The sequence below is a fragment of the Vipera ursinii genome, assembly GCF_947247035.1.
Source record: "Vipera ursinii genome assembly, chromosome: Z".
Lineage (NCBI taxonomy): Eukaryota > Metazoa > Chordata > Lepidosauria > Squamata > Viperidae > Vipera > Vipera ursinii.
In genome coordinates this window covers 34,704,394-34,948,186 of record NC_139517.1, presented here as the reverse complement: position 1 = coordinate 34,948,186, position 243,793 = coordinate 34,704,394, and the positions used below count along the sequence as shown (strand labels likewise).

The 243,793-nt window shown below is 40.2% G+C and overlaps 2 protein-coding genes across 5 annotated transcripts; one reads left to right on the top strand and one right to left on the bottom strand.

Annotated features, from left to right (window-relative positions):
• Window positions 1-3,378: 3,378 nt before the first annotated feature.
• MLLT6 (MLLT6, PHD finger containing) lies at window positions 3,379-143,340 on the bottom strand. Of its 4 annotated transcripts, XR_014494094.1 has the most exons (21): window positions 143,115-143,340; window positions 119,165-119,244; window positions 99,114-99,168; window positions 97,474-97,583; window positions 96,351-96,454; window positions 94,852-94,945; window positions 90,583-90,687; window positions 76,977-77,075; window positions 39,476-39,653; window positions 37,467-38,066; window positions 25,280-25,464; window positions 23,926-24,043; window positions 22,390-22,456; window positions 18,242-18,381; window positions 16,107-16,295; window positions 15,579-15,667; window positions 12,462-12,823; window positions 9,644-9,752; window positions 7,634-7,978; window positions 6,178-7,134; window positions 3,379-5,189 (listed from the first exon to the last, which is right to left on the bottom strand). XR_014494094.1 is itself a non-coding variant. In XM_083376275.1 (20 exons), exons 1-19 carry the CDS (start codon window positions 143,221-143,223, stop codon window positions 7,619-7,621), a joined length of 3,153 nt encoding a protein of 1,050 aa, XP_083232401.1. In that variant the 5' UTR covers window positions 143,224-143,340; the 3' UTR covers window positions 3,379-7,134; window positions 7,603-7,618. The 4 variants fall into 4 exon arrangements, 3 of the variants coding, with proteins under 3 accessions (XP_083232401.1, XP_083232400.1, XP_083232402.1); XM_083376275.1 differs by having other exon boundaries at window positions 3,379-7,134; window positions 7,603-7,978; XM_083376274.1 differs by having other exon boundaries at window positions 3,379-7,134.
• Window positions 143,341-201,777: 58,437 nt separating this feature from the next.
• EPOP (elongin BC and polycomb repressive complex 2 associated protein) lies at window positions 201,778-203,616 on the top strand (the record flags this gene model as incomplete). The annotated part of the gene is made up of 1 exon (XM_083378971.1): window positions 201,778-203,616. The coding sequence occupies one exon, from the start codon at window positions 201,778-201,780 to the stop codon at window positions 203,614-203,616; it is 1,839 nt and encodes a 612-aa protein (XP_083235097.1).
• Between the last annotated feature and the right edge of the window lie 40,177 nt (window positions 203,617-243,793).

Below are 243,793 nucleotides of genomic sequence, written 5' to 3'. Positions count from 1 at the left end.
AAGGGTCAAGTGGTCAAACCCCATGCCCTTGCATTATAACAAGTATTCTTTGAGAAATAGTCATCCAGTAGGGCTTGCACATTGAAAATAATTTAGAAGTGCTTTTGATCTTGGATAAGCACAGCATTTCTCTGCTGCTCATTAAAACAGATTAGACTGGAACTCTATCACTGGGGATGGGAAATGAGGCTTAACCCTCTATTTTTATTTTTTAACCTATGGTTATAATTCTATACAAATTGAAATTAACTCCCATTAAGTTCAGTAGAATTTGTTACTGTTGAAATTCACACACGATTGCCCTCCATATTATTTCCCAATTACTACCTGTTCTTTTAGGAAAAATCTATATGTATCACATATGCTATTTTTATAACAAGACAAAGATCAGAAACAGTAGAAATAAAAAAGAGTAAATTATAATACTTCAATTGTACAGTTTAAGTTCTGTTTTAGAGAAGATCTCTAGTTTAATATGCACTGTCTTTTACTGGTTGGGATAAATAGAAGTTTGTAAATCGAGAAGTTGAGTAAGATAATTTTTCTCATGGCATTAGAATTCAATATACTAGCTGCATTCACTCATATAATAAACTACGTTTATTATACCTGTTCACAGAAACCAAGTATGGATAGCTTAATTTGACAGATGCTCAGAATATGGTATATTGCAAACAAATCAACAGCAGAGACTGGTTTAAATCTGAATTTCCAGTTCATGCTAACCTAACCATGCTTGGTCTGCCTTCCAGCTGGCAATCACAAACTGGTTGCATGCAGTTCATTCCGATCACGGTTTGTTTTGTATGTTTACTTTGCACACTTTTTTTAATAACTCCAATAACAAGACTCTGAGAAGCTCACATAAATTAGAATTTCCAAGCTTGCATGGTCACTAATTATTAGTCACAAGATTAAAAATCAACAAAAAAAGTTCTTACCACAACACATTAATCAGCCTATGTGGTTAAATAAAGCCAGACAATAACCACTAGCAAAAAACTAGCATTTTCTGTAACTTTGTTGCCATCTAGTGGTCATCTATTTGCAGAGTGGAAGAATAGCCCTGTTGAGTTAGAAATTCTATTGAACACCAGGGGATAGAAGGTTTCAAACACAAGGGGGAAGGGCGAGGGAGAGAGGGAGAGAAGGATAAAGGGGGGGGGGGGAAAGAAAGGTTAAGCAGGTTCTTCAATAAAATTTGGGTGGGGATTCCAATCTGCCCATAGATGTCTCTATCATCATACTAACTGCCTGTCCCATCTGACGCAGTAAAATAAAGCATCAGCCATTATCACGTTGAATGATTCTAGAACTTAAATGCACTTTGTATTTTTTCAAAAGAATATCCAATGCTGTTTTAAAAAGCATTCTGCAAGTAGACAACAGCTGGAAAAAAAACCTGTAGTGTTCCCATAAATCTGATTGCTTTATAACTGATTTTGTACTCTGTAGCATTTTGTCAGTGGCATACCTTCCCTTCACCCATTCTCCAGAGACATCCATAATGTTTTCAAAACCAAATTTGCAGATCCCCAGGGCTGCTATCCTGAATATCAATTGCTAAGAGATGAACAAGAGTAAACAGATCACACAAGGGCTGTAAAAATCAAGATGACCATTAGCTGGCAGCAAAGAGATAAATGTTTGAAGCCACTTACTGGCCATCCAATATGGCAGGTCTAAAGGGGAAACGTCTGATTCCTATTTCCAGCATTGGCTTGTTAGGCATCTTGGCTGGAATTAACATTCCAGAAAGAAGCAGAAACAATTGCTGGTAAGATAGGAAAAATGGATTGGGATGGTTTTGATACTTTAAAATGTTTCAAGTTTTGATACTTTAGAATGCTTTTGAAACACCAAAGTACAATGAATGTGCTTTCTTTTCTTAATTTCTTTGCTTGTTACTGTAAATTTATAGCCTGCTTTATCTACAGGAGTAGAGAGTGCCAACATGGAATTCTTTCCTCCAATTTTTTTTTGCAATACTTTTCTGGCGTAGATTAAATTGAGAGATAGTGATTGGCCCCAACTAACTCAATGGGATTTCTTCACAAATTTAGCCAATACTGTATAACATGTTAGCTGTTTAACCTCCATACCTTCCTAGGCTGGTTTCTTTAAGAGAAGTGATTAGCAAAGCTAGAATTCTAGGATCAAGCACACTTTCAGGTTAATATATGAAGTGACAAGTATGATACAAAAACTCTTAGAGGGAGGAAGGAAAGAAAACTAGAAGGTCCCTCCAATTCATATAGTTAAGAAGACAATGGGCTGTAAAAAGAATCCAGTATGTTTTGCTCTCTTAATAAACTTTATCCAATCAAAAATATACTCCTTTGAGCACAATTCCTTAATGGCAGAAGTAATTTGCCATTGTCATCTTCTGACCATATTTCTATGACTTATTCTAAATTTGCTGAGCCCACTGATTTCTATAACTGAAAACTGAGTGACTGGTGTTGTATTTGATTCTGTTTCAGGCAAGCGCTGTTTCACATCCAACAATCCTTTTTTAAAGACTTTCAGGTTTATCTGAACTAATGCTTGCTTGGGACTTTTTCAGAATTGCACTTGATTTTTATGTGTTACATACAGTGTTCCTGGAGAGACAAGGATGTGGTATACCAGACAGTTCCACAAGCCAGCCTAGCCTCCAGATGGCTTTTTCCTTGATGCACAGTATAACTTTTTCTCAAATGTAAATATAATGTCTATACAACCAAAATGCCTAATGCAGCTCTATAAGGTTTCTATTGCTGAAGAAAATTGCTGGATCGAGTTCTCTATTTGATATCCATGGGAAGAGAAATGGAGCCATGTAAAAGCACTTATTCCTTACATTATCCAAGAGAGGTCTTTTCAACCTTTCAGATAACCTTTAAGCACCAGCTGCTTATTTTTTTCTTCCATATAATATGATAGAAACCTGTCTGGTCATGAAATAGTAGGGCTGTCAGATTCAGGCTTCAAAAATCCAGAAACCACTAAAAATGTACACTTTCCTCCCATCTAATAAAAAAAAGGTAAAGGTTCCCCCGCACATGTGTGCTAGTCGTTTCCAACTCTAGGGGCTGGTGCTCATCTCCGTTTCAAAGCCGAAGAGCCAGCGCTTGTCCAAGGACGTCTCCGTGGTCATGTGGCCGGCATGACTGGACGCCAAAGGCGCACGGAACGCTGTTACCTTCCCACCGGAGTGGTCCCTATTTTTCTACTTGCATTTTTACGTGCTTTCGAACTGCTAGGTTGGCAGAAGCTGGGACAAGTAACAGGCGCTCACTCTGTTACGCAGCACTCGGGATTCGACCCGCCAAACTGCCGACCTTCCGATCGACAAGCTCAGCGTCCTAACCCACTGAGCCACCGCGTCCCTTCATCCCATCTAATAGTGATCTGGAATTTTGCATCTTAAATTTGGAAACCCCCCTCCCAATGGAATATTCTTAGGATGCTTTCAGAAAGCATCCTAGTTGATCTTTTGGGTGAAGACATGTCTTAAATATACCCTCATTGTGCTTCTCAGCTGAATGTGTAGCCTTGAGTGCAAGAAGCAATAGTATTATTGAGTCATGAATGTAATTCTACCTTATGGATTCTGCCACTTAGACTTCACTGGGGACTCACTATTGCTACTGCGTGGATATCAACCCTACAAGGTAAACCAGAATAAGAATCCAATGCCATATAGGACTGAATTACTTTCATGGTGACAGCTATAACTACAGAAACCCGCAAGTCTGTATATGCTTCTCCCCTCCCTTTATCTTTGTGCTAGGGAAGGACTGAGACATTAACTCAAACTAACTTGTTGGAAAGGATTCAAAATACGCCAGGCTGATTATTGCCTTGGCTGTCATTCTTTTTCCTGCCCTTCTCTATGTCGTCTACATTAGTCTTCAGAAATCAGGTGGGACAAACTAAACTACATGAGTAAATGTCTCTATCCAGATGAATTGCCTACCAGGAACATTTGATACATAAGATCACAAATTGAATTCTGTCTTAGTATCACCTGCTCCCCAAATGCAGAATTATCTATTCCTTGTTGATTTTCAGTTCAGTTCATACAACTATTGTAGATTAATGGTTCAGGTGTTGGACTGGACTAGGAAGACTCAGACCAATAGCAATAGCAGACCATGATCACTATTGCTCATTCCAATCTATCTCACACTTTTGTTATGTGAAGAAAGAAAGAGGTGATCTTCATGTATTTTACCTTGACCTTCCAGAGGAAATATGGTATATAAATGTAAAGATGACTATATGTCTAATATTAAAGTTTTTTCAACTTTTGTATGGGAGCTTAACTGGGGCTTGATATCTCCCACTTTCTGAGCACTTAAAGTCACAAAACATGGCCAATGCAGTGTTGTGATTTTGTGTAATGAGAGTTTTGTAGAACTGTCTCATTCTTCAAAATAAGGTGGGCAGCCTAATGTTCTTCAGGTGATCCTGAACCACAGATCCCAGCATTGTCCATAACTGATTATATTGAGTAGGGTTCCCGAGACTTAAAATTCACCAATATTTGGAGGAATACATTTTATCCATCTTGTGGCTCAAAGGACAAGACAAACAGAAAAAGGCTTAAAGGAGAAAAATATTCCTGCAAAAGCTTTATGGACTAGCAAGAAATCAGTAATATCAGATTTTAGAATGCATTTCTTAAATGAGCAAATGTGCAATGTCACATGAACAGCCCCTTCCCATCTTTTAATTCTCTTCTCCAAATGCCTTTTCCCAATCCACTAATATTACAACGAAAATATGGGATAGAGCCTTTTCTTTTGCAATGTCTAGTTTTGCTCTCATTGCAGAGAAAAGTATTTTTCCTAAATGTTTTAAATAGAATGGTCATTCTTCTCAGCCGATGTTTTACATCTTTTATATATTTAAATAACTCTTTTCCATAATATTTTAATAATCAATTTGCTCTACTACTCCTTGTTATGTAGTTGTGCATATCAAGCATTTATTGATGGCATTTTTTTTTAAAAAAAATCACGTTTGCAATTCTAGCAGAGAAGCTGTAGTTGGAAAAACCTTTTCCCCCAGCGCCAAGATAAGAAGACAAAAGTCATAGGCCTAGACAGATTATGAATTTTGCTGGTGCTGTAGAACCACAATTCTCTACAATGCAGTTGCAGGTTGCAATAAGAATTCTGGAGATATAACCCATTATTTGCCTGAAAAAGGGAACAAAGATTGGATTTAGCTCCACTTCAAATTACTTCCATCACAACTCGTAGCCATTCTGTTTTAGGGCAGCTAAATAAGGACAAAATAAATACTGTAAACATGCTAATGAGGGACAAAATCAAATCAGAATGCGCTGGCCTGGATGCATTTTAAAGATGAGTTGGCTATCTAAAGAGTAAGCGCATTGAGTCGGCTTAGTTTTTGGATTAAAAACTATGTTTACGCTCAGCTGAAATGAGAGTAAAATGTTCAATCAGCTCCTTAACCTGTGTCAAAATTGCCATGACTGGGAAAAGAAAACTTCCCAGTTGTCATTTGGAATATTCACTGTTTTTGACAGTTTCTAGGAGCTATTAAACAACTTCATAAAAATAAGCAAACAAATCTTAAACTGTGTGTAAGTATGCATGGAACTAAAGTTAACGTATCTGTCTGAATAAAACAAAACAAATCAAACAAAAATTCATGAAAAGTTGCTTCAGTATCTTATTTTTTAAGAGTCCAATTTATCTATGTGGTAGATACTGTTGCCTTGTTCAAACAATAGGGAAAAAACCCCAAACATTATTTTATACAACAGTGGTTATTATGGGACTGTAAGTACTTGCTCACCACCAGTGGTTGAAAATAGTGCAAATTGGAGCAGGTGCAAAGAATGAGCCTAAAATGACTGTATATTCATGGAAGCAGGAAAACTTTGAAAGGCCCTAGGTGGTTTCATCACCCAGAATCTTGCTCTTTAAGAGATTTGGATTTATCTAATAAAGACAAAATAGAGCTGGTTTCCTCAGAATATCTGATCTTGATCTCCATTTCATTTTTTTTTCTCCCTGGAAAGAGAAGGAAATTCATACCGTTGCTAAACCATCTGATTACAAAATGGAGATGGAAATGGATCTTCCAGTAATGGAAAGATCTGTGTTCTCCTTAAATGGGATATGACTGAGATCTATTTCACAGGAAAGATGTTCTTACCAGCTGGAGACGGTTGGAATAGCTCCTGCCCTTAGACAAAACCTTTGTTCTGCCTCTTTGGTGTTGGCTTTTGAGTGGTTGATCTGACAGAGAACAAAAGACTCTTCGTGAGTGGCTGGAAATAACTCTGCATCGACTCTAGATTATTTGTAACCATACACTGCCTGCAAAGACTTCTGAAGGACAGAAGTCTTGGTCAAAGATGAAAAAGTGAGGCCATTCCCTTCAAGTAGTTTTTTTTTTAAGACATGTGGCTGGCAGAGATTTGGGGAAACCAAGTTAACTGTTCTCAATTATGCTGGACTAGCTTTTCATTCCAGCTAAACTATATCTCAGTAGGAGTCAGTTAAGATGTAGAAATCTGAAATGCCTACAGGAGTGAAATCCTTTGTGTAGGATTCACATACATGGACCTCCAAATACCACTTTTCCAAACCTTCCTTCTTTCTTATTGGAAATCTCAAAAACATCTGATCCTGATTTGCTGTAGCTGGATCTTCTTACAGGTGATTTGGAAATATTATGCTTTGCAAAAATAACATTAATCAGCAGGTGACTGTGGTTGTGTCCAGCTCATATGTCCCATCTTTGAGGGGATATTCTTGGATGTCAAACACTGTTTCATCCTTTCCATCTGGAGTGCAACATTTTATGACTTAAGTGCAGCAGAATAGACCAAGCCAGCAAGGCAAAGGGGTGTTCACCCACCAGTCTCTTTTAGAAGGGCACTAAATGACAGGCTCAGAACCAAGGAACGTAGACTTCTGGCATGCCTCCGCTTGGTGTCACTGTGACTGTGGCAAGGAAGACTTTCTCGGAAGCCTTTCATATTGGTTGCTCTACGTTTTGGGATCCAAGGCTCAGGGAGACTGTTTTCTTATGGCAGAGAAAGCAGCCCAGTATCATCAAAACTTAGCCTTTGTCTTGCACTGAGGCACTTCCCTTTTCATTTATGCTCTGGAGGGAAAAAAATGGCAAAAACAGCACTGTCTAAATTGGTGATATGCCAAACAATATATCTTTTTTTAAAAAAAAAAGGGAGGAAGAAAAACAGATATGAAACACTCCTCTGCAATTCTAATCTCAGGTGCTTTCTAAATATAATTTTTCTTCTTTCATTTCCAGACTCCTCCATTTAGCCTTGTCCAGCCTCTTTCCCATTGCAGCTATCTGCTCATACTGTATTTTCAAAACTTTTTTTCTGTTTCCCATATTTACTTCGGTATCTAGAATTCTGCCCAAATCATACATCCAAATCTGTTCCATAGCCACGTTAGATTCCCCACCAGACCTCCCTGAAAATAACCTCTACCCGGTAGTAGAGCTAGATGAGGTCCTAATTCCAGAAAATGTCTTTTTTCAGAAGTTAAAATATTTATGAATACCCTATTTCACCAAAGTAGTTCAGCTGTTGGCAGGCAATACCTTGCTTCTGGCCTTCTTATAAGATGCTCACCATTCCTTTCTGGCTGCTGCTGTCACCCTGCAGATTGAGGAAAGGATTTGTTTGGGCTGTAAGGACAGGTGGAATAACAGCTGCTGCTGCTGACATCAGGCTGTTCCCAGGGGTGCTGAGCGGTGGGGAAGCCATCAATGAGCTGGCAGGATTAAGCTGTTGAGGGGAGATGGAGGCCAGGAGAGTACTGTTGGCAGCTGATGGTGCATTATTGCTGGAGTGGAGAAGGGATGTGGTGGTCACTGGGCCAAGGCCAGTCATTGAGGAACCGGACATCTGGAGCCGCTGCAATTCTCGTTTCTGCTGAATTTGCTGAATCATCTGGAATATCAGTGTCTGCTGCTCCTAAGGACCAAATGAACATGGTCAGCGGCAGAAAGATTGTAGCAACTCTCCCTCATATCCTATACCAGAAGAGTTAGAAAAAAAAACCCATGCAAAATACTGCTGTTCTTCTGATATGTGCCTTATAGAATTTATTTAAGGAGAATTGGAAAAAAAATCTAAAGAAAAATTGACCCAATGTTTTTGAAAAGTGTTTCTATGAAAACAACTGCTTTTGTCTGTTTTGCCTGCTTGTGCACTGTATATATTTTTCTCTTTTTAATCATACCAATACTGAAGGAGCTTTTGACACTAAACAGAAGAGGTGAGTCTGAAATGAGACATTATTTGTAAGCAATAGCAATAGTACTTAGACTTATATACCGCATCACAGTGCTTTACAGCCCTCTCTAAGTGGTTTTCAGTCAACATATTGTTCCCCCCTCCCAACAATCTGGATCCTCATTTTAACCAATCTCAGAAGGATGGAAGGCTGAGTCAACCTTGTACCGGTAAGAATCGAACTCCTGGACTGAGCAGTGGGTTAACCTGCAATACTACATTCTAACCACTGTGCCACCACAGCTCTGATAAACTAATTAAATAGTTTATCAATAAAAAACATATTCAAGTCTTAAAAAAAGAAAAAAGTCTTGATAATGAGGTAGGGAATTGCTTGATTAAATTAAAAGGCTGACAGAGTTGTGCTGCAAACCTCTGAATTAGCACTACAGCAATCCTTAGCTCACTGCTGCCCTCTACTGTTTGTCTAGGTTTCAGGTGCTCAAATCCACTCCTGTAGCCTTAATGTTTATCAGAAAATCATGGTTTCTTTTTATATATACCCACAGTCAGTGGTGGGATTCAAATATGTGAACAACCGGTTCTCTGTGTGGATGCCACCCGGATCTGAGGCTGGAGAATGCTTCTGCGGCCCTCTGGAGGCCGATTTCCAGGCGGCAGTGGCCTGGAAAAGGCCTCCGAAGCCCAGATTGGGCATCCAGAGGGCCGCGGAAGCATCCGGGCGGTAGCAGCCTGGAAAAGGCCTCCGGTGCCTGGATCAGGCATCGGGAGGGCCATGGAACAGAGGCCTAAAGTACCATTAGATCACGCGAGATCAGTAGAGTGAGATCTCGCGTGATCTTGCATTACTTTACGTCTCCATTCTTTGCGAATGCACTGAAGGCCTGGAGCAGCCAAGAAAGCGAAGGATCTCAATCTTCACAGGGTGATTATTGAAGGCCTAGCACCTACGCAGACCAGGTGTGGAGAGGAAGGGAACAACCAGTGCTCATAAGGGTGAACAACTGCTGTGGTGCCGCAATATTCGTAACTTGCTCATAAGCGCTAGGGGGTGCTTATCACATAAATTCCAACACTTGCTAAGGGAACGCTTGCAACTCAGGTATTACTTTTATCTGCTCCCCATCATTATCTGGCAACTACAAGGAGATGGGAAGTGTTTGCTGTGGCTTTCAAAGGAAATTCTTTTTCACTGAACAAGGAAATTGGGTTTTGTCTGAAGTCCAGAGACCAAGGGAAGTAAGAACAACAGTCTGATTCTAATTTGTTCTGTGATGTTGACAAAACATTGTCTTCTTTTCAAAACCCTATACCTCAAGTTGATGCCTTGCTGTTTTAGCTAGTAGTTGTTCCTCAGCAGTTGACTGATGAAATGTTACTTACTGAGTTGAGTGGCTGCGATGTTAAGAGCTGCTGCAGTTGCTGCAGTTGAAGCTCAGGCTGGCTGAGCAGCTGGCGCTGCTGCTCTGAAAAGTGAGTCACACTAGGCATACTGGAAGGAAGACGACAAAAAAAAAATAGGTCAGTCTGTGCAGCACTGCTGCAGAAGACAAATTGAGTTCCACAACTTCAGAATTAAGATGTTGCAGGGGAGGGGGAGGAAGGGGTTGGAAAGCTTGCTTATTTCTCTTGTGCTACCCAATCTGGTTTATTTAAGCATACCTCCTCCTTCTCCTATTGTCATTATCATTATTATCACCATTATCACTATTATCATTATCATCATCATTATTATTGATCATTGCACAGTCAGCCAGATGTTCAGACTGGATTTGCCATTTTTGTCTATCTGTTGAGTCCTTACCAAGGACCTGGGATAGGCAGATGTGGATGTTTGATGGTATTATAGATATCGTGGCAGGATGGGAGCAGTTCCTAGTAAGGCTGCCTTTTGCAATTAACTATGGCAAATTTGTCAATGCCAATGGTGTTCAAGTGGTGCTCCAGTTGTTTTGGGATTCCAACCAAGGCGCCTATTACTATTGGTACTACCCTTGCTTGCCTTTGCCACAGTCTTTCGATTTCTATTTGTAGGTCTTTGTACTTTATCTTTTCCAGTTCTTTCTCGTCTATTCTGCTGTCTCCAGGCACTGCCACATCCACTATCCACTATCTATTATTATTATTATTATTATTATTATTATTATTATTATTATTATTATTATTATTATTATTATTATTATTATAATGACCTCTGCCATACTGGAAGCCAGAATAATAGGGTTCAGGCTATATTTTAAAAATAATTTAAAATACTTTTGCTTATACATGTACACCCTTCCCCAAACACTTATAAAGGTGTAGCAGATTGGCTAATGCTGGTCCCCCTTGTCCTGTTAGATCGACCAGCTGCTTTTGAGCTCATTAACCATGCTACCCTAATAGAATATGATTTTGCAATAGTTCTACTAGGTAGGTGGGTAATTCTGGCCAATGAATGGGCAGGGGAATCAATATTCAAGCCTGTATCCTCTTTTATATAGTATGTCATAGGATTTGACCCTTATCCCTTCACTAATTAACACATTCATGAAGCTGCAGGGAGAAGTCACCTATGAGCTAGGGTGAGGTATTATCCATATGCTACTGTCACCAGTTCTACTTCCCATTCAGAACCAAGTACAAGCTGCTGAGGAACTGTTTACTCAGTGTCTGGATGGGCTTTAAGAGCCTGGATGGAACAAAACAAATGGTGGATAAATCGCAACAAGCAGTTGTTTGTCCAGTAGCTGAGTGGTGACTGAATGCTCCCTCTAGCATTAGAGAGGGTCACACTATTCCTAAAGAAGCAGGCCTGCAATTTGGAAATGCTGATTCTTAGCTGTACCCAGATGAACAGATGGAATTGGAATCAGCCCAATTGGCTGATTCCCCCCTTGTGTTTTGAACAAGAAACTCTGGTGTCATGCTCCTGCTCTCATTATCTCCATATTGGTTTACTGGGTCTCTTTTAAGGCCTATCTGGTCTTGAAGCTGATAAAAATGTAGCAGGCCACATGCTGAGGGGTGTGAGCTAATTGCAGTGTCAAGCCTATTTTACGGGTGCTGTCCAGGTATTAATGCCTAAGACTGATAAAGCCGAAAAGGGTAAAGCTTCAAGATATCTAGGTGACCATACCTTCCAATTTGAATCTGGCCAGCCTGACTATTCAGTTTGGGAAGCAAAGGGGTCCCAGAGGTCTGGAAGCAATGCCTCTTTCTTCTGCTCTTTTCACCTCCTAAAATATACTCATGATATGAATGCAGCCGTGCGAGTGGTATTGGGGGTCTCCCGATACTCCCATGTAACACCTCTACTCCGCGAGCTGCATTGGCTTCCGGTTGCCCTCCGGGTGAGATTCAAGGTGCTGGTGATGACCTATAAAGCCCTAAATGGCATGGGTTCGGTTTACTTATGGGAGCACCTGCTGCCGGCATCAACTTCCCTTCGTCCAGTGCGCTCCCACAGAGAGGGCCTCCTCAGGGTGCCGTCGGTCAGAGAGTGTCGACTGGTGACCCCCAGGGGGAGGGCGTTCTCTGTGGGCGTGCCAGACCTTTGGAACTGTTTACCGGTTGAGCTCTGGATGGTTCCTGACCTTCTCTCCTTCCGCCGTGACCTAAAAACTTATTTATTTGAATTAGCTGGCCTGGTCTGATGGGTTTGGGAATTTTAATATTAATTTTAATTAATTTTACTGTAATTGGGCTTAATATTTAATTCTATCTTAATTTTTGTACACTGTATTTTTATTGTATCTATTGCCCTGTACACCGCCCTGAGTCCTTTGGGAGAAGGGCGGTATAGAAATTAAATAATAATAATAATAATAATAATAATAATAATAATAATAATAATAATAATAATAATAATAATAATATTGGCTCCTTTCTTTAAATTGCTGTCTGGAAAGGACTAAAACACAGTTTTTCCAACAGGTGTTTGAATATGAAACTCACACTTTTCTTATTCTGCCAGCATGGGTTATTTTAAACTTACTGCCTTTCTGATTATCATTACAGCATGTGTGGTTCTTATTGTACCTGTTTTTTTGTTTATAAACCAGCTAGAAATATGTCATTATACAGTGAAAAAATACCAGGAGTAAATGAAAATAAAGTGGAATAGGTCCTCGAATTTAAGGCAAAAAATATTCCTTAAAATTTGCCTCCTAGAAGCTTGGCTTCTTCCTTATGGTCCTCCCTCTTTCTTACAGAGCCCTACCTGCTTTGGCTCATGGACAGCTGCAGACTGGGTGGACCACTGGTTTGTGCCAGTACTGGATTCTGGGTCTGGGTGGCCAAAGTGCCATTTAAACTTCCTAGGATGCCATTGATGGGGATCTGTTGTCCTACTGCCAGACTGCCAAGGAGACCATCCACAAGGCTGTGAGTAGCTGTGGCACTTCCCCCATGAACAGTCCCCATGGCTCTGCTCAGGCCATTCACTGGTGGTGGCGGCTGCTGTTGGACCACAGTAGTTAGAGGAAGTGAGGCAGGGCTTTGCTGCAGCAAGGGGAGAGGTGGAGGTGTGCTGTGGAAGGACAGAGAAGAGCTGCTTCTGCTTGGGCATCCTGAATGAAGATCCTGGAGAAAGAAGAAAGAAAGAGAGAGAGAGAGAGAGAGAGAGAGAGAGAGAGAGAGAGAGAGAGAGAGAGAGAGAGAGAGAGAGAGAGAGAGAAAGATCAATATGAAGTAACAGGAATCATTTCCAGCAATTATATATATATATATAAGATACAAAGATAAAAGATACACAAAGAAGGAACCCCACTCAGACCCATAGTCAGCTCCATAGGCTCACCTCTACAAAATCTAGCCAAATTTCTTGCCAAACAACTACAGCCTTATGCAAATTCCATCACCTCACACATACAAAACTCATTCCAATTCATAGAGATCATAAGAAAACTAAACTTACAGCCCTGTGACCTACTTGTGAGCTTCGATGTTGTATCCCTCTTCACCCAAGTGCCAATCAAAGAAGCCTTGACAGCTATCGTAAATAAATACAACCCCCCAAAACACATCCTAGATCTGACCAACCACTGCCTATCTAACACATACTTCATCTACAATGGACAAAGATACAAACAAATGGAAGGAGCACCCATGGGATCACCCCTCTCACCTGTCATCGCAAACCTCTACATGGAACACTTTGAAACCCTCGCTCTAGAAAAATCCAACCACAAACCCAAACTCTGGCTCAGATACGTAGATGACACCTTCGTAATCTGGCCATACGGCAAAGAAAAACTGGATGACTTCCTCATACACCTCAATAGCCTACACCCCAAAATACAATTCACCATGGAAACAGAAGCTAACAATCAACTTCCCTTCCTTGATGTCTTAGTCTACAAGAAATCCAACGGCTCCCTAGGACACACTATCTACCATAAAAAAACACACACAAACCGCTATCTGAACGCACTCTCACACCACCACCCAGCACAGATCAACTCCGTAGCTAAGACACTCATCTCCAGAACAAAACACCTAGCTGACGAACAACACCTAAAAACCAAACTACACACTCTCACTAATGTACTAACAGCCAATGGATTCCAAAGAAACACGATCACCAACTTAATCCGAAGAGAGACACCCACAAAAACCCAAGACAGAGAACAAGAAAATGGCAAAGCCCTCCTCCCATACTTAAAAGGGACCACGGACAGAATCAGCAAGGTCCTCCAAAAACACAACATCAAAACAGCATTCTACACAGACAGAAAAATATCCACCATCCTAAGAAACCCCAAGGACATAATTGGCTTAGAAAACCAAGGAGTATACGAAATCCCATGCACCACCTGCCCCACCACATACATCGGACAGACCAACAGAAGAATAAGTGCACGCATTGAAGAGCACAAAAACTCACTCAGAAAGGGAGAACAAACTTCATCCCTGGTCCAACACTTTGAAGCCACGGGACATGAAATTGATTTTAAAAAAACCAAAACTATCGCCAAAATTGAACATTTTAACAACAGAATAATCAGAGAAGCCATTGAGATAGAAAAACGCCCCCACAGCATGAATAAACGAGATGATACCTCTCGTCTACCAGCCATTTGGAAACCCGCCTTGATTGACAGACGAGGCCCAACCACCAAGAATGATACCAGACCCAAACTCATGATAACATCACATGACATCACCACCACACAACCATTCAAAAAGCAAATCCGAACCCACCACGATAAAGACACACAACCACAAAACAGAAACCTAACTACAGCTGCAACATCAGCCACTTTAAACCCCTCCAAACCACACAATAAGCAAACTGACACCCACTATAAAAACATGGCACCACCACAAACACGAAGCCGAACAAAAGCAGCACAACTCACCAGCTCAGGTCTGGAGCTGGCAGCTGAGACCAGCCCATCCACTCAGAACACCCCCCCACCCAATCAGAACACACCCACCATTCAAAACACACTCCCACCCAATCAGAACACACTTGGTCCCCTACCCAATCAGAGCACACCTCCACAGAACACACCCCCTCTGGCAGTTTAAAAAAGAGGAACAAACAGCCACATGCTTCTCCCAGAAGAAGGAAGCTAAAGCCTGATGATGACGGATGGGATTCCGTCGAAACGTTGCGCCTACACCTTTAGTTCTACGCAGGGAAAAACCCGAAAAACCAAGGATCCACATACAGGCACCCACGAAAACCTCAGAAAACATATATATATATATAAACAGGTATTCTAAGCTGTCTACTAAAAAGCTGAGATTCTGTATTTTTACAGGATGGAATGTCTAGGAATGGGAAATGCATAGTTTCACAGACTTTATTTTGAATTTTTTTACTATCACAATTAGTTTTATTTTTAGCCAAGTTTGTCCCAGTTCCAATTTGAGCAAATTTCATCAATAAATTACTAAAATCAAATTATACTGCAGCACAGGAATTAAGAGTTTTGTTTAAAAAAACAAAGAAGATAAAAACCCTAGGCGTTTGAACAGTGTACCCAGTACTTCAGGACTCAGCAATTTAGGCTCAGAACACAGGTGCAAAACTAAAGAGAAATATGACAGGTGGGACCAAGCTTCTGTCATCAGAATTGGCCCAATATATTTTAGTGTTTGAGCTGGGCAAAGCCAATGGAACATTACCTGGGAGAATAATGCACTGATATTTCAAATGGACAATTTATGTGTAAATACAGTACCAATGTATCTCAGTAATAGGTTGCATACTCTTCTCAGTCACTGTGCTTTGTTCTCCCAGAACAGTCTCACTCAGTGGCATTCAGAATGCGTGAACCATGATAGTCTGCTAAGTGATAACGAAGACTTGAAAAGGGATGCTTCTTACCTCAGAGGAAGTGGACAGTGTATTCTCGATACCAAAACTATTCTTGCATGGAGAGCTCTTGCTGATACTCAGTGAGTCACTGTTGCATGCTAGAGGGGAAGAGAAAGAATCAAAAGGACATTTTGTTGTTTCCCTGAGCATCTTTTCAGTAATGAGTTAGCACTGTACTAATACAAAAGGTTTTTCTCTTGGTCACACTATATTATTTCCCGGGGAGTTCCCGGGGTTCTGTCTGGACCATGTTTTAGTTTTCAGTTTTAAAATGTATTTGCTAATGATCTATTGAAGTTTCCTATATTGCAAAGTAGTTCAGAACAGAGGATAAAATTCACAAAACATTGTAGTCATAACAACAACTCTAAAAACAAACCATTAGAAACAGTACATAGCAAAAGTACATTTAAAAAAGGAACCAGCATCAACCATCCCTAGTGCTAATGACTCAGAAGGTTTTGTCTGATGTTGGTCAGATGTTGTCAGTGACGCCTCTTTCAAGAATCAAAAGCCACTGCAGTTAGGATTGCTTACTGTTAGGAGCTAGGATGTATTGGGTCTGGCTCGAGGGGCCATTGCTGGTGGTCACCACTTGGAAGGGAACAGAGAGCTGAACATTTAGAAGCTGCAGGCGCTCCTTTTTAGCTGCCAAAGTCATTATCTGCTCCTGAAGGCGCTGATTTTCTTTCTGTAGTGAATGAAGTGCCTTGAGCATCTCTACAACTAAAGGAAGTAAAAGGGGGAGAAGGAGAGAAAGTTGAGAATGGAAAATGGAAGAGCAACAATGTTAATATAATTAAAACATATGAAATGGGGGAGAAAGGATTTACAAGATTATTTAGTCATTAGGGAGTCATCGTAACGGCCATTAGCTTCGAAATGACCAGCATAACCTGCCAATCAAATTCCCAGTCCTTTTTAATGCATTGTATGCATGTAAAAAGGAACATGGCTTTAATTACCCTAATGTGCTAAACATGTTTTTTGGCTTCTTTTTAATAAGCAAAATTTATATATAATATTATGCTAATTATACCTGCTGTATAATTATCTCAAAGTTTTTCCATTGCTAAAATTTAGAAAAAAAATCCAGTAAAGTATAAAAGGTTCTAGTAATGTTAAATCTAAGCAAATGTAACAAATGTAATGTTAAGTCTAAATGAAATTATATTGTAATAGGAGGCTTACATATTTTACAGTCTAATTAATCTGACTGCATGTACGTGTCTGTACAGTGTTTATACACAGGAGTAAAATAAAATGAAAAGTCTAAAAAACTACAATCATACTAATTGAAGAGGGTCCAAAGAGCTGCACCTTAAGTGTATCTCAGTTTCCACAGGTTATTCCAGCTTTCAATAGCCTACAATGATTAAGAATTTAGGGAGTAGCTTAATGCAGTTAGAAACTTCTAAGCTAATAAAGACAGTATAAACTCCATCTAATATTCCATCTATGAGTTTGGTCAACATGTTACCGACTCAGTAGAGCCATACATATTGAACAGATAGCAGTCTCTACCCCTTTGATGGAAAGAAAGAAAAGAAAATCAGAGAGACAGGACGACTAGAGAGAGAGAGAACACATGGGTGAAGCCTGGAGTTATACTTCTAGACCTCTTCCATATATTGATTGAACACGACCAGAAGGTGTATCTACCATGATCTAGAAAAAAGTATGATAATCAACTGTTGGATTTTTTTTATTCTGATATCAAAAATGGTCCATTAGAAAAAAAATATAGCACAGGGTTCCCCCAACCTTTAGAATTACTGTTTCAAAAAAGAATTCAGAGAAAAGCAGCTACAGTTTATTCCAAGGGAGTGGGAAGATTTGAACTCATCTTCCCAGTCTCTCACTCTGATCTACTAGCTGCCAAACACAAATCTCCCATTGGAGTTAAATTATAAATCCCAGATCTCCACCTAGTATCCATAATGGTCAAACATGATGGGAATTGTAGCAAAACTAAGCACCTTCTTCCTTCCCATGACTGCTAGAAAACATCTCAAATGTCAGAAAGGACTTAACCCATTAATATTCACATTAATATTTGGAAGAATGATCTTAAACTGTTTTCTTTAAGGACGATCTCCTGGACTGCATCAAGTTACCATTTTCCTCTGTCTTGTGATGGAACAGTCATGGGGAAGGTTGCCCCACTGCCAAGATTAATGGAGGGTACTATAGAGGCTTACTTGACAAAGGCTTTGCCTCTCTTTGGTTGCCTCAGTCTTCACCACAAGGGCACAGTTGTGCTGTGCAAGCTAAAAGCAGCCTTCCACTACCCATTCTTAAAAACCCAGAGCATCCCTGTAATAAGTAGGATCAAAAATTTTAGTTTATTGTTTTCATGGGTTGGTGGGACTGTGGCCTTAAGCTCTGCAGCATTACAGGCATTGCCTAATTCACTCCCTAGCCCCTGTCAGACTCCCCAACATTAGGCCTATTTTTCTGTCTTGGTGGAGTTTGGGGAAAAAGTCCCTGCAAAACCTCTGAAAGTTTCTTCTAAAGGGCAGAAAAATCATGTCTCTGCTCCATCCAATAACAATCTTAGGTTGATCCACCACATCTTTTCCAGTCCTCAAAGACAATTTTAAAAAATGTGGCCAAAGACCAACAAAATCGTACATCCTTGCCTTAACCCATTGACCCCTTTCATAACTCACTATTGACACCAGCTTCTCCATTGCCCTGTTTCTCCAGGAGCTGCTCAATGTTTGGTGTGGCCTGGGGGACATTTTCCAGCTGTCCACTGCTAGTTGATACAGTCTGGTCAAAGAGAGTGGGGAGGCTGCTGATGGGAGACCTGTTACGGTGCAGGACAAAGCATCATTAATAATCAATATTCTTCCTCGTTTCATAGTAGCTGCTATATGTTTGGAAGGCCACAAAAGTTGGGGGGGGGGTCAAGGCAGAGACACAGAAAAGCTAAATTCTGAGAATAAAGTATACAATGCTGATTCTGCATGGGGTTTGCAGGTATTTTATTACTATCAGCCATAGAAAAAAGCTACCTGTCTCTTCCTTTCAAGAATGTCCTTAATTATTATCTGAGGCTGCTTTATTTCAATTATCTCAGCCTACAAGCCTATAAATTTGGCCTCTTCTTTTAACTGATATCTATGATTCTCCAGATGCTGCAGTCTTCTCCAATAGCAAATTTCCTGGTTACAGAAGTAAAAAAAATATAGATAATTCCAGCTACCAAGATAAATTTACACTCACTTCTTCCACAAGAAAGTATGTGTGTGTTTGCATGTGTGATACAGGAAAGACAGAAACAATCACACCCAAGAATTCAAGAATTCAAGGACAATAAAACTACAACATCTTTTAGGAAAAGTACATATAGCCATTCTAGATTTAACTAAAGCTTTCAGAGTCACAACATGTAACTTAGTACTAAAGACAAACTTTTATATGCAAAGAATTTAAACCCATAACTGAACTGAAGATCCCAATGGAAACTCACCTCTGATTACCTCCAAATGTTCTTCAAATGTTCTTTAATTTAAGGTAAGAGCGGGGCACTTATCAAACACTTGCTATTTCAAATGATTTAGAATCAGAAATATTTACTGTTCTACTGCAGATAATACAAAGTTCCCCTAAATATTCAGATGTATCTTCTCCCCATCCTTGCAGTTGAGGTGTTATTGGGTACACAGAAAGCAATGTGAACATAGCTTGGTAAACAAGCCACAAAAGTGTTGAGCATACTAGTATCTCACATCCTTATGATAAATCCAGCGCTTAATGATATGGTTATGATCTGACTGTACCAATTTTCTCCTTTGCCTCTGATAATGGTGTTCTGATTTTACTTACGCAATTAAGTTAAAACCTGGGGTTTGGTAATTTCCCCACTATTGTATGTGAATGTTATGAGTTGGTGGAAAGTCATAAGCCAATCAGTATTGCTGAGATAAGAGATTTTAATTAACTGACTACTCTATTAAAGAAAAGACTTCGTTGAACTTTATTTCCACTTGGAAACTACTGTTGGAATTCCTGCTAGAAGCTGAAAGAAATGAAAATTTAATTTTGGGATCCGATGATTAGAACTGTTTATGACTAGAAATGTTATGTATTATTATTGATTTTAGAGTAAGAGGTTAATGTATTTTATATATATATTCAAGGTGCTAGTAATGGTGTTTAAAGCCCTACATGGCAGGGGTCCAGAGTACCTTAGGGAACACCTGCTGCCGGCGTCTACTTCCCTCCGCCCTGTGCGTTCCCACAGAGAGGGCCTCCTCAGGGTGCCACCGGTCAGAGAATGTCGACTGGTGGCCCCCAGGGGGAGATCCTTCTCTGTGGGCGCCCCGGAGCTATGGAACCAGTTATCGGTTGAGCTCCAGACGGCGCCCGATCTTCGCTCCTTTCGCCGCGATCTGAAAACATACTTGTTCGAGCAAGCCGGCCTGGCCTGAGGGGGGATTGGTGGGGTTTTTTTTTTTACTATTTTTATTGGGGGTTTTTTAGTATGTATTAACTGTATTTTTAATTGGGCATGTATTTAATTACCTTTTATCTTTTGTAAATCTCTGTGTTTTATTCTTGCCCTGTACACCGCCCTGAGTCCTTCGGGAGAAGGGCAGTATAGAAATATTAATAAATTAAATTAAATTAAAATATATATATCTACTAAAGAAAGTTGGAAATTATTCTCCTCCACCCCTTTTCTTTCCTGTTTTGCTTTCCCTCTTTGAAGTTCTGATTTTGACAGAACTTGTTAAAGACTGTATGATAAAGTGGGCTCAGAATTTTCAAGAAGTCATTACAATGGATACTTGGGAAAAGATTTGGGTGAGAAATGTAAAATTTACGCAGGCTCAAAACTTAAGAGAGAACTTTTATAAAATGTTTTATAGGTGGCACTTAGATCCTAAAAAATTAGCAAGTATGTATCCGAACTGCCAGCCCAAATGTTGGAGGTGTGGCGGTGAAGATGCAACGTATTTTCATATATAGTGGACCTGTAAAAAGGTTAAAGCTTTTTGGATTAAAATTTGGTGGAACATGCAAAAGATATTCAAGAAAAGGATAAAGTTTTGTCCGCAACTGTTTTTACTGGGCATTATTACAGATACTACTGTTGTGGACACTAAGTTGATGTTGAACTTAATTACGGCAGCGAGACTTTTAGTAGCGCAATATTGGAACAAGGAAGAACGGCCGACTATAGAAGAATGGATTTTAAACGTTTCCAATCTGGCGGAAATGGCAAAGATCTCAGCGTACTTGAAAGACCAGTCGCAACAGAGATATATTGTGGAGTGGAGAAGATGGATTGATTATATCCAGAATAAATATGGGACTAAAAATTTTCATCTAGCATTTGAATAAGTATTGATGTGATATTTAAATTGCTTGTAGTTATTTTATAAGAGTTAAAGTGCGATAGATTTAATATCTTATTGTTGTTTGCATAAGGTAGACTATGATTGCTTGTATTTTTATACCCTGTATTGAGCTCTGGGAAGTCGGGGAGGGGGGAGGGGGAAGGGATGGAGGTGTTGGGGAGGGTTGGGGAGAGGGGAGGGGGTTGGGAGGGGTTTTGTCTTTTTAAAAAAAAATGTATTGTAAAACTTTTCGATAAAAAAAGAAGTTCTGATTTTGCTTTTTCCTTAATCTTTTTCCTAATCGCTCTTTTTTTTGTCTTTTTGCCTTTTATTTTTTGCTGAAATCTAGTAAAAAGGAGTTTTTTTAAAAAAAACTTCCTGCAAAGCAGATAGGTGAGATGAGGTGAGGTGGAGTATTGTGTGGTAAAGCCAGAGACTTAAGTCACCCTGCTTATCTCTGGTCTAAGCAGGCTTGTTTTCAGAGCAGTTTCTTTCTGGAGCAATAAACCAGCAGTCAAAACAAGTGAACTATTTGGTGATATAGGAGGACTGTCTGGTAAAATTCCTTGCTTTACTATACTGCTCCCCCCAGCTGTCAATTAATAGTTGGGCTGCAAAAAGCTCCCAATGTGGAAGGGGGAAAAATAGTATAGTCTAAGAATTATAGGAAAAATGACATTTCTTTATTGTCATAATTTCTGATTAAGTCATTGTCAAAATAGTTGGTGAAACATATCAGCTTTTTTTTTTACTCACCTTGCCATTGTTATAGGTTGCTGCTGGTTTAAGAGGAAAAGCACTACCTTATAATAGCTAAAAACATTTTTAGCCTCTTTCGGGCTGAGGGCAAGAGAAAGGCAATGTCATGGGGAAGTGGAAGAATAAAGAGATTGTTATTTGTAATATGCTTAGATACAAGGGGGAAAACCAGAATCTAACTAATGGATGTTCTTCCTACTGGCTGGTGAACATGATTGCATGGGGTGGTGACAAAAGTCAGAGGAGAAAAATGAATCACCTTGCTTCACTTACCAAGCAAGTAGTACATGCATAAATTGAGACAACACCATTCAGGAATGGACTTGGAACAAATACAGTGCAGGCAGGATAGGAATTGATAAAAATGGCAACAGCAAATGGTTTGCTTTATGCTTCCTCATTGCTTTTTACTGACTCTGGGTTGGGTGGAGAGCATTTAACTTAGAAAGGTTCTAAGCTAACAAGAGTCAGGGAAATTTCTATGGCAAGAAACAAGAACATTCAAGTGGCTGGTAGTCCAACACATATGGACAGATGGCTAAATTAGGGTTTGAAGAAATGTGGAAAACCAGTTTCTATTTTTAAAGTAAACTGATATTGCTTTCTCTACTCTCTAGTCTATTAGGTGAAACAGCCCTCTTTCTGATCTTGTCCTATCCTTGACATTCCATGATTGCCTTCCACATATGCTTTTGGAAAAATAAACTTACATGGAAGAAAGACTTTCTTGGGGTGATGACCCTCGGCAGGCAAAATTACAGTCTTCCAAATCTGGTTCTGGAAGTGGAAAGAGAAGAAGTGATTTTTTTTGTTTGTTTCAACTTAGACAATTGTACCCCCCTCCCCTTTTCCAGTTCTTACAAAAGATTTATACTTTTGTAAGTATACTTTTGTAAGTACCCTCTAGATGTATTGGACTTCAACTTCCATAATTTCCAGCCAGCATGGTCAAGGTATGCCCGATCATTTATCTGCCTTTTTTCTGATCCCTTCAGTACATCTTGCCAGAGGAAAAACACAAGACTGATGACATCTTATGTCATATGTGCTTAGACAGGATAGCTGAACAAGCAGTGAGATAGAGGAATAATATAGCCATTTAGCTCTGGCTACTGTTGGTAAATGTCAAGGAACAGTCCTTAGGAGCTACCTGATTGTGTTTACCTCTGCATCCCACAAAATTGTATAACCTGAATATGTCAAATTATGGCTCCAGAAAGTGTCTCTCCACAAATTGTATTTCTCCAAATCTCCCTCTTTCCAAGCTTTATTTACATAGGAATATATAATATATAATATATAAGGGACACGGTGGCTCAGTGGGTTAGGACGCTGAGCTTGTCGATCAGAAGGTCGTCAGTTTGGCAGGTCGAATCCCGAGTGCCGCGTAACAAAGTGAGCGCCTGTTACTCGTCCCAGCTTCTGCCAACCTAGCAGTTCGAAAGCACATAAAAATGCAAGTAGAAAAATAGGGACCGCTACGGTGGGAAGGTAACAGCGTTCTGTGCGCCTTTGGCATCTAGTCATGCCGGCCACATGACCATGGAGACGTCCTCAGACAAGCGCTGTCTCTTCGGCTTTGAAACAGAGTTGAGCACCGGCCCCTAGAGTTGGAAAGGACTAGCACGCATGTGCGGGGGAACCTTTACCTTTATATAATATTTATGTAATTAGTATTTTACACTATTACTATGTTTATACTGCTTTAAAATGGAAAACCTCTTCTTCCTATAAAGCTCAGTTTTATTGTGTACCTCTAGGCTTACCTCTACCTGTTTCGAGGGATGCTGTTGGTTTCATATGCCAGCAGAGGGCAAGCATGTGCAACCACGGTCAACCTGCAACATGTCTCATTTTCCTGGCACTTGAGCATGGCCTGCTGGATTGACTTTCTTAGGAGCCTCAGGTCATGTTTCTGATGCTTGGCTACCATAGTAGTTTTGAGCTGTATATGTATATATATATGGGGGACATCAGATTGTTTGCCGTGTGCTGCACTGAGTTGCCAGAGAACTTGTCCTTTGTAAAGTATGTTTTCCAATAGAGAATAAATTTGTCTTGCCCCCCCCTCCCCCCACAATTGCCTTTGCTTTGACACATGGAAAGCTAACCAGCTCTAAAGATCTCAGGATCTTCTCAGAAGCAGGAAAGAGAAGTAAATATGTAAATAGAGCTGATTTTTGGAAGGCCATTTTCTAAAGAAATCCATGCTTGTATATAACTTTTTTTAAAAAAAAAATCTGTACCTGTTCTGTTGTTTTCAGATTGGCTGAGCAGAGGGTTTAATGACAGTCCAGAGGTGAGGGGACTTCCAAAAATGTGTGAGGAAGGGAGGCTAAACGTGGATCCTGCCAATGAGAAGACCTGTGAAAATGGAAAAAGACGAAGAGGAGAAGAAAAATGTGATCATTGTGTTTTAAGAACAGTGTCTTCTCTCCTGCTTTTCCAAAAGTCCTCCATAATGCTGAAAGGATTATCTCTTAGTAGAGAAGTAGCCAGTTGATACATTGTCTGGAAAGGATCCAAAACATTAGTCTCATTTTACTTAAGGGAGACAAGCTCACTTTGTTTTAAAATGAATGTTTATTTAAAGATTTTGGGGGGTTTTCAGCCAAAAATATGGGACGAAACTTGGCTCTGCCCATCTTCCTTTGTCTGGAGTAAATGTGTACAAATAAATGCATGCTAGTAAATGCAAAGCCAAAAGCAATAGCTCTAGCACACCCTGGATCGTCTGGACTATATCACTGAAGGAGGAGGATGATAGTCATTTCAAAGAATAATCACATGCATATATTGCTTTATGTTTCATTAGAAGGCGATACAATATTAGGAACCTATGCTTTCAGTCAAAGGTGGGAGCCTAATAGAGGAGTGCATTTGCAGGAATTGAAACCTGCCACTGGCCAAAGAGTTGATTCAATAGAATAACAACTGAAACAATCTACCTGAATAGCCTCTTTTTTGAAACTTGTTAAGATAATATCTTTATTTAGTGGTATAATTTAAAAACTGTCACTGAATTTTGTGGGATAGGTGCTATTAGACACTGGAAGACATGCTCGGTACATAATTAATTATTTAATTACTAGATTTATATCCTATATTTGTTTTTTTTACAAGTGTACATAAGGGTTCCACCTCAATCCTATGAGCTGGGTTAGCCCTGAAGTTTCCAGGTTGTGTGCCTCTGGGACGATTAGGTCTTCTAGTTTCTAACCCTAGCACCACAACTATTACCCCTAACTAACTAAGCATATGTGTACGGATACTCTTCAATAATAATATTCCATTACCCCCACCGGACCCACGTAAGTGAAAGAGATGCAGCCCTCAAACGTGAAAAGCTTGATCATTCCTACTTTAAGAGAAGCATTCATGATCTATTTTTTATTAATAAAACACAGTTCATCAGTTATGCATGGTTATTTTCTGTTTCATATTTTTTTAAATAAACATACACAAATACATAATCACTGAAAGAGTAGGGTGGTCTTATGAGTAATTCTCAAATGATGAATAATTTGAGAAGAGATGAAGCCTCTCTTCAGTCCTAAGAGATGTCATAAATGGTTAGTGACTGATGTTTAAAGACCTTACCTGGGTAGTAGAGACGGAGGAAGAGGAGGAGGATGGGATGGTGCCAGCAAAAGGTGAGCGGGTGAGCTGGGGGAGTGATGAGGTGCCTTGGTGAGCCAGAAGATTAGAGGAGAGGGGAGTGCTGCACACGGTCCTCAGCATCCCGCCCCCATGAGAAATGGGATCCTTGTTACTGGTATAGATCCCTGTATAAAAAATATTAATGTCGGGCTTGAGACAAAACCATCAAGAAACACCAAGAAACAACAACAAAAAACCCAAAAAAACACACCCCACCCCCAACCCCCCTGTATCTGTTAAGAATTGGCCTGGAGATATTGTTTCACATTCCTTCCTCTTTCTGTCTGGAGGACTACATCTTTGCTTTACTCCGTCACCTTTGTGAAACAATTCCATCAGGACCTGCCAATGTTATTCCCAGGTTCTAGAATATGATCAGCTGAGATTAGACTCTTTCAAGGCGTAATTATTTCCATATTTCCATATTTATTTGTTCATTTGTTTATAAAATATATTGCCACCCATCTTACCATGGGTTAATTCTGGGTGGATTATAATATTAAAAAAACTGTACAAAACCTAGATCTTGGAATCCTAGTGGACAATCACTTCAATATGAGGTAGCAGTGTGCTGCAGCTGCCCAAAAAGCCAACACAGTGCTAGGCTGCATTAACAGAGGGATAGAATCAAGATCACCTGAAGTGTTAATACCACTTTACAATGCCTTGGTAAGGCTGCACTTGAAATACTGCATCCAGTTTTGGTCACCACGATGTAAAAAAGATGTTGAGACTCTAGATAGAGTACAGAGAAGAGCAACAAAGATGATTAGGGGACTGGAGGCTAAAACATATAAGGAACAGTTGCTGGAATTGGGTATGTCTAGTCTAATGAAGAGAAGGACTAGGGGTGACATGATAGCAGTGTTCCAATATCTCAGGGGTTGCCACAAAGAAGAGGGAGTCAAGCTATTTGTCTGAAATGGTATAGGGTTTCCTGCCTGAGCAGAGAGTTGGACAAGGTGACCTCCAAGGTACCCAACTGGTTGGGGACCCCAAATAATAATAATAATAATAATAATAATAATAATAATAATAATAATAATAATAATAATAACAACAACTTTTATTCATTAAACATGAAACTGAGTCAACTGAACACTTAAATTGACTGGCACTAATGGTTGACACGGGTTGCTGCCAGCATCCTAGGTATCAACCAGGTATCTCCTTAAAATATAAGATGTTTCGAGTACCGGTAGTGCAGTTTTTTGTAGCTTTGCTGCAGGTATTGCAGGAAGCTGCAATTTCTTGATGTATTTTGCAAAGTTTTTAAACATTGTTTCCAGTGCCCTGATGACAATGGGTATCATTGTTACACATTTCATCCATAATCGCGCAGTTTCGATGGCCATGTCGCGGTATTTCGTAATTTTTTCCAGTTCTTTTTCTTTGACTCTGGCATCTCCTGGTACAGCGATATCAATCAACTGTACGCTTCGGTTCTCTACGACTGTGGTATCTGGTGTGTTGTGTTTCAAATGGCGATCTGTCTGTATTCAGAAGTCCCGCAAGATCTTCACACTCTCATTCTCGACAACCTTTTCTATCCTATGTTCCCACGACTTTTCGGACACAGGCAAGTCCTATTTTTTACATAATGCCCAGTGGATTAGCTTAGCAACTCGGTCATATCTAGCTTTGTAATCAGTTTGTGCAATTTTGCTGTACTCACATATTAAATGTGAAACAGTTTCAACTTTGTGGTTGCAAAGAAAGCAATTTGGATTGTCGGTGGATTTTTGTATCTTCGCTTTCATGGCATTAGTTTGTAGTGCTTGTTCTTGAGCAGCCAGTATTAAGCCTTCCATTTCTTTCTTGATGGTTCCCATCTTAAGCCATGCCCATGTCAAGTTGTTATCACATCTTCCTTTAATGTTGTTGTTGTTATATTACTATTATTACTATTATTATTATAAAATACTATAAAGATCCAATTACTATGCTCTAACTAAAAAGATGGGGAGAGAGGAGAGAATAGGGTGAGAAGGAGGGGAAGTGGGATCTGTTATTAATCTATCAGCCATCCCCAATGTTCCATAATTAGTTTATTGTGTGTTTTGGACCTGAGAACAAAATTGTATTGCCCTATATAGCATTACTCTATATAAATTTCTCTAAAATATGCTACTGTTTTTCTTAGCTGTCAAGAACTTTGTGATTTGGGTTTTGTTGTACAAACCCTTTTCTTCACTGTCTTTTCCCATTTTTTTAGGTATTATGTCTTTTAGCAAATAAGCTTGAGGGTCGTGATTGACTCTCTACAATGATAAAGTGTTTTGGGAGCTATTTGGATAAAAAGTAGATATATATTACCAGGATTTAGGATCATACTGTTTTTCAGATATTGCTGAACAATACTAGCAACTTTAAAAGTGATTATGCTCATGGTATTGATCAGGAGCAATGGGATGGGAAAGTCATATGATCTCCACTTATTCTTTAAGTTAACAAACTGACATTTAGGATAGTACTCATGACATCATTACCACAAATTATAACTCTCAACCATATCAAAGACCAAATAAGTTTTATAGTCTTGAGGGTGATTAGAAGCACTCTTGCTTTTACCATTCTTCATGAGCTAAGCTGTCTCTTTGATTAAGATCAAAACAAAATTATTCTGCAAGTATGAATCTATATGGGCTGTCTTTTTTCTTTTTTTAGCAAGTATATATGGAGCTCACTTTCACATTATTCATAAGCTTTTTTAAAAAAAATCACTAGAGGTAATATAATTCTTACATTATTTGAGTTGTAAACTTCACAAATGTTCTGGAAATTTCATGTTCATGTTTGAAATTGCATTTTCTGTATCTGATTGCATTTTAATTAAAAATGACTTATCATTTCAATAATACTGGTTACTTAGCAGCATGAATAGAAGGGCTATCCGGATAGATATGTCTAACTTTGAGATATGATACCTTAGGTCTGTTGTTTCCTTTTGAATTCTGAGAAACAAGAACATTTTTTTTCAGCTATGGTTAAAATCCAAGAAGACTTGTCTAAAACAATTTGATATCAGTGATGGACTAATGAAAAAAAAAAGAAACTTTGGTAGTGTTCTGAGAAAGAGGTTCTCCTGGTCAGACAAATAACAAATCAAGGAAATGCTAGACTTTCCATGCTTTTCTTCCCCCATGGAATGCAATTTATAGAGTTTTTCTTCTATCTCCTTAAGATTCTGTGCGGTTTCTGCAGATCTTGAGAAGCTGAACTATTAGTTCTCGGCAGAAGCACTTATGGGGGCAGAAGAAATAATGGAATGGTGTGTTGCGATGGTGTGATTCAAATCACATGCTTTATATACAAAAGGTTGAGTTTTGTATCTTAAGATATGCACAATCAGGTTTTTTTTGTTTATCCTAGGTACATATGGATATTGGCTTAATTCATGCTCTTGGAAATCTGATCAACACCATTTTGCAGCCTCTTCTATGGATTTGAGGGAGAGCAATTGCTCATTGGCAGGGATTCCTTCTTTATGGTTCCTGAAATTTCTCCCCTCCATCTGTAGCTAAAATGCTCTGAGGGCCTTGCAATATTTGCCCCCGCCCCTGCTCCTTAGTTGCTCCAAATCCTCCTCATAAAAATAAATGAGGTAAAAAAATTATCAGGAGATTACTGTACTGGCCATTTTTTCTGTGGATGGCTTTAGATGGCTCAGTAAGAGGAAGAAACCCAGGAAAAAGAATATTAGCAAAATATTCTCTCTCTCTCCTTTTTTAAAAAAAATAATCAGATATAAAGTTTAAAAAATGTTATCCCTTTGCTAAAGAGTATATATGAAAAATATCTACAACTACTACTTTATTGGCTAAAAACCCTTGAATATAGCTTATCTTAAAAATGGGCATAATAGTACCTTATAGAAAGAATAAGGACCAGCTCTTTTTAGTTTATAAAAGTTGAGGATCCAATATTGTTGTTCATTCATGAGTACCAATTGTCCCTTTACTCCATCTTACAGAATTTCTATCTACAGAGCTAAAGGCTGGGGTATGCATTGAACTAGATTCAAATCATATACGGGAAACTCCAAGTTTGATTTCATACCTTCCAAAATAAGATTTCCTTTTTTCTAGCACAGGGGTCAGCAGCCTGAAACAGTGAAAGAGCCACTCAGAACCGGTTCCCTCACAAAAGGAAAAACTGGGAGCCGCAAAAAAAATTGTGCGCATGCACGTATATGCGCGCATGTGCAGAACAGCGTTTGACTGAAGAGTGGAGACAAGGTGAGATACCCTATTTGAATTGATTGGTTGAACTTTTTTAGTCCCCCTTTTTTTTTCTTTGGACTGCACATGGCAGAGGACTGGGAGCCGCAGGAGATGGCTGAAAGAGCCGCATGCAGCTCCGGAGCCGCGGGTTGCAGACCTCTGCCCTAGCAGAAGACTGAGGATGCAATAATAACATTTCATAGATTTAATTGTACTGTGTTTTCCACTTTACTCTTTGGGAGTGATCTCCACTGAAGACAGTAACATCTGAATAAAGAATTGGAAATGTGCAGATTTTGTTTTTGCAGACAACAAACTGGAATACATGTTCTTTAGAAGTTAGCTAAAGCTAAAACCTACTTTGACTATTAATTGGGACAGCAAACATTTATTCCACACACCTATCAATTATTCATACAGTTGGTCTAAAATAGAGCCTAAGCAGATGAGCTGTGAATAGAAAGTGCTCAACCATTTCTCCACTAGTGACTTGTAGCATCTTCTACAGTCATGTAAACATCATGGTGCCAAAGTAATAGTAGTGATACCATTCTTTAAATAATTTTAGTGATGACTGGGTAATGCTATCAAAACAATGCAAATCGTTAGTGGAGGTACAGCTGACATCTTACCTTCTCAAGTTCAGCCTCCCAGCTGCAATACAAAGGAAGTGATCCTGATTTAATTCACAAAGTTATAATACTATAATTGAAAAATAATGCTTGTTAAATTTGGATGATAGAATGATAGAATATTAAATGATAGAATATTAAAAATATATTATTCATAATATGCTGATTATTATTTGGTATTAAATTCCTCCAGTTTAAATGTAGTATCAAGTATAGGGATTGAACAAAAGGTTATTCTTGTTATTAATATAATGACTGCCATTTTGCTTCTGTACACTATACTTGCATTAGGAACGCCATTTGTGAAGGCAGGAAGATCGTGTACACAGACCCAGAGACGGGGGAAAGAGCAGGAAAATAACGAAAGATTATTGGTTAACATTCTGTGTGCCAACAAGTGTCACCTTGTGATTGGTTATCTGTATATAAATAGAAGTGCCTAACTGACCACTGTGTGGCACTTCTGAAAGCAGCTGCCAGTGTTCCACCCAGCAACTTCAATTGGTCAAATAAAGTTCTGTATGACTTGGAAGCCTCTGCTTAAGTCTCCTGATTTGCCCGTTTGGAATCTCAAGTTCTTTGGGTAGCTACTGACCCTTACACAAGAGGCAGCAATTAATGGAATAAAGTAAGAATCGCCAAGTTTGGAAACATTCTCAAAAAAAAGATTTGTCAATTGGTGACAATTTTTCCTATTTTTAAAATATCTTGTCCAGATCCATTGGAATGAGACTTGGCAGTGGTTATCTGTGATGACAAAAGGGGGAATTTGAAACTGTAAGGCATCTATGTGCAAAACACTTAAAAACTCCAAGGCCTAACTAAATTATGTGTCTGATAGATAGCAAATTACCTGAAGAAAAATGTAGATTTGGCCACCACTTCCTTAATTTTTAATTTGCAACCTACTCAAGCTACATTTCCCAAGACTGCTAATCAGTAGTTTTCAGAGAAAACCTGTTAATATACTGTAGCAAAACCAAAACCAAACTTATAGTCTGATGATATTTATAAAACATATTACAACACACTCTGTAATAAAGACATCTGAGAGTTCCTTCTTAGGTCTACCTTTCTGACCTGCAAAACTCCATGTGACCAGTATACAGAAGCAAAGAGTTTTCTGCATTTCTTTACTAGTATCTGGCCATTGTCCAGATTCTTTGAAAGTCAAATGCACTGAAAATTCTAATTCTTTATTACCAACAGTTGCAATCCTCTTAATTTGCACAACCCAATTATGGTAGCTGTACTTTACACTCAGAATTGTTGACGAAACGCACATGGAGACAACAGCAAGAGGAAGCAGCCACCACTCTTTTCTTTATATTTTGTTTCTAGAAACCCTACGTACAAAACTCTTGAACACAGATGCTGAACCTCTGTGCAAGGGTGGCAGAGACAAATAATTGTTCTCTTGGGCCCAGGAGCCAGGATAAAATGAGAATTTTCACCCATGAGGGTATAGAGTACCCACAAGAGTTTTCCGATCTGCAGTAATTAAAAGGAAAATGTCAACTTGCCAATGGTTTTGAATAAAACTACATCAATCAGAAATCCCAAAATAGATAAGACTTGGAGATCTGATTGTGATGCAAAACACTGCTGTGAAAATCCTTTTGTCATTTTGTGTACAATCTTTGTTGTTTCTGACTAAAAGAAGTATGCCTCTAAAAAGGCTGAATTAGTGTAACTAGAATGTGCTTGATTGGTCCAAGGACACCCAATTGAATTTGTGTCTAAGGCAGGACTAGAAATTATAATCTCAGAATTTCTAACTTGATGCCCTAACCAACACATCAAGCCAGCTCTCTTTACCTGTTATACAGAAGCATGACTTTACATATTGGGCCACCCAGCAATTTTATGAAGGAAAAAACCCAATGTTCTAGCTGAAAGGGAACCCAATTTCCTACATTATTACTACATTACTTACACAACAGAAAAGAAATTACTACATTATCTTGCACATTATGCCTATAGATTCAATCAACCGTCCCAGGTATTATAACACACTTGTTCAGATATCTTAACTGAGATTGAGACACATTTCTTCTTAAGCACCTTCCACATCTCCTTCTCTCCACAGATCTGAAATAACTCTCCACTAATATTCTGTCCCTGCAGATGGCTGCTGCCTACACAACAAACTATAAAAAGGTAAAGTTAAAGGTTCCCCTGCACATGCGTGCTAGTCGTTTCCGACTCTAGGGGCCGGTGCTCATCTCCGTTTCAAAGCCGAAGAGCCAGTGCTTGTCCGAGGACGTCTCTGTGGTCATGTGGCCAGCATGACTAGACACCAGAAGCGCACGGAACGCTGTTACCTTCCCACCATAGTGGTCCCTATTTTTCTACTTGCATTTTTACATGCTTTCAAACTGCTAGGTTGGCAGAAGCTGGGATGAGTAACAGGCGCTCACTCTGCTACGCGGCACTCGGGATTCGGCCCGCCAAACTGCTGATCTTCTGATCGACAAGCTCAGCGTCCTAACTATACAGAGCATTAAAAAAAAAGTAGAAAGAGGACGACATGAATTTGGCAAGCATAAAAGCCCCTATCTTCACTTCCATTTAAATGGATAGTATTTGTCTGATCAGAGTGCAAGTTTGGATGCTACTTCAGAGGCAATGTCTGCGTGCAACAAATAGGTTTAAAAACAAGCCTTGGCCTACAGATTCCTTCATCTGAGAGCTAGTCTTCCTTGAAGGTTCTGCACTCATAGACTCCAGCGTAATGTATGTCAAAAATCAGGACTGTGGTTGTCAGGCGGACCCACCAGACATAAAAAGCCTCTCTTTCTTTGAACACAATAGAGGGAGGGAAAAGAAGGGTGGGTGGGTGGAAATCTATTGCCAGAGGCTGAGATTATAGAAGGTTTGTGGTTTGTAACAGCTCCACCCTGGAAAATAATTACATCCTGAATTCTCTCCCCTTCTCTTCCTTGGCTCCTCCCCTGCCCTGAAGTAGTTAAAGTAAAAGGCTGCAGTCACTAGGAAACCAGAGAGATGCTAACGTCCAACTCTTCCCGCCTCCCTTTTTTCTTCTTCTTTCTACTTACTGTGTGACCTGAATAGAAGTGTTTGAGAGCAAGCCAGATAGCGACAAAGCAGCTGCCAAATAAGCGAGCCATAACGTGCTCAGCCTTGGGGTTCTTTACTGTTAACCCTTTCTTGCAAAGTTTACAAGTAATCATCCCAAGAACAGGTGGGTTCATTACCTTAATGTTTTTTTTATGTTGCTTTCTTTAGCTTCTCAAGGGTCAAGGAAAGACGCAATTTCAACTTACATAGGGATGTTGGAGAAGCTGCAGGCATTGCTTGAAAAAGATTATCAGCAGTCATATCACCTGGGCTGCAATCTTTATATAGGTCTAATTGGCAGCCAGACCACTGAGACAAAAGAAGAAATTGAATGCATTGGATTCTACTGTCTGCCTTCTGCATTCGTTCTAATGAGCTGTGCATGCTCAGATTCTACAAAAGCAACAGAAAATGGGCAATAGAGCACAAATGAGGCTCTAGTGAATCTCAGCTATTTTTAAAAAAATAAATAAAATTAATATCAACCAATCAATAAAAAGCTTTAAAAGAATAACATCACATACAAATAGATGTTATCCTACAGTGATGCTTAAAAGTTTGTGAACCCTTTTGAAGTAGGATTATCATTTGAATGGGAAATTAGTCAGGTGTTTCAATTAATGGGGTAATAATCAAATGTGAATATGGGAGGTCTTATTTAAAAACAAAATTCTGGGTAATGTATTCAGTACTGAAATTTGACCCTCACAACACAGGTGTGTGGAAGTGTGTTTTCCAAGAGTTTGAACCCCACTAGTCCACTGACAGGCAGATTGTGCACAATGGAGGCCATTCAGTACCACTGTTACCTTCAACCAACGAAGTTCACATCAAGAGGAAGGTGTATAAGGTCTCCAACCTTCGCTTTTTGGCGAAGGTTGTTGAGAGTGTGGTGGCGCATCAGCTTCCTCTGTTCCTGGAGGAAACTGATTATCTGGACCCGTATCAATCGGGTTTCAGGCCCAGGTACAGCACGGAGACGGCATTGGTCGCACTGGTGAATGATCTCTGGCGGGCTCGGGACAGGGGATGTTCCTCTGTCCTAGTCCTTTTAGATCTCTCAGCAGCTTTCGATACCATCGACCATGGTATCCTACTGCGGCGTCTCAGTGGGTTGGGAGTGGGAGGCACCGTTTTACGGTGGTTCTCCTCCTACCTCCTGGGCCGCTCGCAGTCGGTGTTGACGGGAGGGCATTGGTCCGCCCCGAGGTCTCTCGTTTGTGGAGTCCCTAATGGGTCCTCTCTCCCCTCCTGTTCAACATCTACATGAAACCGCTGGGCGAGCTCATTCGTGGTTTCGGGGTGGGGTATCATCAGTACGCTGATGATACCCAACTTTTTCTTTCCACCCCGAACCAACCCAGTGATGCACTCGACGTGATGTCCCGTTGCTTGGAAGCGGTCCGGGTTTGGATGGGGAGAAACAGGCTTCGACTCAATCCTGCCAAGACTGAGTGGCTGTGCATATCGGCATCTCGGATAAACCAGGTTGTTCCACCACTAATGATGGGGGGTGAGGTGTTACCCCCCGTCAATAGGGCTCGCAACTTGGGCGTCCTCTTGGATTCACGGCTCAATTTTGAAGATCATATAGAAGCCGTGACCAGGGGTACTTTTGCCCAGCTTCGTCTGGTGCGCCAGTTGCGGCCCTATCTGGACCAAGATGCCCTACGCACAGTCACCCATGCGCTTGTGACCTCCCGGCTAGACTACTGCAACGCTCTCTACATGGGGCTGCCCTTGAGGACCACTCGGAGGCTTCAGCTGGTGCAGAATGCAGCTGCGCGAGTTGTTATGGGAGTTTCCCGATACTCCCGTGTAACACCTCTTCTCCGTGAGCTGCATTGGCTTCCGGTTGCCGTCCGGGTGAGATTCAAGGTGCTGGTAATGACCTATAAAGCTCTAAATGGCTGGGGTCTGGATTATCTAAGGGAACACCTGCTGCCGGCATCAACTTCCCATCGTCCTGTGCGCTCCCACAGGGAGGGCCTTCTTAGGGTACCGCCGGTTAAGGAATGCCGGCGGGTTATCCCCAGGGGAAGGGCGTTCTCTGTGAGCGCGCCGGCCCTTTGGAACCAGCTTCCCACGGAGCTTAGGACCGCCCCCGACCTTTGCTCATTTCGTAGGGACTTGAAAACTTGGTTTTTTGAGTTGTCTGGCCCAGACTGAGTGGTTTTAATTTTTAATTAATGGAGTTTTAGTTAAGTTCAGGGATTAATTTAATCTTAGTTTTAATCGTTTTTAATTGTATATGATGTATTTTAACTTTTAATTTTCCCTGTAAACCGCCCTGAGTCCTACGGGAATAGGGCGGTATATAAATTTAAATATAAATAAACAAATAAATAATACTTTGGGAAGCTTCAAACAGATTAACATAAAGTCCTCTTTTCCATTGGCAAAATGTTAAGTGTTCATGAGATCAGTATAACAAAGGTGTGCATAGCAGGGTTGCAAGAAGAAAACCACTATTCTTTAAAAAGAACCTTGCTACCCATCTACAATTAGTGAAACCACGTGAGTAAATCAGAGGACTATTGGAAGAAAGTTCTGTGCCCCACTGACATCAAAGAACTTTTAGGTTTGAATCAAAAGTGTTGTGTTTGGAAAAAGAACATTATCCAACCAGTGAAACATGGTGGCGGACCAGTAGTTTGATATTAGCTTCCTTTCATAAAAAAACAGGCTAAGATAATGCTTTGTTTGCTTTTTGTGTGGATGGCTCTAAATATAATGCGGTATAGGGAAGACAAGCAGAACATTGCAGATATGGCAATGTACAGCATACCGTACACTTGGTTAACTTCTGTTACCATCTCCTCCTGAACTTCTCTGTCAAGTAAGAAAATGAATGAATGAATGAACCTTTATTGTCAAAGTGCAACCATGTATACATTGAGATTGGCTGAGCCTCCCTTCATGCCCCCACCCCCAACTCACAGTGACAACAAACCCTCCATCTTATTACACCATGTGAGCTAATTGCACAACACACCGGCCTCACAGGTCAATCATGCATAAAGTTTATAAAATTATTTCCCGTTCAAAAGCCTAACAGCCCATGGATAAAAGCTGTTCTTCAGCCTGTCGGTATGGCTGGCTATACTCCTATATCTCCTACCCGATGGTAGGAGAGTAAAGAGATACCGTCCAGGGTGTGAGTCATCCCTGAGAATTTTCCTCACTCTTCCAAGGCAGCAAGCCCTGGCGATGTCATGCAGTGGTGTCAGGGGACAGCCCACAATGTCTAGTGCTGTGCTCACCACCCTGTATGAAGCCGAGGAATCTACAAACTATGTGAAAATCTAAGGCATCTATAAACTTCATTCAGAGAAGATTCCTCCCCTTCAACCTACTTTATAAAGGTAATTGTATTTGGGGGACATTAACATCCAGGCTATAACTCACATTCATCTTAGAATTGATTGCCTAGCAAACAACTCATTTCACATTAAGAAATGCAGATAGCCATGATTAATAAGCCTAGAAACAAACAGTCCAGGATAAATGAGTTAATAGATACGAACAATAACCAGAATAATAACCAATACAACCAAGGAACTTTGAAGATAGGGATGAAGGAAAAGCATCACTTCACAATTTATAAGACACAGATAATTCTTGTTCTGTGCATGTGTGTATAAACTTGCTTTTTTCTATTATTTTCAGCCTTCAATGGCAATAGAGATATATGATTGCAACATCACTAGAATGGGCAGTGATAACTTTCTCCCAGTTTTAGAGCTGTGATGGAGTTACAAGAACAGAAAGTGATACTGAAAGCACAGCAGTGTTGGCTTAGGAAATTACAAACCAATTAAAAAACTAAGATGATTTTTTGCTGGTAGAAACAGAGCACCCCTGAGATTAAATCACTATTTGCTAGATTCATAAAGTAATCTAAGCTACAAATCGAGGTTTAAAAAGCTGGGTTCACATGGCACACTTGAGTCAAGGCCAAACCACCACGTTATGGATTAGCATAATATATTTTCTCAGTCATCTTGCTATGGTATGTACTTTTAATAAGAGATTCTCAATCAGGGTCAATCTGGAAGGAAAAAAATTCCTAGTAAATATATCATTGTATCATCTCTTACCTCATTTGCCCAGAATCACAAATCCTATACTTGAATCAACTAAAACATGTAGCATCCCAGCCAGAGGCCACAGGAGGGGCATGTTACCTACCCGATCCCAGAAGTGGTGATTCCATGCTGAGGCTTGGAAGGGTGGATCCATGACTGAATGAACGTGAAGAGCCACTGATGCTGGAGCTGGCCAGGGATCCCCCAGAGAAAGGCAAAGAAGAGGCAGCTGGAGTCCCAACCAGTTGGGTACCTGGCACTTCTTTGTTCTTGCTACCCTTGGGCCTTCCTGGTCCATGCTTGCTTTTCTTATTGGCCTTGTGCTTTTTTTCTTTCAGGACTTCTAATTCTTCCCCACTAAGAGACGGCATGCGCTTGTGGCTGCTGCCACTGCTGACTCCACCACTCCCACTTGGGGTGCCAACAACTGGGTTGGAGGTCTTGTAGTCCACAGGGGAAGCATCCCGTCCCCTCTGCTGACTGACAGCCGAGGTAGAGAAACGCATGATGGAGCCAAAACCTGAAAAGATCACCTTCTGCTCAAAGACATCACTTTTCTGCCCTTCCGACAGTGGAGAGCAGTGGGAGGAAGACGAGGATGAAGAGAGGGGTTTGTGGTATTTCTCTTCCTCAGGCTGCTGCTGCTCAAGCTTTGGAAAGGTTACAAAGTCCTGGGAGAAGGGCAAGGAGCTGCATGACGTACCTGAAAGAGGATCAAGCAGAATCCTGAAATATATAGCAAGCCGACTGGAGATGTTCTAACTGAGGCTCTCACATATATCTCATTTTGTACTTTATAAAGTAAAAGATGGCAAACTGCTCCCTGCCTGCTGATCACAATTAAATCGAATCAAAACTACAATTAAAAGATTGGAACTACCAAAAATCCTCATCCCTTTTTAAAGTAAAAATTAGCTTTTGTGAAGTAATTGCATACATTTGCATTCATGGGCCTTATCTTCATTATGCATAATAAATAAACTCTATCTTGAAGTGATCTAAACATATATTTGGGGCATATTTTACTATTTTGTGGCACCTACAGGTAGTCCTCATTTAGCAGCCATTTGATGTTACAAAAATAATGAAAAAGTAATATCTGGATCTTTGTATTTATATGACCTTTGTGGATCTATAAAGAAAGGAAAGCTAAATTAAGATCATAAGCACAGTCACAGTTTCACTTAGTGATTGCTTCATTTAACAACTGAGTTGCCAATCCCTAAACAAGGACTACTTGTAGTAGATGTAGGAAATGTTTGGAATTAGTGAGAAATGTTAAATGTGGGCCTTACTGAACCATTTTTAAGGTATCAAACTGAGTGTATGTACTATGTCAGTTAAATATTACCTTATTCTTGCTTTATCATGAGGAGGAGCAATTGGACTTTAAGTGCCCATTACATTTTTTGTTGCATGATATGATATATTGTGATATGTACTGTGTAAAGTCTTAGCTATAGGTACTTAATAGGTACTAATAAGTACTATAGATACTATTACTGCTACTACTTATATAACACTAACATTGCTAACATTGGATGTTCTTGCTTGACAACTTATTTTGTAGATATGGAGAGAGCAATAATCACTTGCCTAAAACCACTAATTAGAATAATGGATCTTGATCCACACTTATCAATGGTCAAAGAAAGGAGAGTGACAATCAGGGACTAACTGTGTAAAGAAATGCAAAAAAATCAAATATAGCTGAATTACATAATTGATATATGTTGTGTTTCAGTTTCTTGTATCATCCATCCAGATTCTGTTAGCCATTAGGGATAGAAAAGAATTATGCAAGATATGGAAATCTGTTGATCAGCTCTACTTCATCCATTTGAACATATGAAAATTTACTGGGACTGCCAACAATCCCTGAAGCCTAACTTTGTATCTAAGAGTTAGAACATATGGGGAAAAAATGTTTGGACTTACTTCTGGTCAATGCACAGCAGGAGGAAAATTAATAACTCCCTAAGAAGAGCCAAGGATCATGTAAAACAGTGAAGACTTATCTACCATTCAAAAGACTTGTCCACCTACCATTCAGTAAAGCTTGGCTAATTCAGCACCCCCTCCCCTTCCCATCTTTTATGTTTCTTTCTTCACCTGCTGTTGGAAATGTTACACCGCATGAGGATGAGCCAAAACCTATTGAGCTTTTTCCACTTCCAGACTTCTTGGTTTTGTGGCTTGTGCCGTGGCTTGAAGATCTTTTGCCTTTCACCTCTGATCTGATGACCTCTGAGGATTCTTTACTGCTCTCATGGTGGCTGGTGGAACTCTGCTGAAATTAACAAATAGGGAAATTAAGAGGTTGTGTCTTGAAGATTTCTTTCACATCTGTACTGCATAGCATATTTTATATTTTAGAAATATTTGCTCAGAATGTCCAAAAAGCAGCAATGATCTGCATCACCAAAATGACAGCCTCAGAAATTGTTTCTCATTCTGGATCCTGGCTGAATAATTTGTGTTTTCTTCCATGGATGAATATTTTTAAAACTCAAATGAGGACTTGCCAGAAAAAGGCATGTTAGCCTTTGCTTAAAATAGTCCATCACTGTCTGAAGCCTTTCACCCAACTGTCATGTAGCTCTTACTTTTAGCAAAATATTCCTAGTGCCTATTCCAGATCCATTTTGAATGTTGCCAAGAAATACCTTGATGAGATGTGTGTGTTATATAAATGGTTTTTAAAAATAAATCTTATCATTTGAACCCATGAATTTCATTCCCATAAAAATAAAATTTGTTCCATGGAAACATTTGGGAATTTTCAGAGTTATAATATCGAAAAATCTGGAGGATGCCATTGTGAAGTTCAGAGATGATGAATTTAAACAGGATTAATAATACATAGCCTTATAATAACCGTTTATAAGAGAACAAAGCACTCATACAACAATCTCTTTTTCTTTCTCTCAAATTTATATAGCTGCTGATCTCACAATAACTGACTCTGGGCGAATATAACCATAACAACTGCAGATAAAATAACATTAATATTAACCCTAAGATTACCCAGAAGCAGCATAGGTCAAGCATACTTTCAGGATTTGCCATCAAAGACATAAATACACCCAACACGTTGGAAAACTGAAAAGAGGAAGAATAAGTTTTCCAATCTGCTTTCAACATGTTAAACATTAATGATGTCTCATGCTTTTTTTTTCTGTTTTCCTCCCTCCCTGAAACTGGTCTCTGAAAGATAATGGGGATCTCCCCTGTACCTCATACAGTATCTTCAAGCAAAACTTCTAAATTATTTTATTCCTATAAAGTTAATGCAATTAATGTTTTATTTTTAATATTTTGTGTCCATATTCCCATGTCCTTGTGAGACATTTTATTTCTTTTAAGCAAAAATTCAAACAGTCAAGCTTTCCTCTCCCTATTTTATTTTTGATCTGCTGCTCACTCATCCATGTAGTGTAAAATGTAAAATTAATGTAAAATTATATGATAAAAAATTGCCAGGAAAAATCATGAGCTGGATTTTACTGTTCCAGAGGTTATAACCAATACAAACCATGTAAATATTGTTTTTACTATTCTTTCAGAATTATTTCAGTAGTTCCTATTCAAGTTTCCTAACTGAATAAGGGTTATACTTAATAACCTTTTTCCAGATCATTTTAGCCCCACACATTTTGTGATGTACAACTGGGAGAAACTTAGTTATCAGGTGATTTAAAGATGTCTTGTAGCCCTCCAAGCAAACAAAAATGTTTGGAAAAACCCAAAGAAGCTTTAAAAGAAGTAGAAACTGAAGCAATGAATGATAGTAAGATAGAAGATGGAAGACCAGTGGTGAAGCCAAAAATACACCTTAGGTGCTCTGCAATAGATATTGCAATTATACATTAGAATGAGAGATAATCCTTTACTTGGGTGATATCATTTTGAGGAGACAATCTCCTTCTGCTCTCTACACAGTACACAAATTGTGTACAACCATATTATTAGTTGAATAAAAACCTACTGCATTTACTCTGTTATGTCAATCAACCAGTTCTGTGCAACATGCATTCCAGATGAGTATATGAAAATCAGGATATGAAAATCCTGAGGTTCTATAATTTCTCCAGGAATATAACTCTGGATGAATACAGATAGTCCTTGACTTACAACCATTTGTTTAATGACTGTTCACGGTTACAGTGACCCTGAAAAAAGTAACCTATGACTAGTTCTTATGTCACTTATGACAATTGTTGCATCTCCCAAAGTCACCTGATTAAATTTCAGGTGCTTGGTGACTTGGCATGTATTTACAGCAGCATCCTGGGGTCTTGGGATTGTCATGTGCAACCTTCCTAGGGAGCTTCTGTCAATCAAAGTCAATGGGGAAACCCAGATTGCTTAACAAGCACAATTCATTTAGTACTGATTTGTTTAACAACCATGGCAAAAATGATTGTAAAATGACTCACTTAACAAGTGTTTTGCTTAGTAAATCGAGAACCACCTGTAATCAACTGAGTTGATTTATAAATTCAGTTGGATTTGTAACAATCTTTTTTCCAGTTTTCTCATCTCCTAAACAATGCAGAGGCCAATAGGATGGAAAGAAATGCAAGGATGGGACAAGGATGATAATTTCTTAAAGAAGTGCAAAATGGAAAAAAAAACACCATCCATACATCAAAATGATTCAAAATACTGACCTCATTAACTACTCCCTTTCAGACAGAAACACTAAGGAGGATTTCCTCCTTATCAGTACCTCTGTGTTAATGTACATTAGAAACTATTCACAATACATGCAAAGTTATAGGAATGCAGAGAGGCACATGTAGGGGGTGGAAATAACTCAGAAACCACATCAAAGACCTTTTAAAGTCCATAATGCCAAAAAATGATTGAAATAACAGTAATGTATTAATGCTGGGCCAAAATGTGATTCCAAAATCAACCTTTAATGGAAAATTCATTAAATTTTCAAACAGCCAACAGTTAAAGAGAAAGACCCAGATGTTTTCAGAGATTACTGGTGAGAAGCTCAGACTTTTCAATTAAGGTTCAAATATAGCAATCAATTTAGGAAGCAAACTGTTTACCATTCTTCTCAGGGGTGTCACTTTTACATGGCTTGACTGACAATTGCAATTGCCTGTAAATTTAACCATTTAAATTAAATGAGAAGCCTTAGTTTTCCAACCTGCTTTGCTGTTACAAGGTCTTTTCCTGCCATGAATCTCACTGCCGAACTCACAATCTCATTGGCTCAAAGTGGGTGCTCTAAATGGGGTGTTTGTGTGTGTGGAGAGTCTGTGGCCCTTCAGATGCTATTAAATTACCATTCCCAGCAGTGCAGCAAGCACAATCAATAGTGAGGATGGTAATAAATTCTGGAGGACTAGACATTTCCCCTTCTCTTCTATTTAAATCTTTTTCAGTTCAATTAATTATTTTGTGCTTATGGCAAACACTTTTCATTTAGGCATGATTAAGCTTCTTTCTTCATCCTTTCTGATGGCTTCTTCCTTTTGCTGTCAGATCCCCTCCTACCCCAATAACTGTAGCATTTGCCAACAATATTATACTACTGTCACTGCCTCTAGCTTAAACTATTGTGACATAGATTTAATTCCACCAGCCTGTTCCACCTGCCAGTTCCAGACAGTTTCCCAACCATTTGGGTTTGGGCCAATCTAGATATATGATAGCAACTAGAATAACTTCAGTGGGGCAAAAGACAGAGAGTACTAGTACAGCTGTGGTGACGCAATGGTTAGAATGCATTATTGCAGGCTAATTCTGCTGACTGCCAGCTGCCAGGAGTTTGGCAGTTCGAATCTCACCAGGCTCAAAGTTGACTTAACCTTCCATCCTTCCAAGATCAATAAAATGAGGACCCAGATTGTTGGGGAAAATATGCTGACTCTGACAACTGCTTAGAGAGGGCTGCAAAGCACTATGAAGCAGTATAGGTCTAAGTGTTATTTCTATTGCTTTGTTTTTTTGCTTCAACCCTTTGGAAACGTAACTGCTCTCCCTCTGGCCTTTTGGAACTCTTCATCATCAACTCTCTGAGTTGCAAGATCTGCAAAATTCACAGAATAAATAAATATACCCTTAAGAGTATGAATAGAGATGTAAAAACATCAAACACACAGTCAATAAATATTAACCAGCATAAGCTATCACTTGAGGGAAAATTATACCCTGAATCAGTCTCTTCTCAATAGTCCTGCATATCCTGTCCTGTGAGCCAAGAGGATCTACTTTTATGAAATGAGTTGCTATAAGGAGTGACTCAAACTGGAGAAAGTAAGAGTAGGGAGGGGAGAGTGCACAAAAGCCACTGAAGGCAGAACTGTGCACCATGGGTAAAGATTAGGTCTGCTGAGAGAAGGAGGAGGAAGAGGGAACAATGAACAATCTAAATCAGATAAGACATCTCATTCAAACAGAGATGCAATGGAACAACTTATGTAGGCAAGAATTAGCAAAGAAGAATGAAAAGCCTAGAGACAGAGCTTCAGAAGATTTGTCCATATTTCTGGAATAAAACTTCTTCATCCTCTACCCCGTCCCCCAGGCAATGTGGGATTCTATATAGGGAGAATGTAACAAAGACACATTTGAACGGGAAATTCTACACCAAAACCTAGATGATAACAAAGTACAGGATCTAGTTAAAAAAAAAATCTGTTGTGTGTCTAGGTTCTCCTGTTTCAAGACATGTATGTACTGTACAGTAAGCATACCGGAGATGACCGAATATATCTCTGAGTAAGCCTAGCCACAATGACTCCTGTGCATCCATAATTTCAAAACATGATGTAGGTACGATACTGGAAACTGTAGCCAGTGCAAAGTTTTGCAGTTCACTTCCTAAAATAATTTATTGCACCTATTCACTACCAAGCTAAATACAATTTTATCTTAGGGATGATCAGATCTCTGGTAGCTGCCAGAACTGAAAGTAATTTTTTTTGTCCCGAAGTTCTGTTTAACCACTTTTATTTAAGGTGAAAATGGTCACAGTACAAAAATTCTAGCAAGTAAACTATTTCCAGTTTAAAACTTACATATAACTATGTGTACATCAGGGCAGACACTTTCTGAGTCTTTCTTTACAATGCATTGGAGAAGAGACATATATAGTATCTGTTCTCTGATAAAACTTTAATATTTATTGAATTGTTTACACAGTAAATAAGCCTTAAAGGCTTAAGAATTGATTCCTATATCAAGTCCTACAAACTTTGTATCCAAGTGGTTTTTTCTCCCCTTGCAGTATTAACCAGCCTGTCTATTAAAAAACAAACTTCTTGAGAGTGCCACATTTGCTGGAGATTCATTATAAGCCCATTTTTGATACAGTGCCTAGTTATAAAATTATCTCATTTTTATTTATATTTGGTGTCACATCTTACAAGTTTTTATCGCCATGAGTATTTTCCCAGGCTTTCAGTTAAAATTGTAGTGCTATGTTTAGTATCATGCTATTGGAACTTTGGTTACTCTGTATTACATTATGAGTTTTTAACTTACTTTAAGATATTCATTTCAAATATTTATATATCTCTCTCTACCAAGTCCTCGGTGGCTTAGAACATAAATAAATCATGGAAAAAAATAATAAAGCAGAAGCAAAACACAGTAACAATAAAAATGTTTAAATATAACATTTTAAGCTTTAACTTGATAAAAAGAGGAACAAGACTAAACACTGAATATCCTCTTAAAAACTAAAGTCTTTACCAGTTTCAATAACAAAAGAGTTGTCTGTGTGCTTGACAAAATGGCTTATTATACTGTACACTGGGTTTTTTTTTCCTATCCCAGGTTTGAGGTTGTGTTATAAATGATAGTGAGTTATATATTTTATAAATAAAATGAATGAGGTAATTTTTAAGATAGGACCGACTTTTGCTAAGAGAAACAAATATGAAATGGAATCTCCATGTTTAAGGCATGCTAGAAGATTAGGCAGAAGTATATTTCATTTGCATTTTAATGTGAACTTAATTAAGTTATATTTTTCAGGACAAATTTGATGACATATTTAAAGCAAAGTGTTAAAATGTGCATGTTTGGAGGAAAAGTGTGCAAATGTGTAAACTGATGAAAATAAAATGGAAAAAAACCCTAAATAATATATCTTGCAAAATATATATGTGAGGTAAAGCTCCATTTAAACTAGGTCAAATGCATACAAATAATTCGAACATGTAACTGTTTTTTTTTAAAATGACAGATTGATGTGGAAATGGATTGTGGCACATTTAAAATGGAAAACTGAATCAACCAAAATTTCATTTTATAACTATACAAATTAAAGAGTCAAGTGATAGAGCTGGCAGTTGATTTAGAAGAAGGCATGAATCCAAAAGGGTGACAGAGCAATTGGGAGAAGATTTCTAATAATCCGAGATGTAGGAAATTGCTTTAACTAGGTATGTTGTAATTCTACTCCTCCCCCTCCACAAAGCTTTTATTATTTTGGAGTTCCACTGTGCGGACAAAGATGGTGACGTGGCAATGGTGCCAAATAGATAACATTTTTAAAAAATCTTTTCGCACTTGCTTGGTTAAAGTTTATTTATTAAATTTTTATGCCACCCACCTTTCCTACAAGGGGACTCTGCTTTAAACCAGTATTGATTTCAGAGATCAATAGTTCTGTCCACAAATCAGTGGCTTCTATGATTCAGACTGACGTCTCAGCAAAGTAGGGACCAATCAGAAAATCAAGAATCTCTCTCGACCAATCAGAAAGAATATATTTCAATCAGAAAAAATCAGAAATTCAACCAGAAATAATATGTCTCAACCAAACAGCTTGCAAAGGATAATTAAGAGCCTTTGGGGCATTGCAGAGGTTAGAGTGAAAATTTCAGGAGTGGTAGGAGCAGGGCTTTTTATCTCATAGAACGCTCAGAATGGCGTTCCGGCACCTTTTTTTTTTGCAAAAAAAGCTCCCTCTCTTGGCTTTCGAAAGCCTATTGCAGGGATAGGCAATCTTGGCTCTTTTTTATGACTCGTGGACTTCAACTCCCAGAAATCCTGTGCCAGCCACGCTGAGGGGAAAGAGAGGTTTCCAAGCTGAGCCATGCTGGCTCAGGAATTCTGGGAGTTGAAGTCCTTGAGTCATAAAAGAGCCAAGGTTGCCTACCCTGCACTAGAGGAGGACATTTAAATTATTTACAAGGAACTAAACTTTTAGAATCTAAAACAGCTAATTTAAAAAAGCCAACAGGAAAGAACCTCACATTTTTCATCTGCTTCTGTCTTTTGGAAGGTAAAATTAGATAACAAAATAATCTATTTCCTATGTTAACATCTCTGCAATGAAATCAATAAAGGTAACAGGAAAGAAATGAGAAACATTTTTCTCAATGTAATATGTCTAATTTAGCTGATGCTAGAAAAAAATAGTATCTTTTGTAAATACTCTTGAAAACTATTTTGAATCTATAACCATCTATTACAACTAATCCACTTTAAATTAAACTTCTTAAGAATGAAATATTCTTAATTTGGACTTTACTTTTACTGTTTGGACTGTTGTGTGTTTTGAAAAATAGATTATTTAGAATTAGTTATGTTGCACTTCAGTCTTTAAATAATCAACCTAGTATATACATAACAATATATTATGTTTTCCATGGTGAGCTTAACATCAATAACAACATTTATTAAAAAGGCTAAAATAATTTCTGGTGGTATTATCTGTACATTAAAATTTTGTTTAGTCACAATCTTCCACTTTTCACATTCTAGCCAAGCAGTGGTCATGTATCCTAGCAAAAGATGCTACATATGTGCATAAGCGTAGTTTACGTTTACGTTTACGTTTTATTTAATTTATATACCGCCCTTCTCCCTGGGGACTCAAGGCGGTTCACAGGGCATATAAATAAAAATACAGTACTATACAAAAGTTAAAACAAAGATTAAATCAGTGCCCAATTAAAAACAATAATGCAATCTAAAATGACAATTTAAAACCCAGCTCCCCCATCAGGCCAGACCGGCCAATTCAAACAAATGGGTCTTCAGACCACGACGGAAAGTTCGGAGGTCCGATGCCGTCCAGAGCTCCACCGGCAGTTGGTTCCACAAAGCCGGGGCACCCACAGAGAAGGCTCTCCCCCTGGGGGCCGCCAGTCGGCATTCCCTGACCGGAGGCACCCTGAGGAGGCCCTCTCTGTGGGAACGCACAGGGCGGAGGGGAGTTGAAGCCGGCAGCAGGTGGTCCCCAAGGTACCCCGGACCCCTGCCATGTAGGGACTTGAAGATCATAACCAAGACCTTGAACCTCACCCGGAAGACAACTGGTAGCCAATGCAGCTCGCGGAGCAAAGGTGTAACATGGGAGTACCGGGAAACTCCCAAGACAACTCTCGCGGCCGCATTCTGTACCAGTTGGAGCCTCCGAGTGGTCTTCAAGGGAAGCCCCATGTAGAGAGCATTACAGTAGTCAAGGCGAGAGGTCACGAGCGCATGAGTGACCGTGCACAGGGCATCCCGGTCCAGATAGGGCCACAACTGGCGCACCAGGCGAACCTGGGCAAAAGCCCCCCTAGTCACGGCCACTACATGATCTTCTAGGGTAAGCCGTGAATCTAGGAGGACTCCCAAGTTGCGAGCCCTATCCACGGGGGGTAAGAGCTCACCCCCCATAGAAAGAGATGGAACATTTTGAATGTCCCGGGATGCCGGAATGCACAGCCACTCAGTCTTGTCAGGGTTGAGCTGAAGTCTGTTCCTCCCCATCCAGACCCGAACCGCCTCCAGGCAACGGGACATCACAGCGAGGGCATCACTGGGGTGGTTTGGGGTTGAAAAGAAAAGTTGGGTATCATCGGCATATTGATGATACCCAACTCCAAAGCCACGAATGATCTCACCCAGCGGTTTCATGTAGATGTTGAACAGGAGAGGCGAGAGAACCGACCCCTGAGGAACTCCACAAATGAGAGACCTAGGGGCCGATCTCTGCCCCCCTGCCAACACCGACTGCGAACGTCCCAGGAGATAGGAGGAGAACCACCGAAGAACTGTGCCTCCCACTCCCAATCCCCTGAGACGCCGCAGCAAGATACCATGGTCGATGGTATCGAAAGCCGCAGAGAGGTCTAATAGGACTAGGACAGAGGAATATCCCCTGTCCCGAGCCCTCCAGAGATCATTCACCAGAGCGACCAATGCCGTCTCCGTGCTGTACCTGGGCCTGAAACCCGATTGGTAGGGGTCCAGATAATCCGCTTCATCCAGGACCAGAGGGAGCTGATGCGCCACCACACTCTCAACAACCTTCGCAAGAAAGCGAAGGTTGGAGACTGGACGAAAGTTGTTCAATACAGCTGGGTCCAAGGCAGGCTTCTTGAGGAGAGGTCTCACCACCGCCTCCTTCAAGACGGTGGGGAAATAACCCTCACTCAAAGAAGCAGATATAACCGCCTGGAGCCAGCCTCGTGTCCTCTCCCTAGCTGCATAAACCAGCCAGGAAGGGCACGGATCCAACAAACATGTGGAGGAGCTCAGCCTCCCCATAATCCTGTCCACTTCATCAGGGGTCACAGAATCAAACTCTTCCCAGATAACATTGACAAGACCGCCCGTGTCCTGATCGCCTGACTCTGCCCAGCTGGAGTCCAAACCGGTCCGAATCCAAGCGATTTTATCTGACAGATGCTGACTAAATTCCTCGGCACGACCCTGCAAGGGATCCTCCCTCACCTCCTGATTAAGAAGTGAGCGAGTCACCCTAAACAGGGCGGCCGGGCGATTATCTGCGGACGCAATGAGGGTAGAGAAGTAATTACACCTCGCCACCCTCATCGCTGCGAGATAAGACCTAATATAGGTTCTTAACCGCAACCGGTCGGGTTCGGATCGGCTCGACCTCCAACAGCTCTCTAGGCCCCGTTTCCGACGCTTCATCTCCCGGAGCTCCGCGGAGAACCATGGAGCTCGCTGGGATCTGCGCCGGGTCAGGGGCCGCAAGGGTACAACCCGGTCAAGTGCCTCAGTGGCTGCCCTTTCCCAGGTTTCCACTAAGGCATCCGCCGAGCTGTGAGCAATGGAGGCAGGTGGGGACCCCAGCGCCGCTTGGAATCTATCAGGATCCATTAAGCGTCTGGGGCGGTACCATCTAATTGGTTCCGTATCCCCACGGCGGGGGATGGCAAAACGGAAGACCATCCGCAGGAGGTGATGATCGGTCCATGACAGGGGCATAATAAATGGAGAGCCCCCACCAAGATCATCCAACCACCGTCTAGATAAAAAAATCAGGTCAAGAGTGTGGCCTCCCTCATGAGTTGGTTCAGAAATTACTTGCGTCAGGTCCATGGCCGTCATGGAAGCCATGAACTCCCGAGCTAGCTCAGATGAGCCTCCCAGGGATGGTAGATTGAAGTCTCCCAAAACTATAAGTTTGGGAAACTCAACCACCAACCCTGAGAGGATATCGAGCAGCTCGGGCAGGGCTGCCGCTGTACGACTAGGCGAAATGTACGTCAGCAGCAAACCCAACTGCGCCCCAGAACCAAATCTCACAAAGAGAGACTCACACCCGACTATCTGAGAAACGGTGGTCTCCCGCGTACATAAGGTCTCCCTAATAATAACCGCCACTCCCCCACCCCTACCTTGAGCTCTTGGCCGGTGCAGCACCCGGAAGCCTGGTGGGCAGAGGTCAACCAAAGGGACCCCACCCTCTGGGCCCAACCAGGTCTCCGTGATGCAGGCCAGGTCCGCATGCTCACCCTCAACTAAATCCCTAACGAGGGGAGCTTTGTTAACCACGGACCTGGCATTCAGATACACCAGCCGGAGCTCAGGAGGCTGCACATCCTCGCTCCCGGAACCTCGGGAAAGAAGCAGAGGGTCGGAGCGCCCCACCGCTTGCAAGTAGCGGAGATGGCCCTCCCGGTAACGATACGGCCCCCTGTCTATCCGCCTGCTGCCATTCCCCGTCGTGGGAATTGGTAATCCCACGACCCGCTCGTGAGCTCCGGAGACAGCGACACCCCGTTCTCCCGCCGCGCGGTCAGACCCAAGTCCGGCCTGAACCATGGTTGATTGGCCACCCCCCAAGGCCAGACAACCCTTATCACCCACCCCACTCCCTAACCCTATAAAAAATCTAGATAAAAAAATGATCAGAGGCCTTCTATTAGCTTTATATTGACGGCCCCTGCCCCTGCCCAGCCATCTCTCAGGGTCCCAAAACTCGGGCCCGTCATCGAGGTTGAAAGTGTTTAAAGAGGCGGGTCGCACCCAGGAGAGGGGGGCTCCCCTAAGGGCATACAAATCCGTGCTAGTATATTTCCGCATAAGTCTAGCAAGTCCAGGAAAGGCGTCCCATTAGTGGGAGGATCGAAGCATAAAGACAGATATCTTGGTCCCCACCCAACTTCACTGCCACTCAGTTGGGTGCCCCCAGAGACAGGCCACCCCCCGCCCTCTCACGACGGGTTGCAACTCTGTTCCTGGAGGTGGGCCAGATATCCACTGGGTAGGCAACCCCATAGAGCTCCCACCTCCATGGGGTCGCAGATGGAAAAAAGTCAGGCCACTCTCCCACCGTGGCCGATACCCAGTTGTGTCCCAAAATCCAAGGGGAGAGGGGGAAGGTAGGCAGACAAGATGATAATGTATGTCCATATGTCCGAGGCAAAAAGGGCAAGCAGGCCAGGATAGTAAAGAAGGTCCAAATCGCGAACATCGCTGCAAAAGCAGTCCAAAGGCGGTGCGGGAACCACGTCATCCTAGTACCATTATGATGATCCGCGGTCATCTTCTCCGCCACTGAATGGACTGAAGACGCCGTCGCCGCCAAGATGACTAACAGTCGCCCTTTCCACCGTCGAAACGGCCCGAGGGCGACATTGCCGCTAAAGAGCAGCCCAAGGCGAGGTAGGGCAACGTGGAAATCCCACCGCCAGCGAGAGGGCCAAAAGCCGAAAAAGCGCGAAGCCAGCCGCCGGCAAACAGGCACACAGTCCAAGAAACGCCGGTGCAGCCGTAAGCAGTCCAAAAGCTGGCCCCAGAAATGTCTCATCAGCTGTTGGGCCGCTAAAGACGGCCAGAACATACCATCTTCGCCGTCGCCGCCGAACACGTATTGCCGCCGCTGCCGCCGAGCGCGGGCCGCCGTCGGCGCCAGGCGCGGCCCAGACACCACCACAACCAGCGCCGGGGACGCCGACCACGCCATTGCCGCCATCACCATCATTGCCGCCATTACCGCCTTCGTCATCACCCGAAATCGCCGCCGCCCGAGCAGATTCACCGGCGTCCACCCCGACAACCGGGGCCAGTCCGGGAGCGCCTAGGCGGCCCAAAACGGCCCGTGGTGCAGGAAAAAACGCCGGCGTCAGCCCCGAGCAGCCGCAGACAAACCAGGGAGAAACAGCTGACAAGAAAGAAGACAGCCGGCGTCGGCCCAAGCAGCCGCAAATGGTCCGGAAAGGCAGCCGCAGGAAAAGACCGCTGGGAGACAGCAAGAAGCAGGCGACAAACAGCAGGGCCAGCGGGCGGCCCCAAGCAGCCGTAAATAGTCCGAAAAGGCGGCAGCAGAGAGAACAGCTGGCGGACAGCAGGAAGCAGCCAAAAAACAGCAGGGCCAGCAGACGGGCAGCTCAGCAGATGGAGTAAGTCATTGCCAGCTTCGTCGACCTCCTAGTTGTCTCGCTGCCTAATTCCCCAACCCTCAATCCCCATACTCAAAAAGCCCAAAGGCTCATGAGGGGCTCCCAAGGGACGCCTAACAGCTGGTGCTCGCGGAGCTCAGCCGAGCACGTCCGCCATCTTGGGTGGGGTAGAGCTGTTTTCGAGCAAAGATCCGAGAGAGAGAGAGAGAGAGAGAGAGAGAGAGAGAGAGAAGAAAGGCCGTTCACCGGCGGAGTAAAGGCCAGTAGTCAGTAGTCAGTAGCATATGCCTTTTTAAAAATATCAAACATGCAAAGAAACAAAAATAAGTCCAAAATATCTGTATTACATCCAGAAATGCCAACTTTGCAACCAATATTTCTCATCCATAACTATGGCACCCTAAGGATACCTGCATACATGCAAATGCTTCTCTGGGATCAGTAACGCAGCAGGGATTGCTTTTTCCTTCCAGTAACAGATTGCTGGGAAATACCAAACATGGCCTTGAGAATTCCAATGTTTGTTACAAATTTTTCTGGATGTGGTTGGAAAGAGGCCTAGAAATGCAGGACAAATACATCACACTTGCTGAACGTGCACACACAACTAATTACAATCTTCACTTATATGTGATATATCTAAAATGAGATGGGCTGTCTCAACTGTAACTTGCAAACCATTCTGTTTTGCGGCAAAACAATCCAGGACAACCTTATCAGAAGAGCTTAGAGAAGACTCATTAACACAATTTTTGGGAAGGAAAGAAACAGAAGGACAGTTTAACATCTTCCAGTTGATGTTATGTTATTTAACATCTTCTCGGAGTTGAAGTCCATGAGTCATAAAAGAGCCAATGTTGGCTACGCCTGGCCTATTGGCTTTCGAAAGCCAATAGGAATTGCTGCTGAGCATGCCAAAAGACCTGGCCGGCAAATGTTGCACAGGCAAGTTGTCTGCAGCAAAGGCAGGAACTTTGCACCCCTTCCTGCTGCCCAACTACACCATTTCAACTAGGTAAGTAAGATATTATTTGCAAATAGGATGGCAATAAACAATTTAGGCTGCATTTACATCAGGGCTTTTCAACCTTTTCATAAATTATACCACTTTTAGAACATGACAATATTCAAGCACCACCAGTGCTTAACAAGGTGTCAAAAACCTGATGACTAAAAAAAAACATGGGGGGGTATTTTGGGTTTCATTGGTTAGATTTATTTATTGTGATAAAAATGGCTAGTTTATAATATTATAGAAAAGCAAAAAGTTGAGGTTCAATGTTAATGCTTCCTTCTTCTCCTGTAACAGAGGAAGTCAGAAGTCAGTGCCTTTTTCCCCCTTCTCCCCCTCACTTTTCCTTTTCTCTCACCCTTCACTTGCAAAAGCCCCCCCTCACTCACACTTTGCTCACAAAAGCCTCCAGTCTCTCTCACTCACTCCTCCATCTCTTTCAAAGGCACCTTGTTCAGTCTCTCCCCCACTCACTCTGTCTCTTTCAAAGGCCTCTCGCTCGCTCGCTCACTTACTGCCCTGTCGCTTCCAAACACCATTTGTTCGTTCAACTCACTCACTTACTGCCATCGTTTCCAAATGCCATTTGCTCGTTCACACACTCACTGCCCCAACGCTTCCAAACGCCATTTGCTCATTCACTCACTCAATTACTGCCCCATCACTTCCAAATGCTTCCAAACGCCACTTGCTTGCTCACTCACTTACTGCATTTGGAAGCAACAGGGCAGTAAGTGAACAAGTGCCAGTGCCGGAGGCCATCAGCTGTTTGGCGCCAGAGACTACTGCCACGAGGAACACAGCTCTGGGTCAGGGTTCAGAGCAGCTCCAGTGTAGGCTCAGCACGGGCTGCGGTGTGGCAACTGCGGGGAGGGGAATCCCCATGGTGGCTGTGGGGAGGGGAACCCCAGTGGCATGTGGCTCCGAGCCGCAGGGGCAGGGGTGCAAAGGACGGGCGGTGACGCCATAGCAAGTCACCGGCATCGCTCCCAGTGACAGCACCTCTGAGTTCCGGCACCTTTTTTTTTTTTTTTTAGAAAAAAAGCATTGGGTAGGAGGAAGAGAAGTTGAAGGAAAACAATAACAAAAACACAGCATTAGATGCCAATGACTAATGTTTGCAGTTTTTTAGTGATACAGATATTAAGATCCCAGGAATGGTGATTGGGAAAGTATCAACATAAGGCTTTGTGAGAAGATTTTTCCTCTCCTTTCTTATGCAGCTGATCAACCTGTTCCACCTCTCTCAGTGGTGAATCATAGCTTCTGTTAGACTAGGGCAGGGCTTTTCAACCAGTGGTATGGGTACCACCTGTGGTACAGTGGCACTTGGCAGGTGGTACGCGACCATCCTAGAAAAGTGGTAGCAGGGGAGGGGAATGAGCTGAACCGGTGGCAGCACCACACAAGCCTGAGTGAGAGATGGCTGGAGCTGCAGGGCTGTCAGGGCTCAGCAGAAGCACCAGGATCAGTGCCAGGCTCCAGCTGGAGCTCGGCACTGATCCTGGCGCTTTTGCTGAGCCCAGAAGAAGCACCAATCAGCTGGAATGTTGCAGCATCTCCAGGGTCTTGTGATTTACATTCAGATGCTTGGCAACTGATTCATATTTATGATGGTCACAGTGTCCCAGGGTCATGTGAACTGACCAAAACCTGCTGCAACCATCTAGCAGATGGGGGAAATAAAAAGCAAAACCCCCCACCCAAACCCCACTGCCAATCCTCAACAGAAATGCTCACAACAATGAAAACCTTGGGCAGGAGGAAGAGCGCCGCCAGGCGGGCAGGCAGGTGTCCTGCTCGGCTGTGGCTTGGGGGGCACTTTTTTCAGTGCCATTGTAACTTCAAACAGTCATTAAGTGAACTGTTGTAAGTTGAGGACTACCTGTACTTCATCACTTTTTTCCTTTTTTTTTCATCATCAAGTTTTTGACACCTTGCTAGGCGACTGGTGGTACTTAGATGTTGCCATATCCTAGAAGTGGTACAGTGGGTGAAAAGGTTGAAAAGCCCTGGACTACGGCTTACACCTTTCTTTGCAGAATTCCTATAGAGAAACCATGGTTATTTGAAAAGGAGAGCTAAAAAAAGGGGCTGCAGGACCTGAGCCTATCTGCTTTCACAATTAAGGAACAGGAAAAAAGAAAAAAGAAATATCATCATGGAAGTATTTGTTAAAAAATAAACAAACAAACTCTAGAGAAACTTTGTCACAGCAGGAACAGATGGAGTCCAGAATAGAAAAAGAGCCAGAACAGACCATCCCTGATTTTAGGTGGTTTATTTCTGAAATCTTAGATCCAATCTTTGAAAAAGTCAAAAGTCTTTGTAGAATCCTAAAAAAAGTCTTTGTATTAATCCAGGGGGACTAATCATGTCATTACAGAGAAGGCATGGACCACAGAAGATATCATGTATTCATATTTTTGTCTGCTTAATCCTTCTCTTGGCGGTCTTTAAGATGTTCCCTCCCTCAAGAAAGATTTTTTGTTTTATTTTGGGGTTGGTTTTTTTGTATTTCTTTTTTTTCCTTTTTTTTTTGTTTCTCTAATCCCAAATTGCTGATATTGCTTTCAAGTGTGTTGAAAGCTACATTTTAGTTACATTTCTACAATTAACCAAATTTTGCAATGAAGTGATTTTTATTTTTATTTTTTTGGTCAAATTTTCAACTACACTAAGCCAGCCAGCCAAACAGCCAGCCAGCCATGACCTAATCCAGGATGTGCATCCAGGTCTCCTTTCCTCCGTGTAGTTTTGTTTCTTCATGCAGCAAGCATTCTGTGCCACTGATCATGTTCATGTCTCATTAGGTTACCCTTGGAAACTTTTCCTCTTTTGGGTTTCCCTTCCCCCCTCCCCAAAGTATGTTTAATTCTTACCAATCCTTTAAGTTCCCTCTTGTATACAGCTACATAAAGGCTCCATTAGCATTAGCGGAATTTCTTTTTATGATCCCTAAAAGGAAGCTGACAATAATGTCCTGCCAGAACTGAAAACCCCACATGCAAACTTGGCAAGGAAGGGCTCATTGTCATTTAACCTTTTTCTCCTATGATTTGAAATTCCTATCTCCTATTAAGAGTTATGATGTAATTGACTTATTTCTTGTTGATTAAGAAGGTCTTCTATCCAGAATCTTCATCTGAGCATACAAAGGATGTTAGATAAACCCTTCTCTGTTCTTTCCCTATGGAAACTGGAGTTGTAGCACCTATTTCCCACTAATCACTCCTACTAATGGATTGATCTCACTCCAACAAGAGTGAAAATGTAATTTGGGGCTTTAGTGTGGTCATCCCCTCTTCGTGTTTCAAGTTTGTAATGAAGAAACAGGTACATGACAATAATTATATAAAAATAATTTGGTTATGAAGAATCCAAAAGCTGAAAATGTAATTTGGGGCTTTAGTGTGGTCATCCCCTCTTCGTGTTTCAAGTTTGTAATGAAGAAACAGGTACATGACAATAATTATATAAAAATAATTTGGTTATGAAGAATCCAAAAGCTGAAATAAAATCCAGTATCAAACCAGCATCAGCCTCAGCAATTCACATTCTATGATATGCTGATTCAGATTATTGAAACCCTTATAGATTAAATTACGTTTTTTAATCCATTAGTTTTTAAACTCAGCAGTGAATTCTACAACTTCACAGTACAGCATGTGAAAGATATTACTGCTAGACTCTAGCCTATATAGCCTGTCAGGTGATGATATTTTGAGAAACATCATGAAGGTGGACTAGGAAAAAAACCTCTGCATTTTCTCCATATTCTTCATAATTTTCTAAATCTTCTTGCCTAATCTGTCAGATATCAGAATAAACAAACTCCAAATACTTTATCTTCTCTCACAGGTGATGCAGAAAGCCTTTGATCATTTACTGTAGAATATTAGGGCTGGAAAGGATCTTAACCAATACAGTATATGCTCCTTCCTTCCTTCCTTCCTTCCTTCCTTCCTTCCTTCCTTCCTTCCTTCCTTCCTTCCTTCCTTCCTTCCTTCCTTCCCCATTTTCAGAACTTTTTCATTATAGAGAAACCATGGATCACAGAAAATATTATGTATTTATATTTTTGTCTACCTAATCTTTCTCGGTGTGTGTGTGTCTTGTGTTAGTGCTGGTCGTATCACTTACTGGTAAATATAGTATATTTACTATAGTTTACCCAGTCAAATCAACCCAAAAGATATTTAACTCTATTGGACCCCAAGAGCTACATACTTGCCGCCATCTTTTCTTCAACACTGAATTCAGCAACACAAAGGCTGAATGCATAGATACCAATCCAGGTTCATTTAGGATTTCCTCTGATTCTCAGAAATTGACAAACAAAACTACAAACAGAATCTCTTTAGGCATAAACATTCCTTGTACTATAGAATCATCACTGATTTTTAAGTATATTGGCATGTCTTAAAACTTCTGTGCATATATTAGCCTTCAAGATGTTGCTTTTTGCCATGACAGGATGCTTGAGGAGAACATTATGACAACACATTATTATTATGCTTACCGAGACAAAATACAGAATTATTGCCAAGCACAACAATAAACTTGCAGAATGCTGTTCACTTGATTTTCAACTAGCACAAAGCACAGAGAATGAACACTTTTCAGCTTTCATGGAATACAATTTACTCACTAGCCTTGATGAAAAGACTTAAGGTAGAAAATTGAAATTTGCATTGACCATGACTTAACATTAAGCAGCATCCACCAGTAAGTTTAAGTGACAGTAAATAAACTTCTTGCACAACTCCTACTTATGTCAATAAACCTTACACAGAACTGATGGAAGATTGTCAATACATAGCTATATTAGCAACCTGCTAATACAGTTGCCCCATCTCTTAGAAGAACCTTCCCCTCCTTTATAGCAATTGACATCTGATGGGCTATAATGTTTTTAATAGAAAGCAGGGGGTGAAATGGAGCAGCCAAGTTTAAATTTTCATTAAGTTCTTGAGAGTAACGTACTTAGAGTGTGATGAGAAAGCTCCCTGATCCAAATGACTCCATAGGTTATAAAAGAAGTAGCCTAACTGAATAAATATTAGTCAGGGGAATATTAAAAAGGGGAAGGAATGAGGAGTGAAATGGATAAGGAAAAACTCCAGATAACTGTAACATAAAATTGTTACATTTTTCTTTTATAAAGAAAAAAAGACTTAACAAACCAACAAACATCATTATTGTGTAATAATCCTTTAACAATTTTGATGCATGCAGACCACTTCAAATCTGAGTTTTGTTTCCAGGTATCTTTCTAGTTCCTTTTCCAGTTTACTGGAGAACTGATAAATCATCTTGATTCACTTTAGAAGCTGAAGATGGCACAAGTGGTAACTGTTTTTGATTTCTTCTGTATAGCATTTCTTTATCATACATCACCTCAAAAGAATATGGAGGAACTCACTATGTTACTATTGCTTTGCTACCTTAATATAATATCATCTTATTGCTTTATATACAGTGGTAATAAAACCCTCATCTCCCAATCATAAGATATTCTTTTTTGCAATACATTTAAAACTTTAAATTATCTAATCGTTTGTCCCACATTACTGTTGGTATTTATATTTTCTGTTTAAGCACATAGCAGAGGAAAAACTCTCTAAAAGGCTGACCTATAACTTAATCGAACTAAACAATATTGTGTTTAATAGTTTTCACTCTATTCTCCAGAAATCAATTAGGCCGGAGATATACTTGACATGTAGTGAAAAGTCTGTACTCAGAAAATAAACTTTGAATTCTTCACAATTAAACTGAAATCCATTTTCTGTGACAGTATCTATGGAATAGAGTATTTGGTAAAAAGTGCCTTCTTTATTTATCTTAAGCAAATTTTATAGAAATGGAAAATGGAAAAAATTAAAACCCACAATCAATTTAGCAAAAATAAAAAGGGGAGAGGGATATATGTTTATGTATACACACACATGTATATAAACATGCTTGTGCGCGCGCACAAACACACACACACATACATACCGAGAGAGACAAAGTTTCTAAATATACATTTGAAAAGATGCTTCTTTAATATCACAAAATGTCATGAAAAGAACACATTGAGTCATTTTTTTTATTAGTAGAATTCATTTGACAGATAATCCATTGAGAAGAATTATTTTTAGCATTCCTCCATGCAGAATTTTTTCAACTGTGCAATGTTTGAGGGATTTCCTGCAAGCTCAGCCTTGCAAAATCTAAATCACCCCACAGTACCCCAACCAAGCTTTAACTTAGCTATTCCAGACCCCTCCATTTCTTTCTTTTTCTTTCTTTCTATCTTTTTTTCCAAACCAAAGCTTGGTGGATTTACTGGAAAGCTTAGGGTCATTATGTTGCAAAGTCCACTTCTGGTTTAATCTTCTGACAGATGGTCTCACATTATCCTCAAGCCCCCTCCAGTATAATGAAGAATTTAGAGAAGATTCTATCATTGTGCTGCCTAATGTAGCAAAACAGTTCCAAAACATAACATTTCCACCATTTTCCAACACAGAATGGATATTAATTGGCTATTTGATTTTATACACTTCTGTTTGTCATGGCTGTGAGGCCCAAGAGGCTACTGTGGTTGCATTTGGTTGTGGTCACCCTTTAGCACCACCCAGAGAGCTCAAGTAGCTTAAGAAATGCTAGAGACATGGGCGTCTATTGCCCGTGATATGCGTTCTCTGGTTCCCTAGAAGGTCTGCATGAAACAATGCCAGAAGCAATCACCCGAATAACTGCTGTGTATTGTATTAAGCAAAAGCTTAACAGATGACAGCTAGAAGGGGCTGTACATAACTGCTGCAAGGCGTGGCTCAGCTTTCGGCGGGAAAGCCTGGTTAAATTGATTGGCTGTCAGCTCAGCAGCCAGAGTATATAAAGGGCACAGGCAGCCCATTCTGTAGCTGGTTCTTCTCTACAAATAAAGAGCTGAATTCACTGCCTGGCGTCGTCTTGTGTGTGTTAACCCACTACACTTCACTGGCAACGAGGATGGGCACAACAGCAAAAGGACCCAGAAGAAACCAACAACACCAACGACACAACACAAATGCACCTGCTGCGGATGCGGCACAACCCACCCCAAGTGTGCAGGCTGCGGGGGAAATCACACCAGAGCGTCCTGCAAATTCCGTACGGCCAAATGTTGGGCCTGCAGAAAAACAGGCCACATCTCAGCAGTCTGCCAAAATCGCCCCAGAGACGGCCTGCACAAGATCCAGTCTGAGGACGAAGATCTAACAGGTACCTGGGGGCCCCAGCAGTCGTCCATTGGCAATTTCAAAATATATAACACCGGGGTTCACCGGCCACTCACCCCAAAAATCAAATTGGATATCCGTTTGCAGGGGATTCCCTGCAAGATGGAACTGGACTCCAGTTCAGCGATCTCAGTAATTTCAAATGAGACTTTTGAACACGTGTGCAACCGGAGTCAGCGGTGGGTCAAGTTGAGGCCTTCCGATATCAAATTAGCTGATTTCCAAAACACTCCAATTAAAATTAAGGGGTAAGCCACATTGTCCATGGGGTTCAAGGGGTTCCAGGGGCGTTTGGATGTCCTCGTAGTTGAAGGCCGAAGGACTAATTTAGTGGGGTTAGATTGGTTCAAGGCCTTGGGTATCGTGATTGGAGGGATCCACAACACCCAGGCCAAGAGCATCGAAACTGTCTGCAAAAAGTTTGCAGACGTGTTCAATGATCAACTGGGCAAATACACTGGGCCCCCCATTTCGTTTAAGTTAAACCCTAAGGTACCGCCCATTAGAGTTAAGGCCCAAAGAATTCCCTTCGCTCTCAAGCATAAAATTGAGAGCGAACTGGACAAACTAGTGGAACAAGGGGTGTTAGAGGCCGTAGAAGGGGGTGAGTGGGAAATCCCAATATCACCCCCCTCAAATCAAACGGGGAGGTTAGGATTTGCGCAGATTACAAGTGCACGATCAATCGAGCACTCAGTCTGCATGCTTACCTGATCCCAACGGTCAGCCATGTCCTCGCTTTCCTACAAGGCGGTGCCATTTTCGCTAAATTAGATCTTGTGCAGGAATACCAGCAGCTCCCGGTTACCAGGGAGACGGCCGACGCACAAACTATTGTAACTCACTGTGGAGCGTATAAAGTTAACCATTTACAGTTCGGAGTGACTGTGGCTCCAGGAATTTTTCAGGAGGTGATGGAGAGGACTCTGAAAGGGATTCCAGGAGTATGTCCATACTTTGACGATGTACTCATTGCGGGGAACACAGAAAAAGTATTGGCTGACCGATTGGAGTCAGTGTTAGGAACATTTCGTGCTGCAGGGTTTAAGTTAAAGAAAGACAAATGCAGTATTGGCGTAAAGGCCACTGAATTCCTGGGTTTCAGAATTGATGCCAGGGGCATCCATCCTGCAGAGTCCAAGGTAAGGGCCATCAAGATGGCCCCCACCCCCAAGAATAAGACAGAACTGCAAGCATTCCTGGGGCTACTAAATTTCTATCATTCATTCCTCCCAAATAAAGCAGCTATTGCTGAGCCCCTTCACAGGTTGCTGGATAAGCAGGCAGTGTGGAACTGGACTCCTATACATGAAAATAGTTTCAGGAGTTTAAAGAAACTGTTGTCCATCGATTCAACTGTGACTCACTTTATAGAATCTAAGCCCATTTGCATAGCATGTGATGCTTCCCCATATGGAATGGGCACATTTCTGAGATTTGGAAGGGGATGGGGTCCAAAGACCCATTGCCTACTACTCCAGGACACTGTCAGGGGCTGAAAGGAATTATGCTCAAATTGATAAAGAGGCCTTGGCAATAGTGGCTGGGGTTAAAAAATTTCATGATTACCTCTATGGCCGAGAATTCACAATATTCACAGATCACAAGCCACTACTGGAGTTGTTCACATCAGATAGCCAAACTCCCCAGATCTTATCCCCACGAATGCTCAGGTGGTCCATTTTCCTATCGGCCTATAACTGTAAACTGGTGTACAGGCCAGGGAAGGAGATGGGTCACGCTGATGGACTAAGTAGGTTGCCACTAACGCAAGCGGATCTGGATCCGGCACCGGCAGCTCAACTACTGACCATTCAGGACCTGCCAGAATGCCCACTCAAGGCAAAGGATATCGCTGCTGAGACAGTGGCAGACAAGATCCTGAGCAGAGTTTTAACATGGGTAGCAACTGGGTGGCAGGAGAAAAGCCCGGGGCCAGAATTCCAGGCGTATTTTATTCACAGGCATGAGATGTCCATGCACAAGCATTGCCTATTGTGGGGCAGCCGAGTGGTAATTCCAGAAAAGCTAAGGAACAGAGTCATCCAATCTCTACATGAGGGGCATCCAGGAATAGTAAGGATGAAGGCATTAGCCAAAAGCTACCTGTGGTGGCCAGCCCTAGATAAGGCCATAGAGGAGCAAGTAAAAGGGTGCTATGTGTGTCAAAGGTCCAGACCTGAGATGCTACATGCGCCCGTTCACAAGTGAGAGGCCACCCCCCCCATGGTCCCGCATCCACATTGACTACGCAGGGCCATTCCAGAGACAGTTGTTTTTAGTGGTCGTAGATAGCCATTCCAAGTGGTTGGAGGTAGTTCCAGTAACTAGCATGACCACAGCAAGGACAATCCAAGCGCTCAGGGGACTTTTTGCCACACATGGCCTCCTGGATGTGTTAGTATCGGATAATGGCTCTCAATTCACCTCCGCTGAATTCCAGGCTTTCACAAGGAGCTACGCAATTAGACACGTCTCATCAGCACCCTTCCACCCGGCCACCAATGGATTGGCAGAACGCATGGTGCGCACAACCAAAGACACATTAAAATGAATTATCAGTGGCGAATGGCACCAAAGGTTAGCCCAATTCCTACTTAACCAACACACCACACCATGCATGGCTACCGGAAAGAGCCCAGCGGAACTTCATTGGGGCAGAAGGCTTATCCCCAAGCTAGACAGACCGCACCCCGACAAGTGGCTGCGGAGTCGGATCGATCCAACCCCCCTAGGGAACTACACACAGGCGACTTGGTATGGGCAAGAAACTATGGGCCTGGACATGTATGGATCCTGAGGGTGGTGGTTGACAGAACGGGGCCGTTGTCTTACATTATAGGGGTGGAGGGGGATCAACAAATAAGAAGACACATTGATCAGATCAGGTCACGAGTTTCTGAAAGACTGCCAGCCAGGAACCAACATGAGGGACACTTGTCAGTACCACCCACGATTCCGTATGATCACCAGCCGAACGCAAGGTGGGAACTGGATCTGTGGCCACAAAGAACTGTTCAACCTGGGCAACAACAGGCACAGGGAGCTCACAATGAGCTGGGAACTGGGGGTGGTACACTGGGTGAGGACAGAGCAGAGGCACCCTCTGACTCATCAGCTCAGGACAGGGGCGAGCCTCTGAGAAGATCTGCTAGGAATCACAGGCCACCGGCTTACCTCAAAGACTATGTGCAACCATAAGAACCAACATATTGTCTGGAAAAATGTATATATAGTTGTATTATATTGTTGTATTGTTCATTCTTAAGAGGGAAGGGGTGCTGTGTATTGGAGTGTGTATTGTATTAAGCAATAGCTTAACAGATGACAGCTAGAAGGGGCTGTACATAACTGCCGCAAGGCGTGGCTCAGCTTTCGGCGGGAAAGCCTGGTTAAATTGATTGGCTGTCAGCTCAGCAGCCAGAGTATATAAAAGGGCACAGGCAACCCATTCTGTAGCTGGTTCTTCTCTACAAATAAAGAGCTGAATTCACTGCCTGGCGTCGTCTTGTGTGTGTTAACCCACCACACTTCAATAACTGAATTGGACATCTAGTTACAAGGCCACTGCTGTACCCCCGTAGAAGTTGTGTATATAATTATGTGGATTGTGTGCATATGTTTACTTCTCTTCTATCATGTTATCATATGCTAAATAAATAATGATTGGTTGGATCCATCTGAATTTCTTTTATGAAAACACAATAGCCCAAATAGTCCAACATAGGAAGACCTAAGATATATATATCTAAAGTAGCATGGAGCAGGGCTTTTCAACCAGTGGTACGGGTACCACCTGTGGTACATTGGCCCCTAGCAGGTGGTATGCGACCATCCTAGAAAAGTGGTAGTGGGGGAGGGGAATGAGCTGAACTGGTGTTAGCACCACAGAAGTCTGAGCAAGAGATGGCTGGAGCTGCAGAGCTGTCAGGGCTCAGCGGAAGAGCCAGGATCAGCGCCAGCCTCCAGCTGGAGCTCAGCACTGATCCTGGTGCTTCTGCTGAGCCCAGAAGAAGCACCAATCAGCTGGAGTGTTGCAGCATCTCCAGGGTCTTGTGATTTACATTCAGATGCTTGGCAACTGATTCATATTTATGACAGTCACAGTGTCCCAGGGTCATATGAACTGACTAAAACCTTCTGCAACCACCAAGCAAATGGGGGGGAGTAAAAACCAAACACCCCCTACCGTACCCTCGCTGCCAATCCTCAACAGAAATGCTCACAACAATGAAAACTTCGGACAGGAGGACGAGCGCCACCGGGCGGGTAGGCGGGTGTCCTGCTCGGCTGTGGCTTGGGGGGCACTTTTTTCAGTGCCATTGTAACTTCGAACAGTCACTAAGCGAACTGTTGTAAGTGGAGGACTACCTGTACTTCATCACTTTTTTCCTTTTTTTTTAGTCATCAAGTTTTTGACACCTTGCTAGGCGAGTAGTGGTACTCGGATGTTGCCATATCCTAAAAGTGGTACAATGGGTAAAAAAGTTGAAAAGCCCTGGCATGGAGGCTGTAAGTCTCAAAGTATAATGGACAGCTGGGCTGTGAGAATAATTTTGAGGAGCAGGAGAAGAGCTATAACTAAGGCAACAGTTAAAGATGGAATGGAATTTGAGAAAGTGTCTCATACCTGACCTCCCCTAGCTCCCTTTATGATAAAGGCAGACGGAATAAATCAGGAAATAATCTGAACAGAGATTATTCTGTTCAATCTGTTCAAATTTCCCAAAAGTAGTTAAAGATGTGTGACACCATTTCATCCAAACTATATTTGAAGTCCTCTGAGAAGCATTTTGATAAAAATACATGCCTTCTCTAACTGTTCCAAAAGCTCAAAACTGAAGAAGCCAGTGATTCCTATAATAGGTTAACAGTATGGAGGAGAGGCATACTTCTTAACATAGTGGATTATATTATAGATGTAGGGAACCATACTTCTTAACAAAAAAGACAGTTAAATCCTTCTTATAAATATGTATCCTTTTTATTTTAAAAAATGGCCAACTCTAGATTTCATTTCTGGGCAGAGGTATAGGAATTTGGACTTCAGGAATAAAATTGATTGTATAGTCATAAAACCAAGGGATGACAAAGTTCTTTGCATCCCAAAGGTGCATAGAATCTGCATGAGAATCTCCATAGAAATCTTTGCAATATAAGCATCCTGTCTGAATATTTAGTGGGTAAAGTAGGATATTTATTTGCTGAACAGTAATGAGTAGTGTGGGATCTGAGGCCCTGTAGTTGTGAGTCTTAAATCATAGGAAATCAAAGGAAATATTATCTCAGTCCCAATCTATATGAAAGTTGAGCATCTACAACAAGTGTAAGATAATTAGAAAATGCAGTGGGAAAGCCAAGAAAATTCCAAATGTCCTGATTACTGATGATAAATTGTTGTAGTTCCATCTTTTCAGCCCTTAGCATAAATATTGGCCATCAATAATTTCACCCCAAAAGCAGGGTTGACTGACTGAATGGGTGGAACATTTGTGTGTCATAAATGATCTAATGAAATTGCTTACAATTCCAGAATCCATTACGACCTGCAGTTGTAATTCAGGACCAATCTGGGTATGTAGGATAAGAGTAATGACAAAATGATTTCTAGTGTCACATGTCTAGGTTCATTTTTGGTTGTGTCTGTCTCTGAGTCTGAAAGGCTGGAATTGCATTAATTCAGGTCAGATTGGAGTATTTAAGATACCTGCTTACAAAATGCCTACTTCCCTTAAAAATACAGTATAACACTCTTTTATGCATTGAAAAGGAAGGGTTTAGCAAAACACTCATATACAAAGTAGTCAGGTTCTCCACAGTATAGGCATCTGCATCTGCATGAGAAGATAGTGGATTCTCAGATGTACAAAAGAAGGAGGGAAGGGGAAGAGAATGGAAAGAAAGAAAATAATGGTGCATTTTACTCAGACTGTGTCACAAGTCTTAAAATTGTTCATTGATGGCCAAGCAAATGTGAATGAATACTACAATAATCTTTGGAATGTCTTCACAAATACATTTATTCTGAATTTCATTTGAAAATCACTCTTGAACTGATGAGTTAAGTCTCTTCCATTCCAGACCACACTAACAGTTGAAGCTCAGCAGTGTAGTCTCACACCAAATGCTAACTTTATTCAAAGACAAGAGATTTCATGATTGACTACTAGACCTTTGAAATTAGCTTTCAGGAATGTGACCAAATAAGAGCAATTGTCTATATCTAGGCTGTTCTGAATCAGAAGAGGGAGGAATTGCTCATTCTACCTCAGTCATTACACTAATGATACAGTTGCAAGAAAAAGTATGTGAACCCTTTGGGATTACGTGGAGTTTTGCATGAATTGGCCATAAAATGCGCTCTAAACGTCATGTAAGTCACAACAATAGAAAAACACAGTCTGCTTAAAATAATACTACACAAAGATTAGCTGTTGTCATGTTTTAATTGAACATAACATGTAAACATTCACAGTGCAGGGTGGAAAAGGTATGTGAACCCCTAGCCTAATGACTTCTCCCAGAGCTAATTGGAGCCAGGAGTGAGCCAACCTTGACTCCAATCAGTGTGATGATATTGGATGTGTTGCTGACAGCTGTCCTGCCCTTTAAAAACACACATCTGTTTTGGGTTTACTGGTCTCAAGAAGCACTGTCTGACGTGAACCATGCCTCGCAGAAAAGAGCTCTCAGAAGACCTACGATCAAGAATTGTTGACTTGCATGAAGCTGGAAAGGGTTACAAAAGTATCTCCAAAAGCCTTGATGTTCATGTGTCCACGGTAAGACAGACTGTGTACAAATGGAGAAAGTTTAGCACTGTTGCTACTCTCCCTAGGCGTGGTCGTCCTGTAAAAATGACTGCAAGAGCACAGCGCATAATGCTTAATGAGGTAAAGAAGAATCCTAGAGTGTCAGCTAAAGACCTACAGAAATCTCTGGCACATGCTAAAATTTTTGTTGACACATCTACAATAAGGAAAACATTAAACAAGAATGGACTACATGGGAAGACACCATGGAGGAAGCCATTGCTGTCCAAAAAAAATATTGCAGCACGTTTGAAGTTTGCAAAAGAGCACCTTGATGTTCCACAGCACTACTGGCAAAATATACTGTGGACAGACACTATGTGTGGAAAAAAAAAGGCACAGCACACCAACATCAAAACCTCATCCCCACTGTAAAACATGGCGGAGGGAGCATCATGGTTTGGGGCTGCTTTGCTGCCTCAGGGCCTGGACGGATTGTTGTCATTGATGGGAAAATGAATTCCAGAATTTATCAGGACATTTTGCAGGAAAACGTACAACCATCTGTCCGCCAACTGAAGCTCCGCAGAGGATGGGTGATTCAACAAGACAATGACCCAAAGCATACAAGTAATTCAACAAAACAATGGCTTCAACAGAACAGAATATGCCTTCTGGAGTGGCCCAGTCAGAGTCCTGACCTCAACCGGATTGAAATGCTGTGGCATGACCTTAAGACAGCGATTCACACCAGACATCCCAAGAATATTGCTACACTGAAACAGTTTTGTGAAGAGGAGTGGTCCAAAATTACTCCAGATCATTGTGCAGGTCTGATCTGCAACTACAGGAAACGTTTGGTTGAGGTTATTGCTGCCAAAGGAGGGTCAACCAGTTATTAAGTCCAAAGGTTCACATACTTTTTCCACCCTGCACTGTGAATGTTTCCATCTTATGTTCAATTAAAACATGACAACAGCTAATGTTTGTGTAGTATTATTTTAAGCAGACTGTGTTTTTTTATTGTTGTGACTTACATGACGTTTAGAGCGTGTTTTATGGCCAATTCATGCAAAACTCCACGTAATCCCAAAGGGTTCACATACTTTTTCTTGCAACTGTACATATGCCCTACATGAGTTCAGTTAGTAAGTAAGTAATTTGATTTCAGCGAGCTCATACTGAGTGAGGATAATTTTTAATAGTCCAATGATATTTGCCTAGCAGTTAGTACTTGATGATCAAAGATTGCCATTAGCAATGACTTCAGGATTTTGGACTGGGATGAGTAAAATCAGCCTGGTTTTATGATTTTCTGTCAGTCATTAAACAAATTACATAGTTGTTCAATGAATCAGATTCCCTCATTAGTTTTGTTTATAGGTCATGTAAATACATGCTAGTTGCCAAATTCTTGGATTTTGGTCACATTTATGAACACTGAGATGGTTGTAAGTGCAAGGACCAGTTGTAAGTAACTTTTTCATAGTTCATAACCACTAAACAAATGATTGTAAATCAGGGACTACCCATATATAGCAATAGCACTTACTTATATATGGCTTCACAGTGCTTTACAGGCCTCTCTAAATGGTTTTCAAATGTCAGGATATTGCCCCCAACAATCAGGGTCCTCATTTTACTGACCTCAGAAGGATGGAAGGCTGAGTCAACCTCAGAATCAAACTCCTGGAGTGAGCAGTGAATTAGCCTGCAGTACTGCATTCCAACCACTGCACCACCATGGCTCTATATAGAACCAATCAATCCATTTTTCAGCTAGTCTCAGTCACAAAAATATATATCTTACTATCACCTTTACCTAATTTCTGTAACTCACTACCAACATATAGAATCATGTTCAGTACAATTGGAAATAAAGAACAATCTGTTATGAATCTGAGTATATGTGGGGATATGAATATTTCTTTGAAATCATATTTGCCTTCCAGAATCTTAAGATTAAAGATATATTGTTTTACATGCTTAGGAAAAAACTTGAATGCATTTAATTGGAAAATGTGATTGATCCCAGAAAAAATTGCACTAATACAATGTAATCCTGACTTGTTTCAAGCCCCTTGCCTCTGTTGTTGCAGTAGGCCTCTCTGTGGCCTCACCTTTGTTCTGACCTAGAGATATCCTGCTGTTTGCAGTTTTAACTCTGGGCCCCTTAACAGGTTGTCTTATGGTAAGGCATAATTTTCTTAATGGCTGATTTTAACCCCTGATGAGATTCCTAAAGCTAGAGTCATGGTGGAACATAAGGAATCTCACTCTAGTCCATAATATTAAATAATGGATACTATAGTACAGGATAACAGAATTATGGAGAATGGAGGAAGAGAAAGAGTTTATTTTACTTTCTGAGCAACACCATTTCCAGAAAGGCTGAATGGTACACAATTGACCTATGAGACTAATAATAAATGTTAGGTTTTTTGCAATTATTATGTAAGTACCCAAAATATAACTGATCATAGCACAGAAATACTCTCGCTTTGTTTCTGTTTTGCAGTGACTAATAATTTCTGTCCTTTAATGTATTCCGTTATTTTCTGCTTCTGCTGAATGTAGTCACATTCATTTTAGTTCATTAACTTTTGATATATTCTAGTACATTTCATTTTGGGGGGTGGGGGGTTGCTTCTTGAATTTGTAAGATTTGGTCATCTTCTCTTTCTGAATATTATTATTGTCAGATCTGTGAACCACTCTGATTCTTAAGTCCCATATTTTCTCTGTTGTTTCTCTTTCTTCTTTGCTGCCAGCCTGAAAACAGGCTGGATTTCTTAGGAGAGGCTGATCTGAGCAGGTAATGCTAAGCCTGAATATATCTTTGTATTTTAGTATTGCCCTGTTCACCGCCCTGAGTCCTTCGGGAGAAGGGCAGTATACAAATAAAATTGTTGTTGTTGTTGTTGTTGTTGTTGTTGTTATTATTATTATTATTATTATTATTATTATTATTATTTTCGCTAAGTTGTAGTTCATTTAAATATCTTATTTCATTGCTTTTTCTGCAAAGTATACATTTTGTAAAACATATTTTCACCTATTCTAGGAAATGAAAGTGAACAGAGAACCTACTTTCAAATTATCTTCAACTCTAGAAGGAAAGGACCTACTTTTTTCAGTGTCCAAAAATAATAGGTTCAGGTCTTAGACAAATTCACATCCTACAAAGTGGTAGTGCATATATGAAAGAGAAAAATATCGGTACTGTCAGAGTCTGTTTTGATTGTAGAAGGATATAAGTGAAATAAACAAATATATATTTATATTTTTTCTCTTTCTTATTACCTTCCTTCCCAGTCACTTGCAAAAGATTAGAGTAAGGGATGGATGAAGTAGCTCCCTCTGGCAGAAGTAGGGACACAAATCTCACAAGTATATGAGCAATCACAAATGTATTTCAGGTCTACCCTTTATATTTAAACAGCAACTAATTATCGTAGTTCTTATTACTACTTTGCTTAGAGATTGGCTAACTCATCATAATCATAATAGTAAAGTTGGAAGGGACCTTGGAGGTCATCTAGTCCAACTCCCAGGCAGGAAACCCTATACCATTTCAGACAAATGGCTGTCCAATCTCTTCTTAAAAACTTCAAGTGTTGGAGCATTCACAGCTTCTGGAGGCAGGTTCGTCCACTGGTTAATTGTTCTAACTGTCAGGAAGTTTCTTAGTTCTAGGTCAACCATCCAGATGCTGGGAAACTTGCATGAAAGGATGGGTGTTCTCATCAGTTCATTTTCTGGGCCTCCACTTATTTATAAAAGATCATGAACCATCATCAAAGAACAAACACTGACTGACTTATAGTTTTGATGGTTAGACAAGATATATTATAGAAAGAAGAGTTATGTTGTAACCACAGAGTAAGAGATAAATTTATAATTGTACTTATAACTGCCATAAAGAATATCAGAAACTTCTCCAGTATGAGCAAAGTTGATATTTTGCCTTTGTATCACAAACTTGGCAATTGAAGGTTGGAGATTTGAAGTAGGAATGTCAGGATCAGTAATGCTATTGGAAAACAGCTGTCTTAAGCTCTTGAACTCAGGAAGCCTAATTGGAAAAGTGTAAGATTAGGAGCTGAGGGCAGCTTTTTGTGTTCATTTGCCAGCACTTTGACTTACCAATGTTTTCCTTGCTGCTTATTAGTGCTGGTGATCAGAGGAAAGATTAAAGCATCTTGGTAAAATGCAGCTGTGGTTCACAATGAGTAGCAATTTAAATTGTGTTGTGAACCAGATGAGAAATCTTTGGAGGTCAAATAGAACCCCAGAACCTCAGATGCCCAGGTCTAAAGCTCTCATAGGCAACCATATATCCTACAAATATTTTTAAAATTTATAATTCTAAAAAATCCTGCCTGCTGGCTAAGCAAGCTGTTAATAATGTTCGGTGGGTACTAGGCAGTTGCCCTGTATTCTAATATCCACTGTATGATATCTAATAAATTGTGAAGTCCTTGGTGCTCTGCAAGCAAACAATTTTGTTAGTTGTTTGCAGACGCATAATGCCTGCAAGAAAGCAACCAAGTATAGGGAGCACTAAGGATTCCACAATTCATCCCTGAGCTTTTAATATTCTTTTCTATTAGATCTAATCAATTGCCTGCAATATTCTTTGTGCCAGCAATCATCATAAATAAAATCTGTGAAAAATTTATTTCTAGATTATTTATAATTTATATTACTTTAAACTAGAAAATGTTACTAAGGCTAATCCATAAAAATATAGTAGTGTTACTATAGATGTCGATCTATTGCCCATTGACATAGCTAGCCACTTAATCTTTATAAAAATAGTTTTAATTCATGCCCATCAAATGCTTTTTCAAGCTGGAGAAGAAAAATAAAATAAATGACTAGGCCTCTTTTGGACAAACACTCTGGCAACAGAATTAAATTAAACCAACTGGCAAAAATCAGATTGGGTTAATCCAATTAATTTAAACTGGTTTAACTAAGGCAGATGGCAGTTTCCAGAAATTATTCCAACAAGAGTAGCAGTAGGATTCCTGAGGTAAAATAGTTTATGTATATAATAAGGGAGAGTGAGTAGGCTCCGCTGGCAACATTCCAGGTTGTGTGTGTGTGTGAATTCCAAATGTTATACAAACAGAGATGAGGCTTCAAGAACCAGAAAACAAATTCTGCAGAAATTGTTAGCATATAGCTTCCAGCAGAAACTTTGCTGCTGATAAGTGGGCCCATAAACCTAGTGATAACCACAAGTCCTTTATTACAAAGGCACTCCTTCATTTTACAACACTGTCTTTTAGATTTGTTTTTCCAAAAATCACCTTTGTTCACCTTTGAGAGCTGTATGCAACAAAATTTCATTTTGATGTATGCCGTTTGGTGTACATTCAAAGTGACAATAAAGTTATTATTGTTTGTTGTCATTGTTATTTAACTTTAGCCATACAAATGGTACCATTTAATGCACACTTTCACATTCCTGAGAAAAATATGAAAACTGATTACCTTTTTAAAATAAATCTACATATATTGTTTAATTTTAGATATTTATATTAGAATAAATGTTTTTGTAGTTTTTCTTGGTTTTACGGTACTCTTGTATTTTCCTTTGTAAAGCAAAATTATAAATATAAACAATTAAAACATTTAGGCTTATGAACTTCTTTCAATTTTCTTTCAGGTTTGGTCTTTATTTTTCATGAAAATATGGTAAGTGTACATAAAGCTCACTGTAATGTATCTAGTAAATTAATAGGCTAAGGCAGGGGTTGAAGTCCACGAGTCATAAAAGAGCCAAGGTTGCCTACCCCTAGGCTAAGGGAACAAGATGGCCATTGATTAAGTCCAACCTATATGCTCATTTGGCTATTAATTGTTGTTTTTATGACAACATAGAAGGTTATGCTAACTATCCAAACAACTGCTAGCTCACTGACTGGAAGAAAGTTCACAGAAAGGCAGCAGAGAAGTAGAAAGGAAAGGAAGGACAAGAAATTATGGGCTGCATGAAATAACCTCAGTGGTAGGATGGGCCAAAAGGAAAAAATGCCACTGAGCTAGTCCTAGACTAAAAGTACCATCTAAATCAGGCATACACTCAAAAACTGGGGAATTCCTTCTGCAAGTTAATCAGTCCCTATCTTCTAGAGCAGGGGTGTCAAACTCAATTTCATTGAGGGCCGCATCAGCATTGTGGTTGCCCTCAGGGGGCCGGGTGGGTATGGCCAGGGTGGGCGTGGCCTACTGCATGGGCGTGGCTAGAGTGCGAATGGCCTACTGGGTGGGCGTGGCCAGCTCTACATCGTTCTCATCAAGGGTGCCTATGGGGGCCTGGGCAGGAGTGGGACAGATCTGAGGGTCTCTGGCAGAAGGAGGGTCTCTGGGCCAGGGCCAAGGCTGTGGGGGCCGTTCCCTCACTGTTTCCAGGATGGCTTCGCGGGCCACATGAAACCACTTCGCGGGCCAGATCTGGCCCCCGGGCCTTGTGTTTGACATGTCTGTTCTAGAGAATGGGCTAGCCAGATCCATCTTTCCATGGCTTGGGAAGTAACACATTTCCGAAACTGTGTTGGAAGCCAGCAGAAAATCTGGAAGAAAAATCTAATGTGAATGAGTGAATCTAATGTCCTCCAAATGTGTAAAACAAGAATTCTGTCTACCACATCTAGAGAGAGCCAGAAAAATGCCCTTGGAGAAGCAATGTAGAGACATATACACAAATATGCTTTAAGCTTGGGAAAAAAGCAAACAAGCAAACCATATTCAGAAGAAACTCAGACTGGTTCTGCCATAATTCATGGGATATAAGAGGGAGGGCAGGGAAAACAATGGCAGGCTTTCAAGATTCTGTTGGTATAGCCTACAAATATAGTTCAAATCAAACCTGAAGAGTCAGTTTCCTAGTCTGTCCTGCCTCAAAGGATTGACAACATGCTAATAGCCAGGGATAAGAACTGTAGTCCAATGCATTTGGAGGTCACCACAATGGGGAAGTGCTGGCTTAATAGCTTTTCTCAACAATGGGCTGTTTCAGCTGAGGGACAGCAGCAACATCTGGAAGTTTAGACCAAGCAACAGATATGGGACGGGGATTATTAATTCAGCTAAATCTTTCCTTGTACATTTTCCAGACTCCATGTCCCATTCCATGTTTTATGGGTATGCATAAGCAGCCATTTTATAAATTCATCTCTCCAATTCCAAGTATGTCTATCAGCAAATTAGTAAAAGAGAGAAAGCCTCTATTAGCAGATCTATTTGGAACTAAAACCAAAGAAAAACTACAAATCTGTAGGAGGGTTTGTTTTGTGTAGTCATCTAGTAAGATGATATTCAAATGAAAAGAGAACAGTTTGCCAGTTTCATAGATTATGTTCTCTCATTTCTGAATGATTTTATTGTCTTATTTGGCAAATATCCTAAATTTTCATTTGAAAGCCTCAATGCTCCTTTTTAAAGATCCATTATAAACTTGTGTTGCAAGGAATTTAAAAATAACCCTTTGCTGTAGGGCAAAAATATCTTGCTTTTTATCTGACTGAAACATCAAGTTAATACCTCAGGGCAACAGTGAATGTATTCAGGTTTCTTGTAGCAGGATTTGGGGATAAAATATCAGAAGCCCTGGATGTAGGAAGGACTGCTCACTACATTCTGAAGTAAGCAATGTAATATATAGTATCATCTAAAATGGCCTAAAGTATATCAGTATAGGATCTGGAATTTGGTACCAGTGTATTAGATTTGCCATCAATTTTTAAAGGCTAGGGCCTATTTGCTCTAAAGCAGTGGTTCTCAAGCTTTCTTCACCATGGACCCCCCTTTAAATACCTTTTGTGGCTACAGACTATGACCACAGACCCACAAGATTTAACTCAAGATTTAAATCATAAAATTTCTTCAAGCCTTCGTGGACCCCCTTTGATGATATCATGGACCCCCAGTGGTCTGCAGACCAAGGTTGAGAACCACTGCTCTGAAGCACCTTCTGTTCTCAAACTGTATGCATTTTGCATATTATAAGCCTTTTTTTTTACAAGTCAGCAGACATAGTCATCCCTTCTAACCCAAATCAGGAGTGGCCAATTAACTCTTTGAAAACAAACCATCTCCTATAATTTAAAAACAACAGGAGAAACCTTGTTGTGAAGTAGGCATGAATGGAAACAACCAGCTGCTTAGAACTACTGAAAGTGTTCAACCTATGATATTCTAGCCCATCTGAGAACCATCTAAACATTTCCAAGCAAGTGTCTATTGAAGAGGACAAACAAGGAATTCTTTACAGGTAGTCCTCAACTTACAACCGTTTGTTTAGTGACCATTCAAAGTTACAACAACATTGAAAAGGGAATATGGGATAATTTTTCACGCTTACAACCAATTGCAGCACCCTTTAATCATGTGATCAAAATTCAGACGCTTGGCATGTGTTTATGGCAGCTGCAATGTCTCCGGATCATGTGAGCCTCTTTTGCAACCCTCTGACATGCAAAGTCAATGGGGAAACCAGATTCAGTTAACAATCATTCATTAAACAACTGTGCAAAAGAAAGTTTATAAAATGAGACAAAAGTCACTTACTCACTTGCTTAATCATGGAAATTTTGGGCTCCATTCTGGTTGTAAGTCGAGCACCACCTCTACTTGACTTATATCAGATGATGGATACAAGTACATAATTAGGGCATTTGGGTGATGTTTTTATGTACATCTTGTCATCTCAAAGCCTATCATGGCAGTCTGCTATGGATGCTGCTGTTTTCAAGTCAAAATGAGTTTGAAAGCTTAAAACTCAAGAAACAGGTAGGCAGTTTGAGAGGGTCTATTGCTTGTAGTACACACAACTCCTGTAAATAAGATTGTGCGGGATTTGTATAACTTCCAAACCCTGCCAAAGTCATTTGGCCTGAGGTGACAATAGGACAAAGGAGACTCAACTGATAATGGAAAGCAATACTTCTCAGAGCCACCTTCTACTGTATTTCTTTTCAAACCTATTACCTATTTCTAGCCTAAATACCCCAGAAAGCATTAGTTCCACATTATGCTTCAGGGCAAAAATGTCTGTGTCCAAGCATGTAGCTATTTCAAATCAGATTAAATACCAGAGTGGCAGGACAAAGGAGCAGACTGAAAGATGAGTTTTTACACAGAAAATTTCTTTCCAATCCTTTCTTGAAAAAAAGGATGTAGAAATGAGATTACTCCTAAAGGTTTTATATGTTCTTATTTTGCCTGATAATGGTCACGGCTGATATAGAGAGGTAATCTTAGGTCTGATCCTGGCAAACAGTGGCTGCACTTCCCTCCTCGTTTACAAGTGGACTGCAAAAAAGACGAAGAGAAAGCAAAACTCTGCCATTAAGTTATTACTGCTATAAGAGGCTTGAACTGGCACATGTGCTTCGAGAACGAGTTAGGACATGCTTCTAAAATCACTGGAGGGCTCAGCTTAGTGATTGTATCATAGCAGCCAACAGCTGCAAAATGGAATTCTTGTGACTTGGAGTTTGCCAGGCAGTGAGGAAGTGGAGGGTAGGGAAAATGTAAGCAATTAAAACCGGAAACAAATTGATGTGGAGTAAGATTTTCTTTTCTTATTTTTCCCTCTCCTCTCTCTTATCTTTCTTTTCTTCTGTTCTTAAAAGAGCGCTCAAGAAGGCTATGTATAAAATTCTTATTCTGCACTTAAATTTAAAGAAGAGTGAATTCTCCAATGTGGAAAATCATTGTTTTTTTAAAAAATCAACACGTGTTTGCTTGCTGCACAATATTTTTAACAGCTATAGGGAACCCAACAGTATAAAGACTTGTGTGATTAGTGCACATCCAACATCAACTACTGTATGAATATACTTGGGCAAAGTCTGGAGTGGACACAGACTGGCTGCCACTATATATATAAAAAACCTCTCAGATCTCTGTTATAAATATCTTACACGTATTTCTCATTACCTTCTCAGTGACTATGGGTGTGGAAGACAGTGTGAGATTTGTGGGTGATTCTGAATGCTTCTTGTGCTTCTGTTTAGGCCTTTCTTTGTCTTTTCGACTCTGTGAAAGAAGATCAAAAACACAGCTAAAGTTTTGCCTTTTCCAGCAACAGGTGAGAAAGTACAAGTAAGGGAAAGCTAATACAGGCGGAAGAATATGTTATCTCAGAAATAGTTTTTGTCCTTTACCATCCATTTCAGCCTTGTCTTCGCTCTAGAGCATCTGCAAATATATATATATATATATATATATATATATATATATATATATATATATATATATATATATATATATATATATATATATATATATATTCAGCAAGTCTGCCTTATGGTCAGAAAACTCAAAGCCACAGTAGGCTAAAAAAATAAAAATAAAGATGAGGAAGAGATTACTTCTCACAACCCTTTGCCACCTGAGGAGCTACAAATGTGACTTTTTTATATATAGCCTTAATTATATTATGCCAAAAAAAATTCCTTTGGGCAATGCAATTTGCAAAAATCAGACAATGCTCTTAAACCTGCTGAGGTTGCAGCAAATTGATTGGTTAAACTACTTGGTGAAGATGCTTGTCCACGACAGTCTGTGTGAAAGAGCTGATTCTTCTTGTAAGACTTTAGGATACTTCCAAATAAGGTTTGGACAAATTACATTTGTGAGGCAGCCAATTTGCCTTTGGGGGATCAGCATTTTTTTTCCCCATGTGGAAGACTTTCAGTTTTCCCTTTAACTGTGCCCTGGTTAAAAGAAGGACGTGGTGCTGTGAATTTCAATTTCTATAATACGTCAATTCCTTGAGTCATTGCTAATTTTTATTTTTGGGAAAAGCTCAGTAATAGAGCTTAGGCCACACATGAAGAAAGAACAGGCAGATTATGTTGATGCCCTGTGCCTAAAAATTGTTCCGTCATGAAACTACATTATTGCACTAGTACACGGGTCAGCAACCCGTGGCTCTGGAGCCACATACGGCTCTTTCAGGCTTCTCCTGTGGCTCCCAGTCATCCTCCGCCATTTGCAGAGAGAGAGAGAGACAGAGACAGAGAGAGTCACTTGCGCTTCCCTTCCCTTCTCTCTCTCTCTCTCTGTAAAAAAGACAGTGGCCTCATGCTGTTCTCTGACAAGCTAACAAGCTTATTGGGTGGGGATCCTGCCTTTGCTGCGTCTCTACAGGAAGCAGCAGAAAACAGAAAGCAGCAGCTCTCTCTCTCTCTCTCTCTCACACACACACACACAATGAGTGGAGGAAGAGCACTGGCAAACCAAGGACAGGAGAGGCAGCCCAATAAGAATGTGTGTCAGCTTGTTGCAGAACAGCTTGCCAGGTAAGCAGAAGATCGGAGAGAGGGAGAGAGTGGGAGGTGGAGAGAGAACTCATGCACAGCAGCCTCTATTTCTTTTTAATTAAACTTTTCAATCAATTTCTTCCCCCCCCCCTCGCACATGCACGGGTTTTGGAGATCCCTGTTTGGTTCAGATAGACAATGACTCAGAGTGGTTCACAACAAAAAGAGTTTATTCAATACACATAAGTCAACTGACAACTGTCAAATGTTTCAGGCTTTTATACTAGAACTGTTTAAACTGTATCCAATCATCGGTCACTGTTTTCCCGCTTCTTTACACATTAACCAATAGTTGCACCAGAATCTCCCGCTTCAAAGAACCTTCTTTGCAACCTGCTATTTGCATGTTTGCAACTATCTACTGACATAACACCCCTTACCCCCCAGTTGTTGTTATTTATTGACATAGTCTCTTAAGTATTTGGGTGGCCTGTGGACCCTTGAAGGATATCTACAACTTTGAATACCTACGTCATTGCTATCAGATTGTCTGCTTGGCTGGCTTACACTGGTGGATCTGGACTCTAGAATTGTTGGCTCAGATGCTTCTCTGCTAACAGGTTGTGACTGTTGTTGTGATTGATGTTGAAGTTCAGCTAATGCGGGCCTGCTTAAAGGGGGCAGTTCCCAGTCGATTTGACTGTGTTGTTGGTTAGCTGTGGATGCACTGGTTTGAATTTCTGCTTCCCCACTACCTGGTAGGTTGTTATAATTAAACCGTGATGCGATGTTCCCCCCGTGTATACTTTGATCCCCCTCAACTGGCATGCTGCCAATAGTTCTCTTCCTTAGCTGATCTATATGTCTTTTGCTTACCCTATTCCCTTCCCCCTCAATAGTGTAAGACAAGGGCCCCATTATATCAGTGACCACCCCTGGGACCCATTTGTCCCCTTGTGCATAATTCCTGGCCCAGACTAGATCTCCAATTTTGAATGATCTGCTGGGAATGTCCGGTTCAGCACTTGATGGTAGTCTGTCAGGATGTAACCTGTCCAGTTTGGTGGTTAGCCTTTTTCCCCACCTCATTTCCGCCGGGCTTTTTCCGGTAGCCGTGCAAGGGGTCGTATGTTGGGTCAGCAAGAATTCTGCCAGTCTTTGGTGCCAATCGCCACGGATGATTCTCTTTAATGCTTCTTTGGTGGTCCTCACGTTTCATTCAGCCAAGCCATTGGTGGACGGGTGGAAGGGTGCTGATGTTGCGTGCCTAATCGAGTTGGCCCTGAGGAAATCCTGGAATTCAACAGAGGTGAATTGGGGCCCATTATCTGACACAATTACATCAGGTAACCCATGAGTGGCAAAGAGGCCCCTTAAGACTTGTATTGTTTTACTCAAAGTCATTGAACTGACAGGAATTACCTCTAGCCATCTAGAGAAACTGTCCACCACTACTAGAAAGGTAAACCCTTGGAAAGGTCCCGCAAAATCAATATGAATCCTAGACCAAGGATTCCTGGCCAATTCCCACTTATGAGTATGCGTGTGTTGTAGCTCAGGTCTAGAACGCTGACACAAATAACATCCAGAAACACATTCTTCTATGTCTTTGTCAAGTCCAGGCCACCATAAGTGACTTCTAGCCAATGCCTTCATACGTACTATTCCAGGGTGGCCCTCATGTAACTCTAATAATATTGTGGATCTATGGATTTCAGGAATGACAACACGGTTGCCCCAGAGAATACATCCCAAATGGGATGATAGTTCATCCTTCATTCTAAAATATGGAACGTACTTGGCATCCGGGTTAGTACTTGGCCACCCACTAAGGACCCAGGCCATGATTCTTTTTAGGATATTGTCTTTATTGGTGGCCTCAGCTATCTCTTTAGCAGTTAAGGGGCATTCAGGAATGTCTTGTAAAGACATGATTTGTCCCACAGGAGCAGGGTCTTCCTCAATGTTGTTTAATGGCAGTCTGCTAAGGGCATCTGCATGCCCCATTTCCTTGCCGGGTCTGTGTTGAAGGGAAAATGAATATGCTGAGAGGAAAATTGACCACCTCAGCATTCTGGGCGACATTATTTGGGGTGTCTGTTTATCAGTGGTAAACAGTCCCAATAATGGTTTATGGTCAGTGAGTATGGTAAAGTTCCTACCATAAAGGTAATCATGGAACTTTTTTACTCCTGCCACGATTGCTAATGTTTCCCTATCAATCTGTGCATAATTCCGCTCTGCTTTAGTAAGCGTCCTGGAATAATATGCGATTGGCTTTTGAACACCATGACTGTCCAAGTGGCTGATAACAGCCCCCACACCATAAGGTGAAGCATCGCATGCTAAATAAATTGGTTTATTTTCAATAAAATGGGTTACTGTTGATTGGCTAGAAAGAATATTTTTTAATGTTTGGAAACTAACTCTATGTTTGTCAAGCCACTGCCACGGGGTTTTTTTATCTAAAAGTCTATGTAGAGGTTCTGCTATAGCAGCTTTGTGTGGCACAAATGTGTGGTAAAAATTAACTAATCCAAGGAAGGCTTGTAATTCAGCCTTGTTTTTTGTTTCTGGTGCCAATTTAATTGCCTTGATTTTATCAGGGGTAGGATGAATTCCATTCTTGTCTATCCTAAATCCTAAAAATTCAGTAGATTTAACCCCAATACAGCATTTCTCCTTTTTTAATTTTAGTCCAGCCCTCCTAAACCTTTCCAATACCTGTTCCAGACGCTCAGCTAATATTTCTTCATTTCTTCCAGCTATAAGAACATCATCAAAATAAGGGCATACACCAGGTATGCCCTTTAAGGTCCTCTCCATCACTTCTTGGAAGATGCCTGGAGCTGCTGCAATACCAAATTGCAGTCTGTGGACTCGGAACGCCCCCTTGTGGGTAACTATCGTCTGAGCTTCAGCAGCCTCTTCAGAAACAGTTAATTGCAAGTACGCCTGCGCCAAGTCTAACTTGGCAAATATGGCGCCGTCCTGTATCGTGGCGAGGACCTGCTTCACCGTCGGGACCGGGTAAGCGTGTTTTTTCATTCCAAGGTTCAGGGTGGCTTTGTAGTCAGCGCAGATCCTCACATCCCCGTTAGGTTTAAGGGGTGTGACGATCGGCGTTTCCCACAAACCACCCTTGACTGGTTCTAGGACGCCTTGGCCTACAAGGTTATCGAGCTCGGCCTCGATTTTTTGCTTCAGGGCGAAAGGCACCCTTCGGGCCTTAAGCCTGATTGGTTTAACCGACGGGTCTAAATTAAATTTAATTGGGGGCCCTTTGTATTTACCTAAAGACCCATCGAATACGTCTGCGAATTCATTGCAGACTGATTCGAGGGTCTTTTTTTTAATAACTGTGTTTATTCCCCCTATCCAAATTCCCAGGGCAGGGAACCAGTTAAGGCCTATTAAACTAGTCCTATGGCCTTCAGTAACTATTAAATCTAATGCTCCCTTAAACCCCTTATAGTTAACACTAAGGGTAATTTTCCCTTTAATTTTTATTGGGGTTTTTTGGAAGTCGGTCAATTGGATTTTTGTTGAACTAAGTGGAATCTTTCTGCCGCTTTTTTGTTCAATTTTTTTAAGGGTTTCACTAGATATTATGGACACTGAGGCCCCAGAATCTATTTCCATTTTGCAAGGAATCCCTTGCAATTGGACTATAATTTTTAATTTTCCACCCGGGAAATTATTAATTTGTTCCTTCCTAGCATGATTGACTCGCGCCACCTCCCCGCGGTTCGGAAATTTAACCCTAGGTCTAGGGGTCTCTTTGCCACTATAGTAAGGGGTTACCTTACCTTCGGGCCAAACGTCGACTTCATGTAAGCGATTGTCACGTGCACGACCCCTGCATATGGCTTGAATGTGGCCGGTCTTCCCACACAATCTGCATCTGGCGGTACGGAATCTGCAAGTTGCATGGGGATGATTGCCCCCGCAGCTGCCACATCGGTTGTCGTTGTCGCGCGGTCTCGTTGCAGTGTCTCTCAGTTGTTGTTGGGTTGCGGTTGCTTGTCGTTGTGGTGTTGTGGCTTGGAATCGGCGGTTCGGTTCAGGGCCATCGCTTCGGGATGGTTTTGCCGCCATTTTTCCAAACCGTCTAGTGACTTCGGCGATGTCAGCTTCCCATTGCTGGTCCACCTCCCCACAGTCCACAAGGCCTTCTTGATTAATTTCGGCAGACGCAGCCATGCTATTGCGGGGGGGGTCGCGATACCCGGTGGATTCGTAAGTCAAGAGTTCGTCCAGTACTTCTTGCAAATCACCGGTGGGCTTGGCGATAATTCTATTTTGTAGTTGCTCATCTCGCAAGCCTAGTACCACTCGGTCCCTGATTCTTATTTCTAAGTTGTCGTATTTGCACCGTACTGCGGCTTCTCTGACTGCAGCGACGAATCTTTGGATCGATTCGCCCGGTCTCTGATTCCTTTTTTCGAAAATGCGACGCCAAAAGAGTTCTGATCTCCTGGGCGTGAAATGCACTTTTAATTTGGCTAACAGATCGGCATATGGAACGCTTGAGACCGGCTGTGGTTGACAAAATCCTACAGCAATCCGATACACCGGTGTGCCGCATATGGTCAGTAAAGCTGCCGCCTTTTTTCGGTCATCTGTTATCCCGTTAACAAGCAGGAACCCTTCGACTTGTCCAACATATTCTTCCCAGTCCTCTGGGAAGTTTGGGTCGAATTCTTTCAAGGACCCGATTTGCGCCATTCGGAGGATTGTTGATTCCGCCGCGGCCGCTTGTGGTTGACTGTGACTTCTTTTCAAATTTGCCGCTTCCGCGCAGCTGTTCTGCCGAACCTTCTCTGGTCCTCCGTCTATCCCACCTTCGTCGCCAGTTGTTTGGTTCAGATAGACAATGACTCAGAGTGGTTCACAACGAAAAGAGTTTATTCAATACACATAAGTCAACTGACAACTGTCAAATGTTTCAGGCTTTTATACTAGAACTGTTTAAACTGTATCCAATCATCGGTCACTGTTTTCCCGCTTCTTTACACATTAACCAATAGTTGCACCAGAATCTCCCGCTTCAAAGAACCTTCTTTGCAACCTGCTATTTGCATGTTTGCAACTATCTACTGACATAACAATCCCAGTGTTTTCTTTTCTCTGGGAATCGGGTCCATGTGGTTCTTTGAGTGTTTAAGGTTGCCGACCTCTGTACTAGTAGATGGCTTAAAAGTGATCTGGTTGGACGAAATACAGCCTTCCTGGTTCTCTTGGATTTCTCAGGAGCATTCAACGTGACCATCAGTCTTGTTATTCTTCTGGGCTGCCTGCGGGGTATAGGAAGTTCAGCCCTTGTTTTCTGCTCTTTTCCTGAGTGCAGGATGGAGGAAGATGAGAGCTTGGCTGGTCTAAAGCTTCTCCAATGGAAGGTGCTACTGAGTTCTTTTCTATCTTCTCTTATATTTAGCATTTAAATGAAGCTGTTGAAGCAGTCATTTGTTAGTTTGAGATAATGTTTATCTCCACATTGGGATAGAACAATGCTGTGGGGGAAGTCCTGATCCAATACCTAAGGGCTGTAAACACTTGGATGGGGGAAAAATGCTCATGCTCAATCCCAGCAAGGCTGAGTTACTCTTTATCCAGAAATTAGTTGGCTCTTTCTCTGCTCCACTTAGGGTCTCTTGATGGAATCACACTGCCATTGAAGGAGTAAAGTCCATGCTTTGGAAGTTGCATTAGGCTTACGTGGTGTTACAGTGGTTAGAATGCAGCACTGCAGGCTACTTCTGCTGACTGCCGGCTGCCAGCAGTTCAGCAGTTCAAATCTCACCAGTTCAAGTATGATGTAGCCTTCCACCCTTCCGAGGTGGGTAAAATGAGGATCCAGACTGTTGGGGGCAATATACTGACTCTGTAAACTGCTTAGAGGGGACTGTAAAGCCCTATAAAGCAGTATATAAGTCTAAGTGCTATTGCCAGTGCTTTTTTTGTAAAAGAAAAAGGTGCCAGAACTCACACATGTCATACAACCCGCCTTGCCTACCCTACAAGGTTCTATCCCCAAAAGGTGCCGGAACTCCGTTCTGAGCGTTCTATGAGAAAAAAGCCCTGGCTATTGCTATTGCTACTTCTGGACAGTTTGATGAATATTTTGTGCCAGTTGTACTCTTTCCTGGAGGCTTTGATGTTAGTGACCTTTGATGTTAGTTTGCTCCACCTGGATCTACCTTTGAAAACTTACCTCTGAGGTAGTGACATTTGCATTAGAGATGAGATCTGATATTTTGAGAATAAGTTGTGGTTCTTCCCCCCTGCCCTGAAAAAAGGTCACCTGTTGAGTGTGTTCCTCTAACCTCCCATGATGGGTCCTGTTATCCCAGCTTATTTTGGCTTCTATTTTCACTTTAGGCACATGGACAGATTTCAAAACAAAGCATAGATTATAGCCCTTACTGTTTTTATTTTAAAGAACACCTATGTGCATATGTGATTAGTAGAGAAATGTAGGAAATAAATGTATGTTGGAGAGTGGCATTTCCTTTGCAGAATGAAAAAAAAATTAAAAGGAACAGCCAGGGCAAGCAGGGCAAAAGCCTGGCAGGTGCCAAGGGGGTGCTGTGGTTCCACAGGTTTTTGAATTCAAGAAAAATTTAAAAGGGAAAAAGCACACAGTTATTTTATAAACAGTATAGTCACATATCTCGTTCTCAGTATTTCCAGGTAGCCATACACAGTTCAAATCTATGCACTGAATTGTTACAACATGCAGTAGACATTGGTCCCAGTAAATATTCATAAACCTGCAACATCAAATTAGATTTGTTTATATCAACAAAAGACTCTAAGTTTATGTTCTTCATTTATAATTAATATTAACATAAAATATCTTGGTTTCACTGTCTTTCTGCTACTTTTGTATTTTAAGCTTAGATTTAAAAGGCACACATCAATATTGGTCCTAATGTCCTTTTAAACAGATGCAGTTTTAATCTCCTAGTGTAATATAGATCAATTATAAAAAGATATACCCCCCAAAAATATAACATATGAACTAGTTTTCTATGGACGTGGTCTATCAGAGGCTAGGAAATGGTGGGAGAGTAATATTAAAGATATCACTGCAGTGTATCATTATTGTATACATGGCCCACATCTATAAACTTGTTGCCAATATTAAATTCTCCTTAAATGCCAAATAGAGCATGAAAGGTGAAGTCATGTAAACTAGGAATCACAAACAAACATGCCTAAAGAATGGATTTCTTCTCCGAAGGTACAAAGGCACTTATGGACTTGTCCCTTTGGATGTTAGTGGCAGTATATTACAATCAAATTGAAAAAAAATCATTCAGCCATTCTGATATACCCAGCAGTATTCCCTACCTCACATTTTCCCTTTTGGCTCTCAAGTACCTGTTTTCCCTTCCTTGAGAACTCTCACTTCCCTTCAGTATACATTGCAGACACCCAGGTACCCATACAAATGTGTTTCTGTATCTGCCTGCTTTTTGCTAAACTTCTCTCCCTCCTCCTCCCCCCAACACATACTGTCATTAGTTAGAAAACCTGAGAGGAGGAAGGGGTGCTGCCATGCTTCGTGTGACTAAATAAAAGGCCACCCCTACCTTCCCGACGCTTCACACTCCTTTGCAGCAGAAATTGCCCTGGGAATGCCTGGATTTGCAAATCGCATTGGGGCTGCCAAGTTCATCTCACTGCCCAAAGTTCACCAACAAGAAGTCTCTCTCTCTCTCTCTAAACATTCAGTGCTGGGAGTTTCAAGCAGCTGGGGGTTGGGTGGCATTGGATCAAGCACAGAAAAAGGCCGATAGTTAAATGAGAAGGAAAAAAAGTAAAGACGGGGAGGAGGAAGGGGAGCTCTCATCTGAGCACAGGAAGGCGGTGCCCACGTTGCACATACTAACTTGTAGATCTCCAACGTCAGGGTGAGTGAAATAGGAGCTCTTCACATGCCAGTGAGGGCTTACCCCCACCTTCCATCCCCAACTCTTCTTGTAAGTCTGGGCACTGAAGGAAAAGCAGACAGCGCTGGGCAATCAGATATGTTGGTGTGCCCTGCCTGATGGGCTGCCCTTCCTTTTCTGCAAACAAGGACAAGGCTTTATCTGAATGCAGGCTCCCTCACCCTCAGCTTTGGTGAAACATGATAGCCTAGGGGTGGGTGAAGGTTGCGCAAGGAGGGGGGCAAACTGAGCCCCTCTGGATCACATGCAGGGCAGAGTTTTAACTAAGATTCAATGCTGGAATATTGTTTTAGAGCACAATGACTTTAATTAAGGTTCAATGCTAAATATTATTTCAGAACACAGTGATAATGTCAAAGACAGCAGAAGCTCTTAGTGTGTGCAAAAATATCCCTTTTTAAAATCTAATATAATAATAATAATAATAATAATAATAATAATAATAATAATAATAATAATAACAACAACAACAACAAAAACAAGAACATTAAGAAGAAGAAGTTGGAAGGGACCTTGGAGGTCATCTAGTCCAACCCCCTGCTCAGGCTGGAAACCCTATACCATTTCGGACAAATGGCTGTCCAGTCTCTTCTTAAAAACTTCAAGTGTTGGAGCATTCACAGCTTCTGGAGGCAGGTTTGTCCACTGGTTAATTGTTCTAACTGTCAGGAAGGTTTCTCCTTAGTTCTAGGTTGCTTCTCTCCTTGACTAGTTTCCATCAGTTGCTTCTTGTCCTGCTTTCAGGTGCTTTGGAGAATAGCTTGACTCCCTCTTCTTTGTGGCAGCCCCTGAGATATTGGAACACTGCTATCATGTCACCCCTCACCCTTCTCTTTGTTAACTAGACATACCCAATTCCAGCAACTGTTCCCTATATGTTTTAGCCTCCAGTCCCCCAATCATCTTTGTTGCTCTTCTCTGTACTCTTTCTAGAGTCTCAACATCTTTTTTATATCGTGGTGACAAAAACTGGATGCAGTATTCCAGGTGTGGCCTTACCAAAGCATTGTAAATGTGATCTTGATAATATCCCTCTGTTAATGCAGCCTAGCACTGTGTTGGCTTTTTTGGCAGCTGCAGCATACTGCTGGCTCATATTGAAGTGATTGTCCCCTAGGACTCCAATATCCCTCTCACAGTTACTACTATTGAGCAAGGTACCACCTATACTATACCTGTGCATTTGATTTTTCCTGCCTAAATGTAGAACCTTACTTTTTTCACCATTGAATTTCATTTTGTTAGATAGCGCCCAGTGTTCGAGTCTGTCCAGATCCTCCTGTATCTTAAGCCTGTCTTCTGGAGTATTGGCTATTCCTGCCAGCTTGGTGTCGTCTGCACCAAGTTCCCCATAGATGAGTTCCCCATAGATGAGTTCCCCATCTATCCCTTCATACAAACCGTTGATGAAGATGTTGAGGAGCACTGGACCCAGAACAGAGCCCTGGGGCACCCCACTACACACTTCCTTCCATGTAGATGCAGTTCCATTGAGGACCACACGCTGAGTACGGCCTGTCAACCAGCTACGAATCCATCTGGTGGTGATGCTATCTAACCCACATTTTTCTATCTTATCAAGTAGGAGGTTGTGATCTACTTTATCAAATGCCTTACTGAAGTCCAAGTAAATTATATCTACAGCATTCCTCTGGTCCACTAATTTTGTCACTTGGTCAAAGAATGTCTGGCATGATCTGTTTTTGACAATAGCTTCTACATAAAGTTTTACAACCAAGTGTGTTCTGCAAATCCAATAAATTCAGGTAGTCCTCGAATTACAACCATAATTAAGCCCCAAATTTATGTTGCTAAGTGAAACATTTGTTAAGTGAGTTTTGCCCCATTTTACGGCTTTCCTTGCCATAGCTGTTAAATGAATCATTGCACTTGTTAAGTTAGTCACATGGCTGTGAAGTGAATCTGGCTTCCCCATTGACTTTGCTTGTCAGGTCGCAAAAGCTGATCAAGTGACAGGACACTGGGACCATCATAAATATGAGCCAGTGCCAAGCATCTGAATTTTGATCACATGATGATCATGATGCTACAATGGTCGTAAGTCTGCAAAATGGTCCTAAGTCACTTTTTTCAATGTCGTTATAACTTTGAACAGTCACTAAATAAACTTCTGTAAGTTGAGGACTACCTGTAGTAGTTTTTAGTAAATCAAGTTTAAACAAAACATTGTTTATGTGGTGAATCTGGTCAAAGACAATAGTATATGCAAAGGTATGTAGCAGAAATATATAAGATAAGTCTTGGTATCATCCCATTTGATTGGATTGTTGATGTGGGAATATATTTAGGACATTGGACACAGATTTTTCTGTTGAAATGGAAGATGAAATATTAGCGATTCCTTCTACAATCCAATTGTCCACCCTACCCATTTTGTCCTTCTTGTGCATCATCAAATCATAGTCCCTATTTTTGCAATAAGGGGATGACAGAACAAGGGATAGTTCGGGAAGAACAAAAAACAAATATCTTTTATCTCTCAGTAACATATTAAAATAAATGAAGACACTGCTTTTATTCTCCTTGTCTTTCCTTCTACGTTAGTGTAAATATAGCTTTTCCATAGCTTATCAGGTGTTGTCTATTTTTTCCCCCAAGTTGCCTGCCATCCAGCTCATCTTCTGTTTTGTTTTTGCCTGGTGTCATATAAAATACTTTGTTCCATTGCTACATTTACCAAGCCAAGTTTCCTCTTGTCTCTCTTTTTCTTTTCCAGTTTCCATTGCTTTCCCTGGCAGCAGGTGATTTTAGGAGAGCACCATAGCCTGCACTGCAAATAAATTGGACAGGCTATCTACAGACAAATAGCACAGTTTCTAATGAAGAGATTTCCCCCTCCCAAATTTTGCAGAAGCAGCACTCAAATGTAGTCTGTTTTTAGACATATGAGTTTGACTTCTAAAATAGATTAAGCATGTTGACAAGATTGAATACGAACCCCACAATCTCTGTTGCAAAGGCATGCAAACTAGTCCTACTATTGTTCCAGATAAATACTAATTTTACAAAATGGAACTGAAATCATGTCAGTAAACCATATCCACTTACTTGGAAACTTTAATTCCAATTTTTTGAGGGAGGGAGGGAGAGAGGGTGCAGTGGTGAGAACAAATGCTATTATGAAGGCACTTTGCCTATGGTTGTCTTTAATATTTCTTTTTGAATTTCAACTCCAAGGATTAAAAACAGCTTGAATTCAATAGAGCTTATATTGCAGTAGATGTGTTCAGTTAAATTCTTTTTTAGAGCTTATTTCATTAAAAAAGAATAGATAATTCTATTCATTCATCCATCCAAAATGTCTGTGCTCCCATGTTGTTCCATTTACTTCAAGTTATTTTAAAAAGCAGTTTCCATTGTCTATTGCAGCAAAATACTTTCAGCTGTAATCTGACAGTTGCAGTACTCTAACTACCTTTAGCTGGCGCCTTCCAGATGTGGGCTGCATCTCTTAACATTCCTAACAATGTGACAAATGGCCATGCTGACTGAGAATTCCCAGGTTTCAATTACATTATTTCTGGAAGATAACTGGTGGGAAAAAGCTGTGCCAATGTATAATCAGTGATACTGATAACAGTGCCATCTCTAATAGGAACATCTTCCCTCCTAGCACCCACCTTTTTTTGAAAACAATAAAACTGACAACTTCTACACATATTTACAATATAATAATACAATAATTTATAAAAAGTGATTAAAGTGACAAAACCTCAAGTGGTTCAGAGGTACTGAGACACAAAATGAAAACAGTCATGAAATTAACAAGGCTGATTCCATTCCCCTTGTACTTATAAGAGTGGATTTAAGCCTGGATTGAAACCTTGAAGGTGATACTTATATGGAGACAGAGAGGGATTTCTGTGGTTTGTAGTTAACTGAATCTTCTGCATATCCACAACTTCCTTCTTGATCACAATAGAGCAAGTCATCAAATCTTGCTAAGTCTTTAAAGCTTCTGCCTTTAGCTAGTTACTGAATGTACTGTATAACTGAATTTGTGAAAAGTAATACAAAATAACCCAAATGTTATCTTCACTGATACATAGAACTATCCAATTACTTCAGCAAATATTTTCCAGATGTTGAATTATGCAATCAATACTAATTCTGACAGATAAAGGAGAACAGCAAGAATACAGTATACCATAATTGGGTAAAGTTTACCTATTTGATTTAATCTGCTTTGGTATTAGAAAGGCAAAATCCTAAAATATATATTCCATGAAACAATATGTGCACTTACTCTCAACCTTTGATGTGCGCTCTTTGTATTTTACTTGTCTCCTTCTTTCTTACCTTCTTTGGTTTCTCATGATGAGACACATGCTTTTCTTGCGTAGGTGATGCTGACTGACTCCTCCTTCCTCCAATAAAAGAACCACCTCCAAAATGGCGTGAGGTCTTCTGGAGGCAAGTGGGAAATTAGAGAAAGGATTTTGGATCAGATGGAAGTAAAAGAGAAAAATGAAAGCAAACAAGAAGAACTAATAGACTTCTACTACCAATAGCAGTTTGGTTTTATAATTTACAAAACCCTCTTCCTCCTAGATGTTTCTACTATCATTTTATGTCAAGCAAGCTTCAAGCTGGAGATTCTTCATGCTGCCAGAATTCATTTTGGGGAACATAGTTTAATCTTTAAAGAAAAAGATTCAAACTGGCCCATGGTTATCTGGTCTAAAAACTGGTCAGCCCTACAGCTTAATAGAAATGACTCATAGCAATCTTTTTTTATCAGGCTCAAGACAAACAACAGATCTCTGAAGCAGTTGTTTAACAGTAATCTGCTACTGCTTAAAAGACCAATTGTGTTGTTTTCAGAGGGAGTAACTTTTTTCTCTATACCCTCTTGTCCAATATTAATCATATTTTATCAGCAATCGAACTACTGCTACTACTGTTGTCTTTTCATCCTGTAGGAGAAAAACATAGCTCAAAAAAAGTTGTTAAACACTGTTTATTTCTTTAGGAATACTATTTCCTAATCCTAAACTTCAATTGTTTGTTGAAAGAACATTCTAATTAGAAACTTAGCTCACTGCTCAACATTGGTATATGTAATTATACTGTACTATCCTATACTTAATACTACGCTGACAGTATTGTGCTAGTGTACTATTGACAGTAATGGGGAACAGCATTCTTGAATTTCAGGTATAAAACTGTATAAAACACTTTAGAGATGCCGTTAATAAACATGGGATCTTCTCCTTTATTACTGGGCTATCTAGCTTTCATAATAAAAAATGATAAATTAAATTTAGAAAATTATCTATCAGGAGAATGCAACAGACACCATCAGAGATAGATTCTGAGAAGGAAAATGAAAGAGAAGTTTGTCCTCAAGGACATGATCTACTAGTTTTAACCTTCCCAAGCAGGGTGTTTTTCAGATTTGATGGATTATAACTCTCTCAGTCTTAACCTGTATTGACTGGAAATGATGGGGTCATAGTCTAACCAACACATATGGAAAATGTTGGTTGGAGATGGCTGAACTAGCCATTCATCTGCTCCAAACTTAATGCAAAGTAGGGTCTACATAAGAATACAGGAGTAAGTGCTTACATCTATCTTCTATTTATGGTAAAATTCCCCATAAATAGGGCCCTAATCAGAGGGCTGGAGGTGTGTGTGTGTGGGGGGGACAGTGCCATATGCATTTCCTGTCTTCCTGTCTGGAAGATGCCCTAATAGGAATTTATACCAATGACGCTTTTGCACAGGCCTCTGAAGATAGTAATTTAATATGATGATATGGAGGCTTTTCTTTTAAGTCCTGGTAACAACAAAGACAACCTACTCACAATCAGCACTATTTTTCCCTTTGAAGTTAAGTTCTTTAGGTTCTGTCATCATGGCTTGGAAACTTAATCCAAGGTTGAGATGAGGCCCCAGTTATGCCCTGGAGTGCTATGCCTCCCTCCCTCCCTCCCTCCCTCCCTCCCTCCCTCCCTCTCTCTCTCATTCCCTCTCTCCTTCAGGTTGTCCTGAAAACAAGATTAAAAAATCTGTAAAAGCAAATTGTTAATATTAATAATGAAAAATATACCCAAACGCAAACAAAAAAAATTCAAGGTAATATCTGAAACATTACTTCAGAGGATATCCACAAAAGTGTACTTGATCATGAGTAATGAAGGGAAGAGTATTTCATTTCAAAGAAGATATTCGGGCTATTCAGCATTTTTATCTGGAAATAAAGCTTGATTTCCATATATTGACTAAATCTGCACCAGTATTTGTTCTCTCCCTGAGACCCCTATAAGTGAACCAACTGAGGAAGCGAAGCCATTCCAGCATTTGTCTGAACAGATTCTGCGGCAGAGCATCAAATCTACATCTGTCTTTAAATGTTTCATTTATCTGCCTTAAGGTAGTCAGCACCTGTCTATACAGAATGCAAGGCAGAATTAAAAGTTGAGACATTTCTTTGGGATAGGAAGCCAACCAAGCATTCAATTTATTTGTACTTGAACTAGAAGCCACATTAATACTACAGCAGAGGAATCTTCTGTGGTCAATTATGGAATATTCTTCGGGCAATGAGATCTTGCCACACTTTATCTTTGAAACATTTAATTTTATAGACATAGGGATTTGATAATTTTCTAGATATAGATATGGCATTTGCATCATGTAGAGAACTCAGCATTGATTTCAAAAAAATATTTTGGCTCTCGACTAAATAAACTGGAGACATTCCTTTCAACTTTTGGTATGATAAGGCAACTGTGTTTTTTTAAGTATAAAGTCCAAGTAATGGACAGATTAAATTCCCTTACAAATGTTCAGGGAGGACTGCATGTTCTCCTTTCTTTCTAGTCACTTCTGGAAGTTTTATGAGGAATCAAAAAGTACTATCATATCCCTGGCAAGAACAGATTTGGAATATGCTTTATAGACCACTTAGCTTACAATTCTGATTATGTAAACATAATATGACATCAGATTTTATTTCTAGAGGAAAGCTAATTTCAGGGTAAGGGAAACAAAATGGCGGAAAGGAAATTGAGATTAAGAGCAAGCAGACTTCTACATAGTGACTTTTATCCCAACTTTCTTCATATACAAGAATGAACCAAAAATGATGGAACATATATTACGGAAAGGAAGGTTCTGCTTCCTTGTTTTTTCATGACTTTTTAGTAGTGTTTTAATCTTTTTTTTAAAAAAAAACTTGGAAATCTTGGTATGAAAGGATTCAACTAAAGCTTCAGTTGACAGAAATTGCTGTTACTCAGCAGGATTTAATTTCTTATTAATGTGCTGTTTTACCTTAACGTGCTATTCTAATGCAATTTACCTGATGGAATCCCTATTTTATTCATGAACATGGCAGATACAAGTAAACTAATATGGCTGTATCATTAGGTTTTATTTTGGTCCCTATTTTCTGGGAAATCTTCAGTTAAGCTATGCTATTGAAAATGTTAAAAATAACAGGAAAAGAAGAAACAACAAAATAAAATGCCTAGAAAAGCAGATTGAGGCTAGGGAAAAATGGATTAATGTTACTCCAAAATGGCTGTTAAATGTTAAAATGGTTTTAACATTTAGAAGAACAATGTTAGTGCTTGTAAATATGTAGAAGAGGGAAGTTCTACAAAAAATTTGCAAAAAAATAATAAGATATAGCATTCTGTTCCTGTTTATAAATAAGGTTATATGATTATCTAGGTTTAAGATGACATTCTCATTTAATCTCATAGGTGAGGCTCAATGGAAGAAGCAGACCTTAATGCTGCAGAACGATGAAAATTCCTTCATGTAGGTGAAGTTTGTTTTTTTTTTAAAAATTCATCTGATACTTCCAGTACTACAGTACTACTATTTTCAAAACTGAAAAAAATGTATCAGCAAAAGGAATGTGTAATTGTAGTCACTGGAAGTAAAACCTCTCTTAAACCACTATCATCTTATTGAAACCAATTGTTTGCCTTCAGTAGCCAATGTTTTTTTAGGATTTTATCTCAATTAAGATGTTCTGATAAAGATGTATAACCCAAGGTCCAATTCCATACACCATTTCCAACAGTCTTAGATTTATCTTTCAGAACCTATGCAAAAGTTGCCATAGAACTGTTACTTTTAATGTAACAGAACATGAATAAGATTCAGTATATGTGCTATAATCATATCAGTTGTATTTCATGTACTTATAAATTTAATTAAAAGATTAAATAATGTTCGTTCTCTCTGCACACTTCTTTAACATGCACTTCTTGTTAATAGGGCAGGCTTCAAGATGCCTCTCAAAAATCAAGGGGAGACTTTGACTTGGAAGAAATTGTGCATACCTGTTTCAGTATTTATAATTTCTCTGACATACCCAAGACAATGTCTCCTTCTACGTATTTAGCCACATTGTTTTCCTTTCTTGAAACTGACTTTTGAACTTTCTTGATTTAAGCTTCTGATCTTAGAGACCAATAATTTGGAAAGGACCCTAACCCAGGAATAATGCACGTGTAAAAAATCTCCCAGCTTATATCCATAGCTTCTGTTAGATCTTGGTAACTATCTACATTTTATTTACGATTATAACAAGAAGTAATGACTCACCATTTTATTGAAATGGTACTTGCAGTAGCCACAGTATTTCACATTATCAACTTCCAAGACTTCTTCTTCACACAAAAGTCCAGCCATTTGAGCACTGAAATATGGAAGTGAACTGATGTAAACTGAGGCCTGGGCATCTCAGTCAAACAGGTTTTGATTTCCCTAACTCACTGATTCAATTTTCCTTTACATAACTTTAAAGAAGTTATGTAAATAAAATAAATAATTTACTCCACACACCTTCTCATAACTACCCTAATAACAGAACCATCAGGCCTGAAATGTTTACAAGGCAAGCTGTTAAAAAAATACATAGATCTCCTTGTTCCTCATGTCCTGATTTGTAAATAAATATCTGAGACTTGTGGTACTATTCATTATGTAACAACTGATAACATCAGAGAGAAGACAGAAACTATTCAAACTGCCATCTTATAGTATATGCTGGTGGAGTATATTCTAATGTTTTAAGAGAAATAAATTAATTAGCAATAAGGAGATTTATTTGGTTTGTTAACAGTTAACTATCCTTTTCTATGCTATTGTTGATGCAAAAAAAGGATATGGCAAACAAAAAAAGATTCCATTTTTTAATTGCCCAAATTGAGCTCTGTTCTTAAAGTGGAGCTAATCCACTTTTTCAACAACAAAAAAGTTAAAAAAAAACTCTAGAAGGGTTATATACATTTCTGTTGGACCCTGTCCTTTATCAAAAGATTACTAATTTATGCCTTTTTTGTCCTGAAGTCTATTTCTTTATTGAATAAGAAATCTGTCAGTGAAGTTGGGCTAGGAATTGGGCCTCTCTGGGTCATATAAAAAAGCAAGGACAGGATAAGATTTATGGAAGGGAAATGGAAGGCAAGGGTAGAATGCATATTTCCCTTTGTCTTCCATTGTTTTCTCCCTCTTGGTCACTTTCCCAAATCATGTTTAGGCCAACTAGATGAGAAATGTAGTGCAACAGTGAAACAGTCAAGCAGCATTAAATATTCTCCTGCTTTATTCTCTCCCTTAGGAATGTCATTCCTGCCCTTTTCCCCATCATAATTCTTTTAAAAAAATACTATTTAAAATTTTTGCTTCATATTTGGTGCAAAGGCAATGGATGTGTTATTTAAAATGAAAGACTGAAAATTAAATATTCAAAATGGTGGCCATCCCAATTTCAGATTTAAAATAAATATGGAAATTTGTGATTTTCATTGGGTGAATAACAGGATGTTGGGAGGGCAGATTGATGGAAAATGGGCACAATCTTTTCCTCCATTAGAAGTATTCTTTTAAAGATAACTGAAGAGGAGAAATAAGCTAGAATGAAAACATCCATAAAATGTTCAGGTTTCAGGAAGAAGCTACAATCAATCAGAGGAATTCTTCATCCTTACTAGTTAAAAATATTTTATTGATTCATAAAAGTGATGGAAGAAACTAAAAGGTTGGGGAACAGAAACTGGGGTGGAACAAAGTGATTTTGAAATATATACTTATGGACTCACCAGGTAACATGGAAGGCTTGCCGACAACCATGACGATTGCAAGTCATGCAGGCTCCAGAAGCTGCTTTGCTCTCCCTGCCCTGTTCTTCACAGATGTAACAAGTCTGCAACAAGAACAACAGGACTTCATCTGCTTTTCTAATATGCCTCTCAGTGGAGATCCCAAAATGCAATTTTATGAATGACATTGCTTGGCAATATATAATAACTTAGGACAGGGTAGCTTGGTGTCCTTCAAATATAGGGGCTACAGAATTCATAGTCAATCAGGATGATCTCTGAAAAGAGTCTGAGAACAATAGCTCATAATATTATCAGATAGTAAGATATTTATTATGCTGGAACAGTCTACAGAGGCTTTGGTTCTGCATCTCTGGAGATTTTTAAGAGGTAGGATAGCTACTACTCAGGGATGATTTAATTGGTTTTCTTCTGGCGGTGGGGTGGGGGTGGGAATCTTGTGGTTCCTTCCAATTCCATAATTCTGTAAGCAAGATGCAGCTATGTGTGTGTGTGCTTGTGTGTGAAAGAGAGAGAGAGAATAACATTATTCTAAGCACATGGGAATGGAATCTTGATATCTCCATGTGTGCAAGGGGAAGACTTAAAACTTCCACTTCTACTTTTCAAATTTGTTCTTCCTTGTATTTTCTTCATGAAAATATAAAAGAGAAAGAAACACATTTTTTTTTAAAAAAAACTTGCAATGCAGTGGGAAGGGCATAACATTTTGTTAAGTTACTTGGTCTTGTCTGGGTTTGGAAGCTAAGCGGAGTTGAGCCTATGAAGTGCTAGAATGGTAAACTATTAGAAACTATTAGATTTGTAATGGAGACTGAGAAGTTGGAAAAAACAGCCCAGAAGGAAGCATTGAGAAACCAAGTTTGTTCTATGACCCAGAAAATTCATAGATGTTTCTATATGGTCACAATTGACACCATAAGGGGAAATCTCTGTTCATTTTTATTGACACAGGATTGGGCACCCACACTTTAAAAAAGGTAGCAATGTAAATAAACTATAGGGAAACTGTATGCTCCAGTATTTAATTTAATACATGAGCTGGCTCCAAGAGTTCAAAGTAGAGGTGGGTTAGGTAAGTTGTGATAGATCTCTCCTTTACCTTGTTGAAGCGGTCATGGGGCACATACTGGAGGACAATAGGCTCCATAGTGAGAACATTCGCAAACTGCACTTCAGGGATATACAGAGCACAGACAACATGGGCCCAGCCTGGATGCCAGAAGGACAAAAATGATATGGAGAAAATAAGGAACATCAGAAAAAGGCATCAATCAAACCATAATTGGTTTAGGTTTTCTGTGTGGGATCAAGCTTTTATGCCCTGATTTTCACTCAGGCAATAAAATTACATTTTCCAGACCACAAGTGGGGCCTTTAATGAACCAGTTTCTCCAAATTGAGCCAATTATCTCTATAGAGGGAACACAAGATTGGGTTAAAGACTTTTAAGTGTTCTCCCACGTGCTAATTATTGGTGCACAGGCTATTTGTTTTCTATATGGAGAAAAAGATGTAGCCCAAATCTAGTTCAAAATATATAATCCTAACAAGAGAGATGATCGGGGCTTTGAATTTGACCATTAACAGTCCACACCTGGAGACTCAACAAACATACAGCTTACCGGATTGTAGTATTTTCTCTACCTTTGTGAGAAATACTGTATTTCTATTCAAATATGCATTCACAGCTATAGATTAACATTGTAATTCTATGATGCTGTAGATGCCTGAACTAGCAATTGACTTGATGATATAAAAACCCGAATAGAAGATTGACATCCTCTTTTTCTTTTGATAATATAAAAGATTTATTGTCACAGTGAAAATGACATCTTTGTTGATTCCTCTCTGAGATTCCAAAGCAGTCATAATTTCTTTTTCATGCTTCCAACTTTCATTTGTTCACAGTTCTAAGGGAACCTTGATTAATCTAAAAACTTCCTGGAAAAAGCGGCGTTGGGTGAACCAAAAATATACTCATTATTATTTGTAATGGTGCTCAAGTGAGACATAACTTCTTATGTTCTGGGATGGAGTAAGCAACTGTCGGTATTGTCATTTCATAATAATGGAGTTGGCAAGCATTTGGAATAACTGCTGCAACAAGCATAAAACTTTTGTTACAGGCATTGTATTGACTGTGAATAGGTTTCCAGGTACAAATCCAAATTGCTGGTTTTGACCAAAAATAATTTGATTTTCAGGTACCTACAGGATAATCAACTTCAAGACTACATCTGTCTTATATGGGCCCTCTGTGGATATCTGAGGGGATTTCCCCTTGGGAAATTTTGGAGAGAGTGAGAAATGTTTTTCAGGAATCGCATTCACCCTTTGGAAAACTTTTGCCTTAAGAGAGCTGGACAGAACTTTTGCCTATGAGCTTCAGAAATCTAAAATAAGTGGAACTATTCTGAAGGGCACTGGATGATTGAAATCCAATCATGGTATGCCTCTTAATAATGACCTTAATACTTCTGCTGGATTTGAATTCTTTTCCTTATTTTTTTGGCCTATTTTTACTTATAGTAACCAAATTTATATGACCATCCATCTCACAGACAAGTGACCCTTATTACTCTGCTACTGTTTTGATTTTGATTTTAACTTCACATGCCACAGTCGTCTTGATTTGTGGCAGAAGGAAAAGTTGTAAAAAGTAGCTCAAAAGCAAATATTCCTTGTTTAGACTGAGAAATGGTGTCTGGACTGCCCTGCTATCTTCAAAAGTAAGCTCACCTCCACTATCAGTCCGTTTCAGCGCTCCATCTTTATGAGGACACAGCTCACACCTCTGTACATTCAAAAAAATAAAAATAAAAAAGACCCAAGATTAGCAGTGATACAGAACTTTCAGGGTTCCAGAAAGTTACAATTCTCATTATTCTTGATCAGATAGAAAGAAGAACATCCAAAGTTCTTCTTCAGTGCAGCTCTTAGTTCTTCTATAAACATGAGAAAATTGGATGAAAGTATATTTTAAATCACACATTTTAGAGAAAATTTGCTGGAAATTAAATTCAAAAGATTATAAAAATTAGATACCTACTTAGAAATCAAACAGATTTTAAAATAAAGAATATGAATAAGATATTGCTTGAAAAAAATATTATTTTCAGCACTGTGACAGGTAGATCTTCAACCAGAAAGGTTATGGATAATTTTTTGCTTTTAGACATACTCTACTTTTCAACTTTTTTACCCATTGTACCACTTTTAGGATATGGCAACATCCGAGTACCACAGTCGCCTAGCAAGGTGTCAAAAACTTGATGACCAAAAAAAAAAAAGGAAAAAAGTGATGAAGTACAAGTAGTCCTCGACTTACAACAGTTCTCTTAGTGACTGTTCAAAGTTACAATGGCACTGAAAAAAGTGCCCCCCAAGCCACAGCCGAGCAGGACACCCGCCTACCCGCCCGGTGGCACTCTTCCTCCTGTCCGAAGTTTTCATTGTTGTGAGCTTTTTTGTTGAGGATTGGCAGCGGGGGTGGGGTAGGGGGTGTTTGGTTTTTACTCCCCCCCTTTGCTGGGTGGTTGCAGCAGGTTTTGGTCAGTACATATGACCCTGGGACACCGTGACCGTCATAAATATGAATCAGTTGCCAAGACCCTGTTGATGCTGCAACATTCCAGCTGATTGGTGCTTCTTCTGGGCTCAACAGAAGCGCCAGGATCAGTGCTGAGCTCCAGCTGGAGGCTGGCGCTGATCCTGGCTCTTCCGCTGAGCCCTGACAGCCCTGCAGCTCCAGCCATCTCTCGCTCAGGCTTCTGTGGTGCTAACACCAGTTCAGCTCATTCCCCTCCCCCACTACCACTTTTCGAGGATGGTCGCATACCACCTGCTAGATGCCAATGTACCACAGGTGGTACCCGTACCACTGGTTGAAAAGCCCTGCTCTACTCCTTACTTGCATCACAATGTGCCCCTAAAACTATCTAAACCTGAACACGTTCTTATTTTGTTAATTCTGCAATATTTTAATTTGACTCAGTTTAACACAAGGGATCAGTATTAATTGAGCAAGGATCAATGTAAGGCAAATAAATTTACTCTTTGAACTGTCGTTCCAGAATTTGTTTCCTTATCCTTTGCCTTGATCTTAGCCACAATGGGATGGTTCTCAGATTGTACATATATGGATCATTTGATCCCTGCCTCAAAAGGGAAAAAAAACTATAGGAAAAGTGACAGGTTTAGATAGGGCCTAACCAGCCTGTATACACATTGAAAGAAAGGCCAAGAAACGAATGGGAGGTAGATTTTTGGGGGCAACTTTCATTGAATGATTATTGAGGAATTGGATTTAACAAATTAGGCCTGTTTCTCACAAGGATGTGCATGTCTCTTGAGATACAGCTGGAAAAAAAGAGGAACAAGAGTCAGGGGTCAGTGTATGGTAGGTGGATTCACATCAAGAAATTTGCAATTGAAAAGACCTTTCCAACCTCTCTGCTTCAGATTATTAGGAAAAAACCGTAAACATGAAGGGTGAAACACTCTGCCAGCCAGCCAGCCAGCTCACCCATCCACTCCTTGCTTAAACAAGACTATAAAACCCATCCATAAATCTCCTCACATTTCCCAGGAGTTGCCTTGTAGTCAATCCAGTTCCCAAGGACAGGAGTCAATTAATTTATAAAGCAAACTGAGCTTAGTCTAATGGAGCCAAACATTCCCAAAGGGGCTTTGGGAAGACAATGAAGAATAAAAGTTCCTACAATTTTTAAAAACAGCAGCACCTTGTTAGTACCACTTGATACTTGGAATATTAAATCCAGTTTTGGTCGCCACAATATTAAAAAAACGTTGAAGCTCTAGAACAGGGGTGTCAAACTCAATTTCATTGAGGGCCACATCAGCATTGTGGTTGCTCTCAGGGGGCTGGGTGGGTATGGCTGGGTGGGCGTGGCCTACTGGGTGGGCATGGCCAGAGTGCGTATGGCTTACTGGGTGGGTGTGGCCAGCTCTACATCGTTCACATCAAGGGTGCCTATGGGGGCCTGGGCAGGAGTGGGACAGATCTGAGGATCTCTCACTGAAGGAGGGTCTCTGGGCCAGGGCCAAGGCAGTGGGGGGCCGTTCCCTCACTGTTTCCAGGATGGCTTCGTGGGCTGTATGAAACCACTTCGTGGGCTGGATCTGGCCCCCGGGCCTTGTGTTTGACATGTCTGCTCCAGAAGCTCTTTGTTGCAAAGAAGAGCAACAAAGATGATTAGGGGACTGGAGGCTAAAACATACAAAGAGTGGTTTCAGGAATTGGATATGTCTAGTCTAGTAAAAAGAAGAACTAGGAGTGACATGATAGCAGTGTTCCAAAATTTGAGGGGCTGCCACAAAGAAGAGGTCAACTTATTCTCTGAAGCACCTGAAGGCAGAACAAGATGCGATGGATGAAAATTAATCAAAGAAAGAACCAACCTAGGAGAAATTTCCTGACATTTAGAACAATTAATCAGTGGAATGACTTGCCTCAAGAAGTTGTGAGTGCTCCAACACTGCAGTTTTTTTTTACGAAGAGACCAGACAACCATTTATCTTATGGGTTTCCTGCTTGAGCATGGGGTTGGACTAGAAGACTTCCAAGGTCCCTTCCAATTCTGTTAATCTGTAATCTTGGATTTATCACATCTGGAAACTATCTATTTCTGACATTTATGATACAGCTGTAGATATTCAGAAGTAAGTAACATCTCCCTAAGCATTCATGCCCATATTGTTACTTCATACATCATGTTACTCAGCTTTAGCCGGCAAAACCGATGCTGTGGAGTGATTCTTCCAGCAAAACTACACTTGAGCTTAATTCAAGATTCTCTGTGGCTAAGAAACAGTTGGTATTGCCTAAGCATGTAGGACACAAATTGACTGTGCTGATTTGGAAAAGGAGGGTGGGTGATGCTTCAGTAGGATTTAACAAAAATGGATCAAAGTTATTCTATAGCCTGCACTGTCTGGGCTGATGTACTCTGCCCTCTTTTCCTGCTCCTTCTCTGGATAAAAAAAGCCAAAACATTTCTGAAAATAGAGTTAAAGAACCATTTCATAGGGTATTTCTAAGTGAAGTTTGTTTTGTGCAGAAAGCAAAAAATGAATTAAGGAAGCAGAAAATGAATCAAGACAAATCCGTATATTGTTTTTTATACAATAGTGGGAACACACACAAACACACCATAGTGATTTATAATACAGATAATCTTTAGTGAGTTCCTCATTTAGCAACAGTTTGCAATTACGATGGTGATGAACAAGTAACATTGCAACCAATCCTCACAGGTCTGTAAAGCAGAGAAGAGGTCAGATAAAATCATGAGCATAATCATACTGTAGTTTCACTTATTGACTCTGAGTTGCTGATCCAATTGTGGTCAGTAAACAACGACTATCTGTGCTTGTTTTATATAGAATCTAATAACCAGAAGTAACTGCTATAACCCTATGGTGTAATGCAGAATTTTTCAACACAAGAATGAACCTGGATGAAATTTCATGAGAGATTAAGGGGAAATAAATAAATAATACCTCTCAAACACAGCTAATTTTCTCTCAGTAAAGTTATATTCTTAATCAGGGGTTCCAGAATTTATTTATAATTAGTAGGTTTCGTTGCTGAAGAAGTTGAAAACCTCTGCCCTAATGCACTAAATTTATTTTGAAATTGTGTTTCTGTTATATAACAAACAGTAAAATACCTTGTTTTATTTGGTTAGCTGACTATTTTTATAAACTAAAATTTCTAAGTTGTTCACCATGGCTTTGTTTTACATGGCTTTGTTTCGTAATGCTTTTGATAAAGGATTTTATCTAAAGTAATCTGGCTCACAACATATATACACATTTTCACTAGCACTTGGAGTATTTTCTTTTTCTTGAAGCTTGCATTGTGCAAACATTCAGCTTATTTCATGGAATTTTATTTGTGTGCATATCCAGGGGAGGGGACAAAATCCAAACAATGCTAGTTTCCATTTGTAACCTTGTAGATGTTCACTTTTTTTCTTTTTTCCTTCTTTGTACCACATAAGCTCTATTAATTGAGGAAAGATGAAATAACTGCAGAAAACATGTTATTTCCCTTAACTATGAGTACTTTTTGAAAGAGCTTAACACTTGAGCTCTGTAAAAGATAAAAAAGCTGCATTTAAAATCATTTATAAATGGTACACATTTATACCAATTTATATCAATAATTATATCAATTATTATAAACAAACAAATAAACAAAGCCAGCAAAGTCCATATTTTGGATATAAAGAACCATTGGTTTGAAGGAGGGGTAAAAGAGGCCATTTATGTTAACACTGAGCAGCTCTCTTTCAATAGATTCCACCCCCATTTGCACTCTGATACGCGTGACCCTGAGCACACAGATAAAACCCAAGTATCCTAAAAAGTTCTTAGGGAGAGTGCTAACTACCAGATGACTACAAAGAAATATCCTTCCAATCCCAACCCCTCATCATGTCAGAACTAATCCTTCCATTGCCTCCACCATCCTGCCGGAATTGATGAAGCTTCTTGGATGAAAAACAAAATGTCTTCTTCTTCTTCCTCCTCAAAGAAAAAAAAACAGTACAGTTGCTGTATTATATCTGTAAACAGCTTTAATATATATAAGTTAAACAAGTTAAACGGTTATACGATGAGAGAAAACAAATCTGACAGGAGAACACGCGGGAACTTTGACAGCTGTCAAAGTTCCCCGCACGGCGCAGGCGCAACCACTGACAGCTCGCGGCTGTCAAAACACCGAGCCATACGGAAGCCAGAACTGTCAAGAACAGACGACGCAGATTGGTCCGGATAGACGCGGCGCCAAAATGAACATTCCTGATTGGCCCTCACTGACAGCTGCCGGCTATAAAAGCCGGGCAAGTTATTCTGTTTTTGCCTTGCTCTAAATAAACCTTTAGTTAAATAGCCTGTCGTCCCGAGTGGTCCTTCGGCTACTTCACTGGCGACGAGGATGGGATCGCTCCTGAGCTGAAGTCACGGCCGAGGAAGAGAGTTCCCGGCCAGAGCTGTCACTGGAAGTTTTAACTTCCAACGGAGCGAGACCTAGGACCGGACGACATGGCAAACTTCGGGCGTGTGAGGGAATTCGATACCCGCCATCCCGAGAGATGGCAATCACACCTGGGGCAAGTCGAGGGATTTCTCCTCGTCAGCAAAATCACCGACGACAGAGCAAAGGCTGCTGCTCTCCTATACATCAGCGGACCCCCAGTATACGACGCTGCCGTCGGGCTGTTTAGCCCGGTACCCATCACCGAGGTCTCCTACGCAGACCTGGTAGACCAGCTTAGTAAACATTATATGCCGGCCCGCTCAGAACTGTACTGGCGGGTACAATTCGCCCAGAAGAGACAGCGATCAGACGAACCGGCAAATGATTTCATCGCTGGGGTCAGACACGCCGCAAGGAACTGCTGCTTCCCTGACCTAGAAGACCGCATCAGGGACCAGGTGGTGATCGGGTTGAGGGACGAGCGTCTACAGAAGAAGCTGACATCCAAACCAGACATGAGCCTGGCAGAAGTGACCCAAGAAATCATGGCCTACGAGTATAACCACAAGAAGAAATCGACTACCACGACCCCAGAGAGCCCAGCGACCGTATACCAAGAGAGCGCAACGCTCAGCGACAGCGACGAGTCGGTGGACTTCACGGACGGGGAAGCCCTACAGCGCAGAATGGAACGCAGACAACAGAGTAGAAGCAACACATCGGATCGCCGAAGAACCAGGAACCCCCCCCGCCACCGCCGCGTTACGAGCAACGGGCCGCCTGCGCCAGCTGCGGGGGCAATCATGCCCGAGGAGGCTGCCGCTTCAGAAACGCTAAGTGCCACAATTGCGGGAAGACCGGCCACATCAAACCGGTGTGCCGCAGCCGGGGCCGCGACAACATCAATGATCTGGAGGCCAATTCCCCAGGTAGGCCAGCTACCCGGGTCAACAGAAAAAAAAAACGCCAGGGGCCCTAGTAGAAACAATTGACAGGGTACACAGCCTGAGCTCAAAGGTGAGGATCAGGGTAAAAATTCAGGGAGTGCCCTGCCTCATGGAGGTGGATTCCGGGTCAGCAGTCTCCTTAATTTCATTTGAGACATATCAGGAGATCTGCCAACAAAGCAAGGGAAAAATTCCCCTGAGGCAAACCCAGGTCCACCTAGCAGATTTCCAAAAAACCCCTATTCCTCTGGAAGGGAGGGCTAGGGTAGCCGTGGAGTACAAAAAATTCAAGGGCCCTTTAGAAGTTCTAGTGACGCCAGGGAACCGCACCAACCTGATAGGGCTGAACTGGTTCGGCCCTCTAGGGATCGCCATAACGGGAGTAAATACAGTCCAATCAGCTAGCCTCGAAGCCGTTTGCAACAAGTATGCAGACGTCTTCGATGGCACGCTAGGAAAATACACCGGTCCCCCCATCTCTTTACAATTAAACCCAGCAATTCAACCCATAAAGATAAGAGCTAGGAGAGTACCCTTTGCCCTTAAAGAAAAAATTGAAAATGAACTAGAACGCCTCATAGGTCTCGGGGTGCTCGAACCTACGGAGGGGGGAAGCTGGGAGACCGCAATAGTCACTCCGGTTAAACCTAACGGGGAATTAAGATTATGCGCGGACTATAAGGCGACCCTCAACCTAGCTCTCAGCCCCCATGCTTACCCGGTGCCAGCGGTAAGGGACGTATTTGCTTCCATCCGCTCCGGCGCCATTTTTGCCAAACTCGACCTCACGCAGGCGTATTTGCAACTGCCTGTCACAAATGACACCGCGGAAGCCCAAACAATTGTCACCCACCGCGGTGCCTTTAAAGTAAAAAGGCTCCAATTCGGCATATCGGCAGCCCCGGGTATCTTCCAGGGTATCATGGAGAAAACCCTGAAGGGAATACCCGGGGTCTGCCCCTATTTCGACGATGTTCTCATCGCCGGAGAAAATGAAGCAAATTTAGCTGACAGACTGTCAGCTGTGCTGAGCCGGCTCAGAGAAGCCGGTCTCAAACTTAAACGGGAAAAGTGCTCCATTGGAGTCACATCTACAGAATTCATTGGGTACAAGATAGACGGTCAGGGCATCCACCCCACCACAGAAAAACTAAGGGCTATTCAAACAGCACCAAGCCCAAGGAATAAACAAGAACTCCAAGCCTTTTTAGGATTATTAAACTTTTATCACGCCTTCCTTCCCCACAAAGCCACTATCGCAGAGCCTCTGCATAGGCTCCTGGACAAAGGAACTGCCTGGTCCTGGACCAAAATACATGAAAATAGCTTTCAATCATTAAAAAAGATTATATGTAACAGTTCAACAATCACCCTTTTCAGAGAAGACACACCAATATGCATCGCTTGCGATGCATCTCCCTACGGGATTGGGGCAGTGTTAAGTCATTTATACAAGGACGGCACCCAAAGACCCATAGCCTTTTATTCACGCACTCTGTCAAAAGCAGAAAGAAATTACGCACAAATAGACAGAGAAGCCCTAGCAATAGTCGCAGGGGTTAAAAAATTTCATGACTACCTCTATGGGAGACCCTTTACCATATTCACAGATCACAAACCCCTACTGGGAATATTCACGTGGAATAAAACAACACCTCAGATTCTCTCACCGAGAATTCTACGGTGGTCCACATTCTTATCTGCCTATTCTTATCAGTTAATACATAAACCAGGGAAGGAATTAGGACACGCAGACTGCCTCAGCAGACTGCCAATTCAAAGCAAGGACCCAGACCCGGCCCCAGCTGGGCTGATTCTAGCAATCTCTCAAATTCCAGACTGTCCCCTCTCTGCAAAGATTATAGCTAACAACTCAGCTAAGGACAAAATACTCAGCAGAATTCTCAGGTGGGCCACAACAGGGTGGCCAGCTCAAAACCCACACTCCCAATTCCAGCCATACTTTAACAGGAAAAATGAAATATCTTCACATAGAGGATGCCTGCTATGGGGAAATCGAGTCATAATACCTAATAAAAACATAAATCAAACATTAGACATCTTACACAAAGGACATCCAGGCATTGTCAAGATGAAAGCTATGGCCAGAAGTTATGTCTGGTGGCCTGGCATAGATAAAGAGATAGAAAAATATGTGGGAGGGTGCTACACCTGTCAAGCAACACGAAACGAGCCACCCCAAGCACCAATTCACAAATGGGAAACTACAAAAAACCCATGGTCACGCATACATTTAGATTTCGCAGGACCTATCCAGGGACAGAGTTTCCTAATTGTAGTGGACAGCTACTCTAAATGGTTAGAAGTCACTCCCCTTAGGAAAACAATGTCAGGAGCCACTATACAAGCCCTAAGGAAAATATTCACCACACACGGCCTCCCAGACACCATAGTTTCAGACAATGGACCTCAATTCACCTCTCGTGAATTTCAGATGTTCGCTATGAAGAATTGTATTAGGCTGGTCACGTCTGCACCGTTCCACCCATCGACGAACGGGATGGCAGAAATTATGGTGCGTTCCACAAAAGAAGCTTTGAAAAAATTCGTCAAGGGGAACTGGCAGCGGCGACTCAGCCAGTTCCTAATGTCACAACACGCAACTCCATGCACAACAACGGGCAAATCACCGGCGGAACTAAGATGGGGGAGGAGGCTGATAACGCGGCTCGACAGACTACATCCTGACACATACCCGGAAGAAAACGAGCACCCCCACCCAAACCGCACACTCAAACCAGGGCAAATGATATGGGCACGGTCATACACGGATAAAAACAAATGGGTCCAAGGGACAGTGCTAAAACAAACAGGACCCATTTCCTATCTCATATCCACACAAACTCACGGCAATCTACGCCGCCATATAGACCAACTCAGACCCAGACAACCACCACACACCCCAGAACCCCAACCAGAGGAACACGACCTACAACCCCCCCCCAGAAATACTACCGATACCAAACCAAGAGGAAGAGGCGCTAAGAAACGTACTACCGGCAGAACCAGTCATCGCCCCACTTATACGATGAGAGAAAACAAATCTGACAGGAGAACACGCGGGAACTTTGACAGCTGTCAAAGTTCCCCGCACGGCGCAGGCGCAACCACTGACAGCTCGCGGCTGTCAAAACACCGAGCCATACGGAAGCCAGAACTGTCAAGAACAGACGACGCGGATTGGTCCGGATAGACGCGGCGCCAAAATGAACATTCCTGATTGGCCCTCACTGACAGCTGCCGGCTATAAAAGCCGGGCAAGTTATTCTGTTTTTGCCTTGCTCTAAATAAACCTTTAGTTAAATAGCCTGTCGTCCTGAGTGGTCCTTCGGCTACTTCAGTTGCCTTTTGAAAAAGCACCTTTGGGACAACTATGGCCTGGATGACTGAGAATCTCCACAGACTAAATTAACTAATAAATGTCCCAATGGGCATTTATAAGTAACAAATTCCTTAAAATTTAAGTCCATGTGAATAATTCAGAAATAGTAAGAGGCATAGTTTCCAATATGAAACCAACTTGGAACAATGTGACCAACTCAACTGTCTTGCAATAAACATGGATAATATCTCATTTAGATGAATCAACTACTGATTTATCATTTATCCAGACATGCCTTAGAGTGTCTTCAGATCAGCATTCAATTTTGACAACTTCTGCCTTCTAGATGGCTTTTACTATATAAATGCTGACTATATCTGTACACCTTCGCTTCCAGTACATGGAAAATTTGCAAACATGATTTTTTTTCTTTAACTTTCATTGAGGAACATAAAAATGTGTATGATACTAAAGGGAATGAAAGTATTTCAACATAATTAAAAATTCTACACTCAGATCAGGACATAATCTGATTGATTTCTATAGTGGCATCTCGGGAAATTCAGGTTATTCCATCTTTAACCATGGGGGGTGAGGTATTACCCCCCGTAGATAGGGCTCGCAACTTGGGTGTCCTCCTGGATTCACAGCTCTCCTTGAAAGATCATATTGGAGCTGTGACCAGGGGGGCCTTTGCCCAGGTTCGCCTGGTGCACCAGTTGCAACCCTATCTGGACCGGGATGCTTTGCGTACAGTCACTCATGCGCTCGTGACCTCTCGTTTAGACTACTGCAATGCTCTGTACATGGGCTGCCCTTGAGGACCACTCGGAGGCTTCAGCTGGTGCAGAATGCGGCCGCGTGAGTTGTGTTGGGGGTCTCCCGATACTCCCATGTAACACCTCTACTCCACGAGCTGCATTGGCTTCCAGTTGCCCTCCAGGTGAGGTTCAAGGTGCTGGTGATGACCTATAAAGCCCTAAATGGCATGGGTCCAGATTAATTACGGGAGCACCTGCTGCCAGCGTCAACTTCCGTTTGTCCAGTGCACTCCCACAGAGAGGGCCTCCTCAGGGTGCCATCGGTCAGAGAGTGTCAGCTGGCGGCCCCCAGGGGGAGGGCGTTCTCTGTGGGCACGCCAGACCTTTGGAATCATTTACCGGTTGAGCTCCGGATGGCTTCTGACCTTCGCTCTTTCCGCCGTGACCTGAAAACACCTATTTGAACAAGCCGGCCTGGCCTGATGGGTTTGGGGTATTTTAATTGTAATTTTAATTAACTTTTTATTGTAATTGGGCTATTCTATTTAATTCTCATTTTAACTTTTATATATTGTATTTTTATTGCATCTTATTGCCCTGTACACCGCCCTGAGTCCTTCGGGAGAAGGGCGGTATATAAATCAAATTAATAAATAATAAATAAATAAAAAGGCTGATGCCATAATTAAAAGCATCAATTTCTGCACAAGAAAGTGTATAGGATTTTTGCCTTTCAAGTTTTGTTGTAGCTTACATGAAGTAGACTGAATGCTTATTGCTTGAGCCAATACTGTGAATTATTTTGCCATAGGTGACTATGTATTCTTCATACTTAAATAGTTTGGTTCCCTAAGAAATATGACAGATGTTTTTATGTCTGGCTACCTTTTACTATGCTTTATTGTTGGCTTACTTTAGTTCTGCATAGAAACCCTTATTGCCACAATTCAGTAAGTGTATTTAATAGAGGCTGTTGAACTAGTTATTGGTCTTTGCTTTCTTTACTGGAGCAGCAAAACTGGTTTTATAGCTGGCACTTAAAATATTACCAGTAGTGGTGTCTACCTTGTTGCTATCTAGTTTCTACTGTTATTTGAGCTCTTGGAAATATCTCATTGCACCTAGGAGACTGCATTTTGAGCATTCAAGTAGAAAATTTAGTATAAACATTATCTTTTTTCCCCTTAGAATTATTTCTCCATGACTGTAAATATATATTGCCTTTTGCAGTTTCTATTTTTGCCTTTGAGTAGATAGTTGCATTTTTAAGTGGCAAATTTTAAAGTTTGTTTTAATTCTAATTAATCTTAATATTTATTTTCTGTTCATTTTTAGGAGGAATTTCCTTTGTCTTCAATCAAAAAGGGGAAATGATATATCTTCATGCAAGGGTACTGATATACATGTTATTCTTAACCAAAATATATCAGATTGATGAGAAATTGACTCATTTTTCCTTTTTAACTGGTAATAAATACAGGTTATTTCTTGATTGTAAAGGAGGAAGATAACAACTTATACCAAACATACAAACATGGAGATAACCTCCTTTCTTGTATCTGAAGCCTCTCCATTGCCCAAAGTGGGTCTACTCTAAGGAAGCTTCTCATTTTTATAAAAAACGTCCATTCTGAACATGCTCATCGGTTAGGGAAATACTAGCTGCAATAAGCAAGAATCCAGACAGCAGGATTTTCCCCTCATCTCTTTCTCCTGGAGTAGCCGGGGACAAATTCATCTTATGAATCCACATTGCAAGACTTCCTCCATTGGGAAAATATTGTAGATATAATACAATTTCATTTCAACTCTTACAAATGTAAGCAACAATTACACTCATCTAGCTAACAATAAAGAAATGTTCCTAAGGTTCAGAGTTAGATCCATTTTGCGTGCTGGTCTAGAGCACTGCATTTGTTTTTACTTATGACATATTTACTTCTATTATCTATCTTATCTAGGATTACCAAATACTTCATTCCTTTCTGCTGCTTCTTGCAGTTATTAATTTTACCAGGCAGAAATCTAGTAAATCAAAATAGTAACACACAACAAGCCAGAGCATCTAAGCTCCTCTTCCATTTAGCTCACACACAAAAAAAGCAGATGAGCATCAGTTCTTTCTTCACCTTCTCCTTGCTGCACGGCTACCTATATATTTCTTTATATCCTGAAGTTCTTTGCTTAACTACTACCGTCCTCTTCTTCTTTTTCTTTACAAAACCCACTTCCTCAGTTAGATAGCAGGACCTCATCAATTTGGGATAATCATGAAAAATCATGAAAATTTGGATTGGTTAGTACTTGATGGGAGACCATCAGGTTTGCTAGACTGTTGAATAGAATGGGAAACTCAGAAATTATTCTGTAGGAAGGCAAGGTCCCATAACCTCTGTACTATTACCCCCTATAATAAATTATGGATATCAAGTTTGATTCAAAGGAAATTTTAGTTAACAAATGAAGCCCTCCCACAAAACAATCTTTGTCATGTCCCAGCTAGACTACTTCACAATGAACCTTCTTTCCTTCCTTCTGTTCTCTGGGTCATCCTGGTTTAGGCAGAACTATCGGACCCAGTGCTTCTCAACTGTGGCAACTTTAAAATGTCTGATCTATGCCCAATTTAAAAGTATAGAACCAGGAAGATTGAGAGGAGCAGCTTTGAAGTTGCTGCTGCAACTGGGCCAGAAGCAGACACATGCAAGTCCTGTGATCAACATTCTGCCCAAAATTAAATTTTCTCTGTATTTCAATTGTAGTAATTCTGTATAAATTTGTCTTTAACATACAAATCAGGATATGCCAATGTTATAGAAACTTGAACCCTTTTTGTTCTCTTTTCTGAAGTTCCACATCTTTTTTTCCAAATGTGTAATAAGTATAATATATGCAACTGCCCTATCTTTTTTGCTTCTATATAGGGCTAGGTCTAAAGGCTGTCAAAACTCACATTTTTCATAACTTCAGGAACAGGAAACGTCTCTCTCCTTTCATAGTCTTGCATTCTCTCTCTGCACTGAGTGGCCAAGAAGATCATGGTTTGGTGTTGTAGTCAATGAAGGGATTGCATCTAATGTAACTACACCTTCCCCATTTTGAGGCCAGCACAACTTTTGACCATTCTTGTCAATCACACCATGACAATTGCATTATCTACACAAAATCCATTCATGTTTTAAATCTGGGGAGGAGAGGAATACCATCAGAAGACTTCTGGCTAGATATGAGATTTGCCCCCAACTCCAAGCATAGTTGGAGTAGCCAACAAAAGACTAAAAGGAACCAGCTGAGGTTGTTATTTCAGCAGAAACAAGTTGTAGAAGAATAATTTCTTAGTTTAGCCAGTAGATGGCAATGGATTTATTTGTGTCTTGAGTAGTGTATAGTCAGGTTTCTTGGCCTTTTGCCCCTTGTTTAACAGAGTATAACAATTCTTGTTTACTTTACCTTAGTGACTGGGTTTTTTAAACCATCTGTAGGAAATGTTGCTAATGTACTGATATAATACAAGTAAATGACTTTTTATGACTTTAAAAATCAAAGTCATCTGAAAAAAAATCAACATTTCTTTCCTCTACTCTTGCCTGTCATAGCTGCAAGACCAGGGCGGCCTGAAAAACTGAAAAGATTCTTTGGCATACGAAAATTTAAATTATTTCCTAAGAAAAAGAAACTGGTTTCCCTTTTAAACAAACCAAATTAGGTATGCACATTTCCATTAGATGGTGAATATGACAGAAATGTGGATGTAACTAAAATAAAGGGGCTTTTCAGGGGTATAGAACATGGATAGGAGGCAGACATGTCAAACACAAGGCCCGGGGGCCAGATCCGGCCCGCAAAGTGGTTTCATGTGGCCCGCGAAGCCATCCTGGAAACAGTGAGGGAACGGCCCCCACTGCCTTGGCCCTGGCCCAGAGACCCTCCTTCTGCCAGAGACCCTCAGATCTGTCCCACTCCTGCCCAGGCCCCCATAGGCACCCTTGATGCAAACGATGTAGAGCTGGCCACGCCCACCCAGTAGGCCATATGCACTCTAGCCACGCCCACCCAGTAGGCCACGCCCACCCTGGTCATACCCACCTGGCCCCCTGAGGGCAACCGCAATGCTCATGCAGCCCTCAATGAAATTGAGTTTGACACCCCTGATAGGAGGTATGCCCTCTAAGTAGTCCATTTAGAATTTGACTTACATAAGTGCAGGTGAACTATATAAAAATACAAACATCAGCTATAAAAATGTTGCAGAGGCTCTATGTTCAGGAGCTACCTGTTCTGAACCAGCCCTCTTCTCGCAACCCCTATTCAAAAAGAAGAGACTGGAGAGCGTCCAAGGCTAAAAGGCTTCTGCCAAGATTTAATTACGCAGTTAACAAAAACACTAGAGCTTGTCTTCTCAAGCGGAAAAGTTGCTTTCAGCAACCAGCCCCTCCCCAAACACTCCTTTTATAGAGAGCTCAGGGCGTGGTCTCCCTGTGCCTCCTCCCGAGGAGTCCCATAGCCTTTCTTTGTTTGTTCCTGCTCGACTGCCTCCTGCGTCGGGCGTCCTTGAACAGGGCCAGCTGTGGGTCATCATCCTCCGCACTCTCGGGCTCACACAGCTGAGAAGAGGTTCCCGGCTGAGGACTCTGCAAAGCCTCCAAATCATCATCAGCCGGTTCGTTTCCCTCCTCCCCCACATCTGAGTCATCCGATACATCGGAGCCGGCTGTCGGACCCACAGGCTGGCCCTGAGTCACAACACTATCCCGCACCGCAGGGCCCTTCCCCCGGGTCTGCCGATCCGGATGCGGTCGGGATGGGAACTGTTCGTGAAAAGCAGTCACCAACGCAGGGGCATGAAAGGCGGTCGCGTCTTCCCATGTGAAGTCCTCCGGCCCGTACCCTTTCCACTCGATCAGGTACTGGAAGCGACCTTTCAGCCAGCGGGAATCCCTGATGCTGGCGACCTCGTACTCGGGGGTGCTGTCGCCATCACGAGGTCCTGATGGGGGAGGTTCCGCTTGGCGAAGTGGACAAGCCGGTTGTTCGGGGACCAACAAGGACCGATGGAAGACGGGGTGCACGCGCAGGGAACGTGGCAGAGTTAAACGATAGGCGACCGGGTTGATGACGGCCTCGACTGGGAACGGTCCAAGGTAACGGTGGTCCAACTTCCTCGCCGGCCGAGTGGATGGTAGGTTCCTGGTGGACAGCCAGACCCGATCCCCCACCGATAATGGAGGCGTATCCCTTCTCGACCGATCGGCGAACCTCTTGTAGTCGGCCTTGGCCTTCTCCAGCTGCCGTCGCACCAACCGATGGATCGCCTGTAACTCCGCCATGAATTCGTTCGCTGCTGGCTCCGGTGAGTCCACGGGAGAAAGGGGGAAAAACCGGGGGTGATAACCCACGTTGGCCAAGAACGGTGTCATCTGCGTGGAGGTGTGCTGCGAGTTGTTAAAGGCAAACTCGGCTATGGCCAAATAGTCCACCCAATTGTCCTGCTGCAGGTTAACGTAGCAGCGCAGATACTGCTCTAAGATGCCGATGACCTTCTCGGTACCCCCGTCGGTCTGAGGATGATGCGCGGACGAGAGGCAAACCTTAATGTCCAACGCCCGCATCAACTCCTGCCAGAAGCGGGCTGTAAACTGGGCCCCCCTATCGGAGACGACTCTATCGGGAAGGCCGTGCAGCCGGAACACCTGTTGGATGAACATGCGACTAGTGGCGCGAGCTGACGGTAAGCCGCGACAGGGGATGAAGTGCGCCATCTTGGTCAACATGTCCACCACCACAAACACTGTCGTGAAGCCGGAGGATGGGGGTAGATCCGTCAGAAAGTCCATGGACACAGCCCCCCAGGGTCTCTTGGGCGTTGGCAAAGGCTGCAGTAAACCAGGCGGGGCCCCTGTCGCTGACTTGGCCTGCCTGCATGGGACGCAGGAGGTGACATAAGACTGGACATCGTGTCGGACTCGGGGCCACCAGAATGTACGGGAGACCAGGTTCAGAGTCTTGAACAGGCCAAAATGCCCCGCAGCCGGGTTATCATGACATTGGCTGAGGACGAGTCCCCTGAGTGGCCCTCCTGGAACATAGAGCCGGTCACGATAATACAGGAGTCCATCCGTGACCGACCAAGGCGAATCTGGCCCCACCTCTTCCTTCCGCTGAGCCACCCACGCCTCCTGCTGCTGCGCCTCCCGGATCCGAGCCCGTATATCCACCGGCTCCCGCACCGCAGCAAAAGACTCGACGGGGATCACTGTCCTGGGCGGAAGCTTGTCTTCCACTCGGGTGTACTCGGGCTTCCTGGACAGAGCATCCGCTCTCTGGTTGTGCCCGCTTGGTATGTACCGCACCCGGAAGTCAAACCTCGCAAAGAAGAGGGACCACCGGATCTGGCGTTGGTTCAAATTCCGAGCGGTCTGCAGGCTTTCCAGATTCTTGTGGTCCGTCCGGACCTCGATTTGATGCCGCGCCCCCTCCAGATGATGCCTCCAAGCCTCGAACGCCGCCTTGATGGCCAGCAGCTCCTTCTCCCAGATGGTATAGTTGCGCTCCGAGGGATTCAATTTCCGAGAGTGATACGTGCAAGGGAAAAGGGTACCGTTGGGCGTCGCTGCCTGGAGTAACACGGCCCCAATGGCAATGTCGGAGGCGTCCGCCTCCACGACAAACGGCCGTTGCGGGTCAGGATGCTTCAAGATGGGCTCCTTCATGAAGGCGTCCTTCAAAGCTTGGAACGCCTGTTGTTCGGGGGCGTTCCACTGGAACCGAGTCTTCTTCTGCAGGAGCCGGGTGAGGGGGGCTGTCAAGGCAGCAAAGCCAGGGATGAATGTCCGATAGTAGTTGGCAAATCCAAGAAGTCGCTGAACATCCTTCACGCGACGCGGGGGTTGCCAACTCTGCAACGACTCAACTTTACTCGGTTCCATGGCGATGCCCTCAGGAGAAATGCGGTGACCCAAGAAATCAATGGTCACCTGGTAGAACTGGCACTTCTCCAACTTGGCAAACAGCCGATGTTTCCGGAGGCGCTGCAGGACCTGACGGAGATGCTGATGATGTGCTTCACGCGACGGGGAGTAAATCAGGATGTCGTCCAGGTAAATCACAACAAACTGGTCCAACAGATCCCGAAAGATGTCATTCATAAAATGCTGAAACACAGCGGGGGCGTTGGTCAGGCCAAACGGCATCACCGTGTACTCGAAATGTCCATAGCGAGTACCAAACGCTGTCTTCCACTCATCACCCGGCCGAACCCTGACGAGGTTGTAAGCTCCACGCAGGTCCAGTTTCGTGAAGATCTTAGCCTCCCGGAGTCGGTCCAAGAGCTCGGGGATGAGGGGCAGCGGGTAGCGGTTACGCACCGTGATAGCGTTGAGTTTCCGGTAGTCACAGCAAAGCCGTAACTCGCCCGACTTCTTTTTGACGAAGAGCACGGGCGCAGACACTGGCGAGGACGAGGGCCGGATGAATCCACGAGCCAAGTTCTTTGTCAGGAAGTCCCGCAATGCAGCCAACTCGGGCTCCGACATGGAGTACAAACGCCCCACTGGGAGAGGCGCATCAGGGACTAGGTCAATGGAGCAGTCGTAGGGCCTGTGCGGGGGTAATTGGTCCGCCTCTGACTCGCTGAACACGTCAGCAAAGTCGGACAGTTTGGGAGGCAAGGAAACCCCTGAGGAACCCTCCACCTGGCCGGCACAGATATGGCGGGTGTGGTCCACGCACTGCAAACTTGGGAAGGTGACCAAGTTCTGAGACCAATAGATCTGTGGATCATGCGCCCGGAGCCACGCCAGTCCCAAGACCACGGGGAAGTGCAGATCCGAAGTGACGTAAAACTGAATGGCCTCCACATGGGTACTGATGGCCATACACACGGGTTGCGTGGCAGCTGTGATAGGCCCGGACAGGAGCACTCGACCATCGATGGTCTCCACAAGCATGGGCGGATCCACTGGACACTGGGGAACAGCCCATTTGGCCACAAAGGCCGAATCCATAAAGTTAGTGGTAGCCCCAGAGTCAATTAAGGCATGGACCGGAATCCCCTCTGGCTTGCCAGGAAGGATCAGTCGTGCCTCCAAAATCAAATGCCGTGGAGGTTCACAGGCACCGTCGGAACGGCGTCGCTCGCCGTGGTCGTTGTGGGTCGCCCGATCTTTCACACCGTCTAGATTGGGCTCGGGCCGTTTCCTGATAGCAAAGCAGGGGACTTTCTCGGGGCAGGCTTGGTCACTGACGCCCGCTGACGCTTCTTCGGGCAAGAAGCAGCCAAATGTCCAGGGTCCCCACAGTAAAAACACAACCCCTCCGATCGTCGTCTGTCCATTTCCGTCACCGATAGACGGGACCTGGCGGCACCCAGCTCCATTGGCTCCTCCCTCTGGACTGGGGGCTCACGCACAACAGGGGCGGCAGGGGTCTGTGGGGTGGCACGGCGACTCTTACGCTGCTGCAGCCGGGCATCGATCCGCAGACAAAGATGGATCAGCCCATTCAGGTCTGAGGGAATGTCCACGCGGGCCAGCTCATCCAACATCTCCTCTGACAAGCCATCCTGAAAGGCATCCACGAGCGCAGCCTCATTCCAGGCGGAATCCTGGCTAAGCAGCCGGAAATCGCTGATATAGGCCTGTAGAGGGCGCTGACCCTGCCTCAAAGCTTTCAGGCGTCGGGTGGCAGTCTGCGCCTTAATCGGGTCCTCGTACATGAGGCGCATATGGTCACAAAACCCCCCAAAGTTATCCAACAAAGGGCTAGGCTGTGCCAACAGAGGCGTGCCCCAACGAGCTGCATCCCCCGACAGAAGGCTTAACACGAATCCCACCTTATCTCGGTCAGTGGGGAAATCAGCTGCTCTCACGCTGATATAAAGCTGGCATTGTCCCAGGAAGGCAGGAAACAGTTCTGGTTTACCAGCAAATTTATCCGGCATAGCTATCTGACATTTCCTCCTGGGTGGGGGGGCAGCATGTACCTGAGCCTGCAGTTGTGCCACCTGAGTGGCCAGCAAGGTGAGTTGCTGGTTGAGCTGGGCATTCTCGGCAAGAAGCTGCTCCATCGTAGTAATAAGGGGTGGGTGGCTGAAAGCAAACTGTTCTGAACCAGCCCTCTTCTCGCAACCCCTATTCAAAAAGAAGAGACTGGAGAGCGTCCAAGGCTAAAAGGCTTCTGCCAAGATTTAATTACGCAGTTAACAAAAACACTAGAGCTTGTCTTCTCAAGCGGAAAAGTTGCTTTCAGCAACCAGCCCCTCCCCAAACACTCCTTTTATAGAGAGCTCAGGGCGTGGTCTCCCTGTGCCTCCTCCCGAGGAGTCCCATAGCCTTTCTTTGTTTGTTCCTGCTCGACTGCCTCCTGCGTCGGGCGTCCTTGAACAGGGCCAGCTGTGGGTCATCATCCTCCACACTCTCGGGCTCACACAGCTGAGAAGAGGTTCCCGGCTGAGGACTCTGCAAAGCCTCCAAATCATCATCAGCCGGTTCGTTTCCCTCCTCCCCCACATCTGAGTCATCCGATACATCGGAGCCGGCTGTCGGACCCACAGGCTGGCCCTGAGTCACAACACTACCAACGCTTCAGATGCAGGGTGAAGCAATTGTTGTAGGCTTCCGTTTTCATGTTCCATTTCTGCACCTTTCACATTTAAGTGGTTAACCATATAATAACTAGCATAGGCTAAGCAAGTTTTATTCTGTTCTTCTGACATGTTTTCAATGTATACTCACCACCCTGGCGGCTCTTTCTTGCGATTCACATTTTCGACAGAACCACGGTCCGGTGGGAACCTGAACAATTCCATAGCATGCTAAGAGAAGAAACAAGAAAATTCAAGAATAAAATTTGGGTTGCTATATATTTTTCTTGGTATGCTTGGTAGTTTCCTATTTCAGCCATAAATCTAAGATGGAATACAATCCTGTATTATTCAGGCTCTTAGCAATTTGACTTAGACTCTTAAAACAGGGTTCTTCAGTCTGAACGATTTGTGATCCACCAAGCTAAATAGAGGCAACTGGCCATGTACAGTATTCTACTCAGTAAGTTTCCTATTTTTGCGATCTCCTTAATATCACAAAACAAAAGGTCATCAAGGAGCTGATAGGCTACAATTCATGCTGGTGGCTGCATTTAGCTTGCAGCATCATTAATGATATTAATCTGTTATATTGCAACCTCCTTTGAAAAAAAAATATCATCATTCCTTTTTTCTGAGTAGTTTTATATTTAAAGTGTTGCTATAGTATCACGAATCGGAACTTGTTACAACATCCTTACTGTTGTGTCATTAAAAACAAATTTTATTCATCAGCAAGTTACTACCAAGTTTACCCAAATCTGTAAGTTGTTACTAAAATTTAGCAAAACAGCTTAATTATTAAAGATTAGTCTACCAGAAATTTTGGACATCAAATCCTATAAGCTCATGGGTTCTGAAAACTGTAATCCAAAATATTTACCAGATGCCGGATTTGTTGAGTGAAAAGTATTAAGTCTAGCAATGGGCCTACTGGTCTGCAGGAAATCAGTGAAGACCTGGTTTTCACACAGGTGTGGGTAGCCTGAAAGTTAATGGGTCAGGCATGATGTATTTGACCTATGGATATGACATTTATTGGGGGTTCAGTATTGTCTTTTTTACTTTGAGTGGTTTTTAATTATTAGGTTTTTATTCTTGTCTGCTGCCTAGAGTTCCTTTTGGTACATGGGCAGTCATATAAATTTGTTTAATAAAAATTAATATTATAATCATAACTACATACAACTTCTAGTTATATAGGCAAAATAATAGTTGCTGTAAATGAAAACAGAGGAAAGCGTCTTGTCAGTGAACTTCCCAAAAACATTCAGTTTGGGGTCAAATACACAAGCAATTTTCTATGTTGGAATAGAAAAGAGAGTAGATAGAAGTCTAATAATCCATATAAATGCAAATGTAACAAATGTGGTAATCTTTTTCCTTCTATAGTCATCAAAAATTTAACATTAGTGCATAGGTTATATGTCTCAAGGAAATTATGCAAGGGATTCCCAGAGAAGGCCGGACAAACAACTGTAGGAAACAGAAAATGAATAAAAGCATTAAAGCCTTGGCAAACAGAAGAGTCCGGCGTTCCTCTTTAGCAAGGAGAGGGGAAAAAGATCCCGATCTCATTGAACATGTTATTAATATTCCTTCCTGTTGAAAGAAACAGATGAAAGTGAGGAAAATCATGAACAGAGGAGAGGAAACAGAACAAAAGGCGCTATACTAAAAAAAAATGTATTGACTGATTGATGAAAATATGGTGCTGTTTTTCCCACGCAAAAAAAAAGAAACCGAAGCAACTTACAAAATATAAAAGCCATAAAAATAATAATCATTTAAATGTCCCAGGGAAGATAAAGATCCAAACTACTTTATCAGTTAATAAAGAGAATGAATCAAGAGAAGTAAAAATGTTTGTTTAAAGAGATATGATTTCACTTATTGACAGAGAATAAAAGTGATCTTTTTCAGGAGTAGCTCCTAAACTGCCAGCTTTCCCAGAAAGCTCTCTGCCAAAAATTGTGGTAAGCTATGAACATAGAGTTAATTTTCCACTGATTTTCTAGAATACAGAGATCTAACCAAATCAAGGTTAAGACACTGAACAGGCTTAATAAACTTAAATCCCCTTTAGAAATCCTTTCAAAGTGCTGAAATCCCCACCGCATTCAATTCAGTGAGATCACTGTATCAGTACAATGTTATGGTCTATGATCACACAAGTAGGAGTTGTTGCAACTAATTGAAAGGTTTCATCTCTAAATACAAATTATTTGAGCAGATGTTCAATCTACAGGATTCTACCACTCAGAAAAGTTTTAGTATTTCTACAATCACCTTCTGAAGGAAAAAAAATAGTATATTTCTACAATCAACTTCTGAGAAAAAAGGTACATATTGTACATCAGAGAAATCTGTTGCTAAAAATGTTATATGCATTAATTATGTTGGAGCCAGATGCAGCTACCATTAAAGGCCCATTCAAATCAGTGCAAGTCAATCTACTTGAATCTTACTATTTTTAACATTATTTTGCTTTGGATCTAATGGTAAGGAAAAACATGCAATCAATAAAATATTAAATATCAACACTGCAATTTTCAAATTAGAGAAGGGGAATCAAAATAATTTTAATGCTTCCATATCTTCCTGCATATTGCTATTTAAAACTGTGCTTGTCCAAATAATTGAACACTCTGTGGGATGTACAACTCTATAATAGGAAATTTATGTATCTATTATACTTAATATTCTATATATCAGTAGCAGGTAGCTTATTTTAAGAACATCTGATGTAGTTATTTTTTGTTCTAAATACTCATAATAATCTTCCATCAAAAATTACTTTGGGATCTGTGCCTTTGACAACTGACATACCTTGTGCTACATATATTTATTTTATTGTATATAGGAATAGCCTTGATGTACTTGATGGCCTGAATTAAATGAACAAATCTTGATACAAATAAAAATAAAAGACCTTTCTTATTTTCTTATTTTTCCCCCGCCTCTCTGAAACAAAAATAGTACCTGGATTAAGCTAGAATATGTACATTTGCTTGGTTTGCTCTATTGTACATCAGCAACATGATGTACGTGCAAACATAGTTAATGCAATTTCAGGTTGCCTTAATGGAATATGAGTTCTCAGAACAGCATAATGACAGCTTCCCATTACTCTGCATTAGTCATATACTTTATCTACTAGGTCCAATTTGAGCCCTTAGGAACTATAAAGGTTATAGGTGAATTGGGTTAGGGTTAGGTGAACCCAGTTCACTTATGTCCTTTATAATTTAAAGGAAGGTTAATCACAATAGTGGATAGTATGCTAAGGAACAAATTTTAAGGTAACTGGTCTTGTTTAATTTGAAGAAGAGATCCAGAAAACTATAGATAGGAATATCATAGCATTCTTCAATTGTCTGATGGGCAGCAAAACTTGTTCTCTACTACCTCTGAAGAGATAAATTCAATGGACTTAACATTGCAAGGAATATGGATTTTAGTTGATGGTAGAACAGTTTGATAAAGTGAGCTTAGAATGTTAGATGTCTTTGAAAAATCATATCCTGAGAATATTCCAGTCTGAATTCCCTGCACTGGAATTGGAGTCACAACAAAATCTTTTATTTTTGTTGTGTTACACAACAAAATCTCTGATTTTAAGTTAATGCAGAGTTTACAACATAGTTTTCTCAGAATGTAGAATACTGATATCTTTCTAAGCATCATTTCAAAACAGAGCCACCCAAGGGAAAAAGCAATGGAATATACTCTGTCTTCCCAGCTATCCATTGAGACTTCTGATGTGCACTGAAATAATTCCCTTGCAACTACACGTTTTGGTTGCTATGAAGGCAATTGGGATCTAATTATTCACATACAGTGCAAGTAGCCTGCATTGGAGTTATAGAAGAGCTTTTCAAATGTAGGGTGAACTTCCTTTAGATATATATATACAATATTGGACCTCAATTTTCTTGATGTGATTTAAATAACTTTTGTTTCCTTTCTTTTGTCAAAAATGTTCCAAAGCATTCTTCTGAAATACTGACTGAATTAGAAATACATGAATCCCCCACTCCTACTCCCATTCCATGTTTGCAAACCAGAAGGTTAATATTTGGTCAGGCAATATTTGAAGCTTCACTGAGTACTTTTCAACAGTTTATATGTGTGAGAAATACTATGCTGCTTCTTATTGAAAGTCTGCAGTGGATCTATTTCTGTCATATTTAAGAGATGCCACACTAGTCCAGAGGCCAGTTGAAAATGCTAGCAATTCTAAAAGATAGCAAAGTTGGTCAATTGCCAGGGTTCTAAATCCAGCCCACTCTTTTAACAGTGCAATCATCTCCACTTTGTACTGAAAAAATATTGAAGAGAGTAATAATAATAATATTAAAGTTGGAAGGGACCTTGGAGGTCATCTAGTCCCACCCCTGCTCAGGCCGGAAACCCTATACCATTTCATGGCTGTCCAATCTCTTCTTTAAAACTTCCAGTGTTGGAGTGTTCACAACTTCTGCAGGCAGGTTGTTCCACTGATTAAAAGAATTATTGGAATATCTCATCATTCTCAAGTTAAGGGAGGACATTAGGATCTATGATTACAACCACAAAGTCATGGTCCTAAAGCTATAATTAATACAGAAGCATTCACAAAAGATGTGCTTTGCGGGAGCTTACTAGATCGAACGGATCTGAAACACTGCAATAAATGGCTATACATGGCAAAAATTTAAGGTAATGAAATTGGTATCAGTGAACTTTTTAGATCCATTTTCCAAGTGCACAACTTGGCTGTTCCTATTATACTCTAGCCACAACAATTCAACTAACTCAGATTCATAGTTTTGCTCGTTAACATCGAATGCTCTTACTACAATACCCTACAGTCTCACCTTCGTTAGTACAGATGCTTTATTAGGGCATCCAAAGGCAGCTGCTTTATTAATTTTATTCTAGTTTTATTTTTGTTTTGCATTACGTTTTAATTGTTTGCTGCTCAAGGTTGCTTATGCAAGATGGACAGTCCTAAAGATGGAGTGATATAAATAAATATATAATCCAAGAAGGTGGCTGTAATCATGCAAAACCTTGTCCCTTTTTATATGCACAAGGGTAGATTTTGATCATGAAGTCACAGGTGCAATCTTCATTTTTTTTTATGCACATTTCTCTTCCCTCCATTACCATGTAGAAGACCCTAGATCAGACATGTCAAACACAAGGCCCGGGGGCCAGATCTGGCCTGCGAAGTGGTTTCATGTGGCTCGCGAAGCCATCCTGGAAACAGTGAGGGAACGGCCCCCACTGCCTTGGCCCTGGCCCAGAGAACCTCCTCCTGCCAGAGACCCTCAGATCTGTCCCACTTCTGCCCGGGCCCCCATAGGCATCCTTGATGCGAACGATGTAGAGCTGGCCACGCCCACCCAGTAGGCCATACGCACTCTGGCCACGCCCACCCAGTAGGCCACGCCCACCCTGTTCATACCCACCTGGCCCCCTGAGGGCAACCGCAATGCTCATGCAGCCCTCAATGAAATTGAGTTTGACACCCCTGCCCTAGATGAAGTCAACTGCTAAGATGACACAGAAAACTCTTCTTGTGAATTTTGAGAACCTCTTTTCAGCTACATTCTCATATAGGGATCTTATTTCCTATATGAGTATTTTCTATATGGTCTGGATTTCACCTTTGTTTTTCTTTTTTCCTTCTATTTAGTGTCTGTATTTCATATTACAAAAATGTATTTCAATCCCTTCAGGAACTGTATTAATGAGAAACAGAATAAAACCACATTTAATAAAGAAATGTTTAAATAAAGAAAAGTTACACATGCTCTGACTGTAAGGCAACTTCTATCAAAGTTCAAGAGGACCGAGAAATAAATGTATATAGGAAGTCCTCAACTTACAACCATTGTTTAGTGACTGTTACAATGGCTGTGAAAAAAGTGTCCTCACACTTAAAACCAATGGTCGCATGAACAAAATTTTGGTGCTTGGCAAAAGGCATATATTTACAAAAGTTGCAGGATCCTGGGAGTCATGCAATCACCATTTGTAATCTTCCTAGCCAACTACCAGCAAGCAAAATCAATGGGGGAAACTGATTTTGCTTAATGATGGCTGATTCAGTTATCAACTTTGTGGATAAAAAATCCCCAAAGTAGTATAACAGTTTGAATATGCACACACAGGTCCTTGCGTATAGTAGAAGTATTTAGAATGTGGGCAGTATATGTGTATTTGTGTGTGTGAATACAGAGATGAAACGTCAAAATTTAGAGCCATTTTGCTCAGGTAATTACAGGTAAAGATGAACCTCCCATCATGGCTGTGAAGAGATCTTTCTTTTTCAGTAGCACGAAAAACAGCTGGTAGATGTATGAGTCATTTTGGTCAATCCATTTTAACTTGCTGTGTTTAAGTGACAAATAATATTTTCTGAAATCATACTCTCTCATACTCTCTGAAATCATATTGAGAAAAATATTCCAAGTCTATAGTTGTAACTTTTCTATTTTCATATCAATGATTATTGTTCAAGGTCTCTATCCATCATTATTACACATTGCACCATGTTGCATTGTGTTGTAGCCTAGCTTGTCCTTGCAGATTTGCCTTGTGTTAGTTTAAGAAAAGGGATAGCCTTTCAAAAAAATATAAATACTGGAAAAATACAAGGATCATATAATCTATTACCAAATAGCTACAATATGCAGAATGGCATCGGCAAGTCTACATTAAGTGTGGTTTAATGTAAGAGTTCCACAACTGGGCTGCAAAAATCTGGATAACCATTAATTGGTAGCAAAGATCTAGAACTGTCCATAGATAGTTATCTGTATTTATGGAAAAATTTGTATAACTGTTAAGTCCGGATTGACGAGCAGAGACAGCGAGGTTTAGCAAGGAACATTTATTGAACCCACATATGTCAACTGACTAACTAACGGTTAAACACTACCTTATATACTAACTGTTATTCAAACGTAACCAATCCCCGGCTTTGAATCAGGCGCCGAGAGTAACAGCCTATGGCTGCTCTGAGTTTTCCCTCTGAAGGAGAACCCTCCGTAACTAAGGACACAACACCCCTTCCCCCCTGGATGAAATTTACCATTGGATATAGTCCTTCAAGTACCCAGGAGGCTTATGCTTCCTGACTGGGTATCTGCTGACCATACTAGCTGCTGAATGGGTTTCAGTTCCACCATTGCCAATTGCCTCTGACCCAGGTGTGTGTATTGGTGTTTCAGATGGTGAATCCCTATCGGGCTGTTGTTGTTGATGCTGTTGTTGGGGTTCACTGGACTGACTGGACGACTCTGTTGGGCTGTCAGGGAACGCAATTTCTGTTTCAGCATTGCGAATCTGGGGGGTTGCTTCTATTGACCTGAATTACAAGCTACTGCTAAGCTTGTAAGCCGCCCTGAGTCTTCGGAGAAGGGCGGGATATAAATGGAATTAAAATAAAATAAATAAAATAAATTTCCCTCCCATTACCCCCTGGTGCTGTGTTTACCCTGGCTGGGGAAGGAACAGTGTCTGCTGTGGTGTTCTCACCTACTTTGTTGGCTAGTACACATTCGGGGGCCCTTTTCCTTAACTGATCAATGTGTCTCCTAAGCAGTTGCCTCCCTTCCCCCTCAATTAAATACGACAGTGGTCCAGTTTTGTCAATTACTACCCCAGGAACCCATTTGTCCCCTTGTCCATAATTCCTAGCCCACACCATATCCCCAATGTTCAGAGACCAGGTTGAAGCGTCCAGCTCTTGTTCAGCAGGTAGCCTGTCAGGGTGCAACCTGTCCAGTTTTGTTGTTAAACGTCTGCCCCACCTCATTTCGGCTGGGCTCTTTCCTGTGGCCGTGCAGGGTGTGGTATGTTGGGCCAACAGGAACTGAGCCAGTCTCTGATGCCAGTTGCCGTGGATGAGTCTTCGAAGGGCGTCCTTGGCTGTCCTGATGTTTCGTTCTGCCAATCCGTTGGGGGAGGGGTGGAAGGGTCCCGATGTCGCGTGCCTAATCCAGTTGGCCTTGAGGAAGTCCTGAAATTCATTAGATGTGAATTGGGGCCCATTGTCAGAAACAATCACGTCAGGTAACCCATGAGTGGCAAAGAGTCCCCTTAAGACCTGTATGGTTTTGGCTGATGTCATGGACTTAACAGGCACGACCTCCAACCAGCGGGAGTAGCTGTCCACTACTACAAGGAATGTGAGGCCCTGGAATGGGCCAGCGAAGTCAATATGGATCCTAGACCACGGGTTTCTTGCCTCTTCCCATTTATGTACTGTTGTATGTGCTAGCTCTGGTCTGGATCTCTGGCACTGATAGCACCCCGCAACTTTGACCTCAATGGCGTTGTCCAACCCTGGCCACCATAAATGGCTTCTAGCAAGAGCTTTCATACACACAATACCTGGGTGCCCTTCATGAAGTTCCCCAATCACTGTGTTCCTATGATACTCTGGAATCACAACCCTGTTTCCCCATAAGATACACCCTAAGTGAGATGACAATTCATCCTTCCTTCTAAAGTACGGTGTGAACTTGGGGTCAGGATTTTTGTTGGGCCATCCCCCTTGTACCCATGCTGCTATCCTGCTGAGTATGGGGTCTCTTCTGGTAGCTGCTGCAATGTCTCTAGCCGTCAGGGGGCACTCAGGAAGTTCTTGTAGGGACATGATCTGTCCCACAGGTGCAGGGTCTGTGTCACTATCCTCTAATGGTAGCCTGCTGAGGGCATCAGCGTGCTCCATCTCTTTGCCTGGCCTGTGTTTAATTGAGAATGTATAAGCCGATAGGAAGATTGACCATCTGAGCATTCTTGGAGTCATAATTTGTGGTGTTTGTCTATCGGTAGTGAATAATCCTAGCAGGGGTTTATGGTCAGTGTAAATGGTGAAGTCCCTACCGTACAGGTAATCGTGGAACTTTTTTACGCCTGCCACGATGGCCAATGCTTCCCGGTCAATCTGTGCATAATTCCGTTCTGCCTTTGTTAAGGTTCGGGAATAGTAAGCTATAGGCCTCTGTTGACCCAGATCATCCATGTGACTGATGACAGCTCCCACGCCATAAGGGGAAGCATCACAGGCTAAGAATATGGGTTTATTTTCTATAAAGTGAGTGACAGTGGAGTTACTGGACAATATGTCTTTTAGTGTTTGAAAACTGGTCCTGTGTTTTTTCTGCCACTGCCACGGGGTCTTCCTATCTAAGAGTCTGTGTAGGGGCTCAGCTATAGCTGCTTTGTGAGGCAGGAATGTGTGATAAAAATTAATCAAGCCAAGGAAGGCTTGTAATTCCGCCTTGTTCTTTGGTTCTGGAGCTAATTTAATTGCTCTAATTTTTCCTTCTGTTGGGTGGATGCCCTGGGCATCAATCCTGAACCCTAAGAATTCTGTTGATTTTACCCCTATGCAACACTTATCTTTTTTTAATTTCAACCCTGCCTCTCTAAATTTCCCCAGTACCTGTTCTAGCCTCTCAGCTAGGATGTCCTCAGTTTTTCCAGCGATGAGGACATCGTCAAAGTAAGGGCATACACCTGGAATGCCCTTCAAGGTCCTCTCCATCACCTCCTGGAAGATGCCTGGAGCTGCAGCTATCCCGAACTGAAGTCTGTGCACGCGGAACGCCCCCTTGTGGGTAACTATCGTTTGAGCCTCGGCGGCTTCCTTAGACACAGTAAGTTGCAAGTACGCCTGCGCCAAGTCAAGCTTGGCGAAAATGGCGCCGTCCTGGATCGTCGCGAGGACCTGTTTCACCGTCGGGACCGGGTAAGCGTGTTTTTTCATTGCGAGGTTTAGGGTGGCTTTATAGTCGGCACAGATCCTCACATCCCCGTTCGGTTTCAGGGGTGTGACGATCGGTGTCTCCCAAAGGCCCCCTTCAACTGGTTCTAAAACACCCTGGCCTACTAGCTTATCTAGTTCGGCCTCGATTTTCTGTTTAAGGGCGAAAGGCACCCTCCGGGCCTTAAGCCTAATGGGCCTGACTGCTGGGTCTAAATTAAAGTTAATGGGGGGTCCTTTGTACCTCCCTAATGACCCCTCAAATACATCGCAGACGGATTTGAGGGTCTTCCTTTGTATAGAGTTAATTCCCCCAACCCAGATGCCCAAGGCCGAGAACCAATTAAGGCCTATAAGACTAGTTCTCTGGCCTTCAGTGACTAGAACAGTTAATACTCCTCTAAACCCCTTGTATTTAACCATAATGCTAGCCTCTCCCACTAATTCAATAGGTGTTTTTTGGAAGTCAGCTAGTTGTAGTTCGGTGGGTTTAAGGGGAATTCTATGGCCACTTCTCCTTTCTATGTAACTCAGGGTGTCCCTTGAAATTATTGATACAGAGGCCCCTGAGTCCACTTCCATCTTGCAAGGAATGCCTTGCATTTGGACTTCTATCCTCAATTTAGGCCTCAATATGTGGTTGATTCTTGGGGTGTAATTAAATTTAGGGTTTCCCACGTGGTTGACCCTCGCCCCAGCCCCCGGGTTGGAAGTGCGCGCCTCTAGTCTAGGGACTTCTCTACCACTCCGATCGGGGGTTACCTCACCTGTGGGCCAAACATCAAGCTCGTGGAGATGGTTGTCGTGCGGTCAGCTTCGGCAGATGGCCTGGATGTGGCCCGTTTTTCTGCAGCCTCGACATTTTGCATTTCTGAATCTGCACGTCGAGCGTTGGTGATTTCCCCCGCAGCTTCCACACTTCGTTTCTGGGTCGCGAGGTCTGTTTGGAATGTCCCTCTGGGATCGTTGGTACGCGGGCGGATGCTGTCTTCTGCTTTGGTCGGGTCCGTCGGCGCGTGATGGTCTCGGCGCCATCTTTCCGAACCTTCGGGTGATCTCCGCAATATCAGCTTCCCACTGGTAATCCACCTCCCCACCGTCCACATGGCTCTCAAGGTTTACTTCGGCTGAGGCAGCCATGCTGTTGTAGGGGGGGGGGGTCGCGTCTACCGGTAGATTCGTATGTCAGAAGCTCATCTAGAACTTCTTGGAGGTTGCCAGTAGGTTTTGAGATGATACGGTTTTGCAATTGTTCGTCACGAAGTCCCAAAACCACTCTGTCTCTAATACGAATCTCCAGATTGTCGTATTTGCAATGCAGGGCTGCTTCTCTGACCGCCGCCACAAACTATTGAATAGATTCACCCGGCCGTTGGTTCCGCTTCTCGAATATCCACCGCCAAAACAGCTCCGACCTTTTTGGGGTGAAATGGACCTTCAGCTTGGCCAACAGGTCAGCGTACGATACGCTGGAGACTGGCAGGGGTTGGCACAGGCCTACGGCTACCCGGTAAACCGGTGTGCCGCTGATTGTTAGGAGAGCCGCTGCCTTTTTCCTGTCCTCCGTGATCCCGTTGACCAGCATGAACCCCTCAACTTGACCGACATACTCCTCCCAGTCTTTGGGGTAATTAGGGTCGAACTCCTTCAGAGACACCACTTGCGCCATCCTTTAGGTCTCATCGCTTGCTGCTCGGTTGACTGTGGTTCAAATTTCCCGCTTTTCGCCCGGTCGGGTTTTTTATTTATTTATTTATTTATTTACCCCCGGCTCCTTTGCTGATCTGCCGTCAGATCCCACCTTTGTCGCCACTGTTAAGTCCGGATTGACGAGCAGAGACAGCGAGGTTTAGCAAGGAACATTTATTGAACCCACATATGTCAACTGACTAACTAACGGTTAAACACTACCTTATATACTAACTCTTATTCAAACGTAACCAATCCCCGGCTTTGAATCAGGCGCCAAGAGTAACAGCCAATGGCTGCTCTGAGTTTTCCCTCTGAAGGAGAACCCTCCGTAACTAAGGACACAACAATAACCATTACATGATAGCAATTCTTGGAGTGGTCCATATGTATTTATGCATATCAGTAGATCCCAATCCACTAGTGATTTGCAAGGATATCAATAGTACTTTTTAAAGAAAAAAAACTAGATAACTGAAACAATGTAAGAGTATGGAAAAATCAAGAGTATATTATTCTGAGCTCAGTTCTTATGCTGAATACTATTTCATGGGCTGAACATATGCATTGAGTAGTGTTTTTTAATGCTCATTTGTATGTGCTTCAATATTTTAGGTAAAGGTAAAGGTTCCCCCGCACATGCATGCTAGTCGTTTCCGACTCTAGGGGCTCATCTCCGTTTCAAAGCCGAAAAGCCAGCGCTTGTCCGAGGATGTCTCCGTGGTCATGTGGCCGGCATGACTAGACGCCAAAGGCTCACGGAACGCTGTTACCTTCCCACCGTAGTGGTCCCTATTTTTCTACTTGCATTTTTACGTGCTTTCGAACTGCTAGGTTGGCAGAAGCTGGGACGAGTAACAGGCGCTCACTCTGTTACGCGGCACTCAGGATTCGACCCACCAAACTGCCGACCTTCTGATCGACAAGCTCAGTGTCCTAACCCACTGAGCCACCGCGTCCCTGCTTCAATATTTTGCATCCAAATAAAAAACAGAAAAGGAGAAACATGGAAGTTTCTCCTCTAACTTTATGTACAAATGCTGACATACCTATGTATTAAGGTCGTTGTCTGCAAATTAGTATTCTCCCCAGATATATAGATCTAAATTTTCTATTTAACCCAGGCTGGGTATCTAGAGAAGCTGAATATAAGTATAATTGCAGAGACAAAAATGGGCACTAGATTGAAAAGACTAATCAACACAAAATACAAATATTTATTTGTATTTTGATATATTGATTGATATATTTAATTAATAAAAACATGCTGATAGGACAGGATGAAAAATACTGAGATCCTGATCATTATAATGTGACTCTTCCTGTGATGCCTTATTTCTGAACTGAGATTCTCATCTTCTCAACCTTGTTTCAAAGGCAAGTTCAGAGTTTACAGATTCACTCTTATTAATCAATTCTATGTCTGAATTTTGAGATCTATTTGATAGTGAAAACAAGTGGCTCATGGGAATACTCATGGTTGCCCGATTCATTACTACAGTACTGTACTAGAAGACGAGTCTCATATACTAATCAGGAGATTGAAGTTCTCATGCTTATTTCCATGTTTGATAAATCCTGGCTATTTAATTGCCCAGGTCTGGGTCCCCAATTTTGCTGAACTTTATTTTAAAATGTGCCAGTTAAACTGACATCCAGTAAGATCTGTTGCTAATATTCTCTTCTTCAATTGATGTTCCCTTCTTACTTCCTTTCTCCACCCCTCCCTTTGTTACTATTTGCACTTACTATTGCTTTACCATAAAAGGAAAAACTAGTAAAAAAACCTATAAATATGCCCAGAAGGATATGAACATATAAATAATTCCAGCATCCTACATGAAAAACATAAAGATTCCAAAGGGGGGAAAAGAGCTTTAATTTACTAGGAACAAATACCAAAAAGATGTGATCCTAAAAAGTTAATCTGCAACCACATGCATCAGTTTTCTAGAAAGAAGCCCTTCCATATATTTGGACTATAACTTCCAGAAACTTGAGCATCAGCTAGTTGTAACATATCTGAGGCCATCATTTATCTGTGAATATGTTCATTGAAAAGGGTGAAACTTAACTTCTGAATGAGCATTTATAGGCCTGGCTCATTTGTATGTTTTTATCTCAACCTTTCTTCTTTTTGAAGAAAGTTGATAGGGATATTCACATTTCTTCCTTCTTTCTACTTTCAATTCACACTATCACATGAAGTAAGTTAGGCTAAGAAGAAGAATTTCACTCAGTGAAATTTCATGGAGAAATCTTTTTCCTAGACTGTAATGTATTGGGCTTTGTCTTGCTAAGGGAATATCATGTGGGTTAATTGCTGGAAGGTTGCTCAAGCAGGCAAGCTGGCTAACGGCTCCCAGCTCCTCAGACAACCCGTCTCCAGCACCGCCATTGGCTGCTTCTAGGGCGGCAATAGGTTGCTTTAAACCTATTGGCCGCCGCCTAGAGGCCAGGGTATAAATTGCTGCATTCGCAGCACTATTTCTCAGCTCAGTGTCTGCAACCAAATAAACAATGATCTTTGCTGAACTCACTTGCCTCGTCTCGTCATTGAAGCAACGAACCCAGTATCTAACATAGACCATAATTCTTTACACGAGAGCATAGAATAAATAGGAGTCAATGTGGGAGATGAGCAGATATTGGCAGGGTGTTTGCTTCCTTGGGAACGGTTGCGTGGGGTCAGTTCTTTCCCAGTTATTTAATATCTACATGAAGCCGCTAGGGGAGGTCAGCTGGTGCTTTGGGCATAACATTCACCTTTATATTTGCAGCCTCATGCTACCTTGAAGATGCTGTCAAAGGTTTGTCCTGGTACCTGGAGACTGTAAAGGCCTATATGGGAAAGAATAGGCTAAAATGTAAATCTAGCAAGACTGTACTTCTAGATTCTCCCTATTGTCTCAATGGTAATTCTACACAGAGCTGCACTACCCTGACTTGAGGCTCCTGCTAGATCAGCAAATGGAAGGCATGGCCAGGAGGCCTTTGCCCAGTACCAGAGATACCCTAGTTATGATCTTACCTGGGATATGAGAACCTTGCTTCAGTGGCTCATGCCCCCATCACCACCCCCACCATTCTTTACTCTACTGTAACATCCTAAGGGGCTTTTTCAAGAGGCAACTGGACTTTCTTGTTTTTTCTTTGAAGATGTTTTACTTCTCATTCAAGAAACTTCTTCAGCTCTGACTGGATGGTGGGGAATGGAAGTCACAGCCTCTTGAAAAAGTCCCTTTGGGACAACCATGATCTGGATGACTGAGAATCTCCATAGATACTACTGCAACGTACACTCAATAGGGTTCCATTAAAGATGATGGAAAATTGGTGGAAAAGGCAGTGGATCAGATCCTTACCAGGAATAGTTGGTAGGATCATATTGCATCTATGTTGCAGGCCTTGCATTGGCTCCATTTTAAATCCTGAATGTAGTTTAAATGCTACTTTTAACATATAAAGCCCTTCAAGGTTCAGCCTCAGATTACTTATAGGACCACAATGTCTCAACAGAAATTGCCTGACTGATTTGATTATGCTGGGAGAAGCTCCTGATTATTCTCCATTTTGGGAAGGTCAGGGGGGTTGAAACCCCAAAGTATTTTTAAGGCTGTAGAAGGGTAGAAAAGTAATATATAAATTAACTAATTAGAAGCCTCATTGCCTAATTTGGCAGATCAGTTAAATCAAACTTTAGGATCATGTATTTACTTATATGTGACTTTGAATCTAGTATATTTCTTGAGAAGGAAATTAAAAAGAAATTATTAAGAACAGTTTTTATTATAATGAATTATAGCTTCTGTAGAAGTCTTAGTTGTTTTTTCTTTGCACACTGAAATGGAAATATATCGAGCTTTCATTAATCAGGCACTGGTTAAAAGATAGATAATTAATAAATACAATTTGTGTCCTGTTACATGTACCTGTGGTTGTTTGGTGAAGGAATGGAACAAGGATGAAAGTCTATCTAGCTATTCAGTGGAAATGCCTCATCAATTTTCCTTCTTTTAAATCCTGTTTGGCCTCGCAGTCATTTTTAAAACTCCACTAGACAATGTATACCTGGTCAAGATGATTTTCTTCAGTCTTAGCTAACTTTCTGGACTAGTTGATGTATGTGTAGTTTTGAGAGCAAGCTATTATCAACTTCCCTTCGTCCAGTGCGCTCCCACAGAGAGGGCCTCCTTAGGGTGCCGTCGGTCAAAGAGTGTCGACTGGCGGCCCCCAGGGGGAGGGCGTTCTCTGTGGGTGCACCAGACCTGTGGAACCATTTACCGGTGGAGCTCCGGATGGCTCCCGACCTTCCCTCCTTCCGACGTGACCTAAAAACATATTTATTTGAACAAGCCGGCCTGGTCTGATGGGTTTAGGGGTATTTTAATGTTATTGTATTAATGTATTGAATTGGGCTGTAATATTTAATATTTTTTAATTTTTGTATGTTGTATTTTATTGCATTGCCCTGTACACCGCCCTGAGTCCTTCGGGAGAAGGGCGGTATAGAAATTAAATTATTATTATTATTATTATTATTATTATTAGTGTTGTGATAAAATGGTTTTTATAGGAAGGGGATTTGCTTGTTTATAAAACGGCAGCTGCGAGAGTATAGCAAGATACAAGTCACTAATTTACCAGAAGATAAACTGATGGTGCTGTTCCTCAGTACCCTTTTAATCTTTCCTGAAGTTTTCTAGCACCCCAAGATATCTTGATCTTTTTGGGAGGCAATTTTTTACATTTCAAATAAAATACTGAATTATATCTTCCTATCATTTTGGTTTTCTAAAGAGGCAATCTTTAAATAAATATGTAGTTTGAGGTTGTACTAGTAAATTTTCTGCAAACCAATTTTCCATTTTTTAAAATTAAAAAATAGGTAGATCAAGGAACCAACAGAATATGAAGCAGAGAGATACTACAGCCCATGATTGTATGAATGTGCCATCCTGTCTACTACTAGTACCTTTGAGTAAAATTGATGTCATTATTTATTGTGCTTATTTTATTTATTCTACAAACTCAGTTTATAAAACAGTTTAAAAAGTGCTTCCTTAAAATTCAAAAACATTCTCGGTAAGTGTAATTAATTGAATTTTTAAAAACCTCCTAACTAACTGAAGTATTAACAACACAAAGGTAAATTATAGTAATTGTGATAATGAAAACTAAAAACTCAATTTCATGGCTTCCAGATTACTAAAAGGCTTGGATTAAAAGTTAAAAGGAAGTGGGAGCGGGTATTTCATAAAGCTGGAACAGTGACTGAAAAACAGTGCCTTCTGGCTTGGTTGCCTATATTTTGTGAAAATGGGTTATTTTTATCCTTCCTTTTTTAAATTTATGTATTTTTGCTCAACTCATGATAGCAATGACCCAAAACATTTCCCTGTGTAAGGGTTAGGGTTAGGGTGTGTAAGAAAGAGTACCCTATTGGATAACTGATACAGAGAAAAGAAGTTGATTTTGCCAGTATCTAGGTGCCGAACCATTTTGAGGTCAAAAGCAATAGTTTGAACAGCAACTGGAAAACTATTGGTATCTAAGGGTACCTAACAGGTGAATAACATCTGTCAACAACCAGGTTACTGCTTTCAGAATACTAAAATATTCAGGGGTCCTTAGTGCTCTCTGAACTTGGCTGTTTTCTTGCACATACCAGGTAGCAACATCAGTCCTGGTAAAGAGTGGGGTTTGAGATACAAATATTCTTCTCTATTGGTATTAAAATATTCATTCACCTAGCACATAAAACTCTTACACTTCTAAACACAGTCTGGTTTGACTTTTTCCTATCAGCAATTAAAAGCTAATTATGTTAATAGTGTTCTTTAAGAAGACTGAACTTGAAAGAAGAATATGGAGTTGGACTCATTTCTCTCAAGAAGCTGTCTCATGTGCCCAGAGATGCTAAATGTTGTATATAAGAGAGGAAAGGAGCAATGTTTGGAATTCCATCATTACAACAGGAGATATACAAAGGACAGACAAGTCCTTTATAAAGAACAATCCTTTGTCTAATTCCAGCTTAATAAGCCAGAATCTAAAAAGGTAGCAAAAAATTGAAGCTGCCCCATCCATAAGCACCTTGTTTAGAGACTAAGCAGATACACAAAGCTCTCACACTTCTTCATTATCATGAAATATTTCAAATTTAATTTATAGAATTATTTCAAAATGAATCAACATCTAGCAATATGTTGGGTTAACTTTGTAATAGCAAAAGAAGGATGGAAGGGAGGGAGGGAGGGACAGAAGGAGGGAAGAAGGGAAAGATTTCAGTTCCATCAAAAATTATATAGTCCGGTTGCAAATATCTGTTTCCTGTCTCCTAAATCAATAAATAGCCATGAAGCCACCAGTTAGCTACCACAATTCAAAGGTTTTATCTTTTTATATAGCTTTATTTGGTCATTATTTGTGTTATTAACATTAGCGTAGGTAAGGTAACTATGATGACTTTTGTTGTTGTTGTTAGCTGCGAAGTCGTGTCCGACCCATCGCGACCCTATGGACAACGTTCCTCCAGGCCTTCCTGTCCTCTACCATCTGCTGGAGTCCATTTAAGCTCAAGCCTACTGCTTCAGTGACTCCATCCAGCCACCTCATTCTCTGTCGTCTCCTTCTTCTATTGCCCTCAATCTTTCCCAGCATTAGGCTCTTCTCCAGTGAGTCCTTCCTTCTCATTAGGTGGCCAAAGTATTTGAGTTTTAGCTTCAGGATCTGGCCTTCTAAAGAGCAGTCAGGGTTGATCTCCTCTAGGACTGACCGGTTTGATCATCTTGCAGTCCAAGGGACTCGCAGGAGTCTTCTCCAGCACCAGAGTTCAAAGGGCTCAATTCTTTGGCACTCAGCTTTTTTTATGGTCCAACTTTCACTGCCATACATTGCAACTGGGAAGACCATAGCCTTGACTATATGCACTTTTGTTGACAGGGTGATATCTCTGCTTTTTAGTGTGCTGTCTAGATTTGCCATGGCTTTCCTCCCCAGGAGCAAGCGTCTTTTAATTTCTTGGCTACAGTCCCCATCTGCAGTGATCTTGGAGCCCAGGAAAATAAAATCACTACCTCCATTTCTTCCCCATCTATTTGCCAGGAATTTAGAGGGCCGGATGCCATGATCTTGGTTTTCTTAATGTTAAGTTTCAACCCAACTTTTGCACTCTACTTCTTTACCCGCAACACGAGGCTCTTTAGTTCTTCTTCACTTTCTGCCATTACAGTGGTGTCATCTGCATATCTTAGGTTGTTGATATTTCTTCCGGCAATCTTAATTCCAACTTTTGATTCATCTAGCCCTGCCTTTCTCATGATGTGCTCTGCATATAAGTTAAATAGGCAGGGTGACAGTATACAGCCTTGCCGGACTCCTTTCCCAATTCTGAACCAATCAGTGGTTCCATGTCCAGTTCTCACTGTTGCTTCTTGGCCCACATATTGGTTTCTCAAGAGACAAATAAGATGGTCTGGTACGCCCATCTCTTTAAGAACTTGCCACAGTGTGTTATGATCCACACAATCAAAGGCTTTAGCATAGTCAATGAAGCAAAAGTAGATATTTTTCTGGAACTCTCTAGCTTTCTCCATGATCCAGCGTATGTTGGCAATTTGATCTCTAGTTCCTCTGCCTCTTCGAAATCCTGCCTGTACTTCTGGTAGTTCTCGATCCACATACTGCTGGAGTCTAGCTTGCAGGATTTTAAGCATAACTTTACTAGCATGTGAAATGAGTGCAATGGTGCGATAGTTTGAACATTCTTTGGCACTGCCTTTCTTTGGAATTGGAATGTAAACTGATCTTTTCCAATCCTGTAGCCACTGTTGAGTTTTCCAAATTTGCTGGCAAATTGAGTGTAGCACTTTTACTGCATCATCTTTTAAGATTTTGAATAGCTCATCTGGAATACTGTCACCTCCACTAGCTTTGTTGTTGCTTAGTTTTTCTAAGGCCCACTTCACTTCACATTCTAGGATGTCTGGCTCGAGGTCAGTGACCACCTCATTGTGATTATCAGGGACATTAAGCTCATTCTTGTATAGTTCTTCTGTGTAATTCTGCCATCTCTTTTTAATCTCTTCTGCCTCTGTTAGGTCCCTGCCATTTTGGTCCTTTATCATGCCCATTTTTGCATTAAACATTCCCTTCATCTCACCAATTTTCTTGAAAAGATCTCTGGTCCTCCCTATTCTATTGTTTTCTTCTATTTCTTTGCACTGTTCATTTAAGAAGGCATTCTTATCTCTTCTAGCTATTCTCTGGAATTCTGCATTCAATTGGGCGTATCTTTCTTTTTTCCCTTGCCTTTCGCTTCCCTCCTAACTGAGATCATTCTGTCATTTTGAGGATTGTATCCCAGTATTGCTTTTCCTACTCTTTTATTGACTATGAAGGCTACTCCATTTCTTCTGAGGGATTCTTGCCCGCAGTAGTATACCTGATGGTCATCTGAATTAAATTCACCCATTCCTGTGCATTTTAATTCGCTGATACCTAAGATGTCGATGTTCAGTCTTGTCATCTCTTGTTTGACCACATCCAGCTTTCCTTGATTCATGGATCTTACATTCCAGGTTCCTATGGAGAAAAAATCTTTACAGCATTGGACTTTCCTTTCACCACCAGACACATCCACAGCTGAGCGTCCTTTCGGCTTTGGCCCACTCGCTTCATTCTTTCTGGCGCTACTAGTACTATCCCTCTGCTCTTCCCCAGTAGCATATTGGACACCTTCTGACCTGAGGGGCTCATCTTCCAGCGTCATATCGTTTTGCCTTTTGGTACTGTCCATAGGGTTTTCATGGCAAAGATACTGGAGTAGGTTGCCATTTCCTTCTCCAGTGGATCACGTTTTGTCAGAACTCTCTGCTATGACCTTTCCGGCTTGGGTGGCCCTGCACGGCATAGCTCATAGCTTCATTGAATTACACAAGCCCCTTCGCCACGACAAGGCAGTAATCCATGAAGGGGATGATGACTTTACATGTAAGTTTTAAGATAATTGTCCTATCTGACCAAACTCGGCTTTGTACATCCAAGACAAAAGTAAACTTTTCCTGCAAAACCAGCACAGTAATGAACCCTGCCACCCAATCATATGTTAAACTTTAATAAATAAATATGGTGTTGGAAGAACAAAATGTGCTTTACCATCCTAGTAAGTCTCTTTGATTGCCAATATTTCAAAGAGGAAATCTGAAATGCTACCCATTTAAGAGGCTAGTCAACATTTTTTTTTACAAACCGTTAATCACTGTGAATGTATTTATAGCTTAGCTTTACATCTAAATGCATCAGCTCTCTCTAACCCAGATAAACAGTCAGCTAACCAGCAGCATGGGGGTAGGTGTTATCAAGTTAATGATTCTGGCAGTGTGACTGATATCCAATTCTTTTTGTAGGTGCATTTTTATTGATGTACATATAAAAAATCCAGGATTGTTGCAACCACCAACTTTTTAAATCTTCCCTATAGATGCTGTTCTACCTGACACGTTTTTTTTTTGCAAATGTTCTCTCATTTGCTTGTATGTCTAATTACTTTTATGTGTTGGATATTCAAGAGTTCACATTCAAGCTACTAAATAGACTTAATTTCAAATAAGGATTAATTTCAAACTTTACTGTGGAAACTACTAAATAAAATGATCAGCTGTAACCTTAGTTAAGTCTATACTATGAAATATATAATATGTAATATGAACAAAGTGTGCGATTCATTGTATATCTAGATCAGTGTACCCAAAATTTTCTGCTGTCTAGAACCACTAGATAAATATTTGGAAAATGCAGGAAACGCCAAATTAAACACACCCCCCTACATTTTTGTCTTTAAAAGCTCAGGAGTTCACATTTTTAGCAAGTAATGTAGAGATTATACTTGCATTTGTGTACTACATCCCCTGCATTTTAAGAGGATTTTTAAACTAAACGTTGTACTAAACATCAATTCAAAATTAAGCATTAAGTACCCCATACCATTGTAGCAACTCATGCTTACTTGTCAACAATGTTCTTCAGTAAAAACGTATTGAGCATTAGAGGACTAAGAAGAAGTCTTTACTAAAGTCCTATGTTTGATGTTAACTTTTGGGTTTCTAATTCATCCTTTTTGGTTACCGTATGTTACTTGTGTGAGACTTGAGTCAGTAACTATATCCAATTCCTGTTTCACTATTGCCAGTTTTCTGAATTGAAGTACTCCCTATGTATGTATTATCACATAGGCATTACCATAAACAAGTTTTTGGCCAGTGTTCCATTTTTGCAAATCAGCTGATGTTCAGAATGCAGAGAAGCAGAATTATGGTGCTTAGCATGTTCTGAGTGTTTTAGTGGTGGCAAATGTAATAAGGTTATGGTGGACCACTTGGTGAACTTCACTGCTACTGGTTTTCCACAGACCATTGATCAAGTTAGATAATAGCTGACATGCCCACTGAAGTCAAGCTTGACTCCATGTAATTACATGCATATATAAATACTGTGGTATTTGCACAATACAGGTAGTCCTTGACTTATAACCACAATAAAGCCAAACTAAGTGAAACATTTGTTAAACGAGTTTTGCCTTATTTTTGATCTTTCTTGCCAATTGTTAAGTGAATCACTGCAGTTATTAAGTTAGGAACATGGTTGTTAAGTGAATCCGGCTTCCCCATTGACTTTGTCAGAAGGTTGCCAAAGTCGATCACATGACCCCAGGACACTGCAACCATCATAAATATGAGTCAGTTGCAAATGTCTGAATTTTGATCATATAACCACAGGGATGCTGCAAAGGTTGGTGTGAAAAAGGGTCATAAGTCCCTTTTTTCAGTGCAGTTGTAACTTCCAATGGTTACTAAATAAACTGTTTTAAGTCGAGGACTACCTAAATGAATATTTTGCTATTATGTTCTTCTGGGATTCCCCCCCACACACACCCAATTATCCTGTCTAACCTTCAGCCCTGGGATGTTTTCCAGGTCAGCCAAAGTTGATTAGATACTGCCATCTCCTGTCACAGCTACTTCCTTTTTAAAAAGATGTCAGTTATAAAAACAGGTTATATAAATTTATTATATTGTAAGATTTATAGTAGGGGAAAAAATTGAATTCTGTTGGGGCACCTCCTCCAATTTCCAGCAAAGTTCAAAAGTCTGTCTAAACAAAAAAGTACTGCCAAGTGAAGACAATATCTGTGGGCAGGGAGAATATCCACAGAAGTTAAATTTCAGCTATCATTGATAAAGTTTGGAGACTAGGGACTAAGGAAGCCCCAGTTATTCTGCTATGGGAATGAATGTTCCAGAAGAGCTGATTTGCCACAAAACTCCAGTACATGACAAAGTGAAAACTTCTCTTTTGAGATGACTATTCACCTTAGCAAAGAATTCTAAACTCTGCTCATTCTTCTTTCAGCAGCTAACCTCAGGTGCAAGACTACAGCAATAAACCTAGATCTGAGGCAGGGTGTAACTGAAGTATTTCCACCTTAGTCTTTATATGTCCAAGATTAATGATCTACTACAGGTAACTAGAAAGTGGCAATAAGAAAATGTCCCCCCCCCTCTCTCTCTCTCTCTCTCACACACACACACACACACAGGCAAACACACATTTCAGCTTTCTTTACACTGGGTGGCTTTGCAAAGAACATTCCAAAGTTGGTCCTGGGGACCTTCTGTTTTGCTTCACTTACCTTGCAATTGCAGACCAAAAAGTCTCCCCTCCCCCTCCCCACCCACAACATTAAAATAAACAATAAAAAATCCCCAATGTTACGGGGCAGCTAATAATAGAAGCTCAGCTAATCCGGAAGGAAGCCGAGGGAGACAGTCAGAGGTCACTGCCATTCTGAATCTACGTCAAATAATATATTTTTTACAACATCCATTACAACTGACGTTTCCCTGTCCCTTCTATGCTTCTGGAGTCTGTTGGCATTCAGATGTATCTCATCTTCACCCCCTTTATATGGTGGTGCAATTAAAAATTAATAGGAAAGCGAAACAAAGCAACAACTACGTGCATGTACACATACACAGGCTCATATAGTCAATGGAGAAGGAAAGGCTAAAATCATGCTTTTCATAGCCAACATAAACAGACTACCACACATTTAACCCTTTTCGTCAATTATCTTTCTTTCTTTCTTTCTTTCTTTCTTTCTCTTTCTTTCTTTCTTTCTTTCTTTCTTTCTTTCTTTCTTTCTTTCTTTCTTTCTTTCTTTCTTTCTTTCTTTCTCAGCATTGCATCCGTCTCCCTCTCCCCTGTCAAGTGTACCCCAGCTGAACAAAAGGCGCTAGAATTCCTTCAATGCACGGTTACAACAACAATAACAATGATGATGGTGGTGGTGGTGGTGGCGGTGATGATGATGTACGTTTTAGCCCGCCTCCAACTCTTCTTCCACCATGTCGAAAACCAATCCCGCCGCTTTTTTATTTTACTGAAAGCTTGCGAAGGTTTTAGGGAGGCAATCAGTGCGGGAGGAGGTGGTCCCGGTTAATCCCCACGGTCTTTTTCCAGATCTGCCAAGCCACTTCTGGCAAGCGCCCGGAGAGTTAGAAGGCGAGTCCGGGTTTGGCGGGGAACGGGAGGGGGTGTTGGCCAAGGTATCCGCGAGGAGGAAAGGCTAGGTGGGGGGTCTTACCTTGATGTACCGCCACGTTACAGCCATGCCCATCACAGTAGACCAGAGGGTTTTCTGCCCAGCCGCGTTCATCAGAACAGACGCAGCAGCCGCCCACCATCTCCTTCATTCTTCCATAAGTTTCTTTTTTGCTGATTTCCCACCCCCACCCCCTTGTTGTGTTACTGCTGGCACCGCTGTTTCCAAGCACGCATTTACTCCTCGTCCTTTTCTTCCTCTTCTTGATCTCGGGCCTTCTCTCCTCCCCCGACCCGCCTTGATATGTAAAAGATATGCCCCCCCACAATCCGCTATGACGGGGAAGAAGGCAGAAGGCTCGGACGCCTCCCCCCCGGACGAAAATGCCACATTGTTATTTGCAAAAGAGAGCTTGGCGGCATCTCTGGCGCTGAGCTCGGGCAGACGCGGTGGCTGGTCCCCAGGCACACAGACACACTCACCGACACCCGACGCTCACGCGCGCACACACGCAAACAACGTCGCCCTGGCTGCTTGCAGCCGACAGCGCAGCAATTATGGCTCAGAAGTCTTAGGTTCGGGGGCAACCGGGGCGCGCTGGAGCGTGTGGGAGCTTTATTCGGTTTTATTGCTGCCTTTCTCTTTCATTTACACACCGCGACCCGCTTTTCTGCGACCATACTGAAGGGGGGGGCTGCTATTTGTTTCTTTTTCCGGCTTCCTCAAGGAGGGGGGAGACGGGAGTTAGCATCTAAAGTACGGCAACACTTTTCTCCCTTTCTCCTTCTTTCTCTCTCTCTCGGCTTTTCTCTCTTGTTTATTGTCCAATATAGGGCAATGGAGAGAGGAAAAAAAAGAAGAAAAGAAAAAAAAGGAGGAGGAATATTGCGCTCGCTTAAAAACCTATTATCTAACGATTGACAGATAAAAACGTCGTCAGCGCCACCTTTTGGTTGAAGCAGCGAAGAAACAAATCTTTACGGGGGAGGGGAATAGGAAAGAGCATGTGGGCTTCAAAATCTGCCTAGTTTATATCAATCAATTATAATTTATTGTTGCAATCCATATGGTATAACTTCTACACTTATTCAATGTGCAGTAAAACAGCAAAGTGTAATTAACACAATTTAAAATTATATAACATCTGGCTGATATAGCCATTCAAAAAATGAAGCAAATGTATAAATATCCCAAACCAGACAAAATCTGAGGTAGCTGTGTTGAATCACAAGGAAGAATCAAGGAAATTAGACATATATTTCACTAGGACTAATCAAAATGTCAAAGAAAATTTGTTATAAATAAATATCTGGCTGAACTCTCACTTTCATTTTGGTTTATATGCTGGCTGAAAATTTCGGAAAGTAAATTAGGCCCATATGTTGGGGCAGGCATTGGACAAAATAAAGGGTAGGTCTTGGCATCTGGGCAGTTGCTCCAAAATGAAATTATGGGAGAGGGAGAATGTTAATTCAATCTTGCCCTGGATGTGAATTCTTCCTAAGCATCTGTTCGCTTCCAATAGAATAAAAAATGATGAGATTTTTGTGAAGAAAAGTAAGACGTGACATGACAGCAGTTTGTAAAATCTTGCATGATGAAAAGAGACAGGTTCATTTTCCATTTCTTACAACTCTAGAATTCAGGTTGCCTGCTAAAATTAAGGAAAGATTAAGAACAGGTAAAAGGAAGTACTTATTGATGCAACATAAAGTTAAATAATTGAGTTTGCCAGCATCAGATTTCATTATGTTACCCATTTAGATAGTTTTAAAAAAGGACTAATCCAATTTGTGAGGGATGGAGTTATTGGTCACTGTTATGGATCTTTCCCCTCTGGCGAATTAAAATACTATCTATTGGGTTTGCAGGAAACTGTACTGCTATGAAATTCACTGCCTCCACTGCATATTGTTAGTCTGCCAGCTGTTCTGGTTTACTGTTGAATAGTGCTGTTCTATGTAGCACGTGATAAGCAAAATGATTGGTTGATTACTTGTTTTACTGTTCTTCTAAGCTTGTCACCAGTAATCACAACCCTGCACTAGGAACACAGTAAGTCTGACTGTAAGTCGTGTGCATCATTGTTATGCTTCTTCCCATGCCACTCCTCTTATACTTTGTTCTGAATTGAATAAAAAAAATGATTGGAATCGCAACGATAGTGAGTCACAGGCAGCATTTTATTTAGGATCCGGCAACAAATGCCAACTTCCAGGTACCTCCACATTTTGTTCAAAAAGCAGTTGGGAAGTGCAGGGTTAGTCATATCATCCCACTATTATGCTATGCTGCCTTGCCCTGAAACAGCAATGACATAGGGTGAAAGTACTTTATATCCTGTCAGTCGAACTATTGCACAATTTTGCTATACCGCTATTTTAATTTACTAGCTACTGATTGTTTCCATCACTCTGTAGTGGATGTGAAATGGCACAAGTGTGTATCTGAAGGGAAGCTTTTGCATGCAATTACATAAAGGCTATCAGAGAAGCAAAAAGCAGATCCCTGTGCTGTGCTAGAAAATATAGCTCTACTGCTCTTGTGCAGATTCAAAAGAAACCAGCAAATATCTTCTATGCTTTGTCAGACATCATGTCAGAAGTGGAGTCAGACGTTTAGAGAAGCGCTTATTGGCAGTTTCAGCTCATAGTCACATCTTTGGTCTTTGGTCAGCTTCAGATACTGTTGTTCTTGCATTGCCTTCTCAAAGAACTGGGCATATCATGTTGAGAAGGCAATGCAAGAATAACAGCAGCTGAAGTTTACCAAGGATCAAAGATGTGACTATGAGCTGAAACTGCCAATAAGCACTTCTCTAATCATCTGATTCCACTTCTGACATGATGCCTGACAAAGCATAAAGATATTTCATAGCTTTTGGCTATTGTTGGATACTGTCAGTTTAATGGGAGAAATACTACCTTTGGCAATGGTACACCTAGAAACAGCTCATGAGAATGAAGTGAAGATAACAGCAGAAAAAAAGTCATAGTTAGAAACAAGTGGAGAAAGGCCCTGTTAGTTTTGATGGTTTGTGACAAACTCTTCTGTTCCAAGGACTTACAACTATTCATCTGGGGACTGGTCCCCTGCTTGAAGGAACAAACTATAATTGGAGGTTAAACATGAGACCTTAAAGAAGCCATTCTGGATCTATTTCAAGCTCCCCTTTTAAAGGTTGCTACATTGGGAGTAATAACTTTCAAAGAGAATGGAGTGGAGTGGAGGATGGACTGAGTGAAAATTAAATGTGGAACACACACGTTTTCTTTCTTTGTTCCAAGTACAATATATTTTTTCTCTGTGAAGATGCCTCTGGGTGTTGCCTTAGAAGCTTTGTTTGGAAAAGAAATAGTGGTGAGGCCACACTGGTTGACTCATGGTCAAATAATATTTTCAATTATGATGACTCTATCCTCAAATCTAAAGAATTAGAATCAGAAGTACATGTTTGCCGTAATTAAAAGACATATTAAAACCCCAACCCTAACCCATCAAACCAGGTCAGATTGCTCGAATAGATAAGTTTTTAGATCGTGCCGGAAGGAGCGGAGGTCGGGGGCCATCCCGAGCTCAACTGGCAAGCGGTTCCACAGGTCTGGCGCGCCCACAGAGAACGCCCTCCCCCTGGGGGCCACCAATCGGCATTCTTTGATCGGAGGCATCCTGAGGAGGCCCTCTCTGTGGGAGCGCACTGGACGGAGGGAAGTTGACGCCGGCCGCAGGTGTTGCCGTAGGTAATCCGGCAGTTTAAATTAGATAAAAAAACCTATGGATTTGATTTTGTGAAAAATGAATTGGAAATCCTGTTGTGTAAAACATATTATGAACATATTATTGCTAAGGTTTATAAATTGTTATTGATATTGAACTTGGAAAATGAGTATGTAAAAACATTATATGTAAGTGGACAAAGAATTATGCACATATGCTTGAACAATGGGAAAATATGTGAATGAAAGGACTAAAATTCATATTAAGTCATAAGAAAATTTTATAAGATGATGTATTGTTGTTATCTAACAGCAGAGAAATTGTCAAGAATGTATAAAGGTACCACAAATATGTTGGAAATGTAAATGTAAAGAGGGAATTTTTTACCATTTATGGTGAACGTGTGACAAAGCAAAGAAATATTGGAGAAAGATTCACATCTTAATACAGAAGATTCTTGTGAATAGAAAGATAAACCAGAGACCTTTTTAATGGATAAAGAACTTTTAAAAACCCTAGAACTTTGATGTTATACTTTATGCACAAAAATACTTTGATTTCCACAATGGACGAGTGGCTGCAAAAATTGATGGAATTAGCAGAGATGGCTAAATGGACTGCTTTGATTAAAAAAAAGAACATAATTAATTTGTTTCTACTTGGAAACCACTTTTGGAGGTATAAAAAAATGAAAATTGATTTTGGGTTTGCTGATTAGATTTATAGAAGTGGCTAATATATATTATGTAAAAGTAAAATGTTGAGATTTTATGTTACTAACTTATTCTACTGCACCAAAAAGAGTCAGAAGTCAATGCTTTTTTAAAATTTCCCCCTTTCCCTTATGCTTTTTTTTCTTCCCTTTTTCCTCCCTTATTTTCCCATTACCTTCATTTTTCTTTGTATTTCTGTACGTTATATTTTGATAAACTAATAAAAACATTTGAACAAAGTATAATATAACTTAATTTATTTCCTGGGGCTGCTCAGTATATCTCTGGCAGCTGAAGCACTCAAATTAATCAGGAAGTCTTTTGATACCTTTTCCCCACTTTCCCAATTACTTTTAAAGTGATCTATAGCAACATTCTCCTCTGTATCTTCACACCTGCTATATTTTCAATTTATTTCATGCACCTGATAAAAGCCTTTGTTTCCTTGAATCAATTCAAGGGCTTATGATAACACAGTGCAGGAGGTATAAGGGATAGACTTAGAAAGATCTAAATCTCCAATTAGCTACAAAGCTCATAGGGTATTTCATTTTCTCTCTTGAATCGTAAAAGTATTGATGAAGATAAGATGAATTGTGTAAGTCATTTCATCTTCTTGAAAAAAAGGAAATATCTAACTATAATGGATAAATAAATAGATAATGCCCCTTGATATTGTTAGATACAGGGCTTTTTTTCTCATAGAATGCTCAGAACAGAGTTCCGGCACCTTTTTTGGATGGAACCTTGTAGGGTAGGCAAGGTGGGTTGTATGACATGTGTGAGTTCCGGCACCTTTTTCTTTTACAAAAAAAGCACTGGTTAGATAATTTTAGATTTGGAGTTAATAGTCATAAAGGGGCTGAGCTAATTTTTTTTTTAGATGAGTGTTTTAAATTATGTTGTTTCACTCCTGTTACATTTAGTGGCCTCATTTTTTTCTGCATTCTGCTAAGTAGAGCTCTTTGATTTTTAATATAAAATCTGCTTTTGACTTCTGTGTGTGGGTGTGCACCTGCATGCATGCACATGTCCTTTCAAGTCAATATTGACTCATGGTGACTGCCTGGACTTCCTGGCAAGATTCTTCAGAAGTGATTTGCCATTACCTATTTCCTAGGGCTGAGAGAGAGTGACTGGTCACTCAGTTGGCTTTATGCCTAAGGTAGAACTCATGTTCTCCCGGGTTCTGACCAGAGGCCTTAACCACTACTATAAAACTAGCTTTCTGTTTTGACCTTACATTACTTTGAATCTACTGTTTTTACATTTACTTGCATGCTTCACAGTTGTCATGCCCTATTTATCAACAGCTTACAGTTCAAAAGGTTTGCCATCAATCAGTCCAATTACAAAGAAATACTTAACTTTTTAAGCAACCTCTTAAGATATTTGACAGTGAACTGAATGTATGCAACTTCCCCCTCTCCCTAATGTTGCCATGGTAGAAAAAGGTTGGTTTATCACTTATGAATTCCATTGTATTTCATTTGTTTAGAGAGTCTACACTTTTGTTCAGATATTCTGTTCTATATGGCAGCTTCTGGGTAGTTACAAAGAGACTATTTTTGGTGATGGCACTCAGTTATGCAAAGGCATCTCAGAAAAGCTCATCTTTTTGAATGTGAACATTGTACAATTTTATTCACCTAGTAATGCTCCTTACTGTTTTGATTTCTAAGCCGAGCTGCTAACTACTTTATGAAGTCTTCTATTAAAGAAATCTTTTAATGATACATGATATTATTTGTGTTTTTCAGTTATGATTTTTCACATTTGTAACACGGTATTTGTTGTATGCTACAATTGATGTATTTGATTACTTTTAATTGTAAACTGCCTCGTGTTACTTATAAGTCTACTACCTTATTAGGAGATATCATTTTGTTATGATGGCAGGGCGTAAGTCTTCAATTAAGCTAAGGGTTATGCTGGTAGGATCTTGTAAGCCAGACAAGTGTTAAATGAGATAATTGAACTAAGGACATCATCATTGTCATTATTATCAACATCATTACAAACAGCAAAAATCATCTACCTAATTACGGTACATACTCAATGAGTTTATATATGAGTTTATATTCCTGATTTACAAATATCTCAAATCTCATATTTGTATATTTTAGTGGAGCCTGCTCCTGTTAAAAATAGGAATAGGAAATATAGGATATAGGAAATATTATTTGGTATACTGGTTAAGCTACCAGGCTAGAAAACTGGGATACCAGGAGTTCTAGCCCTGCATGAAGCAGAAAGCCAGCTGGCTGACTGCGCCAATCACACCTTCTCAGCCCTAGGAAGGAGGCAATGGGCAACCAATTCTGAAAAACCTTGCCAGGAAAACTTGTTAACGCAGTGGCCAGAAATCAATACTGAACTTGAGGCACATAAAACAAACAAAAATCCAGCAGAAGAAGACCATTACTGGAAAGGAGAAAGAGGAGGGAAACCTAAGTTACACCCACAGATGTTTGAAACAAGCCGCAATAATATCATTATTCATATCATTTGTGTAATGACATGATGATGCTAGGAGCATAACTTGCCTGTCCCCAAAAATGCCCATTGAACTTTTAATGATGAGTAGCCATGATGAATCTATTCTATCAAAAACTACTGTGCCTCAGATAAGAAAATTCTGTATGCAATATTTTAATTGTGTATATTAACTCAATTCACACATGTAAATCAAAGCTAAGTAAAACTGCTATCATCTGACCAATCCTCGGCCTATGATGGAAGAAATAATTGAATGTGAAAGCCAGATTTCCATAAATATTCTTACAATCGTAATAAGTTCCTGCCACGTACCAGCAGCACTTTCATTAAGAGATAGGCAGCACACATTGCAGATTATCACCTTTTAAATATACATAACATGCACATACACACATTCACACTTTCTTTGGTCTTTTTAAAACTCTTCCTCCTTTTCTATCAGAAAAAAGGGCTTTTCCAAATGGTCCAATAACTGCCAAGTTTAGGATCTTTTGTGCTGCACCTGTTCAAGTGTTACATCAAGGGACAAGAAGGCAGAAACTTCCTGCTGGGATTCTGTCTCCTCCACTGCATTTCTCTGAAAGTCACACAGGCAGATGATATATAGGCTGATGACTACCACACTGCTGAAAATACTCCGGGTTTTTTACTGCATATTTGGAAGGAAGCAGTTTTAAATTTTTTGTCAAAATTTAGTGGCAATGTTTTGAAACATTATATATATATATATATATATATATATATATATATATATATATATATATATATATATATATATATATATATATCCCCTGTTCTAACTTAAAAAAATAACTAAAGCTTTATTCAGCTCTTGGACAAAAGAAGAAGAAGAAGAAAAAAGCAGGATTCTGAAGATCAGCTTTCCATCTGACTGCACAAAAAGACACTTGGACTTGAACTGTGAGTTTGCCTTTTGAGGGATTAAATTCCAATTTACATAATTCATCCCCCCCCTCCTCTGGTGATGGAAGGGCATACAAAAAAAAAGAAAGTATGGGGCAGGGAAGAAAAGGACAACTGGGAAAAATATATTATTAAGTTTGGAATTTTGTAAGAACTGAGTATGGACACTATATTACCACCCTGCCTAAGAGACACCACCAGTAATCTGTCATTTAAAAAAAAATCTGCACTCATTATTCAGATAGAAAGTATTATTTTACCCCTTTGTGCATAAATTTCTTCTATTTGACACTATTAAATGCCATTAGTATTTGCTATTATTTTTATTATATTGTTCATCAACCTGTATTTGATTTGTACACTGCCTTGAATGTGTGGAGTGAGGTATGTTTATAAATTAATTTAAATATATAAATATTGCTAGGCCAACTATATACAGTTCAAGGGCCATTTTCACTTTGGTTAACAACCAGGCAAGTGTGTATTTGATTTCATCTGGACATTTATTTATTTATTAGATTTTGATCCTGCCTTTATTACTTTATTAATAACTCAAAATAATCTAACTTTGATGACACTGGGAATATAGAGACATAGTTCCGTGTTGCACTCCTGTTCAGAGTATGAAACAAGGTGAAAACAAGGGTAGCGATATTCTCCCAGGGCTATTGCATTTTATTGTACACAGGTTATAACAGGAAATAAATTTGTTAGATGAGCTGGAAGGAAAAATATCCTGAAGTCTCTGGATCTGGCAACTTTAAATTTAAGCCTTATCTCCAGAATAAATCAGTTTGGGGTCTTTTGTTGACAACTGCCATTAAGGGCACTATTGCTACTAACATCATGTCTGTGGAGTTCCCAAGTCCTAGGTGTGACCTCTGCAGCTCTCTATCCCAGGTGGACAGGAGGTTGAGTAGAAAACAATGACAGCTACTCACTATGAATCATTTCAAAGGTTAGGAGTGGATAAAAGAGAAGAAGGAAGCTGAATTCTATGTTGCTATCTATTTGTGCTGAAAGCGCAATGTGGACACTAATTCAACACATTGTGTAACTTTAAATCTTCATATATGTTTCACGAATGACAATAGCATAATGAAAAACTCCCAACTGATTTCTAGAATTGATTGGGATTAGAGGATAGAGTAGTGTCATCTTGGCCCAAGAGAAGTGTGATATTTCACTAATCATCCTTGCATGCTGTAACTAATTTCCCTGTAGTGGCTAGAAGAAACATTCCAAAATGTACACTATTTATTGGGATCTTTATTCAATCAACATTAAGTTACAAACATATTTTGTGTAGAGTAAATATGTAAAGTGTAAAATTGTCCATATGTCATTTTTCAATCATGTAGAACCTCATATTCAGGATTTCATACTCAATTATTCACTCATAACAATATAGACTAGATTTCATCTGTGAAATATCTGTCTAGAGTGTCAAGTTTCTAGAATCTGGCATGAATACATTAAATCTATTCCTGATAAAGTTAACAGAAGGGTGCCAAGGCCATTCTGGTTGCTTTCCACATTAAAGAACCTACTACTTGATAAGATAGAAAAGTGTGTGTTAGACAGCATCATCACCAGATGGATTTGTAGCTGGCTGACTGGCCGTACTTAGCGTGTGGTCCTCAATGGAACTGCATCTACATGGAGGGAACCACATCTACATGGAGGGTGCCCCAGGGCTCTGTTCTGGGCCCAGTGATCTTCAACATCTTCATCAACAATTTGGACAAGGGGATAGATGGAGAACTCATCAAATTTGCAGATGACACCAAGCTGGCAGGAATAGCCAACACTCCAGAAGACAGGCTTAAGATACAGGAGGATCTGGACAGACTTGAACACTGGACGCTATCCAGTGCTTTTTTTGTAAAAGAAAAAGGTGCTGGAACTCACACATGTCATACAACCCACCTTGCCTACCCTACAAGGTTCCATCCAAAAAATGTGCCGTAACTCTGTTCTGGGCGTTCTATGACAAAAAAAAAAGCCCTGGCGCTATCTAACAAAATGAAATTCAATGGTGAAAAAAGTAAGGTTCTACATTTAGGCAAATGTACAGGTATAGTACAGGGACGCGGTGGCTCAGTGGGTTAGGACGCTGAGCTTGTCGATCGGAAGGTCGGCAGTTTGGTGGGTCGAATCCCGAGTGCCGCGTAACAGAGTGAGCGCCTGTTACTCGTCCCAGCTTCTGCCAACCTGTCAGTTCGAAAGCACGTAAAAAATACAAATAGAAAAATAGGGACCACTACGGTGGGAAGGTAACAGCGTTCCGTGCGCCTTTAGCGTCTAGTCATGCCGGCCACATGACCAAGGAGACGTCCTCGGACAAGCGCTGGCTCTTCGGCTTTGAAATGGAGATGAGCACCGGCCCCTAGAGTCAGAAACGACTAGCACGCATGTGCAGGGGAACCTTTACCTTTTACCTTTTACAGGTATAGTATAGGGGGTACCTTGCTCAGTAGTAGTAACTGTGAGAGGGATCTCGGAGTCCTAGTGGACAATCACTTAAATATGAGCCAGCAGTATGCTGCAGCTGCCAAAAAAGCCAATACAGTGCTAGGCTGCATTAACAGAGGGATAGAATCAAGATCACATGAAGTATTAATACCACTTTACAATGCCTTGGTAAGGCCACACCTGGAATACTGCATCCAGTTTTTGTCACCATGATGTAAAAAAGATGTTGAGACTCTAGAAAGAGTATAGAGAAGAACAACAAAGATGATTAGGAGACTGGAGGCTAAAACATATAAGGAACAGTTGCTGGAATTGTATATATCTAGTTTAATGAACTGCTAGGTTGGCAGAAGCTGGGATGAGTAACAGGTGCTCACTCTGTTACACGGCACTCGGGATTCGACCCACCAAACTGCCAACCTTCTGATCGACAAGCTCAGCGTCCTAACCCACTGCTCTTCGGCTTGGAAACGGAGATGAGCACCAGCCCCTAGAGTCGGAAACGACTAGCACGCATGTGCGGGGTAACCTTTACCTTTAGTTTAATGAAGAGAAGGACAAGGGGGACATGATAGCAGTGTTCCAATATCTCAGGGGCTGCCACAAAAAAGAGGGAGTCAAGCTATTTTTCAAAGTGCCTGAAGGCAGGACAAGAAGCAACGGATGGAAACTAATCAAGAAGAGAAGCAACCTAGAACTAAGGAGAAACTTCCTGCCTCCAGAAACGGTGCCCTCCAACACTGGAAGTTTTTAAGAAGAGACTGGACAGCCATTTGTCTGAAATGGTATAGGGTTTCCTGCCTGAGCAGGGGGTTGGACTAGATTACCTCCAAGATGATGATGACGATGATGATGATGATGATGATGATGATTACTACTATTACTATTATATTCCACTTACCTGGCAACATATCTTTATATGCATATAATAATGTAAAGCTCTTAAATGCAATTCAGTCTAGATTTCCAACAGTACTATTCTGGGTATCTTCTTCTATTTCAGTTCAACAATTCACTCAGAAACTGGAGTGATTCCACTGAAGTCAAAGGTTTTCATATATCAGCTAGTTTAGAAAGCCAGTTTGGTGTATTGGTTAAGGTATCAGGCTAAAAACCAAGACACATGAATTCTAGTCTTGCCTTAGAAAGAAAGCAGCTGGAATACCTTGGGCCAGTCACCCTGTTCAACCCGAACAAGCAGGTAGTAGTAACCCATTTCCAAATATCTTGCCAAGGAAAATGCATATCCAGGTAGTTGACAGGAATCAACACTGACTCAAAGGCATTTTTTTTATTTTTTTATTTTTTTTATTAAATTTATATACCGCCCTTTCCCGAAGGACAGGGTGGTGAACAGGGCAATAAATACTAAAATACAAAGATACAAAAATTAAGAAAAGATTAAACAAAGTGCCCAATGCCTTAGAACAATAAGTTAAAATACGTTAAAAGCAATAATAAAACCCAAACCCATCAGGCCAGGCCGGCTTGTTCAAACAAGTAGGTCTTTAGATCCCGTCGGAAGGAGCGAAGGTCAGGCGCCGTCCGGAGCTCAACCAGTAAACGGTTCCACAAATCCGGCACACCCACAGAGAAGGACCTCCCCCTGGGGGCCACCAGACGGCATTCTCTGACCGGTGGCACCCTAAGGAGGCCCTCTCTGTGGGAGCGCACTGGGCAGAGGGAAGTTGATGCCGGCCGAATAGACATGGTATGGATGACGAAAGAAATTAGTTCAGAAATAGACGAGGTACATATAGCGACAGGTACTTGGGCAGATCACAATCCTATTAAACTTATCTGGAAAGGTTCCAAAAAAATACCCAGATGGACGCTTCAAAGAGCAATTTTAAAAGAAGACGAATTCAAATCTAAGATGGAGAGAGAACTAAGTTTTTTCTTTAAGGAAAATAAAGCTATAGACACCTCAGTACAAAACAATTGGGATACAGCTAAGGCAATGATGAGAGGGGTAGCGAGGGCATATATGGTATATAAAAATAAGGGGAAAAGACAACAACGGGAAAGATTAGAAGAGGAATATAAGAGCTTAGAAGTTACACTCCAACAAGATCCACAAAAAGAGAATATCAAGCAATCTATGGATCTGATTAAACACAAACTTAACATTCTAGACAAAGAGAAATTAGCACAACAATTGAGAAATACGAAACAAAATTTTTTTGAAAATGCAAATAAACCGGGCCGGTGGCTCGCATACAAATTGGGAAAACAAAAGGGGAAAAACTGGATTCACGAACTACGAGATGAGGAAGGGAGAATATTCCACCAGGAGGAAAAAAAAAAAAATTATAGCCCAGGAATTTTATGAAAGTTTATACAAAGAAGATAGTCAGGCAAGTGTGGAGAAAATGGAGGAATATTTTCAAAGAGCCAAACTACCTAAGGTCACAGAAGATACCAGAAATATGTTAAACGAGGAAATTCGACTATCTGAGGTGATAAAAGCTATTAATGCACAAAAGAATAATAAAGCATCGGGACCCGACGGTCTTCCATCAGAAATTTATAAAGAATTACAAAATATCCTAGCTCAACCCCTAGTGGAGGTATTTAACGCAGTATTAGAAGGCGCAAGGACGCCTAAATCTTGGCTAGAGGCAAACATAACCCTTATTCCGAAAGATAACACAGACCATACATTAATCCAAAATTACAGACCCATATCACTTCTTAACTCGGACTACAAGATATTTACATCAATTATAGCGGAACGATTGAAATGATTTCTGAATGATTTCATACACGCAGATCAAAATGGTTTTCTCGCTAAGAGACATACTAAGCACAACATTAGAATAATATTAGATGCATTGGAGTACTATGAATTACATAGCGAACAACAGATGGCATTACTTTTCTTAGACGCCCAAAAGGCATTTGACAATGTTAAATGGTCTTTTTTGTGCCAACAGCTTAGCTTTATGAATATGGGAGAAAAATTTATAAATATAATTAGGGCAATTTATGACAATCAGGAAGCAAAAATAATTATCAATGGGGAAGCATCTAGCAAGTTTCAAATTCAAAAGGGAACACGGCAAGGCTGCCCCTTATCACCGTTGCTGTTTATATTGACTCTTGAAGTATTAACGAGAACTATAAGAAACGACCCAAAGATAAAAGGATTAACCATTAAAAAGGAAACCTTTAAATTGCAAGCTTTCGCGGACGATCTGGTTTTTATTATGGAGGATCCATGTCAGACGGGACCAAAGCTATTGGAAGAATTATCTAAATATGGTGAGGTTGCCGGACTGCGAATAAATAGAAATAAGACCAAGATGATTGTTAAAAATATGACCAATAAACAAAAAGGTAATCTGGCCGAAATCACGGATATAGAAATAGTCAAGAAAATAAAATATCTAGGGATTAACATTACGGCTAGATGCACTTCACTCAAAAAGGATAATTATGATAATGTAGTGAACCAAATAAAAGGTGATCTGGAAAGATGGGGAAACCTAAAACTCTCATTATTGGGAAGAATCGCTGTCATTAAGATGAATATTCTGCCTAAAATCCTGTTTCTGTTTCAGAATATCCCAATTCAACTCGACTCTAAATTTTTTCAAAATTTGGATAAATTATCACTAAATTTTATTTGGCAGGGGAAAAAACCAAGAATTAAATTGAAATATTTACAAGACACGAAGGAAAATGGGGGTTTTGGATTGCCAGACTGGGAATTATATTACCACGCCGCGGCCCTGAGCTGGATTAGAGAATGGGTAATCTTGAGAAATAGAAGACTATTAACTTTAGAGGGTCACGATTTGCAATATGGCTGGCATGCTTTCCTATGGACGGAGAAACAAGGTCTTTTCTCGCATTTTCAAAGACACCGGATCAGGCAAGCGCTACTTAATACTTGGAAAAAAATTAGATCTCACAATTACACCAAAATACCGGTCTGGCTATCCACCCTTGAAGCGATAGTTTACCCAAATCTGTTTGATTTGGGTAACATAATCTCATACAAGGATATTCTGAATGAGGAGGGGGAATTGAAACTTAGGAATGAACTAGAATTACAAGGTATAAAACTCGATTGGTGGGCCTATTTACAAATCCAATCGAGATTTAGGAAGGATAAAAATGAATGGGGGATATATACCTCTGAAACAGCATTGGACAAAATATTATTGGGACCGGACTCTAAACAAATAAGGAATTTTTATAAATTACTTTTGGGATATAAGCTGTTTGAAGAGCAAGTGAAAGACCCCATGTTGACCTGGGCTAACAATTTAGGACATAACATCGACCTAGATACTTGGCAAACAATTTGGGATAGGAATAAAAGGATAACACTGGCCTCATCGTATAAAGAAAATTTATTTAAAATGTTTTACCGATGGCATCTTCCCCCAGCCCGCTTAGCAAAAATGTACACAACAGCATCTCCCAAATGTTGGAAGTGTTCTGAAGAGATAGGCACATACTTCCACACGTGGTGGTCTTGCAGTAAAACACAAAAATTTTGGAGAATGATTTGGATTTGGCTGAAAGAAATATTGAAACAAGATCTGGAGTTTAGTCCAGAACTTTTCTTGTTGGGAATCACGAAAGAGAAACATCCTAAAGATGTGCTATACTTAACGATCCATATTATCACAGCAGCTAGAATATCATTTGCGCAAAAATGGAAAAAGAATGAGATCCCAGGACAAAAAGAGGTTATTAGGAAAATTTGGGATTGCGCTGAAATGGACAAATTAACTTTGGAATTAAAGAATAAAGATCAATCAGACTATTATAGAATTTGGAACAAATTGTATCTTTGGATGGATAAAAAGAAAGGTCTCTATTAGGTTTTACAGACTAGCTCACTGTTTTAAATATTGTGGTATTTCACCGATTTGTAATCTAAGTGTATTTAAGTGTATTTTTGACGTACATATATACATGTATATATATATATTTAAACATTGTAGACAAAAAGGTTTGTCAGCTCGCTGGTACTGTGTCCAATGTTTTTAAATAATAAATTTAATAAAAATTAAAATAATAATAATAATAATAATAATAATAATAATAATAATAATAATAATAATAATAATAATAATAATAATAATAATAATAATTTTATTTGTATACCGCCCTTCTCCCGAAGGACTCAGGGTGGTGAACAGGGCAATAAATACTAAAATACAAAGATACAAAAATTAAGAAAAGATTAAACAAAGTGCCCAATGCCTTAGAACAATAAGTTAAAATACGTTAAAAGCAATAATAAAACCCAAACCCATCAGGCCAGGCCGGCTTGTTCAAACAAGTAGGTCTTTAGATCCCGTCGGAAGGAGCGAAGGTCAGGCGCCGTCCGGAGCTCAACCAGTAAACGGTTCCACAAATCCGGCACACCCACAGAGAAGGACCTCCCCCTGGGGGCCACCAGACGGCATTCTCTGACCGGTGGCACCCTAAGGAGGCCCTCTCTGTGGGAGCGCACTGGGCAGAGGGAAGTTGATGCCGGCCGCAGGTGCTCCCTAAGGTACTCCGGACCCATGCCATGTAGGGCTTTAAAGGTCATTACCAGCACCTTGAATCTCACCCAGAAGACAACTGGAAGCCAATGCAGCTCACGGAGCAAAGGTGTAACATGGGAGTATCGGGAGACTCCCAACACGACTCTCGCGGCTGCATTCTGCACCAGTTGGAGCCTCCAAGTGGTCCTCAAGGGCAGCCCCATGTAGAGAGCGTTGCAGTAGTCTAATCGAGAGGTCACGAGCGCATGAGTGACTGTATGCAAGGCATCCCGGTCTAGATAGGGCCGCAACTGGCGCACCAGGTGAACCTGGGCGAAGGCCCCCCTAGTCACAGTTAATATATGATCTAAAGAAAGCTGTGAATCTAGGAGGACTCCCAAGTTGCGAGCTCTATCTACGGGGGGTAATAACTCACCCCCCATAGAAAGAGATGGAATATTCTGAATTTCCCGAGATGCCGGTACGCACAGCCACTCAGTCTTGTCAGGGTTGAGTTGAAGCCTGTTCCTCCCCATCCAGACTCGAACTGCCTCCAGGCAATGGGACATCATGTCGAGGGCATCACTGGGGTGGTTTGGGGTCGAAATAAAAAGCTGGGTATCATCAGCATACTGATGATACCCAACTCCAAAACCACAAATGATCTCACCCAGCGGCTTCATGTAGATGTTGAACAGGAGAGGCGAGAGGACCGACCCCTGAGGAACTCCACAAACGAGAGGCCTCGAGGTCAACCTCTGCCCCCCTGCCAACACTGACTGTGAACGTCCCAGGAGATAGGAGGAGAACCACTGAAGAACCATGCCTCCCACTCCCAATCCCCTGAGACACCGCAGCAGGATACCATGGTCGATGGTATCCAAAGCCGCTGAGAGGTCTAATAGGACTAGGACAGAGGAATATCCCCTGTCCCGAGCCCTCCAGAGATCATTCACCAGAGCAACCAATGCCGTCTCCGTGCTGTACCCGGACCTGAAACCCGATTGGTACGGGTCTAGATAATCAGCTTCATCCAGAACCAGAGGGAGCTGATGCACCACCACGCTCTCAACAACCTTTGCAAGAAAGCGAAGGTTGGAGACAGGACGAAAATTGTTTAACACAGCTGGGTCCAAGGCAGGCTTCTTGAGGAGAGGTCTCACCACCGCCTCCTTCAAGACGGCGGGGAAACTACCCTCACTCAAAGATGCAGATATAACCACCTGGAACCAGCCTCGTGTCCCCTCCCGAGCCATGTAAACCAGCCAGGAAGGGCACGGGTCCAATAAACATGTGGTGGAGCTCAGCCTCCCCATAATCCTGTCCACTTCCTCTGGAGTCACAGGATCGAACTCCTCCCAGATAACATTGACAAGACCACCCATGTCCTGATCGTCAGACTCTGCCCAGTCAGAGTCCAAACTGGTCCGAATCCGAGCGATTTTGTCCGACAGATGTTGGCTAAACTCCTCGGCACGACCCTGCAAGGGTTCCTCTCTCATTTCCTGATTATTCTGCGGACACAATGAGGGTAGCAAAGTGATTAGATCTCGCCACCCTTATCACCGCAAGATAAGACCTAATACAGATTCTTAGTCACAATCAGTCAGATTCAGACCAGCTGGATCTCCAACAGCTCTCTAGGCCCCGTCTCCGATGCTTCATCTCCAGGAGCTCCGCGGAAAACCATGGAGCCCTCTGGGATCTGCACCGGGTCAGGGGCTGCAAGGGTACAACTCGGTCAAGTGCCTCCGTGGCTGCCTTTTCCCAGGCTTCCACTAAGGCATCGGCCGAGCTGTGAGCAAAGGAGGCAGGTGGGGACCCCAGCGCTGCCTGGAACCTCTCAGGGTCCATTAAGCGCCTGGGGCGGAACCATCTAGTTGGTTCAACACGCCCACGGCAGGGAGTGGCAAAATGGAAGACCAGACAAATGCACCTGAATATCCATTCTTGTCCTCCTTAAGCATCTGTTTTAAAAGAGCAAATATGTGTTTAATTCAGTTCAAGTACACTGAAATGGTGGTGCTTGACTTTACTCACTATGTTAATTGCTTAAATATTTTGTTTGTTACCAAATGATCCAGCAATAAATCAATTCAATGTTAAGTCTCTTACAAATCCAAAGAAAAGTCTCATTTTAAAGATGCTGAAGGAGAAAAAGACTTTGTAGTCTAACTCATGTATGAGATAGCAGTCTATCCTTTCAACACGTTGCAGAAATCTGGATAACAACTATGCAGAGAACCTCTAAATGTCTTTTATTGAGTTCCATGAAGTCTCAAATACAAATCTGAATATGTGAAGACCTGTTGTGCTATAAATATTATTCAAGTTGGAAAACATGAGATATGTACGTGGGAAAGGTTATGAGATCGGGGAAAAATCTGGATGTCTAATTCTTCTCTTGCCCATCAATCTTAATGGGTCATTAAACAGTCTTATGAATATAAAACAATACTAATAATAATTTGGTTTGAAAATATGGATTCATAAACAATAAATCAGATCAGCAATATCTTTAAAAATAGGTAATTTAGTACAAATAGCAATACCTTCCTGTCTTACAAACTTCTAATGTTTTTCTTTTTAAGAGGTATGGTGTATTGCAAATCATTGTATTTTAAGAATGTCTCTGAATTTACATATGACGCTGACAATGAATGCTCACCTGCTTAGGAGGACATACGTGAGAGGAACATGATAGAACATGATAGAAAATGGGATGGTGATGGAGGTGGGCAGAGGCAGAGCCATTGTGGAAACACACTGTATTTGGGGAAGTTGAAATTTTATGATTTGTCACAGAAGTCACAGAAATCCTTTTGTAACTAACCTAGTTCCAGAAATTGGTTGATGATTATAGTATAAGCTCCATAAGTTATTTTGGACATCATGCTAGAACTTTTCTCAAAAATCCAACAATGGTCAAGGACAATCAGGCTATCAATATTTAGATGCTTTCATAATTGATTTTTTTTAACCACCCCTAGAATCATAGGCAGCACATTTTAAATACCAACTGCTGGGAAGTTGTAGAAAAGAACTATTGTTTTCATGTTCAAGCTTGTGAGATTCCTATATGCATCTGACTAACCGTTGTATGGGACGCGATGGCTCAGTGGGTTAGGATGCTGAGCTTGTCGATCAGAAGGTCGGCAGTTTGGCAGGTCGAATCCCGAGTGCCGCGTAACAGAGTGAGCGCCTGTTACTTGTCCCAGCTTCTGCCAACTTAGCAGTTTGAAAGCATGTAAAAAAATGCAAGTAGAAAAATAGGGACCACTACAGTGGGAAGGTAACAGCGTTCTGTGTGCCTTTGGCGTCTAGTCATGCTGACCACATGACCATGGAGACGTCCTTGGACAAGCGCTGGCTCTTCGGTTTTGAAACAGAGATGAGCACTGGCCCGTAGAGTTGGAAACGACTAGCATGCATGTGCAGGGGAACCTTTACTTTTTTAACCGTTGTATAAAACAGAATACTGGACTAAATGAAATTTTGGCTGGTCCAGGAAGAGCCTTCTTATATTTTTAGTGTTATTCCATCTAGTTTAATATTTTCCACTAACTGTGATTAGCTATTTGGAATTTAATTAGCATCCAGATGAATCTGGAGTTACAAAAGATCACTTCTGTCTGTGACATTCAAACTTTTCTATATCTTCTTAGAAAGGCATTAAATTTGACATGACTTCCTATTACCTTAACAATGGAAAGTAAATGAGCGCAAAAGATTGCTTTGGAAGTCTTTAACTCTGATTCATTTACATTACAGTGGTACCTTTTCAAAAGATATTAAATTATGGTTCTAGCTGTTGAAAACACCAAAGTATTTCATTTTGACCAAATGATAGATTACTAGGCAGATTATATATTACATATAACTATTTAGTATGTAAATAAATAAAAAGACATGTAACATAAGGTAAGGATAAAACTGCTCCATATTAAGCTTGAATCCTGGCGATTATATGGACATAATAATGCAATTTGTTTGAAATCAGTACAGAACTTATCTATGTTACCTTCTTTGATAATGTTTTTCAACTTTCCAGTCTTGACTATAGCCCTAGTTTTACCTGATGATCTTAATCCCAAAACTAACCATGAGCCACAATCATTACTAGATTTCCAAATACAGAATCACATGGTGTGTGTGTGAAAATTGTTAAGATAGCAGAGAAAGCATCACAATGCAAACCCCAAACGTTTGGCAGACCTACAAAAGGGATATGCTCTTGCTACTTTTTCACAATTATTTGCTCCAGGTCCCTTTACCTTTCAACTCCCCTCTCCATTCACTTGCAGCCTCATTTGCCTTGTTCTGGGGGTTCAAAACATCTCTGCTTGGCCTGGCACTAGATCCTGTATTTTCTCTTACCCTACTTTTACATCAAACTCAAAAGTTAATTAAAGTATGAGTCAGTGATTAAAATTCTATCTGGTGAATCATGTTTATCCAATCTGCATGTGACTAATAGTCTACATTTGTTTGTATGTGGTTAGTTTGTATATGTGTGGGTGAGTAAAAGCAAGAGAGGAAATAGCGTTCTGGTTATGCTTTTTTTTTTCTACCAAAAAAAAAAAAGATGGATGGGATAGGGTGGGGTGATAAAACTGTACAAACCAGTGCCTGAACCAGGGCATGCATTTTTTCTGAGGCAAAGAAAAACCAGCCTCGCTTTTCAGCTCCTTTTCATTTCTTAGAATCTACTCAACCTCAAAAAGTTTTCACTGACAAATTGAAACAGGAAAAGATTGATGGTTTGAAGGTGGGGTAGTAGACTATATTTGCATCTCTCTTTGTGCATACACAACACTCAGAGAGATTTATCCTAAAGCCTCAGAAAAAACATTTTGCCTACTTGTGTGGTTTTGCACAATGGGGGATGGGCGAATAAAGAGCGGATGTGGCAAAGTGATCAGGTGGTTATGAGTTGCCTATTGAAGACTGATTAATGGAACATCAGCAAAGAGCTTTTTACCTTTTATATTTCACTAACAGAAATGCCTATTAACATAATGTTGCAGCAAGGTCTGGGAAAAATATAGTTCTGAATATGCTTTGCATGAAAAGATCTCAAGTTCAGTCAACATTTTCAGGTTAGACTGGGAAGAAAGCCTGTTCAAATCTCAGAAGAAGGCAGAAATGGAATTCAAGTCAAATAGACAAGAAAATGGTAAGAGGACACCTATCCACTTTAGATGAGTCCATATTGCCAGACCAGATGGATTACATCCCAGTATTCTGAAAAAGCTGGCAGACATGATAACTTCTGCAATACCAGGAGGACTGGAAAAGAGATGATGTGGTTCCAATCTTCGGTGGGTGGGTGGGGAATGGATCCAGGAAATTACAGACTAATCAATCTGACATCAATACTTGGCAAAATCCTGGAAAAGATAATCATGCAGAATAATCAAACATAATGATCAAGCAAGATTTGCGAGCACCTAGAAAGGAGCTCTTTCCAGAAGCCTATGAGGGTTTGTTAAAAAAAAGATCATGTCAGACGAACATTATGGCCTTCTTTGACAAAGGCACTAAATTAGTGGATCAGGGAAAATTTGTAGACATAATTTTCTTAGACTTCTGTAGGGCATTTGACAAAGTAGACTAAAGCCTACTTTTTGGTATGATAGAAATACGTGGGATAGACAATAACATTACCAGATGGATTTGCAACTAGCGGACCAATTGCACTCAACATCTAGTCCTCAATGGAACTACATCTTAAATGGAGGGAAATGTGCAGTGAGGTATCTCAAGGTTTTGTTCTAGGACAGGGGTAGGCAACCTTGGCTCTTTTATGACTCGTGGACTTCAACTCCCAGAATTCCTGAGCCAGCCTGTTCTAGGCCCAGTACTCTTCAATATCTTCATAAATGAATTAGATGAGAGGATAGAAGGGGAACACATCAAATTTTCAGTGGATACCACAAGCTGAGGGGAAACAGCCAAGTTCAGAAGATAAGAGTCAAAATGAAAAAGAATCTTGACAGACTTGAACACTGGGCCTTATTCAATCAAATGTAATTCAGTGGTGAAAAAATAAGATCTTTCACTTAGTCAAGAAAAGCAAATGCACAGGTATAGAATAGGTGGTACCTGGCTTAACAGGGAGAGGGAGAGGAATGTAGGCACCGTAGTCATAACTACTTAAGTATGAACCAGCAGTGTGCCACAGCCACCAAAAAAGCAAATGCATTAACAAGCAATAGTATTGCTTTATACTGCACTGGTATGATCACACTTGGAATATTGTTTCCACTTTTAGTCACCACAATATAAAAAAAAAGATGTTGAGACCTAGAAAGAATGCAGAGAAGAGCAAGAAAATGATAAGTGGTCTGGAGGCTAAACCATACAATGAATGGTTGAGGAAACTAGGTATGTCTAGTTTAACAAAGAGAAAGACTACAAGTGACATAATAGCAGTCTTCCTATATTTGAGGGGCTCCAGAAATTTGTGGGTGCTCCATGACTGGAGGTTTTTAAGAAGAGATTGAATAATCATTTGTCTGAAATGGTCTCTTGTGGAAGCAGGGACTAGAAGACCTCCAAGGCCCTCCCAACCCTGTTATTCTATATTTTAAGAGCAAATCATATGGATGGAAAAGATGATTTGGTAAAAAACTACAGGCACCATTTCTAATGCAGCATGGATCACAGCAAATCAGCAAGAACTTTGTAAATGCCTGCATGATGTTTCCTGTTGAAAGCCACTTCCTCAGAGGAAGGCATGGAATCCAGATTATTATTATTTATTTCTTCGATCTATGTAGCTACTCAACAAAACACTTTGCAACTACAACAGGTTAAAAAAAATAACCCTACATATACAGTAGCTGCAGAAAGATCCATCTAGAGCAGGGATAGGCAACCTCAGCTCTTTTATGACTCATGGACTTCAACTCCCAGAATTCCAGCTGACTCAGGAATTCTGGGAGTTGAAGTCCATGAGTAATAAAAGAGCCGAGGTTGCCTACACCTGATCTAGACTAAACAAAATAGCATATCATTGGCTCCAACTAATAGTCTTTCCTTTAAGGCTAGGAACACAACCATGTATTTAGAATCTTCTAAAAGGGTTAGGGCCAATCTGTTCTCAAGGTGTTCTAGAGGGACAGCAAGCAAAATAATGACATTTGCAGTCATTCTTCGTAATCCAACAAGTACTGCAGCGTGCCTTTTTTGCTGAATGTAATTGGACTGGTAGAAATGATCCTGCAAATAATCTGACCCTATATCATGAAGGTGAGAATCAACGAACACACACACACACACACACACACACACACACACACACACACACACACACACACGTTAACCACCCATGCTGCCTCATTCTGCACTAACTGCAGCTTCTGGATATTCTTCAAGGGAAGGGCAGCTCCACACAAGACCATGTTGCAGTAATCCAAATGGGAGGTGACTAAGGCTTCAGTGACCATGAGCAGAGTTTTCTGGTTCCAGGAAAAGGTGCAACTATGGCACAAGATGAGGGGAATGTTGCTTTTTGGTTGGCAGATGGGAATTATGAATTAATAAGGAAAGAAATACCATTGTTTGAGAGAAGTCTTTAAAAAGTGTGATGGCTATTTTGTCATTTAGATTTGTTGATTGTTGGGAAACATTTTTATACAACAGTCTTGGAACTCTTAAATGCTAAAAAATTTATTATGTCTTAAAGTTTCTGGGCTGGAATCTATTTAATCTGAGGAAGTGGACTGCACTTCATGCAAGCTAATGTTAATGGATTTGTCTTTCAGGTGCCAAAATATTTTCTTACTTTTTGCTGCAACAGGATTGTGCAGCTATTATTCTGAATCTGGAAGATCTGAATGCCTTGGGGATGGGGGCAAGAAAATAGGCTCATCTTGAATGGTGCAGCAATCCTAGTTGATGCTCTTGGCTCTTTGTGATCTGATGGATATCATTTTGTCAGGATTATCTGTAGCTGGTTCTCTGAATTCTTTTTTTTAAACAGTTTTTATTAAAGATTTTACCTATAGTAGTAAAAGGAAATACAATTAAAAAGAGAAAGAAAAACCATAAAGAATTGACCCAATCTTCATCATAACAAGTAAAAATAAATTTAATATAATAATTTAATAATTCCTCAACTCCTATAAGGTTACAAACAAATCACTTCTTTCCACAACCATTTCTTATTTATACACAAATCCATAAATAATCAATTTTCAGTCTTGATGTCAGCAAAAAGTCTGCAAGGCATTACCAGAGCTTTAAAAAAGATGTTTCATTTTATTCTTTTTTTATTAAAGAGTTTTACAGATACATTTTGAACATAAAAAACATAAAAACCCATCCCCCCACCCCCACCCAATTTCCCCTCCCTCTCCCTCCCCCCCCCCGACGTCCCAGAGCAAATACAGGGTATTGACCCAAACAATCTTAAACTATAATATGCAAACTAACTATAATAACACTTTAAGTCCTATCACACTTTAACTCTCCTTAAAAATAACTAAATAATAACAAATCTTCTAAATCTAATACTCATTCAAATGCTAAATGAAACTTTTTGGTCCCATGTTTATTCTGGATATAATCAATCCATCTTCTCCATTCCAAAATATATCTTTGTTGTGAATGGTCTTTCAAATATGCTGAGATTTTCGCCATTTCTGCCAGGTTCAAAACTTTTAAAGTCCATCCTTCTATAGTAGGCAAATCCTCCTTCTTCCAATATTGCGCAACCAAAAGTCTTGCTGCCGTTATTAAATTCAGCATCAATTTAGTTTCTATAGCAGTAGAGTCAATAGTAATACCCAGCAAAAATAATTGTGGAGAAAATTTTATCTTTTTCTTAAATATCTTCTGCATATTCCACCAAATTTTAATCCAAAAAGCTTTTACTTTTTTACAAGTCCACCGTATATGATAATACATTGCATCATCACAACCACACCTCCAGCATTTAGGCTGATAATTTGAATACATAGATGCCAATTTCTTAGGATCTAAATGCCATCTATAAAACATCTTATAAAAATTCTCTCTTAAATTTTGTGCCTGTGTAAATTTTACATTTCTGACCCATATTGTTTCCCAAGTATCCATCGTTATTGGTTCTTGAATATTCTGGGCCCATTTTATCATACAATCTTTAACAAGTTCCGTTTCTGAATCTAATTCTATCAATGCATTATATATCCTTCTTATATGTGCAGGACCTTGATCTCTAATTTGTTTAACCAAATTTTCATCTACTATAGAAATACCAATTTTCTGATCCTGTTTCCATCTAGCTTGTAACTGCCCATACTGAAACCAAGTTTGTACTATCTTTTATTCTTTTAAAATATTAAATATTTAATATTAAAATATTAAATGGGTTTAATTGCCAGACATTTCTTTCCAATCTAAGAATTTCTTTATATGTAGTCACATCATGCTTAAATCCCACATTTATATTTTCTATCGCATGTTTAGGTATTGCCCAAATTGGAATTTTAAACTTCAACTTATAACAATATTTTTTCCAAACTCTCAACAGGCCATATCTTAATATATGTGTCTTAAAAACATTATCCACTGTTTTATCATACAATAAATAAGCATGCCAACCATATAACAAATCATATCCTTCAATATTCAATAATCTGTCTTGTGTTGAATTGAACCAATTACTAATTGATGATAATACCGCAGCTTCATAGTATAATTTAAGATTGGGCATTTTAAGACCACCTCTTTCACGTGCATCTTGCATTATCTTAAGTTTAACTCTCGGTCTCTTCCCTGCCCAAATAAATTTATTAATACCTCTCTGCCATTCCTCCAAATTTAAATCTTTTTTAAGTATAGGTATCATTTGAAACAAAAATAAGAATTTAGGTAAAATATTCATTTTCACAGCTGCAATTCTTCCCAGTAAAGACAATTGTAGTTTTTTCCAACTATCTAATTCTTTTTGTATTTTTAACCATAACAATTCATAATTATTTTTATATAATTTCACATTTGAAGCTGAAATATATACCCCCAAGTATTTGACCTTTTTAACTATTTCAAATCCCGTTAGTTTTCCTAAAACTTCCTTTTGTTCTTTGGTCATATTTTTAGCCAATATTTTAGTTTTTTTGCCTATTTACCTTAAATCCAGAGACTTGTCCATATTGTAAAATTATTTCCATTAAATCTATAATCGAGTGAGTTGGTTGACCTAATGTAATAACCAAGTCATCCGCAAAGGCTTTCAGTCTATAATCTTGATCTTTAATTTTAATTCCCTTTATTTTCTTTGATTCACGTTTCTTAATCAACAATATTTCCAACGTTAAAACAAACAATAATGGTGACAACGGGCAACCCTGTCTTGTACCCTTTTCAATTGTACAAGCTTCTGTTAGGCTCATTTTATTCTTAACCAAATAAACCAACTTTATATTTCTTTTTCTTACTTCTACAAGTCCTAGTTCATTGAGATAATATTGTAAGATTTGGTTTCTCTTCAATTTTTCTTTTTCTTATTGCAGAAGCTTCTTTGAAGCTTTAGAAACCTCTTTTTAAACATTCAATAAAAAGTAAATTATCCAGGTCATTGTCTTGGTTTGCCATTTGTATTTCTACTTCGATTTTCAAAATTTTAACAAGCTCCTTTTGTTATCCAGGAAAAAAAATCCTTATCAGCTTCTCTTGGCTTGTTATTCCTATTTCCACTTTGACTGCCTTCTCTATTTTATAACCCACACTTTTTATTATCTTTACAGATCAAGAATTTTGTAACAGGTTTTACATCTTTTGGAGATATTCTATCCAAATGGCAGCCATCATTGCTCACATTTTTGACATTATAGCTGCTAATCTCTGGACTCATTCTTTGAAAATCTCCTGAATGTGGAGATGTGATAGCATTTTCGTCATTTTGTAAATCTCCATATTAACCATAAATCAAACATTTTTCCCTTTTCCTTTTCTGCCTGGAATCTTTAATTCCCTGAATGACCAATTTCTGAAATCATAAAGTCTCAATCTCTGTAATAACCTAAGATAGAGAAAACATTTTGATTCCCATAAAATGATGTTTATTTGTTTCCAAAATAATATAGTAAAAGTCTCAGTATTCCAAAGTTCTCTTGAACTTTAATTATTTATAACATTCTTAGATTAAAATCTTATTTAGCTTTTTGCAATTTATTTCCAATTCTTTAATTTCTTAAACTTATAGTTAATTTATTTATTTTTATTCAAGAAAAAGCTAAACTCAGCAAGTGGCTTTTCAAACGTGGTTCTGAAGACCTCTATTAGTCTTAGAACTGTAAATAAGTAATTTCTTAAAGTGATTAGAAACTAAGTTTAGTGAAGCTTTAAAAAGCTGTACAAGCATGATGGCTAGTTCCTTCTGAAGCATATGTGGGTGATCTCCTATTCTCTCCTTATCCAGACAGTTTTCAAAGAATCTGTCTCCTCAACAGTTGTTTTGGCTTGGCTACAGCTGTTGTCTCTATTGGAACTTCTCCACCTATTTGTATTGAGCTGGCAGAGCTACATGGATGTGCAATGTTGGAGAGAGTGAGAGAGAGAGAAAGAGAGAGAGAGAGGGAGAGGGAGGGAGATTGAAAAAATGTAGTCCATGAGGGTGTCATCTAAATGTGGGATAGGATGGAATCTATCTGGTGAGAAGCACTAAGACAATAACCTACACTGTCACTTAAAGAGCTCAAGGTTGTCATGGACTGGTAAACTCTAGTTCAGTAATCTCTCTGTCTCTTTTCCTCCCTCCCTCCCCCTCTCCCTCTCTCCCCCTCTCCTCCTCTCATTAAGCAGATAATTTTCTCATTGGTAGTAATGAGATTCCTCAGAGATCATCATTACAAGGAAGATGTTAATAAATGAACTGGAATCAGGAACAACTGATAAGGTGGCTAACAACAGTTAATTCAGTGCAATGTACTAAAATATGCTGTAAGCCATTGAAACAGCAACAAAATACCAAACGAGATACTCAGTATATAAGTTAAAACTTCATTAGATAGACAATAAAGAGGCAAGGAAATTAATAACTAAGGATGTCTGTGGATTACACTGGTTGCACAGTTACCTTATAAAATTCACATAATCAACGCCATTCTCATTTTATAAACCTTGGTTTGTTGAAGAAATCTAAAAGAAACCAGCATCTCTGACTGACTGTGCTAGCAGCCCAAGAATGAATATGCCAAATTTAGACCCACGGAAACTCCAGGTTTCGTAAAGCAGCACACTTCTCAAATATCAGTTATCTGGAAGTAATTGTTGATGATACCTTTTCTTGCATCTGCATCTTGCCCATCAGCTTTTTCAGGGCATTTGTTTGACCAAAGAATTAGATACAGTATTGGTTTGCAATGACTCAGTCAAGCAGATAGCCTGCTTGGGTGCTTTATACAAAGGACAAGACAGGACTTTCCATCTCCCCAGCCCATATTTTGTCAACTGGATTTTATATATAGCAGTGACTACATTGGCAATGGTGACCAGTGGTCAAGTTTGGAGGTCTAGGACAACTATGAGTCAGCTACAGCTGTATCTTCCAAAGACAATTTATCTTCAAATAATCCTTAATTTATGGCCATAATTAAGCCCAAAAATTCTGTTGCTAAGTGAGACAGTTGTTAAGTGAGTTTTGCCCCATTTTACAATTTTTCTTGCCATGGTTGTTAAGTGGATCACTGCAGTTGTTAAATTAATAACATGGTTGTTAAGTGAATCTGGCTTTCCCCTTGACTTTGCTTTCTATAAGGTCGCATGACCCCAGGATGCTGCTACTGTCATAAATATGAGTGAGTTGCCAAGTGTCTGAATTTTGATCACATGAGTGTGGGGATGCTGCAGTGGTCGTAAGTGTGAAAAAAGGTCATAAGTCACTTTTTTTCCAGCGCTGTTGTAATTTCAAACAGTCACTAAACCAAACTGTTGTAAGTCTACCTGTATTTATTTTAACCGGAGCTTAGAAATTAGTGGCCTTCCAAATGTTGCTGAACTCTGAATTGTCAACTACTAAAAGCTGCTGGCAGGTTTGATTCAACAGTTTCTGGAGAGCTACAAGTTCCTTACCCCTAAGTAAAGAAACCATTTACAGGATGGCCTATGTTATGTTCCCTAAATGTATTGAATTTCACCTCTTATAATTCCTAGATAGTTACCTTGACCATGGTGGCTGAAATTATATATGGTTGAGCAGGATGATCATGTCAAATAAAAAACAAATGTAGCAAAGAGTAATGTAACTCTAAAACTAAAAAGTCACAAGCTAAAACTGTAAAGCATGCTGTGGTAGGGCTGAACTATGTACATTTTTTATTCTCAGCCAAGACAACTCCACCATCAAGAAGCTGAGAGGGGGGAAAAAAGAGCCATGACTCATGGAAATTCAACAGTCCCATCATGCTTCTTTCAGTGGTATAGCAATGTGTGACTAATTTCTGACTAATCATTTTTTCTGTCTCCCAGGAGACGGTAAGTTTCCAGAGTTTGGTAGCTACTCAGTTTGAGCAGCTGTAATAGGAAGGGAAAGTTCCATTAAAAAATGACTGGGTCAGATAAGGGAAGGTGGGTGGCAACCATTTTGATTCTTAGGAACTTTCAGAGCTTATATTTTGTGAGTAATTATTTCAGTTTCAATTGTGGTGGTTTAAATCCTTAACACTTTTTAACTCCTGATCTGTTCACACTAAGGAAGATAAAGAGTGAAGAATGTATTTTCAAAATATTAAAGATACAAACAAAATCAACCAGTGGAAATATATTTTTCAAACCAGGTAGTTATGTTAACAATGGCAAAACAAAAATCAATGACTAAAAACATATTTTAAAAAATCCAAACTGATAAAAAAAACCTATGGGTGGCATCTAGATTTGGATCTAGGTCTAGGACAGGGGTAGGCAACCTCGGCTCTTTTATGACTCATGGACTTCAACTCCCAGAATTCCTGAGCCGAGATTGCCTACCCCTGGTCTAGGACAATACATATGCTGTTGAATTCCTTTGATTTAGAGGGAAATTCCTTTGATTTAGAGGGAAATAAGCGTTCCGTGCGCCTTTGGCGTCTAGTCATGCCGGCCACATGACCACGGAGACGTCCTCGGACAAGCGCTGGCTCTTCGGCTATGAAACGGAGATGAGCACCGGCCCCTAGAGTCGGAAACGACTAGCACGCATGTGCGGGGGAACCTTTACCTTTACCTTTACTAACTTGATCATTATTTAATCCAATAAAAATAAGATGAAAAACATTGCTAATATATCAGGTTGGTTAAAATCTTCATTGAATCTAAACATGAATACAATCAATCATTCGTTTTTGCAGTTTTCCCTCTTCTGCTGTTCTCCAGATATGTTGGCTGCTAAATGCTATTTATTTAATTCCATTAATAGACATAGCTAATATAAGTTTAACTGGCTAATTTTCATATGCTAAATGAACATTTAAAGAGAAACATTTTTTCCCCTCCACAGACTATAAAAATGTTCTCTTTCAATTAAATTCTAATATAGCTTTAGATGTGTTGACTGGAATTATGGGAGAGCAGTTTGGTCTAGTGTTTAAGGGACTAATCTAGAAACTAGGACACTGTGAGTTCTAATCTTGTTTTAGGTATGAAAACTGGCAGGTTAATTTTGACCCAGTCACTCTCCCCTAGCCTAACCTACCTAACAGAAAATAGAAGGAGGGAGGAATGTTATGTTTGTATGTCACCTTGAGTTACTTATTAAAATAATAAAGGTGAGAAAGAAAGAAAGAAAGAAAGAAAGAAAGAAAGAAAGAAAGAAAGAAAGAAAGAAAGAAAGAAAGAAAGATGTATTTCTGAACATCTAGAGAGTATTGGATTAGTGACAGATGTCCTGGCATGACTATTCAAAAGCTTCTATGCACCTTTGCAGTATTTTTCCTGTATTTTCAATGATTCGTTTTTTGTTTTACATAGGAAAGAGAGCCAGAATGGATGGAAATGTTTTGGGAAAGTGTCCAGATCTTCACAAAAAAGACAGAGTGATTGCATGGTTACGCTTCCTATGTTTGGCTTATTTTCAAAGGTTAGCCCTGGAAAAAAGGATCTCAGTGGTATAACTTAGCTTTCACATAGGCAAGCAGTTGATGGTTTCTAGTATAAAGGATCAAAGGCCATTGCTGAAATTGTTGGCCATTTCTGGGCTGGGTGTGCTTTTTTATCTACCGGTAGTTCTTAACCTGTCCTGCTCAACCTATCCCTTCTGTACTGGAAAATGGCTACTTGAATGACACTAATTAGAATTTCCCGGAGCATATCCAATACAACAGCTGCCTGACTCCATCCTGCACTGGCTTTTCTTCTCAAAGAACTTTACAGAGGGCCTGTTCTGAATAATGGATATCACAATCCCAGACACACTGGTTATGTTGATTGGTTGAATGGGCCATCAAATAATTGTCAACTCTTAGTTATTACAAAGATAGATTTTTCTCCATCACACTGGTTTGATATAAAAAACCTCCAGTCTTGTTCCATTGAAATTATGGGCATAGACTGGGTTTCCAAATGGCAAGGGAAGGCATTCACAGTCTGGTATATTTATAGCCAGGTGTTCTTCCTGGAGTTTGAGGCAGCATACATGGCACTCCAGTTTCCCCCCCCCCCCATAACACAATCCTAAAGGGAATAAGAGAATATGACTAACCCAAAGTTTGAAAGTGGATTTGAATCTTGGCCTTATTCAAAATCTTAACTGCTCTACTTCTACAGGTGGGTCTCAGTTTACAACAGTTCATTTAGTGACCATTTGAAGTTACAAGGCACTGAAAAAAGTGACCTATTATCATTTTTCACAGTCACGACCTTTGCAACATCCCTATGGTCACATGATCAAAATTCAAATGCTTGGCAACTGACTCATATTTATGATGGTTGCAGTGTTCCCGGTCATGTGATCAACTTTTGTGACTTTCTGACAAGCAAAGTCAGTTGGGAAGTCAGATTCACTTAACAACTGTGTTACTAACTTAACAATAGGAGTGATTCACTTAAGGACTCTGGCAAGAAAGGTTATAAAATGGGACAAAACTCATTAATAACTGTCTCTTAGCAACAGAAGTTTTGGGCTCAATTGTAATCATAAGTCAAGGACTACCTGTATATCCATGACTCTCCAAAAATATTGAACTACATATCCAACTTTATTCAATCTTTACTCAGTCAAAGCAGCTGTTTTTTTTCTTCCATTCAATAGTGTCCAAGTCTTGGAGATGTGGATAAGTCTGTATTGATTTCTTGGCAAGACTTTTCAGAAATGGTTTGCCATTGCCTCCTTTCTAGGGCTGAGAGAAAGTGACTGACTCAGGATCACCCAATTGGCTTCAAGTCTGATGCAGGATTAGAACTCACAGTCTCCTGATTTCAAACCATTCAATTTGAACCAAACTATATCGAAGTAGCATTTTCCCCACATACAAAGTGAAATCTCATTAGATTGATAAAATATGAAACATATATACCTGTTCTTTGTAAAAATCACAAATAAACAAAAACTAAACAAGGTGAGGATCCAGAACAGCCCAAAAAGAACTGAGAGAGAAGTATTATTTGTGACCATGGTATGGAGAAATGAAGGCTGAAAGAAAGTAGAATGCAGGATTTGGAAAAGAGCTTGGCTGACTTTAAAAAAGCACACTTGTAATTTCCTTTTTTTTATCATGTTCTTCCACTGCTGTGATGGATGAATTCAAAGGAGAAATGGTTTGAATCATGACTTTGTAGTGTTTTGATTCCAGGACGAAAAAAAGAGAAAGAAAATTAAATGCAGTCTAGGCAATTCGTGTTTCCTTTTTTTTTAATTGTTTCCAGAGGCGGAAATTTGTGGCAGGATACAGTGACACCTGCTGGTCAGTAATGAGAACTACAACCTTCATAAATTTAATTTCCTTCAGCGTTTCCTTTTCTGCTACTTCAGCAGGAACCATCCAAATAGATCACACTTCTCTCTCTTTCAATCGTTATATTATTTTTATGGAAACTAGTTGTACTATCCTCAGTGCACTTATTGAGTAAAAGTAGCTAAAGGCAGCCTTGCATTTCTTTTAATAATTCTTCTCTGCATATTTATTCTCTCCCCCCCCTTTCCCCCCTTCTTTGAGAAGGAGACGGTTGATTGTTGCTAGTAGCAGGCAGGCAGGCAGCCAGGCAGATCATAAAATTGTTCAGATTGTAAAAATGAAGGATTTCCCAGCTATAAGTTAGTGACTCTTCCATGAATTTAGTCAGCCTTTGAAATATAAAGCTTTGAGAGTACTGGAAAGACTAAGCTAGAGTTTCTCAACCTAAACAAGTTCAAAATTGTAAACTACAATTCCCAGAATTCACCAGTCAGCCATTTTGGCTGGGGAATTCTGGAAGTTAAAGTCCACACATCTTAAAATAGCCATCGTTGAAAAATACTGGATTACACCCTTGCAGCCTCTTTTTTCCAATGACCCTTTTTAAAGATCTCCCTGATTTGCCAGAGGGCTGTAGAACATGGAGAAAACCCAAAATGTGCCTAAAGTGAAGGAAAACAGGGCCAAAGTAAGCAGAGGTGCAACCCAGTGTTTGTGCCTATTTTAGCAAAATATCAGTATTTCCCACCATTTGGAAAGCATGCCTGTTTAAAGTGAACTCCATCCTTGGATGCAGGGTGGATTAGAGAGATTTCTGTTCAGACTGCTGTTCAGACTTGCTAGTTAATTTGCTGAAAAAGCCAAAACTGGGCACCATACTTAAACAGTATGGTCCTCTCAATAAAATTCTGTATTATCAATAATTGATATTTTTTATTTCAGTCAGTGAGTAGTAGCAATCAGAAGATGTTATATTCTGTCTTGTTTTGAAAGTGGAACTGTATAGCAAAACTTAGTAGCAAGAAACAGAATCTGGCTGAATAGCTCAAAGAATGTGTTTGTAGATGAGATCAGTATGCCCTGGATATTTTACTATATGAGGATAAATGAACAAACTCTAAGATCTCTATAGAACTAACAGTACAATAAAAAAGGCAGTGCAAGATATTTTCTGAACTCTGGCTTTCAGAGCCACTGAATTGGGCTACAGATATTTTCAATTTGGAAACCCTGATAAAATTTAAACATGTTGCAGGTCTAAACAGAGGATACAGTAAAAATGGACAAATCTATTATTGAAGTAGTTACTGTTATGTACTGGGCTCATTAGTAACACCATGTGGGTTGCTGGAGCAGCTAACGGCTCTCCAGCAACCCAGACTACAAGTCTCCAGTGCTGCTATTGGCTGTCCCTAGGCGGCAATGGTTGTTTCAAACCTATTGGCTGCCGCCTAGGGGCTAGACTATATATTGCGGCTAGTTGCAGCCCAATTCTCAGTTCAGATCTTGCAAGCAATAAACCATGAGTTTTCCTGAACTCACTTGCCTCGTCTTCATTCCTGCGCCAAAGAACCTGCTACACAACACTGGCGATGAAGGTGGGATCCTGCTTCCCTGAAAAAGAGCTGAAGTCTTAGAGGGGAAGGCAGCGCACGCCGGAGGGAAAAGGCATTTTCCCCCCCTCCCTCAAGGTCGGCTAGCAAGCTACGCTAGCGACCTCGTGCTCAGTGGACTCATTCCCTGAGCCTGGGAAGCAGGATCGGAAGAAATCGCAGGAACCAGCAAGAAATAGAATGCCGAAGGTCAGAAGACTTCGAGAATTTGATGTGAAGCATCCAGAAGAATGGCCATCTTATTAGTCCCAGGTAGAAAACTACCTCCGGGAAAACCAAATCGCAGAAGAAGGCCTCAAGGCCACAACACTACTCTGCCTCTGCAGCCCAGCAACCTTTGATTTGGCCGAGAACCTCTTTGCTCTGATGCCAATAGAATTGGTCTCTTATGCGGACCTCAGGAAGAAGTTAACCAAACATTTCCAGCCAAAGATGTCTGAAATGGCCTGGCATTTCACGTTTGACCAGAGAGTGCAGCAACCTGGTGAATCAGCTTCAGAATTCATCGCGGGCCTGAGGCAGGCTGCACGCCTTTGCAAATTTTTGAACTTAGAAGAGAGACTGCGAGATCGGCTCGTTTGCGCCCTACGGAACCGAACACTTCAACAAAGACTCTTTGCCAGACCGAATTTAATGTTTTCAGAAGCACAAGATGAAGTTTTGGCTGACGAAGCCGCCGGGGGTGCAGTTCAAGCAGTCCAGCCCACCAAAATGACAAAGCATGAAGAAACGGTCCACCACGAGGATGCCAAATGCCCCGAAGAGTCCTCCGAGGAGGAAGAACCAGAAATCAACAAACTTCAAAAGCAGCCTAACGTGCAACACCGCAACAGCCAGCAGCAAGAGAACACTTACAAGGCAGTTCTCTTACCTAGATTTAATGGTGCGGCGGCAGCCATTTTTGTGCCGATTGCAGATTCCAGTCAGCCATGTGCAGAGCCTGCAGCCGGACAGGCCACATCTCAGTGGTTTGCAGAGCCCGCCAGAGGGACCGGCCACCCAAACACCAGTCGGAAGAACCGACTAGGAGAGGTACTGGGGTCCAGGGTCCAGTTAGTGTGGGGTTTTCAGAAGCCGTAGAAGCATGTGCCACACTGGGGCCCGATGTCCCCTCAAACCTAAACTCAGACTCCTGGTAGAGCTACAAGGAGTTCCTTGTAAAATGGAATTGGACTCTGGCTCTGCAGTCTCCATTATTTCTCAAGACACTTTTAATTTTGTGTGTAGGCGCCGTAACAATTGGGCCAAACTGAGGCCCTCAGACATAATTCTAACTGACTTTCAAAATGCTCAAGTTAAAGTTAAGGGAGAAGCCACCTTGACTGTAAAATTTAAGGGTTTTTTTGGGCACCTGGATGTCATAGTAGTAGGGGGCCAGAGAACGAGTCTCATTGGACTCGATTGGTTTGATGCCTTAGGTATTCAGATTGCTGGTATCAACCGGACACAAACTGCAAACCTCTTGTCAGTATGTGAGGACTATGCTGACATTTTTGATTCTGCCCTAGGAACATACAAGTTAAAGTCTATCTCATTCAAGTTAAACCCCAACGTAGTTCTAATTAGGGTTAAGCCTTGAAGGGTCCCCTTTGCCTTAAAACATAAAATTGATTCTGAACTTGATAGGCTTGTAGAACAGGGTGTTTTACAGCCAGTTGATGGGGGGGAGTGGGAAGCTCCTATAGTCACCCCACTTAAAGCCAATGGGGAAATTCGCATTTGTGCTGATTATAAATGCACATTAAATAAAGCCCTCAAGCAACACGCTTACCTGATCCCAGTGGTCAATCATATTTTAGCCCCTTGCAAGGGGGTACTATTTTTGCTAAACTTGATTTAGCACAGGCCTATCAGCAATTGCCTGTTGATGAGGCCACAGTTGAGGCTCACAGGGGCCTTTCAAAGTAAAACGCTTACAGTTTGCAGTCAGTGTTGCCCCAGGCATTTTCTAGGGAATAATGGACCACACATTTAAGGGCATTCAGGGCGTCTGCCCTTATTTTGATGATGTTCTTATTGCTGGGGAATCCCCAGAAGTGTTAGCCAGCAGGCTCAGAGCTGTTTTACAGAGGCTTCATGAAGCAGGCCTCAAATTAAAAAAGAGCAAGTGTAGTATTGGGGTTCCTTCAACAGAATTCTTGGGATTCCAAATTGATGCTAAGGGCATTCACCTTGCTGAATCTAAAGTGAAGGCCATTAAAATGGCTCCTAGGCCCAAATCCAAAGATGAGCTACAAGCATTCTTGGGTCTCCTTAACTTCTATCACACCTTTCTACCTCATAAGGCAGCATTAGCAGAGCCTTTGCACAGGCTTTTAGATAAGAAAGCTCCATGGAAATGGACTAATTTACATGAAAAAAGTTTTCAGGACTTAAAACCACTATTGTCAGAAAAGTCCACTGTAATTCATTACAAAGAGTCTAAACTAGTATGTCTTGCATGTGATGCATCTCCCTATGGGGTGGGGGCAGTTTTAAGTCACTTAGAAAAGAATGGAACACAGGTTCCTATAGCATTCTGCTCCAAGAACGTGAGCGCTGAGCGCAACTATGCTCAGATTGACAAAGAGGCCCTAGCCATTGTTGCTGGAATTAAAAAAATTACATGACTTTATATGGCAGGGACTTCACGGTCTTTACAGACCACAAGCCACTGTTGGGATTTTTCACAACAAACAAATCCCCCACATACTGTCCCCAAGAATGTTGAGATGGTCTATTTTTCTTTCTGCATACAATTTTAAATTGATTCACAAACCGGGCAAAGAAATGGGCCATGCTGGTGGCCTCAGCAGACTACCACTGCCACTAATGGAACCAGATCCAGCTCCTGCTGCCAGAATTCTGTCCATACAGGACCTGCCTGAATTTCCCCTCCATGCTGGGGACATTGTTGCTGAAACAGCTACAGATAGAACACTTAGTAGAGTACTTTCATGGGTATACATGGGGTGGTTGGATAAAAGCCCAGGTTCTGAATTTCAGAATTATTTAGTCAGAAGACATGAGCTTTCTGCCCACAAAGGGTGCATTTTATGGGGAAACAGAGTCATAATTCCCTCTTCCCTAAGAGACAATCATTACATGAAGGCCGTCCAGGCATTGTCAGAATGAAAGCTTTAGCAAGAAGCTACCTTTGGTGGCCTGGCCTTGACAAGGACATTGAGGCACGAGTCCATGGTTGTTATACATGCCAGAAATCTAGGCCTGAAATGCCACAGGCCCCAGTTCACAGGTGGGAAGAAATGCACACTCCATGGTCTAGAATTCACATAGACTACACTGGGCCCTTTCAGGGCCAGCTCTTTCTCATAGTGGTGGATAGCCACTCCAAATGGCTGGAAGTAATTCCAGTCCCTAACATGACTACTGCTAGGACCATCCAGGTGCTGAGAAAACTCTTTGCCACACATGGGTTGCCAGATGTCTTAGTTTCAGACAATGGGGCCCAATTCACTGCTGCTGAATTTCAGGCCTTCCTTAGAGCAAATCTCATCAGACATGCAACGTCTGCGCCCTTTCATCCGTCTTCTAATGGTCAAGATGAATGCATGGTGAGGACAACGAAGAAATCACTCAAGTGCATTGTAACAGGTGACTGGCATCACAGATTGGCATATTTTCTACTCTGCCAGCGTTCTACACCCTGCACTGCTACAGGCAAAAGTCCTGTATAACTGCATTGGGGGAGGTGATTGATCACTAAACTGAACAGGTTGCATCCAGATAGAGTGGCAGCAGAAGCCTCTCAACCAAAACCTCTTAGGGGGCTGAAATGGGCAATTGGGTTTGGGATTCTGTGGGTTCCTGGTAAAATTACCAAAGCATCTGGGCCCCTATCTTATGAAGTGGGGCTGGAGGGAGAGTGAGTTGTCAGACACCACGTTGATCAACTCAGGAAACGGTTTCCAGAACGGCCACTAAGTGAGGACTACGTCATAAGTCCCTCCCAAGTTCCTTAAACTTGTGGCCAAGCTAGTCCTCACTTGGACTCTCAGGACTTTTCCTTCATAACCGATGAGGAACCAGATGGAGAAGTGGGGAGTCCAGAAATGCAACGTGGATCCCCTGAAGGAGCAAGCTAACTGGACTTCAGCAACCGCTGTGCCTACTCTGCTGATCAGTCTGACTCTGGGGTGGGCCAACCTGGAGAGGCCAGCCAGAGAGCATCTAATCCCCTTGACTCAGGAGCAACAAGGGACATGGGTCTATGCAGCCTACTGGGTAAGCTGGTAGACCACAAAGTGACTGGAACTCCGATATGTTCCACTAGGGCACACAAGCCTCCTTCATATCTTGCTGAGTACGTTGTAAAATAAAGATCTATAATGTTGTTGTATTGCAACTTGCCACTGTACTACAAAAACTGGGAGTTATGATGTTAACTATCTAGTGTGCTGTCAATGAAGGCCTATTCATTCAGATGTTATGATGTTAACTGTCTAGTGTGCTGTCAATGAAGCCTATTCATTCAGATGCTGTAAGTTAACCTTGTAACCTATATGGGTTTATTTTCTATTACTATTATTTAGGATTGTTTTGATAATGAATCTTGATAATTGTATTAAGACTAAATTGTGTTACAATATTGTCTGATTTAATAGGGGAGGGGTGTTATGTATTGGGCTCAATGGTAATACCACATGGGTTGCTGGAGCAGCTAACGGCTCTCCAGCAACCCAGACTACAAGTCTCCAGTGCTGCTATTCGCTGTCCCTAGGCGGCAATGGTTGCTTCAAACCTATTGGCTGCCGCCTAGGGGCTAAACTATTATATTGCAGCTAGTTACAGCCCAATTCTCAGTTCAGATCTTGCAAGCAATAAACCATGAGTTTTCCTGAACTCACTTGCCTCGTCTTCATTCCTGCGCCAAAGAACCCACTACACAACAGTTACTATATGAGATTCCTCAATGAGAAATAAATACACAAAACTCTTAGCCTCAATTTTTTTGCATATTCAAGGTAAAATGAACTCCTAGTCTCCCCCCCCAAATCCTGACTAGTCTAGTTTTTTTTATAATTCAGTAAATAAGTTTCATGTTAAGATTATTATTAAGCCTTTCTCCAACTTGGTATCCCCCCATGATTTCTGCTCCGCAAGGAAAAGGATTATATTGTTAAATGACTAATTTGCTGCAAATCCTCTCAATATCTTTTTCCTTCTAATTTTTGATAGTTTCACTTTTATATACATATTTTTCACTGCTTCACAGTATCTAACATTCAGAGCAAAACATTTAGATTCTCAATTAACAAAGTGCATTGTTTGTATACAAAATTGTAAACACATTCTAAACCCCAAACAACATCTAACATCAGCACCTATATATAAGTACATTAAATAATCAATATGTCTGCTACATACTTGCCTTATTGACTGTTGAGTGATGAATCATTTGTTGAGCATTTATTCTCCTACTACGTTATTTTCATCATATAATGTTCTTACTGCATTTAACAACCAACCTTCAACTCCACTTTCATGAAAAAAAAATTCTCTAATTGAAATCTACTGACTTTAAGTCATCAAATTTATAATAAAGTTGCTTCCTCACAATCATACATATCTCAGCGATCTAATGAAAAGCAAATACCTGACCTTCACAGGGAACTTAATTTACTTCCTAAATTATGCTCATTGACACCTTTCATACCCTTTCAGTCAGAATTGTGCCAAACATCTTCTCAGGCACATTTAACAAGCTAATCCCTTTGCTTTTACTCCTACTGTCCTTTCTTTTGTATACAGGAACAATGACAGCATTTTTCTAATGATCAGGCACAGGTGCAGTCTTTATATACACATGAAACAGATCATACGCCATTCCATAAGCAAACCATATTTATTTTTAACATATCTTCTACAATCTAACTTTATATTTTTTTCAACATTGTCACAGTATTTATAATTTTATAACATTCTTTTAATTCATTTGTTTCTCTGGACTCTAACATTTATAGCATTTATTTCAATTTCACAGCAAATCACTAAAATTCTTGTATAAACTCCTGAAACATTCCTTCCATCATTCTCTCATGTCAGTTTTATCTCATTTAATTTCATTAGTTTTTGTTCTTAGTTTCATCTACTCTGCTGGAGGTCCTCATTTAGCCTCTTTCATCTACTTCCAAAGTATTTTTTTTACTTTCACCAAATCACTTTGCAGTTCTGACTCTTGTTCTCTTAATTATTTCTCACTGTCCTTGATGACATTCTTTGGAATTACAGTTTTATTTATATACATATTGTACAGTATTTTTCTTTTCTCATTTTTAGTAGCATTTTTTTCCATTTACAGTCTTCTTCACTTCATCAACCATCAATTATCTTTCTCCATACTTCCCCCTCTGGTAACTCCACCCTCTTATTTGGCATAATTCTTTCCACTCTATTCCAAGCTGTTTCCATATCCTCTTCCCCTACATCCACTTTTGATTTATTTTCTTTGGAGATTAATCTTTTTTTTCTAAAACATTTCCATATAGGGCTTATTCTGTTCCTGCAGCCATTCTATTATCACTCTCATTCTTGTTACTTATTTCCTTATTCCCCCCCCCCCAGAACTACTCTTTGGTTTAGCAAGAAATTGTCCCTCATTCAACACCACCTAAAATGTAAAAAGAATCATAAAATAGCAAAGTCCCTTGTTCTTAGGGGCAGGGAACTGTTGTCTACAGGCCAGATGCAGCCCTGCTACCCATAAGTCTCACCATTAAAAAGCATTTGCAGGCTCCATTTCTTCCCCAAAACTCCCCCCCCCCCGCCCTTTCCTGAAATCCTATCTCCTCGTGGCCAGAGCTCTTTATGTCTATACATTGGAGCTTGGAACAATAATTCAGGATAAAGCAAGAAGGCTGGACTTCAGAAAGGGGTGGATTCATATACTGATGTTGTTTAGTTCCCAAGAGAGTATTGGATCCACAAGCAATAAAAGTTTATTCACCTCTTTGCTAATTTTTATAAGGGGGCATGCTGGATACCCAGAACTGTAAGCAAGAGCAGTGAGGTATTGATCCAGTGCTAAGCATGATACAGAAAAATAACTGAAGTTGCCTTTGCCTACATTTGCAATAACTAATGAGAGACAAAAGGAGAAAGAATTAGGATGGGAGGAGAAAGCTTTGCATGCATTAAAGAAAGAATGAAAAGGGAGAATAAGAGGCACATGAATTGAGAAATGCAAAAGATAAATTGAGTTCATAATCCTGTGTCAGATGAGGAGAAGGTCAGTCAAGAATTTTGTGGGAGGTACTTTCTACCTTAAAAGGTTGTGAGAGAGAATGCATGGAGATGCAAGCAAGTCAATCAGAAAGTGAAAAGGCTTCATTAGCAAATTAATGTTTGATCAACTGGGAGGATTTGAATGAGAAAACAAAGGAAAAACAAGAAGCAATGCAGATCTGTATTGAGGAATGAGGTTCAAAATGGCTGAAAATAAGGTAAAATATTGAACAAGGCAGTAAGGCAATAGAGGGAAACAAAGAATGTGAAACACAAAGAAATAAAATCTGAAAAAGTAGAAAATTTGAAAATAGAAAAAACATATCTAAAGCAGTTATATTCATGAGATCACATGGATGCATATGTCCTCTGAAGATCTCTTCAAAAGTTGCCTTTGAAAGTATTTCATACAAAGCAAATGAGCTAAACTGCCTCTCTTTCAATTCTACTGCTTCATAAAAAGGTAAAGGTTCCCCTGCACATGTGTGTTAGTCGTTTCCAATTCTAGGGGCCGGTGCTCATCTCCGTTTCAAAGCTTGTCCGAGGACGTCTCCGTGGTCATGTGGCCAGCATGACTAGACGCCAAAGGCACACGGAATGCTGTTATCTTCCCACCGTAGTGGTCCCTATTTTTCTACTTGCATTTTTACATGCTTTTGAACTGCTAGGTTGGCAGAAGCTGGGACGAGTAACAGGCGCTCACTCTGTTACGTGGCACTCGGGATTCGACCTGCCAAACTGCCATCTAATTGACAAGCTCAGCGTCCTAACCCACTGAGCCACCGCTTCATAGTGGTGCATTATTTAAAATGCACTCAACTATATCTGGGCTAATCAAAGCAATTTTAGATATTGCTGTTAGTTCTTAAGATTGCCAGCATTTTTTGAATTGTTGTAAGTTACTTAAGGGCAGCAAGAGGAAAAATGGTAGAACAAAATTATCTGTGCCCAAGCGTATCTGCAAACTCTAGTGACCTTTTCTCCTATACTGATCATCTTGGGTAATAGTTGCAGATTCCACTCTGGTAGATCTCCTTTTGCATTAGGCCCTCTAGCTAAGTATGGGGGGAAGGGGGTGAACAGCAAGACTCTAAGAGCCAGTTATTATTCATCAAAGTCACATTAAGAAACTGCTATATACTGAGTTAGATCATTGATTCAGCTCTCTACCAGGTTAGAGACAGCTATCCAAAGCACAGCAGGTGGCAGCATCCAGCTGATCTCAAAAAGTGTTGGATCTGCTTACTACATAGGTGAGAGATCAGTGGGGATCCTTGGGCTGTAGGCTAGAATAAAAATTTGAAAATGCATTCTGGAAGTCTGGAATGGCAAACCAGTTCTCTGTTGTTGCTAAAAACAAACAATATATGGATGCCCACGTGGTCATCAAGATTTTAATGAGATTGGATGAATCTTTATTTTTGCCTTTCTCAAGATTTTACTTAGAACTGTCTCAGATATTTAGCATTATGCTTGGGACTTTCTGCAAGTAAAGCAAATGTTCTAGCAGAGAGTTAAAGTCCTTTAGCATTCCTATTGAGATGCTTTACTAGAGAGCTTGTCAATCTCTGTAGTTTAAAACAACACTGATTAAAAATGATGGCGGTGGTGGGGTGGAGGTGGTGAAGCTTAAATGAAACTTTGTTGCATACAGCTCTCAAGGGTGATAGCCTCCAATACGCACTACATAAATATGACCAAAAAATTGCATATACCCACATATATTCTATGACACATAGAAACAACACAATCCAAATGCTATATGGGTATAGTGGTAATGAACTGACATCACTGGAAAGAGAAAGCCTAAAATTCCCACCTCCCCTTGGCTGTCAATGAGGGAGACTTTTTTTAGGATTTAAGAGGATTAAGTAAAATATGTAAGATCAAATTCTAGCACTGTTAAAGAGGAACAGGCGGCCACAGGTTGCTGCCATGTGGCCTGCCCTATCCTTAGAACATTCTTAGCATAGATTCTTTCCCCTCCGTACCACTATAGTTCAATTTATAGCTTTCCAATGAATTATCTCATCTTTAATAAACATATTTGACTACATTTTGAATAAATAAGTAAAAAAATCCTCCTTTCCTCAATATTTCATAGGCCTCACAGTCCTTGGAATATTTGTTTCATAATCATACGCTAGAATCTTCTTTTTCCCATGTGAAACCTAGTTACTGCCAGTCAATGTTAAACTAAACAAACTAGTGTGAATTGAATCACAGTCTGTTTTCTGTGTTGACTTACCTTTTGGATATTTGTTCTATCCTGGAGATTTTCACTGATACTTTCCCAGTTTGTCCACATTCTTCAACTATCTGGCAGAAAGCTAGTCACAGACTCCAGAGAGAGGTTTTTAAATTTTCCACATTGAAGACCCAGGATATTTTTAGATGTCCAAAAGATACATGGCTATCAATTAAAAGCTTCTTTTCCCTCCATCCCCTGTCCTACCCATCTGCAAACACACATCTTGCTTTTCCCCCTTTGCTTCTTTCTTTGCTTCCTCTAAGTCCAGTAACTTCATCCTTTGCCCAACTGAAACTGGACTAAGCTCAGCTCAAGTGCTCTGGGTGGGTCAAAGTTCACTACAAAGGTCATGGGGTCAATATATAGCCATCCCAGGTCAATAGGCAACAGATCACCCCTCAAATTCTATACCAGGCACTTAAAGAAAACAGAGAAATAGAAGAATCCATTCAATTTATTAACAGCCTTGTCAATCAAAACAAAGGCATGACAAATACTAGGGAAAGAATGAAAGAAGGAAGGAAGAAAAAAAGAAGCAAGCCATACCTTTAGTAGAATGAAAGAAGATAAAGTTCTATTGCAGCATATGAGCTTCTTCAGTTCTTATAACCATTTAAAAACTTTTAGAAAATGCACAAAATATCTTGCCAATAATGTATAAGTTTCTGTGCCTTAAGAGTTGACTCATAATCTACAGAGGTGTTACCTCTATACCTCTAAATCTATAAAGTATTTAGCAATAATACATTGATAATATCAATATTTATGTTTATTGCTTACAATTCTTAACACATTTGCAGAGATGTAAAAATATCAATTTAATATAATCAATAAACAAAGAACTACAAAAATACAGAATTTGCATTTTATATCTTGTCAATAAAACACAGTTATAAATACATAAGATTTTTATTTTAAAAAAATTACAAAACAGTGACACTAATAAAACATAGTTATAGCACATTGAAATTTGCCAGAACATATAACAAACCAAGACCCATTTTGCAAAACAAAACACTTTTTGTTAACAAAAATACATAACTTAAATCATTCAACAACATGCCAAATAGTAAAAATTTTCTTTTCTAAATATACCACAATTGCTTTCTCTTTTTTTAAAAAAAGTTTATTATATTAGATCTAAGAAAACAAACTGTAGCATTTTAAAGTATCTATTAAATCAAATATTTATACATTTCATTACATTAAAAAGTGGTGACATTTTAGGTACATAAAATGCAGATAAACAGAAACAGGTTAAAAAGAAAGCAAATCACAACGCTGAATTTAACTGGGAGAAATAGCTACAGATTCAGTTCTGAAAAGATCTGAAAAGGAGTGAAAAGAATTTTTTTACGGCAACGGCACTTAAAATTTAGGATATTACTGCTTTTCCATATTTTCAGCTTATTATTTTGGATCTGCAAAATTGCAGCCTTCACAAATACCATAGTTCATTCATTAGCTAGAAACATACCTTCTCGTATGTGAAGGTATTATGTTCAGAAGTAAGATACAAAAAGGATGTCATTCTCATGAGGTTAAAACCAAGTTTAGCCATGCATAGAAAAGTCCTATTAAAATTAACGGGACAAATCATAATTAACTTAAGATCCCTTGTTTTCACTGCATCTTTTATAATGCAGTGCACAATAACTAGTAAACTGATAGCAATTCCGCCAGAGCATAATCAGCAGCAAATGGTTATAAGGTTAATGTCAAAAGTTCTTTTTTAAATATTAAAATTTGATTTAAAGTTGTTGTTTTTTAAAAAAAAGACTTCTAAAAGAAAATCTGGGATCTTTTAGATGTCCTTAGACTGAGAATTTCAGTTGGAGAATTTAGAGGCACCAGGTTAAGATTGCTAATGTAAAATACTTTTAAACAACAAATTGAGTAATGAACTACACAAAAATAAGAAACTTTTTAAAAACTGAACAGATATCTTCTATTCAATTTTGTAAAATTCTAGATAGATATATAGGAAATACTAAAATAGAAAAACAAATGTCTTAATCTTGCCATTTATTTGGGAGAATAAATTTTATTTCTGAGGAGACAAACAAAAAATTATGCTGTAACAGAGCAAACTCATACAAGTCTAATCAGAAATTACTCTCCCTGAAATGAATGATATTTGCAACCCAAATGACTCTTGCGAATACAATTTTGATAGGAAAAAGTTGTAAAATGATGTGAGAATTTTCTTATTAATCAGATAGGGAACAATAATTACTTCTTAATCACCTCAAATAATATGCTTTAGATGATTGCTCCCATAATTGTTCCCTTCTCATCTGACATCAAATTTGCAAACCTTCTCTTGCAAAAATAAATGTTACTTTTCTTAGGAAAGAGTCAGGTTTTTTTTTAAGGCTGAGAAACAAATCACTGAATAATATGGAAAATGTCAAAGGCAGGCAGAAAAATGGTACAATTCCCTCTGCCTCTGTCTTGAAGATTGATGTATGAATATTTTTCCTTGGAAATGTACATTCTTCTGAAAGGAGAAAATCATGGCAGTATTGGTGATGGACAATAAAGTTATTCCTACAAAACAACTATGGGGGGGGGGACACAGAAATGAAAAAAATAAAAACAAACTTACCAGAAAAACATGTAAGAAAGGACATTAGAAACAGGTTACAGTAGATCTTTTTTTAAATGTAAGTTATGATTCCTCCATAAACATATCTCCCCTGAAACAGGAAACTGATTTGGTTATGACATGAGGCATATCACCGAAGCACAATTATTTATTGTTTTTCCCTTTAATTCTCCTCAGAGACTCAGTATGGAGTATTTCTCAAGTGCATAATGGATTGGTAGTGAGGCACAGAAAACATTTGCTCCTACCTCTTTCACCCTTTCCCACTGTAAAAATGCTGTGTTGAAAATTGCTTAAAGTAGAAATCTTTTTCCCCTTTCCTTCGTTGCATAGCATACAGTGCCAAGTAATGCTTGTTATACTAATATCCTCTTGTGCAAATTTTCAGCTTGAAAAAAGCAAACTTCTTCTCTAAATACTTTTTCAGGTATAAAAGGGCATAAACAATCTAAGATTAAAATGCAATAAAGATTTATAAAGTAATCCCAAATATATTTTCTTGAAAGCAAATCTTCTTTCTATAGCAAATTATCACATCCCCAAATAAAAAGGAGTATTCAAGACCTAGTATCTTCTCTGCCAAATGTGTGCTACTGAAAATAACTGCTTACAAAATGAATAAATATCAAACATGATTCTAAAGTTTCACTCAATATTGATTTCAAACAATTGCATATACCTAAAGATATAATCCTTTCTGAAAGGAAAAAAGCAGTGAGTTGCTTTGATTTCATCAGCCGTGGTATATTTCAATCCTGTAGCCTTGATTCGGTGCTTTAGAAGATGGAGCTATTTTGTATATGGCCAATGATGTATTGTTCAGTTTACCTGCAATGCAATAGAAAGATGTGCTATATCTAAATGAATATTTGGTTCACTTAAGAACAATATTGGAGACAGTATCCATGTCAGGATTAAACATTAGGATGTATCATTGATTTGTTCTACGCTTAAGAAATTTACTCAAGACTTACCTGTTCAGAAGTCCCATCATCAACACAGAATTACATCTGAAATCTGGGTTCTGAGATAAATTATTTATATGAAATAAACACTGATTGAATTTCATGGACTTACTCCCAGGTCTGTACTAGATTTAAACATAACTTTTTTATTATTGAAGAAGAGAGGAAAACAGTCTTCTATAAAGCCACTACTATTGTTTTCTTAACAACAACAACAACAACAACAAAAATCAAGTAAATGCTTCTTAGACCTATTTTACTTCTGGACCGGCACTGAACCTCTAAATCTCTGGTAGGCGGCCAGGCCATTAATTTTTTTCTAACTTTATGTATTCTCCTCCATATATATGGAAACAATGGCTCCGCACAAAATGTGTCCACACTGAAAACAAAATGTCAGAATTCAATCCATTTTAATGGATATGTTTTGTTTCAGTAATTTACTATTGCAAGACTGCTTAGCAGTGTAGTGCAGGCAGCACAACAACAAATCTAAGAATTATTGAGAACAGATAATTGTTTTCTCTTCCCTCCCTCCCTTCCTTCCTGATGGGATATTTCTTAGAAGACCCAAAATTTCATTCTGATATTTTGGCTTCCAGTTAAAAAAAGACATCTATACCAAGCCCTCAATGTTTTCCAAAACAGCTTAGCAGGCTACTACTGCTAAGCTTGTAAGCCGCCCTGAGTCTTCAGAGAAGGGCAGGATATAAATGGAATTTTTTAAAAAAAAAGTTGCCCCAAACTTCACTTTTTACATTGAAGGTGAAAGCTATTAAGTACATTTAATTCACCATTTCACTTTAATTAATTAAATAAAGTTTAGTTTTATGTTGGTTCAGTCCACTCAGTCTGACAGAGGGAGATTCAGTCTGGAGATTATCTATAGTGAATTCATTTTTTTTAAGGTTAAAAGAAAGAATTCAAAATGGGAAAATTAAACTAATATAAGGCAAATCAAACAGTTGAGACAGACGTAGTAGGAAAATGATGAGAAGTGTGAGGGTTTTTTTTGCATTATGCTAAAAATGACCATGTGGATATTTACACAAAAGTTTCCACATAAAGGTATTAAACAATACTATAAATATGTTTGCTTGGTGAAGCTGTTTGCCTCCAGGTAAGCCTTTTAAAAGGGAATAATATTCACATGAAACTTCCCTCATGTTGAAATTCTTCAAATCCTACAGTACATTTTAGAGCTAGCATTCAAAGCTATTTTGCTTGATCACATTGTCCTGCAACATCATCATCATAATGTTGGAAGGGACCTTGGAGGTCATCTACTCATCTAGTCCAACCCTTTGCTCAAGCAGGAAACCCATTTCAGACAAATGGCTGTCCAGTCTCTTCTTAAAAACTTCCAGTGTTGGAGCATTCACAACTTCTGGAGGCAGGTTGTTTAATTAATTCTTCTAACTGTCAGGAAATTTCTCCTTAGTTCTAGGTTGCTTCTCTCTTTGGTTAGTTTCCATCCATTATTTATTTTTTAGTTTGTAATTTCTTGCCATTAAGATGGTAATGATGTTTATTTAGCTGGCCTGTTTACCTTTTTTTAACATGAGTATCAGTGATTCCCAGTCCAACAGATAAAAATTTTGCATACTCATATGAAAAAAACAAAACAAAAATGAAACAAAACTATCAAATCCATTATATATTATTGGATGGCTAGAAGTGAGAGTTGGTACTGTACTTTTATCTGGATTTCCAATACAAGGAAGGAATATGCTTATTTCCTTAAGTTTGTCCTTTGCTGTCCATTTGCTCTACTAAAATACTTTTTAACACACATAAAGCTGCATAATATCTTTAATATTTGTGTATGTGTGTGTACATATGTGTGTGTACACACAGAGAGAGAGAGAGAGAAAGAGGGAGAGATAAAACATTTAACTGATTCTCATGGAAATCAAATAGCTTTAAACCGCTTTTGAGATCCTCAGATTAAAGGTTAGATCCACTAAAGTGGGAATTCAGTTATTTTCATGCAGATGTTTTGTTATCAAATTAGGTAACATCATCCTTGGCAGTAAGGAGTGGAGTTTGCTCTCAGTTTATATTCTAGTGGCTTGTTGATGGTCTTAGGGTTTTTTGATTGGGCTGTTTAATGTCATCCAACCCAACCAAAGAACCCCTAAGACCACCCCCACCAACACAGACGGGGCCAGCCACTAGAATATTAATCAAGAGCCCATCCCACTCCTTACTAGCACTGATGATGTTACTTAGTTTGGGTAATGAAATGTCTGCAAGAAAACAACCAAGCTCAGAGAGCACCAAGTGCCCCCCATTTCAACCCCGAGCCACAAATATTCTCCTTTATTGGAATCCAATTAGTTATAACCAGCTGAAGTCTTATTTATTTCACTGCATAAATTTCTTTTTGCTATTTCCACACCCAATTCTGTAAGGTTAGAGAAATGTTAGATTTTCAAAATCCAGGCCATTTTTAAAAATAATATTTTCTAACTTCTTTTTTACAAGGCCAGTATAAGCTGTAATTTCCCCTCTTTATAAAGATCCCAGATAAGATTCATATTGGAGCAGGTAAGCTTAGGTAAAGGTAAAGTTTCCCCCGCACATGCGTGCTAGTCATTTCCAACTCTAGGGGCCGGTGTTCATCTCCGTTTCAAAGCCGAAAAGCCAGCACTTGTCCAAGGACGTCTCCGTGGTCATGTGGCCGGCATGACTAGACGCCAAAGGTGCACAGAACGCTGTTACCTTCCCACTGTAGTGGTCCCTATTTTTCTACTTGCATTTTTACGTGCTTTCGAACTGCTAGGTTGGCAGAAGCTGGGACGAGTAACAGGCGCTCACTCTGTTATGCGGCACTCAGGATTCGACCCGCCAAACTGCTGACCTTCTGATCGACAAGCTCAGCGTCCTAACCCATGCAACTAAATGGCATGACACTGATTCTTCTTCTTGGCTGAGGCCAGAAATAAAGCATGTGCCCTCTCCATTACAATAGCCCCAGTCAATGTGGCCAATGGTAAGGCGTACCTAGAGTTCATAGTTCAGCCACATGTGGAAAGAAAATGTTGTTCAGTGCTGGCTGGGGAAATCTGGGAGGTGAAGTCCATTCATCTTAAAATTACTGAGGTTGAGAAACACTGGCTTAGACAACTATAAAAAAACTGAACATGGGGCTGGGCCCTGTAACTGCAATATTTGTAAGATTATTAACCAGAAATGAGTAACTTGTTAATATACTTGGGTTTTGTCTGCTGCATTGCCATTCAGTCTATTTAGACTAAAGTCTAAATAACATGCTTCCCCAAATATTATGTTCTAATGTACTTTATCCAACTTACCTTCTTCCATAAAATAGTTAGGGATGTGTCTTTCAAGGGAAGATTCCATTTAGTGGGGAAACTCAGCCATAAAACAGTCCCCTAGAAAAGTTCTTCAGCATCACTTCCTGATCTTTTTAACACTGGCCAGACATTTTGTTCATCTATGACTTTTATAAAGTCAATGTCCTCAGTTATATGTATTTTGTATTTTAATACTATTTCTACAGAGACAGAAAGCCTTGTTTTTGCTGCAGGTCTAGGCAGACTTACTTGGGAATAACTTTCATTGGACTCTGAGATGTAGCCCATAATTTTAATCTCATGATTCCAGGTGTGAACGTCAGCAGATAATAGAAAATAATTCTCCCTCATAACTGAGAGGTATTGCCAGAGAAGGCAGACAGTATGACAGGGGAGAACAATCCCCAAGTCCTTTCTGGACAAGACCGCACATTGGAAGAAAGGTCCCCGGTGACACCCATGAGCAAGAAGCACTTTGCTCACACTTTCTGGACAACAAATTACTGTAGCTGTCTGTAGCTTTATGCAGATGCTCATTTGACCTACATCAATACCCAATTAACTCCAATGTTTCTTTTTCAACAATTTGATTTACTGGCTGCTGCTGCTGTTCTTTATTTTATAGCTGAAAACAATGTGTGCCTTTATTACATTAATACCCTACCTTTACTCCAAAGAGTTCAAGGCAGCAGACATTATCCGTTCCTTCCTTTTTATCATCTCAGCAACCTGTGAGATAAGTTAGATTGAGTGCTGGTGACCAGCATAAGATTACCATTGCACTTCACAGCCAAGTATGGATTTGTTCTTCAAATGGATGTCTCCAAAACATCCATGTGAAAAACGTAGTTTATCAAAAAGCCTAAACAATGTTGATTACAACATTCAACATTCATTATACTCTGTATCTATTATCTTCCTCAAACAACTCCTAAAAAGATAATTGCTGATTCACCTAATTTACATATCAGGAGAGTCACACTAAAACATCTGACTATACCCGGACAATTCCCAGGTCAAGATTTGAACCCATATCTTTAGATACCCAAAACAATAGCTCACAAGACTACTTAGTTCAATTCCCATATATGGAATTTGCTTTTCTAATTTGATTCGTCCTTTCCCTTCAAGATCTAGCACACAGGTGTCAAAGTTGATCATGTCACATGACATATCATGACATATCGCAACGTATTTTGCCTTTGCAGAGCTGGAGTGGGTGTGGCCTGCACGTGATGCACCCGGCTTGCGGGCTGCCAGTTTGACACCCTGATCTAGCATAAAGGGAGAGGTTGAAGATTATGCAAGTAGTTCTTGATTTCAATTCCTACCTCACCAAGAAGGGACTACATGGCCACAGGCAAGACACTAATGGCTAAGTGTAATATATGGATAACAATGCTGACTTACCGTACATTACATGGTGAGTTTGCAGAGATTACAGAATTAATATATGTGAAACACTGAAAAAGTACTACTTAAAAATCCAAATAAACTTTACTGTTTTTTCAGCTGTTTAACTTTCAAGTCATATCGTGGCTTTAAAGTTACCCATCAAAGTAAGACTTTCACAGTTTGAATTAATTTTAAACTTCCATGGTTAAGGAAGAGTTTGGGGCAACCTTTCCCATCCTGTTACGTTCCAGATGTTTTGGATTATAAATCCTTAATCCCAAACCAAGCATCTTGAAGGCATGAGATTGGAGAAGGCTGCCTTTAAGGGGACACAGCTTGTGTTCCTTCACCTTATGTAAAAACCTTTTTGAGACTATTTTATTCCCAAACTGGGCATATTAGTTTTTTTATTCTTTGTATTATACTAACATTGAAGTAATAAATGGTCACTGTTCATACATTCTTATAATGCACATGATAAAATGAAGTGTGACAACAAAAGTTCTGCTCTTTGTTTCTAACATACGTGAGCCAGCTGTTTTTATATGAAACACTATACAGCTGGAACATCTACACAGTTGAATGGTTTGGTCCTTTTATTAGAGAAATTAATCATTTGCAGTAACTATTCTAATGAATTTGTTCAGGATTGTTTCCATCCATAAAGGTCTAAAGCAGTGTATTATGGTTATAATATATAATTTATAGCTATAAATCCATGTGCAAAGTGAAATCCCAAACTGAAATTAACTCTCATGCCAAAAATTGACTCTTGCCAAAAGATGTTAAATTTGTTCTAATGCCCAGCTCAGGTTGTACAATTTTTTAAACTGCTATGCAGAGGTGATAGGGTTTGCATTATGAGGGGTCCTTCGTGCTCTCTGAGCTTGGTTGCAGACATTTTATTATCCAAACTAGGTAACATTATCTGCACTAGACTAACAGGCATGATGTTACCTAGTTTGGGTAATGAAATGTCTCCAAGAAAACAACCAAGCTCAGAGAGCACCAAGGACCGATCCCTCATTTCAACCCTGAGCTACAAAAATTCTCCTTTTTGGTTTGTAGTCTGATATATCCGAACTGAAAAAGATGGATTCAGAGGCAGATGAATATTAGCAATTAATCTCATTCAGTCCTCTCACTACTCTCACTACTTTGGAGTAGTGTATTTTGTTGCAATTGCTTAATGTATTGGTTATATAAGGAATGATACACACATCTGGACTAATACTGAAAAATGTGGTGCTGAACTATCAATGCACACAATAGATCTCTATGGCTCCTAAGGGCTACTTCACATAATACACAGAGGAAAACTAAGGCTGGGCACAAGGATACATTTAACAGAAGGATGCAACTGACCTTATCAGTCCAGTAGATGTGTATAGAATGGGTTTGTCAGGCTCTTGCATGTCACATTGTTAAGTTAAATATTTGAAACATGAGACACAAAAAATATTAAGGAAGAACATGTGTAGATTTTTCTCCAAATGATTTGATCTAATGACCAAATTGGATGAAAAAATTTGTGTGCCTAAGCCCTGGTTTATTCAAGAAAAAGGAAAAGGAATTGCAGATTAATTTTAAGAATAAGGGCCTTGTGAATCCCTACCAACTATTTATTTTCTTGTATTATGAAACTTCAAGCACATTTTGCACAACTGAGTTTACTTTTATTATATGAGCTTACTAATCCAATCTTGCTCTTCTGTTTTCTATATGATTTAGGCTGAAACACACAGCTCTTCCAACTTCATGCTTTCTCTGACCCTTTGCAAGAAGTAAGACACAAGAAGTTGACTGTTAAATTGTGGACCTGATATCAGAACAGCAGAAATATACTCATAAATTTTGGTTAAAAACATACATATTCTTTGGCCAAATGGACATTTGATAGGAAGTGATCATTGCTGAGAAATATGTTCTGCTTCCTTTTAAAACTCTGTTCAACTGACAACTACCAAAATACATTTCGTATTTCCCACCTATAAATTATAGGACATCTTCATCAAGGATGCAGCTCTCAAAGTTGGCATAAGCAGTCTTGGGAAGGACAATGGGTGCGACCCCTGGGAAGATGCACTATGCAAGGCAGGAGCAAGGTGGATGGGAGATGGAGGCACAAGATGCAAGATTCCCAGTTACCTTGAGGAGAAGACTTTCCCAAGGATCTGTGCCCAGCAAGCAAATTGGCATCACTCCAAAACATCCTTCTTCAGGAAGCTTGCAAAATTAAAGCAGCTTACAACTCCAGCTTCCCAGGAAAACAAAAAACATCAGGGATCTTCTCACTTCTGAAAAAAAGACAGGCAGGCCCTTCTTTTGCTCCCCTCCCCTCACCCAGCATTGGTTCTGTGTGGAAAAGAAAAAAGGGGGGGAGAGCAAGGGGAGTCTTATTTTAATCAGCCAGAACCACAACAATTCAAACCAATGGGTGCAACACAGCTGAATCTGTACATTATCTGTTTTATGAAAGGATTTGTATAAATTTTAGGGTTTGATTTTTATTTGGGGAGAGAAAGAGGGAATTTTCTTAGACAATTAAAACTGTTTAGATTTCTTAGATTTCTTCACGCCTTAAAGGTTTCCTCTACTGATTTCCACGTATTTTGATGTCTTTAGAAACAATGGAAACACCAATGGGAAGGTTATTTACATAAATGATTAGAAATGCATGCAAATGCTGGACTGTATGATTGTCATTTTAAACTTCTATTTGTTTGCTTGTCTGCATGATTCACAAAGTTGTCACTTACCAGGAATTGCTTCAATTATGCTTTAATATTTAAGATTGCATTTTTATTCACCATCATTTGGTTAGTTTCTAAATATTGTTACAAGAAAGGGATTCCTCCATATTAAGAAAACTCAAGCTGCAATTTTATGCACATTTACCTAGAGTATGCTCCAATGATTTCAGTATTATTTCTGAGATGACACAGAGAGAATTGCACTAATAGGATCACAATTTTAAGTGAACTCAGTAGAAAAGACAGAAGCATGGATGTCTATGTCAGGCTTTATGTTAATATATTTTAATAGATGTTTAAATCTTGTTTGCAAAAAGAGAATTAGATTGTAATATATTTTGCAAAATGCAAAATTTATCATTGCATTTTCTTTAAATATTGTTTGATGCTTGTAACCCATTTTATACTCTGAGTCAGAGCCATTTTGATGATTTAGTTTTTTAACTACTCAAACCGAACTTCTTACCAAATCTCCATGAAATTATTTTTAAAGAGAAAAAGAATCCCATGTGAATAGTATTTGCCAAAGAAAAATATCCACCTATGGAGAGAATATTCATAATGTCCAAAAATAGCAACAGAAAGCTCTAGAAACCTTTCAAAGATCTGTGTGCTTTTGCTAAAACCTGCATCAGTGGAATTCTTTTGAACAGAAAGTTGAGGTGTGAATGAAAAAAGAAAAGAAAGCCAGAAAAGAAAGAAAGAAAAAGTAAGAGTAAAAATTTATGATTAATCTCTGCAAGATTTGTTCAGCACTATTACAGCACTAATTTTATTCTTAAAAAGGGGACACGTTCTTCCAAATCATGAATAAAAAATTAGGACGCTCCAGTGAGAAATTTTGTTCAGCATCCTCATTGTAATACATGGGGTTGTTCAGCATTACTTTATGCCAGGTTGTGGTTTAACTTGCATTTGTTTAGAGGTAAAAGTGAACGTTAAGATCAACTACTATTTTATTCTCTTATGGTAAAAAAGGAGAAATCATTTTCTTCAGAATATGTTTCAGCAAAAGATGGTATTAAACACAAGAATAAAAATGATTGCAAAAAGAAGACAGATGCATTGACAGAAGTGTGACCAAAACCACCAAAATCTACATCTCCTTTTTCATTCAATGTATTTCCAGACATCCATAGGTTAACATCCAGATAAACCAGGTAAAATGTGTTTAAGGCATGCTGAGTCCTATATTATATTGTGGCCTATTATTTCAATCTAGAACAAGGGCAAGAGAAACAGAACTGTCACACTCCAGAATACACAGCAACTAGTGTGCAAGCTTGAACATCCCAATTTCCTACAGGGGCACAATCCATCTGCTCCAGCCATTTGTGATACAATACATTGTTCATTCTTATGCAGGCTTCTTCATCCTTGATGTGAGAAATGCATATATAGAAAGCCAGTCCTGCATTGCATTTCCACTGCCTTGATAAGATAAAATTAAATCTATCACCTTCACTGGAACAAAACAGTATCTCTTACAGTTCCAACATCCTAGCACTTCTAAACACATTTACTTAAAATAAATTCCTTTGAAATCAGCAAGTTCAGGATGATATAGGACTATTCAGTTGCAAAGCTCACTGAAATACCTAAAACTTACATCAAGGTAAATATGACCAAAAGTTCTTCAGATAGAATTGTGCTATGATTCCTCTTCTCTTAAGTCCAATAACCTGTAGGCTCAATAGAGGCAAATAGCAATCATGTATATCAATGTATATCAATAGCCCATGACAACCTACATATTGAACCAGATTTATAAGACATATAGGAATCAAAGCTAAGAATATTCACAAACAATGTCAAACATTTACTTATCTGATGGGAAAGTCCCTCATGCTAAAAATGAAGAACTAAGAAGAGATTTCGTAGAATATTTATAAGAGCCAAAACTTCCAATTTCAAGGCATCATTAGTATGGATGATTAAAAGATATATTTTACACAATGGCAAATTATTTCTTTGCAAATTGTTGTACAGGAGCATAGCTTATATTTACCAAACACATGAAATCACTTAAGATGCACAGGACAACTACAAGAACAAAAATGTTATGAAGAATTCTACAAAGAAATCAACTTAGGCAAAAGCTAGGTGAATGTGTGTTAAATATCTAACGTGAGCAGGCAGTCTCTCTATGTATGTATGGAATCTGATATGTATCTGGAGATGTATATTTAATTAATTTTCTTCTATTTTAAAAGGGTTTAAAGTGTGAAAGCACTTTAAAGCAGTATCAGAAATCAATGTTTTTCTTATTCAGAGCCAAATGAATTTATTTTCACACTAGCCTTTTCATTTCTAAGTCTTGCATACATCCTGCTCAGGGCTTTGGCTATAGAACTGAAAATCAATCCATATATATATAACAAAACTCATATCCTCTGTCTTTGCAGATCTTCCATTCATTTCATGTCATGTAGGACAGGCATAGTTCAGCTTCCTCCTCTATTGTGCTAAATATCTTTTTAATATAACATAATCCTATGAATATTTATCCAAGAGTTTATCCAATTGTATTTAAGGCAGCTTACTTGTAGTATATTGTATGCAAGATTGCAACTTAAGTTATAAACCGAAAACTGTAATAATCTTCTTAGGAAAATAATAATAAATTATAATAAATGCAATGACTGTGGTGAAAAACAAAATTATTCTGAGAGTTTTACCAGAGAATTCCTCGATCCTTAAGGATATTCCCCGATCTTTAAATATTAAATTAAGGCTGTAATTGTTGAAGATTGATTTTTAAAATTTGGCTAATTGTTGCTTGTATCACAAGCTTTTTTTTTGTAGAAAAACACAAATGCATGCGATTCTTGAATAGAGAGAATTTGGAACAAATTCTACAAATAATAAAAATATCAATATCCCATATTGCAAAAAAACCATTTCCCAAAAAGGATTTTATTTTAAAATGAGACCTTTAGCTTTATGTAAACACACCTATAGACTTTGCAAAGAGGAAATGCTTCAGTTCATTGAAAAATGAAAAGATCAATAAATATATTCTATAAAAATATATAATACTGCAGTTTTCTTCCAGATGTGAATTCAAAAGTAAGATTAGAAAGATTAAGTTTCAGGAATACAAGCCAATGTATATATGGAATTACACCTGTTCAGATACATATGAAAATATTTCCATTCATTTTCTCTGAACACGCACCAATATGGAGTATATGAAACTCCTTTCCAACTCGGAGGGTGTCAGATTGACTTTTAAATGAAACGGGTTTATATGTATATATATATGAGGGTTTAACACAGGGGTGTGTGTTAAATGTTGGGGGTTTTGTGACATCACCAGGTTAAAGTACCCAATCAGCTTGCACTCTGGAGAAAATTATTTAGTGGGGTGTTTCCTATAATATACTGTACTCAAGTCTCTTAAAGAAAGAACCAGGGAAAAAAGGTGGCCATGCCATGGATTTTGGTTGGTGTCTGGGGTGATTGAAAACCTTGTTTTTTGCAGTTCAGGGATTTGCCTGCTTGTTTTTGAAGACTGGACTGATTAAGAAATGGGGGAGGTAATTTCTTCGATGCCCCTCCCGGGCAAATTTGATTCCAAGAAGAAAAGATATGAGGAGGAGGATAAGAAGGAGGAGGAAAAATAACAGAGAGAAGACATTTTTCTCCTGTGGACTTCTCTGGGGATGTTTACCATAGAGAGTGGAGAAATAAAGGGAAAAGAAAAGGCAGCTCTGGATCCTCAAGAGATGCATTTGAAAGGAAAATTTCTCACTCAACGTTGAGTGGTTGATTTGGGAGGGAGGGGGGTAGATGGGAAATGGGAAGAGGTTGGAAGAAGAGCCGCTTGTACTAGCTGCCCGCTGGCGGCCTCCCTGCCTACCTTTTATTTTTATTTTAAACATGTTTCTGACCTGCGGGATGGCTCCAGCTGCGGCTTCCGTTGCCACGTCTGTGGATTACAATGGAGATTTCCAAGCTGGTTATCAGGAAATCGACGGCATCAGTTTGGGTTACCTGCAGATTAACGGCACGAAGATGTTTGCTCTGACCCAGGTCTTCAGCGACCTTTTTAAGGACATTCCTCGGGCCGCCGTGAGCAAAAAAATGGAAAGCCTCAAGATCCAGAGTCGCCGGTGCGACCTGAAGGAGCTGCGCACTCTCAAAGCCATCCAGTCGGTGCCGATGCGCGCCGTCAAGTGTTCGCTCATTTCCAAGACCGACCTGGAGGCCCTCTGCACCTCCTGCAAGGCCTTAACCCCCAGGAAGAGGAAGAGGAAGAGGAAAGTCAAGAGGAGGGAAGCCGAGGTCCTGTTCGATCGGTCCCGGTTGCTACCAGCGTATGACGAACCCTGCCACCACGCCTTTCGTGCCAGTTTGGGCGCCGGCTGCGCCAAGCGGGAGGCGCTCTTCGGAGCTCCCTTTGCTAGGAGCTACGAGAAAACTGCACCGCCTTCCAAAAGCTACAACCGGAACGGTAGAGCGCACCTTCTGGCCGGCGTCCTACACGCTTACCCCGGGGACTTGCAATTCCTACACTCGGCTGTCAGGGCTCAAGGAACCAGTCCACCGCCAGGCGAGCCCGGGATCGGGCGCCCCAAGCGCTCCACTTGCGGCTGCCTGACCAAGAAAGGTCGCTCAGCCTCTATCGCAGGCTCCAAGAGGCAAGGGACGTCGGCTGGCTATTCCAGTGATTCGGATTCCAGCGGCGCGTCGAGCCCGGCAAGTTCCAGCGATTCTTCGGAAGATGAGGAGGAGGAGGAGGACGACGAGGAGGAGGACGAATCTTCCTGCAGTAGCGAGGACGGAAGCTCCTCCGGATCAGAAAGCAGTTCCCTATGCAGTGGCGACTCAGTGCAAAGCACGAGGTACAGACAAGCTGCCCTTCCCCGCATCCCTCCCCAAAATGCATCTTCCCAAGCCCTTCCCAGCGTGGCCAAAGCACTGCGCCCCGACCCAAACTTGCTCTTTTGGGCCAGGACGTTGCGCGCTTCCAGTTTGGAAAGTTTCAAGCCGATTCCTCCCAAGGAGCTTCAGCAAGGCAGACCCGAGACTCAGCATTCTTCGGTTTCCCCAGACCGTCCGAACGGCCCGCAGCCAAAGAACGGAGGTATCAGGGAGGCGTCGGAGTCGGGTGTCCGGGAGGGCGAAGAGGCCGATTTCCTGAGCATTCCCGACGGTGTCCGAGCTGGTGAGCAGGATAAAACTGAGGAAGCCGCGCTTCATCAGACCTCCGAGGAAGGATCAGGCAGAGGGGCCCATTTCGATAGGCTTATCAGGCAGTCGAAACTCTGGTGCTACGCCAAAGGGTTCAACGTGGATGGGAAAGGCTTGCGCAGAGCCGATCAGGCCAAAGGGTGTTCTCCCGCTTCCAAAACTGGCCTCCTCAGCCTGGCCAACAGGCCGCTGAAAGGGAGCAGCGACTCGGAAAGGGGTTCCAGGAGAAGTCGAGTCGAACAGGCCAAGGCCCCCAAGATACCGAGGAAGAAGACCCCAAAGGGGGGCACCCCGCCTTCCAAACGCTTGCTCAGCAGCAGTCCCGGGTCTGTAAGGAATCCATTTACTTTGATGGGCACTTTTCCATGTACACCCGCATTAGTCGTGGGTTCCGATGGCGATCTGTGTCCTGCGTCGTCCCTGTGCGTCAAAGATTCCTGCGCCCTCTCCAAAACGCACCCACTTTGGACCTGGCAGCTGGGGGGCAATGCCATCCCCATGCCTCCCAGCCTGAAATTCCGGGGATATGGTTTTGAAGACTAATAGATTGAAGATTTAAAGTAGTTTATGTGCAACGATTTGTCTCGTTTGTGGAGGGAACAGTGTGGATGGGAAAGGGAAAATAGAATATATTCTGTACAGAAAAGAAAAATGATCTTGCAATCTTAAGTATATATACTTGGAAATAACCTTTTTGGGTTTAGTGGCCTTTAATTCCAAGTCAGGTGATATCAGTTGATGATGTTTAAACTCAATTGCCCCAAAGTAAGACTGGCTGAAATAGATAAAATGTTTTTTTAAATAGAAGTGCAATCAAATATATAATTATTCAGACGGAATTGTGAGATTTAATTATGTAAGTTTGAGGCCTAAAAGTTTTCAAAAGAAGAATAGCTTGAGGTGTTTTGTTTTTTTAAAGAATCCTGAAAAACTCCATCACATGAAATTCCTTTATTTATACCAGTGGCTTTATTTTAAAGAGCCCATCCAATCAGCAATTCTTAATAAAATTGCATACCTTTGAAAATATAAAAATTTAAATCTTACTTGACAATAATTATAGGGAGCCAAAACAAATGATTAAAAAGAAATATTGACAGTAAGAGAAAATAGAAAATAAAAGTTGAGTATAGATATCTAACTTTTATGCTTCAGTTGAGGATACAGTGTTTTTGTTTATGTTGCACACTTATATTGTAGGGAGCTGCAATAACAATTAAGAAAAAAAAGATACAGGCAGTTGGAGAAAATCTGGTCTCCTTTCCTTTTAACATGCAGTGGTTTGTTCCATGCTGTGAAATTTGGAAAAGCTGTGGGGGTGTGTTGTAGAGAATGAGAAAGTTTCTGGACAAGGCTCCCCTCCCCTCTCCAAAGTGAAAGACCCTCTCCTCCCCCTCCCCCATTGGCAAAGTTAAAAGTATGCACTCCTCCCAGCCCCCAACTTTCTTCCTTAATTTGGAAGAGAAATGGAATGGCCTTTCAACTGCAGCACATTAAACTCATCAAAGGATCACTCCCCTCCCCATTCCATTCACTTCCTGATTAAAACTTAAGCAAAGCCAATCTGACTACTTTATCCCCAATACCAGAACTTTTGAGAAAAAGAAAGGTATCCGCAGTAGACTTTTTCTTCTTCTCTTTCAATAAATAAATATTATTTTAAACTAAAGTAGAAGCAAAGTCCTTATCTTTCCTGCATGAAGAATAAAAAGTTGCTTAAATTTTTGCATCTTTTCAAACAATGTTTTTTGGGTTAATAGATCCCTGACATTAGTAGCTCAGAGTAATATTCTGTTTATTTAAACATTTGCTGGAAAGAATAAATTGGATCCAGGGGTAAATTTGAATGAAAGACACATGGACAATTTGATCTCCAAAGTGAAATGTAGAAAAGAGGAATTCTTTTGTCTTTGCCAGAGAGAGCAGTGATCTCTTTCCCTCATGCAAATAGTTCTTTATTGTTTCATGTGTAATATACCCCTTTGTCTTCCAAGATTGCTCTGTGTCACAAAACTCAAATTCAAATTGAAATCTTCATCTTTAGAGTAGAAAACCTCTTACGACTGTACCGCGCATGTGTGTGTGTGTGTGTGTGTGTGTGTGTGTGTGTGTGTGTATCTTCAGTTTCAAAATCTTATATCAAGGGAAGAAAGAGCTCAGTTGCCTGTAAATAGATCTGGCCCTGCTACACAATCGTAAAGACCACAGGCAAAAACATTGTTTAAAAGTGCAAAACAGATTAATTAGGAGGTAAGTCCTCCCGGAATTACTGGACCTTAAATCCTTAAGTCTACATGATTTTATGTGTAAGTAAGCTATGCATCAACTGACCTTATTCCCAACTGTGCAGTCAAACAGTAACATATTTAGGAGTCAGATACCAATATTTGTCTGGATCTATTATTAAAATAGGCTTTCCTGAAGAAGGGGACAAAACCTCATTGGAGATGGCTGGGTGAAATGAATTGATTGAAATGTCAGATTTTATTTAGAAACAAATTCCGGCACTTTGAATTTTATAAATTGATTTCTAAGTGCAACAATGAAACAAACCAAATATGGAATGTATAAAAAATGTGTATGATTTTTAAAAATAAGACTCTCATATAGAAAACAATAACAAAAATCCCACAGTTCAATTTCTGCTATTCCCCATTTGGTTAATTGTATGGTATTTAAATTTTGCAGCTGAATTACACTTTTTTTTAGGTTGTGGTTGTGGTTATACTGCATTCCTGTCTGCTTGGAAGTAAGAGGGGTTGATCTCAGTAGAATCTTATTTCTAAATAAACCTGCTTAGTATTATTGGGTTAGTTATTTTCACCTTATAAGCCTGCATTTTTGTTAAGTGGGAGATGTTTGATTGTCAAAATTGTTCTCAGTGAAGAAAAGGGAGATATTCTTGTTTTTTTCAAAAATCCGGGCAATGCAGTGTCCTTAATGTAGTTCCTATTCATTGTGTTTATGCAGAAGAGCTGTCCATTGAATTGTGTGAGTCCCAAATATTTGAAAGCAACAAAGAAAGAATAAGAAAACCTGGTTGTTCCTAGGGGCATTACATAACTTAAGGCTTTGTGTGAAAGAGCTGAATTAAGAATTTCCTGACTGTCATCTCTCCCTCCCTCCCCTCTCCTCCCCCCTCCCTCCCTCTCTCTTTCCCCTGGTTTTGAGCATTTATTTGGTATGAATTAGCTTTGCTAAAATATAGCAAGAATATAGAACAACAAAAATAGGAGGATAGAATTTTCAGAAAAAAATTCTAGATCATTGTCTTTGGAATTCTTTCCTGATGGGTTAGAAAAGCAGAGCAAGGAAGAACGTGAAAGAAAGCAAAGGAGAAATGAAAATTTTTGCAGTTGTCTACACTTTTTTTAAAGAACCCCCTAAAGATAACTCAGCCCAGTCATTTCATTTTAGTGTTCAAAATATGAGTTCAATTTTGCTTATGATAAAGGAGGGAGTCCTGCATCTGCCAAGCAGGATGCAGCATTAGTTGCAGGCTGATTATTCAAAGGAATGTGGAATTCGATGGAAGCCAAATATTGACATACCCCTTCAGTTTCTCTTCTGAACTTCTTACTGAGCTTTGCAAATAGGAGCCACACAAATGAAGAGAAAAAGAAAAGAGATCTGAAATAATGTATAAAGAATTGGTTAAAATGGGGAAAGGGGAATGCTTCTAATCTTACATTTGCACCATAATCTAGTTTCTGTATTCAGGAAGAGATCTGAAGGACCCATCTGTTGTAGGGTATTGCTGCTGAAGAGAGGTGTGGATATGTGGGTGTGAGTGTGTATGAGACAGAAAGAAAAATTGCACCCCCATGGTGCAAGGCATGCTTGTTCCCTCCCCAATACAACCAAGCTTGCATTGCTTTTCTCCAGACAGTGCTGTGTTGTATAAACAGCCTTCTGGTTCTCTGGATCAAGATTTAGTTGCAATATTGCCCACCCCACTCATTCTTTACATAAAATAAACTTACCATCCTTATTAAAATATTTTAAAAGTAGTAAATAAAAAGAGGCAAGGACAATTGGCAGGTAAAAAAAATCTTTTTTGTATTATTCAGCCAAAATAACCTCACCTCTACTCAGTCAAACCGACCTATTCAGCTTCCCACAGTCATTTTGTTCTGTGTAAAAGCTACTAGCGTGTTATGTCACACAAACCTCTAGCAAATGATTTGGAGCTGAATTGTTCCCAGTCATTTCAGTAGAGATCCTTCCATTTTGTACTGAAATGCTCATGCAGTTGCTAGTTCATGGTTCTTAAAAATGAAAATGCCCCTTAAGACATGCAAACATGATGTAGTGGCATTCACACTTGTTTGTACATGTCGGGCAGAACCATGTATGCCATACAAATACAAATATTAGGAGTAGACGTAAAACCATAGTATGTGTATGTGCAAATTAATGTGGAAAAATAGATTTTCAAACAATGAAAATAATATTGAAGTTGCACACTCAGGTGAGTTAGTCTGACTGAATCTGAGGACTAACCTTTCTATAAACATGCCATAGAATTACAATATTGGTTTTTCAGTACTTTATGAGAAACTTTAGTTGATTACAGTATAGGATAGTCTAACTCTCTAAATATTGTGGATGTATATGTACTGGTGCTTATGTGGTTTACAGTACATGTATTGGGCTGCATGCACCTATGCATTGCCAGGAAAGAAACAATTACATAGACACCCAAACACACAAAAATATTGTAAAATTAAATGAACCTTCCACTGAAATTTATGTGAGAACAAGCTTTGCAGGTAATTAAGTTCTGTATTTTGAGTGGAATGGAGCTGCTTTATGTATGAGATTTGTGTGGGTGTAGATATTGTGATATCAGCTTAAACTGCATTTAAATTGATGTTCAGAGCATCAATAGGAACATTTTCACACATGACACAGAATGTACATTTGAGCTTGTAAGTATAATGCAAATACAACCCCACATTTCTTAGCATGCATAGTGGGTTTAAATCTGGCTCTATTTTTCTATTTTATTTTAACAGCAGTCACATGTATTGTAAGGGAGGCTCCAGAGAACTTCAGAGTTGTGTATGAAAATCCTTTGTCTCTCATATCATGTTTTGATACTGCATTCAAAATACTCAGGGCTACTCAGTGAATTATTGATATATTTTTCAAAATTTTCTGGGATAGTCAAACTACAGCTACTAGATTTTGATCTCCTTGCATGATACCTCAGATCAGTCATCTCTGTAGCAATGACAATTTTTCTACAAATAGATACCATTTAAGGTTTGGAGAAAAAGTGATTTATTTACCTATCATTTGTACATTCAAGGCAGTAGGGACTCAAAGTCACAACAGAAACTTTTAATGTCATGCATGTAAACACTTAAAGAGATACATGAAATTTTTTAAAGTTAAATTTTAAAGTTTGTTTTCAGAAGTGGACATTAGTAGTGATTCCCATGCAATGTTCTGCTAAAATGTGGTTTGTTAGTTTTGGATTTAGAGTTAAATGTGGAGCCATACATAAAGGCTTATAACATTATCTGCAAGCCAAGAACCCACAGATTGATCTACAAATCCTGGTTCAGGGTTAGGTGTCATTTCAGCTATACCCGTTATAGTATTTTTATTTCAGGCACATAGATCTTAAAAAGAAACACTATCTAGGGAGGCATTAAAAGTTAGATTTAAGTTAGCCAGGCGAAGCTACAATCACATCATATTCAATACACTTATCATGGAGTAAAAGGTGAGGCTTCCTTTGATCTGAGCTTGATTCCTAGTGACATATTGGAACATACAGAAGTGATTTTACGGTACTTTTTCTAGAGACTTTTTTATCGTATAGACCAGGTTTTAAAAGATTTGGTCTGATATGCTTATTTCCTTTTGATCAATCTGAAAACTTGGAGAAATCAATTATCAATCTTGTTCAACTAAATGAGTTGGAAGTAAGGATATATTGTGTATTGGATAGTGCAACCTGATGGATGTAAGCATGGATAATTAGAGGTCTTTCTTGCTGAAAATTCCCGAGTTGCATTGTTGAACAGGACTTTTTAATCCCAGGAAATAAATATATTTTAAAGAGGTCATCTAGAGTTCAAAGGAATATTTTCAAACATCTTGCATGATCCTGGTGTTTCTGTGATATGCACTGACTTGCTGCTTTCACTGAGACATATTTCTAAAAACATGATTGAATGCCATCTTAAATTCAAGTATACCGTTTAATTTGTTCCAAACTGCAGGCAGTATGGCATCAGATTTCTACTGGAAAATATGCCTCTTATTTTTAAGTAAAGATATGTTAAGCAAGATTAACAAATGAAACTATTGTGGGTCAATACCTACATTGTTGAGAAATTGTAGAAAATGATATGGATCGTACAAATCTTAGAACAAAGCTGTAATCAAATGAGAAATTTCTTTCTATCCTTATGTATCCTTTCTACCATGAACAATAATCATATGCAGAGAGTAAGGAACCTGATATTGATTAAAGATTAAAATAACAAAGGGAAAATATGTTTTTCAGATAAAAAAAGGAGAGAGCATTGTTTTCATTTAGGACACACATTTCCAGCAAGAAGTTCTTTAGTGCAAGATGTACTTTTCTATAGTACAGCTCATAGGGCAGAGTGCTCACTGATGTTTGGACCCAAGTACAGTAAATGCAAGCACTCTCTTGGGAACAGGCTCCTTCCACATCATAGATCCTTCTAGAGGATGACAATCACTTTAGAAGTCACTTTGGCCTGTAATGGGGGGTATCCCAAATGGGCACAAGATGAAAAAAAAAGGATTTATCAAGATTGGTAGTATTGTTGAATCAGTCAATCTTTTATAATGGGAAACTTTCTCTATAAAAGGAGGAAGAAAACAACCACTTATTTGTAAAGTTCTTTTAGACTATAATGTCTCCAGTTTGGAGATTTCTTTTCAAGACATTGTTTCATTGCAGAGGAAAGATTCCAAACAGAATTGATTGGAAGATTAGCACATATCTTTCCCAGTTGCTTTTACATAGCTGGCTAGATAGCAGGAGGTAGAATGAATTTCTGTCTTCATTTAAATAATTTGAAGCCACCCAAGAAAAAGATGGGAAAATTAACTTGAAGGAAGCTTATAAGGATGTGGAAGGCAGGGAGGTGAGGTTGAGTGGTTAAAGGGAAGAAGAAGCATACATGTTCATAGCAAGTCCCCTTTTCTCTTTTGAAATTGAAATGTTAAGATATTTACATTTCTCCATGTTTAAAGAAAGAAATGACCAGTACCTACAAATAAAATAGCATCCTGTGAATTGCTTTACTAATCCCAGTTGGTTGTATCTGAATTTGAAAGAATTTAGATTAAAGGGTAGAACTTTCCTTGGAAAGTTCCCAAACATAATTCTCTGAACCCTATGATCTGGAAAAGGTAAATTTTTAAAAAGTAGAAACTTTTCCCCCCCAATAAACAATATTTTTTCTTACAAATTGATTCTCCCTTTTGACTGTATTTAGGAAGAAGTGAGAGAGGCTTGTCTTGGAACACAGCTAACAAAAGCACAGTGAATTAGTGTTTTCACCTTTGTTTCAATACAGAAGTGTTGGACAACTGGTTATGATGGAAACTAATACAACACTAGTGAAATATGCCTTGTTACTGGAAGATTGTACAAAAGAGAAAAGAGCGTTTTTCTTTCTCATCTCCTTCAAGCTAACTGGAAAAGAAGGGGCATAAAGGTAGGCTTTATGTAAATGAATTTAAGTTGTATGTACTGTATATAAGCTGTGTATACTGTATAACCTTCACCGTGCAATCTGGAACCCTAAGAAATAAAAAATGTATTTTTAAACAACAACAAAAAGTGTGTGTTCCAATTTTTTAAAGCAGAGACATTGATCATATTAGGCTACAGAAGGAGTTTTTTGTGTCAAGTTAGTAACCCCACTTTCTACTTAAATATAAAACAACAGAACAAGACTGAAATCTTGGTTAAATTAGGCTTGCTGAAACCAGTGGCATTATAAAGTTTTTACATTGATCCTGGGATTATAATTTAAGTATTGAGAAAGTTAGATTCAACTCTTGTTTTATTTGTGGAAAACACATGAATGTTACATTAACCTTTCATATTTCAAGGACTGTTTGTCACAGCATATTTGGTACTGATTACAAACTTGTTGGCTTGTTTGAACTGAACATTTGTAATTCTTAAGTGGTCAGCAATATTCCAAATGAATTATCTACAAGATGAATATTTTCATACTGTTTTCCAACAGTATAATCATCCTCTTACTTCTCAATTTGCAGAATATTAGAAGAGTTTCAACTTCCAACGTTCTGTCATGTTAATACTAAAGAATACTAGAATTCTTTTTATTAAAACCCATAGTTCCACTACTTTGGTAATACTTTGTCTGTTTGTTGTGAAGAATTAAAGATGGCTGCTCTTTACAATTCTACAATCTGCTATTTGGATGTGTTCATCAGTTGTGCTGATTTCCAATCCTGTGTCTTGTTGCAAAATAACTAGTGAACTAAATTTGGGATTAGCCTGTTTCTTGATGCAATTAAAGAAGCTGAAAATAAAATGCAGTTACTATAGCTAAGTAAAATGTGCATCAGATAGTTTTATTTTCAGAAACTAATGAATGAAAATACAAGGAATCTGATGTTTTTGGGGAGGGGAGACAAAAAGTATGGCACATCATTGTAACTATAGCATGTAATCCTCCGTGAAAACAAATAATTCAATGTACAGATTTCTTCAGTTTAGTGTCTTCTAAGATGTGCACGATTCTCATAATTCTGATGTAGCATAGCAATTTGAAGATACCAAGTCACTGAAAGCTACACTAAAAGTCATGCTAGCCTATTGAGGGAAGTCAGCTCCCCAGAAAAGGAAATATTAAAAGGGCAGGAAAATATATTTCCTAAAAAAATATTGTAGAACTAGGAAAGCATGCCCAGTTTTCTTAATAGTCTCAGGTATCCTTTCCCCAAGCAGAAAACCAGTTCTATAGACATGCAAATGTAAGCTATCAAGAAGGTTGGAGCTAGAAGCTTAGGAAGACAAAGCCCTAACATCTACATACTCCAGGATATGACATTTGGATATAATAGGATTGACCCACAACCATCAAGAATACCAGAAAGGCACACCCAGACTCAGGTCAGAATACCTGACAGGAAATACAAAGCCTGAAACAGGAAATAACTCCAAACAAAAAGAGTCCAGGGGGTATAAAACCCACTCCCTACATGTGCTCAGTCCTTTTTCTGCTGGATTCATCTTTCTGTCTGGCTTTCCTCTGCAATAAACTATAACCTTCTTCCTAAAGCAGTCACCATTTGTTTATCCCCGGCTTGGATGGAACCATGATGAAGACTTTTCTTCCAACACTCTGATTTAGCCAACATATTGAATAAGACATAATTAGCTGAATTAATTCAACACTCCGTGCAATAAATTAGGGCTTGCAAGCCACACTGACCGGGTTTCCAAAACCTCAATTAGGCAAACAAAGCTCCACCTCATTTTAGTTTAATGCAGTATTTCACTGAATTCTTGGTAGATTGCAGCTAGGGGAAACTGATTCAGTCTTGCTATACAGCTGTGAAGTTCATTGGACAATTTTGGAGCCTATTGTTCACATACATGTACAGGCTAAAAGATGCTAAACTGTGGTTTGCTTAAGCACTGTAAATTGAAAATTTTGGGGGGAGATTTATAATCTAGTGTATGGGTGTGTTGGAGAGATTGCTCTGGTTTATCAATCTGTTTTAACCCAGTATACAGTTGTATGCACAGCCTAATTCTTGTAGAATTAGAAAAAGCAAGCCAGGAACATGTCTCAGCTTTTTGCAGAATCTATGGGACAAAATATTAATAAATTAGCATATTTAGTTTGATTTAAACTTCAGTAAATTAGTTAGAATTGCATCTTTAGCATAGAAGAAAGTGGGCTATAATCATTTTGGATCAAATGTACATTCTTATTTTTAAATTCATTTTGCAGAGGAGCAAAATACCATCAAGAAAAAAAAGAGAGATCTATATATCTTTACTAACTAAATTAACTTACTGTAATTTTGGCTTCAGTCTTTCAACATTCTTTGACTCCAATTGTTAAAAGAAGGGACAAGCTTTACCTCTGACTGATTACTATAGCTCACAATGTACGAAGAATTGTTAGGTTTAACTGCGATGTGAAGGAGGTTCTTTCTTATAAAAGAGGCTTTTCTCAAAATGGGAATATAGCAGACTTAGGCATTTCCTAATTGATTATACTATGGGTTTTTTATAGCATTGTAAATGTTGCAGAAGAGAAATGAAATAATTAAATGGAAATTAATAAACATATCCACCTGATTTTTACTCCCAAATCTATAGGAAATATTTTTTGAAAGTTCTGAATCCTTGTGGAACAATTTTCACATCCTTTAAGTTTTTTGATTTAAGAGAAACACAATAAGCTAAGCTAAAAAAAAAGGGGCTAGATTCAAATGGTATGGAAGAATAAGTTGAAAATTCAAGAGCAGTGTACATCTCAGGATACACTTGTTCAGCTGGAGGAAGTTTATTTTATCAGTTACAATGGAAGTGCTGATTTTATTTGTTTTGTTTTATTTTAAGCTGATTTGAGAAAAACATGGGAACTGCTTCATCACCTCATTATCCACAGGCGTTGTCACTCCCTGTCATCAAACAGCTTTTTCCTTCCCCACAGGATCAAAGGACATATTTTATACTCAATAGAGGCAAAGGCAGTTTGGACAGGTGGGGCTGCAACATGTTGGAGACCAATATTTACAATATTAGGGTTCGAAAACAGACATTTGTATCATGGTATTTTGGAAAGCTATTGCCTTTTCAATTTTCCCCAAATCCCTACTTACATTATTGGATGAATATGAATCTATGTTACAAGGTAAGGATGAATAAGATCATGGCCCACTTCACATATCACACTGAATTATAACATAGCTTGATTGGTTTTGGTTACTATGTGGTATGAACACTACCAACTATAGCTTATTCAATAAGCTAAGTTTAAACAAAACACGAACTTATCAATACGAGGTACTCTGAGCACATGAAATGTATTAAATAAATGCTAACAATTATTATATTTAATTTAATATTAGAAAATAAGTATTTACTTGTTTGCAGTGGTAGTTACTATAATAGTAGAAGGACATAAATATTAATTTGGTTTACTTTGTTTTCAAGGACAATAGTTATGTATCATTGAAAACTTCAACTTCATTTCAAACATTTCTGAAATCTAGCTTTTGAAAGAAAAGTGTATAATCCCAATCTACCATCCACAATTGAAGCAAGTTTTTGAGCTGCGTCCCCCCCCCCGAATATTTTTCTCAATCCTAACTGAAGAAATTCATGCTTTTATTACATTCTGCTTTGAAACATTTTGAAAATAAAGACTAGAACTGTGAGATGTGATTAATTGTTAACCCTCCTGGAGCAAAACTTCAAGCATGACCACAAATTACATTTTACAACCACATTCCACAAAAGGAGGCTTTCCCATTTCATGCAATGTGTTTAGCAGCTAGGTTATGGCCTCAAATGCAAGCCATCTCTCTGATAGCCAAAGAAATGGTGGGAAAGACCTGGAGCCCATTGAAAGGAAGGGATGCTGCAGAAAAGTGCCTCTCTCAGGGGATTTAAGGAGGCCCTCATTTCTTTGCCTTACTTGGGGTTTTGATTATTAATCGCAGTTTGGACACATGCAGAGGAGTAGATTAATAGGAGATTTCATTCTGTGTGGGTAGTCAGTAAATACATTTCCAGAGCTGTCTATTAGTTATATGGCCACTTTGGGGAGGAAACATTTTCTGTTTATTTATCCTTGTTTAATAAATGTCAGAGATGGTTTTTTCCAGAAGGGGGAAAAAAGAGTTAACAGAGGGGTGAAAGATTGGAAGAAAGAGGAGAGGAGGGAAGGGGTGCAGATTCCTTATTTGAATGTGTTGTTTAAGTGTCAGTGATAAATTAGATAAAAGCAAGTTAAAAGAGTCAGGCCTTGGAAAGGGGAGGAGAGCCTCAGACTCCTTAATCTAGGAGTGGTTGAGGGAGCATAGGGGCGTTGAAGGATTAGTTTTCCTTAAAAGTCTTCATTTATTATGTTTACATAAAGTCACTAGAGGAGTGGGAACAATGATTTCTGGCTGGGACATGGGAAGTGGTGTCCATGTTTGCCCACTTGTGTGTGTCTGTACACACACACACACACATATACACACTCACACACCCTTGACTGTTTTGGTTTATCAATCTCTGATGAGCCTGAAGTGAAATGTACCCTTAAACCCACACCCCAGAAAAAATCTTTTATTTTCTTGCAAAACACACACACACACACACACACACAGAGAGAGAGAGAGAGAGAGAGAGAGAGAGAGAGAGAGAGAGAGAGAGAGAGAGAGAGAGAGAGCACCAAGTATCTCACAACCCCTAACCCCAATAATCAGCCTGGAATTTTAACTTCAGGCTGCCAAGGTGTTATTTTTCCTATATCTGTGCTGTTAACATCTGCATGTCAATAGCTTAATGGACCCAGCTTAGGCAAATTGCAAGGAATTTACCTTAAATGAGGCCATATGGAAATAAAAGGGAAAACAAGGAAGGAAGGAAGGAAATGTCCTCACAACAAATCTTCAACAAAGCTGGATCTCCTTAGAAAAAGATCTTTGAGAAACTTGAAAAAATTGAGATGTTATCAAGAATAAAATAATGCACTTTTAAAATGAACGTCTCTTATTTGTCCTATTTTCCATTTAGTTATTTTTTCTTTCTTATCATATTTCATTCATTGCCAGTTTGTTTTCATTTTAATTTATAGTACTTTTCTTTTAATTTTAAAGTACAGCTAGAACGAAAAGAAAACATAATGCAACAAAGCCTTCCCTGAACTAGAGCAAATTCCAACGTGAGTGTATATATAGCATAATCTTTTGTGTGGAAGGACAATTTTATTACAGATTAAGAGCTTATAATATATTTTTGTTTGATGTTTCTGTGGTGCCACAAGATATGTAATGTATCAGTACAACAGCAAAAGATATGCAATCAAAAATTGAACCAAGTACTAACTGAGTCAAATATTAGAGAAAATGCTCAAATGAGTTCCCCAAACAGCATAGCTCTATTTAATGATATTGGTGGGTAATGGTGAGGGAGGTGAATGATGATGGTAGGAAAGGGAAACCCATAATCATATACAAATAAAAACAAGAATTAGAACATTTAATATGCAACATGTTGACAAGCAGTAATATTAAATTTGTAATTAGCCACATCAACAGATCAATGTGTGTGTTTATATTGGATCATAGGGTACATTTGGGAATTTATATGCAAGGTGTGCTAGTACTGTAGCCAGAAGCTTTACACAAAGAACTATTTCCCAGTTTGTTTAATTGCTGTACATGTATGACTGTCTTCCAAAAGAGAAATACATATTCTCTATCTCTCTTTAAAAAAAACAGTCAGTTTGGAAGGAAATCCTGGTATTTCCCTCCTCTGACCTAAAGTATGTGTTTCTTTTTGTCTTTCTTGAATACTTTTTATTACAAAGGAAATCTAATTGCCAGCTTAGCTTCTGTGATTGTTTTTTACAATTTGGTTCTAATTATGTTTACTCAGAAACAAGTCCTTTTTGCTTTTCATAAGCATAATCAAATGACAGCATCCATCTTATACAATATCACAGATTCAAGAAAAAGGCTATCCTTTATTGCCAAAAGTCCAGAAACTTTTCTTCCCAAACCTTTTTTTACTGCATATCTTCTTTGTTTAAAATGCTAAAATTTTCCGACAAAGCTGCAAGGCACCTTGTTCCATGTGAAATCATTAGCAAAGTTTCTTTCTGTCTTGATATGAAAAATAATTCCAAACAATGAAAGGTACTTAATACTCAGGAAATAAATGGCATACATTTGCATACATTCGGTCCTCTCGCCTCTCCTGTTCAACATATATGTGAAGCCGCTGGGTGAGATCATTCGTGGTTTTGGGGTGGGGTATCATCAGTACGCTGATGATACCCAGCTTTTTATTTTCACCCCACCCCAGATCAACTCAGTGATGCCCTCTCCGTGATGTCCCGTTGCCTGGAGGCGGTGAGGGTCTGGATGGGGAGGAACAGGCTTCGTCTAAATCCCGACAAGACCGAGTGGCTGTGCGTACCGGCATCTCGGGTTGTCCATTCTATTCCATCTTTATCTATAGGGGGTGAGGTGTTACCCCCCTGTAGATAGGGCTCACAACTTGGGCGTCCTCCTTGATTCACAGCTCAATTTTGAAGATCATATAGGAGCTGTGACCAGGGGGGCTTTTGCCCAGGTTTGCCTGGTGCACCAGTTGGGGCCCTATTTGGACAGGGATGCCCTGCGCACAGTCACTCATGCACTCGTGACCTCTCGGATAGACTACTGCAACGCTCTCTACATGGGGCTGCACTTGAGTACTACTCGGAGGCTCCAGCTGGTGCAGAATGCGGCCGCGCGAGTTGTGATGGGGGTCTCCCGATACTCCCATGTAACACCTCTGCTCCGTGAGCTGCATTGGCTTCCAGTTGTCTTCTGGGTGAGATTCAAGGTGCTGGTGATGACCTATAAAGCCCTAAATGGCATGGGTCCGGGTTATTTACGGGAGCACCTTTTGCCGGCATTAACTTCCCATCGCCCTGTGCGCTCCCACAGAGAGGGCCTCCTCAGGGTGCCGTCGGTCAGGGAATGTCGACTGGCGGCCTCCAGGGGGAGAGCATTCTCTGTGGGCGCGCTTGCCCTCTGGAATCAGCTTCTGGTTGAGCTCCGGATGGCTCCCGACCTTCGCTCGTTTCGCCGCGACCTGAAGACTTGGCTATTTGAACTTGCCGGCCTGGATTGAGGGACTGGGATTTTAGATTTTTAAATTTAAAAAAAAATTAAATTTTAGAATGTGTTTATTGTTTAGGGCTATTTGATTTAATTCTATTTTAATTTTTATACATTATGTGTTATTTATAGTGTTTTAATTGCCCTGTACACCGCCCCGAGTCCCTTCGGAGAGGGGCGGTATATAAATCCAAATAAATAAATAAATAAATAAATAAATAAATAAATAAATAAATAAATAAATAAATAAATAGATAAATAGATAAATAGATAAATAAATAAATAAATAAATAAATAATAAAGTAAGACCAGCATGTAACAGCTAAATTCAACTTGTTTTGCTAAGCCATGGCTCATACTTTAATCATGGTTTGTAGACTAAGCATGCTCTCTCAGTTCATACATAACACTTTATCAAAGAACATGTGGGACATGCTTTGTTTCTCTGCTATCTAGAAGCTCATAAATAAAGTTGATCCTACAGCATAATCATATACATTTTTTACTTCTTTCCTATATAAGGAAGATAGTTTGTTTCTTACTATAGATACCATAATGTCATGGATAAAAGGATTGATTTTTCTCATGAAAATCATAAGATATTCTTATGGTAAAGCAAATATATATTTGTAATTGTAGTTGCATAAAGTTTATTTGAAAGCTAAGGCACTGATTTCCTTTGTTCTGTATTGGAAATTAGTAGGAAATTCTACTAGTGTTCTGCAATTTTCTATCAGTTTTCAGAGATGAAATTTCTGGAGGCTTTAAAAGGTTTATTTAGATGGTAGGGTGCCTTCTCAGATTAACTTACTGTGATGGTAAAAATTCATATGCTTATTATTTTGGAATTACTTTATTGTTAACAATGTTAGTAACATATCTAATTTAGGCTTACTGTTTTTAGTTTTTCTATCAGAAAGAAAGAACAAACCTATGATGTCTAAACTTTGAGAATTAATAAACAAATCAGTTTCATCCAATAGGCCTCTCTGAATAAACAAATGATAGCTCATTATAATTTTAGTTTAATCTGCATTTTGTTAATTTTAAATTAGCTATTTTTTAAAAAAAACCTGTCTTTTCCATTGCTTATAGACAGTTTTCAAATAAGAAAGCCTAGAAAATAATCTACAATTAACAGTGAAGAAGCTCATCTAATGAACATGCTGCCATATTTTTTGATAAACTATATCCCTCTTCATCCATCATGTTGTTCTCAAGGACAATACATATTTGCAAGCTAACATGGGCATGCTGGAAGACATTCATTTTATTGTACAGATAAGAACAGGGGTTCCTAACTGGGAGGTGCTTGCACCCCCTGGGGCTGTGAGATGATATTCCAGGGGGTGCATACCTTGGGTTTAGAAGTTTCAAAATTATAGTATATATGCATAATTCATTGCCATTATTTCAAACTTTTGTAAGGGGTGCGAGAATAAATCAGAAGTCTTCTAGTGGCCAGGGTATAGAAAAAGTTGGGAACTGCTGGATAAGAGGATTGAGAAATAGAAATGTTTTAAACAATGAGGCCAAAGGATCATAAAATAAGAGATTTTATGCTTCAAGAGATAAGAGTTTTACATTTCTTACACAAAGAAGTATGAAATAAGAACAAAGTAGCCATTCTCTACTTGTAGTCCACAGTGATAATGTTATCCTCCTAGAAGCCTTATGCTAATTTAGCCTTCTGCCAACCTAGCAGTTTGAAAGCATGTAAAAATGCAAGTAGAAAAATAGGGACCACTACGGTGGGAAGGTAACAGCGTTCCGTCGGCCTTTGGCATCTAGTCATGCCAGCCACATGACCACGGAGACATCCTCGGACAAGCGCTGGCTCTTTGGCTTTGAAACGGAGATGAGCACCGGCCCCTAGAGTCGGAAACGACTAGCATGCATGTGCGGGGGAACCTTTACCTTTTACCTAATTTAGCCTTTATCAAAAGTTATCAAAAGCACAAGGTTCTGATTAAACAGACTACTGTAATCAGATTGAAGATACATTCTAATTCAGCAGCTTCTTTCTAGGATCCTTTTTGATTGATAAATGCTTAACTTGAGTTCAGTGGCAGAATTATCTTGGAAGAAAATGTAACTAAACATACAAAATTATTAACACATCTGTCCAACATATATTGTATATCCTGTTCAAAATAGACATCATTCCAATGCGTGAAGCCTGCTTTGGTGAGGTAGTAACTAAAGCATCAAATGCTAGATTTTTTAAAGATTTATTTTATTCCCTCTTTACTATTTTTATAAATAACTTAACACAGCAAACCTACCTAATATTCCTTCCTCCTCCTATTCCTCCTCTAACAATAGTCCTGTGAGGTAATTTGGGCTGAGAGAAAGTGATTTGAGTTGTTGGAGGATGAAAGTGTATCTGTTTTATGTTCTGCTTCATATTCCCTCATCAGCCACTAACCTTGGATGGTTTGATGTGTGGCTAGGTGGGTGGCAACTTCTGAAGCAAGAATCAACTGTGATTACCTCAACATTGTTTATGAAGGAGAAGGATCACTGCTTCTAACAGGAAAAATATTTGATATCAAATCACCTACCATGATTACTGAAATGCTGCATGTTGTTTGTCTTTATTGTTCTCTTGCGTTTTAACTCTTCTGGGAAAATTATATTTTCTTGATTAAAAACACAACTAGACCTTTCTTAGAAAAGATACTCAATTTAAGCTTCCTCAAACTGGCACTTTTAGATTTCAGCTTCCCAAGTCATCCATCACTGAAATCCAACAAATCCAACAGGTCTATAAAAACTGTAAAAAGCTTGAGTTTTCTGAAAGTGTTTTCTTTCAAATTCCATGCCATCTCAGAGCTCTTGAGCAAATGTTAAAAAAAAATAGTTGGGAACATGATCAGGACAACCATATGGTGAAAATAATTAGGATAATGGGAGGCAATTAAAAATATTAGATTCTAATCAGGGATACTTGAGAAGCAGAACACTTAGGAAACATAACTGCATAATCTGATGTAGTCCATATTTCTCTTATTAGATTTCTTAGGAGTACTTATTCCCAGTGTGCCACACCGTTTGAAGTTCCATTTCCTTAAAAACTGGAAAAAGGAGATAAAGAAAATTCCTACCAATTCCTGAATCTATTTATGTAAAATGTTTCTTTATTGTGGTAACATTAGGTTTACAGTGATTAAAATATAACGTAAATGTATTGCAACAATGCAGGCTTCTAAGAATTTACCTGCCTTAATTCAGTTGAATTCAAAATGTTTCCTCAAAGATATATGTACTCACCAATGCTAGAAGACACTTTGCTGCCTAAAAAGGAACAGTTGTTGTGAGGATAAAATGAGGGAAGGCTTACCTTCCCCCCACCCAAAATTGCCATCCTGAGTTTCTACTGCTCAATAAAACATAGCACATTGTCTTAGTTGTCTTTCCATGGACTAGGCTAGAACATCAATTTGTTCCCACTCTAAGAAATAAATACAACGAAATGGCCTGTGTTGGGGCTCAGCATACAATATGGTAAGAATCCTTCCTTTACCTTGAGAGTCTGAAGCTTCATTCCCTGAGACAAGGAAAGAACTTGATCAGTGATATGGAAAATGCACACTAAGCATAGTCAGAGATAATCTCTCTGCTTTTTTTATGTAGATTCTCCCACAACCTCTGTCCCTCTAAAACTGCAGTGCCTTTCCTTTCCTTTCCTTTCCTTTCCTTTCCTTTCCTTTCCTTTCCTTTCCTTTCCTTTCCTTTCCTTTCCTTTCCTTTCCTTTCCTTTCCTTTCCTTTCCTTTCCTTTCCTTTCCTTTCCTTTCCTTTCCTTTCCTTTCCTTTCCTTTCCTTTCCTTTCCTTTTAGAAAAGAAGAAAGAGGCCAACTGGCCAAGCAGGGATATTTTCTTTCTTTGAATATAGAGTTTGCAGTGAGGGTTGTCAATGACTAAAAAGGTAAGTAAATCTACTGCATGACAACAGGCAAACATAATGGTAATGTTGGTCAAGAAATGGTAATTCATTCAGATTCATAATAGGAAACAAGTAACATATTAATGCAATATTGGATTTCCAAGGGATGCTGAACAACCATCAAATATGAAGGCTAATTTCTAATGTCCCATGAAGGATTCATTTTAATATGAAAGCTTGTTCCCATAACTAATGAATTATCAGTAGCCATGAACAAGCTGAATTTGATTCTATTATTCACTATGGACTTAGTATTCTCTACTATTTTCCATTTGTAATAAAGAGGACAGAAAACTGTAGAGAAATGGTTGCTTTGTTTTCCTAATGTAGGTAAAGTTCTCTAAAAGCTGTACCTCACCAGCTTGACTCAATTTGTGGATTTTAGCAAAAAAGTATTTAAGACATCTGATAAAGAAAAGGTCTATAAAAATAGAGAACAGTTCAGAGACAATATTGATAATAAGGCTATAGTTCTATAAACATCTATCTGAGAATAATCTACTTCAGTGAGGTTTATTTCTAAGTAGAATTATTGTCAGATTTTACTTTATGTTCCTATGAACTAGGGAGGGATCTTAGGCCAGCGGTCCCCAACCCCCAGTCTGTGGACTGGTATCGGGCTGCAGCATGCGGCATGCCAGCAACCGGTCTGCACAAACAAGAAAAGCCTTATCCGCACGTTGCAGGCAGCAAACAAAACACACGCTCCAGTCCTCAGAAAAACCTCTCTCCACAGCATTGGTCCCTGGTGCCCAAAAGGTTGAGGAATTCTGTCTTAGGCAATTCAGCCCAAATTCAGGTTTCTTTTAGATGACAAATGCCTTGGCAAATTTCTTCCTATTCCTCAAGACCATTTTTTCTGCCTTCAATAGCATGTATCTTGCAATAGTGACTTTATCATTTAATATTAATTATGGTTTATGCAATAAAACATGTTAAGCAAAGTCAGGCAATAAGCTTGCCTTCCTGTGCTGGTACTATAGCATGCAGATCTTTGCTGCCTTCATAATCACTTTTATGAGACATGCCTTCATGGTGTTTTCCCCTTCTTATTCTGAATATTGTGGACATAAAAGTCATCTTTGGTTGTTCTGTTATTAAAGTAATATTTGTCTTTTTCTCCCTACACAAAACTTGTTAAAGTATTAGGTTCCTAGAGATGGCATGCTAAGAGTCTGCCCACTTCATATAGGCAGCTTAAATTTAATCTCCCTATATCCTGTTTCTGGGTATTGCCTTCCATGGCCATTTTGGCTCAGGTAGCAAGACATACACATGTCTGCTTTATAATATCTAGCTGGCACTTTAGGAAATGCTGGTTAGGCATTGCTCAACATACTAATATACATGTATTTATTAGTTTTTGGGAAGATTGGTACACCTGATGTTGAATACATAAACAGCAGTTTTTTGAAAGATCAATAAAGCTGTCTATGCAAAAAAATAAGTGTATGTGTGTTACTGTGTTTCATATGGTCATTCTCCAATTGACTTTATTGTTTATTGGATGATGAGCCCTGTTATTTGGATTACACCACCACCATTTTGTGTATTGGTGGAGCAGTGGGCTAATGCCTCCTTAAGTAACACCAGCTGCCTGCAATTAGTGCAGGTTCGCATCCCACCAGGCTCAAGGTTGACTCAGCCTTCCATCCTTCCGAGGTAGGTAAAATGAGGACCCAGATTGTTGGGGGCAATTAAGCTGACTTTGTAATAATGCCGCTTGGAGTGTGTGTGAAAGCCCTAATAAGCAGGCATACACATAGAATGAAGGCTACTGCTAAGTTTGTAAGCCGCCCTGAGTCTTCGGAGAAGGGCGGGATATAAATGGAATTAAAATAAAATAAATAAAAAATAAAATTCTGTAGGCCACTTCTGGATGTTTGCATATGGTGTTTGCGTAGGAATCTAGTCAACTAATGGGTAGCACTATTTTGCTCTTAGTCTGCTTGTAGCAGCTAGAGCAGGGGTGTTTGACACTCATGAGCTAGAGAGTCTAGAGTGATTTCTCTTTTGACTCCACCCCCAGGCTCTACCATTCCTCCTCCTACAGAATACTGATCTTGAGTTCAATATATTAATCTTCCAGATCTTTCAGAAAATCAATATTCCTAAGTAAAAAGAAGTCTCGGCTGATTAGTCAGTAGGGTATATAAGAAGTGTAGACTGATATAGGTGAAGAGGGCCAGTAACCTCCGGCTGTAAAGTTCAGCACAATTTACATCAATATTGTTTGCTAACACAGTTGTGATGACATGCCAGTATTTCTTATTGCCCACATTCAGGGACACTGTCCCACACTTTAACTACAGAACCTTGGATGATATTTTAATTCTGGAAGCAATCAATATACTAATTCCACCTTTATGGGGTCTTTGTGTCTCACCATTTGGTTGATGGGCCTACTTCGAACATCAGTGCACAATAGCACAAGGCCATGAAGCAAACAAACAAACAAAAATATTGCTCTATGTTCCATTGTTCCAAGCATCATTGAAAGTAGTAATGGTGCTAGAAATGGATGTCCAGAATTGCTTGAAATATAGGGCTGGAAGAATCTTTTTAAAAAGGGGAACAGAGTAAGATTAGAAATGGAACTTTGCTTCCTACAGATGTTTTGTTAAGGTCTAAGCTTATTTTTCCTGATTGTTAATGACAGAGGCAACTATTGGTGCTACTGGCTCTAACCCGTTTTAACTTACCTTATTCACCTTGTACATTATCTATCCCTTCTAGTACTTCACTCAAAGTTGTCAATAGTACAATGCCTTTGAATGCTACAATAGGACTATTTATTGTACTCATGTCTTGGGCTTCCTTGAGGCATCTAGGTTACAGGGGAAAATATAATGCAAGCTATTAAATAGGTCTTTCTTATGGCATACAGTAGAGCTTTTCTTAATGCAGTATTTCTTTTGTTCCAAAACAAATATGTGCACATCTCCACTACCACCACCAGAGGTCAGACAATGATTCTTTTTGATAAACACTGATAATTTAAATACCACTTTAGGACACTACCCTTCCCGGGATCCTAAACATAATGTTATTTCTCTTTTCTTACATAGAGTTTTTGGAAATCATCTTAGGCTTTAGAATGATTTTTTAATGATTAGGAAGTCCTACCCTTTCTTTTAAAAATAGTTCTTATGGTAGAACACAAACACTGATTTACTAATTCTTAACCTTTGTCTTTGGAATGTATGGCAGTGAAAGTTGGACCATAAGAAAGGCTGAGCGCCAAAGAATTGAAGCCTTTGAACTATGGTGCTGGAGAAGACTCCTGCGAGTTCCTTGGACTGCAAGGCGATCAAACCGATCAGTCCTAGAGGAGATCAACCCTGACTGCTCTTTAGAAGGCCAGGTCCTGAAGCTAAAACTCAAATACTTTGGCCACCTAATGAGAAGGAAGGACTCACTGGAGAAGAGCCTAATGCTGGGAAAGATTGAGGGCATTAGAAGAAGGGGACAACAGAGAATGAGGTGGCTGGATGGAGTCACTGAAGCTGTAGGCGTGAGCTTAAATGGACTCCAGAAGATGGTAGAGGACAGGAAGGCCTGGAGGAACGTTGTCCATAGGGTCGCGATGAGTCGGACACAACTTCGCAGCTAACAACGACAACCTAAATGCTGGCTTCTGAAACAAAATGTTTTAAATCAGGTCACATGACCATGCGGCACAACCAAAAGCCATGAATGTGGCTGGTTGCCTAGTACCCAATATATGTTCACATGACCCTGGGTGGGGAGGTAGTTGCTGGAACTTTGAATCTGGGTTGTAAATAGCATTTTTGAGGTCCATCATAACTTCGAGCAGTTGTTAAGCATAAGTTGAGGATTACCTTTAGTTAACAGAAGAAAAGATCATCTGTTATACAGGTGGGTAGCCGATGCTCTCAAGGCCATAGGTAGCCCTAATGCTTTTTTGAAGCCACAAGAATTGCTTGGAAAAAGAATTGGTGAACATTGAGAGCGACAGTTTTTCTTTTTCTGCTACTATTTTCCCAACACACTTTTTTTTCAACCAGTAGAGAAATAAATAATTTTTCCTAGTGTAAGGTTTTACACTTAGCCTCACTATTGCCCCAGCATTACTCAGGAATTCAAAAGAGCCAAAAGAAACTCCTGAGCTGAGGTTTCAGCTAGCAAACAACTTTTATTTTGATCAAAATAGAGTTGTGGCTGGTAGAGAGATAAAGGCAACAACCAGGAAAGATGTCTTCCACCTTTTATACCCCTTCAGAACAAAGAGATCTGGTCTTGGTACTAGGAAACAAAAGGTACAGAAAAATAATTCCTACATGATGACTCATACACAACAACCCAGGCTCCACCACAGCTTCTTCCCCCCCCCTTCCCCTTACCATGCCCTTTTCATGTAAGGCTTACATTGTAAGCAATCCCCTGTACCTAAAGCATGGAACATTTGCTTTTATATAACTAATTTCCCAATATAAAGCACCTACAAAGCTGCTTGCACATAAACAAAGATGATTACAAAGTATCACTACTAATATCAATATGACTAATATCAACCTTAAGCATAATAAAATCCCTTCACTAGAGTGCTGAGAACTTTTGAAATATGGTAAAGCTGAAGACTACCATGATTCCCTGAAAATAAGACCTACCCTGAAAATAAGACCTAGCTTGATTTTTTGGGGGGTGGGCCTAATATAAGCCCTACCCCCAAAATAAGCTCTAGTTTTGGGGTGAGGCGTGCACCTAAAAATCAAGCTAGGTGGGGGTGTGGGAAAATGGAGCTCCCCCACGCGTCTTACACCCACTTACCATTGCAGCCAGGCCTCCCATGTATTGACACCTGCCTCTCCTCACCAATCCACTTCTTCTGTGGTGTCCCCCAATCTGCATTTCACAGTCAGAGGCCTTTCTGGCCTCTGCAGCCACTGCAGCCGAGAACCAAGCTACAGATTCAATTCATAGGGCAGGCTGGGTGGGGCTGTCAGTGCTGCTGCAGTGAGGTGAGTGGAAAAGACACGTCCCCGAAAATAAGACCTGGTGCCTCTTTTGGAGGGAAAAAAAGACTGGGTCTTATTTTCAGGGAAACATGGCACATACATTTCTAAGCCTGAAATTCATGCTTCTTCTTCCTGACTGCAGCTTCCCAGGAGGACTCTTGGTAGGGGGGGCGGCATGTCGGGCCCGGCAAGCCCGACATTCAGAGAGGCCGCGGAGCGACCCACCGGCCCCTGAGACCAGCCACCGGCGCCCGCGGTCTCCCGAAGAGCCGGGGAAGTGCGCAGCCGCCGTGACAGCTCAGCAGCCACCAGCCCGACGCCTGGGGAGGCCGCGGAGCAACTTACCGGCCCCCGGGAACAGCCACCAGTGCCCGCGTTTCCCCGACGAGCCAGAGAAGAGCGCAGCCGACGAGATGGCTCAGCAGCCACCCGCCCATCAGCTGGAGAGGCCGCGGAGCGACCCGCCGGCCTTTGGAAGCAGCCGACGGCACCTACATTCCCCCGACGAGCCAGGGAGGAGTGCGGCCACCGAGTCGGCTCAGCGGCCACCCGCCCGGCACCTGGAGAGGCCACAGGGTGTCTTGCCAGGCCCCGGGAACAGCCGCCGGTGCCTGCATCCCACCAACAAGCCGGGGAAGAGCGCAGCCGCCGACGCGGCCCAGCAGCCTCCGGGGCCGTCCGGAAGGCCGGGGAGCAGCCGTACGGTGGCGCAGCCGGCAGTTGCCCAGCGCCCGAGCAGCAGACCGAGGACGGGCGCCAGGGTGGACCAGGAGGTGGCAGAGCCTACCGGCGGAACGGGGAGGGGCTCAGGACACGCACTGGCACTGCATTCCCCTGGGAACTCGTTCCCGCAGATGACACGTTCCAACACTCTGCCGGCCTCCTTGCTTGCCAGGGGACTGTGTGACAGGCACCAGCGGCAGATGGTCCGAGCGGCGCAACTCACTGCAGTCTGGGGACCTGAGGGGGGAGGCGAGGTTGTGCGGAGCTCTGGGGAAGAGGAGGGCGGTTTGGGCTGGGGGGCGGCTTACCGGCTGCAATGGTGGTGGGACGGGGCCAGGGAGAATACGTACCTGGGGGCGGGTGCCAAAGGGCGGGAGCCAAGGGGGGCAGTAGTTAAGTAGGGTGAGGGCATGGTTAAGCAATTAAGGGTGTGGTGGTGGGTGTCGGCTTTGCCGGCTATTTAGCAGCGTTGATTGTGCTGTGGAATCAACGCTGACTTCGTCTGTATTCGAGTGACTGTTTGTGAAGGTAATAAACGTGGCTCATGAGAACCAGCTCTTGTTCCGGACTCATTTTTTCTGGTGATTCGTCGGACGGGGCTGAAACACGTCCCCGAAAATAAGACCTGGTGCCTCTTTTGGAGGGGAAAAAAAAGACTGGGTCTTATTTTCAGGGAAACATGGCACATACATTTCTAAGCCTGAAATTCTTCTTCCTGACTGCAGCTTCCCAGGATTTCAGACAAATCTTTCCAGTTAGGGAACATTAGAAAGTACACGCTAAAGCTTTTTAATGGAAAATCTGTTCTTTGAGTTATCATTAATTCCCATCCCCACACCTTCACATCTTCCTAAGAAAAACCTTCAGTATTCGACTTTTGCTACAATATCATTAATATTTTAAGCAAATCACAGCAAATCCATTCTGAAATCTCTCTTACTCGTTCTTTTTCCCCAGCCCAGTCTAAAAATCTTACTCAGCCTTCACAAAGAGAGATTCATATGATTAGTGGTAACAAATGGCAAATCTTAGACAGATTTAACAGTTAAAACTTAGCGCAGCTTTGCTTAATCAAGTATCTTCCAGATCTGTTCAACTATGCAGATTATCCCGAGGCACTACAGTTTCTACAGCAGCGGTAATAACTTGAAACTAAACTGTCATTCCACATTCAAACAGAGTAAAGTAAATTATTCCTTGCAGCCACCTATTGACATAATTACTTCACCTGGCATGCATTGCTCTGCTAATGGCAGGATGCAGGAGTTGAAAACCCATCAAGCTATTTTTCCATGAGGGCCTGGAGCCAAGGTGAAGCATGAGTTCCTGCTGTTTTGGTGAACATACAGCCATAAGCTCTACACCGCTTGAACATCTCTCAGAATAAAGTAACTTTACAGGAGTTTTAAGGACATAGAACCTGAGCAGAAATAAATGAGGATCAGTAGCCAAAGAAAAATAATATTATTGGATCCCAAACATGCAGAGGGCTAACACTAGACCTGTGGAGGTGTCCTATACATCACTGTCAGCTAGTGTGACCATTGAAAAGCACCAGGTTGAAGTCAATTGTCTTAATATGCTACTTTCTCAGCAGTCTATCCTTCCTGGAAAGGTTAATTTCTGAAGGTAAACTAATTAGCACGCAATTAAAAAGACAATTCATCACAAAAGCCACCAAGAAGCCTCAATGAGAATGTGAATAAAGACATGCAGATTTTCTTGCAACTCTTCCTATGTTCTTTTGTACTAGAACTGATGCACTTGTATATTTTATTTAACAAGAAAATTTGTCCCCTTCTTTTTTTTTTAGCTTCAGAGGTAGCTTAAGTCAGATATATACAACTTGATGCCCCAGGTATGTGTACTTCTCAAATCCTTGCCTATAGTCCCAGAGACCCAGTCTAAAAGATGTCATCAATTCATATTACCCAAGGAGGAAACAATCTGATCAATGAACTATCATGCTAACAATATAAAATTAATTTAATTTTAATTACATAGGGGTACCTTATTTTAAATCACATTTTTTTTTGTTCTTGGCCCCACCAATTTCTTTACACTCACTGGACTATTTTTTGGGAAATAACTTGGAATCCTAGCAAATTGCTCAAAATCCGAATATGGTCCTTGGTGCCTAAAAGTGACACATTCCTACTCTCAGCCATAATGTGGTCTTTGCTTAGTATGGTTTGCATTCTTAATTGTTGTAGCTTTTAAATAGATTAGCTCAATGTAAGATTTCAGACAACAATAATTTATTTAATTAACTAAGGTTACATAAGCCATGTCTTAGAAAATCATGTGACTTTAGTCTCAGAATGGACTTTCACAGTAATATACATCTGGAATTAGGATCTTTTGGAAATAGGAAAACATCATTTTCTGACTATATTGTTGTGGGAGACCATTGCATCCAGCAAACCAGGAATAAGCAGACAGTAGATGAGATTTGCTGGTCATTTTCTGGGAAATCTGCAGTAAAGCCAGTCTGATGTAGTGGTTAAGGCACCAGGCTAGGAACTAGGAGCCTATGAATTCTAATCCCGCCTTAACCATGAAAGCCAGCTAGGTGACCTTGGGCCAGTCACTCTCCCTCAATACAACTGTGCTGCCCCCCTCCCCCCCTCCCACACATGTACAGTAAGAGTTCTAGAGGTGTTTACTCAAACCTCCCAAACAGGTCCTCAGAAAGCACCCTGGTTGCACAGGTCTGGATTCCAGGCTCAGCACAGCAACAGTCCCTGGGTAACCGAGTCCAATGGGTACACACACAGTTCTGAAAAACAATCCATGATTTGAATGGGTTAGGGTTAGGGCTCCAGCAATGTCTTCAGGGTAGGATTAGATAGGCAACACTGGTGCAACCCTTCATGAGAGGCAAAGATGCCTCCTCGCGAGTAGGCTAGCAGACTTGCGTTGCACCTGTCTCCTCTCTGCTCTACATGTCCTTGGATCAGGACAAGGTGTGGAATCCACCTCCTCTTCATTGCTAATGGGTGGCAGCTACTCCTTGCCTGGAGCCTCTTGGTCAACTTGCTGCATTGTGCTAACCTCACTGGCTGCTTTGTGGCTAACCTCGCTCAACCCCAGCCTGTCACTTGACTGATCAATCCAGCTGGGGTTGCTCCATCAGGTTAGCACTCTCCTGATCCTGACCAACACTCAGCTCCATGCTTTCCTTTGTTGATTCAAACTTTTCTTCCTCCTCTGAACTTGCATCTGCAGAGGGGTCCAGAGATGGATCCATGACACCAGCTCATCTCATAAGGTTGTTGATGTGGGGAAAATAAGAGGAGGAAAGTGTGTTGGATATGTTCACTACTTTGCATTATTTGTAAAAATAATACAGTCAGTATACAAATAAATAAACATGTAAAAGCTTTTAAAAAAATAACATAAATTCTTCATCACCCTCAACCTATCAGTGATGGTGAACCTTTTAGAGACCGAGTGCCCAAACTGCAACTCAGGTGGGCGTGGCCCATTAGGTGGGTGTTGCCAATCGGGTGGGCATGGCCCACTGGGTGGGTGTGGCTGCTGTGGTAACGGCAGACTGGGTGGGACTAAAAAGTTCAATCAATGAATTCCAACTTTGCGAGTTCTTTGTTTTCCTGTGAGAAGTTGAAATTGATTGATTGATTGAGCCTTTTTTTAAAAAGCGAAAAGGTTTTATGATACCCAGCTGAAGGCCTAGGACTGGGGCGATGGTGTGCATGCCCACAGAGAGGGCTCTGCATGCCACCTGTGGCAAGCATGCCATAGGTTTGCCACCACGGTCCTAGTTAATGAAAATGAACAAAATGGGCAGAGGGATTAGGAGAAGCTGTTCTTGTGAAACAACTGTTAAAGTTAGATCTGGCTCTGATTATAAACTGCTAACCTGAATAACTGTCCCTGGTTTTTAATACTTAGCATATGGATATTTACATAAGTTTATTCCTAGTCATTGGTTGACCTCAGAATTTTTATAAACTATAAAATAGAACAGATCTTATAAGCATCTTATCCAGTTGGAACCTTTCCTTTCAAGTATTTTTCTTTAATAAAATAGACAACCTGTCAATCATGAAATAATTTATCAAGTTATGTCATGGCCATGAGCTTTTTCTAGAAGCAAATTGCTGAATACCATGCAGAGTGTTTGGACAATTGAGATATACTGCCAAATTATGGCATGAACTTTGATTGTTGTCACTGGTTTCGACCTCTAAGACAGATGCTAGGAAAAAACACAGAAGTAAGATAAACTTTTATTGTTGTTTTTCCATCGAACCAGTGGTGGGATTCAGCTGGTTCACACCAGTTCGGCAGAACCGGTAGCTAATTTTTTCCCCAGAATGGACTTCCGGAAGTGGTATCCACACATAGAACCGGTTGTTCAAATATTTGAATCCCACTACTGCATAGGAGCTTATATTGATTATTGTACTATATAATGATCTATGGATCTAGTATGCTGTACTTCAGTTTTACATAAAATATAAAATTTCCAGATTAAGCAGAAATATTAATAATTTTGTGGACATGTCTGGCTGTTTACTTTTTTCCAATTGTTATTTTGTTATGTTTTTAATCATTTTTAAAGAACAAAAGAACAAACAATCCAAAGGAGGAGGAAAAAGTATAATATCAATAAAAGGACAAAACAGCAGGTTATAAAGTTAGCTATTAAGGTTATAAGGTTAATCACTTTTTGTTTATAAATTTCCTCAAAAAATATATCTATAGGTGCAGCAAATATTGCTATTGAATTACTTATAAGTTTCTTTTCCAATGCATGAAAATTCCCTGGAATATCTCATGTGTCTTACCTTTGTCTGTCATTTTATAAATTTCATTTTGCTTTTTTCTTCCTAGAATTTTAATCTCCTCTAGTACCCATTTCTACATCCCCAATATCTCAGGTTTCATTTGCTTTGTTCTAAATTTTCAACTAATAATGTCTTTCCTGATTCCAAACCATTTGTGTTCCCAAAGAAAAGTTGTTCTATTTATTCAATTTTTAAAAAAAAACTTAGCAAAAATCCTAATTTTCTAAATTTATCTTTATTTAATCAATTTAAAGCTTTCTTAAATTAAATTCTCATTTATTTTTTGTTATTTGTTTTATATATTTTAAAAATATTTAAACTGTAGTTTTTGGAAGACCTCTGTTAAATTGTAAAAGAAATGTAAATCCAAAGATTATTAGAAAATGAGGTGGTCCAACTTAGTATCTTTAAAAGCTCTGCTGTGGATGAGAGCTTGATGCTTCCCTCTTGGTGTTCCTACTCAGAGAATGACTGCTATCCTGTGATTTCCTTGTCTGGAGCAACCATCCAGGCACAAGAGCAATATCTCATCCTCTCCTTGTTTGAAGGGCTTCTGTGCGACTGTTGTTGCTGCATTGTCATTTTCATTCTTTCAGATTACTAGTTTATCATTTTTCCTCACTTGGAAACATTTTGCTTAGCTTTCAGATCAGATAAGGCCAACTGGATGCTAGCTGAAGTTATAAATAATTCAGTAAGGAATTAATTTATTTTTACAAAGTGAGACAAGGGTCCAACATTTTGAAACCATGCTTTCTGACTAGAAAACCCAACTTACAAGAACTCTGTATTTGTGAAAGCACCCATACTTACAGGAATTGTTATGATTCCAGAGACAAAATGGGGGGATTCCTGATAAACACAACATGTAAAGTAAAATCTGGGGAAGAAGAAAAATATTTGTCTTCAAAAAAAGCTGAATCAGGACTTTGAAACAGTCCAGGTTGGTGCCATCAAATAGTATTTGGAGCAATTGCAAAGAAAGCTGCAAAGTTGTATGAATGTAGCAACTTGTTTCAAGACATTTTTTTCTTCCTTCAGTATCATATTTATAGCGGCCACCTTTAAGGCAATGATCTCCAGATGTTTCATCATCCCCAGAGGACAATGAAAGTTGCAGTACAACACATCTAGTTGGCCTCAGAATAAAATCTATAGCGGAAAAGCTTTTGTATTACAGGCATGCAACATTTTATCATAACTATGCTATTTATTTCCAGATGCAGATGTTGCTCTGAGGTCATACGTTAACTGAGACAACATGATCCTTGCTTTGTTTATAAGACAATCAGATGCTGTACTCCAGTGTATTAAATGTACTAGCAGCTGAAAATCATATTTCTGTTTATAGCAGGAGACTTAAAACAAGCCACAGTGTAGAGCTGTGATTATGGAATTGGTGGTCATACAAATTATACATGTGCAGTTACACAAGACACATGCTTATTAAAATTAGGCTTTCTGAGAGTGAAAGGACTGGCTAATCAATTCAGCCACCCAAGGGAAAAAAGTGAAGGAACCTTAAATTTCAGACCTGCAATGCCTTTTTTTAAAAAGGTGATGGTAGGAGAAAATAATATTAGAAAGATTAATTCTATAGTTTTAAAACTCCCACTAGTAAAAGTAGTGGTGACACATAATATGCTAATGTACTTAGTTGTAAGCTACACTTTACTAAAAAAGCACATTGCACTACAAAAAACAAACAAACAAGCAAAAACACCTGAACACATATTGTTTCCAGTTTGAATAAGACTGATTTAGAGACTATAGAACAGGGGTCTTCAAACTTGGCTCTTTTATGACTTGTGGACTTCAACTCCCAGAATTCCTCAGCCAGGCACACTGGCTGAGGGATTCTGGGAGTTGAAGTCCACAAGTCATAAAAGGGCCAAGTTTGAAGACCCCTGCTATAGAACCTGGAATTTGAAAATTATTTTCCTAACTTAGTTTCCAGGTAATTCTGTAAAAGTGATTATGTTGTTTGCTCCTAATGTAGCAAGTGTTTATTATTATTTTTTAAACGCTGGCTGACTCATTATAAATTTTAAAATCTAGAAAGACTAAAAACCACTAAGTGCTCCATAAAATCAATCAGTTTTCTGAACTCTGATATATGTAATTTTACAGTTAGTTATAGTTATAGTTAGTTAGTTATAGTTCACATCAGTCATAACTACATCCACCAGGGAAATTATCTTGGGGATGCAGTGGTCAGAATGCAATACTGCAGGGTAACTCACTGTTCATTCCAGGAATTCGATCCTGACTGGCTCAAGGTTGACTCAACCTTCCATCCTTCCGGGGTCAGTAAAATGAGGACCTAGATTGTTGGGGGCAACATGCTGACATTAGTAAAACCTCTCAGAGAGGGCTGAGGGGTATTCACCACTATGAAGAGGTGTATAAATCTAAGTACTATTGCTATTGGTACTACAGGTAGTCCTTGACTTATGACTGTAAAGGAACTGGCCCATTACATTAAAAAGCCACAATAGTTATAATAGTTATGAGTTATGAGTAATCACATAATCAATCCGATTTTACAACCAAATACCACAGTCATAAAGCAAACACTTTATGTTTGATTGTAAAGCAAATTCTACAGTCATTAAGAGAACTAATTGGTGCATGGTGCCGCAGTGGTTAGAATGCAGTACTGCAGGCTACTTCTGCTGACTGCCAGCTGCCAGCAGTTCAGCAGTTTGAGTCTCACCAGCTCAAGGTTGACTCAGCCTTCCATCCTTCTGAGATCAGTAAAATGAGGACCCAGATTGTTGGGGGCAATATGTTGACTCGGTAAACTGCTTAGAGAGGGCTGTAAAGCACTTTGAAGAGGTATATAAATCTAAGTGTTATTGCTATTGCTATGGGGCATTTTTACCAAAAACCAGAAGTAAATGCTGATTTTTAGCAAAAAATCATAAAATGCATTCATGTGACTTCAGGATGCTGCAAACAGCCATAAATGCAGGTCAGTTGTCCTGCACCTGAAGTGCAATTATGTGACCATGGGGGGGGGGCTGCATCAGAACTTTGGATCTGGGTTGTAAGTACTTATGGGGAGGTCATTAAAACTTTAAATGGTCATTAAGTCATAAGTTGAGGACTACCTGTATGCTTCAGTGTAATTCTCAGAAAACTGTGCCATTTGCTACACTCTTTAGAGATCTTGGGGTACTAGGTTGCTTATTAATGTTTAGCTGTAAGACCCACCAACTTCAGTACAGGTACTGCATATAGATAGTCCTCACTTACTGAATGCTTCATTTAGCAATTGCTTGAAGCTACAATAGTGGGAAAAAGCAGATTTGGAAACAAATCTTACATTTATGACTGTCACAGGTTTCCACTGTCACATGGCTGTCATTCAGATGTTCTGTAACCAGCATGCTTTTATGACCATAGTAAGATCTTATGGTCACATGACAAGCAGAGTTAATGGAGAATGGAAAGTGTGGAAGCAAAATCATACAAGTTGTGGTCATGTGATGTCTTGCATAACCATTGAAGGGGGAAGTGATGTCGTGGTCATGTGATTTTTCCACTTAGTAACTGTGGCGCTCAGTGATGGAATTGCCAGTCCTAATTTTGGTTCACTAAGCAAGAGTTACCTTACGTAAAATTGAACTATGCATCTCTATACGCACTTAAGAGAAAGTAGGTCCCTATATAAAATGCCTCTGTTCTGACAATTTAAATAGGCTACACACATACCCCTATGTGCAAAGTAATGCTCTTCTACAGTACAGTAGTAATTGGCAAGCTGTTTTCATGTTTCAAATAACTGGTCAGTAGAAGGTTGGAGACAGCCTATAAATCTGAAATGGGCAATTACTTTTCACAAGGGACCATATGAGAAACTGGGGCTGTTGTGGAAAGCTGCCTCTGCCCCCCCCCACCCCCTGCTGCCAATGCTGCATCACTACCTGTCTGAGATGCCGTAGCCCATCTCTGTTACCCTGCCCCCGCTGCTGCCACCACAACCCCTGCCGCTGATACCTCCAACTCTGCCAGCACCATCAATGTCATGGGTCAGATTGAACCACCTGTGGGCTCACAGGCCATAAAATGCCCAATTCTGCTATAAATAAATAACCATTGCTATTAAACAAAGAAGTTCTAAACAACTGCTTCAAAAAGCTCTCCAATTCCCATAAGTACCAGAGATTTCCTCTGAGTTTGGAACTTCCTAATAGTATCTAATTAGGAAGCAAAATATGCTCTAGTTTTGGTTTCTTTGCAGTGTACTCAGCATAAGTTTTTGGGGAAAAAAGTCTGAACCAGCAGATAGCATGCAATTGGTTAAGTTAGAGGGTACACCATTGCAGTGGTGTTATTTTGAATTCTCTATGTATAATGTGTCACTTTCATGTACTCTTTTTCATATCTGGACTTTTATCTGCATTGTTTTGAAAAGCGAATGTGCCACTAAATCATTCCTCATGGGCAGGACTACACAGCTGCACAACTATCTCTTGTTTTATTTCAGATCTTTAAGGTTTTTTGGAGGGAGTTTAGAGTCTCTGCTTTTGAGCTTTGATCAAGAAAATCAAAGCATTTCCTCTTTGATTTTTGCTAGATCTGAGTGGAGGGACTTTTAGAACTCCTCAGCTGGACAAACAGTGTGGAGCGGTTAACTTGACTGATGGCAGCCAATTGTCTCTTTCAGAGGGAAGACTCATGAAAGAATAGCATCCTCATCCTCCAAATTAAGAATAAATGTACATTTTTATATATATCTGGTGTGCATTACTGAATAGAGCATTTGATTAGTTTAATAATAATAACAACAAATCCTATGTTTTAAATTTTCCCATGCAGGAGAATTATTTTTCTATTTGCAGAGGATTTACTGCTTACGTTAACCAGCCTGTGGCTAGTTACAGCAGGTTGTCATCTCCTTAGTCTGGGGGGTCAATCTTCATATGCCAGCTCCTGTGATTTTGGCTGCCCTTCTCATTAACTTTCTCTGCATTTTAATATCTTTCTTTCTGTCCTTTCCTTGTTCTCCTTTTCTCCTGTTTCACTCAGTCAGCCAGGAGTTATAAAGAAAGAGCTATTATATACATATCTTTTTTCGAGCATTCTTCCTCAAGTTCTCAAACAAATGAATGTTGATGTCCCTTTTTTTGTGTGTGTCCCAGTGAACCTTCTGATAACTTAGCAATTTTAGGTTAAATGGAAATAGGTCCTTTAAGGCCATAAAATATGTAATTACCTTTGGTTTAAGGGATCAGCTGATGACTTATAGATTTTTCCATCTGAGAAAGATTCCTAACAGTGTCTTCATTATGAAACTTCCTTGTATATTCCCCATCTCTTCACTACACAAAAGAAAAAAGGCTACAAAAAAAAAAATAGGTACTTTAAGAACTGCTCTCAGCAATCCACAGGAGGAAGTTGACTGGAAGAAGGGATTCTAAGCTTTTTAAAACTGCTTCACTGGTAGCAATCCTGGCTTAGACAGCATATCTTGGCTTCCTTGACTACATGCTTTGTTGGAAAGCTCAGCAAGGCTACACAATAGTGTTATTTTACACCCCTTCCTAGTGTACCACTTTAACTGATATTGCAGATTTAGCATATTATTTAGATCAGAAAATCCTCCTGCCATCTTGGCTCATCTTAATCTGGATATTATATTTTTGTTCATTTAGAGCATTGATTAAGATGATTCAGGATGGTGGTTGTCTGAGGTTTCAGTGATGTGCAAACAGAGGGCAGCATGATTTTCAGGAGCTGATATCCTAGCCATCATTGTGGGGACTGGGCAGCATGATTTCACCATATTTTCCCTCACTGAAGTGAAATAAAATGTGTGATCACCCTTTTAGCTGTTCTACATTCCCATTATGCCCATGTCCCATGCGTGTTTATAAAAGTATGTTTGTTTGTATGTGTATAACAGTAACAGGAGAAAGAAATGGTGGGATTTCTTACTACTCTGTGGTTGTAACTCTCATATCTTTGTCTGAAGTTTAGAAGTGAGGATTAACTAATGATCTGTCAAGAGTCTCTATGATGCAAAGAAAACCAATTAAGTTGAATATATTTAAATTGATCCTTGAATAGCATCCTTTAAAATACTGTCTTAACCATGAATTATATAGGTCCAGGTACCATATTAGCCATAAGGTAAAGGTAAAGGTAAAGGTTCCCCCGCACATGCGTGCTAGTCGTTTACGACTCTAGGGCTGGTGCTCATCTCCGTTTCAAAGTCAAAGAGCCAGCGCTTGTCCGAGGACGTCTCCGTGGTCATGTGGCCGGCATGACTAGACGCCAAAGGCGCACGGAACGCTGTTACCTTCCCACCGTAGTGGTCCCTATTTTTCTACTTGCATTTTTTACGTGCTTTCGAACTGCTAGGTTGGCAGAAGCTGGGACGAGTAACAGGCACTCACTCTGCTACGCGGCACTCGGGATTCGACCCGCCAAACTGCCGACCTTCTGATTGACAAGCTCAGCGTCCCAACCCACTGAGCCACCGTGTCCCTTATATTAGCCATGGGTTCATCTAAATTCCAGTTACTATTAGGTAGGGTTACTATATCTAGACTGGAAAAAAATTGAATAACAAGATAGCAGCAAATTTCTACTTTCATTTTTTTTTGGTGCCCTGATTCCCCCCCCCCCAGTCCTGGTGTGATAGCTCTAACATTAGATCTATTTGAAACCTAGTTTAGAGTCTGATATAAAAATGGTTATAGTGAGCCTTCTTTTAACAGAATAGATAACAGAACAGAACAACAGAGTTGGAAGGGACCTTGGAGGTCTTCTAGTCCAGGCATGTCAAACTCGCGATGCCACGTGACGTTGCACGATGTATTGGGACTTTCCCCCCATTGCTGGCAATGGAGTAGGTGTGGTTTCAGCATAATGCATCCAGCCCTTGGGCTGGCAGTTTAACATGCCTGTTCTAGTCTAACCCCTGCTCAAGCAGGAAGCCCTATATCATTTCAGACAAAGAGTCCAATCTCTTCTTAAAAAAACCTCCAGTGTTGGAGCAGCCAGTTGTTCCACTGATTAATTGTTCTAACTGTCAGGAAATTTCTCCTTAGTTCTAGGTTGGTTATTGGTTTGTATCCATTGCTTCTTGTCCTGCCTTCAGGTGCTTTGGAGAATAAGTTGCCCCCCTCTTTTTTTGTGGCAACTCCTTAGATACTGGAGTACTGCTACTAGGTTACACCTAGTCCTTCTCTTCATTAAACTAGAGATACACAATTCCTGCAACTGTTCCTCATATGTTTTAGTTTCCAGTCTCTTAATCATCTTTGTTGCTCTTCTCTGCATTCTTTCTAGAGTCTCATCATCTTTTTTATATTGTGGTGACCAAAACTGGATGCAATATTCCAAGTGCGATCTTACCAAGTATAAAAAGGCATTAACACTTCACATGATCTGTTAATGCAGCCTGGACTACATTGGCTTTTTTTTTGGCAGCTGCAGCACACTACTAGCTCATATTTAAGCAATTGTCCAATAGGACTCCAAAATTCTTTTTGCAGTTACTACTATTGATCCAGATACCACCTGTTTTATTTTCTTGATGTGGAAGCCAGCTGCACAGAATCTCCTGTGTATGGTGGTCAGTAGAAGATCTGCTACAATCCACTCAGAATTTGACCTGATTTTCAGTAATGTATTGTACAGTATATTCTTAAAGGTAAAGGTAAAGGTAAAGTTTCCCCCACACATGTGTGCTAGTCGTTTCCAACTCTAGGGGCCGGTGCTCATCTCTGTTTCAAAGCCGAAGAGCCAGAGCTTGTCCGAGGCCGTCTCCGTGGTCATGTGGCCGGCATGACTAGATGCCAAAGGTGCACGGAACACTGTTACCTTCCCACCGTAGTGGTCCCTATTTTTCTACTTGCATTTTTATGTGCTTTCGAACTGCTAGGTTGGCAGAAGCTGGGACGAGTAACAGGCACGTACTGTGTTATGCGGCACTCAGGATTCAACCCGCCAAACTGCCAACCTTCTGATCGACAAGCTCAGTGTCCTAACCCACTGAGCCACTGCGTCCCTAGATATTCTTACTCCATGATATATATATATATATATATATATATATATATATATATATATATATATATATATATATATATATATATATATATATATATAAAAACCTGTTGTCAGCTAACATTAAAGGATGCAAATAATACTTTCACTTTCACTTTTTAAAACTTCTTAAACAAAATGATTAACAGCTTGATTTTCTTTTTCAGAATTTTCAAGTGACAAAATGATAGTACCAGTAGTGACCACTGTGTGGCAGCTGGTGACTGAGATTATAAAAGGTATACAATTAAATTGAGAGAGGTTGCTTGAAAACTGCATGTTCATATTTACTCCTTTCATCTCACTTATTCAAATGTCATTATCATCCAATCTTCCTACATATTCCTTATTGTTACAACACAGAGAGAACACAACTTGTGCTGTGGAGAAAAGCCTATATCTAATAAAAATATTATTGCCTTTCTTTCTGCACACTCGTAAGTAATTATATAGATTTAGAGTACAAAATTGTGTGCCTTGATAGGAACGCGATAAAAATAGATTTTGTAGAATATTGCTGAAAAATTTATTAAACCATATTTCTTTTTTTAAAAAGCATGAAGAAATGTGCACAACTTCAATAACTATTTGTCCATTCATAAATAATTTTTGAAAATATATCTTTGTTTTCAATAAAAAAAGAATTATATTCAGACTGAATAACTGCTTCTGAAATCTTGCTCAGAAAGACTGCAGGGACTTGCCCAAGCAGTTGTCAGTGATTAGTAAGGAATACATCCCAAGAGTGAAAAAAAATGCTAAAGAAAAAATTGAATGGTGAAATTACCATCAAGGATGTTAGTACTAGTATATGCCTGATATGATATGGTGCTAGAATCATTAACTCGACACAACCTGAATTGAAAAACAAAAAAGCTAATCCATGAACAGCAACTACCATGTTTCCTGAAAATAAGACCTGGTCTTATATTTTTTTGCCTCAAAAAGAGGCATTAGGTCTTATTTTCTGGGGAGGTCTTATTTTAGGACCACCGCAGCCAGGACTTCCATACCCCAACACCTGCTTGATTTCTTCAGTGGCCACTAGTCACCACTTGTGGCTGGATGCCACATGGTGCATTGTAACATGCTGCCAGGCATGAGAGGATGCCGCATGATGCTTCATGCTGTTGCCGCTGGTTGTGTCAGGACGCTGTGCGGTGGTTCAGGCTGTTTGCAGGAAGCCACATGCTGCTTCATAAAGTTGCCGCCAGTTGCAGAAGGACACTGTGTGGTGTTTTGGGCCATTTACAGGAGGCTGCATGGTGCTTCGGCCCATTGCCGTTGATCATGGCAAGGTGCTGCACAGCAGTTTGGGCTGTTTGCAGGAGGCCGCATGGTGCTTCAGTGGCAATGGCCTGATGCACTGCATGGCATCCTGCCACGACTGGTGGCAATGGCCCAAAGTGCTGATTGGCATCCTGCTACAACTGGCGGCACCGGCATGAAGCACCAGCGTAAAACACCATGTGACCTCCTGCAAATGGCGTGAACAACTGCATAGTCTCCTGCTGCAACCAATGGCAGTGGCCCAAAGCACCATGTGGCTTCCTGCCGTGAGGAGCAGCAACAGTGCAACAAACCATGCAGTGTGACAAGTGTTGGGGCATAGGAGGACTGTTTGCAGGCTACCGGTAAGGTAAGTGGGTGTGGAATGAGTGGGGCAGCTCCACCCCCCTGTCCCCACCCTAGCTTGATTTTTAGGCATGCGCATTACCCCAAAGCTAGGCTTATTTTTGGGATAGGGCTTATATTAGGTCCATCCCCAAAAATCAAGCTAGGGCTTTCTTTCAGGGTAGGTCTTAATTTCGGTGAAACACAATAGCAGTTCACAAGACATGAGGAAAACTCCTTAATTTCCCACACATACTTGACCATAGTTTCAACAAGGAAATTATAAATATCCCAGACCAAACCAAGTCCAAAAACTCTAGAAAATTCCTGGACTCCTGAAACTCAGACAAATAATAATAATAATAATAATAATAATAATAATAATAATAATAATAATAATAATAATAATAATAATAATAATGAAGAAGAAGAAGAAGAAGAAGAAGAAGAAGAAAAAGAAGAAGAAGAAGAAGAAGAAGAAGAAAAAGAAGAAGAAGAAGAAGAAGAAGAAGAAGAAGAAGAAGAAGAAGAAGAAGAAGAAGAAGGAGAAGGAGAAGGAGAAGGAGAAGGAGAAGGAGAAGGAGAAGAAGAAGAAGAAGTTGGAAGGGACCTTGGAGGTCATCTAGTCCAACCCCCTGCTCAGGCAGGAAACCCTATACCATTTCAGACAAATGGCTGTTCAGTCTCTTCTTAAAAACTTCCCGTGTTGGAGCATTCACCACTTCTGGAGGCAGGTTGTTCCACTGGTTAGTTGTTCTAACTGTCAGGAAGTTTCTCCTTACTTCTAGGTTGCTTCTCTCCTTGACTAGTTTCCATCCGTTGCTTCTTGTCCTGCTTTCAGGTGCTTTGGAGAATAGCTTGACTCCCTCTTCTTTGTGGCAGCCCCTGAGATATTGGAACACTGCTATCATGTCCACCTTGTCCTTCTCTTCATTAAACTACACATACCTAATTCCAGCAACCATTCCCTATATGTTTTAGCCTCCAGTCCCCCAGTCATTTTTGTTGCTCTTCTCTGTACTCTTTTCTCTGTACTCTGGCCATCAACAGGAACATAGAGATAAACAATGTCTACATATCATTCAAAAGAGACAATCAAAAAACCAAAAAGGAAACAAGAAAAACAAAACAGCTTCTCGCCAGCAATTAATACCCAGATGAACATAGATTAACACCGAGATTAACATTAGAGCAACAATTAAAATGCAAATAATACTCCAGTGAAGGAACTACCAACTCAGACAAGCAAGCTAACCATAAACAACAGCCCCCAGTAAAGAAATCACCCACTCCCACCAACATTAACAGAGCTAGAGAGAGCATAAAAGTGATTTATGGAGGTGCAGTGAGTTATTTGTTTCTAGCATTATTTTACTGGTTGTTACTCTTGTTGTTTTTAATCCTACAGTATTTGTAACGGACTGCTGTAAACCAGATTTTTCAAGAAAGAAGCAACATTTAAGCCAAAATAATTAATAAGCAAATCCATTTTTTAAAAAATATTATTGTTCAATATCCTATCCTTTTGTCTCAGGGACAGGCATCCATTTGATAATATTTGATAATAATGACCACAAATAAGGCTACAATAAATGAATTGTGCAAAACAGAGACGACTATTAATTTATTAATTATATAAATTTTAATTACTTTTTTTGCACATAGGGATTGTTTTAAAGCTGTATTAATTCCAGCATGCCACGTGTA

What these genes read in the sequence shown, in the direction of transcription:
- MLLT6 (XM_083376274.1), bottom strand. Translation starts at nt 143,223, where the DNA reads ATGAAGGAGATGGTGGGCGGCTGCTGCGTCTGTTCTGATGAACGCGGC. An exon ending in AGTACCATTTCAATAAAATG is followed by an intron (nt 90,688 to 94,851) that starts GTGAGTCATTAC and finishes TGCCTCCAGAAG; the next exon opens with ACCTCACGCCATTTTGGAGG. An exon ending in GCAGCAGCCAGAAAGGAATG is followed by an intron (nt 7,135 to 7,633) that starts GTGAGCATCTTA and finishes TTTTCCCTCCAG; the next exon opens with AGCATAAATGAAAAGGGAAG.